At 43.2% G+C, this 288358-nt stretch overlaps 5 protein-coding genes across 6 annotated transcripts in view; 2 read left to right on the top strand and 3 right to left on the bottom strand.

The window, feature by feature from the left end:
- Positions 1-38381: 38381 nt before the first annotated feature.
- On the bottom strand, positions 38382-50755 carry LOC147892799 (protein arginine N-methyltransferase 1.1-like). The gene is made up of 11 exons (XM_087387062.1): positions 50499-50755; positions 49916-50289; positions 49783-49793; positions 49462-49617; positions 49275-49338; positions 49014-49156; positions 39517-39604; positions 39227-39342; positions 38948-39098; positions 38511-38829; positions 38382-38409 (listed from the first exon to the last, which is right to left on the bottom strand). Coding segments are annotated over exons 1-10 (1311 nt in total). The 5' UTR covers positions 50501-50755; the 3' UTR covers positions 38382-38409; positions 38511-38623.
- Positions 50756-70941: 20186 nt separating this feature from the next.
- Positions 70942-115184, bottom strand: SOX (sulfite oxidase). Its single transcript, XM_087387174.1, has 12 exons — positions 114978-115184; positions 97081-97196; positions 96866-96928; positions 96732-96768; positions 96543-96624; positions 96143-96261; positions 75910-76005; positions 75679-75789; positions 75354-75455; positions 75181-75231; positions 74845-75078; positions 70942-71512 (listed from the first exon to the last, which is right to left on the bottom strand). The coding sequence occupies exons 1-12, from the start codon at positions 115050-115052 to the stop codon at positions 71384-71386; spliced, it is 1215 nt and encodes a 404-aa protein (XP_087243300.1). The 5' UTR covers positions 115053-115184; the 3' UTR covers positions 70942-71383.
- Positions 115185-149638: 34454 nt separating this feature from the next.
- On the top strand, positions 149639-213374 carry INDH (INDH1(iron-sulfur protein required for NADH dehydrogenase)). Of its 2 annotated transcripts, none has more exons than XM_087387222.1 (8): positions 149639-150233; positions 150349-150517; positions 162555-162656; positions 162826-162923; positions 174518-174644; positions 190711-190796; positions 190984-191109; positions 212622-213374. In XM_087387222.1, the coding sequence occupies exons 1-8, from the start codon at positions 150225-150227 to the stop codon at positions 212796-212798; spliced, it is 894 nt and encodes a 297-aa protein (XP_087243348.1). In that variant the 5' UTR covers positions 149639-150224; the 3' UTR covers positions 212799-213374. The 2 variants fall into 2 exon arrangements, with proteins under 2 accessions (XP_087243348.1, XP_087243347.1); XM_087387221.1 differs by having other exon boundaries at positions 149641-150233; positions 162555-162677.
- Positions 213375-236029: 22655 nt separating this feature from the next.
- On the bottom strand, positions 236030-251066 carry LOC147892802 (CBL-interacting protein kinase 23-like). Its single transcript, XM_087387495.1, has 14 exons — positions 250232-251066; positions 249570-249632; positions 249299-249370; positions 249060-249167; positions 248740-248820; positions 240783-240836; positions 240579-240704; positions 240219-240308; positions 237576-237698; positions 237279-237389; positions 237021-237137; positions 236716-236772; positions 236521-236595; positions 236030-236376 (listed from the first exon to the last, which is right to left on the bottom strand). Exons 1-14 carry the CDS (start codon positions 250400-250402, stop codon positions 236302-236304), a joined length of 1323 nt encoding a protein of 440 aa, XP_087243621.1. The 5' UTR covers positions 250403-251066; the 3' UTR covers positions 236030-236301.
- A 36387-nt stretch (positions 251067-287453) lies between these two features.
- Positions 287454-288358, top strand: part of LOC147892803 (uncharacterized) — a 4105-nt gene continuing 3200 nt past the window's right edge. The window contains exon 1 of the mRNA XM_087387444.1: positions 287454-288356. The gene's annotated coding sequence lies outside the window, so the exon portion shown is untranslated. The remainder of the gene's footprint in view (positions 288357-288358) is intronic.

Genomic DNA, 288358 nt, shown 5'->3' on the forward strand with positions numbered 1-288358 from the left:
TGTGTGGGAGAAGGTTCTAGTAGGTTTTATTGATCTAGTTTATATCAGCACAGAGGATCAGGTAGCTGACATATTCACAAAGGCATTGGGCGCAGAGAAGCTGCGCAAGTTCAGAGACCTACTTGGTGTGCATGAATTGGGATTGAGCTCGAGGGGGAGTGTTGAGATATCAAGCTCCCCAGGGTGACCATTGTGCATTTATGTCACCGACTTGTTAGTTGCAGATGCGGTTGGTACACCGCCCATGAATAATAGCTAGATGATAGCTATCTTTATGTACTCTAGTTAGTGGCTCAGTTAGTATGCCACCTTAGTTAGATGAGTTTGGTTTGAGACCCACATACAGGGTTCACCTATTCTTTTGTACTTAGAGTTCTTTTGGCTTTCACAACTAAGAAGAGGAAAATTGTTTTTAGCCTCCAACTTTGTGTATATTCCCCCATTGTGTATGTGAGAAAGTGGTAAGTGAGACTCCTTCCTTCTCTCCCACTCTCTTCACACTTCCACCCTCCCCCCTGACTCATATCCATTTCTTTGCTTCCCCTCTTCGCCTCCTTCCTTGGCCACCTTCCAGGTGGGTTCACCCTTTTTTTTCTCTTCCTTCATAGCAATGGGAGTTTTTTGTGCTTGTTGGAGAAAGAAGTTCTAAGTGGTGAGCCAGAGGGGGTCTATGGCAGCACCCTCAAATCCCACAGCCATCAAGGTCCTCCTTTCTGCAACCAACAAGCAATAGGTACAACAAGTAGTTCAGTCCCTATAGGACAAGGTGATTGTGGGTAGAATTGTGGGCCTCACACCCATAAGGCGAGAGGTGCAAGAATGGATCTAGCTGAGCTTAGCACTAGAGGGTGACCACATTCAGGATGTCACCATCTATAAAAGAGGCATCTTCCTCATCTAGCTGAGCTCCCCCGATCGACACTTGTGGAGTAGAGCCCCATCCTCCTTGGCCCGCATTTGGTGTACATCTTTCCTTGGTACCATAGCTTTACAGTGGAGGACATGGACATGACACACCATGTTCCCTGCTTCCTGGTTACGCTCCACTTCCTAGGGCTCCCAAAGGAGTATAGAGCCATCCTCCCCTCCATTGGTCGAGCATTTGGCACCGTGCTCAATTCTCCTCCAGATTCGGTCGTAGCTATGGTAGTAGATGACCAAGTCCCCAGGATCAGGCTAGTTGAGAGCCCAGAGTCCCTCCTAGAGTTAATTCTCCTAGAGACCCTTGAAGGGGGTACACTTCACCAGTGAGTGGAGATTGATAGGTTACCAAGCCAGTGTCTTCGATGCAGAAAGATGGGTCACCTAGCCAGAGATTGCCCCCATGGCCATGGTCAAGCACCTCCCCCCCCCACCCCCGTAGAGCAGGCAGAGTCAATAGGCTAGAGTCTAGCACCCCCTCAGACAAGAGCAGTAGGAGTCTGAGACCCCGTGGGTGACCCCCTTAGAAGGGGATTGGGGGCCCAATTTCAAAAGAGAAAGAAACCAAGCAAACAAGCCTGCAAGTGCCATAGGTAGAGGGCCAGATGGAGAGAGAGAGAGAGAGAGAGAGAGAGAGAGAGACAGGGTTGTCCGAGAGGCACTTGAGGAGTAGTAGCAGTAGCAGCAGCCCTTACATGGAGACCCACCTCCCCCAGCAAAAGGGGCCACTGACCAGGAAGATGATCCTCCTGTGTTGGAGGTTCAGCGTCACCCTTGCATCAGTAGTGAGCCCCAGGAGTCCAGATGTAGCAATGGTAGAAGCCACAGATGTTAGCCCAACAACGACTGAGGAGGAGTGGGACGATCCTGATCAGCAGGGGGGCCTGTGGTGGTCACTCCTATATCCCCTCCTCCCCCTCCCCCTCTAAGTACACCATCCCCCTCTTCCTCTCCACTCCCCCCCCTTCCTAGGTTTCCCCTGCCACCTTCGCCCCCCCTCGCCCCTCCTACTATGATCACTCTCACCACCTACTCCCTCACTCTGCTTCTTCCCTCCTCCCCCCCCCCGTCGTCCCCCTCTCCACCTCCGTAGCAAGTTCTTTAACCTCCCTCCCCTTCCTTGCCTCAACACCCTTGCCAGCAGGCAAGGGTAAGATGAAGTCCCCTTCTGCTTCCTCATTGCAGCATCCAATCCATTCGGGGAGGGAGCTAGAGGGATGGGGCTCGCCCTGTCGGTCAGCAGCTCCCAACCTCCAACATGGGCGTCCCTTGCTACGGGACTTTTGGAGATTAGGATGCTGGAATTATCTGGATATTTCAAACTCTTATCCTTTACCCCACTGGAGGTAACGCTTATGGTCTTGTAGCCTGGGAAGGGGGTTTGATCAGTGTAGTAGGCTCCCAAACACACCCCATTTGGAGATTCCAGTTCGACTCCACAGGGTTGGAGAAATGGTCCCCATAGGTGTTCGTTGCTATTATGGGAGATTATATTTCATGAATGATGGACGAGTGGATGGGACCATAGGGACTGGACCTTTGGCATGCCCATGGTGCGGAGGTGAATTTTCAGCTGTGCTTCATGCAAGAGGAGCCGATGTGTGGTTTGGTGGGAGGAGTTATCAGATTGCTGCTTGTTTGATCAGGGATACTATTGGCCCCTCCTGAAGTGTGCGGAGCTGTTTGGGGTGGAAGCCTCCTTCATGATGAAGTGGATACAGAAGATTGAGATTGAGCCAATATCCACCCTAGTATGTCGATGCATAGACACTGACTACTCGCCCTCCAAACCCTCGACAAAATCACATAAGTCAGTCTTTTTGGAGGAACATGCACCCACCCACAGGAGAGCCTTCTTTTCTGCATCCCCATCCTCATGAGTTGGAACATGCATGGGCTCCATGACCATGCTTGTAGTCAACCGCAATACCTAATACTCTAGTAGGAATCGCAGAGGGCAATGGTAGGGTAGACAGTGGACATCCTTTTGATTCAAGAGCATATGTTCTTAGCATCAGACATTAGGCAGCAACACCACCTTCTCCCAAGGAGAGGTCTGGAGGAGTGGTCCCCTGCAGTAGGACAGAGTGAAGGAATCTACATCTCGGTCTCACAGACTTTGGCTCTAGATGTCTATGGTCAGGGTGAGCTTATCCTAGGAATGGGCAGTTTGGATGGGAGCTAGGACGGGAGAGTCCATGATTGGGATCCTGAACGTGTATTCCCCAACGCGTGCAGACAGCACTGCTCGACCTTTTGGAGGAGGTTATCAGAGTGTCTTCTGAATGTAGACTCCTATATTATTGGGGGGAACTTCAACAACCTAGAGTTTGGGGAAGACAAGTAGGGTGGTGCCTCCTTCTTTGAGATGCCACAGTAGGAGAGCAAAGCACCTAGGAGTAGTTCATTTTCATGATCAGTGGGCAGAGACCCGTGGCGAGAGCCAGATTTCAATAGGATACATGGCAACCTTCTCTTCTCCTTCAGACAGAGGAGACATGATGGACTACTTGAGAGACTAGATCACTTCTACATTAGGGATTGGGAACTGCACAGAGGTGGCTCTACTGAGATTCTGGCAGGTACCACAATGTCAGACCTCTCTCTAGTAGTACTTCACTTAGATCAGCCTCATCGAGGTCTTCCCCAAAAGGGGGTTTGCATTCTAGAGGACCTCCTACAGGACGAGGAGATTCAGCAGGTCATGGCAGGGATTTGGGAGCAGTCAGAGACGACACCGTGCGAGGGTTGGGTTTCATGAGTGGCCGTTGCAATCCAGAGGAGCAGTGAGGAGTTGCAAGCTCATGCCCTTAGGTAGAGGAGAACTCCTCAAGAGCACGAGCGGGCTTTGAGGAGAGACCTCGCCTCCATAGAGCAACTCAAGGAGCAGGACCCAAGTTCTTAGTGGCTTAGCGATAGGTTCGAGAGCACTCACCTTGAGCTTTAGGACACGGAGATTTGGCGGGCTAAGTTCTGCTATCACACTACCCGGGCCCGATAGGTACAACAAGGGGACATGATGACAAAGCAATTTTTTCAGACCACTGGGCCCCGATAGGTACACAATTGCAGCATCTCTGTGATTCATAGGGCATCATGCACACTGACCCATAAGAGATTTTAGACCTAAACAAAGGTTTTTATAGCTAGCTCTTTTAGACTGAGAGGATGATGCCAGTTGGTCTTGTGGCCTGAGTGGTAGTTTGGGATCATGTTTTGATAGTAGTCTCACAGGATCTATGCAACATACTAGAGGAGCCTTTCATGGATGAGGAGTTCTGGGAATCCCTCAAGGCTCTCTTGACCTAGAGGTGTCTTGGAGAGGATAGCTTGACCTTGGACTTGTTTTGGAACTTCTGGGAGATTATTTCCATCCCTTTCTGACTAGCTTGCCAGGAGATATTTGACACGGTCTCCCTCCCTTAGTCCCTGAGCAAGTGGTGGATTTGTTTGATCCCAAAAGGGCAAGATAGGTCAGACACCTGGTAGTGGAGACCGATCACTTTGCTTGACACTGCATACAAGATCCTCGCCAAGGTCTTGAGCTTGTGATTATGACCCCATCTTACTGACATCATCCATGATACACAAACTGGGTTTGTCCATGAGCACAGCATCTTGGACAAATCTTCATATTCTGGGAGGCAATGGATTGGTCCAAGGAGTAGTCACAGCCGCACTGGCCATCCTTCTCTTGGATTTTGAGAAGGCCTATAATAGGGTGGAGTGGTCCTTCCTGGAGGGTACTATGCAAAGATTGGGTTTCTCAGACAGATGGGAGGAGTCTCTGTGCTTTATGTGGGGAGCTCTAGTCAGGTGCTTATTGGAGGACACACGGGCGAGGCCTTTCCTCTCTCTTGCTCGGCGGTCTACCAGGGCTGCCCACTCGCACCCTTCCTCTTCTTGTTCATGGCGGAGGCTTTGGGTTATTACTTGAGGTCACAGGTGGCGGGCCTCATAGGGTTGAGGCTCCCAATCAGGAAGAAGGAGGAGCTGCTAGACTCTTAGTTTGTATATGACACAAACTTGTATGTAGAGGGCACCACAACTAGATTGGAGAGAGTCAGGGGAGCCCTGGCTATTTACTACAAGGCCTTGGGTGCACGGATCAACTGGACAAAGTCCATAGGTTTCTTCATAGGCTATGAGGAGACACACGAGATTCATGAATGGGGAAGTGACTTTGGCTTTAGATGGATACTGCAGGGCCAGATAGCAAGATACCTTGGATGCTAGGTTGATATTGACATTATAGTAGATTGCCCCGGTCCTTGAGAGTGTTCAGCACAAGATTCTCTACTAGAGCTTGGCCAAACTCTCCCTAGCAGGTCATGCCTTGGTGGCAAACCAAGTCCTTCTTGCCACGGCCTAGTATATCGCCTCCTGCTGGTGTTTTCACAGAGGGTGCATTGGGCAGCTCTGATGGTTTGTTCAGAATTTCCTTTGGGTAGCTTCGGATGGCACGAGGAATACTAGAGCCTTGCTCACTTGGTAGGTTGCAGGCATTGAGAGGCTTGGCTATCATTGATTCGGAGATGCAGAGTAGAGCCCTCTTGGGCAAGTTGGTTGTTCATGGCCTCACCTTAGGTGCAGAGCCCTGGAAGCTCCTCATACAATGAGGGCTGCTCACGAACACCCCACGCTCTGGGGGGAAGTGGTAGCTTTCACACAGATGGATCTTCTCAGAGGCCCCCCTCACAAGGAAGGGTTCCCGCTTGATTGAGGAGCTTCATAGGGTCTAGCAGGGGGCCTCCTCCACCCATATGTAGAGAGGAGTTTGAGTGTCAGCCCCCTCTGTGGCATCTAGAGATCTAAGATCAAGTGGGATGCATGCTCAGACAGCAGCCTCACACAGTGGGATAGTGGACCAGTCAGGTATTTTGGCAGATGGAGTAGATTACCCATAGAGGTAGAGGTGAGGTTTGGCACTGTAGTGCATCTACGAGGAGCAGGGAAGTGGATGAGAGAGATTGACCTAGCCATCCTTTAGTCTTGGTGGGAGGGACTTCACGTATGGAGGGACAACAGATGGTTGGGCCAGTTTTCTCGGATTGGTGTCCCCTTGAGGATGATGACGTAGTGAGGCAACACGCACCCCGGTTTTTTTTGTGTAGGACCTGGAGGCTTACTTTAACCACTTACAAAGAGAGACCCTGAGATGGATGGGAGTCTGGATGGGATTCACTACTGGTAGATGATCAAAGTGGTGGGATGTTTGGCAAAGGAGTGGCACATTGACCCTTCCAATATCTCAGAGTAGGATGCCCCCAAATGGCACCTCTGGCTTTGGGGGGGTAGACCCTTAAGGGAGGTCCAGTGGATCTAGGAGAGTGGTTCTCGCCCTCCAGGGGCAGCCTTGTCGAGTAGGTGGATGAGGTGCCCTTCTTTCCCTACACCATACAGATTGGAAGGAGGCTTCAAATGGACTCTTCAATGTGGATCCCCTCGAGGAAGAGGCATTGGGTGGCCTAGAGAGTGCCTCGGGATGTCTATTTTAGGTTTTGGATGTGGTTATGGTCAAGAATGCAAAAAAGGAAGATTTCATACTTCTTCTAGCTGGTTGCCCATAGAGGCCTACCCATTAGACCATGGTTGGAATAGATGCGGGTGGAGGGGCAATGCCATTGTTGCTCTACTGGTTTCCTAGAGATGCGATCCGCACTACCTTTGGAGCAGTCACAGTGTAGCAAAAATATGGATGGGAGACCTCAGGATCATGACCCGTATGTAGAGTCTTTAGAGGGACTAAACCTAGGGGATGGTGGCCTGGTTGGACTGAGGGAGGACATGCGTTCCAAATTGATGAGATCTCCCTAGCTTATTGGACACAGGGTCAGAGCATTCAGAAGATAGCGCTCCATGAGGCAGTCCCTCCAGATAGCCTAGCTCCTCCTTCTCCTCCAGAGGACAACGTTTGGGAGGTGGTAGCCAGTATCACTGCATGGAACATTTGGGTGGCTGATTGTAGTCTCGTGTGATGAAACAACCTCCGAGCTACCTTGGTCGCCATATGGCAGGATGTCATCTACACCTAGAAGCGTGGTACCCCAGGCTTTAGGATGAGTGTCGAGAGGCGTGCTTGATTCTGCAAGGCTTGGGCTGTAGGGTTTTTTTACATCTTCACTCTGTGAGGGATTCACTGGTTGTATAGTCCCCCCACTTGGCTGTTAGCCAGAGATCCCCTAGGTAGTGAGTTGGGTTTCTCTGGAACAGGACAATCTTTTCTTTCAGCCTTTTTCGGCTTTTTTTCCATACTCAGCACCTTCGGGGCTGCTATTTTGTATGAAGTCTTTCAAGCATTAATAGAAGGTTCCTTTCTTTGAAAAAATAAAGAAATAAAAAAATTTGAGGTCTAGCCAATGTCCATAAATCTTTGCCAAAACCAACATTCAATGCAAGATGCACAAACATATACATATGTAAGTGCATATATGTACATGTTTACACAACGACCTGACATATGACCTTAGGATATACCTTTTCCATAGTCAATGTGAGATGCAAAAAGAAGTGAGATTTTCCCTAAGATACATTTTCCCTACCCAATGCGATATGCAGCTCATGATCCCTTAGGATAGGTTGATGCACAAACATATGCATGTCTGCATCCAAATGAAGCACTCTAAAAAATACAAAGTATACATATGCTTGCAAGCCAAGTATGCCTTCTTCTTGTCCACCCTATCTTGAAATTCTGCGCATGTGCATGTGGGTGTCTCCTTGATGGCAACCACATAAGTTGGAGTTTCAACAAAAGGAGTCTCCAAAATCTACACTAAAAATATATCATGCTCCATGGATTTGACAAGACGTTGCTCAACAACACTTGCATGTAGCCCATATGCTCGCTCAATTCTTTGCTTTGCAACCTATGAAATCTTTGACTGGTAATATGGACGACGTCTTTCTTGGTCATCATTGGGTTATGCATGTGTTGTTCTGACATTTATTTGTCAACATCATGTTGCTTAGATTGTTGTTCTTGTTCACCACATCTATTTTGCCCATCTGCCCCTTGTCCTAATGTAGTTGATGTTGTCTCTAGCTTGAACCAGCATTCGTTAGCATGTCCACCTCCATTTGCGTTAACGAAGTCCCCAATTGTACTGGCTATGTGTGAGGTATAGTTTTGAGAAATAGAGTGATGTTGCTATCCACATTCCAAGTGTGTGTGCAGGTAGTATTGCAAAATCACATTCTTTGTGTTGTTGGCCCATATGGATGTTTTTGTGTAGCCAGAAAACAAGGGGCTAGTGTGGGGGATCCGCTCTTTGAAATAATCTTATTTTACTTCATTTTTTTGGTGTCCAGCTTAAACATATTACAAGGCTTCTTGTGTTTATCCTCCTAATTGCCAAAAAACCATCATTGACCATCCTTTCAACAACGAGCCTACCATCTTGGGATGGTCATGATTGAGTCACACTTCTTGAGAAGCATTAGTAGAAGAAGGTCCTCCTAATTGCCAAAAAACCATCATTGACCATCCTTTCAACAACAAGCCTACCATCTTGGGATGGTCATGATTGAGTCACACTTCTTGAGAAGCATTAGTAGAAGAAGGCATACTTTGTGGAGTATTGACTCGATTTGCATTAAGAATAATGCTTCTTGGATGACCTCTTCCTCCCCTTGGTTGTTTCACATACTCATATTCTGGCCTATGGCTATTCCCTTCAGTTGCCTTTTCTAGCCTATGGCTACTCCCTTGTTGCCTTTCTTCTTCTATGCATAGTCTCATTGTCGCCCTCCACTTGTGCCCTTTGATTGTACAAAGGTGTGCCACCTACAACATCTCTAACAATGCGTTGTATCTCTGAGGGGATACCTCCTTTTGGATCGTTTTCCCTTTCTTGAAGGGCACTCAAATTAGGGAACTTTTTGATGTGTCATCCAGACTCATAGCTAAGGTGACACACACTTCGAAGGATATCGCTAAAAATATCAGTACGTGCTGCATCATATAAGGATATCTTGACCTTACCACCCTCATCGGCTTGCCAGCTATGATGTTTTGTCTCTGACATATTCAAACTATCGGCATAGGAATTGTAGTTGGATCTTTAGAAACCTGAATGAAAATTGTTAGTATTAGTGTGATTGCCACATAGAATTGTGAATTGAAAGAAAGTACCAAAATTCAATGCTATGCATACTGCTCTAGCATAGTTTCCCAATGGTTGAAATGAACACCTCATCAACTAAGCCATCTTTCCAGATACCAAATCTCCTTCTTGGTGACATTGCCCTTTTTCCAAAAGTCTTGAATCTTTGAAAGTGCAAGACTTTCCTCATCTTGTGTTTGTGAGAGCCACCATTTTTCACATAATTCTTTGTGCGTGTAGCATACGAAAGAATTCATCATCTGAGTGCTCACTTGAGTCATCACAAACAATGGCCTTCCCCTTATTAAATGGGTTTTTTTTTTCCTGAAAAAACAGTGCTGATTATATTACTTCGAAAAAACAAGATACATAAAAGTCAGTTTTGCAGCTGACGGGGCTGCATTCACAAATTGGACGTAGCCCTAAGTGGAAACAAAAAGCTCTCTCTCATGAGGGATCAGGCGGGTGTGGATAAATAGCCAGAGAGGCGGTGAGTAACGCCACTGAAGGCCCTGAGAAGTATGCTCGAAGAAGAGGCCCTGCGTATCCCAATCTCGGAGGAAGCGTTTCCGCTTCTCTCGGCCAACCCGGGAATCCCCTTGGATCTGGTCCCATTGGCCTCTGAGCATGTGGTTATATAATCTCGCTCCAGGTGTCGGCCATGACTTGGGCAGTCGAAAGAGACACCGAGAATCTGCGCATAGCACGAAGTCCAAATGTGCCATCCGACGATGCTGCTAATAATCTCCTAGACTGGCTGCCTCACCTGAGATCCTGTGTCCGCCTCTGCAAGGTGCTGCGGGATGCCCTCAAGCGGCCCCCAAGTCCCCTGTGTGATAAGGAACATAGGGTCCTGCGGGCCTGCCTAGAACAACTGATGATAGCCAGGTGTGGTGTGCACCAGCAGAACGTGCCCCAGGTGATCAAACCTAACTCCGGAGCTACGCGAGTAAGGATCCCGAAGGCCCACCTCCACACGTCCTGGGCACGAGTGCAGCTCCACAGGCAGTGCTTCGGTGACTCCTCGTCCTCATGACAAATCTGACAGAGTCCATCCTGACCTATCTGCCGCAACCAGCTCCCCACTGGAAGACCCTTGTGGGCGAGTAGCCAAAGGAAGTAGGAAATCTTCTGCGGCCGCCAGCTCTCCCACAAGGCCTTCTAGAAGGCCTGCAAAAATAGCCTGGAAATACCCTGAGAATACCAACTGGGCCACTGGGTGGGCGGTCGGCTCTGCATCCTCCCGAGAACTCTCCTGCCCAGTTTCGTGCTGTAAGCGAAGAAAGGGGTCGGCCCCTAGCCTGCCACAACCTCTGGCCATCTCCACTCACCTGGGTCCCAATCAAGCTCTAACAGGGCCCAATTGGGATACTTTCTAATTATTCCCATGGAATTTTAAGTGTTGAACTAGATGCATTACACAGATGGATTATGCTCAAGTGCTCTTTACATGGTCAGACTTTTACTGTGATTTCAATGTATGCCCCTAGTAGTATATAAGACAAAAAGGTTAGTTGGGAATCTTTACTTCATGCAGGCAACAAGTGTTTTATGGTGGGTGACTTCAACATGGTGGAGAACTCCACTGACAGATGGCTTGGAAAAGGTATTGTAATCAGAGGTAGTGAACTCATTGTATGGGAGAATATGAAAGAAGCCCTAAGCCTTGTGGACATGGGGATGAAAGGTTCTTTTACTTGGTCCAACAGTCAAGTTGGTGTCAACAAAAGAGAGGCTAGATTGGATAGGCTCTATGCTTCTCAAGAGCTAGTAAGTCATTCTAGTTTTCTTCAGACTCAGGTCTTAGACTTAGGTCTTCTCTTCTCTTTTTGTCTCTGACCACAAGCCTGTGCTCCTCAAATGTGACTTTGGCCTAGGACAAAAGACCACCTCCTAGTTTAAGGATAACCCTAAACTCTTTGACCTTAAAAGTGTCCAGGAAGGGATAAAAACAATCTGGTTGATGGCCTTCTCTGAGACTATCTCAACCATTGAATTCTGGTGTACAATTGTTGAACACACCCAAAGGTTACCCAAAAAAGAAAGAAAAGACAAAGCAAAAATAAGGGCCAAGAGAATGGACACTATTCAAGACAAGATAGTCTCTTTGGAAAGCTTAGCCAGACATGGGGACTTACATGCCCAGGCTGATTTGGTTGGGAAAAGAATTGAACTCAGGGTACAAGAACATATTTTACTTAATGATACCAAAATATACTTTAGAGATTGGTGGACTGGCAAAGCTGAGAGACAACCAAGGAATACTTCAAGCTTATTAGAAGAAAAAGTTCTAAGGAATAGATTCCCCTCCTTAGAAAAGATGACAATTCTCTTGCCTCCTCTCTTGAGGAGAATATTTATCTCATTCATCTCCACTTTCAAAACTTGTTATCCTCCACTATACAAGTTGATGCTGATGTGAGTAATGCCAAGGAACTCTGTAAGCTTGCTAGAAAGAACACTATACTCAGCTTTGGTAACAAATACCTTGAAAAACCTCTTTTTGTTGATGAACTTTATGAGGCTATCAAGGTAATGGCAGATGGCAAAACACTAGGAGAGGATGGGCTGCCTATTGAATTCTATGTTGGTGGTCCTTATCTCCTTTTATGGCAAGAGAGTGTTAGCAGTGGGAATGTGCCTACTCATATCAATGGGGGAGTTATCAAACTAATTCCTAAGGAGGGGGATAAGGAGGAGTTAAGAAATTGGAGGCCACTCACCATGCTTAATTGCAATTACAAGATTTTTGCCAAAGCCCTTGCTTTGAGAGTCAAAAATAGAATGGCTAAGTGGATACTAGTAACTACCAGAATAGAAGGGATTCATAAAGGGCAAACATTTATTGGAAGCCATCATTAATATTTGGGAGGGCCATGAATATGCTAGGGAATCAAGTCAGGATATCTGCTCTGTGAAGGTTGATTTTGATAAAGCATATGATAGATTGGAGTGGGACTTTATCATTCAGAAGCTTTCTGATATGGGTCTTGGCCCCTTGTTCATCTCCTATATTAAACTTCTTCTCACCAATGCCTTAGCCAAGGTCTGTGTCAATGGTGTCATGAGTCAACCCTTTTTCCTTAAAAGATCTATAAGCCACGGTTGTCTTATTGCTCCCTTACTCTTTGCAATTGCTACAGACTCTCTAGGTTGGCTTCTTCAACATCAAAGCCAAGATGGAAATGTAAAAGACATTGAGTTACCTTCTGGCAAACACCTTATATGCCAATAGTTTGCTAATGACACAAATTTAACCCTCAGGAATAAGGCTCAGGATATAAAGCTTCTGGATCCAGAATCAATCATTCCAAAACTGGGATGCAAACTCTCAAAGGTGATGAGCAGATTGTCTTGGAGGAAATGGGTTGCCATAGAATCAAACATGGTATTGTGTTCAGATTATTGGGTATCCCTGTGGGCTTTGACATCTCCCTCAAGTAGAGATGGGACTGGTTTTTGAACAAATTTCAAAACAAGATTGAGAAATGGAGAGGTTTCTAGGCCAGTCTAGTTGGGAGGAGAATGGTTCTCAACCATTGCATCTACCCAATTGTCATTTTCTACCTCACCTCTTGGTCCCCTTCTAGAACAAGACTTGACAGGTTCATTAGAATTTGCAGGTCCTTCCTTTGGTGGGGCAAGATAGCCAAGGTCAGATGGGATTTTTGTATCAAACCCAAGTAGGAAGGAGGCCTAGGGGTGGTTGATATAGAATAGGCTTCTTTGAAGTTAGCCTCAACTTGGATAATTAAAGCAAATCTCCATCCTCAAGAGGACTGGGCTCAACTCCTACCTAGGAATGTAAGCTCTTTAAGACCTTTGAGAGCTCCCAAGTGGAAAAACTATCCCATGCTATCATGGATCTATAATTCTAAACCTTGCAAAGCCAAAGGCAGTCAGCTTTGGTAATCTCTATGGACAGCCTTTGAAGGAATTAAAAGCCTAATTTTCTTCTCTAGCAAAGGGGCTTTTATGTCACTAGACTCAATATGGGTCTCTATTATATTTTAAGGAGCTATCTGATGGAGAGTTTGATATGGCTTCTAAGCTCTTCAAGAAAGGACTGTAGTGTTGGGGTCAGCTATGGAGCAGAGTTGAGTTCAGATGGAAAACTTAGATTTAGATTAGGAGGAAGTTCATATTAAATAATCAGAACTAGACTTTGATCCATGAACAGAATTCACCTCTGGGAGGATAATTAGCAATGAAAAGGTGGAACTTTTTTGGTCTACAGGAGAGAGCTTGGTTGGGTTGAGAGTACTTGCTTCTTCCCTATTCCTACCCCAGCCAAGGATATAGGGGATCTTTTCATTGTCCTTAACACTAGATGGAAATTGCAGGATTCTACGGACAAATGGAAATTCAGATTCTGTTGCATTTGGTCAAGCTCAATCCCTGATAAAATGTTTGCCCTGCTTTGGCTAATAATGCACAAAGCTATTTGGACCAATAGCAAAGGACTGAGAATTGGAAAGGGAAATGGCAAGTGCATGAGATGTCCTTCTTTAGATGAAGATGTCTTCCACCTCTTTGTTGCCTGTCCTACTGCTAGAAAGGTTTGGAAAATAGTAAAATATGAAACAAGAGAGCCCATTAATTATGGAAAGCTATTTTGTTAGGGGACTCTTCAAAGACAAAGCAAGACATATGGGCACCCATCAGAGCACATGCATTGTGGTTTATTTGGATAGCTGGAAACAATTTTCAATTTAACCAACTTGATTTGCATGCTGATATACTTTTTCTCAATTGGATGCACACAACCAAAGGAAAATTGTAGAGCTGATAACTCAGTTCAGATCTGATGCTGCCCTATTTAATGTTGATCTTCAAGACCATGTACAAAGATGCTTTGGGATGGACAACACTACCCCCTTTAAAATCCCTACTGAATTTACTTGTTTTCTTAAGCATATCCGACCTCCAACTGTGAAGAAGGAATCCGACCTCCAACTGTGAAGAAGGAATCAGTTTCAGATCTGATGCTGCCCTATTTAATGTTGATCTTCAAGACCATGTACAAAGATGCTTTGGGATGGACAACACTACCCCCTTTAAAATCCCTACTGAATTTACTTGTTTTCTTAAGCATATCCGACCTCCAACTATGAAGAAGGAATCAGTTTCACCAGTGAAGCTCATGCTGTTGCCTCTGATGACTTTGATAATACTGGTGTCTCATCTGATTCCAGATACTCTGACTACTTTACAGATGATGGTACAGATGATAGAGAAGTAACCCTCTTTTAAATCTACTACTGTGACAAACTTAGAAGTTTCCAAGTTCTTGAGTTTGTATCAGAATTGTTTTGCTGATGTAACTTGTCCCCATGGGGGATGGCTTTTCTACTCTAAAGACTATGTATTGATCATATCTTTGGATATACTATATTACAAACTTTTTCCTACCCAAAAGATAATAATTTCTCCAAGAATGGTGGATTGGGAGAGGAAATGAGGGATGGAATGAGAGGAGAAATGAAATGGGATAGGAGAGGAGAAATTGGATGGAATAAGAAGGAGAAGTGGTGAGCGATTAAATGGGGGAGGAATACGAGAGGTTGATCGTATACAAGAGGAATTGTGTGGGAGGGAGAAAAAGGTTATGGGGGATGGATTAAGGGAGTTGGGGTGTTGTAGAAGAGGGATCACAAGAGTGGAAGGGAGAGACTAAAAAGCTAAAGAAAAGCAATGTGAAATTCAAAAAAAGTCCATTAGCATTCAAATAAGCATTGGTATAAGTGTCAAAAAAAGCATCAAGAATTGAAAGTCTTGATGTTTATGGTGACACTTATTCCAATGTGATTTATTTTTCTTTTAATTTAAAATCATTGATGCTTTCACTACTTTAATTGATGCTTTAATTCCAATGTGATTTATTTTTCTTTTAATTTAAAATCATTGAAGCTTTCTGTACTTTAATTGATGCTTTAATTCCAATGTGATTTATTTTTCTTTTAATTTAAAATCATTGATGCTTTCACTACTCTAATTAGAGGGGCAAGGGAAACTAATGCTCATGATCTTTCCACAATCTCAGTCCTTATAGATTCCATTGATTTGCATACCCATTGCCCAACTCAAGCATCCTTATCCATTCCATATGCCCAAATGAGTGGAAAATGAGGAGACCAAAATTTCTGAAAGAAGGTATGTCCAAGTGTACCTCATCGTTTCAACCTCCTATATAGCATATCCCAGGTTTGATGCAATACCATGTTGACATACGTGGGATGCAACAAAGCACGAACCAAAAAAGAAAGATGCACCTCCTAACTGGCCCAAAATTCATAGATACTCCAAGATGAACTAGACAATCCATGATAGATTCATAATATCCTTGGAGAAACATACATCACAAATGAGAGGCAGCCCCATGATCCAACCCTCAAGGATAGTGCCACATACAGTGAAGCACTAGCAATAATCCTAGAAGTGCCCCTAACAATTGATCAACATCTACCCATGCTCAGTATCAATCGGAATGAAATGATAAATGCTCAAACTACAAGTTGCCTTTTCCAACATGCCATGTCACTTGAAGTGATATAGTATGTTTATTTCAAAAAATGATTGATAATGTCTTTTTAGATTCTGAACAAAATGTCTATGGAGCCAAGGCACTACAAGAAATCAATCCATAGCAAGATTACCAACTAAGATACCAACAACACCATTACCATGACCAATGGATAAAGGAAATAGCAACACAACTCTGACTTCATGATCAATCATAACTCAAGGATGGGTAATCAAATTGGTCCAGGGGAGTTTTTAACCCTATGGCAACAACAAAGATCAACATCTGAGAGCATTCATATTTGTGCATTGAGGAGCAAAAAAGTTTTGCCTATGATACCTTGAGATGGAAAGGAGGTTTGATGGATCTAATAGGGTAAGGATAGTCAAAATGCTCTCTAGAAAAGATCTGATCATACTTCCAGAATTATGATCTAAGGAGAGAAAGAATAAAATCTACACTCTTGAGTAAGAGAGAGAAACCCTTTCAAGAAAAAGAAGTCTTTATAAGAGACAGAAATGTGTTGGTGACTTTAGATTAAAGTGCATGCAAGAATTACGTGAACAAATAGAAAAGAGATGACCAGAGGCTTTTTGAGAAGATGGAAACCTTTATTGCTTCACACAAAATGAAAGAAACTCATCAAAAAAGACCTAATCACCTCCATGCATCCCTACAGGGCTTGTTGTGGAGGTTTACAAGAATTATGACTATCTTCAAAGCCTTAGAGGCTTGATGCACGACCCATAGATTATGTGACTACAGAGACCATGCAAGCTCACAAAGGTCTCTTAAGCTCTCAAATTCTTACTTGCACATAGCAATAGCAACAAGTGAAAATCCACTTTATATATAGACTCCATGAACATGCCTGATGACCAAGACATCCACCACCGTGTTCTTCAAGATGACCTATCAGCTCATGTTGCCAACACCATAGCCAGCCAACTGAGATGCAGGAGACTCACCTTCTAGATGTAGCCAAGAGATGTTGGCCTCGACTCTCATGGACACAATCCTTGACAAAAGGTAAGGAAGAAGAAGCCGCTCCAAATAACTGCCAGAGGAGAAACACGTAGAGATGCCCATGCAATGAAGCCATGTGTTGTTTATTAACCTAAAACCCACAAGGTTTACCACTAACTTGTTTTTCTAATACCCTCCCATAAATTGAGCGGGAAATAAAATTGACTTTGATTGCAAACCAAAATTGTTGCCATCCTAATCAAGAACCCTGCCTATATCAAAAAGCATAGTCCTCACCTAAATCAATTATGCATGGTTCATCTTCTACTACCAGTCTGACAATATTACCATCTCCATTGATTATGCAAGCTTCGGAGCTACTTGCACCAATCCTATCGTCATCAAATTTTTTCTTGTAGCAAATTTTCTCTTCGTGACCTTCACGATCATAGTAGATGCAGACGGGGACGACTAGCTTCCCATTATCTTTGGTCTTGCATTTGCCTTTAACTGCAAAGGCTTTCTTTGGTGTACCTGTAGAACGTAGGTTGACCCTCCTTTCTTCGCTCAAGAGAATAGCAACAACATCATGAAAGTTGAGTTCATCAAAATTCATACATAGTACAATTACAATTTCGTTATACCTTGTTGGAAGACTAGTGAAGAGGATAGCTTTAGCATCGTCATCATCGACTTTTACTCCCAAAGCTTGAAGTTTCTTAGCAACTAATTGCATGCAGTTTAAGTGAGTCGCCAGACTATCTCCTTCACCCATTTGAAGAGCAAAGAGCTCTTGTTTGAGAATTATTTTTGAATTCTTGACCCTTGAACCAAAGAGAGTCTCGAACATGCTCTAGTTCTACATAGCTATCTTCGAGATATCAATATGATGGAAAAACTCCACTCCAAGTGCTTGATCCAGGAGTCCTAGCCCTTTCTCATTCTTCAGATCCCATGCTTGCATCTTCTCTGGCCCTTGATTATTTGCAGGCTTTTTCTCTGCTCCAAAAACTACATCCCAAAGACCTTTTTCCATAATAAGAAGTCGAACAAACAACTGCTAGGAAGGAAAATTCCTTCCATTGAATTTTACAACCGAGACCTCAGCTAAACCTAACTTCATGCCTTTGGAATAAGTATCCATGGCTTGAAATTACTCAACAAGCTGACCACACACAACTGCTAAAATGCCGAGACGTAAAAGTCTCTTCCTGAGATTCTTTTGAATGGTTTAGGAAATGTGACAAGCTCAAACCTAGGAGACCTTCGCACTCTTTCAAGACTCCGATTCCTCAAGAGCATCTAGACAACTCGACCACAAACCCTATAGACTTTGCTTTGATAGCACTTGTTGGTGACTCCAGATTAAAATGCATGCACGAATTACGTGAACAAACTGAAAAGAGATGGCCATAGAACTTTTGAGAAGATAGAAACCTTTATTGTTTCACACAAAATGAAAGAAACTCACCACAAAAGACCTAATGACCTCCATGCATCCCTCTATGGGGCTTGTTGTGGAGGTTTACAAGAGTTATGATTATCTTTAATGCCTCAGAGGCTTGATGCATGACCCACAAATCATGTGACTACAGAGACCATGCAAGCTCACAAAGAGTTGTCTTGCTCTCAGATTCTTACGTGCACACAGCAACAGCAACAAGCAAAAAATTTCTCGATATATAGACTCCATGAATCGCCTTGATGACCAAGACATCCATCACCATGTTCTTCGAGATGACCTATCAGCCCACGTCACCAGCACCATAGCCAGCCAACCGAGATGCAAGAGAGTCACCTTCTAGCTGCAGCCAAGAGACTTTGGCCCTAACTCTCATGGAGACAATCCTTGAGAATAGGGAAGAAGAAGTCGCTCCAAATAACCGCCAGAGGAGAAACACATAGAGATGGCCATGCAATGAAGCCACGTATTGTTTATTACCCTAAAACCCATGAGGTTTACCACTAACTTGATTTTCCGACACAAGGGAGAGAAATCATCACAAGAGAGAGAAGTCCTCAAAAGAGAGAGAGGTCCTTACAAGAGAGAAATCCTTCTGAGAGAGAGAATTCCTTACAAGAGAGGGAAGTGCTTAGGATAGAGAATCTCACAAGAGACAGAAGTCCTTTACAAGAAAGAGGAATCCTTATAAGAGAGAGAATGTCCTTACACTTTTGTGTTAGAAAGAGAAAGTACTTACACTTTGTAAAAGGATGGAAACTTAGGAACATGTATGAATATCTTTTAGTGCAAAGGAGCTCACACTCTTTGGGGTTCAGTGTTTGGTTCACTTTGTGTTCATGTGCTTGATCTCCTGGCATCCATGTTCCCTTACACTATTAATGAAAACAATCTCCTGGCAGCCATCTTCCATTAAACTATCAATATGTTCTAGCATGCTCTCACCCTTGCAATCCATAATCTTCAATCCCTCCTCCTCCTCCCTCCTCCTTGCTCATCCTGTCCTCCTCCTCCCTTCCTCCTCCTTCCTCCCTCCTCCTCCTCCTTCCTCGTCTCTCCTCCTCCCTTCTCCTTACCTTTGGCCACTCCTACTAAACCCTTAACCCTATGAATCCATTAAAGGAGACTAGCTCTCCACTTCTCAACCTAACTCATTCTAAACTCAATAACCCTTTCTCAACCTTGAACACTCTTAGTTAGATTCCTCAAACTTACCTCCTTCTGAAACATGCAACCCTTCTAAAATGCTTCATTCCCAATGGAGGTGAGAACCTCCATCAACCTTTATGATGAACACTCTCATTGAATACAACCCAAGGATGTGTGCTCCATTTTTGAACATCGATGCTACAATGATAAATGACATAACTGTAGGTGACCAACACCCTTGCAATTGGAAATGAGAGAAAAAGTGACAATAGTTGGGGCTAATATTGGGCATGCGAAATGGCCCATAAAGAATTGAGCAAATTGTTTGTATTTTGTGCTATGTAATGATGACCAACACAAATCTCTACTATTTAGCACAATTATCTCTCTTGAACCAAAGCACAATAATCTATACTACCAGGCCACTTGCATTAGCGATGCCATCAACTGAAGGTTGGCTCCCACCACCTAACATAGACCCTTACAATGTACTATATAGCACATCTAGTGTACGCATAGACATGTAATGTGCTAATGCAACATATGGTGTGATATATATCACATTCAGTGTGATATATATCACATTCAGTGTGATACATGCAATATGCTATACATGCACAATGTAGTACAAAGCACGTAGATTAGATATATATAGCACATACAGTGGGAAATAAACATGTATATTGTGCCACAATTATTGTGCTTATATAGTGTGCTATATAGCATATTTTTTGTACTACATAGCATGTTTTGAGTGCTACATAGCACATATAGCTATATAGCACATACCATGTCATACAGTTAATGCATTGTGTGCATAATGTACCACATAGCACATACAATGGTCCAAATAGCATACATTATAACTGATAGCACCTACAATGTGCTATGTAGCATATATGGTGTGCTCATGGCACATACAATGTGCTACATGCAATGTGTTATATGCATAATGTATACATAGCTCAAAGAATGTGTTGTATAGTAGGTATATAGTATGCTCTATAGCATATATAGTGTGCCACATTTATTGCACTGCTATATAGCATATCTCGTGTGCTATATAGCACACACAATGGGCATACATGTGCCACAGATTTTTTGTGCTTATAAAGGGTGCTATATACCATGTTCCATGTGCTATCTAGCACATGTAGTGGGCTACATATACATAGCACATACAATGTCATACAATATCATACAATATATACATAATGTACTACATTCAATGTGTGCATAATTTGATGTGCTACATTCAACGTGCTATATAATGTGTTATATAGCACATACAATGTGGTACATGCAAGGTGCTATATGCATAATGTGCTATATTCAATGTGCTATCTACAACTACATAGCACATACAATGAGCCATAATAATGTTGACCTGAACAAGTAAGATAAAAAGAAAAGACAAAGCTATCTCAGTCAAAGACATGCTAATCAATGGCCTATCATCAATGTTAATGGATTATTCAACCAAGTTCCTTAGACACTTCATATGCAGATGGTAGGGGGATCTTTCCCTCCTATCAAACTCATTGTGTATGTAGTAGATTTTGAAAAGAATGATTCAATTAAAGGAAAAATTAAAATTTAGTCCATGCATTGGCATGCTTATCAATGTACAATTATTGTTCAGAGATCTCCCTATCTTGCTCTTAAACATGCTTGGCCCATGAGTTTTACAAAATAATAAGCTTAGGTGACTAACTCTTGAGACCTTTAGGACTACTCTATTTCAAAGCCTAGTCTAGCCTATAGAAGAGCTATACAAATAATTTTCATAATTGAATCTACCATACATATACATATACTAAGAAGAAAAATTCAAATTCATGATTTGAAAAAATCGAGAAAATAGCTCAAATGATTCGAATCTTAGAAAAAATCAGTTTAAAAAATGGTGACACGTCACGTTTTTTATATAAATTGCCACATCATCCCCACATATTCGTACGATTAACTTTTATTCGTATGAATAGGTATTCATATGAATATACTTGTATTAGGATGAATACGTTCCTAGGTTTTTGCATATAACCTCAATGTTTGCCTATGTCTCTTATCTCATGCTTGGTTCCCCAGCCGAGCATAAGAGATCAAAAAAGGAAAAGAAGAAGAAAGGTCCTCAAGGTTGTGAAAGCAATCTAGAAGGTCTGAAATAAGATGGATTTTTTGTTAGGGAGCTTTAGGATCTCATTTTGAGTTCCTAAGATCCCTTGTGAGGATTTTGGTTTTGGTCTTTTTTCTTTTGTTTGTGGGAGTTCTAGGTTTGCTTTATTGAGTTCCTTTGATCTCTTGTGATAAAAATATTTTAGATATTTATGTGTTAGAAATTCGTTTGTGGGAGTTCTAGGATCTCCTTGTTGAGTTCCTTAGATCTCTTATGAGATAAATTTATTTGTGAGAGTTTGAGGAGCTCCTTGTTGAGTTCCTTAGATCTCTTGTGAGAAATATGCTTGTTTTTGTGTCTATGAAATTTGTTTGTGAGAGTTCTAAGATCTCCTTGTTGAGTTTCTTAGATCCCATGTGAATATTTGTTTGTGGGAGTTCTAAGATCTCCTTGTTGAATTTCTTAGATCTCATGTGAATAGATTTTTGTACGTGGGAGTTCTAGGATCTCCTTGGTGAGTTTCTTAGATCTTTTGTGATAAATGGGCTTGTTTTTGTGTCTATGAAATTTGTTTGTGGGAGTTCTAGGATCTCCTTGTTGAGTTCCTTAGATCTCTTGTGAGAAATGGGCTTGTTTTCGTGTCTATGAAATTATGAAATTTGTTTGTGGGAGTTCTAGGATCTCCTTGTTGAGTTCCTTAGATCTCTTTTGAGAATTTTTGTATGTGGGAGTTCTAGGATCTCCTCATTGAGTTCCCTAGATCTCATGTGAGAAATATGATTTTATTTTGTGTTTGTATTCTCACACTTTCTTTGAATGAATATGTAATATTCTTTCAATAAAATGTGAAAGAATACAAAGAGTTTTAAAGTGTACGAATTGAAAGTTTTAAAAATTATTAGAAGAGTTTTCTCATTCTTACACTTTCTTTTGAATGAATATTTAATATTCTTTCAATAGAATGTGAATTATATTAAAAGAGCGTGATTGAATGACAATAAATATATTGCATGCTTAAACGTGTTTTTCAAAGGATATGTGTCATTTTTTATAAAATGTGTATTGCAATATGTTTCTATTGTATACTCAAATTAGTTTTTTTACATTTTGTTTTTGGCAACTTCAAAAGCATGGTGCGTGGCAAGATTTGGCCTGAGTTTCTTTCTTGCAGTGTAAATATTGTGGACACAAGTTCACATGTGGTTCTACTTGCATCAAGCAACATTTTCTCGAAATAGGCAATGACGTTGGAGCTTGCACATGCACTCCGTCTAATGTTCTTCTGTTATGCAAATCATATTTGGAGAAAGTGATGAAAGTGATTAATCCGACCCTAATAAGAAATTGTGTAAATCAACAAGATATGAGCACTGAGGTTGATGAGATGGTTGAAGGAGAAGCATCAATAAATGCGAGGAGTGTATCCATACATGAAGGTGATGTAGATATGCTAGCAAGCGGGTCACATGTGAGTTTTGATGCGACTAATGTCTGTTAGGTAAAGAAGAGAAAAAAGGGAGAACAATCTTCTATAGAGGATGGATTTCTTCGACAAGTGCATGAAGAGCACTTAAGATGGACAGAAGCATTTGTTAAAAATGGTATACCATTCAATGTCATGAGAGATGACATGTTTTGTAATGCCTTGAAATCATGTGCTAGACGAGGATTTATTTTACCAGATTATAATAAAATGCATACGGATCATCTTGATAGAGTCAAACAAACTGTGGCAGATTGCTTGAAAAAAAAGATATTGGACTTTATTCCCACATATGGGTGCACTCTTGCGTTTGATATATGGACTAGCCAAGCAGGCCAGACCCTTGATAAATGTAATGTGCATTACTCCCAAGGGAACTATGTTTTTGGAGAGTATTGATATGTCTCTAAAAGAAAAAACTTCGGCATATATTGTAAAAATATATGAAAGAGCAATTTGCAAAGTTGGTGGTAGTGAGAATGTTATTGCATTAGTAACAGATAATGCATTGAATTACAAGACTGCAGGTGAGATGGTCATGGCAAAGTATCCCACTCTGACATGGGTGCCATGTGGCACTCATACTCTCAACTTATTGTTGAAGGATATTGGACAATTGCCATTTGTGAAACCAGTATTGCAAGATGCTAACGCCGTAGCGAGTTTTATAAAGAATCATCAATCCTTGCATGCAGTATTCAGAGAGCACTCTGTGAAGCAACTCAGGCAATTTTGTCAAACTAGATTTGCCACTTCCTTTCTAGTTCTTGCTAGATTGTTGGAAGTGCGTCAAGCTTTAGTCAAGACTGTTGTTGATAGATGATGGGCGAATTGGCTAGAGAAAAAGATGCAGTACACAATACCAGGCTCTAAATGTGTACATCTTGTACAATCATCTCTATTTTGGAAAAATGTGGAAAGAATAAAAGAAGGTGTAGAGCCATTTGTAACAGTATTGAGGATGGTTGATGCTCATGCCTTTGTTATTGGTAAAGTATATTGGAAGATGTGAGAAGCAATATGACAAGTTAAAGAATTTGTGCGCTTTGCCCCTAGGGAGAAGCAACAAGTGGTATATTTGGCCAATAAGAGATGGAAGCAAATGCACACCCCTTTGCATGGAGCTGTGTTTACAATACATCCACAATATCAAATGCATGCTCAATCACAGAATCCTGAAGTCATAAGTAACTTTCAGGAGGTTTGTAAAAACTTACTTCCGGGAGATCAAGGAAAACTAGCCTACCAGCAACAATGAGTGAGGTATACGAATCACGAAGGCTCTTTTGGAGATCCTTGGAATCTTGATGCTATAAAGACAAGTATTGCACCTACTTGGTGGAAGGAATATGGTGGAGAGGCATTGGAGTTGCAGCATGTTGCAACTCGTGTGCTCTCTGTTGCTGCATCATTGGGTGCATGTAAGCGAAATTGGAGTGCATATGATTTTATTCATTCTAAGAGACGCAATCGCTTAAAGCCATCAAGAGCTACAGATTTGGTATTTTGCTTTGGAAATCTATGATTGTTGAAAGGATTTAATGTTGCAACTAGGGCAGCAAGTGAAGCCACTGTAATGAGAATTACTGGACAACGATTGACTACAGAATTAGTTACTGAGGGTGCATTTAGCAAAGAGGAAGATGTGAGCTTGAGCTACTCAGTGACAACAGCAAAGTCGAAGAGATAGACGATATTGTACTTATGTTGAATGCAATATAGAGTGATAGAAGAATATGATAGGTGATAGAAGCAGTGGATGAAGCTCTAATTATATCAGATATAATGTTGTATGCGAGGGGATGGATGGGAGAATATGTCAAGTGATGGAAGACCGCATATGCTCGTATCCATCTCATCTCCTTTTGTACTTGAAAGCTAGAATCTTGTGGGCTACAAGTCATGTGTTATAATTATTGAGATTGTGGATGATTTTGGTATACATAATAGTTAGAGACAACATTGTGACTTGCAAATACTTTCAAGGCAACATCAGAAAGTTGGAAAGAATAATTGAATATGCGCAATCGAAGTTTATATTTTCAAGTCTCAAGGGTTGATCTAGCTATTATGTGCACTAATTCACGTCGATATATTTTAATATTTCTGCATTAACTTTACAAGTCCACTTGATTCATAGAAAACCACTTAAATCACTTATACCACTTAGTTCACTTAGATCACTTTAATCACTTAGTCCACTTAAATCACTTAAGTCACTTAAATCACCTAGTCCACTTAGATCACTTATACCACTTAAATCGCTTAGTCCACTTAAATCGCTTATACCACTTAATTCACTTAGATCACTTAAATCACTTAGTCCACTTAAATCACTTAAGTTACTTAAATCACCTAGTCCACTTAAATCACTTATATCACTTAAATCACTTAGTCCACTTAAATCACTTATACCACTTAATTCATTTAGATCACTTAAATCACTTAGTCCACTTAAATCACCTAAATCACTTAAATCACTTAAATCACTTATATCACTTAGTTCACTTAAATCACTTTAATCACTCAGTCCACTTAAATCACTTAAGTCAGTTAAGTTACTTATATTACTTAGTCCACTTAAATCGCCTAGTTTACTTAAGTCACTTAGTCCACTTAAATCACTTAGTCCGCTTAAATCACTTAAGTTACTTATATTACTTAGTCCACTTGAATCACTTAACTCACTTATATCACTTAAACCATCATTGCAAAAGAAGAGTATTATAAAGTTATATATGAAGTTTACAATGTACATAATTATGCAGTAGGATCCACATCTATCATTCCCTGAGTGCTTGGTCCTACACCCTGCGAATCTATATTAGTGAGGTCCTCAAAATCAAAAATATCGGTATCCTTAGCTGCATCCAAATCTCCAAAGGACTGTCTATAGCATGCAAGCTCAGACTCCAACGTCTATACACGTGCTTGTAGGTCCTAGATCTCTTTGGCTTGTGATGCAACGTGATCTTGTAACTCCTCAGCAAAGCAGTAACACCTTGTTGACGGAGAGGTATGGCAGATGTGGCCAAGTCAACAAGATCACTGTGTCCCTGGGGAGTTAGCATATGAGGTCTCTGAGACACGGACTCTCTATTCTCTATCCTTGCTCGCTTGCACTCTATAGGACATCCCTTTCCTGTTCTTGACAAGTGATGCTTGTCATTCCAATCCACGCATCGATGCAAGACATCGTAGACATACACTTGTTGAATGAAATACATGGGTATTTACTGCTGGTTGTTGGGGATGCTTCCTTCCACCTCTATGAATCGTTGGAGAAGGATGTGGGCTAGGGTTTTGTGCCACAAGTTTGACAACTTGGGCTATGCATATTTATTCCTAGCACTTCCTGAACGAAGAAACAAGGTGTTTCTTACGAACTCTGATGGACATAGTCTCTATACTTGTCGAAGAGAGACTGGGTCGCCTTGCATGGTATTGTCATCCACTAGACCAGCAGCGAAAATACCTAGCCCCTCTCTGTCCAGCATCTCTCTTTGCGCTTATAAGATAGCCTGAGCCTCGGCGTGATTTAGCTGGTTTGCTAAATCAACCTCTTGAGGCACAAAAGCACCTTGTGGGCCCTCTTGGATTGGAGGTTGCTCTAGTTGGGGCGGATCCAGTGGGAGAATGTTCTCTAAGTTCTCTCCCTCCATGCTCATACTTAGCCTAAAAAATGAGAAGACAGAATTAATTTGTAACCACAAATAATATCAAATATTTAAACAATATTAAACAATTATACAATATTAAACCTATACAAACAATATTTAAATATTTATTGTCGCATCATTTATCATATTTTAAAATTGGACCATCATCTTTATCGCAACATTCACTTATACAAATAATATTTAAACATTAATTATTGCATCATTTATCATATTTGACAATTGGATCATCATTTTTATTGCATCATTTACTTATACAAGCAATATTTAAACATTACTTATCGCATCATTTATCATGTCACTGTAAATATACAAACTTGAACAATGGAGTGGATCCAAACTTGGATGATATATAAAACTAAAAATGTTACAAGTTCCATGATCGGTCACTCATGTTACATCTCGTCAAGAAAGACTCAGTCATTGGCTGGTCTAAGTCCTTGGTTTGGACTGAGTTGTATACCACATCTTGGAGCAATGTCAAAAACCCTATAAAAATCTGCAGTACTTGGACTTCTATTCGGTTCAGCTGACTTTCCTTGAACCGCAAATTGTCATCGACGCCCGATTATAGCTTCTACGGGTCCCGCACTTGGTGATGGTGCACAAATGTCCAAGATTTTTAGGATGTGATAAGACATGGCATACACATCTTATGCAACATCGAAAGGTGGGGGATTGGTGCAGAGGCACTCTAGAGCAACGTGATGAAACCTCTAGCAATGGAGCTCCGCTTAGTGTTGGGGCTGTCACTAAGTAATGCGGGATAGTGCTTTCCAGTGCTGCATGGGGTCATCATTCCCCAATCACAAATGCCTAGATACACCTCCTCGGATGACTCCGAGAAGTGTAGCATAATGTTTTGTGCATGCAAATCATTATGCAGAACATTGTGTTGGTGCATGTAATGAATAGTGCGAACTAGTGCACTTAAAATATCAAATACATGCTGGCGGACCCATGGAGCTCTAACAGGCATTTTCACATTATCTCTGTGAAACACCAGAGATGGTCGCTTTCCGTCATGTCCGAGGTAGGTTAGCCATCTTTCCAAATGATTTCCATTCCAGAACGGAAATAGTATCATTGGGTTATCGTCATGGACTAGACCTATTGCTCGGATGATCCCCAGATGTACGACATCGCCCAAGCATGTGGCTTCTTCCAATGCTCTAGCCTTCAATGCATCAACGGGCACAGAAACCCTCAGCACCTTACATGCATAAATCTTGTGCAAATCAAAGGGAGCAACAAGAATATTGCACATGTTGACTGTTCCTTTCGTGCATGTGCCCATGGCTGCACTAGGCGTGAATCGGATATCTCGTCTCACTGAAGTAGTATGGGCCGCATGGGTCTTTGCACTGCTACATGATCACGCAAGCCATGTGATATGCGTGGTGCTTGTGCAGGCAAGAATGAAGGGGATGGGAATGTATTTGCTTGTGCAGATAGATTGTGCATTTGTGATGCAGTCGAAAATGCGAGAGATGGAAACTGGTCTACGCGTGCAGTAGGAGGCACAAATGGAGGCACAAAAGATGTGGTGAAATGTGATCGTGCATGTGGTGGGACACGTGAAAAAGGAGGATGAACTTCTTCTGGGTATGAAAGATCTTGGAAAAAAGGGATATGGGGAAAGACTTGTGGTTGATGCATTGGTGCATACGCATGGCGTGGTTACAGTGGTGCTTGCACCTGCGTTGGGTGGAGTGCGACATATGACTGGGGACATGGGTGCATTAGTGCTTGTGGTTGTGGTGGATGTAATGCAGCATCTGATTGGGGGCGTGGGTGCATTGATGCTTATGGTTGCAGCTATGCTTGGGGGCATGGGTACATTGATGGAAGGGAGGTCGAGGTAGCTCCTTTGCCTTTGTAACCTTGCCACGCATTCTTGATGTACGTGACCCTGGCATCTACAGCACGACCCTCCCAATTTGTGTCACATGAGTTTATGTCTCGATCTATTTGACCGAGGCATCGTTGACCCTCCATCGCTAAGTGGTATAAATACTGGTCTATAGACTCTATTGTGACAACATCTGGGAATCGATCACACAAGGTCCTCCCTCCACGCTCTGCCATTGTCCTCACCAAATTTTGTACACCGCTCTCACCATTTTGGAAAGCTGTCTCAATGATATCCTGATCGATATTCATTAAGAAGTGTACATTCTTTTTTTTCAGCACCTTTCTCTGAAACTTAGTGAGATCAGGTGGTTGATGACACTTCCTCTTCTCACCTACATGAGCCATCTCATATGCAATAAGCTGCAACACCGAATTCAAAAAAGAATTCAGTGCCAGGTGCAATAAGAAACTCATTAAGCCATAACAATTAACAATGCAAGCAGTCTAAGAAATTACCTAGGTATAACCTCTCCACTCAAGCTCAAATCATGTAACAGACTATAGAAAATCAAAACACAAAAAATGACCTAGGTATAACCTAATCGTGGACTTCACCATCTAACACTAGGCTTCAACTGCAACACACAACTATCAAGGGACAGTTGAGTGCCAGACTAAGTGTCTAAGAGCACATCGCATGATATCTAACTTAGGCTACAACACACAACTATCCAAGGACAGTTGAGTGCCAGACTAAGTGTTTAAGACAACATCGCATGATATCTAGCTTAGACTGCAACACACAACTATTAAGGGACAGTTGAGTGCCAGACTAAGTGCTTGAAAACATCTCTAAACTTAGACTATAACACACAACTCTCAAGGGAGAGATGAGTGCCAGAATAAGCATCTATGAAAACATCACTAAGCTTGGACTGCAACACACAACTCTCTTAAGAGAGATGAGTGCCAGCCTGCCAACCCAAGAGTTCCTACAAACAAACATTTTTATACAAACTGAGACTGCAACACACAACTCTCTTAAGAGAGATGAGTGCTAGCCTCAAGTGAAAGATAATTATTTAGATTATAATTAAAATTGCAATACACGACAAAAACAGACTGCAACACACAACTCTTGCAAGAGAAATGAGTGCTAGCCTATCTACACACTTAAATACAATACAAAATAAATATTAAACAATTTAAAAAGACTACAACACACAACTCTCCTAAGAGAGATGAGTGCCAGTCCTAAACAAAACAAAACAAAAGAAACATTAATTACTAATGAAAGACTATAACACAAGTAAGGGTGCAGTAAGGTACCTATGACGAGAGCTGGTAGGTATGGAAGTAAGCAGCAGGTAGCAGGTAGGCAAGCAGGAGGTGGCAGGTAGGCAAGCAGGTGGCTCAAGTGGTAAGGAATACAGGTGGATGTATTCGTACAAATACCAAAAATGGCAATGGCTACAAGTTTATACTACGTTTATTCGTACGAATAACATCATCTATTCGTACGAATAGCGGTTTATTTGTACGAATAAATTAGGAAAAATCGTTAGATGCGTTTTAAATCGGAAACGAGTCGGAAACATCGCAATTTTTCCTTTTTTTCGAATCAAAAAAAATCGAGCGAATTTATGCAACTTAGTACATATATATATATATATATATATATATATATGTATGCATGCATGTATGTATGTATGTATGTATGCATGTATGTATGTCTGCATAAGTACTATATAGATTTATGTCAAGCATATACAAAATGAGGCATCGATGACATGAACTGTTTATTGCATGGTTACAACATTTCCAGGAGTCTTTACTGATGGTATAACTTGAACCAAGTCACATTTGTTGATTGTGGATAGGCACATAAGCCATGTGCAATTAAATGTGGTGGAGGTGACCTAAGAAGGAGGAATTCACATAGTGGCACTATCTAGCCATATGTCATATACAAAATGCAACTGTAAAAGATTAAGTTGTCCAAGATAGCATTTAGTGTTTAATAGTAGCATGCTTTGAAAGCAACATTCAAGCAAGGTTCCCCCATTCATGTTGAATTTGGCCTCTTAATCCCTATGCCATTTATCTACAAAGGGATGCCAACACATTGATGTGATAGCAATTCAGGAGGATGGCACCGACCACCATATACAATAAGAGGAAGGTACAACATTGAAAAACAAGTATCTGCTACTATTGATAGTGAGGTTAATGGTGCTACGATGCTCACAGCATTGCAAGACCATATTGACTTGTCCAATAAGACAATGAAAATTTGCAAAATTCTTTGAGACAGTAGTTGAACTCTATTCTAAAAATCAGTTTTATTATAAAAGTCAATGGTACAAGTCATGGCTTACGAAGAATGACTTGAGTGCATATTGCAAGTTGTACTTGAAGGTTAGAAACTATTACTTGCATCAGGTTTGATATGAAAAATTGAATTTATTATCAAAAAAGATATGATACAAGGCATAATTACATGAAGAATGACTTCATTTGCATGGTACTCCAAGGTCATCCTTAGTACTTGCTTCCATAGTATAAACACAACTACTTATATTTACATCTTTATTGAGAATACTAGGACTATAGGTGTTATAAGTAATAATTGATTGTTATCACAATAAGCTAAAGTGTAAAAGAAGAGAGATTTAATTGAAATTATATGTCATTAGTATTAATTAGTATTAATTAAAGCTCAGATGCTGACCTAGGCTATGGTGTATATAATACCATTAATTGGAATTATGATTTTCAAATAAGGGGCACAACCAATTACACCAAGTAATAACCAGGGCAGACCAAATGATAATACAAGCTATTTATACAAAAGTGGTATTTTATCCTCATCATCCAAGCTACGATTGCCTATGAAGATGGCTATCTAATTTTGGTCTCTCAAATGAGCATTCCTAAGCTAAAAAAATTATTGATCATAATATCAACATGCCATAACTTGTATGAAACCCTCACAAGGTGATTATGGAAAAAAAAAAAGCTTATTGGTCATAATATCAACATGCCGTAGCTTGGATGAAAACCTCACAACATGAAATTTGTATGTGTAGTGAACTCATCGTCTAAATCAAAAACCAATGCAACTTCAACCTCATGACAATCATCCACAAGGTTCAAAACCATAAACACACATAGCATAGACTAGCTACTATGACACACTACCTAATCCTTACCTTCGAGTGATATATTTCTAGAATGAATGTAAGCTCCACAAGGTGGATAAGTTGGGGCAATACATCAGACACTATTCGAGTCCAAGTTTTGCTTGGTATTGTGGATGGGATGCTATTGTGAAGGAAGGGAAATTCATGGTGGAAGGGAAGGCAACTTGGCACAATAGTCTTCCCACAGCTTAAGTGCTCCACTTCAACCACTAGCAAGGCATTCACATTATTGGAAGATGGAGAAGAGACAAAGAACAAGGAAAAAGAGTGTGAAATACATGTGAACTTGCAACACCCCTCATTTAGTCTCACTCAACTAGTACAAGCGTTGTTTTTTGGTAGTCTTGTTCTATTGCATTGTACTACACAGGATGTGAATTGCTTTTGTCCTCTCCTGTATTGCCTTAGAAGTAATAAGAAGACCTTACTCATTCACAATTGTGCAACTACTATATACCACACTCCCTCATTTTTTGACACACCAAATGTCTATTTCTGATGTCAGGTAGACACAATAGGTTTGCCTCCTCTTCCCATACGCAAAGATTGAATCCATGTTCTCTTTCCCCTCCAATTATGGGAGTGAAAGTTTCATGTATTGCAGCGATGCATTTCACTATGCCATCCCACAAAGAATATGTGAAATCGTTTCCCCAAAATGGAACATAACCATTTGATTCATCCAAGTGCATCTCACCCAAATCAAGTTTGCATACCTTAGACATCATGGCATGATGGCCCTTTTCTTTTCAAAGACCGCACCTCAAAACATCCCGATGTAAATCTATGCAAATAGCACTCATTGGACATACTCCATGCATTGTTGGTTGTATATTGAACCCCCCACACTCATCACCAGAAATGAAGTGTAGCCAAAATGACAATTTGAAACCCATGATGCAAATTGACCAAACTAGCATGGGGCAACTATAATGAATAGGGGGAAAGGGCTAATTTAGAGGCCCTGTAGAGGCCTCTTAGGTGGGAAATGTGGAGGGACTATATAATCCCCCATCCACCACACATTGTACACTTTTGATGTGACATCTAATCCTATCTACTACCTTGTCCGTCCTCCTACGTGCTACCTACACCACTCTCTCCCAATCTCTTTCTATCTCTCTCTTCCCCTCACCCTCCTCTCTCTCTTCCTCTCCCTCGCTCTCCCCCTCCCTCTCTCTTCCATCTGCTAATTCTATCCCCTTCTCCAATCTGCTCTGCCTCCTTCATTGCATTGGTATCAGAGCACCGACTCGACCTGTTTCCTCCTTCACCCTTCATCCTACATTCCCCTGTGCCAAGCCATTTCTTACGTAGATGAGTGGCGTCAAGCAACATCATCATCAAGGCAACGAATGATTTCTGCCCTCTTTCAAGTGGAGACCCAAGGAAAGAACCCAACACTGCACCCCTAGTACCTCAGTCATGTTGGAAGCCAGGGGGGTATACTCGAGAGCCATCTGCTATGTTTCTGGTCACCAAACCAGGAATCATGAGCAAGCTAGAGGGGGCCGCTCATGAATAAGCTACCTTGCGCCTTGTCATTGCAAACAACCACACTCCCAATGAATTGGGGGAGTGGCTCACAAAGCTAGAAGACTATTTCTACTTCTATCCCAAGACTGATGAGGAGCGCATCATCTTTGCAGGTATGCATATGCATGACTATGCCACACGTGGTAGCGGTATATGAGGGATTCACCTCAAAGGCCAACCACATGGACGGGTTTTAAAGAAATGATGGTTACTACCTTCGTATCCCCACTCATCTTGGATTAGTACTTGGCTGAATTCTATGCATTGTCGCAGATTGGTATAGTCCAAGAGTATTTGCAGTGCTTTTGGAGGCTTTCCTTATTTGTACAAGACATATTTGAGAAACATTTCCCACCTAAAAGGCCTCTAAAGGGACTCTAAATTAGCCCTTTTTTCCCCTTCATTATAGCCATCCCCTCCCATAGAATTATGCCATGAATTCTCATCCTCAAGGAATCCCCACCACTTGATAAGATACTCAAACATGTATAAGCCATCCTTCCCCATCAAGTTTTGTAAAACCCGCATGGGTCTTGGTGGTTGAGGCTCTGGTTCGTGTCGTGTGTGTGTGTGTTCGATCCTTGTGGTCGACTTTGGATACACCTACTGTGTGCGTCTTGGTATTGTTGCTACGAAGTAAAAAACTCTCTCTCTCTCTCTCTCTCTATGTAGACCTTATGAAACCCATGATGCGCTCCGGGACATAGAGGATGTGACTAGGAAGAACTTGGACTTGTTGTCCTACATGCGGCTTCAGCAAGGACACATGGAAAACATTATGAATGTTGGAGGTACTGGGGAGCTCCAACTCATATGCCACGTCTTCAACTTTGCGGATGATCTTGCTGGGACCGTAATATCGTGAGCAAGTTTCGTGTTGGTGTTACCTTTCAACGAGGCATAATGGTTCTTATGGAGGTGTAAATGCACATAATCTCCTTCAAAAGATAGATACCTCTTGCATTCATTCGCATAGTTCTTCTGCTTGGCTTGGGCATCCTAAATATTCTTCTTAGCCAATTGCAAAAGGGCATCCATTCTTTCCAAGTCACTTCTTACTTGCTTTTTCATAGCCATGTCTGAAATAAAAGCAGCATCCCAACCTTGCATTCGTACATTGCTTCAAAAGGGCTCATGCCAGCAGAAAGGTGCTTGGTATTGTTGTAACGAAATTCAGCAAGAGCCAACCACTTATCCCAAGACTTTTGTGTATCATGACAAAAGTGCCTCAAGTATTCCTCTACCCATTTGTTCACTCTTTCTGACTGTCCATCCGTCTCAGTGTGGTAAGTAGTGCTAGGTGTGAGGAGAGTGCTCATTGTTGTGTATAACTCCTACCAAAACTGACCCATAAATTTTGCATCTCCATCACTGACAATTTTCTGAGGGAAGCCATGATGCTTAAAAACATACTCAATGAGTTGCCAAGCAACTTGCGATGCTGAATACTGGGTCTTAGCGGGTATGAATTTTGTCAGTCTATCCACCACCACATAAATCTATCCCATCCCCTCTCTATAGAAGGCGAGCCTATGATGAAATCCATAGCTATGTAAGTCCATATGCCTTCTGGAATAGGTAATGGCTATAAAAGACTTGCGCGGGTAGCTGGGTGTCCACCTTATTCTTTTGGCAAGGCAAGCATTCACTGACATATTTAACCACATCCCGCCACAAGCCATCCCAGATGAAGCTCTATTTGATCTTGTCATATATCTTAGCGATACCCACATGTCCTACAATAGGAGATGAGTGCATTTCGGTGCATAACTAGCAGTTCTATACTTGGAGTTTGGCACAAGATAAACTCTATCCTTATAGCTACCTTTGAATTCTGCATATGTTCTTTTTGGATCCCATGAATGCACTGTTGATAGATGGTGGAAATGGCAGATAAACTACAAGCCTACATTCTAGACAAGGCATCAACAACCACATTTTCTTTCCCCTTCATGTACTCAATGTCGAAATCGTAGGACTGAACTACAGCCAACCTATGATCCGTCTTAACCTTATCTTGCCTCCATACAAGTAATGGTGCCATTTCTCGAAACCATGTAGGATAGCCAACATTTCTTGATCATAAACATGATAGTTCAATTCCTTGGCCTCTAATTTTTTGCTCTTGAAAGCCCAAAGCTATAACTCCATGCTCTTGTCTTAGAACAGTCCCTACGCCTTTGCCACTTGCATCTACCTCTACAATGAAGGGCCGTGAGAAATCCGAGCATACAAGTACAAGTGCATTTTTAGGGTTTAGGGTCCTCAAAATTGAGTTGTGCTTCAATTGACCACTTAAAAACATTCTTTTTCAACATGTCAGTAAGAGGGGCTTTCCTCTTGGCAAAATGCTCAATAAATCTTCTATAAAAAGAAGGAAGATCAAAAAGTCTCTTGTAGTTATGGCCACTCCCTTATGCATTTGACCTTGGCTAGATCCACCCAAATTCCATCCCTGCTCACAATATGACCAAGCTACTTATCCTCTTCTACCATGAAGATACACTTACTAGGCTGACTTAGCATAAAGTTGATGCAACCTCAAAAGTTCCAATACTTGCTCGACATGTCTGATCTGTTCTCTCACTTATCCTTGCTGTAAATGAGGTTGTCATTAAAAAATACCAATACACATTTGTAAAGAAGGGGCTGCAAAATCTTGTTCATGAAAGCCTGGAAGGTAGCTGGTGCATTGGTCAATCCAAAAGGCATCACTTTGAACTCATATAAACCTCTCTATGTACGAAAGGTTGTCTTGTGCTCATCTTCTTTCATTTTGCTTTGATGGTAGCCTAACCTCAAATCAATGTTGGTCAAAAATTGAGCACCCTTAAGTTCATCCAACAGGTCATCTATCTTGGGGATCGAAAACATGTTCATGATAGTGACCTTATTCAAGTCCCTTTAGTCCATGCACATGCGGTATGAACCATCTTTTTTCTTTACCAAGAGTATTGGGGATGCAAAAGGAGAAGTGCTATGAGAGAGAAAATTATTCTTTACCACGAGTATTGGGGATGCAAAAGGATAAGTGCTATGAGAGAGAAAATTCTTCTCAAGCAATTTTTGCACGTGTTGTCACGTCTTTTTGTTCACCTTAGAAAGACAATACATGGAGTAATTAATTGGCTTACTGCCAAGCTCTAAGACTGTGGCATGATTCAACATCTCTCCTTGGGGGCAACTGTGATGGCATATCAACAAACACATCTGCAAATTTTGAGAGCAATTTTTGCATTTCACAATCCTCAACACAAGAAATGCTACCCTCCTTAGACACTAACACATTCAGTGCATAAATGGCACACTCCCTCTTGAGCTCTTTGGCCAGCTGCCTTGCTGAAATGACCTGCAATTTAAGGGTTGCAATACCATGCAATGTTAACGATCTACCCCTATGAACAAAGTTGAGTGACAAAGCATTTAAATCCATGCTGATTTTGCCCAATGATTTCAACCAATCACAACCCATGACGACATCTATTGGGCCCATATCCAATGCCAAGAGATCACCTGCAAATTCATAATCATCAGAAAACTTGATTCTTGCATCCTGGTAAACATATTTGCTGATCGTATGTTGACCATTTGCCTCTACTGTCAACCCATGATCTATTTCAGTAGCAATCAAACCCACCTTCTGTAAGGTTTTACAATTAATAAAACTGTGAGTGCTACTGTTATCCACCAACACGTGAACAGTTGAGCCATTAATTATCCCTTCCAATCTAATAGTTTCAGCACTTTTGGCACCCATCAAAGCATGAAGGGAGATAGCAAAGAGTGTTGGCTCGGCATTCCAATAAATTTCATCTTTGTCCACGAGCATTACCACTAGCATCCTCAGGTGCATGAAAAGGCATAGCAACCTAATGCTCCACAACAAAAGATGTAGGCCTACGACCTCGCATGGCATCAGTGGGCTGAATGTCAATTGATTGCATACCATGATCGGTGGACCACCCAGATCAAAAGGGGGAAATCAATTCCCTCCAATGTCAAGAGCCTCATCCTTGTCATGTGTTCCAACTGTATCATCATGAGAGGCATCCAAACAATCTCTAGCATTAAACAAATCCTCATTATCAGAGAGTTCAATGATTATGCTAAGCTTGGCTGAACCAATGTTCTACATCTTACACAAATCCCGATGCTTAGCGCTCTATTTCTCTCCGCACTTAAAGCACAAGTTTGCTTTCTTCCTACTATCCATTGTGGCCCTGGAATACTACTGAATTGTTGAATTTTCATTTCCAATAGTAGGCTTGGCTCCAAGCTTGGTATCTGACGGCCTCTATGGCTTGGCATAAGGCATCTTACTCCTTAACATGGCAGGAAACTGTGGAAAGGATGCTGCTGTAGATTTCCTATCATTTCAATCACCCAACTCTCAATTTCATAGGAAGCACCATGCATGTTGCATGAAACATTCTTATACTTGCTAGAATATTTGGGCTCAAATACTTCTGTAAGCTGGGCTGCCCTTTTAGTAAGTCTGAGGGTTATGTGCCTTCACATCTACACCCAAGGAAGGACTCAATCCATGGATGAAATGCCAGAGGAAGCACATAAGTACTTAATTAGATGAAGAAACACAAATAAATGTAAAGATACAACCTATTCCTTAGTTGGAGTCTAAACGGATATAGGTAGACTTTTTTCTCACTTGGAGTCTAAATGAAGGTCATTTTTTATGGAAGACTATGATGTATTACCATCATTGTAGCTCCTATCTGTCTTGGTTTGAAAATGGACTATCAAATGGGCAATGCTTCTAGTAGACCATACTATCTCTAGATTGAATTTAGCTAGGAATAACTTATATAAGTACTTGTGATCAACACTAACCCCAAAATTCTTTTGCAATTGAGTGGAGTTACAAAACTACTCCAATAACCAAGAAATGAATTGAGAGCCTTGACATGGTAGTTCCTCCCTATTCATCCAATATACGATCATTCCACATGGTTGCTTATCAATCTCTTCACGAGAGAAATGGAGAATCCTCCGAAGAGTGCTCCTGAAGTTGACCCATGCTTTCCGAATGGCAACCATGAGAGAGGACAAAGGAGACTTGAGGTATACTGCGGTGAAGATCCATCTAATACTACTCATCCAATCTCCTCCCGAAGAAGGTGTACAAGTTTGTATGCTATTAATAAAAAAATCCTTTCACGACTCTTGCCCTAGCATGAGTCCACGCACCACCATTTCACAGAGTAAAGCTCTGCACTGTAAATTTGGATCAATAATATTAAGACCCCCTTCTGTGTAGGCTCTTTGAATAGTCAACACTTGGATTTTGAGCAATAATCGCCCATTTGGCATCCAAAATTTTTCCATCTCTCCTTTTGGATATCCTCAATTCACATCTTCACATCGTGTAGTGTATGCTAACTAAGATCAAACATTTTCTACTTATTCCATTGACCATACTCCATGAACTTCCCTTGCAAAACTATTCATCCATTAAGAATATTATGCTACATACCACTTTCAACCAGACATACATCACATCAGAACAATGCTGAAAGTTATGCACTAATCCTTACATCAATGACAGAAGATCCAAAATATATCATTTCCTCCAATGTGAAGCACCATAAATACCTAAACCATTATCATATTCTAACGCATACGAAATAGTTGAGTTCTTGATGCCTGACTTCTCTTTCCATTGAAAGAGTAGCTAAGCTTTACATCAATGTCTCTTGGATTTTTTGCATTGGGTGAAACGGACATCGTTCCAGTAAGAGCTTCACCTTCACATATTGTGATGACGTCTTCCAAATACATCACTGTTTGCTTCCAATGGGTTGATCGGGCCTTAGGTCCTGTAGAGAGACATTTATGTCATCAAGAAAGTAGACCTCAGCCAAAACAAGGACCCATCTCAATCAACCAACAAAATGAAATTACTGAAATAAAACAAATAGCCAAGAAAACCATTACCTGTGGAGAAACCAGTGGGTTTGTGACATTTGGTAAAAGACACGTCGAAATATGCAACCAAAGCATGGATAAAATCGTTGCGGTTGGCAACTAATTTAAATGAGGCAGAGAATGATACATCTCCAGAAGCCATCTTCTCGATATCCATTGTCTGCACAATCAAATTCATTTCTATTAAAAGAGAACTCATATGGGTGCAACAACAGAAGCCAATTTCCCTAACGGTATCTGTGGAAAACATATACGGAAAGCAAATACATTAAATACATGAAATCAAACCTTCAAAAGGTGAGTATTTGTAACAATCTGATTTTGATCAACTGCGTCTACCAGAGGCTCTAGCATAGCTTGCTTTTTGATGCAGCTCATGTCAAAACCATACACATTATTCCAAACTGCAAGAAATGCAGCAGTTCAGTTAAAATCGTGACTCTTGGCCAGGATAGCAAATAGATCAGAAAAACTATCTATAAGCTAGCTGAAAATTGAAGAAAGTGGTCCAAAAGCATGTGGTGCTGAGCATGTTGTTGAATTAGAGAATTTAAGCCCAATGAAAAGCAAGAGCTTACAATGTATTTTTTCCTGTTTATAATCAGCATCTTCAATGGCTGTCAAGTGCAATGATGTTCTGTCAGGTAGAATAACTCCACCAGACACCTGCTCAAAAAACCAGTTAAAAATGAGCCACAACATGAAATCTTCTTGTGAGAATGCATGGCACTCCTGAAAGAAAATCAAACCACCAAATGGTAGGCAAAAATAAATTCAAATGGTAACCAACAGCTTTGCAGAATTGTTTTTTGTATTGTTGATGCAAATCCACTGTTATGACCCGAGGTAATAGCATGAGCTGGCAATAGGATGGGTTTAGGTCCAAGTAGTAGACGTATTTAAAGGAGTTTAGAATGACTTCAATCTACCCCGAGTACAGGTGCCCTTAAGTTAGGGACACCCTGTTCGGAACATTGAGGAAGCAGATTGGGCACATGCATGGTTGCCCTTGTTCGACGTATGGGGTGTCCTGTACGTTCCATACTGTCCCATCCCGTTTGATCCATACGTTATGTTCCATTTCTTTTATTTATTTATTTCTATTTTGGTGTGCGTGTGTGTGTGGGGGGAAGGAGGGAGGGGGGGTTTGTTTGCGTTCATTTGTTTTGGATGGCTGGTTTTGATATTGGTGGTGGTTCTACCAAACTGATTTTGGTCCTCCCAAATGGCAAGGTTCCATATAAACCCCCTCTCTCCTCAATATGATCTCACACTAAGCATCTACCTCCGACTCTAAGTCTCGACTCTCCCCTCTCCATCTCCAACAAGTGACAAGGCTCAAGCTGCATCAAGAATATCCATCTCTCTCAGTCTTTATCTCCATCAAGCACCTATATAACATGTTTGTACAAGTACCTACTCCACAACTCTAAAATCTGTCTTTTTTTTGGGGTATCAAATGTACCATTGAACATACGCCTAAGATTTTTTAGTTCATTTAGTACCGCACTAATAGTTTTGCAGGTAAGGATGTACGAATTGCACACGTTATCATGCTGATTGTTGCCGCAGCTGTAAGGACAGAGTTTAGGAGCTGGTCGTCAAAGGCTGTATGGGCTTTTTTGAGACGCTTCATCAAAATGGTGGACAAAAAGAGATGCAGATCTGGAAAAACATGCAACTACACACACTCAATTATGAAGCAGAGAAGAGGCAACCTGCAAAAAAAGGGCTATAATATCAAGCCATATCAAATATGTTTGAGTCAATGTGAGGCATTAATATTCAACATAGCATACAATAGCTACATACTTAAGTTCACAAAACTCTCAAAGATAAATTCCTCCACCAAAAGAGTTTGGATCTTTGTACCTAAAATCTTTAAAGTTTGGGACAAACAAGTCATCTATGAATCTCCAGACCTAACTAAGTTTATGAAGAACGATTGAACAAGTCTCACAAGAGATCAATCACTCCGTTAACTCGAATTTAGAAGTAAAAAGCTAGAAGTTTTGCTAAGAAAACATCATAATTAATACCAATGCTTTGTTTGAGGTATTCAACCTATGGCTAGGTGATGAGCTCGCTAGCTCAAAATTAAAGAACCCTATCACTTAATGATTGTTGTTTGTTTGATGGTTTGATTTGCCAAGAATGGATTCTTACTCAAGGATAGTACCACAAGGCAAAGACCTTTACACTTGCATCAAAACCACAGCGCTTGAGCTGTTGATAATCTCACTAGATAAAATATTTCACGTGATCTTTCTTTGTCATGACAAGAGAAATGATTATTTAGTTAATTAATATTCATTAGAACCTTATTATTGTTAGGCGCCAATTTGATGGTGCAGTTATATGTTTGTATTTATGATCGATCAAGCGGTGTATATAGTACCGCCAAAACTATGTAACATTGGCCAATGATTAGTAATAAAGATGTGCACACACGTGTCTAGGTCCTAGGGGCAATAGGAAAGGGAAAGGGTGCATTAGAGTGCATTGAATGGTAGGTGCATGGGTCATAGGATAAGGGTAGGTGTAAATGGGAAGATGAACTTGAGTGATCTTAAGGGACATTAATGAAAGGGTATCACCCTTTCATTGGAAATCTCACATAGCATTCTCTCTACCACATTGCATTCATCCATCATCTCTCTCCCACCTTGCATGTAGGTCGAAAAAGAAACAAGTACTCTCACGAGGGCGCTCTTCCCCATTTGAGGGCCAATCGGCATTCAAATTTTGCATGCATTGCACACATTTGCATTTTCGAAAAGTGTGGTTCTTCACATTTGGTATCAGAGTGGTAACGATCCACGAGCGAGACGAGAAGAGGGCGACAATTGCGGACGACGGAAGTCACAAGAGAAGTTGCGGAAGAGGATCACGACCGACCGATCTTCGAGGGGTTCTGAGACATGGGATTTTTCTGAAATTTCTGGTCTTACTTACGATTAAGAACGATTAAGAACCGGTATCCGATTCCAAGAGTGGATGATTTATTTGATATGCTTAAAGGTGCTAAAGTTTTAGCAAATTGGATTTCAAATCTAGTTATCATCAACTTCGTATGAAAGCTGCGGATGAACATAAGACTGCTTTTCGAACTCTCACTGGACATTATGAGTTTTTGGTCATGCCTTTTGGCCTAACTAATGCTCCAGCCACTTTTAGTAGGCTGATGAGAAGGATTTTGAGACCCTACTTGAGAAACTTTGTCATAGTCTTTTCTGACGACATTTTAGTTTTCAGCCAGAATGAGGAAGAGCATAAGGATCACCTTGCTGAGGTGATGGAGCTCCTAAGGAAGGATCGATTGTTCCTAAATACCAAGAAGAGTGAGTTCTTCAAGACAGAAATAGAGTATTTAGGACACATTGTGTCTGCTGAGGGAATTCGGGTTGACCCTAAAAAGGTCAAGGCCATAATTGAATGGCCAATACCCAAAAACATACATGAGCTGAGATCCTTCCTAGGGATGTGTAGTTATTATCGCAGATTCATTAAGAATTTTGCACGTCTTACTTCCCCACTAACACATTTGTTGAAGAAGCATTCCTTATATGAGTGGGGAGAGGTTCACCAAGTAGCTTTTGAGAACATTGGTGACTGCACCAGTGTTAACACTTCCGGACATGGACAAAGAGTTCTTTGTTGTATGTACGGATGCGAGTGGTACCTCGATTGGGGCAGTGTTAATGCAAGGAGGGCATCCCATTGCTTATGAGAGTAGAAAACTTCAAGGGGCTGAATTGAAATATATCACGTATGAGAAGGAGTTATTGGCAGTCATTCATGCTCTAAAGTTGTGGAAGCATTATTTATATGGTTTCAAGATTAAGACTGACCATCAAAGTATCAAGCACTTGTTTTCTCAACCCATTGTCTCTTCAAGGCAAATCAAATGGGCTGAATATATTCAATCTTTTGGGCAACCAAATATAAAATATCATCCAAGAAAGGAGGATTTAGTAGCTGATGCTTTGAGTAGACGGCCCCAAGTTAATCACGTTTCTGTGATTAAGGAGAAATCATTAGGAGCAATGGTTGAAGCTTATCCTTTAGATGAGGACTTCGCTAACATTTATGGAAAGATTCAACATAATGAGGCCGAGGATTTAGAGGCTTATTCCATCGTGGATGGATACTTATTTTTGGGACGTGCCATATGTGTACCCAAAACATTTCAGTATCTAGTCATGAGTGAGTTAAATGCGAGTCCATATTCTGGACATAGAGGCATTAGAGGGACCACTGACAATATTGAGATAGACTTCCATTGGCCTTAACTTCGCAAAGAAGTTTCGACCTTTGTTCAACAATGTGACGTATGTCAGCGCATTAAATCTGACACAAGTAAGACTACTGGTCTTTTGCAGCCTTTGCCTATTCCCTCGAAAAGGTGGGAACACATTACAATGGATTTTGTGTCCGGTTTCCCCAAGGTTGGTCAGTTTGAGCAGATTTTCACTGTTATAGATAGGCTGAGTAAACAAGCTCATTTTATTCCCTGTAAAAAAGCGTTGTCTGCTCCTGAAACAGCAAGGTTATTCATTAGGGAAATCTTTAGGTTACATGGGTTACCAAAATCCATTGTATCCGATAATGATGGCCGTTTCATTAGCAACTTTTGGACAGCCCTATTAGAGAATCTCGGAACCAAACTGAAATTTACTACAGCCTTCCATCCTCAAGGAGATGGACAAAGTGAGAATGCCAATCAAACCATAATTACTTTACTTCGAGCTTATGTCCATGACCAACCTAGAAGGTGGCCAGAGTTCTTACCCATGTTAGAGTTTGCTTATAATAACACTGTACATACTTCCACCAAGAACGCCCCATTTGAAATCATCTATGGGCAATGTTTACCCACTCCAATAACACACTTGGGGGAGCGAATTTTTGCTGCTCACCAGTTTGCTGAGGATATGTCACAAGTTACTGAGCAGGTAAAAGAACATATTAAGAGGGCCCAGGTTCAACAATCCAAGGCAGCCAATAAAAAAAGAAAAGAAGTTTATTACAAGGAGGAGGATTGGGTTTTATTGAAGATTGATAAAAGAAGAATCAAGTCAGTGAGAGGAAGTACAATACATGTCAAGCTAGCACCGAAGTTTTATGGTCCATTTCAGATTTCAGCAGCTTTATATCCAGAAGAAGGATCCAAAGCGTATGACCTAAAGTTACCAGCCCACTGGCGTATGAAGAACATCTTTCATGTGAGCAATTTGAAGAGATACCATGGCGATACTTCTGCGTTTTTGGATACTCAGCATCAAGAAGAACCTGAACTTGAAGATGGGACTGAAGTTCTTACTCCGGAACAGATCGTGTACCATAAAGAGAAGAGTACTCGTGGAAAGAAGAGATGTATGTATTTACTTAAGTTTAAAAACCAGCCAACTAGTGATGCACAATGGATGGAAGAAAAGTTCTTTACAGATTTTCCACAGATACTCGTAGATTACAAAGAGGCGATGCAATGGCAGAAGTAACAAGAGAAAGTGCACGTAAGAGGAAGAGACAAGCAATAATCCAGAAGAGGACTTCTGCTCATTCAAGCAGGAGGGAGTGTCATGACAAGAGAAATGATTATTTAGTTAATTAATAGTCATTAGAACCTTATCATTGTTAGGTGTCAATTTGATGGTGCGGTTATATGTTTGTATTTATGATCGATCAAGCGGTGTAAATAGTACCGCCAAAACTATGTAACATTGGCCAATGATTAGTAATAAAGATGTGCACACACGTGTCTAGGTCCTAGGGGCAATAGGAAAGGGAAAGGGTGCATTAGAGTACATTAAATGGTAGGTGCATGGGTCATAGGATAAGGGTAGGTGTAAATGGGAAGATGGAACTTGAGTGATCTCAAAGGACATTAATGAAAGGGTATCACCCTTTCATTGGAAATCTCACGTAGCATTCTCTCTACCACATTGCATTCATCCGTCATCTCTCTCCCACCTTGCATGTAGGTCGAAAAAGAAACAAGTACTCTCACGAGGGCGCTCTTCCCCATTCGAGGGCCAATCGGCATTCAAATTCTGCATGCATAGCACACATTTGCATTTTCGAAAAGTGTGGTTCTTCACATTCTTAGCGTGGTCTTAAAAGATGCGTTTGGAAAGGATCTTCAAATCCTAGAGACCATACAACCCAAGCAAAAAGACCTATAAAAGCTATAGATAACCATGATTTGCATAGAGTTCTAAGCTAGGTAGATTGGTCGAAATCAAGAAGTTTTGGTTTCAATAATTATATATCTAGAAGAGTCCAAGAACATGCCCAAACTCATCCTCTACATAGTGCAATATCAATCTCATGATAGTCACTAATAAGGTTGCAAACCTTCAACTCCATCACGCATAACAGGGACTAGCTACTATGACATCCCCACTAACATCATCTGCGCCCAAGAGTGGGTGTAGATGATAGTATAAACATATGCTCTGACACATAGAAATCCACAAACCCACACATACTTGAGCGTCCATTTATACAAAGTCTTTGTACTGAGTTTCTATCAACACTCCGAAGGTGAAGGGAAGACTCAGCCATGACGAATGCTAGCACTAAAGGAGAAATTCTCTATAGCAATTTTAGTATGACAAGTTGTGAGTTCCCCCCCTCCCCAAGAAATGTCCTGTCTATTAGAAGCTTTGAAAACAATACATAAACTCAATAATCTGGGAGGCATTGAAAACTAGCTGTCTTGCAGCCTGCCCCTCGAGATTGCAGCTCATTGCCAATGCCACTAGCCAATGTGGAGGACTACACAACTAATGGATGGAGTAATCCATGAGAATGTATAGAACTTATGTGCCCTACTCCTAACCTGGTGATTAGAAACTTGAAAGTTCAAAGCAATAGCAACCAACCTAGATCTACTAACCTAAAGCAGTAGTAACTAACTAGTCATAGTATGCCTAGCTATTGTACTAGATTGAGGACTCTAGTCTATTGCGTTCTGTGTAGACTAGTCACACCTCTTCATTTTCAAACATGGCCACTACAGCCTCCTCCTCATCGATGTCCTCCTTGTCACTCTCTAAAATGATCATGTACCCAATTCCTCTCATGAGCTGCAACAGTGCAGTCTTGTGAGAGGACCCTCATAGCAACAGTCCTCAATTTAGGGGTTGCCACTCCATACCTCTTCTACCAAGACATAGGAGCAAGCTAATTGTCTCTACTCATAGCAATAGCCCTCGCAAATGTCAAGCTAGAGTTTCTAAAAACCAGCAGGTCATCCTCTAGTTGTCCCATAGGTACATTGTCATTCATTGAAATGAGATCTACATATGTGTTCCATCCATTGTTCAACGCCTCATCAATGTATTGCTCCTAAAACCTCCACAAATGGTGCAATACATTTGCTGCAGCATGTATTAGCTTGTGAAACGATTCTGCCATCTCTCCCATATGTCTTTTTATCTCATCTAGCCTGAGAAAAAAAATAAAACAGCATTTATGTTTCCTTCAACTCCCCTATCTCTAACATAAATGGCAAATGAAGAAGATAATTGCAGCTTGCTAACTTGCTGTTCTACTGCTACATGTTCTGAGTACTCGCAATTTAGCTTACCTCTCTGCACTTAATGTTGTATTGTTGTTGAGGCTTCTACCAATCCAGTCCATGAACTCATACAATAAAACCAAGAATAGAGCCCGCTTGGTCTGTCAACCTCAGCACACAAAAGATGAGCCTCAAAGCAGATGTGCAAGGCTGAAGCATCCTGCCAAATGGCTGTGCTCATCACTGTCACACTGAACCACCACCAGTTATGACCCTCCCATGTCATCCACTCCTGTGAAACCATTCTTCATGCTGGGCCCAACATCATCATTATCATCTCCTTGCATTGCCGAAAATGCAAAGGATTGAGCCGCTTTAGGTGGTACTTGCATATCTCGACACCTTTGGATGATGTCCTTAATTTGCTGCACAACTCTAACTATACCAATTTCCAATCCACCATAGTTTCATCATACCCATGGTGCCATAGGAGCCACAACAGTAACGTGGCTACATGTAGCATCTCATTGGCGGCCCATGGTTGCTTGGGAGAGAAAGAGATTGCAAGTTGTATGGAGAACTAATGCAAACGGTAGATGGGTCGAAGTTGTACAGAAAATTAGACAGACTTGTATGTCAGACTCATTCGGCAGATTAGTGCACCGGAACTACCATGTCTGTTGCAAGGAGCACTCAGTGGACACTGCATTGGATCCTAAAAGAAGAGTAAAGACTGCCATACAAACGAAAGGCAATTGCTGATTCTGCACGGATAAGGAGAAACAATTGTAGATGATACAGCTGGCTGTGGGAAGCTGTACAGATGCTCAAAGTGTACAGACGCTCTCCAATGTCAAAATGACATTGAAGCCCCAAATTACAAGTTGCCCTAATGGGACCTACCAAAAAGTTTGGCATTTAAAAAACACCCAAACATTTGGACGTTTGGTCAAACATTTGGTATTTTACCAAACGTGTTTGATTGCAACAATGCTTCCCTAAGCTATTGAAGCTATAGGTAGGGAAGCATTGTATGTCAGACTCATTCGGCAGATTAGTGCACCGGAACTACCATGTCTGTTGCAAGGAGCACTCAGTGGACACTGCATTGGATCCTAAAAGAAGAGTAAAGACTGCCATACAAACGAAAGGCAATTGCTGATTCTGCACGGATAAGGAGAAACAATTGTAGATGATACAGCTGGCTGTGGGAAGCTGTACAGATGCTCAAAGTGTACAGACGCTCTCCAATGTCAAAATGACATTGAAGCCCCAAATTACAAGTTGCCCTAATGGGACCTACCAAAAAGTTTGGCATTTAAAAAACACCCAAACATTTGGACGTTTGGTCAAACATTTGGTATTTTACCAAACGTGTTTGATTGCAACAACGCTTCCCTAAGCTATTGAAGCTATAGGTAGGGAAGCATTGTATGTCAGACTCATTCGGCAGATTAGTGCACCGGAACTACCATGTCTGTTGCAAGGAGCACTCAGTGGACACTGCATTGGATCCTAAAAGAAGAGTAAAGACTGCCATACAAACGAAAGGCAATTGCTGATTCTGCACGGATAAGGAGAAACAATTGTAGATGATACAGCTGGCTGTGGGAAGCTGTACAGATGCTCAAAGTGTACAGACGCTCTCCAATGTCAAAATGACATTGAAGCCCCAAATTACAAGTTGCCCTAATGGGACCTACCAAAAAGTTTGGCATTTAAAAAACACCCAAACATTTGGACGTTTGGTCAAACATTTGGTATTTTACCAAACGTGTTTGATTGCAACAATGCTTCCCTAAGCTATTGAAGCTATAGGTAGGGAAGTTTTCATGTCATTAGGTGCTCCCACAATATCAGCCACACCCCACTTGACCCCGACGCATCGTCAGGGCACTTTACTTTCCAGCTCCTCTTTTTTAGTGACTATCACCATATGCAAGTTGCTCCTTACTGGATTGCTGTCATCATTGAATAGCATACACCTTCGCTGGTTGTAATTTTGTGGAAGGCTCTTTTGGCTGGTCTCAGCTTTTTTAGAGCTCTTTTGTTCCAGCTGAGGCTATGAGTGTTCAGCTTACAGCAGCATCGCTTTCTATCCAGTGTCTCTTATTTGGGAAAAGTGAGGTTCACAAAGATGCACAATCTCACTTCTGAATAAAGATGGATGGAAAATTTTTGCATATAATAAGTTGAGCCGATCAAACCCCTGCTTAAGGTTAGGTCGTTCAGCCTACCGTGAGGCTAGAATAATTTTGTATCAGATTCATTATTCTCCTAATCGTGTAAACATCTCTACTGTATTAAGCTTTTTCTTTTTTTGGAGTTCATATTATCCATAATTAAAATTTGATTTTGAAGGGATTTGGAATCTATTTGGGCGTAAGAAGTTTAGCTTTTACTTCTTTCACATGTCTCATGTTAACACGTAAGTTAGACAACACGAATGGACAAGAGTTTGCAGCTCACGTCCTGAAAACTCACTAGGAATAAGGCACAATGGAAACAAAGGAAAAGGCCACAATGAGAACACTGTAAAAAAGGACTCACCAGCCATTTGTCCCTTGCATACAACACAGAATTGAGCATGTTCTCAAAGAGAAGAAAGTAGCCCATCCACTCTGACACGATCACATCAACATGAAGCGTTGGAAGGTCGATCTCCTCTATCTTTCCTTTCAAGACCGTGATTACTGCACAATCAAACTTCACATAAACAGCTAGCTTTAAAAAACATACGCTCTCCTTTAGTATTAACCTCCAATTGAGAGTTTCTATCCCTCCTCTGAAAGGCCCGTACCTGCCACTCACCATTGCTGTAACCATTTGCTTTGACAATTTCCACTGCCGTGTCTGCCATTAGAGAACACTCAACCTGCAAAAATTTACAGGTTTAAATAAGTTTCCAGAAGGCATAGCCTTTAAAGCTCTGCAGCAACAGCAACGTGAGGCCAAAAAAAGGGAAAGATGCATCTCAGAGAAGAGTTCTGGCACCTACAGCATAAACATGTTTGGCTCCAGTTCTTGCACAAAATAGTGAAAGGATTCCAGTCCCAGCTCCCACGTCAAGAACAATCTTGTCTTTAAACAAGAATGAATTCTGATAGATCACATTCTGGTAGGTCCTTGTTCTAACGCTGTCTTTTAACATTTCCTGTGGACATTCATCCTTGTTAGCAAGCCAAAAACCAGGAGAAGATATAGAACCCAACGGCTTAGCATATACCGATCTCAGTTGCGCTCATATGGAGCAAAAAAGATCAAATTCAAAGCCGCCTTACGCAAACTTAAAGTACAAGGGTGCCAAAGATAAGCTTACTTCGTGAATGCCTGCAGGATAATAAATAAACGAACGTCAATTTTCCAGGGATTACTATCAAGGATAAAACCCTGAGCCTTCAAAGACCTAAAAGCATGTCGTCAAGCAAGCGATAAAAGAGCAACATTCTTACCAAAATGGCCGTAGGAGTCAAAGTAGTAATCCGCGCTTGTATGATCGGCTACGGCGACGTCCTCCAGGGGGTGAGAGAGCAAACCATTTGAAGGTCCAAGGGACGTAACGTTTGCATCCTCTACATTGATGCTCTCGTTGCTGTCGTCAATATATACAGACATGGCGTTTGGGGAGGCCGGTACTACTTTATTGGTCTTCGGCTTCCGACGCCCCATGTGAATGGGACTTGCAAGGTGAAAGTTTCTTCCGAAGATTGTACTGCACTCTAACTTCCCAGGTAACTTCTTCTGGCACTTCCTTGTACGACCAAACTTTAAAAAAAGTTCAACTGAGAACCCAAAAAACCTCGACCTAAACACGGAGGGTAAGCTCCTGCAATAAGCAAAAACATTTGAATTGTATCAGGCGTCGACCGATAGCTGCTCTCTGAAGCTCTCCTTAAAAGAGAAACCTCCCAGCTGCTGTTCCATTAAAGTGCTTCGGACTGTTACTAAGAACAAGGCTCAACAAAGTCTTTTGCAGCGCTACAAAGTAGAGGGATGGATCGTGAAGACGGAAATCTAGAACGACAAAAGGCGTACATTGTTCAAGCTCCAAACACCCAACTGAATGCGGATTGCAAATACCCTTCGTTTAGGCTCCAGACATTCCAAACGCTTGAGCCGCTCAAGCTCAGGAATTGCAAGCTGAATATGCCTCGCCAAACTCTTCAAGCTCCAAAAATGCAAACGCTCTCTCCTGAACTCTGTGGACGACGTCTCCACAACACTTCACCTTTCAACATGCAAGCATCCAAACTAGCTAGTATCGCGCGCTCTCTCTCTCTCAAAACATTTTCTACTTCCCCCTTGTTTACTCTCGATCTCCGCGCCTCTCAGAAGCAACTCTGACTCTCTCAGAAGCAACTCCGACTCCGACGAGACGATCCAAAAGCAAACGGAGCATACCTCGATGAGCAGAAGGGGACGAACAAGAGCTGCTGAAGGCGGCAGAGCTGCTTCGCTTCTTCTATGCAACTGCGATCGATCTTACCCTAATTCTTCTTCTTAGTTCCCTGTCACAAGGTTGAGTACTTACTACTCCTATTGAAGCTTTTCATTTGAATCACACATTACATTCGTTTTGCTCTTTTGTTGCCTCATTATTTTAGGGCCCTTCCCCTACACATGCCCCCGCCCCCTCGAGGTGCCCCCACTCACCACAGACGCGTGGCAACATTACCATCGCTCATCTAGGCCACACGGTGTGTGCCTGTGTGTTGAGGGGTGGTGTTGCAATCAAAAACTAAAAGTTCATGTGGTATATTTGGACCTGCAGAAACAAAGTGGTTTTTCGGAAAGTTTCTCTAGGCGATTAAGGAGGTGAGAGAGACTCTGCTGTACTTTGGTAGGAAACATGAACAGTATCGAACAATAGCCTTGCTAGCTAAGTAGTCCTTGACCTCTAGTTGAAGAGGCTGAAATTTTCCCCTTATGTATATTTTCTTTCTTATAAATTTTCTCGCAATTTTTTTAAAAAAAATCAAAAACTAAAAGTTACCCATCTGCCCAACACTTGACCACTTACTCGGTTCAACTTCTATTATTTGGTGCCCAGTGATATCACAACATAGCAAAAATGATGGCACATATTGCATACTAAGGGCCCTTTCAAACCCTGTACAGGTGTGTGCACGTTGGTGGTGGTTTGGCCACCTCCCCCGGTTCAATTTGAGGCTGAGAAACAAGTCAAGATCCAATCCATGACTTGGCCCCACAAAGTCTTTATACTGTAATCGAGACTCTGTTCCAACAACAAACTCCACAACATAATGTACTGCCATGTCAACTTGAAGGAGCCGCACTCTCTAACATCTTGAGTTGCCCTGTGTCAATTCCCACCGAAATCCTCCTATGGAATTGTCCCAATCTCTGGGAGTGTTTCAAAGGCTGGATTGAACTCACAAATCCACCTCCATCTATGAACGACATCAAAGATATCCCTGTGCATCTATACGCGCGTCTGTCTATTACATAGATGCGCCTTTAGACCCAGGTTTGTAGACACGCCCATAAGTTTTTTTAAATTAAGAAAAGGTTTTGATTGGAGGGGTAAGGGGTCACAGGTTTTAGATTTCCAGATCAGTTCGTCAGGGATGCTGCGGTTGAAGAAGGATTCGCATCTCTCTCTCTCTCTGCATGTCGTGAGCTCCCTAGTTGCCTTACCATTGCTTGCTTTTGAAAGTCAGCTTGGATGTTGGCTCTTTATACAAAATTTCTAGGTAGTGGAGTAGTGGCTCGTGATACATCCCCTAGCAAAGGAGTCCTCTTTGCATGCACAGCCGACATAGAGGAATGACTACTCTCCGACTCTGTATCTTTGTCCCTCTTTGCTGCCATTGCTTGACTTGAACTAGCTTCCTTGCCATTCAATGGCTCCACAAAATCAAAATCTTTGGGAAGGACCAAACGCTTTCACCTACATTCTTCACAGCTCTCCTTACGTCTTGAGGAATATAGGGGCATGGCCCTACATCTTTCCTGACACGTGGACAAGATGGTCTTTCACATGGGTGACGCTCCCTCCTTTTCCATTTCACAAAATTTACAATTTCACTTTTTAGAGCCACAAAATTCTCTGCATGTTTTCAAAATGCACTCGGAGACACGTAGGCTGAGGATAAGGACTGAGGGAAAGAGCCATGAGGGCAACAATGTCATAGCTTCCCAATTTCTCTGCATGTTTTCAAAATGCACTCGGAGACACGTAGGCTGAGGATAAGGACTGAGGGAAAGAGCCATGAGGGCAACAAGGAGGAAAGAAGAGGGAAGGGTTGAGGAGAAAGAAAGAAAGAAATAAAGAAAGTTTATTAAAGTCTTCGGAAGACTCGATGGATCTATGAGACTCTGGAAAACCTGATACAATGAGTTGTGATAGTGGAGCTACTAAACGAGCATCCACACTAGTGCAGAATGTAAAAAATGCAAAATGACAGTACTAAGTCCTAAGAACAACATAGTCATGTCGATAGTCAACTGTATATCAATCTCAAAATCATCATCATCATCAACATCATCATAATCATCATCATCATCAGCAACAACAGGACATCACAATGGATAAGGCAGTGGAGGCATGAGGTCAATATTAGAGTGTTATCGACCCCTCAAGAGTGCAGTCTTGGTACATCTCTTGGTCGTAGATCTGCGTCTAACCACTGTGACCCCCGTCGATCGAGCTCTTAAACAAGGAGGGGATGTCCCCAAGTATGTTCTATGTATCAACCCTCTGTCTGAGCTGTTGGGTCACAAGCTCCAAGTCACGGTCATGTCTAGGTCTCATCTCGTGGGGTTCTATGTGATCTGGCTGAAAGAACACTCTGTGATAGAGCTCTAAGAGGTATCAGTCGAGGAAGAAGTATGCTCCTGTCTCCGTGCTCGGAGTGTCCTCTCGTAGTGTCTAAGCATCTCATGAATGAAACCAACCAAACACCGCTGGTCTAGGTAGGAGAGGAGACGAGCCAAAACCCCATAACTATCTCTAGAGAGGAGAGCAAGGAGAAGAGGGCAAGAGCTGAGGAGAGCAAGGAGGAGAGGAAAGGAGAGCAAGGAGGAAAGGTTGGAAAGGAGAGTAAGAAGGAGAGGAGAGGGCAAGGGTTGAGAGAGTGAGGAGGAGAGAAGAGGAGAGCAAGGAGAAGAGGTTGGAGACGAAAGCAAGGGGGGGGGGGGCAATGGGCTGCGAGAGAAGCTATAGGATGAGAGGAGAGCAAGGAGGAGAGGCTGGAGAGAGAGAGAGAGAGAGAGAGAGAGAGAGAGAAAGAAGACCCGTGGCTACAATGAGAGGAGTCGCAAGGTTTGGGCAAAAATTACCTACCCAAAACAGTGTTTCTTTTTTCAAAAACACAACCGAAATGGCAAACCATTTCAAGTGCATAAAAACGCCGGTTTTGGGGCCATCATCGTCATACTCAATCTCACGAATCTCTACCTTTGCTCATCCTTTTTCTCTGAGAATGCATCCTTTAGGAACAAGGGTGTCTTCTTAATGTCTACTGCAATCCAAGTCAAGGAGCTACCTCAACCTATATATATCCATTCAATAGATTGAACTGAAACTGCTCCCTACCATGCCTCCTAGCCTTGGGTCTACCTCTGGCTTGTGTAAGTAATAAGCACTAAGTAAACCGTAACAAGTTCTAACTTATAATGTTTTAGTTTCAAATTAAGTGTTATAACTTTTAGATCACTACTATGGATATATTTTTCTAGCTCGTACGTACCCTATGCATCAAGTGGTACAAAGACTAAGGGAGCATCCCTCCATGTCTGTCACACAGCATTGCAAGTAGTGGTCTAAAGCAATCACGATAGCCAACTGTCTATTGCTACGAGGAGGTATTAAGAATAGAGAGCTGCATATGAAGCATCTGTATCCCTAGAATTTTTTCAATGTATTCACTAATCAAAGACCACTACCCGATGCAAGTCATGGTGCACAGCATACAACTGCTCCAAGACAAGAAACATGTAGACAAATCAAGTCTTGGAGAGCTCAGTAAAATTTCAGTTGCCTTTCTAAGCTTCATAATATGTGAATCATTTCCTTAGCTTTACAAAGCTTAAACATTCCTACTTCCCATAAATTAGAGAATGCATTTGTTCTTTTCCTAGTCCCCTTAAGTCATTCCATAATAGAAAAATAAAAAACATTGTTCTTGCAGGGTTTGTTAAATTTTGATTTATAGACACTTAAATAGTGTTATGAAGTCAATTTCTACAAAAGAGCTTCAATAGCACATGATGATGTGGCACAAGATCATTGTTCAAGTACACTATCCCAAGACAAGCACGTGTGCTACCATAATTCAATCTTATTACCTTTCCCTCTCAGTAATTTGCTTTGAAGAAGAACTTTCTTTTGCACTCTAGCAATACCAAATTCATTGGTTGGTTTATATACTCTCAAGAAGAATGTTTCCAACTCAATTCAAGCAGACTTCTACCATATTTTCTATCTCTAGGATTACATAGCTATGAGACTCTTTCATGTGAAACATTTTATTCTCTCGTAATGTTACCATGGTAATTTGAGTTGGCACATATGCAACAACCTTTTGCATGGATTAAAGACGATGATCTTTCAATGAGAAGCAAAGATTTTGCTTTTTACTATTGGCACAAATGCTTGGCAATAGAGTTATGGTGCGTACTGCACAATATTCTGGAAAGGAAGCTATTACGACTTGCTGCAACTGGATCTCCTCAAAATGTATAGCTTGAATTCAGCCCGAGTGTTTTCCATTTTAAAGCTGCGACTTGAACGATTAAAGGCAAGAGGACAAGAGCTTCCAGGTATCACAACTAACAATGCTTTGATTCTTGGTTTGGAGGGTTGTCTTCAAAGTCAAGTTAAAGAATTGGAAGTAAGAGGAGATTCTCAGCTTATTATAAAGCAAATGCAAGGGCATTACAAGACAAGAAGTCCTCATTTGAAGGAGCTTAATCAAAAGGCTATGGCACTATGTAGTCAGTTTGATTTTTGCAAGTTTGTTCATACCTTTATTCCCTTTGAACATATATGCATTACAATTACCTTTTGTAGTGTATTCTTCAAGATCGAGGCACTTGTATTTTGAAGACTAAGGTCATTGAATACATCCCGAGTACATAACCATCCAATGAACTTGGTCTTGCAATGGACTTGGTATTTCTAGAAACTCAAAAGAAAGTATTTCTTCAAAACCAAATTGTTAAGAGAGAGGAAATAAGATAGAAGTTTGCTTTAATTAAGTTGGAAATATTCTTGTCGAGAGTACCAACCCATGAAGTTGGTATTGGTGGAAATGCAAAATAGGGTACTTCTTCAAAAGAAAGTTGCCGAGAGAGGAAGGAAACAAGATAGAAGTCTACTTGAATTACGTTATAAATATTTTCTTGAGGGTACATAAACCAACTAAGGAGTGCATCTTTGCAACCTAGCCACACTTTAGAGTACCCTTAGCTAAATCCTCTATGTTGTGGTAGGGTAGCTCCACAGGTAGTGCAATCAAGGTCCCTATCCATGTATTGGTGGCACCTTTCATACATTCTACTCGACAATAGGCCAACGGACAATTTACCATGGCCCACCATCTAGAAGAAATATGCAATCTTTTGTGTGGCAGACACTAATCTACATGCATGACCAAAATTTAGAAATGACCTCGTAAGGCTCCAACTGCTTTACCCAATGTCACTTTCTCAAAGGTCCAAGTGATTGCATCAACCTAAAGAGGGCGACCAATGCATGCAATATATGAGAAAAGAGCACCTCTATAATCCTCTTTAAGTGGATTGCTCTCGAATGCCAAGCCACTAAAGACCCTTTTGATATCTTCTATCAAATGCAATGATATGGCAAGAGTATATGTTTGGTATGGGTATGTAAGATAGCATTGCAAACGAAGTACTATGGCACTTTGGTTGTTGTAATACAAAGTTACTTGGGAGCTTCATCCCAAAGATCTACAAACAATTATTGCAGCCATATGATTCTCTAGCTACCAATGATGTTGAAATGTAGACAAAAGGGTAACATCCATTTTTTCTTACATATCCAACTAACAACTATTGGGATATTTGTGAGATCAACGGCTTGCTCTAAGCTGCATGTGTGCATCTAGTAGTAGTCACATGTGTGTGTGTGTTTAGATTTAATAATCCCATCAATAAATGAACCATACAATTAATTCAATCATTTGGATAGTTATAAAAAGATGCATATGAGAAATGGATTGAAATTCTTTAAGAAAACTAAATTGAAATAATTTTTGACAAAATTGTAATCCAAAAAAATGGTATGGAAAATAAGAGGAATGGCAATAGAATTTTTCTTTATATTGAATTTGCAAACTTAAGCAAAGAATCAGTACAACAGTGTCGAATCCATCAGGTAGTCTAGGCTCCGAGGTCAGGGTCTACTTACCTGCCACCATCCAAACCAACCAATTGTTAGAACAATGAAGTTCAATCTGGGTAGACAGGTAATGCCTATATCCCTTGGCATGTTATCACTTTACCAAAGAACAAGAACAAACCTTTTGGAATTCTAAGATAAAAAGGAGCCCTAAAGGAATTAAGAACATAGCGGGGGTTTACATTTTAAAGAATAGGGGGGTATTAGACACCCTTTAAATGAATAAAAAACAGCTGACCATCCATATTTACAAGTCATAATGACAAGTAAAATGATAGAATGGGAGGTATTCCACACCCAATAGTGCAAACATTAACCTCTTTGCAAATGCCAAGGGGGGTAGTCCACACCCATACAAAAAAGTGACTTCACTTTTTGAAAAAAATAAAACAAAGGGGGAATTACAACGGGGATATTTCATTCCCCTACGATCAACTCTTTTTGTCAGAATTAAACCATCACTCAAGGGGAAGAATCCACACCATTAATTAAAACCCATCCTAATAAATTTGAATAGAGTGCTTGAAAAAGTTAGGAAATTTTGAAAATTAAACTATTAATTTATGAGTAATTAAATACAAATTATTAGGCCAAAGGTGGCCAAATAATGGCACTTTGAACAAAGAATAAGAGAGAAATAAAAATAATAATGAATTGTACATATATATATATTTATATATCAAATTTGTAAAAAATATAAGTAAACAAGTGTGAAAATAAAATGAAATAAAAATTTATTTAAATAAATAAGTATATAAAATGGTATAATTAAAGAGCTAAGAATAAACTAATAACCATTAAAGAACTAAGTTTATACTAATAAGAAGGCAAATAATTTTTTTAAAGAAGGTATCTATAGGAAAAGAATGGACTTTAAAAAGGCATAGAACTTTTTTGTAAAAATAAAAAAGCAAGGAGGAGTAAAAGTTTTTACTATATATGAATATATCAACATTGTAAGTTATAAATTATAAATAAATAATTAAGGGGTTGGGGGGGTGAGTTAGGCACATTAAATTAAAGGGCAAGAAAGGTTAGGACAAAACAATAAAGATGTTAGAATTAACAAAGGAGGCAAAAACTACAAGCATAAAATATGAGTAAAGAAAAAAAATGAGGATTAACATAGAAGGCACATAAATGAGGAATAACCAGAACCAGCAGGAGTTAAGTAGTGAGAAGCTGAGACCTAGCCAATAAGCCTACCAAAGGTACAACGAGTAGCAACACAAGGCGACTAGCTAGTTAAAGGTTGTCTTCAAGGTGGCAGAAAGAATGACATAAGCTAGTAAACATAAAAGGAGAAGCTCGAAAGAGCTTAACAGCCAAAGCTTACAAACAAGAGTAGTGTCCAGCCACGTGAAGGTAACCTCGTATCACCATGACAACAATAGAGCAGAAAATGAGGCGATGCCCAAAGAAACGGCTTCAAAGGAGAGAGCTGGGCTAATGAGCATAATTACGTGTAGATTCTTGGGAGAGTTGCGCGGCTTATGGGACAGTAGCTAAGCTTTAGCAGGAGCTTGCAGAAGAGCAACCAACTAAGACGAAGGGTGGCATAGCAGTAAGCGAGGTGAAGCAAATAGGTAAGTGTTGGCCAATGACCAAGCGGTGATGAGCACCAAAGAGAAAATGCTAAAGAGTACGTAAAATGAAGCGCTGTCAAGTGTGCAACCTTGCAAGGATGCCCAAATCCATCAAAAGCGTAGAAGTTGACCGAATTGAAACCAAAACAATGAGTTCACCTTGCAAATGCAGAGAGTGTAGACTGCACAAAGATTGAGAAAAGGTGGCGCATAAGGAAAACAAACAAATGAAAAGGTGCAAAAGTAGAGACACCTTTTGTTTGAGTAAAGGGGTTTGCCACCACGAAGAGGAAAGTTGGGCACAAGTAAATCAAATAGAGATGGGAGAAAGGCACCATTATGGAGTGCAAGGGTTAGAAGAAGTGAGTAGGCAAAGCTTAGAAGGTAAGCAACAAGGGGCAGAGTATGACGTAAGTAAAGAAAGAGGTTTTTATAACATTCAAGAAAGGGTGGCTGGAGCAAATAGGTAAGTGTTGGCCAATGACCAAGCGGTGATGAGCACTACGGAGAAAACGCTAAAGAGTACGTAAAATGAAGCGTTGTCAACTGTGCAACCTTGCAAGGATGCCCGAATCCATCAAAAGCGTAGAAGTTAACCGAATTGAAGCCGAAGTGAAGCAAAGCTGGTTGAAGTGAAGCCAAAACAATGAGTTCACCTTGCAAATGCAGAGTGTAGACTGCACAAAGATTGAGAAAAGGTGGCGCATAAGGAAAACAAACAAACGGAAAGGTGCAAAAGTAGAGACACCTTTTGCTTGAGTAAAGGGGCTCGCCACCATGAAGAGGAAAGTTGGGCACAAGTAAATCAAGTACAGATGGGAGAAAGGCGGCATTACGGAGTGCAGGGGTTAGAAGAAGTGAGCAGGCAAAGCTTAGAAGGTAAGCAACAAGGGGCAGTAGTATGACGTAAGTAAAGAAGGAGGTTTTTATAATGTTCAAGAAAGGGTGGCTGGGATGCGTGGCGGTGAGGTGGTGCAGTGGACTAAAGCTACGTAGGTTTGGTATATAAGAGTTGAGGGGGTTTTGGAGTTTGGCGTGATTTAGGGAGGTAAGTTAGGTATAGAGGGTGGACTTAGGGGGAATTTAGAATAGTTTTACAACAAATTAATGCACATACGAATGGACAAGTAATGAACTATAAGAATCAATAGGCCAAATGACCAAGAAGAAATTATTAGGTGTAGCATCAGTCGAGGAAGACTAGAGGGGCGGTTTGGGTTCAAAAACACGTAAATTAAAGAAATAGTAATTAAGTAATACACAATTTAATTAATTAGACTGTGTATAGAAATTGAAGTGCAAACTATATATATATATATACATATATACACACACACACACAATTTAACAAAGGGAAGCTATTAAATAGTTAGACCACATTAATGATCACATTAGAGTTAGTAAAGTAGAAATTCTCGTATGACTTAAAGTAGAAACACATTAATTATACTAACAACCAAGAAAAAAGCTTAATAGATATTTAACACTTTATGAAGTAGTGCCAGTAATTAAATTAAGAAGTCCTAAAAACTTTTTAATTTAAGATTTAAAAAAAAGAAGTGAAGAAGAAATAAAGAGGGGACAATTAAAGAAAATTATATATACCTTTATAAGACTAAATTAACATAAACAAATCCCTTCATTTAGAATTACAAGCATCAAGTTCAAGGACAAATGAAACTACTGTTTAAATTGTAAATTATGGGTGGTATAATAAATGTAAATTAATTATTAGTGAACAATATATGAAAGAATTAAAAAGAGGGATCATTAAATCACTTATTAACATTTAATTGTGGAACTATTCACATAGCATAATATAGAGTGAGTGTACAAATATGTAGGAATAAATAAATAAATAAATGTAAAAACTGTAGGCCTATGTGTGTGTGTTGTTATTATAAGGGGGGGTTGTTTAAAATAGTGTTCTGAGAGAGGAGTGTGTGTGAGAGAGAGAGAGAGAGAGAAATTATTAAGCACAATTAATGTGCTTGTGTGTGTGTGTGTGTGTGTGTGTGTGTGTGTGTGTGTGCGCGTGAAACACACTTAGTACTAAAGTACACTTAGAACTATCTAGGACCATGACACAGGTGATAATGCAATAGAAGGCGCCCTCTCTAAGAGGTGCCAATGATTTGGGAAGTTCCTATGATGTAGGTCTGATTGCCTTTAATGTAGGAGAGGTGCCTATGATCTAGGACACCATTTCTCCCACTCTATAAATGAGAGGCTTCTCTCTCACAATCAATAGAGCACACTTTTGTATTCTTCTTGTGCTCTCAACTCGTCATAATGCATCTCTTCTCTCCCACCACTCCCCAACATGTGGTGTCAGAGCTCTAGGTTCTAGTAAACCCTTTAGCTCCCCTAATTGCCACATCATCATCTTCTTCCCATCTTCCTCCTCCATATTTCTTCCCTCTTCTACCCCAATTTTTGCTTAAGCTTTTTCTCCTTTGTTTCTACACCATTTCCCAATCCCTTTTAGCTATAGTTTCCCATTGATATGGTGCACCTCTGGCTTAGAGGAAATAGAGAAATATCCTCTCTACTGCCCGTGCTGACATGTCCTCTGCCCGATGACCTCACATCAAATTCTCTCTATTGTAGATAAATTTCACCTAGCCCTCCTAGCTTTTGTTGGCCGACCCCTTGAGGAAGATGTTGATGAATTTTGAGTACCAATGCTCTAGTGGAAGAGGAGAAATCGATGAAAAACTAGCCATGATTACTTAAGCTCTCCTGGGTGACATTCTACCATTTTGCACCTGTCCTTGTTAGTGGCCTTGGGCTGGTATACAAGCTTCACTTTGGCTTCATAAGCCCTATCAAATTTGCTTCAAGGTGTTTGAATTGAGGTCTCCACTTTTCTCTATTTTAACACTACAGTTTTGGATAGTTTTGGTGATTGGATGCTTGATCCAAGCTTGAAAGAGTGTTTAGGATGATTTACTATCAGTAAACTTTCAATTAGTATGCTTATTCAAAATTCCTAGCTCTTTTTGCTCTTCTAATGCTTCATATGTGAAAGCAAAGGCCAAAAAGAAGAAAGAAGCACCTAGATATGTCAATAGAGAAGTGATAAAGCTTGTGAAGAAAAGCCATATTATTATTTTGATGCAAAAAGACTAGGATTCTCTGACTTCATTGCTTGCAATATGCACTTGTATGGTTGAGATTTATAGTAATTTCTAAGAGAGTAGACACTACCTAATCATAAAGGTAAGACCCTCTTATGGCTACCTTTAAAATAGACAAATTCAATGGCCAAGGCTTCCATACTTGGCAAATGTGCTATTGAAGGAGAATTTGTGGGACAAGCCAGGGAATCAGTCATCACAAGAGGGTGGATTCACACAACCAAAGGAAAGAGGAAGGCAAGTGACCCTACTTCAACAACACCAGCAGATGCTAAAAGGTTAGAGAAAGCCTATGCAATTATCGCATTAGGTTTGAGAGATGATTATGTGCATCATATTTTAGATTTGGAATCTCCTTTTGAGGCTTGGTATAAGTTAGGTGCTAGCTCGCATAATTCTAAATTGACTTTGAAGATTAACTTCTTTGAACTTAAGATGGATGGAGACTCTGTTGCAACTCATGTCAACACTATGAGGAGTCTTATGACACAATTGGCCTCAGTCAACTCTCTAATCACTCAGATTTTGACTATGTTGTGGCTACTTTGAAGAATCTTCCCCAACCAACACTAGAGAGCATCATTAGTGCTCTACAAGCAGAAGAAAGAAAGAAGAATTCAAGGAAGGTAGAAGATCAAACTCAAGCACTTACAGTGAAGCTCTCATCAAAGGGCAAGTACAAAGCATGCGAGCATTGTGGAAAGACCAATCACCTTGACAAAGATGTCTATAGGATCAATCCTTGCACTTATTGTGGCAAAAGCAATCACTCTGAGAAGTTTTGCAATGAGAAGAAGAAAGTCAAGGCAAATATGGTTGAAGAAAGAGCTTCATCAATTAATGAAGGGAAAATACTTGTGGTAGGATCAACAAATGAAGAAACAAATTTTGTGGTAGAGAAAGATAAATATTGGACCTTCTAAAGTCCAACATCTTTGAACTTTTGTTATCACTTGGTCATGTAGTCAATTTTGAGGTTGTCTACCTAGAGTAGTACTCTAAAAGGAATGTTATGTGTTCTTATAGTCTTTGTAAATCACCTTTAGTCACCATATGATATAGGCCATTTGTTTGTCTCCATGGTACCTCTTGCAGACATGGAACCCCTTGTAGACATGAGAATGTAGGTCCACACAAAGGCCTAAGATTAATCCGGGTACATGCAATGGAGATAACCATTTGGGGGGATTTATCCTTTTTTTGTAAACCTTGACCCTTGGGCACCCTTGCTAGCATGATATCCTAGCCATAGATTTATCCTTGACCACCATGAAATGGCTTGTGAAACTATGTGACTAGATGTATCCTTGACATCGCATGAGGCAACCCTTGAGGGGGGGTATGTTGGGATATTTGTGATCAAGGGCTTGCTCTAAGGTGCATGTGTGCATCTAGTAGCAGTCACATGCATGTGTGTGTGTGCGTGTGCGCGCGCGTGTGTATGTGTATTGAAGCACACTTAGTACTATCTAGTACCATGACAAAAGTAATGATGCAGTAGAAGGCGCCCTCTCTAGGAGGTGCCAATGATTTAGGAAGTCCCTATGATGTAGGGTTGATTGCCTTTGATGTACAAGAGTGCCTATGATCTAGGACACCCTCTCTCCCACTCTATATATGAGAGGCTTCTCTCTCACAATCAATAGAACACACTTTTGGATTCTTCTTATGTTCTAAACTCTTGTCATGATGCATCTCTTCTCTCCCACCACTCCCCAACAACAACAACATTGCAAAACATAAAACATCCTCCTGATGTTGACCTACAATTCTTGTATTTATGTGCCTTTGAAATATTGTAGAACACACTTCACCACTGCTAAAAATTTGCATTAGAACAATGCACACTAAGAGTGATTAGAAGGTAAGTTATATGTAGCCTGTAGTAGTCTTCTTATGAGATTTGGATAAGGCAATGCCACTGTGTCCTGCCTTCTAATAACATCATCTGATGCCTTGCCCTTGCATAGCATCATCTCTTCTTAGAAAGGATACTTTGTTTCCAAGGGAGTAACTGATTCATTACAATTTTGCATTCCATAATGCACCAACATATCCCAACCATATTTCCATTAACAAATATCCCAACTAAACCAACATATCCTGAGTGTATTTTCATTAACAAATTTGAATCATATGTTTGGTACATTGTCTTGTATTTTCCATGGCACGATAGTAACCAACATTTGCCATAATGCACCAACATATCCCAAATGTATTTTCATTAACAAATATTAATCACATGTCTTCTACATTATCTTGAATTTTCCATGGCATGATAGTAACCAATTTCCCCCATGTCCACCACGTCAAACCAAGCATTCAATTTTTCTTTGATGTCTTCCATAGCTTTTATTTCATTTCCAAAAAACATGTCATCCACATAAACTGCTAGGAATAGTACAATAGCTTCATTGAAAATCACATAGAGATTGGTATTCGCATCTAAATTGTAAAATCTGAGACTCTTAAAATACGTATCCATCTTTGTGGACCATGCTCTAGATGCCTTCTTGAGGCCATAAAGAGATTTTTGTAGATGAGAAATAGTGGTTAGATTTGTAGTATATCTACATATCCTTTAGATTGCATGATGTATATCACTTCCTCAAATCACCATTTAAAAACGTTGTTTGCATATTCATGTGATGTATTTCAAGATCATGTTGAGATGCATATATCATGATGGTTTGGACTCTATTGAATTTCAATACAGGTGAAAATTTTTCATTGTAATCTACCCTTGGCACTTTTGAATCTCCTTTAGGTATGAGTCTAGCCTTGTATTTATGCAGATTGCCATTTGCATTATATTTTCTTTTGAACACCCATTTACATTCTATGGCCATTCTTCCTTCTAGTAGCGATTCTAAAATTCAAGCATATTTTGCATCAATGTTCACGGATTTCTTCCATTTAGAAAAATCTGAACAAGTCATTGCATCCTTATAGTTTAAAGTATCTATTGTACTTTTAATGCCATAAAAGGGTTTTCAATTAAGCCAAGCATTGTAAGTTACTTTAAATTTGAGCATTTAGCAGATGATCATCCTCCTACGGTGTACAAAGAGCTTGTGCATTGTCTATTACCTTGATTGATGGAATTCGGCAAGCTTGTGGAGATAATATTCACTGTGCAATTCCCATTCAACATTTACTTCAATCCCCACCCGTTGCTCTTATTTTCTTGTAGCACTTCATGTGCTCTTTCTTGCTCTATCAAATGTCTTTAGTTGGTAGGTGTCCAATGTTCTTATCATCGTACTATATTTATCACTTCAATGTTATTTTCAAAAGTGGAATCTCCATCACACTTTTCCTCTCAATCATGAAACATTCCCTCATTAAAGAAGACCTTTTTCCATAGTAGTTCCCATAGCTTGTAACTCTTTTTTTTGGGAAATACCCTATAAAGCGCAGCAGCAAAGCTGGCACATTTGACCTTTCTCCACTCCAATTTTCCTTAGGTGAAATCCATCTAGATCATATATTAATATATGAATTTTCACTTATGTTTTTGAACTTTTTCTGGCTAAAAATGTTTGGCTAACTTGACAATGATGTATGGTTGCATGCGGAACATGTCAAGGCTGAACATGTCATATGTCATCGTGGACTGTGCAACTGCTCTATAGAAGAGGCATCAAGCTAGTCGTTGTAGCTGTAGAGATGCGATCCAATAGGTTATGACACCCATCAGCTTTATACAGCCTCTTGGTTATTCTTGACACAGTTTTCATCATTATGTTACAGGCTTGATCTTTGGCATACACATGTTCTCACATGACGGGTTTTGACCATGGGTGATATTTTCACGTTAGTTTCGTTAAGAAGTGAAAATTTTATATTGGCATTTAAAGTTTATATGCCCTAATAAAATTAAAGTTTTGAAACATTCGCCAAGATTTGAAACTTTTATGCAAAAATTTTAAATATTTGACCAGGATTTATAAAATTTACTTAGAAATTCAGAAGAAAATAAATAAAATCATACTATGTTTTGTCAATATCGTGAAAGTAAAAAAATATGCTTAATAAACTTTCGCCAAATTTTTAAATTAATATAAAAGTATAGCTTCGATTAAAGCATCCATGGTTTTGACCATTTAGCATAAGCCCATCACTTTCATGCATGGATCCGACTCCATTTATCATCACACCAGATGATGCAGATATACAGCAAGAGTTTAGTTATGATCATGCAATTTCTCAACAGATAAGTCCTCAGTACGAGACATTCACATCTCCAGTGGCATGCGGAGATACATGCCACAGTGCATACAGCTCCTCAAGTGATTTCATTCCAGCATCGATCCCTGATGCTTTCACCTCTAACACAAAGCATACCTTGGACATGGTTTCCATGAGTAGCTCATATTAGAAGATCAGTCTACAAGACATTTTAGCATTAGCTCAGTCATGCCACATTGCACCACCCTTGCATCCATTATCACCACCTCCTTCGATTAACAGATCATTCCTCATATATGCATTAGTGCAACCCTGCCCCAGTGTAGTAGACATCATTAGGTTAAGCCATAACGCAACCTGGGGAACCTCATTGTTTCAGCATGCACTTATGGTTGTAGTATACAATCCTTATTTGATGTAGATTAGTAGTTGGATCTAGGACTCAGATCAGTCCCGACATCAACATTTGGCACTGAACATGCCTTAGGGACATATTATGTTTTCTCAGTTGTATTTCAGGCTTCTAGGCCATTACACTATCAACTCCTTCTTGACGAGCCTATGATAAATGCTACATCCCATGCCGATGGATGTTTAGCCATGCACATATCAGACGACCTCTAGAGCTCATGACAGTTGAGCATACAGGTTTGATAAGTTGCCGTACCTTGTTAGTTTTATGGGCCTATTCATCAGCAGAGCAAAGTATCATACCTTCACCTTCGGTCCCAGATTTTTAGCCTCTAGCTCACTCTGCCCACACTGACTATGCGGTCTTCTTCAATCCCGCATCATTTGACAAAAATTATAGTTCTACTACAGCATACCTCACACATTGTTGTTAGTTCTTTTGCATTGGTGACACCCTCTTATGTCACAACCTACCGGATCACATCTCCATAGCTACACCGACTAGCTTCACATCTGGATGCCTCATCACAGAGCAACTGCATAGTCCACGATGACATATGACATGTTCAGCTTGATGCCATACACACCATTCTTCACATAGTCATCTTTCGATTGACCAATCTCTGATCTAGGTGGGTTTTACTTTCTACATATTTCCTTCCTCTTCCTTTTGGCCTATCTTTTGGGTTTTATTCCCAAAGGTGAAGGATGACCCACAACTTAAGAGGGGGAAATACACATCTTGTACATGACCATGTAAGTTGTACTCATTGTACAGGCTTTCGCTATGTAGTCACTCACTGTGCTCACCCATGCACATACTACTCTGGTACCATGATGATATGGAGAGAGAGAGAGAGAGAGAGCGAGGAATGCACACGATATAGCTACCAGTACACTATGTTGTATTGAACATATACATGAATATATACATGAGAACCCCTTAGAGTTAGGGTTAAGGTTTTCCCCTTATGCCCTATAGGTATGGTGCAATTTACACCATCTATAACACCCTTCTCTGTTCTCATGGACAGGTCTTGTTATTGTAGACTCGTGTGGTTGGTTGTATGCCAACCAACGAGGAGTTGAAATATGCTTATACACATAATATTCAGACTTGTATGGTTGGTCATATGCCAACCAACAAGGAGTTGAAATATGCTTATGCACATAATAATCAGACTCTCTTTGATCATCTTGATAGCAAGGGATTACAGCTCGATTAGGATACAGCTGTGTCTCGTACTATAACTAGCTTCTTTTAACTTATGAAATGCTGATGTACATAATTAAAATTTCCATTCCCGGATATAACAATCTCATTCTTTTTTCATTGGTCTCATAATGAATATCTTTCTCTCACTAAATATAGTATTTCTCTCTCTAGACAATGATTTTGCAAGTATGTCTAGATTGTTTCTAGAGAGCGCTTTTGGCTATACCTAGCCTTTTAGGTCTATCAATCATGCTCTTAGTGTCAAGTCATCTCAAGTGGAGCTTGTCGCTACTCCACAATGACACACAATGATCTTATTGTTGATTGCACCTCATTGTACTTTTAACCCTTGTGGACACAAGGTTAACCAATCCCATGGACCAATTTGATTACTCATAATTGGGTATCATGTGCTTTGACTTGGAAGTATTTTCACATTGTGCTTTCCATGGAGTTCTTTGGTTATCAAATTGGATTAGTGCCTAATGGATCTTAACGTCATTAGATTGTTAAATTTGAGTGGCCTAATGAATTGACTCATGAAAAGCTCTTTATGGTCATTGTCTTTTGTTGAATGCTTTTAGAGTTTCTTGTATCTTATTGATTGTAGTACAATGAGTTGTGGATGGGCGATGTGACACAAAGTTGTGTAATTGATCTTGAGAGTATTGAATATCATGGGGTACAAGATTTTGCATGTTGATAATCATTCTCATAGTATCTGGCATGTAGACCCTCGTGCTGATAGGCATTGTGCTTGATTTTTCTTGCTTGGCATCAATTTTGGCTCAAGAAAGTTCCTACATTACTTGAGGTATTCTATTTGTATAAATGGAGGGCTACCAAGACATTGGCATGTGATTGATTTTTGGGTGAAAGGATGTTCTTTAGAGAGACAAGAATGAGGTTGTTGATGATGAGACTTAGGATTTGCATTTAGAGTCTTGGATACCATTAGAGGCTTTTAGGTATGGCTTGGCAGTACTAGCAATCAAGTTTACTTGCTTCTTGCGCTGGACTTGTATTGATGGCATCTATTGTGCTCTTGGTAGGTTCATATTTTCACCTATGGAATGTGCACATGTGCTCTTAAGTTTGTTGAGTGTCTTGTGCTACCTAAAGCAAATCTTTCAGTTTGATCACATATTTATCTAAGGACTATGCCTTCCTTCACCTATTCAATTAATGACTTTTCCTTCCTTCACCTATTCACCTTAGGACTATGCCATCATTATCAAATTGAGTTCTGATGTTTTTGTGCCATTCCATACTCAATGAGGTTTTATTTCACATGTGTAGGTGTATAGACTTGTTTGAGTTATACGCTTGTACTTGGCAAGGTGGATTGATATTGAGAATTGACACTGAGGTTCATATGTGGACATACATTTTTCAAAATTGCAATCCCATCATTAGGAATTGTAATGTCCTATGGTAGGGGAGCTCCACTCGTTTTTCCATCCCTTATTATCTATGCCTCTATTGCTGCATCCACCTCTATCGACATATGAGTTTCAATGTTCCTTATACTTTGGATCTCTTGGCCTTGTTTGTTGTTGTGTGTTAGAAATATACCATTTGTGGGTGGAATGGCTGGTAACCATTTTTTTAAAGGATGTTTTGTAACTAATGACTTCATGCTTGGTGTTAGCTCGATCTTTATGGATATAGGGTTACCATTTATGTGCTTTGCATTTTGTTGTTAAGGTACCCATATTTCTTTTATCATATTCCATGGCGTAACAATTGTAATCTTTGTTAGGGTAAGGGGTTTCATTGGTTTCTTTGATGCATGTTTTGGGAATCCATGCCCAGTTCCATATTCTATCAAAGTGTTGATGCCAATTGGATACAAAATGGTGTACATCTTTCTTTTTTATTAAAACATATACCATCCTTGGTTGTTTGAGATATATTCCCTTGTATCAATTGAAATATTCTTTGTTGATCTATCTTTTTATATTTTTCTTTGATAGGTTGATGTTGGCATTCCGTCGGGTTTAGTTTGATTAAGGATTAGCTTTGGAGTCCCCTTTAACCTTCATTGTTTCTTGGTCTTCGACTTGTATTTCTTGTGGTCTACATATTGTTATTGACACTATATTGTTGATCTTAATAGATAGTATAGATGGGAAAACTCTTGTTCTGCTAAGCATGAAGTAAGTATGTTCTTTTGATTCTCCTCTGTCATAGTTGTTGTCTAAGATGTGTCAACTATTGTTGCCAACCACTCCATAATTGATTTAGGTTTTGTATATTCTCTTGAAAAACATTCTTGAACTTTTGTGTTGGGTTTTTTATATCGTTCTCCTTTCTTGAATGTGTCGCGAGTTGAATTTGAGGGTTATACAAGACAATGCTTCTAATTATCTTATCATTGTACCTATGCTCAAGGAATCCTCTAGTGCATGGGTACGGTTTGATTTCTCATCTATGTCAAGTGTCCGTCATTGAGACATGTATGATATAGTACTTTGTATATCATTCTTATGTAGTTGTGTTATACTTGAAGGTTCAATTGGTAGAGATGTTTCTTAACATTAGAACATCATTTTGTTTAATCTTAGAGATTATTGTTTGAACCTTCAATTGCAATCATTCATGCCATGCCTGCATTTGCCTATATACCTTTTGTTAGGTTTGGCTTGGTATTGTCAATTGACTACACATCACTAGTTTTCTTAAAGCCTTCTATTCTTTTTTGTGCATTCTCTTTGGTTGCCCATTTGGAACATTTTGCTAGTAGATGATTCTCTTTTCTATTTAGCAGATTTGATGATTCTATAGTATCAACTTGTATGTATCAAATTTAGAACTAGCTCCACTTGTACCACCTTTATTTTTTAATACTTGCCTTTTTCCATTTTGCGATGATCATTGCTTAATTTCGTCTTCAATCATCATTGCATCATTGTATGTCTGATATATTGTTTGCAACTATAACGATGTAGTAGCGAGTGAATTTCTTCATGCAATCTTTTATCAAAGATTTTAATTAACTATTACTTTGTTTGGGACAATTTCTCGATGTGATAGTGTGGCTTTTTCAAATAATCTATCATCATATTGCAGCTCTTTTACACTATCTTTGGCAATGTTAGTTCTCAACACCTTTGCTTGATATTTCATGATTGCTTGAGTTTGTGGATGACATAAATTTCTTAAGATCCAACATTGTTGTATCATATTGTGAATGAAGTAATGTTCGAGCATGGATCATGAATTATGTGTCCCCACACCCCAATTGAGGTGCACACAAGCAACAACTCAAAAGCAAGTTTTACGTCTATAGTTAGGTGTTCATCATTGCTTATTTTCATTGTTTTCTTAACATCTATCCAATATACTCTAGCAACTTTATTTTTTGTATGATAACATTGTTGCAACTCTTCCAAGATAGATATGCCCTCTTTATACGCTGCGATGCATGCATTAGATCTATTTCAACCTTTTCTATATTGGAAAGATTGTTTTCTGTAAGGCAATCCCATTCAAACACTTCCAAAGGAAACCTTTCAGAAACTAATGATGCTAGCCATGTTCACAACACTTTATAGCATTTTGTACTATAATGTCGTGTACAGAAAGTTCATGTTTTTTTATCTAACACTGTTTCAAAAGCTTTCATGTATGCCATTGCCCTGTGGCAACTGCTGTCACAGATCCAACAAATTTGGTCTGTAAATGATTGAAGCTTTGATGCACTATCCCTAAAGAACTAAGAGTGCCTTTCAAAACAAAACGATTGTCTTGCCACAACACTTGATTGGTTATAGTTTAACTTTGGATAGCACCCAATGAGCTATGAGATTTCATTCCAGCCTCGATCTCCAAACTAATGGAATGAGGTTAGCTAACATTCAATTCTGTAGGCATAGTCCCTCCCTTGGGAAATTGATAAGCTCACACCTCGCTTAAGGAAGCTCTAGATTGTTTTCATATTTATTTTGACTACTCGACAATCATAAAATTGCATTCAAGTCCCTCTATTACAAATTTGAGTGCAAGCTTTGAGGTACCATGTTGATGTGAATCCAATGCCAACAGTTGTTTAATACACCCCTGAGGTTCCAGATGCTATCTACATTTTCAGGCTGAATGTTGGCAGCATTGTCCACCTGGTGAAGCAAAAGCGTGTTAGCTACAAGGTCAAGAAAGAACAAATTAAAATTCATTACATTGCAAGGTGCAAAAATACAATTACAAAACCATGCAGATCATGAGTATGATCACTTAATTGAAGGACCTACCGTAAAAGCTTTTAAACAACCAAAGTTTCCAACAAAATGTCAGGATTTTTACTTAAGTCTCTCCATGGAATCTCAGGCATCTGCACATGCACAGTTGTGAGTGTAAAAATCACAAGCTGTAGATGGAATGCCTTTCCAGAAAACCACTTTGGGACTGTTGACCAGGGCCTTTGAAACATTCTACAAAGTGATTTGGCCCCAAGCCTTTGATGGCAATGCTACTCCCTTTTTTTGGAATGAGGATTAAGGCATAGTCACCACAAAACACGTTTCAGGGCTCCTGGCTCCTAAAATGCCAAACATTACGGACCCTGAAACGTTCCAGTGAAATGCCTGAAACACAGGTGGTTAGATACTTTACATTTTCAATATTTTTTAAAAACCATTTCAGTGCAGCCGTTCCATGGATATCCTGAAATATTTCAGAAACCTTCAAGCCAATTCTGTGAGATATTTCATTTTGACTATGGTTTAGGGCCTAGGTATAAATCTGGTGGAGATGCCACCCTCAAGCCCAGCGCAATTGGCCAAGCTATGGGGACCTTGCCAAAGAACATCCACAGCTCCAGCGAAACATCAGTGCAAGGGTGGTGTTGTTGGGCAAGTCTACCAGAGCTCATCCACAACACAAGATTCTCAAGCGGCACATTGTCTTCATCCGTGGTAAACTAGGCACAGGATCCATGCAATACTTGATTAGCGGCCTCTCTATTGTTCCCCCATCAAACGATAGACATCCCATATAAGGCTAATGTTTCCACTCTTATCAATTAGAATCACATATTCCTCTTTCAACCTGAAGGCCCTTTGAAAATATTCATTTCCTTTTTTCTCACAACAAATGCATGCTTTAAACAAAAAGGGAGTAGTTGTGCTTTAAGCTCTAGAAGAACCCTCGGGGCTTTGATAAGAGGAAGATGGTGTTATGCCCCAAAATGACATGACATACCAAAGCCCACGTTAGCAACAACCTACAACTTGGACTAGGATGGCGTCAAGACATCCAACTGTATGGATGCTTAGAAACGTCCAAGAATTGGGCCCTTACGCTGGGTTACAGGCACCAAGACCTACACATGACTGAGCACAGGCCTGACAAGAGGTTACATATGAGAAAGCCAGATCATGCAACTTCCAATAGAGCAGCCCATAGAGCATTACAGCTGCTTGTACATGAGGTGCAGCAGTTATGCAGCTCATGTAGTTTTCTTTCTTGGTCTTTTGGGTTTCGGGCAGGGAGGGAGGAGTTGCATGCAGTTGTGTTGCTTGGGAGCCAGCACTTGTGCTGCTCGTACAGAATTGCAAAAGTTCAAAAAGATCTCTAGGCAGTAGTACAGCCACTTGAAGAGGTAAGAAGCAGCTCTTGCACTTGCATACTGTAAAGTTGGATCTTGTAGAGGCAGAGAGAAACTCTACACAGCTCACGAGAGGTACGAGCAGCTCCTAGTGTGAGGCAGCAGCTCAAGGGGTATGCAAGCAGCTTGGGCCCATAACACAGCTCATGAAGGGGGAGGAGCAGGTCCTGGGAAAGTGCAGCAACAGATGGAGAGGGGGTAGCTTTCTTAAGGAAGCGCCAAGGCCTAACCTTCATCTGGGAGAGGGGGAGAGGACTAGGTGTCCGCCAAGAAGGAAAAAATTTCCTAAAAGAAGAATGTAGGCAACGTGGGTCAGTCCCAGAAGGGCATGGAAACCCATGGAGAGCTGCATGTGGTGACGTGGAAACTTGTAACAAGCGTGGGCTGCAAGGGTGACAAATTTTTTAGATCCCTTGTGGGATTGAACAAGTATCAAAGTGTGATAAGTCATCTTGCCTAAGTCAGGTGATGCCATGTCATGCCAGTGTCGGGTGGGCTAATGCCACCTCAGTTGCTGAAGTGTCATTTGTCACATGCCAGGTGACGACTTGATCCATATGTCACCTGCTGATTTGTGCCATGTGCCACTTGCTGAAGTCTAGGATTCTCAGCTTTTCTTTTAGGTCTAAAATCTTTACATTCAATTCTGAATGGCCTCCAACTGTCCTTCATGTAGGTTCTAGGGCTAGTCCAGGGTCTCTCTTTCAACAATCTATTTTTAGCGAGTCTGGCAAATTTTGGTAAGTAGGCTTATAGGTTCTTTACCTTTCGGGCATTGATGAGAAATATCTAGATTTAGCGGGTTTCCTGAAATAAAGTTTTTTTTTTAAAAATGTGGACTCATTTAACCAAGGCAGTTTCCTAGTTAAAAGTCCTTTTCTTGTTTAGAGGACTAGCTGCACAAATCTCTCTCCAAACAATAAAAGTCTGTTGCAATGATAAACATCAGCAATTTAGAGAGATGGAATACCCCCTATCAAGGTAGAGCTTGTTGTCCAGGTGCTCCCATAGCCTTTACAGTGAGAGAGATGTTGAAACATTTCGTAGTCGCCATACCAGTTTCTTCCCCAATAGTGATGAAATGACTCCTTCCTATTTCAATTGTGACATAGCTAGTCCTTCCTTCCAGTGGTCCTAATATCATGTAAGAAGTGGTGACCACACTAGCTCGTCCAAGCAGGAGAGGGCATACCCACAAAGCTGCCCTAGAATAATGCACTTAAGAGACAGATGAGGAATGCAGTAAGCTTGTGTTATGGAAAAGCAAAAGAGACCTCAAGGATTGGAGTGATGACTTGTTGAAGTTCAAGATGAAAATGGACAGCTAAAGTGGGGACAAGCCCCTTGATGGACTAAAACCCTAGTATCCACATAAATACTGTAGTGGATTGACCAAAAGGTCGGAATAGGCCAACTAGCACATATTGGGCCTCCCATGCTGATGGAACCAGATAAAGTCTGATTAGCTTCAATCGGGGTGGATCATGATCTGCAAAAATAATCCTATGTGAATCTCCAAGCCTTCCTTTGGGGTAACCCAGGTTCACTTGTATGTGCTTTAATGCACCAAGAGAGTGCAAAGATAGGTCTTGCCTGTTTAAACTCTCGTCCCTCCTTTTCAAAATGAAGTGCTTCATAATATTCGGTCCCAAAAATAAATATAATATAAAGGGGGTTTGAGAGAGCCATCAAGTCCTCATTTTCATATCTGGGCCTAAGACAATGGTATTAAATCTTTTAAGCCATCATGGTAACCTCATGCTTGATAACTTTCTAGCCAAAAAAGCACCACAAGCTTAAAGTTAGCCACAAATTTGAATTCTAAATTGAGCATGTTAAACGTACAGCTTTGGCTACAATGTCAGCTGGTGAATCCAGCTTCACTGAAAGCTCCCATAGCACCCAAGCCCATTTGTCCCGATTTTCATCATCAGCAATATAGGCATGTTCATCTTCACTAGCTTGGTTACGCCGTTGCATGAGCTGAGCTTCCACCCAACTTTTACCACCATCTATTGATACATCAACTCTTTCAATGCCACGCCCTCCACCAGAGAGTGCATAACCTTGAATTACAACCTGTCGCATATTCCACAGCTCAACTGATTAAAGGCCGTTTATGTTTATGAATTGCTTTGCCAAGAATTGAATACATAATTTGACCAAAGCAAAGAGAAACACCTTGCTTCCTGGTTTAAAATGTGCACCATCTTCTGGACTGCAAATCGCACACTAAGTTCAGCAACAGGGACGCAGTTAGAAAAGCACAAAGCCACAACCTGTAAATAATATAACTCTTAACAATCTTTGTAGAAATTTCATTTGGCTGAACATATTTACTTTCAATCCCTCACCTGCACTGGAAAATCCATCAGTGGTCGACGTGACTGCCAATTGATATTGTTCCAGTCCACAGAGGGGGGAAACATCTTATAGTCTTTTTGCATAAAGAATCCCTATATCCCATAAATGAGAGTACAAAATATTTCAGTGCTAGATACCAAGAAGACAAAGTTTACTACTTATGTCTGGTAGCACAACACTGGACTACTGAAATTGCAATAGCCATGGCAACTTGCTGTTTAAAAACCACCTCTTGGTGAAAGAAGAAAGGACAGCTAATCAGCCTTTCAGTCAGCCATTGAAGTCCAAAGTGTTTACAAAGTACAATGAAAAAACCTGGCATTCTTCTGAAGTCACAGAAATGCCCCGTAACCACTTGACAGAACGAGCTCCAATCACTCCTGGCACTACTACACGCAAAGGGAAACCATGGTCCCGACTGAGCTCCTGTGGACAGCAATCTAAGCAATCAATGCACTGGATACGAGCTTACGCAATTCATAAGTTGAAAAGGAGTACTAGGCTGTTCTAAACCAGGATATTTGAAGCAGTAATAAAGATACACACCTGACCATTCATCTCATAAGCCAAAAGAACATCAGCCTCTGGGTTTGTAGCTTGTATTAAAGGTATGGACGCTTTATATGGTCCGCCATTTTCTTCCTGTACACATACAATCTAGTTCAAATTATATACCAATAGAAGACATTGAGTTCTCATGCATATACTTCATTTTCAAAACCCATTCCCATAGTAGTAAAATATATTGTTCACTTGACAGTTACTAATATATGGATCAGTCCAAATATCTCTACAAAATTTTTGTTTTCTCCCCACAAATGTTTACACAAAGAAGTCAATGAGATCTTATATGTGCCACAAATGTTCACACAGAGAATACAACAAAATCTTATATGTTCACTGCTCCAAATCATGCCCAAATTTGTCATATAGGGACTATAATCTTTAACAGAATGAATTCATCTGTAAGGTTACAAATCACCACCTCTATTTCTATAAGCATTGGGCTGGCCATTGCATCTCTTTGTACACATGCTCCACAATAAGGCATGGCATTGAAGCTTCTTATTTGAAAAAATTACCAGTCCTCCCACAGAACTTTGGAGAAATGTTATGCCACTATGAGGAGGGTGGTCCATGCCGTGTCATCAAAACAAAGCCCCTCTAGTATGTTAGGTTTTGAACATTGTGTTCCTTCGTAACGCACATTTTGTATTAATCTATATGGCTGCTGATGTATTTTCTTTGATGTTTCAGAGCAGAGCAGGAAGGGAAGGGCCTGGATAAGAGAAACATAACACAAGCCCAAAAAACACTGGTGTGCAGAGATTGAGGCACTTAGATTATACAAAGATATTTTAGGTTGGTACCGTCCATCAACATAAAATCACCTTCTGATCCAAAATCATCCTTACTAATTGGGCACACAAGTCATCAATGTTACGCTCAAGTTGAGGCAACATGACCTCGGAAGGGTCAGTCGACATTTTCCTTTAGAGGATCAATGTTTGTATTATATTTGTTTGGGCTTCACGTAAATGATCAAAAAGGAATCAAGGTCAAGGTCCTTGGTGAGGGTGATATGGCACTAGACTAGGTGGATCTAAGGCTAAGGGGTCTAAATGCATTAAATGTGCCAAGGGGCAAGTGATTTCAATGATATCTCAAGAGAGGGGTAAATGATGCATTTAGGAGGTACCCTAAAATGTAGACATGTGGCATACTAAATCTATCTAGGGAATTGGGGCTTGTTGGGATTTGACAAGCAGGAACTTTCACGTAAGAGATTCTGTGAGCTTGCTGCCATTGAGGTTGGCTGGGAGGAAATTATGTGCCTATGCCCGTGAATGTAAAGAAAAAGATAGGCCTTTGAATGGTTAGTCGTAATATTTGGGAGCAGATAATGGTATGGGAGTTATTGGACGAGCTGCTGGTCATCGCATAGGCGTGGATGTAGGCTGGTGATCTGTGATGGTCAAGCTTCGCCAAGCTCTTCATTCAGTGCTAAGATTTCCATTTCATGTTACGAAAAAGAGATTTGTGGGTGTAGCTCCATTGATAGGCTTTAAGCATTAAAGAGATTTCTTAGAGCCTCGAAAGTTATATTGCAAGCAAGCGAAGAAGGTGTAGATCTAAGCTAGTGTGTTAAACATCACACCTTAATGTTGGTATCCTTCCAACTCCCTCTTTTTCTTCTGGATTGAGTTTTTGAATTCAAAGAGCCTTTGACAGAAGAATATCAAGGGGCGTCTTCCAATTGAGAGAGGGAACTTGTGTTGTCTTTCGGATGCCTACTCCAAATGGCGTTGGCATCTAGCATTGTTGCAATGTCATGGTCTTCTTCAAAGCGAGCTAGTTGTAGTAGCTTATCATAAACATGGAGTTCTGGGGCACTCAACCACCAGTCTAATTCTGGGGACTCTGTCATCTGCTACAACTGAGGCGACCGACTCTGGTGGGAACTCGAGCACAGTGCTACCTGACCAATGGAGGGGAGGATGGTTCGATACTCCTTGGGGAGCCCTGGGAAGCGGAGTGTAACCGAAAAACGGGGAACATGGTGTGTAGTATCCATGTCCTCCACTGTAAACCCATGATACCAAGGAAAGAGGTAAACTAGGTGTGGGCCAAGGAGGATGGGACGAGTGTCAAGGCAGTGTCGGGGGAGTTCAGCTTGATGAGAAAAACGCCTCTTCCATAGATGGTGACCTCCTGGATGTGGTCACCCTCTAATATCAAGCTCGCCTGCATCCACTCTCGCACACCTCTCCGTGTAGCCCACAATTCTGCCCACGAGCGCCTTGTCCTAGAGGGACTAAACTGCCTGCTGTACCTGTTGCTTGTCAGCTGGGAAAGAAGAACCTTAACGGCTATGGGAGTCGAGGGTGCTGCCATAGAGCCCCTCTAGCCAGACCAAGGGTCACCACCAAGATTTTATTTCACCTTAACAAGCACAAATGCTCCTGCTGCAGGGAGGAAGAAGAGAAAAAAAGGGGGGGAGGGGGGGGGCGAGAGGAAGAAGGGCATCCGAGGGGGAGGCGAAGGCGAGGCAAGGCGAGGTGAAGAGGCGGAGGAGAGAGATGGAGAGGGCAGAAGGGGAGGAGGTGCAGGGGGAGGAGGAAGATGGGCGGGAGAGGCGGGGGAAGCGGAGTGGAAAGATGGAGGGGAAGGCAAAATGGCGGGGGGGGGGGGGGTGCGCTGGCGGGGGAGGCGGAAGGGATAGAAGGCGGGGGGGAGAAATGGCGGGGAGGAGGAGGGGCAGAAGGAGCGGCGAGGGGTGGAGGAGCAGCAAGATGGCAGGGAGAAGGAAGGGCGGGGCGGGGGTGGAGGAGCTGCGAGGCGGAAGGGCGGCGAGGAGGAGAGGCGGCAAGGCGAAAAGGGGGCGGGGCGGGGCAGAGGAGCAACGGGCAGCGGAGCAGCCAGGAGGCAGTACGGCAGTCAGGCCGCCGTGGACGGAGGGGGAGCTCACCCGCTCAGCTCAGCTCACACTTTGTGATTCCTAGGTTAGTTTAAAGACTTCTAAAGTAGACATAAGCATACCATGCTTATCCCTAGACCGGAGTTAAACATTGCAAGCTAGCACAAGTATTAGAACGAGAGAGTATACGCAAGCCTGAATTATCCCACAACTCCAAGACCTGGGTATTATGAAGAAAGCCAGAGGGTCAATCAGGGCCTTCTACAAGAGTCATAGGCCAGGTCTAGCCTACATATGCATGTCTAAGGAGGTTGCTAGCACCATCAGCATGAAACCACACTACCCACCATGTCTTGCAACCACAGCATGAAACCACTGCCCACCATCAGCATGAAATCACACTGCCCAACATGTCTTGCAATGTTTGGGATTTATATTTATAAGCTAGCATCCAACTGTTACCCTTGGGTGGGGAGGGTGTGAGCCAAGATGAATGAAACACCAAGGAGGGGGGCCTATAAATAGGCCCAGCCCCTCCCTGGTCAGTCAGCAAGAAGGGGAGCCAACCAGCTGCTCTACCTGGCCGACTCATAGGCAGGGGGACCAACCCCCCTTTGGCCTCTATAAAGGGCTTGCTGGCAGCCCTACTGCACCTCCTAGAGGGCCGACCACCTGCCCTGCTCATGGCACACAGCCCTATAAGAAAGCACATACCTCTATGCCTAGAGGGGGCCGACTAAGCAGGCTCTACATGAGCCGACCAGGCCCGCTGCTCCCCTATAAAGGGCTCACCTCCTCCAGCATATAAGGAGGCTGCTAGCCGACTAGATCTACTCTCACGGGGCGGGCACACCCACAACACAAGCCCTCTCGCTCCCTACCCTAGCCTCACACTGGGCGGGGACACCCACAAACACTGGCCCTCTCTCATCAGGAGATGTTGATCTCTAATACCCCTCTCAGCTCCTGGATGGAACAGAGACACAAGGGAGCTGGGTGTGCCGTTGGAACAACAGAAGGAATCCATCGTGTGATGCTCCACCGCTGAAGACCGCCACAGGTACTGTCGAAGAAGTCCCTCGTGGCTCAAACCACCTCAACACAATCACTGGAAACCTGGAACTGTTGCTCCCAGACCACAGGTGCTAGGTACACTCCTCTGGTCTTGTATTGATATACTGGGTCAAATGGTACAACAATCCAACTGCTGGTACTGGTACATGACTCCAACAGAGAATCCTGGAACAAAAAAATCCAACTGATACTGCCTTCGGTGCAAGGTCTGCTTCCCTGTATGGGCACCTGTATCTCAAAGCTAGATAGCCCCCTCTGAGGCCCAAGGATCAATTAATTGTGTTTGGGTTCCCGCACGGGCAATCTCACCTTTCTGACCACATCGGGTACACGTACAGGATGCCTTGAGAGCTTCTCGTTCCTCAGCTGTCAACTGCTCTCTTTCTCTTTGATCAGCTGTCAAAGCCTCAGGCTGACTGTCATAGGTACGATCAACGCAGCGCTCCTCCTGGTCAAGCACCGAAAAAACCTCGTCTCAACACACAATGCTACTTTATCTTAGTTCTTTTAGCGTCCACATGCATCATACAACGCCCCTAACCCCATTACGGTAAGAGGCACAATCCATAGGGCAAGGGATGCCATGAGCCTACAAATCTACAGGACCATTATGCTTAGGCATGTCATATCCAAGGTTTATGCCTCAGCACTCGACTCAGATTCATCAGTTTGCAGAGGGCAAGGACTCACAACTGTTGGACAGGCAGGGTTTTGAGTAGACCACAACATGATGGACCACAACTTCACCTTGAGAGGTGTCATCGAGGAGGCCAAGGATTTAGAGCTGCTGGACAGGCAGGTTTTCGACCACACGATGATGGACCACATCTTCACCTTGAGAGGTGTCATTGAGGAGACTTCCAGATGGGTTGACATGGCCAAACGGGAACCCTTGCTACCCTCATGGAGCAGCAGCAGAGAGCCAGTAAGGCTCTCAACATCAAAGTACGCGAGATCCCATGCACTGAGGTTACACCGATGGTAGATGCGACTACGTTTGTGACCGCTACCCTGGGTGTGGCTGAGCATAGGATAGAGAGGGCATGGCGGGTGGGGAGAGATCCCAACCGAGAGCAACCCCTGATCATACGATTTCATGACACTCAGGCACGACTTTCAGCTCTACGACGCAGGTCAGTCCTTTGAGATCAGCCAGCGATCTCTATGGATGAGGACCTCACACCTCTACAGGTTGAGGAGAGGCGCTCTTTGCTGCAGCAGTGGGATCAGGCCCGGAAGGAGGGAAAGTGGGCAGTGGTACGAGAGGGATGCCTTCTTACAGGCCCCCGTAGGACACCTGCCCCGTCCCCTACATAGGGAAGCGGGGCCTATGAGACTCATATCCGAGACCCTGTCCTGCACCATTTGGAACTGTAATGGTACCTTATGGTCAGAACCACGGAACTTCTCGGAATCCTATACAGGCCACGACATAGTCTTCTATACAGAGACACATCAGAGTCCAGAACGCCCTCTTTCAATAGTCAGCGGATATACATGGGAGTCTACCTACAGAGATGAGACGAGGGGTACAGGAGGAGTTCGAGGTTCACGTGGAGTTGCAGTCCTTTTCAGATCCACACTTCGGGGGATCATTTCAGTAGAGCAGAGAGATACACATTCTGGATTTCTTTGGATCCGGATACGACACATGGACAGCCAGGATCTGTTTGTCGCAGTTTGCTACTTCCCCCCGGAGACCTCCCACTTTGCCAAGATATTCGAGGTGATGATGAGACATCCCCATTTGCTGCCCTTTATCAGTCCATTGTTGACTTTTCTAGCCGCCGAGAAGTCCTTCTAGTGGGGGACTTCAACGCGAGGACAAGGGCCCGTCAGGTATCACTTTTTGATTTCAGAGATGATTGCACTCTACTGGCAGATGTTGACCTTGAGGAGGCAGGCATGCTATGGGTTTCGGCTGACAGGTGAGGTCCATTCTCATCCTATGGACAGGCCCTATTAGACCTAGGCAGGATACATGATCTCATTATCTATAATGGTCTTGACAGATGGCCCGCTTCAGGTCATTTCACATGCTTTCCACATGGGGGGGGCTCCAGTGTTGATTACATCATGGGATCCCCTGTCTTCACATCTCGCTTACTTCACTATAGCACCTCTCCCCCCAGGGGCTGATCATACATACCTTTTCTTTTGCATCTCCACCTCCCTTCGCATAGCACCTTCCACCCCATTCAGTGCTTACTCCACTTATCACGATATACACTTTGATCGGAATCACTCACTTTCTTACTCTGGCCGTCTGTACATACTTCTCGCTTATATTGACTTCACACCCCTTTTAGAGGATCAAGCTGCCCTTGTCACCCGCTCACTACACGAGGCTCACCACACCACCCGCTCCACCCGCCCACCACCCCCTGGAACCGTACCCTGTAATAGTTGGTACGATGATGAGTGTAAGGCCTTACACCGTCAACTCAGATTCGAAAAAGCGCACTAGATACGCTACGTGAATACCGTAGACTGGTACGGAGGAAGAAACTAGACTTCGTTCGTCGAAACGAGGAGGAGCTACTGAACATTTTGTTTAGTAACAACTCTAAGGACTTCTGGCGGAGATTTCTAGAAGGACGGTCCCCTCCACCACTCATTGACACCCAGATCTGGTTTGATTATGCACGCACACTTTATGACATCCCAAATCAGCCAATCCCTAGCCTCTCACACATGCCTCGTCCCACATCCTGCACCCTCTTCACTAGAGGAGGGGTAAAGGATGCTGTAATGAAACTTCATAATGGCCGAGCGAAGGATCATGAGGGACTATGCACTGAGTTTATTGCATATGGGATTAACCTCCTAGCCCCGATCTTAGCAAAGCTTTTTAATGAAGCGGTTTGTTTGGGATTTCCACCACTTGGACCATTAACACTATCTCACCCATCCACAAGGCAAGGGATCCCATGAGCCCGGAGAACTACAGGACCATTATGATCGGATATGTCATGTCCAAGATTTATGCATCAATACTTGACTCCGAGGTTAGCAGACTTGCAGAGTATCGAGGACTCAGAGCAGCGGGACAAGCCAGATTCCGGCGTGATCATGGAACCATGGACCACATTCTGACGCTCAGATGTATCATCGAGGAGGTGAGGTCACGGAAGCAAAGGGTTTATTGTTGCTTTGTGGATTTTCGCAAGGCATTTGACACGGTCCCGAGAGCCCGCCTCATACGGCGCCTACAAGACTTGGGTTATGACCAAGAGATCATTTGGACTGTCATGGTACTTTACGAGAGAGTTTCTGGCAGAGTTCAGACAGGCTCTGGGTGGACAGACGAGATCATGAGTACCATCGGGATCAAACAAGGGTGTCCTTTGTCGCCTACCTTGTTTGGCCTCTACATTGACGAGCTTGAGACAGTGATGCAGACACAGGGGGGTGTAGGTTGCTCTCTTGCGGGCACGCTGATCCAGATTTTGCTCTATGCAGATGACTTGGCTCTCTTGTCTTCCTTAGCAGAGGGGCTTCAAAGACACCTAGACACACTACAGTCCTTTTGTGAGTCTCATGATTTGAAGGTCAACCTAGGTAAAACCAAGGTCATGATCTTCAATACATCTCGAGCCATCATGCGTCAGGAGTAGTTCATATTTGCAGGGTCATCTGTTGAGATAGTTTCATCATACACTTATCTTGGGGTTATCTTCTCCGGACTGAGCTTCACTATGAGACCCGCGATGCAGGTACGCTTGAGTAGAGGGTATGCCTCATTGGCTAGGCTAGAGAGGCAATGCTTCCGCTCACACTTTCAGAGTGGGCCCGTGTGGAGCGGCTACGGGTTCTCATGCTATCATGGATGATTCGTGGTAAGTCATCTGTTCCTCACCAGATCATTCAGGCTGAGTTTGGGTCACCCCCTTTACAGCTAGATGCTGCATTTCAGGTCATCACATATCTGTACCGAGTTAGGGAATATGGGGATTATACCTCGGGGCGTAGCAAGCTACCATGGATAGCTCCATCCTCTTCTATGGCACTTGTAGCAGGAGGAGATCAGAGGTGCTGGTATGCACATACAGAGAGATGGTTTGAGCGACTGGGGCTCCACATGGATAGACTACCTCCCTTCCAGTATAGCATGGATGCTCCGTTCTCTCCCCTCTTATCACACGAGGTCAACCAAGTTATCCGTGAGGATCTACTACAGCTACACACTTTTCGGACCTGGTTGGAACCGAGTGAACTCCCAGTGAAGCTTAGCTTCTACAGAGATCACTTCTTACATATCACAGCGGAGGGTTTCATTGACCCACCAGGATACACACAGATTCACCTACCCCACTCGATGAGGATCTCTCTTGCGCAGTTCCGGGTCTCTTCACACAGACTTCGCATCGAGAGCGGTAGAGCAGAGCGACTACCCAGGGAGCGGCGCATATGCACACTATGTGACATACAAGAGGTTGAGATAGAGGAGCATTTCATCTTCAGGTGTCCTGTGTACTATGAGATCCGATCGATGGTCGACTATATATCAATCTCAGCATCATCATCAATATCATCATCATCCCCAGCAACAACAAGATATCGGGATGGATGAGGTAGTGGAGGCATGAAGTCGGCAATAGAGTGCTGTCGGCCACTCAGAGGTGTGGTCCTGGCACGTCTCCTGGTCGTAGCTCTGCGTCTAACCAGGGCTACTGTGACCCCCGTTGGTCGGGCCCCAACTCTAAACAAGGAGGGGATGTCTCCAAGTGTGATCTGTGTCTCGACCCTCTGTCTGAGCTATCGGGTCACGAGCTCCGGGTCACGGTCATGTCGAGGCCTCGTCTCGTTGGGGTCCATGTGATCTAGCTGAAAGAACTCCGTGATAGAGCTCTGAGAGGGATCAACCGAGGAAGAAGTCTGCTCCTGTCTCCATGCTCGGAGTATCCTCTCGCGGTGTCTAAGTGCCTCATGAATGAAACTTGCCAAACACCGCTGGTCTGGGTAGGAGAGGAAATGGGCTAAAATCCCATACCTATCTCTGAAGAGGCAGTGGAAAGATCAGGAGGGAGATATGCTTGGGCAGCGGACTCACATTGGTTGGGCACAGTGGGACAATGGTCCAGCAGGGTCTTTTGGTCGCTAGAGCAGACTACCTATGGAGGCAGAGGCGAGGCTTGACGCCCTAGCGCATCTGAGAGGAGCAAGGCAGCGGATGGGCGAGATCGACTTAGCCATTCCTGAGTCCTCGTGGGAAGGACTTCACATTTGGAGAGAGAGCATATGATTGGGGCAGTTTTCCCATACAGGTGTTCCCTTGAGGATTTTGATGCAGCGCGATAGCACCTACCCTGGCTTCTTCCATGTAAGATCTAGAGGCACTGGAAGCGACCCTGAGATGGATGGGAGTCTTGACGGATACACTGGCAGATGATCAGAGTGGTAGGACGCTTGGGGAAGGAGTGGCACATTGATCCTCCTAGTATCTCAGAGTAGGACGCCTCTAGATGGCACCTATGGTTGTGGGAGGGTAGACCCCTGAGGGAGGTCCAGTGGGACTGGGGGGAGTGGTTCTGGCCCTCCAGGGGCGGCCTAGCTAAGACGATAGATGAGGTGCCTTCCTTTTCCTACACCACACGGATTGGCAGGAGACTTCAGATGGACTCATCGAGGTGGACTCCCTCGAGGGAGAGACACTGGGTGACCCAAAGAGTGCCCCGGGATGTTCGCTCGCAAACAGGACGTTCAGCACATCCTGTTCTAGTCGTCCCCTGTTGGGTGCCAGTTAGAGTTGTTGAGCCCATTCCACCTCACGAGGCTACTGATGGCGCCACCGACCCTCCCTTACAGGCATGAGATATTCCTGTCCTAGTTCCTTGTGCTAATGAGGTTGCTCCCGTCCCTTCAGATGTTCATGTGAAGGAGCGTTCTCCTATGGAGAAAGCCGTTGCTAAAACCCGTGCCTTACTCTAGGCTAATGCTACTTTTTTTGCCGAGCTCCATCAGAAGTAGCAGCCCCCTTTCTCTCTTGTTCCTACTTCACCTCTTGACAAAGGCAAGGGGATTATCGCTTCTATTCCTTCATCCGCAAGGATCCTCCGCACACCTGCGCCAGGAGCATCATTTAGGAATTCTTTTGCAATTCCGGTAGACATGGCAGAGTTTGAGTTAGAGGAGTTTATATCCTCTACCCTTGGGGAGCATCTTGTTCAGATCACCGTGGATAGAGCTTCCCCTTCTACAAGTGCGGGAGTGCTTTACCCAGTTGACTTCCCTCCTCTTGATAGGAGGCATTTTTCCCAGGAGGGGGATATCTCCGCTACCAGGTCGCGTAGGGCTTTTCATCTGGCCTCTTCCTCTCGCCGATGAGGATTGTCAATTGGAACGTTCAAGGCCTCGGAGGTGTATCTCAACGCCACCATAGGCAGCTGATTCATAACCAACTTCATCCAGGTGTTACTGGGGGCCCCATTGATATTCTCATGATTCAGGAACACAAACTGGATGTCAGGGATTGTGCCAAGTCGGGTAAGCTTATCTTAGAGCATACTTTTTTGTCACCCGCCTTGGGCACCAAGGGAGGTACTTGCATTTCTGTTTCTTCTTCGATGCTACCCTTGGTGATTGGACATGGGATCATAGTTCCCTCTAGAGCTCAGTGGATCATTCTTTTGATTGGTGGGCGTAAGGTTGGTTTCTTAAACTTTTATGCCCCCAATTCAAGAGGAGACCATGTCCTTCTATGGAAGGAGCTGCTTTCTTGGTCATGCATTGCAGAGTCTTGGATCATTGGGGGTGAATTCAACATGGTTAAAATGCCCACAAACAAAAGAGGAGGTAGGGAACGTGGTATCCATTCCCTAAGAGAGAGCAGCCTGGGATGCCTTCCTTTTTTGGTCGGTGGCAAAGATGCAAGGCATGATGATGCTTTCCACACCCAACCACAGTCACTCCTGTTTTCTTGGCCGAATAGGAGGTTGAAGATGCCTATCCATGCACGGATTGATAGATTTTATGTGGATGATTGGGCTCTGGATAGAGATGGGACGGTATGCATCACATCTAGGGTATCCACTTAGTTGTTCTGAGGCAGTGTTGTGGACTTGGGTATCTCACATGCACGATAGGCAGATTTTTCTGTCAGATATGGCTGCAGCCCTATCAGATATTAGTGACTTTTATCATTTAGTTGCTCATATCTGGAGAGGTGAGATCTTGAGGCGAGAGATAGGTATCCGCCAGCAGTTCGCTGCTCTCTTTAGAGGGAAGAGCAAAAGAGTCCTACAGATGCTTGAATTCAGGAGCGCCTTGCTGCAGCAAGGGCTTAGCAGCAATCATTGTTAGATCAAAGAGCAGAGTATGCCTTCATGCCAGAGAGTCATTTTGGACTCAGACGGGAGGTAGGGTCAACAAGTAGTCCTTCTCTACTCTTGGCCCTAGACATAGTAAGGAGAGCGTTTCACGGCTTGTTGACTCAGACGGAGTTTTACAGACACATCCAGATGCCGTCTTGCAGGTAGCCACAGACTTCTATGCCTCCATTCTTACAGCAGATCTTGACACACAGGCCAGAGATGATGCGCGAGTTGTTATTTGGCAGCACTTAAAGAGTTTAGGACTGCTCTCTCCGCCCTTCACAGGGGCAAGTGCCCTGGTTTAGATGGGCTTACACCCTCTTTCTTTATTTCTTTTGGGATCAGATTGGGGATCACATTACTCAACCCTGCAGGGCATTTGGGATTGGGGTGAGATGCTAGACTCACTTACGGAGGGCCTCATTCATCTTATCCCAAAAGCGAGATGTAGGAATTTAGTGTCTTAGAGGAGACCGATCACTTTGTACAATATCTTAGCAAAAGCAATCAGCCTACGTCTGCAACCCTTTCTTCCAGATCTTATACATGATACACAGACCGGATTTGTGCATGGCAGGAGCATCTTCGATAACATCTTCTCATTTTGGGAGGCTTCTGATTGGGCCATGCATAATGGCCATAGGCTTGCCATTCTACTCCTGGACTTTGAGAAAGCTTATGACAGAGTAGACTGGGGCTTTCTAGAGGGTACCCTCGCTTGCTTTGGATTCACACATGCATGGATCAGAGGGGTGTCAGCTCTCTACAGATCAGTTCATAGCCAGGTTCTCATTGGTAGAGTCAGGGGAGATAGGTTTCATATTACCAGATCGGTCCTTCAAGGATGCCCTTTAGCCCCATTTCTCTTTTTATTTGTGGCCGAAGCTATGAGCTATTACCTTAGAGATCACATTTCCTCCACTCTTTGCTCACTTCATGCAATAGCTTCATCTGATTCCCTCAGCATCTCTTGAAGCTGCTTAAATAAAACCATGCACAGGGTGGTAGCACGCAGGCTATTGGATCATGCAATCATCTATGATAGGGGTATGGCAGACCATGCATTGGATAGCAGGATAGCATCCGATTTAACTATTTCGGCTGTCAATACCACAGTCTTGCTCTGTACATGATGAAGTTTCTTCTTGGTTGCTTCCTCCCTCATCCTAAGGCTGAAGATGTTCAGGACAGCCTTGGATTTGTTTTGCACTGCAGCAAGAGGGGCTCATATTAATTGGAACAAATCCAATGGCTTTTGGATGAGTGATGAGGATACTCTAGACTGGGGGATTGACATAAGATTCACCTGGATTCAAAGGAGTGTTTCCATTAGGTATCTAGGATGCCAAGTTGGGGTGGGAATCTCTCCAGCAAAGCAGTTTGCTCCCGTGTTGGAGAGCATCAGGAGGAAACTCATTTTTTTGGAGTTCTGCTAGACTTGACCTTGCATCCAGAGTAGTGGTTGTGAACCAGGTATTATTGCCTACTGCCTGGTTCATTTGCTCATGTTAGTGCAGATCTAGAGGTTGTATATCTCAACTCATGAGACCTATCAGGAACTTCCTCTGGAGTGGATTAGATGGCACTTAGATGTTGTGCCAGGGTAGCTTGGGAGACCCTCATTCTCCCCACAATGGAAGGAGGTCTCAATATTATTGATCCAAACTTGCAGTGTATGGCCTTGCTCTGCAAGTTTGTAGTGAGAGGATTGATGCCTAGGCAAGAGCCTTGGAAAGATTTTTTCTTACATAGCATTTAGTCTTGTACACCTTCTCACGGGGGAGATTGGATGGATAGCTCGAGATAGATTTTTACTTCAGTCCATCTTAGATCTCCCTTTCCCCTCTCATGGCTGCCATTCTGAAAGCTTGGGGCAGCTTCAGATGCACTTTTCGGAGAGTTCCACCCTCCTCTCGCAAAAGAAATAGACAGGCAGCCAGTCATGTGGAATGACTCTATTTTGGATGAGCATAGCAGATCACTAGGTGTGTCACATTATATGCAGTGGTCTAGATGGGAGAGGGGACCTGCTTCCACAGTAGGTATCTGGAAGGCTTTCAAGAAGCTTCCAGAGGATCAGAGACTCTCATCAGTTGCCATGACATTTCAGCTTAGCAGTAGAGGTTGGAGGCCCTCCAGAGTAGTTTTCGGATTTCTACAGAGGTACATAAAAACTTTTGGAGGAGGCTCTAGAAATCCCTCAGGAATAGAAAGATCACTCTCCTCTTTTGGATTTCTATGCATGGAGGAGCAGTTGAGTCAGTTCAGCATTGCCTCTGGGAGTGCAAACAAGCAAGGACGATCTGGAAGGGTGTTGCTAGGATTTTTAGCATATTTCATAGAGCACCCTTCTTCATGACTTCGGGATCAGTGGCATGGTTATCTCTTACTGGTCCTCAGCTCTTTTTCGAGGGACATGACTCAGAGTCAGCCTTCATTATATGACGACACTTTGTGGAGTCTTGTTCTGCCCAGGATGTTCCCTTCAATCCTTTCAGAGCTGCTCATGCCTTGTGGACACCCTATGGGAGATTCTGGCTAGCATTGCAGCTTGGCATATTTGGAGGGCCAGATATACAGAGGCCATGGAGGGTTCCCAGGTTCACCCCTCCCAGTTTATGGCTAGTATATGGACGGACACTATACACACATTGGTGGCCATCTCGGAGAGCATGTAGGGATCCTCCAGAGCAGCTACTGCCAAGAGAGGTACTTTTTTCAGAGTTTGGAGAGGATCTCCTTTCTTCTCTGAGTCTCCTTCAGGGTTGAGGTGGCACTTTCAGCCTCCACCTTGGATTTTTGTTAGCTCGTTTTGAGGTGGTTTTTTTTCTCATGCATGGCATGATGTACTCCCGCATTTAAGCTTGCTCTTGCGGTTTTCATTCATAAGTAATGAAGTTATCTTTTTGAAAAAAAACCCATTTTGCGAGGCCGTGCGTGTGCACCTCAAAGAGAGAGAGAGAGAGTATTAGGGTTAGAGAGAATGTAGACGACACGAGATGGGGTCCATGTACCCACTGAGGGCCCCCTTTCCCAAATAGGAAATAATTTTCTTTATACTTGGAGAACTGCAAAAATGCAAATAACGCTCCTTCAGAAGGCACGGAATGAAACCAGCCTCCACGCCAACAAGAGGGTAGTGAAACAACTAACCAGTCATAAGCCTTCACACTAATATATTCAGCAAACACTTCAAATGCAGATTGGGGGAGCTAGCGTGCTCCTACTCAAATACGAGGACATAGACTAGCCCCAAAGCCTTGGCGCCCCTTTCGGTATTTCTTTATTAATTGAAGAGTCCAACAAATAGAGTAGACACTGAGTACAAACTCACTCGCATTCAGTGCGATTCCCACTCTCAGTAGGCATCAAAATCACAAACATTAGCCCTGCAGGGCTCTGCTCTCACACCCATGTGACCATAGGCATCCATTTTAAGTGCAAACACCTGCATTAAACCTGGGAGCTAAACCTAGGAGCTGTTACTAGCAGCCCATGCAGGACCACACACTCCCCACACAACCACAAGTGTCCACTAACTCGCTGGAATACCCAAACAATGGGTGAAAGCATGACTGATCTGCCCACGATGCTCGGAAGCATGAACTTACTCTGCAAGCATTCAATGTGAATCATCCTACCAAGCAAGACCCTCCAAAAACACAGCCCACTGCTCATGGGCAATCACTAGAAGGCATGAGTGCGAAACTCTCCAGAGGTCAACTCAGGAATTGGAATCACATGGGCTGCAGTGACAGCGAGCAGAACCCTCTTCCCTGAAGAAGAGGTTGTTGCATTGCTGTCTACTCCTCAGGTGGATGTTTCTTCTCAAGGAAGAGGCCCTGACGCTGAGGTAGAAATGCAGGGTTGACATCCTGAAGGTTGCTGCTGTACATAACTGTTTTTTTCCTATATATATATCTGTAAATATGCTTGCTCACATCAAATGCTTTACATTAAATGTTCAGGGGATGTGCAACAGTAGGAAATGGAAATCTGTGTGGCTGTATATCAATCGATTTCAGCCTAATATAGTGGCATTACAAGAACACAATTAACATGCCTATGCAGAAAAGACCAGTCATTACTGCGGCTATGATATCTTTTATGCTGGGGAGCACTCTTTCTCAGGTGTAGTCATTCTGATTAAACATGAGCTTCAGCCAATTATTGCTTTAAATGATAATCAAGGCAGATGGATTATTCTTCAATGCACCATTCAAGGCGAGGTGTTTGAATTTGCTTTTGTATATGCACCTCAATCTTCTCGGGATAGAAGTGCAATTTGGGATGCTATGCAACGATATCCATGGAGACATCATGCCTTCATATGTGGGGATTTCAATAATGCTCTGCAACAGGGTGACAATACCAAAATGTGGGTTGACTATGCCTTTGTGCATTCAGATCATGCACCGTTATGGTTGAGGCTATCTTTTCATGATATGCCAGATGACAGACTACCTCAAAGGCGACATCTGATTGTGAACAATAGCTATTTGCAGCATGTGCTTTCAAGGCAATGGTTACTGAAGCATATCAATCTCTGTCTTCTCAAAGCCACTTTGATATTGATAATGCATGGGATTCTTTTGTTTCCAAAATGCAAGTTGTAATTAGAGGTTATGGCAAGTCTTACATGAAGACTCTGAGGGAGACTCAATGCATGTCCTGCCAAGCTGAAAGTCCTTCCATTCAGCCACTCTGGCAGCAGTCCATACCAAATGCAAATGAGTGGGTGTAGTACAGCCTGTACAACCTCACTATTCCCTGCAGCACATGGCCATCAAGCCGTCTGTACTACAGCAAAAAAACCCCTCCTGTACAGCCCGTGCATTGATTGCTGCTTTATTCCATACAGCCAGCTCCAAAATCATGCCACATGGTGGCCCACGTCTTGGTTTGCCCCCAAGGCGTTAATTTGCCCCTAGGCCACCTTTAGTGGGACCTTTTTTTAAAACCTCACCAATGACCGACTTTAATTTCTAAGGTTCTTTGGGCCCCTCTTGGCCCTAGACCTCTCATTTACCCCCATTTACCCCCCAAGGCACAATTCCCTAGGGGAAGAACTTGCACATCCTCACCCCATGACCTTGCCAACTAGATTCCTAGGGTCGGGCCCACATGCAAGTACAAAAGTCACGCCGTCGTGACATGGAATGCAACTCCGAGGATGACCCTTTGACACTGAGAGCTGACCCACGAATGCCTAAGAAACAACCCAATCTCGACCAAGGCCAACGCTGCCCACACCATAGATGTAGACCATTGTGCAAGGCTATTAAAGAGGCTTGTGCTGTCCCCGGGCATGCACCGGAGCTGAGTGAGTGAGAAAGATGGAGGACGGAATCTGAGAGATTTGGAGCTTGAGAAAACTGTGTGAAGCTGAGAGAGAGCTGAGTCATAAGAGCTGAAAAGAGAGCTGTGCAAACTATAAAAGAAAACTGCAAAGAGTTCATGAAACAACCACCAAACCTCCCTCCGTTTGCTGGTCCAAATCCCTGCTGAAGTGCCGCATATACCTCCCAAGGTCAGGCTGAACTGAGCTGCTATGGTTTGCTGCTGTTCAGGGTCAGATCTGGAGGGCACAGGGACTGCTCGTAGGGCTGGAGATGAACTGAGGAAGGCTGGGAGCTGAGTGAGTGAAAAGGGGGGCCAAGGGCCCCTTATATAGGGCTTCGGGCCATTTCAGGAAGGCTGCCTATCCAAGGTGCCTCTCTTGCCCTCCATCCACAAGGTGTGCATAAAAATTCACCAAGGGGAAAATCAATCACCCCCTAGGGCTATAAAGGACGCCTTGCATTCTTTGCAGCTCTCCTCCTATTGTCTTGGCTGGCCTCCTGGCTAGAGTCCATTTACATTGAGCCTCCTCTCTTCTCTTTTGGAGCTTCTAATGTCCTCACCACTACCACTTGGAGCTCCTTCCAATGCTGCTATCTCTTCCATCCTTAAGCAGAAAACATTTTCTCACATGGGCGACAACAGTCCTCATTTAGCAGAGCCAACCCTCTGCTCAATTTGCAGCCAAAAAGCCAACTCTGCTCAGTTTTGGAGGCCAACTCTACTTATTTTATTTGATACATTGACTTTCAAGTTTGTCCCATACATTGTTTTGGTCTTCATAGGACGTTAATACACTTTTCTTTCTTTCTCTCTCATTACAGATCAACACACACCTGGATTGGGCTCAACAATATGGCCACACCAACGAGGGTAGACAGATGTTATTACCTACCTTGTTTGGCCTCTATATTGACGAGCTTGAGACAATGATGCAGACACAGGGGGGGGTAGGTTTGCTCTCTTGCAGGCACGCTCATACGGATATTGCTTTACGCAGATGACGTGGCTCTCTTGTCTTCCTCAGCAGAGGGGCTCCAGAGACACCTTAACGCACTACAGTCCTTTTGTGAGTCTCATGATTTGAAGGTCAACCTGGGTAAAACCAAGGTTATGATCTTCAATACATCTCGAGCCATCATGCGCCAGGAGCACTTTGCATTCGATGGGTCACCTGTTGAGGTAGTTTCATCATACGCTTATCTTGGGGTTGTCTTTTCCGGACCCATCTTCACTATGAGACCCATGACGCAAGCACGCTTGAGCAGAGGATATGCTTCATTGGCCAGACTAGAGAGGCAGTGCTTCCGCTCTCACTTTCAAGATCCACGGACCAAAGGGTTGCTTTTTGACTCTTTGGTCTGTTCAATGGGGATGTATGGCAGTCCATGCTGGGGGCCAAACTTGTCGGATACAGAGTGGGCCAGGGTGGACTGTATTCATGTAAATTTTTTGTAATGTTTTAAAGATTTTCAATGGTAAAAATTAAAGATAAACACAAATTCTTAGGCCCACACCACAACCTTGACGACATGGCCCACACCACAACCTTGACGACATGGTAGTCCTTGGCCCCTGTGCTCACAAGGCACGGGAGCTAGATGGGACCACTCTAAGCGTCAAGTTTTTGGACTCTCTCAAAGAGAGCTAGTTATACCATCGTAGTTGTCCTCATGGCAACCTTAAACCTATGGATATATTATTTTCATACAGTTATTCCTATGGCAAGATGGAAGATCCTACAAGTATTAAGCGTAAGCATGGGTTGATAGGAGGAAGAGAGAAGAGGGAAACTTACCAAAGCTAAGCGATGGAGGGGAAGAAGAGGAAAAGTGTCATAGAAGAGAGGAAAGATTAGTGAAAGGAGGAAAAAGACGAGAAAGAAATGTCGTTGAAAAATCACGGATGATCTGTGGTAAGCCATAGGTTCCTCACCAAATCATTCGGGTGGAGTTTGGGTCACCTCCATTACAGCTAGATGCTGCATTTCAGGTCATCACGTATCTGTACCGAGTCAGGGAGTATGGGGATTACACCTCTCGGCGTAGTAGGCTACCATGGCTAGCATTGTTCTCTTCTATGGCACTTGCAGCAAGAGGGGACCAGAGGTGCTGGTATGCACGCACAGAGAGATGGTTTGAGGGACTAGGGCTCCACATGGACAGACTACCTCCCTTCTAGCACAGCATGGATACTCTATTCTCTCCCCTCCTATCACACGAGGTCAACCAGGTTATTCGTGAGGATCTATTACAGCTACACACATTCCAGACCTGGCCGGGCCCGAGTGATCTTCCAGTGAAACTAGGCTTCTACACAGATCACTTCTTACATATCACAGCGGAGGGTTTCATTGACCCACCAGGTACACACAGATTTACTTACCCCACTCACTGAGGATCTCTCTTGGGCAGTTCCAGGTCTCTTCACATAGACTTCGTATCGAGAGCGACACACAGGAGCACTTCATCTTTAGGTGTCCGGTTTACTATGAAATCAGCGGACGTTTCTATTGCCTCTTTAGAGACAACTATGGGATTTTGGCCCGATTCATCTCCTACCAGACCAACGATGTTTGGCAAGTTTCGTTCATGAGGCACTCAGACACCACAAGAGGATACTTTGAGCACGAAGACAGGAGCAGACTTTTTCCTTGGCTGATCCCTCTCAGAGCTCTATCACTGAGTTTTTCCAGCCAGATCACATGGACACCCATGGGACGAGGCCTCAACATGATCGTGACTCAGAGCATGTGACCCACAGCTCAGACAGAGGGTTGACACTCAGATCACACTTGGGGACATCCCCTCCCTATTTAGAGTCGGGTCCCGCCCGACGGGGGTCATAGTAGCCCTGTTAGATGCAGAGCTATGACCAAGAGGCATGCCAGCGCTGCACCTTTGAGTGGCCGACAGCAGTCTATCGCTGATTTCATGCCCCCATTGCCTCATCCACCCTGATCTCCTGATGGTGATGATGATGAGATAGTCGACTACCGACATGACTATGTTGTACTTAGGATTTAGTACTGACATTCTGCATTTTTTGCATTTGCATTGGTGTGGATGCTCGTTTGGTAGCTCCACCACCACAGCTTGTTTGTACCAGGTTTTTCACAGTCTCATAGACCCATCGGTCTTCCGAAGACTTTAATAAACTTTCTTTCTTTCTTTCTTTTCTCATCATCCATGAAGCTTGCTGTCGGGGGATGGCCGCTTAGTATGCTGATGTAATTTGACCATATGCACTAACCTAACAAAGTCAAAATGCAGATCTATGGAGCGTTAGGAGAATGACATATTACACTAGCAGTCTTAGATCTCAAATTAGATTTGAGCTCCCATGCAAGGTAGAAAGCTCACAGTTCAAATTAGATTCACACCCATCCTTAAGTGTTCACCCTCACAGTCATTCCAGGTTGGCTTGTTTGTTGTCAATCTAGCCGGTTATCATAATTATATGCTTAAACAGTTCTAAGTTTGCATTATGAACAGGCCAGAATTCTAGCTTTATCATTAATATCATCCTTTGCATCACATTTTGATGTGTGCATCCATGGCGATCCTAGACCATAAGAATAATTTAGAAGACGAACAATAAAAGGAAAATTTTTTCCATACAGACTAGAACTTACCTTACATGCATCAACACTGACAAACTCCACATGCTTTCCACCAGCAATGGTGCTTTTTGCAAAATTAGGTATGCCTGCCATCTCTAAAATATCTGACAGGCGTGCCCCTCCCCATATACCTGCCACAGTATTTGCTTCTTTAAAATTATAGTACTGAAAGAAGGTCATGGCATCCATTCCACTCCAATTCTGTCTCAGCCTGACGCACCCTAAGCAAATATAAATTATCTTTCCCCCACAGACAAACTCTTTAATTGAGGTCAGCACATCCTTTCCTTGTAGAAATCTGGTAACCAAGAGACAACATCATCATGCACTTTAGAATGCTTCCATGTCTTTTCAACATGTCTTGCTGAGGGACGATCACAGAGACAAAAATTCTTTTAAAAAGAGATAATACCATTTCCAAGAGCTGCAATACCCCATCCCACACCTCTCACTTTCCTTGTTTGACTCATGGCCGTTCTTCTATTACCTGCACACTGCATATTTCGTCTCCTCTAATAGTCCACTCCAATAAAAATGCAGCAGTTTCAATGCAAATCTAAGGCCAGGCTGGACTTCTGCATTTTCATTGATCATTACTGACCTGCAAAGTGGCCACCACGGTATGTTTGGGCGCCTTCCTGTACTCATAGGAACACTTGTACGCTTTACTTCCTGAGGATGCAAAAGATGTGCTGAAAGAGTAGAATGGAATAGAAGAGCAGACCTGCCCCTCACCTTATAGTCTCCATCGATAAGGCCAACGGATTTGGAACCAACCCTCCAACCTCTAGACGATACCTGGAAAGCAAAAATTAAAATAAAAGGCAACTTATCTGAGTCTTAAAAAGTGGCAGTACTGTTGGGACAGATGAAAAATTTTGATTGAGAATATACCCTTAACTTTGCAAATTGTACTTTACAGAAGATAAATAAAGAGAGAATTCAAATACAATGAATAGTCTTTGACTACTGGAGCAGGACCATGATTTCTCTTGTAGAACATATCAATCGGAGTCACATAAGATGCTACCAATTGAGATGGGGGGGGCTCTGCGTTGAAGGGTTCCTGCTCAGAGCAGAAGAATGTAAACAGACATCAGAGAAATAAACAAAACCAGACCCAGCATTTTGAAGAAAGAAGAGAAAGAGACGCGGGGGGGAGGGGGGATTTACACACTTTTTAAAAATAAAAAAATAAAAAGTGAAATCTTTATATTTCTCAGTGGGAAACCTCAAAAGAGGTAAAAACCCACCAATAAGTACAAGGAAAAAGTTTTACAAGTAAAACCTCAGAGCAAAAGTCCTGAGGTAGCCAAGTTAAAAAGTTACATATCAAGTTGGAGGAGAATCAAACACAACATCCTCCAGCTTCAAATTGTTGCTCTGTCTGTACAGTTCCCGTCCGTACACTCCCCCGCTGTGCCCCCGCTGTCCAACCCATCTTCCGTACAGCTGTCGTCAGCTGTACGGATTTCCGTACCACAGCCCTCCATTTCGTCGCCCGTACAGTTTCCTTTGCAGCTTCCGTCCCTTCCAGACCCATCCGTACAGGCTTTTGTCACTACTGTACGGCCGTCCGTACAGGCTGTACGGAAGACTGTACAGTCCGTACAGTTTCCTGCGCAGCCTCCTCCCTCTTTCGTTTTCTCCGCTTCGGCACCTATTTCTGCCCCTGCTCCTACTCGCGTGTTTCGTCGCCGAAAGCATGGTGGTCTGCCTACCTTTCCTCTCACCAAATTGGCGAAGCTGGATGGTTCTGATGGCCCTTCCTCTTCTCTCCAGCTGGATCTTCTTCGCAAATTGTGCTCTACCTCTGTCACAGAAGTTCTATCACACAAGTTCCCTCGTCGAGTTTCCCACTTGTCTGCTCTTTGGATTCTGCCCTTTTGGTCTCTGGTCTTCGAAAGGCTCAACAACTTGGAGTCTGCCTCTACTTCATGGGCAGGGTTTTATCTTCAGTTCAGCTCCGTCTTTGGGCTGATGTTGCAGTGGGTCCGGATCATATTTCTTCCTTTGTTTTCTTAGGCAAAGGATTTTACTATGCCCAGTGCTCTTCAACTGAGGTGGTAGAGCGCCTAGTAAATGATGCTGGTGTTCCTGGAGCGGGTTTCTTTGCTTATGTTATGCCCTGGGATCCACTTTTTGATCCTTCTGCCACACTCCTCACTCACTGTCCGGTTTGGATTACTCTCAAAGCACTACCTGTGCCTCTTCTTCAACATCTTTCAACTCTTGCAGCTTTTTTGGGAAGGCCTCTCCATGTTCCGAGACAGGAGTTCTTGCAAGCCTCTCGTGATGTTCGTCTTTGCATTCTGTGGGACATGACGCAGTCCGTGCCATCTACTTTGGATCTTGATTTGGGATTTGCTCATCCGATGCGCATCAGGCTCCATTTTGCATCTTTTCCCACTGCATGTTATCGGTGCCGACAGGTTGGCCATTTTGCACGTGCTTGCCCTTCTATATCCAGGCCCATACCACCTGCTCCTTTTTCAGCTGTCAAGGATACTCTCCCTTCTCCTCCAGTTTCTGCCATGGCTTCTTTGGTGAAGTCATCTACTGCTCCGAAGCACTACTAGAGGAAAGTTGATAAATCATAGGTCAATCTTTCTCTTGCTGAAAAAGCTCAAGATTGCACTCTTGTTGAGCACCATTAGTTTCCTTCTCCTCAGGATACGGATGTAACCCTTGCAGAGGGCAAATTACAGGATGCGATGCATGCTATCTCTCAGGATATTGCCCCTGCTCCTATTCAGACTGATCCCCCGAATGAAGTTCAAATGCAGAACCCTATTTCATCGGATGTAGCCTCTTCATCGGAAGATACGGATGTTGAGTTAGCTCCTACGCTTTTGATGCCTGTTTCAGAGTCTTCTTCTGTCAGGGATACAGAAGTAACTTTTTTACTGGAATCTTTCCATCCCATGTTACAACAGATTTTTGACCCTTTGATTCAAAAATTCCGGGGGTTAACACACACACACGCGCGCGCGTACATTTTGTAGATGTATGTATATCCCCCCAGTGCACCCCTCTTTTCCTCTCCTTACTTTTCTCTTATATATCGATGGAAGAGAGGGAGAGAGAGAGAGAAAGAAAGAAAAATGTATTAACATCCGAGGGAGGAATCGCGGGCCTATGGGACAAAAGTGCAGAAACAAAGTAAACTCATACAAGCCACAGTGGGTTGGAGCAAAGGGCTTGCTAAGGCCCTCGCTGAGTACTAGAAAACACATAAACTGAAATAGTAATGTAGTATATCATATCAAGTCAGGCCAAAAAAGCCAAATAGTGTGTAACATGAGTGAGGCATGTCATGTCAAGCGCTCAGGGCTAATGCTCCAAGAACATGATCTGGCTCCATGTATCCAGGCTCCATGATAGCTCTTTGGTGTGACAAAAAGAGCTCATGTATATGCATCTATCGAGCTGTCTGGCGTTGTGGTGGGGGGCGTGGTCTCCTCAATCTCTGGATCCAATGGGCTATGTCAAGTGTAATGCCACGGCTCTGTCGGTCACCTCTGAGAAGAGCTGAGATAGGTCGAACCTCAATCGTGTGTGCTCTGGTCTCCTGTCGCATGTGAGATCCCCGTGACCCTCGTCCAGTAGCGGTGTCGTGTCGACTCCCTCTACTGACCCATCTATCTCTCATGTTAGCTAGCTCCTCCTCCTCTGCTCCCGAGTGCCCCGGAGTTGACTCAAATGCATAGAAGTCGGTAACCTGCCTCTGCGCTCGGTGTCCTATGACGTGGTGGTTGCATCATGCTGCTCTCTGATCCGTCGCAGTAGTGTCTCTCTGTATCTCCACATCTCCATCAAGTAGAGCCCAATATAAACCTGATCCTGGAAGTGGATCAGTCGTGAGAGTGGGCCAAACCCTTGTCCCTCCTGAAAAAGGCAATGGTAGCGCCCTCAATCTTGTAGTAGGCGGGACACATACAAAGAAAGTGCTCCTCGGTCTCGACCTGACCCATCGTGCATAGCATACAAGTCCGCTGCTCTCTGGGTATGCCTGCAGCTCTCCCTGCCTCAATCCTCAGCTAATGGGAGGAGACTCGCCCTGTCCAATGGCAATCCTCAGTGCATGTGAGACTCCTCTGTCCTCAAGATACTGGGGTCTGATGATGAGGCCATCCTCCGATACTCTCAAGAAATGGTCATAGTAGAGTTGGGTCTTGGTGGGGAACTCTTGGTCCCCCCCCCAAGTCCGAAGTGTGTGAAGCTGGAGAAGGTCTAATCGTATGATGCGGTTAATCTCATCTCGCGGAATCAGCTCCGGGGGTGCATCCATGCTATACTGAAAAGGAGAGAACCTGTCGATGCATGCTATACTGAAAAGGAGAGAACCTGTCCATCTGAATGCCATGACTGGCAAACCAAGCAAAGACGCGTGCATGCCATGCTATATCAAACCCACTCTTTGCCAGTCGGATAGAGGATTCCAATGCCAGTCTCGGTAGCCTCTCACGAGGTAGGTCCCAGACTCTATGGAGAAAGGTCACTGTTTGAAAGGTGGCATCGATCTGAAGAGGGGTCATCGCAAACTTTGCCTGTACTATCTGATGGGGGACTGAGGGCTTGCTACGAATCATCCTGGATCCCATGGTTATATATAGCCGCTCAAATCTCTTCCACTCTACTGCTGAAATATCACACCCCCAGAACGGTGCTACATACATGGCAGTTGGTCTCACTAGGGTGTCGAAAAGCTAGCACTTCGTCGGTGGGTCCTGGAAGTGCGCCTGGAAACACTATCGCTCTAGCCGGGCAAGAGCACCATATCCTCGTGTGAGGCGTGCTCGAGCTACATGGATCATCGTGAAGATTGGCCCAGTGAAAATTGCACCCAAATATGTGTAGGACTGCACAATCTCTACTGGCTAACCTCGGTGCGTGAAGCTATGTCGATGGAGCACTGGGTATGAGTTGTTGAAGATCATAATTTTGGTCTTCCCTAGGTTAACTGTCAGACCTCTCTCTGTGCAGAACTCCTCGAGGGCCTCCAAATGTCTCTGTAAACTCTCTCCCGAGGACGACAAGAGGACAATGTCATCCGCATATAGTAGTATCGGTTCCAGCAAATCAGCCAAGGGTGGCCCCTTGCCTCCCAAGCGGTCTATGAAGGATGTGATCTCATCAATGTAGAGGCCGAAGAGAGTCGGTGAGAGGGGGCATCCCTGTTTCACCCCAATCGTGCTCTCCACCCAGCCTAACGGACTCATATAGGCTCATCAGCCCCCAAATCAGAACCTCTAAGATCTGCATCTCCTGGAGTCTCTTGATCATGCGGGATCGTGGGACAGTATCGAAAGCCTTCCGAAAGTCTACAAAGCAGGCATAGACTTTCTGACGCCTTGACCTCGCCTCCTCAATGATAGCCCTCAGTGTGAAGATGTGGTCTAGGGTGGAATGCTGTCTCCAAAATCCTGCTTGTCCTAGGGCACGTTGCCCATGTGCCTCTGTGTGACTGCTAATCTCTCTCTCTAGTACATATCCATAGAGAGAGAGAGAGAGCTTATTAAAGTCTTTGGAAGACCAAAGAGTCTATGAGACTAAAAGAAACCCGATACAATGAGCTGGGGGCCGGAGCCTCTAAGTGACTATGGTGCTCATTTGGAAGCTAGCAGAAATGTCAAGCTTAAGAAGGGATCAGCTAAGTGTGAGGCTGCTGCGGCAGCATAAAACCTGTTGATAAACCGAACCTTACGGAGGAAGCCATCAATGCGTTGGTGCCATACCCTTGGGACCGTACAAAGTTTTCTTTATTTTGCGCACCTGTGTACCTGTACCCAAAAAATGAAATCCCTCCAACTGATCCACGTGAACTTCTTCCTTGAGGTTACCATTTAGAAACATACATGTCAAGTCCATCTAAAAAATAGACCATCCTAAATGGGCAGCCAAGGCTATGATTGTTTGTATGATCGCCATTCATGCTGTTGGGCTATGGCTTGCTCTGACGACTACTTCTCCTCTTTCTACTGAATAGCCAATTTGGGTGTGGATGGAGATACTAATTGAGCTTCATGGGCTGCCAACTCCGGATAGGGCTCCATCTCCTCAAAGACAACATCCCCCCTTCTCAAGAATTGTATCTTTTCTATATCAAAGAGCCATTTTCCTTTTGACTCCTCGGTAGACCCAGCAAATGCGCACTTCTTGCTCTCGGAATCTAGCTTCTTCCTATCAAATTACATACATGAACAAATGCCTTAGAACCGAAAACTCTCAAATGCAAAATGATAGGCTTCTTACCATGGTAGGCTTCATGTGGGGTCATATCCTCAACCTCCTTGGTCTTTGTTCTGTTCAAGATGATGAAGCTACATGAACTGCCTCAACCTAGCAGGCCTTAGGAAGGTTCTTTCCCTCAGCATCATTAGCCCCGGCTATGGTGAGTTGTCTCTTGATCCAATTCTTCTACAAAAAGCATCAAACGCTTTTTAAGTGAAGTCCCCCTATTGTTAATGCAAAACGCTTTTACTTCTTTCTTGAACTCTTCCTCCACATATGCTCTCCATTCCTTGATCTTGTCAAAGGCTTGTGGCCTCTTAGCGAGACACAAAACCCAAATCATACGGCTAAAATTATCAATGAAGATCAATAAATAACGTGACGGAGACATTCGTTTGCAAAATGTCGGAATGAACCAACTCTAGTGGAGCATTCACCTTGGATGTGGCCTCCTTCGATAATGGTTCTTTGTGTTTCTTGCCCTCCATGCAAACCTCACAGACTCCCTTAACATTTTCTGTTTGTCTAAGTCCATCCACCATACCTCCCTTCTGCATCTCTGACAAGGTACCATACTTGCAGTCATGCCATAGTCGAGAGCTATTTGTGTTCCCATAATTATCAATGCATTAATCCTTTACGAACCATCTTCTTCAACTCCTCTTGCCAAGATCTCTTCAGCCTCCTTTGGTTTGACTAGGACCTCTTGAGCTTGAGCTCCACCTTCATCCTATTCCTAGTCATCTCACTCACAAAAAGTAAGTTCTTGCAAAGATCAGGTACGTAGAGTACATTAGAGATTGCCTTCTCAATGAGTCAGTGAGGATGAAAGGAATACTTCTTATGCCCTTCATCACAGGACATGTCCGGTTGTCTCCCATGGTCATCTTTGAGTCCAAATGTGCCCCATAGCTTTGCAACACCTTTTCAGGTGGACACATGTCGTGATGCCACATAGTCAACATCCAGCCTTCTTTGTTTTCAGTCATGGCATGTGCGGAATAATGCTCAATGACTATGAACATTCTCCCTGATTCAAACTTAGTCTCTTCCTTGGGCTTGTCTTCCCTCTTCCTCTTCTGATCTGGTTTCTTCTTCCTACAATCTTTCGCAAAGTGGCCAAGTTTTTTGTAGTAGAAATACTTCTTTTTATTCTTATCTCCACCATCATCCAATCTTTCGCTCTTGGAATCCTCTTTGAATTTTCCTTGCTGGAGCTGCCCTTGTCTTTTCCCCTTGTTAGAAAGGCCTTGTTGTTGTTGTTCTCGTACAGTTTCTCTTGGGCTTCTCCCTACAACAACAAGAGACCAAGCTCTTTGAATGTGAGAGGCCTAGTCCTCTCTACTACCATCATAGTGGTAATGAAGCTTTGAAAATTCTTGGAAGCATCCCAAGAACCACCAGTGATAGCTGGCTTGAGTCAACTTTATCGCCGCCTGCCACCTGCCGCCGATCCTTCACCACCTTCGCTGGTTTTGGAGGGATCGTATCCTTGACGAGTTGTTCGTCTCATTCAAATCCTTTAAAATGGTCCAAGCCTCACTGGATGTATCCGCATTTTAGATGTGGGTATTGCATAATCCATTGTAGCCCCTAATGATCATTGACAAAGCTTGCGCATCTTTGTGCTCCCACTCTTCATCAACATCCTGATCCACAACGACTATCACCTTCCTTGAAGCATCCTTGACACCCACGAACTTCAATTATGTTCCCGTTGTCACCTTGACATCCATGGACTTATGTTTTATTCTTGTTGTCACCTTCCACAAATTCCTAGTGACGTTCAAGATGTGATAGTTTGACCCATCCAACCTTCCCACATCTCCTAAATTTGGAAAGCACACAGACCGAGATTAGACTATGCTGTAGCAACCACGTACATCTTACTCGAATCGGGCTCGCCTTAAAACTTGGAGGGACTTCTTCTTTCAAAGTGAATACAAATTTCTGACTGATGGCTCTAATACCATGTTAGAAATAGAGGCCTGAATGTTTGAAGCTTTGACACAACGGATAGATCTAGGAGACTTTCCAAAAACTAAGAGATGCATCACACACTGCACCCTCACTCAGAAAAGCACAACAGAAAACACAGAAGGAGAACTCAGACTTGTATTCATCCACAAGCATGGGAAAACAACTCAGAGGAGAGTGAAACAGCTGGCAAAGATGTTGGGTAAAACAACAATCACGGATGAAAGGAAGTTGTATGCTCAAATACTCCTTATTCTGCATTGCCTGTGATTCAGTGTGGCTGATGGAGGTGCCCCTTTATATAGGAGAGGAAGGCCTAGCTGACACAACCCTAGAGCTCCTGAAATCCCAGACCTGCAAACAAGCACAAAGAAACAACCATAGAAACAACATAGAAGGATGCAGGCTAGCTCACTACCCAACCATGACGTCCGCGAGAACAGGACTCGCGAAACGAGGATGTCCCCTCTAAGCCACAAGTTGATCTGCTAGCACATCTCCCAACCAATTCCCAACCAGCCTAGCGTCCCATAGCACCAGGTGGCGCTCGAGAGCCTTGGAACTACTGCTGGGCCTTGGGCTACACTAGGAAGCAGGCACACGTCCGCGGCATGATCCAAGATCTAGACCGACAAGGAAGAAATAGACTTGCTCTAAGTTGCTCACGAAAGCTGAACCCTTGGGCTCCTTATATAGGCTCGAGCCCAGTATGCCCAAAATAGTGGAAATCATAATTCAAAACCCTGATCCATCTGTGCCCTTGCAACTCAATCTGAGAATCGCTTGCCTATCCCCAAGCCACCCTAGGCTTCCTAAGCTAGTCTTGTGCACCTAAAACACACATCAGATACGGTCCATGCACATGACACTAGCACCCCCCTTAAAAATGGTTGAGCCAGCAAGAGAATTGCCTGACCCGCCTGCTGAACTAGACTTGCTGTCGACCCTAACTGCTCCTGCCTCCAACTTGCTACTCTAGTTGTGCTACTGCCAGGCCTATAAATAGGCCCTGGCAATGCTGTACTGTCCTGCTGCCATACAGCCTGCTTCCACGTACTGCCGACATCTCCACACTCTCATAGATATTGTGCAAAGGTTGTTGAAGGTGGCCTAAACTTATCCTAGTCTCACATGGGGGCTCACAGTTGCGTTAGTGACAATTTGCCAACACCGTGTCTTATGGTAGGCTGCATGAGTCCGTTAGTCAATGACTATACTCACATCCACATAACCATGAGTATAACATTCATGTATGGGCTTGATTTGGGATCTTTGGGATGAGGTCCTTAGCTAGCCCATGGTAATCTGTACTGAGGGTGAGTTGTAGTCCCCCGGGGTTTGGATGAAGCATCCTCACGTAGGTGGAAGAAATGCTCTTTGCAAAGCCCATTGTGATCCCAAGGGATGCAGAAATCCTCAAACCATAGAAATATCCCCGCAATAATTAATGCTGGCTGAATCTAGAGCACAAACTTAAAAAACTAACAAGGAAGAAACAGCAAGAGAAGTTTGGCACGAAGTGAATCTGCAAAAGCAAGGCGGAAGGCTGCCTAGAACAAATCACAATTTATCCAAGACAAGCAAAAAGTGGGTGCATGAGTCCGTTAGTCAATGACTATACTCATATCCACATAACCATGAGTATAACATTCATGTATGGGCTTGATTTGGGATCTTTGGGATGAGGTCCTTAGCTAGCCCATGGTAATCTGTACTGAGGTGGAGTTGTAGTCCCTCGGGGTTTTGATGAAGCATCCTCACGTAGGTGGAAGAAATGCTCTTTGCAGAGCCCATTGTGATCCCTAGGGATGCAGAAATCCTCAAACCATAGAAATATTCCCGCAATAATTAACGCTGGCTGAATCTAGAGCACAAACTCAAAAAAACTAACAAGGAAGAAACAGCAAGAGAAGTTTGGCACGAAGTGAAACTGCAAAAGCAAGGCGGAAGGCTAGAACAAATCACAATTTATCCAAGACAAGCAAAAAGTGGGTGCCCCTAAACATGCACAAGTTGTGGATGCAAGAAACTGTTGACTGAATTTGCCACGGGAGCAACAAATCAAATCACCTGAAAACACCAACAGGATGACTATGAGGGATTCACAATATGCTAGGGAGTAGCAATTCACACTCGGGCATAGGTGGACGTCAAACAACAAAAAGATGGATGGTCTCTCAAGAGCAAGCTCCGAACTTCACAAAACAACATGTAAGAATGAACGAAAAGAAACAAACAAACATACAACCCCCAATCTAAACACATAAAGGTTAGAAAATTAAAAGTAAACTAGAAAGCTAAAATAGCTTTTATTTTGATTATAGTAATTACATGTCAATTCACAAATAATTCTAACCTAATAGGTTGGGAGTAGAATGATTAATATTCAATCGAAGTAGTATTTTTATCTTTGGTAAAATTTATAATCCCCAAGACTCCTCTATCCATGCGTACATTAATTGGACATTTCGGCCTAGCACAATTTCACATTCAACTTAACCTAAGCTTGCAAAGGCTATATCCCAAGCTAGACAACTCAGTTTTGACCCAAACTGAAACTAATGATTACGACTCATCATGTGTTATCTAATGTACATGTAAGTGGTAGGTTTTAAATTGAATACACTCAAAGGTTATTAGTTCTAGAGATATTACACCCAACTCTTGGTTTCCCTTGGTGAAATCGCAATTGCAGTTTTATGCTTCTAACAAATCGCAATTTAGCTGAAGCATGCAAATTCCTAAAAATCTGATCCAAGAAATGCAAAAATCCTCAAACTATACAAATATAACAATCAGTGTTGGCTAAATCTAGAACACAAAGTAGGAGAATTGTCCTTTACAGTTGCGGGATGAGGAAAAACCGCAAGAGAAGTCTGGCACAAAGTGAATCGGCAAGAGGCTGCCTACTAGGTGCAACTTCCTGGATGCACGAAGAGTCCCATCTTTTGGAAATGGGGACCGATGCATTTTCCTCAATAAGCAGCCCTCACATCCATGTTTTGTAATTGCATACATGGGTGGGAGATCTACCACCATTTCCTTTGAATGCATCTTCACCAAACATTCAACTTAACCCCAATTTTGGGCAGCATTACTTGGGGCTACTTATACTTTGTTACTTTTGTGGATGACTTCACCAGGTTTACTTGGATTTATCCCATGAAATCCAAGTCAAATGTCTTCTCTTGCTTCAAGCATTTTCTTGCCTTACAAGAGAATGAGAGTGGGGAAAAATATTGACCTTTTGCAGTGACAGGGGGGATTGAATACCTATCCTGGGAGTTTCTAGCCATCAGTAGAAGCCTCTGATGTAGATGATGCCATACTGCCCTTCACACCTTCAGATGACACTTTGCAGGGTATGGCTCCAAATGCTTCTGGTAGCAGGGCCTCCTCCTATTGCCAATGTTCAGCCTGATTTGCCAACTCTTTATGTCCGGAAGAGTGAATCAGAATTCTGATTTTAATTCTTTATGTGCATGACATGCTTATCACTAGGCCCGATACACAGAAAATTGCAGATTTCAAGGCAGATTTGCAGAAATCATTTGCAATGTCAGATATGGGCAGGTTGCATTAATATCGGGCATCCGGTTTGCTAATGTTGAGGGGGGGCATTAAGATGAGTCAATCCAAATATGTTGGACAGCTCTTGCAATGCTTCCAATTTGAGGATTGCAAGCCAGTTTCTACACTCCATTGGAACCTGGCTTCCGTTTCTCCTCCGAAGATGGGAGTGCCCCATTTGATGCCACTCTTTATCATCTGCCGTGGGCTACCTTATTTACTTATGCCATATCCAACCTGATCTGCAGCATGCCGTCTCCCAATTAAGCACGTACATGCAAAACCCCAGCATGCAACATTGGCAGGAAGTGAAGGGGGATGTCGGTGTGTGAGGCTGCAAAAACCCTGTGATAGGTCGCTGATATTTGTTGGCCTGTACAGCTCGCTGAAGTCTCCTAGCTGAAGCCCTGCGGCGAACAAGTGCCACAGTCACTCCTGTGGGTCGTGACTCAGACGAGGAGTCTACCTCATAGGATAGCATATGGAGCTGGTTTTGTACCTTACCTCAATGACAATGCGCTAAAGGTATTGGTACATGAGTTGTTAGATTTTGTACTTGGTTCTTCATACCAACACATATTGTCTTGGCTGTTTATCTAAGTATTCTCTCTCTAGATCTGAAGTTTCTTTTCATACATGCATGCACACAAAGAGAGCTGGTTCCTGAAGTGACGTTGCACGATCTCAATCCATCTCTTTCCACAGCACTACACCAAGCAATTGTCTTCTCTAACATGGTATCAGATCCCGTTGTCAATCAATGATAGCCATAGCCTTCGAGTTAAACTCATCAGTCAAAGCCCAGGAGATATACAACCAAGCCCTTCTCCAAACTGAAGGGTGGTGTCCTTGCCAAGGAGGAAAGAACTTCCACATTCAAGAGTGTTTTGTTTGGCTTGCAGTGAGTGCAAGATAGTTGAAGAACTTTAGGTCATCTACAATCTGTCCTGGGATCCCACCCACTCATTCCGAATTATGTGAGGGTAGGAAGTCAGATGGGAAAAACTATCCGATGTAGAAAATAAAGATCCAAAGCCATCTGGTGGCCAAGGAAATGGAAACCCGTCGACGTGGTGGATGCCACAAGGTCACAATCCCAGCAGATCCAAATTGTGTGAAGGAAAGGTGAAGGAAAGGAGACTAAACTCTCGATGATGATCGTGATGACTCTGGATGCAATAATAACCCATATCCATTTAACAAATACAACACAAAGGCATGGGAGACCTTGAAGGATCTCTATGAAACAAAAAACACAAGGAGATTCATCACGCTGCAAAATCAATTGTTTACTATGATGATGGAATAAGGAATGACTTCCTTGTAAAGGTAAAGATTCTTAGAGATCAATTGAGAGGTGCATGGACAAGAGTAGTTGGCGATGTTCCTAATCAATAAGATTCCAAAGAGATTCCGGGGGTTGATGATGACTCTCACTACTAGAGAACGGTTAAAGCGCATTACAGTCGAGGAATTGGGCCCATTCTTCTGGAGGAGGAAGCACAAATGAAGTTGTATGACAGCAATGATGCCAACAACAAGCCTTTAAGGTCAAGGGTAGCTTGGCAAAGGCAAGCCTGGGAAAATGAAGGATGCCAAGGATTCAAAAGACTATAGGGACTCTTCTGATGAGAAAAGTAACACAAAGAACAAAAAGAATGTTTCTATAGTAACAAGCTTCAAAAATTTTGGAAGGACTGCAAGAAGAAAAAGGCTCACCAAGCAAAGGAGGACAAGGACGGAATATGGCACAACATTTGCCAAGGTAAAAGAGGAACTTTTCTTGGTGATGACTCAAGTCTCTTTGAGATAGAGTTTATGGACCTAAGTATGACAGTATCCATGGCCAACATCGAGTGCTACATAGGTCTGAATTCTGTGTAGAGGATGGTACATGTTGTTCACAATCTTGGGACTCGATGACTTCTTCAATACCGCAGACAAGGATGGAGGAGCTCATTCATGATGAAGCCTGAAGAGCTGGAGTTCACCAAGGGGAGCATGCCTACAGAGTCACAGAGGGACAGTGAAGATGAGGGTACTTTCGGGAAATACTTGGCTTGTTGCAACGGCAAGCAGTGTTGGAAAGGTCACCTCCCCATCTGTAAGCCCCCCAAATGAGGAGAGCGTGGGGGAGGGAGACCTAGGGCAGGATGTGCCCAAAGAGAGATTACCTGGATGTGTGGATCTAGGACAGATCTGGAGCATTCATGGTTGGTGGGGTATCCCAAGGATGAAAGGCTGCATCAGGAGCAGCTCATGTGCAAGAAGATGGCGGGGACACAGTGTCTTGGATCAGGCCTGGCATGAGGAACTCGATGGACTGCAGCAGGACCCTATGAAAGGCGCGATGACATCAGCAATGTACGGAACAGTACGGCGCTGCATACGAGTGGCGCAGCAGAGGCGGGACAGACCAGCACATGGGTCGGCCAGGAGAGAGGCTGGTTGGGCTGCTTTGAGGCAGCCAACCAGGCCTTATATAGGGCTGACCTAGGGGCTGGGCCCTTGCCTTGATTGGAGGGCCAAAAGCCCTAAAAGTATGGCCATAAAGGCCTAGTTTTGTGAGCCCTTAAAGGGCAGGTTGGGCTGAGCCAACCAGGTCGGTTGGGCCGGCCAACCTGGTCTGTCCAGTTGGCCCAGATTGGGACAGACTGGTCGGGTTTTCTCAGCAGGCCTTAGGGCCTATAAAAGGAGAGGCTTGTGGCCTCATTTCATATCCAGCAGCCAGCAGTTCCAGGGCAGAAAAGGAAGCCTACTCTCTGGGCCTATCTACGGGAGGTGAGAGAGTGCAACAGGTGCTGCAGACTTAGCTCTAGGGAGAGGCTGGACCTTGGCTGTCTTCTAGGGCAGCAAGGTGCTGAGATCATCACACCTTCTGGAGCAGCTATTCACAAGCAGGTTGGAGCAGTGGAACAGCTATCTTGGGGCCTACATTTAGGAGGACCAAGGGGACCTGTGTGCTGCAGACAAAGCTTGGCAGGGGCTGCCCACCTAGGCTGATTCACAGGCAGTAAGGTGGAGAAGAACACACTGGACGGAAAGTCTACAGACACTCGAGGTGGAGCACGCGGACTCGAGTCTAGAGATAGCCGGCAGATAGGAGAAGGACCTTGTGGTTAGATCAAAGGACCACACCATTGGTGGGACTCTGGATCTATCTCTTTTGTATTGTGTCCATAGTTTTGGACGGAAATATATATTTTGGTGGTTTCTCTATCTGGCTGGTTCATTGTCTATTGATGAGTTTGCACATCTATGTGACGCGCACATAAGTTGAAGAAGTTTGTGATTCCACACCCACACGCACATTGTGTGAGCTCCTGGGCATTACTATAAGTCTTCCGCTGTGTGTACCCACTGTTGGGTCATTTCTAACATGGTTTCAGAACCCAAGTAGGAGGCTCACAGGTGTGGGAGTCTGAAGGCAGGGACCTTGCTGAAGGACGACCCTGATTCAGAAGCTCTAGGGTATCGACTTCCACGATTGGAGGATTGTACCCTTACGAGAAGGAGGGTGACTCAAGTTCAGTCAGGTGCGTTTAAAGTTCGCGGTCCAGGTTATCTGGAGATGTACTCTTGTTGCAAACCTTGCCAAAGGAAGGACGGGTTGAAACGGACCCTTAGAGCATGGTGCCTGGAAGACTCCAGGTTGTTCACTCATTATGAGGGGGACGACTGGAAGATCGTGACGGCTGGATTGCTCGAGTTTAGAGGCGGGAACGTGACTGAAGGAGGTGGTACCAGGAGGTGCTACCAAAGATGGACCTGTGTACCAGGATGGCGTGTGGAAGCGGAACCGGACCTGGACTTGGTGGAGCACGAGCCACTGGATGAAAAGCCAGAAAAAGATTTCGACACCGAAAGGTTCCAGAGGACTACGACCAGGGAGAAACTGGAGCATCTTCATCGACGTGTTGGCATTGGGCCGAGATGTGTCGGTGAAAGGGGGTGTTGGAAAGGTCGCCTCCCCATCCGTAATCCCCCAAATGAGGAGAGCATGGGGGAGGGAGACCTAGGGTAGGATGTGCCCAAAGAGAGATTACCTGGATGTGTGGATCTGGGACAGATCTGGAGCATTCATGGTTGGTGGGGTATCCCAAGGATGAAAGGCTGCATCAGGAGCAGCTCATGTGCAGGAAGATGGCGGGGACACAGTGTCTTGGATCAGGCCTGGCATGAGGAACTCAGTGGACTGCAGCAGGACCCTATGAAAGGCGCGATGACATCAGCAATGTACGGAACAGTACGGCGCTGCATACGAGTGGCGCAGCAGAGGCGGGACAGACCAGCACATGGGTCGGCCAGGAGAGAGGCTGGTTGGGCTGCTTTGAGGCAGCCAACCAGGCCTTATATAGGGCTGACCTAGGGGCTGGGCCCTTGCCTTGATTGGAGGGCCAAAAGCCCTAAAAGTATGGCCATAAAGGCCTAGTTTTGTGAGCCCTTAAAGGGCTGGTTGGGCTGAGCCAACCAGGTCGGTTGGGCCAGCCAACCTGGTCTGTCCAGTCGGCCCAGATTGGGACAGACTGATCGGGTTTTCTCAGCAGGCCTTAGGGCCTATAAAAGGAGAGGCTTGTGGCCTCATTTCATATCCAGCAGCCAGCAGTTCCAGGGCAGAAAGGAGCAGCAAGAAGCCTACTCTCTGGGCCTATCTACAGGAGGTGAGAGAGTGCAACAGGTGCTGCAGACTTAGCTCTAGGGGCTGCCCACCTAGGCTGATTCACAGGCAGTAAGGTGGAGAAGAACACACTGGACGGAAAGTCTACAGACGCTCGAGGTGGAGAACGCGGATTCGAGTCTAGAGATAGCCGGCAGATAGGAGAAGGACCTTTTGGTTAGATCAAAGGACCACACCATTGGTGGGACTCTGGATCTATCTCTTTTGTAATGTGTCCATAGTTTTGGACGGAAATATATATTTTGGTGGTTTCTCTATCTGGCTGGTTCATTGTCTATTGATGAGTCTGCACATCTATGTGACGCACACATAAGTTGAAGAAGTTTGTGATTCCACACCCACACGCACACTATGTGAGCTCCTCGGCATTACTATAAGTCTTCTGCTGTGTGCACCCGCTGTTGGGTCATTTCTAACAAGCAGAGTTTCTAGGTATGTATTTTGATACACTTTATTGGAGAACTGAGTAGATTGCTTTGGGGTGGTTATTTGTACAGGAATCTCAGTTGGTTGATGAATGAGGATAATAGCATTCCGTAAATACAGAGGGGGATTTCTCATTGTAGCGGCTTTCGGCACATGTTGCAAAAGTGCCTTTGAGAACAAGGACAAAGACTTTGATAGGATTGAGTTATTGATCAGTGGAGGTGATCACGAGGCCCAATTGTATGATGCTGGAAGGACTAGATGGTGATAGATGATGGCCTCGACATTTGCAGAGTCAATGAGATGGTGACTTCATGGTTGAACGAGTTAATGGTACCTGGGTCCTAGAGTGCACGAGGACACTCACATGTTCATGATCAAGAACTCTGGTACCATCAGTGGTTGGTGCCGCACAAGTAGAACCTGTAGGATGGTTTGCTTGTATGGAACCGGACCTGGAAGAGCATTGAACTAGAAATTGAGGACACCTTTGACTTGTTTCTCCATGGAAGATCTGCACTCGATGGGTAGGTGTTGGCCCAAGACAAATCAATAGAGTAGAGCCTTTAACGTGATCATAGAAGGATTTATATACATGCATGTATTTAGGTGTGAAGACCTTGGTAGGTTACCGTTAGTGTGGTTCTCAGTAACGGCATAAAACCAATGGTTAAAGTTGTTTGGCAAGGTTCTTGAGGGCAGGAGAAAAAAACCTCAAATTGAAGGCTCTGTTAGATTCTGGTTCTGTAGAGTGGTTAACTTAGTATTAGATTGAAGTCCTAGATTTACGGGACTCAAAGTCAGTACTCTGTTAAAACTTGGAGTTTGGCAGTCCACAAACTTTGCACATTTTATAAATATTTCCTAAAGAAGGAGCCCTGCCAATTTTACGTCCGACTGTAAGCTGATTTTACCGATAAAATCCACCATCTTCCAAGGACGTAAACAGACTGATAGATTGGTCTTTTCTCCAAAACGCTTTCTCTAATTGAATATCGACTAGAATACTCAATTGAACACAATGGTAAATCCTAAGTTTTTCTTGAACGACATTTCCCCTTCGCAGAATAAACTAATAGCAATGCTAATAGGCCTAATGTAATGCACATTTCGATGTGCCTCATAGACCCATTTCATATTTCCTAGACAATAAAACAGACAAAGTTCTCACTCGCGAGATGTGACAAAATTTTTTATTTTTCATAAATCAAGGCATCTCTTAGTGCTCTTAGTCCACATTCCATTTGTCTGAAATTAGATCTCTGAGTTGTGATGGATGTACCTCTGTCTCAAAAAGCCATTTCCACTTTCCTAGACATCAATTCACACGAGTTCTCGCTCCCCTTACATGACTAGGTGTGGCATGTTCGTGTATGCCAACAAAGTTATGAATCAGAATCACCCTTCCACAACCACCCCCTTTGTATCATGAAAACATCACCTTCTAGGATACAGAAAGAATACTATAGACCGTTTCAACTGCAGCGCGTTCACCAGCACCCAAGAGACATAGGAAACGATCCGGTGCTCGTGTCAATTTTCCTAGGCCACAATGGGCTAAATTGCGCAGGTTCTGCTTCCAAGGAACCGTACGAGATACCTCCCAGGCTCTCCCCATAGAGTTAGCGTCTTCCCGTCAATTTATTTTCATCTATTGAATACCAATACCCATATCAGGTTCGGTTTAGCCACTGCGCATAAGTTCGAGAGTGATGACAACATTACCGAGGAACGTCTCTGCCAGAAAATATTTGCTTCCATTCGCATCAACCGGCCCAGAAGCAGGTGTAGCTAATTGAGAAGGTCATGTTCTTAATCTTCCAATTTGTAAAAATAGGGGAGGTCCAAGCCTTCTCTCGCATTCTGGAAGGATGGGGTCTCACCTCGAGTTCCAGAAGTAGAGAATCGGTGATCATGGTGTCTCACAAGAAGTGCAGGGTTCGTGAAGGGAAAGGAGCTAACCTTGGCATTGATCTTGAGAGCTGGGTGGCGAGGAGGCTCTTGCTCGTAAGTAGAGGGACCATAGAGAACATCCATAGCAACTGCTATGGGAGTAGAACGTCTTGGGATGGATGAGTTATAATTTCAGCTACAAAACAGAGTGCTGTAATCTCGGCTAACGGAGACAACAACGCATGCACGACAAACTTCCTTACAATTCCAAAGTCTAGCACTAACTTAACTTAAGGCCAGACGCCCGGACATGGGGTTCATGTGGCCTGCCTCTCAACGTAATAGCCCATAGTCATTGAAAAGTTGTGTGTGTCATTGAATGGTCCGACCAATAGATAAATTTTGTCCTTTCTATGGGTGCTTTGATGGTGTTGACGTCCATATGTGGTCCAAAGTAGTTCCATGGATTGTGGTCGGCGCAAGGATAAGTTATTCCATGTTGTTTGCTGACATGTATTCGTGCAGGCTTCTCTTTTTGTTGTTGTCTTTGCTGTCATCAATATTGAAGTCACCCCCAGTGCACGTTATTGTTGTACTTGCTATTGTCGTTTGTATTTTTTGCAGTGCATCTGAGTCTCTTGTGTGTGGTGAATGCGGAGCCTTGTAAATATTGCTTATTGCTGTATGTTTGGTGTTCCTTGTTTGAAGGATTGTCGGTATGCATTCTACATCGTTTTCGTACAATTTTTCCTCGTATCAAAGATCAAAGTTTGCATTGTAGTATGTTGCGAGTCCCTGTCCCTCTGATGTTGCCACGTGTTTCATATTTGGCAACCCCACCTCTTCCTCGCCTTTTGCATGTGTTTCCTACAAGCACACTATTGCTGCATTTATCAAGGAAGGGCACCACTGGATTTCTTCTTTGTGGCTGCTGAACCCCCTTGTGTTTAGGCTAACAAGGGTGTCATTTGCTGCATCCTCGCTCCATTGGTTTGTGTCCTCAAGTTCCCACCGGCAATCTTTTTGTAGACATGTGATTTCTTACAGCACTCTAGGGTCCACTTTTATATTTGCTTGCTGTATAGGCGAGAGGAGGTGCAATTATGCAGGGTCCCTCACCCTTGATAAAGTTGTGTAAAACCAAGGCCATGTGTTTTAATGCTTGCAGGATCAAAAGGTAGCTTGTCCATTATTAGTCCTTGAGATCAGTGCATGGTATGTGCAGAGGCTAGTTGTATTGGGAACTATGTTCTGGTATCTGGAATTCCCTTGTTATTTGCAATATAGGTGTCCATGAATTATGTGCATGGTCGAACCTTGTATTCCTAATTTACGCATGTGCTTTCACTCCCGCTATCTTGTCGGATAGTTTAATCCAAGCTATTGGTTGTCTGCTTTCCGTGTTCGATGCTTCGAACACCCCATCTGCTCCATTTACTATGTTGTCCTCGATGTCAAAGTTTTCGAAACATATTTCCACAATCATTTCGTGCTTCAATCTTATTATTTCGTGCAACCCAAATGTTTTTCTTGGGTCTGTTGGTACTTTAATCCTCTTGCTGCATGTTCTGTGCTTGTGGTGGTCGATTGCTGTAAGAACGTGCGGTTCTCCTTCGAATGTTTGAAAGATTAGGCTGTTATGCTCGTCCTTGGCTACGTTGGTGTAGAAAAGATGTGGTGTATCACGCTTGTTTGGTATTGGCCGAATGTACATCCTATTGGGCTCTGTGAGCTCCTCTTTTGTCTGCTGACCAGTGCATATTTTGTTTAACATTTCAAGGACCTTAAGGGCCATTGTTTTGTCTCATTGGTTCTTTAAGCTCGTAGGAGAGTATTTTTGTTGTCCAACAAGTCCCTAGCAACGAGGGTCCCACTAGCTATTGGGAAAACACCCACGAGTCTCATATTATCCCACTGCAAGTAGCATGCATGTCGTGCCATGTTGGGTGCGTGCTGTTTAAAGTATGCTCGTTCTTTTTGAATGGCAGAGAAAGAAGACATTTCTCTCTGTAGTGTTCCTCTAGTTCTGTGTTTTTGTTGCAGTTGTTGAACCGTATTATCTTGTTGCACTTCCTTCTCCTCTCTCGCCCTCCGCCCGTGTCGAATTCGCTTGCAAACGTCGCAAGGCACTTGTTTTTCGAGGCCTCTGCCCGCTTGATGTACTTGGTGATGATGTCATCAAAGAAAACATCTATGTTGTTGGGCTCCAGCCTCTCCAGTTGGGACCATCTTTTCAACAAGAGTGTGCGCTCTTCTACTGCACTTGTGTTTATGTAGATGAATTCTATCATGGCACTTGTGAGCGGCATTGAGAGGCATAAGTAAACGGCTTGTTGAGCACTGATATGTTGCGTGTTGAGTATGGTATTCCCAACTTTCTGTATGCGTTCATTTGCTGGCAAATTGTTCTGGATGTTGTGCTTGATTGCCTCCTTGACTGTGTTGCTTGTCTCTTTGTCAATCTTTGTTATGTAGGATGTACAGTAAGAGGTTGCCCCATGTGGGTTCATTACGAATTGCACATTTGTGTTTGCCTCGCACAATGTCGAGATCGTGGGATTAAAGTTGTTCGTGTATATGTCTTTTGGTTGTTGTAGGAACAAGGAGGATTCTGATATACTGCTTCGCAGCGCCAGCATGTAATCGTCCTCTATCATTCCTATCTTTGCCAAAAAATCAGTGTTGCTGAGTGATTGCATTTTGGGGTTTTCTAGTGTTGCATAAACCTTCTTTGAGTTTTGCCTATGCTCACCTATGCGCTCCTTGCTTTGCAGTGGTAGTAGCACAGTTGTCTCCCCAAGAGGTACACGAGGGAGGCCAAATCGGCATTTCTTTTTGGTTTTAGAACGCGTCTTTCTGTGCCTATGTGTTTCAACATCTCTTAAGTGCAATGGTAGTTCAATGAAGTTTGTGGATATGTGTTTATCCACAAATTTCGTGATGGCCTCTGCATTGACACCATTGTAGAGACTGGTACACCCCTTCCCCATATAAGACCGTGGTCGTGTTGGCTTCCTCTATTCTAGAATTCTATTACAAAAAAAAAATCGTCTATGGGGCCAAGTATGTTGTTGTCTTGCCTTAGCAAAGTCTTCATGGCTCGAAATTTATGTACGTACGTAGTATTGTGTGGTCGTCATTGGGCTTGACCCCACCATCTTTTGAAGGTCATCCGTGGTTTCCGTGCAACCTGCATTCTCCGTGATTTCATGTAGCTTTCGCAAGTAGGTAGCTAGTGGCTCCCAACATTTCTTTGCAACAGAGAATGTCACAAAGAATGTCGGCCCCAGTTGCCTGAGCATTGCGAAGACGTTTTGTTTCAACCATCTCTTGTAATCGGCCGACATGTGCAAGTAAACAAAGTCCCGGTAGCCTATTTTTTATTGCAGGAGTTGCTCTATGTTTGTATCGACTAGTGACCTGCACTTTTAACGGCATTCCTTGAAGTTGTCCTTTGCGCATTCTGACCCAGCTTGAGGATACTATTTGCTAGACAAGGACTTTCATGGTTTTAAGGTTTTAAAGAATAAGTTAATGCATAGAGCAAACCGTCGGTTGCTATGCCTAAGCTCCCACTTGATAATGTCTAGTTGGTATGTCCTTGTTGTTTTTGTACCTCTCTTTTGCCCATAGAAAAGGGTAGGGAACCCTAGCTCCTCACAATGCTTGTCATATAGAAGCCCTAGTGGTGAAAACCCTTTTGACGGAGCGACATTCAAGGTCTTGTCTTCGTAATCCACCACTTGCTATGCTGTGTAGATGCCATGCACAAGCGTGTCAATTCCATTGTCTTTAGCCTCCTCGCCTTTTTTCATTCCCGGGCATTGGCAACCTTGCACTTGCCACTTCCTCTTGCATTTTTTTGATGTGATGCATCCACATATCCTATCATCTTTGTGGATGTCCTTTGTGAGCTTCATCTTTGTCTTGAACGCAAGGCAACTACAACCTGTGCACTCGAAGCTCAGGGTGTCTCTAACTTTGGCCATGTATTTGTTTTGCATTTTGGTTGTTCTAACTGTTGGGGAAGTGCGCTTCCTTTTACTGCCTGTGCAGGCCTATAGCGTAATACCTTGCCTTGTATCAAGGCCAGTAGAGCAAAGCTTATCTGTTTTTTTGTCGAGGGGGCAGCCATGCACGACCATGTTCTGTATATCTTGCTGCAAATGGTCTTGCTAGTGTACCTCCCATGGCCAACAATCTCCTCGAACGTGCTTGCGACGGCCCTGGCCGACAGCCCTTGATGTAAGAAAAAGCAAAAAACTTCTACTATAAAAAATATAAGACAACCAAAGAGAGCTAAAAGAGCTCTACATAACATCTTTGAAGACTTATTTGAATCAAGCTAAATGTCATATCAAAATCTCTATATCTTCTAAACTAAACACATCAGATTTTCCATGAATCTAACTTTTTGACTTTCAATAAGCCAATGCACAATGTCCCTTATCATAATGTTACTGGCTAGTTTCTTGATGTCTGTAGAGTACTGTTTGAAGCTACTCTCCATCTTTTTAAGCTTTACATATGTACTTTTTAAGGAAAAGTACATATCATGAATTGTGTGGACTCCCATGTATTTCAAAAGTATCGTCTCCATATTTTCCTCTGAAATGTCATCCACTTGAGGGCATAATAACAAAACAAGTGAAAATATATTAATAAATTCGAAGCAAATGATTTAAATAATCAAGCCTAATGTAAAAGGCTGTTACATACTCTTTTATACTCGCTTGAAATCGTAGTCACCTCCATGTCTGTACCTTGAATATCTTTTAATTTCTAATTCAAATAAAAAATTGAGATTAAAATCAAGGTATAAAGACTTCAAATCATAGAAAATAAATTCTGAATATAAGAATACCTTACATCTCTTTCCTTGGGATTTATCACTTCTTTGCACGGTCTTCTGTTCTAAGTGATCTCTCATTTTTTCACTCACCTATGAATGATAAACAACACGTAGTGTTAATGCCATTGGAAAGAATTATGTAAAGAATACAAGCATACAAAGTACTTGCTTTACTTTTAAAGGGTATTGCATAAATGAAAACTTTTACCTTTCTCTTTCGTTTACTTTTTCTAGACATTTCATTCGTAGAATCAATCACATTTGATATTGGATCCTAAAAATATGACAAAATTAAATTAAAACTTGTCTAAAAAGAAGATGCTGATCACAATTGAATCAAAGAAAATAGCTTCAATCATAAGCATATCTAAAAGATAAAGGCAATTCATACCTTATCTTCATTTGTAGTGATGTCACCATGAAGCATCTTAGAAAATGTCATCTCATTCATATCAGCATTCGCTTCACCATAAGAATCCTGACATAAAATATTCAAGATAGATGAATTGTGAATAATTGAATGGTTAATAATAGTTTTTCAAAATAGAAGACAACTCATGATTGAAACTTACACACCTGATTAGAGTGATAATACTCAAACCCTTCGAATCTCTTCGCCATGAACTTATCTATCTACACAAAAGAACATACGATTTTATTAAAGAAAACATTTTGTATTCTTTATAAAATTAAAAACATATCTTTTATTGGAAATGCTTCAACAACCTCAGATGTTGGACATCCTTGTCCATAAAATTCTCCTCCAATAGAAACTGAATTTCCAATAGACTGCTAATGAATTAAATAATCCAAGTAAGATGTCACATAAATTACACGAAAAAGTATACTTTTTTACTAAAAGTAGAGAACCATTCAAGGTATTAATATAAACATACCTTCTCTGAAAATGGATTACGTGGAGACTCATCAATACAAGGAGTAGTTGCTTGAGGCTCCATATATCTCTAAAAAGTTTCAAATAGACATACAAAATTTTATTAAACTCTTATAGATAATTTTGAAATCCAAAGGAATGAGAACTTAGTTCAATTGGTATACGATATTCTTAATTTTTCTTGAAAAAACATATCTTTCAAATGCGTCAACAACCTGAGATGTTGAATATCCTTGTTCATGAAATTCCTCTCTAATAGAAATAGAATCTCCAATAGACTTCTAAAGAGTTAAATAATCCAAGTAAGAAGTGGCACAAATTATGCAAATAAATACAAATTTTTACTTCATGCTAGAGAACCATTAAATGTATTGAACATACCTTCTTTGAAATTGAATTATGTGGAGACTTGTCAATACAAGGACTAGTTGCTTCAAGCTCCTGATTTCTTTGAACTTTGCTCGTTTCGTCCTTTGAAACACAATAGAATACATTGACTAGATCATATCTATATTACAAATATACAGTTTTATAAAATATCACATAATTGAAAGGCCAACTCACATTATTTACAAGAGTCCTCTTCTTCGAGTATTTCCTGCTAGATTGCTTTGAGGAGATCCACCACCTGTATATATCTTCCTCTCTCCAGCTATATTCAACTCCACTAAACTTTAGAGGCACTATCTCATGATGACACTCATGGATGATGCCTTTAATATGCTATTGTTCTTCCTTTTTATGCCGTAGATCTATAACAGTCTCTATTCCCTCGAACCACCTTCATACACGACGGTAGTTTTCTAACAATAGAGAATGCTGATCTCTAAAGCACTTTTCTAGGAGCTCTTTCCCATATAGCTTGTTCTTATCCCTACAGATCATTTTGGGTGGTTTAAACACCTCATCATATGTAGGTGTAAAACTTGCCCCTGAGATCGGAGGAACAGAAACTTGAGATTTATCTTGCAAAGAGAGACGCTCCTTGTTCTCTTTGAAGGACACATCCTTTAATTCATCTCCCATAGGCATTTTCCCTATATAAAAAACATACATGCCATATATTCAGCCCCCTCTCTCATATCTAAATGCAAAAACATACATGCCATAAATTCAGCCCCCCCTCTTACATCCAAATGCAAAAACATAAATGCCAGAAATTCAACCACCTTCTTTCTCTAAGTGCATAACATACGTGCCATAAAGTTAGCCACTTGCATTCTCCAAATGGATCTACATGCATGCCATAAATTAAACCCCCTTCTCCCATAAATTTTAGCACCCTCTCTTACATCCAAATGCATAAAGATACATGCCATAAATTCAGCCTCTTGCTCCCATAAATTCAGCCCCCTCCCTTACATCCAAAGGCAAAAACATACATGATATAAATTCAGCCACCTAGATTCTCCAAGTGCATAACATACATGCTTACAAATCAGCCCTTTCTTTCTGCAAATGCAATGAATACAGCCCATAAATTCATAAAACTGTTCTCTTCACCCAAAAATTCAGCCTTCTCCCTTAAAGCCAAATGCGTAAATTCAGCCTTCTCCTTTAAATCCAAATGCATAAATTCAGCCCCCTCCCTTACATCCAAAAGCATAAACATACATGTCATAAATTCAACCTCCTTCTCCCATATATTCAGCCCCCTTCTCCCATATATTCAACCCCTTCCCTTACATCCAAAGGCAAAAACATACATGCTATAAATTCAGCCACCTTTTTTCTCCAAATGCATAACATACATGCTTACAAAATCAGCCCGTTCTTTCTCTAAATGCAGTGAATACATGCCATGCATTCATTAACCACGCAGCACCTTCTGTATATGTTCAACCCCTTCTTTCTCCAAATGCATAACATAAATCCAACAAAAAAATGACATACCTTTAATTGAACTAACCATGGAATCCATGAGTCCAAGGAAACTTGCATCTTCACTCATCATTTTCTTTAGTAGCGCCGCCATGTCCATGTTGTTGCTAGCCATCTTGATCATGCACAACATAAGCATAAAAGAGTTTAGTTATTATTAGTATGAAATAAAAACACACAAAATAGAAATAGATGTAAAAGGAAATCAAATACAAATACGTACCAAATCCGTTTTCTAATTCCTTGAATGATGTTAACTTCATGTATCCTAGCTACATGCCTAAGATTGCCACATGATAGGAACTCTCTTGGCTTTGCCCTGAACTACCATGTTCTTTGTCTTGATAACTTTCCACGTCTCATTGACAGACACACAAAACCACCAATCCTTCCATTTGTTGTCTTCCATCGAGACCTTCCATTTCTTTTCCTCTACGTGAACCAGCTTTAGCCATGCTACTTTAACTTGATTTAGCATGTGATCCACATCTCTGACAACGGCATACTTGAGATCATTTGGTGAACATATTGTATCTACAAGATAAGACTTTAATAAAACAATATCATTCTCCTCTAGCCAAGGAGGAATACATCCAATGCAACCAGGCTGGATTAAACGTGTTTTCAATCCTAAATCTTTTGTCTCATATGCAATGATACCACCTCCATGCTGTAGAGGAATAAACTTATGCAATAAAGAACTAATTGGCCTTATACAATTCCAGGTGTATGGCAAATATGCATTTTGTAGGACACTCATGCCAGTGGTGCCATCAACATCTAATCTTTCATATCCTCTTTCAACAACAATGCGTTGCCTATAGTAGTGTGCTCCAAAGAATAGTTGCATGTCACCATTATGCTGAAAGGAAAAAAACGATGCTATACACGCTTTCCAGTGTCCCACACTAGAGACTAATGTTGCATCCTCTTCAGACTTTACGATAACCTTATCTTCAATCTTATAAACCTCACCCTTAAACATAATTTTCTTATATTCTCGAATTGAAGATTTTGTTCTACATACCTTCTTTCCTCACTTGTTGCGTATCTAACTTTTGGCTTCTTTCTTGCTATTACAATACCCTTTTGGCCAATGACTCTTTGGCAAGGATAGTCTTTTTCATGCAATGTAGCTAAACTCCATGAATGTTTCGCTTTTCCAATGGATGATACATGTATCAATCCTAATGAATGCCATTGAGGACAGTCATAACATGCATGTTTGTCCACTAAATATCCATCTGGGACTGAAAGAACTCCATGAAACTCTTTCAACATCCTTTGATGAGGAAACAACCTATCAGCATCTTCTTGAATATGTAGAAAGGTCCATGTGAAAAATCTCCTTCGATGATAGTTTGCATATGAGATCTCATTGTCCTTATTGTTTGTTTTAATGCTAGCATATGTTGAGACCATACGCTCATATATGTAGCACCAAAACCCATCGTGGTTGCCATGTCGCAAAATATCATCAAGAAATTCTCCGAAACCTGCAACATGCTCTAATGGAGTTGAGTTTCTTCCAATCCACTCTTCTGATCTTACTCTCCAAGAAGCAAGCAATACCCTTAGAGTATTTATGTCTTCTTGAGACCAGCCATTACTTCTAGTATAGTTATAAAAGGCATGAGCAATATCTATGATCAAGAGACCCAAATCATAGAATTTCTTAGGAATACTTTGGACCTCACTCAAGACATAAGGAAGACACCATTGTACGAACTTTTGTGGTTCCTCTGCCTTGTAACTCTCAAAATACTTGCTAGGAAACCTTGGCCATCGACCATATTGGATGGAATAAGGTGTGGCCAATGTCATTCTATGAGTTGCTTCATTGATTTCTTTCTTCACTCTATTGTCGATATCTCTCATTAAAGAACTCATGTACTTTGAAGACATATTCAATGCTAGTATGTGCATACAATCGTACACAAGATCAAGAGATAAGTTGAACCCATAAAGATCATATAATCTCCATAGTCATGATCTACTTGAAAGACCAGCCTCTTTAAGAATGTCTTCACGTTGCGTTTGAGTGCTTGCTCGCTCTACAAGAAGTAAGTCTCTCAACATATCTTTTGTGGACCTCTTCGCTGGAGCATATCTGAATTGGAATCTATTTTGGTCATAAAGGTATCGACTTGATCCTTCATATTCTAAAGTAGCTATAGGTTTGTCCCTATGACAAAAAAAGCTTGGTCACCATCTTTAAAAGCTCCAATCTTACATTGAGCTGGATGGTCACCAGTCACCATCATAAGTATAGCACGTGCTTTGAAGGTTTGGGAAAAAGAGCTATCACGCCCAAAAATTAAAGGCATTGGATAATTGAAATCTATATCAATTCCATCTATGAACAAACTTTCTAATTCATCTATCAAAGGTTTCATAAAAACATGAAAGAGTTTGCTTGAGCTTCCTATAATTTTTTTGCAACTAAATGGAATGAACAAGACTGGTATTGCTCCAATTATGGACTTCTTTCCACAATTGAGAACCTTTATCTCAACGACACCACAATTCTTCTGGGTTGTTCTTGATGTCTGATACCCATCCCAGTGCAATAAGAGAGCAAAATTGCGTGGATCTCCCTGTATATGTAAACAAAGACACATTTAGAGTACAACATTACGTGGAATTCTCTAACATAAATTAATTAGAGACCATTTATAGTATATATGTAAAAAATTTACCTTACAGAGTCTTTGTGGACCTTGTATCAAATCTCGACAAGCCTTGCAAACAAATTTGTAAATTTTCTCACGTTCTTTCCAACCCTCCAAAAGTGCTTCCGATTTAAGTGAAGATGGCCATGCTGTATAAGCTTGTTTGCAATACCCCTTCTCACATACCAATGGCAACTCAAACTCCGATTCTGGATCCACTTTTACATTTACTGCCATCCCAGAACTCATCAATTCTAATATTTTCATTAGAATTGTTTGATACCAACCATTTGTCTTTATTTTGCCACATTTCCAATAATTCGTGGCATAAAGATCTACTTTTAGTAAGTAGTTTCAATTGTTCACTGATCGAAATGTAGTCAAAACATAACATTTCCTTTCTAGGCACTGCACATTTCTCACACTTCTCACAACATGTTAAACAATCGCGCTTTAATTTTCTCTTTCTAGTGACATTTCTATTGCATTGGCATTCAACAATGTTACCACTATAAGCGTCCTCTTTGCTTGGTAGATAGAGTATTGGAGCATGTATGGAATCCTCTTTTCCTTGACATATTCTATATCTCTTTGATTCAACCATTCCAAGCCTTGTCAACATAGTAGTTGATTGCTCCCAACATGTGGGAACAGTTATTCCATTTAGACTTCCATCCCATGTTTCTAGAAGTTGGACCAATAGTTTACTCAAACTCGATCTTTTTGCGCCTTCATGTGTTGTCGACCTAGGACCACCCATATCTCCAAATAGAATTTTAAGCATACTATCTTGAAACTCCACTGAAGCTTGATGTCCATCCCAAAGAGCTTGCAACTCAATCAATCTTTGTATTATTTTATCAGCGAGAGATAAATGGCTATCCTCTCCTAAAGCATCCATGTTATCCTCTTCATCATCCAACCTATCCTGTTCATGCATATCAGTAAATTCATTGTTTCCTTCCATCTGATTCATAGGCTCATTGTTGTCCTCTTCTTTAGGTCCACAAGAGCTAAAGTGTGGAGCATGCAAACCAAGATTTTCTGCAATAGTTTCAAATCGCTCATCGACTTGCATATGCCTTGCATAAGTTGATGGAGCGACCAAGTGGCCACCATGGCAATAAGTTTCACATCTACACCATACCCGCCTCCGTCGATTAGATGATTCAATGAGTTCTTCATTCACTGTAGTATCATTGTCAATAGAGTTCTCCTCATTCACATTCCTCAAAATTGATATGTGTAAGTTTTTAATGGAGTCTTGTTGCAAATGCACATAATACGTCCTCCGGCTCACATCTTGATAGCCAAGAGGCGAATGCCTACACCTATAATTGCATCTACATCTCCGTAGGCTATCATCTGTTGCCATCTGGAATAAGGCACATGAAATCATGAATAAAACACCCTAGAGAACAAACACTTACATAAGCTCAACAAAGTCCATCACAAGCATAGAGACATAGCATTTATAAACATGTATAAACACATTTAAAATAAAAACACATAGTAGGGTCCTAAGTATGGGCAACTAGTGCCAGTCGTATAGACGGCCTCCCAACAGATATCATCAAAGCAGCCTCACCCATGGTAAAACTGTAGGTAAGCCGTTGTAGGCCATGCAAATGCACACCCTAGCAACGACTCCATGGAGAAAGAAGGACTATACCCATGAGATTTTGTCACTTCTGGTACTTAGCTCCCACACATAGGACCATAGATACGTGTCTAGCATATCATAAGTGCATAGCATATCATAACATAAAAATGAAACTACCATACCATAAGCAAATAAAAGAAATATTGCCATACCATATAGACAAGGCATAAACCCAATGAAACATAGAAAGCATAGACTATAGAAACACCAATAGAAACAAAGGCATAGACTATAGCATAAATAGCATAGAAGCATGTAGAAACATAGGCAAGCATAAACCTAGGCATTCATCAACGGCAAAGGCAGCATCCATAAACATTTAAAGAGTAGATCCATAAAGCATTTTCTATAAAACATGCATATAGAATTAGGCATATAAGCATTCACATAGGCATATAGACATAGAAGCATAGGCATAGACTAAAGAAGCATAGACTAATAGGCATATAGATATAGAAGCATCGACTAAAGAAGCATAGGCATATAGGCATTCACATAAAGCATAGAAATAGGCATTCACATAAAGCATAAACTTAATAGGCATTCACATAAAGCATAGCGATAGGCATTAAGCATAAAGAAGGCATCCATAAACATTTAAAAAGTAGATCCATAAAGCATAAAGCATAAAACATGCATATAGAATTAGGCATAGACTAAAGCATATAGAATTAGGCATATAGCCTAAAGTAGATCCATAAAGCATAAAGCATAAAACATGCATATAGAATCGGGCATAGACTAAAGCATATAGAATTAGGCATATAGCCTAAAGTAGATCCATAAAGCATAAAGCATAAAACATGCATATAGAATTAGGCATAGACTAAAGCATATAGAATTAGGCATATAGACTAAAGTAGATCCATAAAGCATAAAGCATAAAACATGCATATAGAATTAGGCATAGAATTAGGCATAGACTCAAGCATATAGACATAGGAGCATAGACTAAAGCATATAGACATAGAAGCAGGTAGGCATAAAAGCATTCACATAAAGCATAAACTTAATAGGCATAGAAGCATAGACTAAAGAAGCATAGACTAATAGGCATATAGACATAAAAGCATAGACTAAAGCATATAGACATAGACTAATAGGCATATAGACATAGAAGCATAGACTAAAGCATATAGACATAGAAGCAGGTAGGCATTCACATAAAGCATAGAAATAGGCATTCACTTAAAGCATAAACTTAATAGGCATTCACATAAAGCATAGCGATAGGCATTAAGCATAAAGAAGGCATCCATAAACATTTAAAGAGTAGATCCATAGAGCATAAAGCATAAAACATGCATATAGAATTAGGCATATAGGCATTCACATAGGCATATAGACATATAGAAGCATAGACTAATAGGCATTCACATAGGCATATAGACATATAGAAGCATGGACTAAAGAAGCATAGGCAAATAGGCATTCACATAAAGCATAAACTTAATAGGCATTCACATAAAGCATAGCGATAGGAACATTTAAAAAGTAGATCCATAAAGCATAAAGCATAAAACATGCATATAGAATTAGGCATAGACTAAAGCATATAGAATTAGGCATATAGACTAAAGTAGATCCATAAAGCATAAAGCATAAAACATGCATATAGAATTAGGCATAGACTAAAGCATATAGAATTAGGCATATAGACTAAAGTAGATCCATAAAGCATAAAGCATAAAACATGCATATAGAATTAGGCATAGACTAAAGCATATAGACATAGGAGCATAGACTAAAGCATATAGACATTGAAGCAGGTAGGCATAAAAGCATTCACATAAAGCATAAACTTAATAGGCATAGAAGCATAGACTAATAGGCATATAGACATAGAAGCATAGACTAAAGCATATAGACATAGAAGCATAGACTAAAGCATATAGACATAGAAGCAGGTAGGCATTCACATAAAGCATAGAAATAGGCATTTACTTAAAGCATAAACTTAATAGGCATTCACATAAAGCATAGCGATAGGCATTAAGCGTAAAGAAGGCATCCATAAACATTTAAAGAGTAGATCCATAAAGCATAAAGCATAAAACATGCATATAGAATTAGGCATATAGGCATTCACATAGGCATATAGACATATAGAAGCATAGACATAGGCATACATAAACGTAGATGCATAGACATAGACATTCACATAAAGCATTCATTAAATAGGCATAGAAGCATAGATTAAAGAAGCATAGGCAAATAAGCATTCACATAAAGCATAGAAATACGCATTCACATAAAGCATAAACTTAATAGGCATTCACATAAAGCATATACTAGCATTCACATAAAGCATGTACTAGCATTCACATAAAGCATGTAGAGACATAAGCAAGCACAGAGTAGCACATATAGGAACATAGGCAAGCATAGGCAAGTGTAGAAGTATAGGCATAGGCACGCATAGAAGCATAAGGCATTAATAGGCAAGCATAAAGCAAGGCACGCAATGGCATTCATTAAATAGAAACATAAATATATAGAAGCCTATAGAAATATAGAAACATAAAGCAAAGATATAGAAGCATATAGAAGCATAGGCAAATAGGCATTCACATAAAGCATAAACTTAATAGGCATGGCAAATAGGCATTCACATAAAGCATATAGACATATAGAAGCATAGGCAAATAGGCATAAAGCATAAAGTAGGCATATAAATATAGAAGAGTAAAAATGTACAAGCATATTATATAAATATAGAAGCATAAACATAGGCAAACCATGCATGCTAGGCATATACAAATTTACGGCAACAATTTTGACACGATTTGTTGCATGAAGAGATAGGGTTACTCTAGGATAGAAAATGGGGGTTAATGCTGGAACACTCCTTGGTAAGTGGATGGAATTAGTACCTGGGAATTGTTGCCCATGGTGAGATGACTGCGAGTTGACCTGCGAATGCACAGTACCCTACTGCCTCGAGCTCGATCCTCCAAGTACTCTTGTCGCAATCGATCCTCTTGGGAGCTGCAGCTGGTCACAGAGTCATGGGCAACGGGCTCTAGATCTCGAGGTGCTTCGAATTCCGGATCCCCTAGCCTTTAACAATGATTTACTGCACATGCGCAGCTAGTACAATAGCTACAGATCGCTAGACGGGCCTTTTATTGCATGCAGCTGCATGGTGACTGGAGCTGCTGGCCTAGGGCACGATGCGCATGCGTAGTACAACTGCAGCTGCAGGGCGAATCGAATGGAACTGGCCTAGCTAGGGCGCGACGTACGTAGTACAGCTGCTGGCAAAAAACACAGCACCAGATAGTCTGCAATTGATCGACAGAGCTGCTGGCCGGCGCGCGATTGCAGATCAATTGCAAGATATAAACATATATAGTACTGCGATCGAGGCGCTAGCTGCTGATATGGTGCAGCTCCTGCAGCAGGATCAATCGCGCGGGTTGCAGCTGCTAAAGCATAGGCTAGGGAAGGACGAAATCACTGCAAACAGGTAGAAAGCAAGGTGCAGGCTGCAAGTACTAACAACGGCGTTGGCGTGCTCTGTTCCATGAAGGAGCCGTTTGAAGGTCGACGAGGATTAGATTTTGGGGGGATTTTTTCCCCAAAAATGCAACTTTAGAAATTGGCGCCTTCCCCTTTCACCCTATCTAAACCCTTTAACCCAAATAGGCATTTATCCAAACCCTTTAAATGATTAACCTTGGGTGAAATTTGTGATTGTAAGCATGTTATATGCTAGTTCAATCCAATCGTGGGCCTCTTAGTTTAATTGAGTCTAGATGTTTCATGCTAGTTTTGATTGTGGACTGGTTTAGTTAGAAATATGTGTCTTATGCTAGTCGAATCTATCTAATGGTGGGCCGATTAGTTTAAGGTTCTAATTTGGGGCCACTTTCCCTCTATGAAAGTGGCTTGATCCCACAACCAACACGCATGGACATGGATTGCCTTCACGCCTCACCTGCCCGGTCCGTGGCCCCACAACTAACATGCAGAGACACGGATTGCCTTCACGCCTCACCTACTCATAGTCCGCGGTACCACAACTAACATGCAGAGACACAGATTGCCTTCACGCCTCACCTACCCAGTCCACGGCCTCCCCAGCATCCCACAACCAACACACGGGCACATAGATTGCCCTCAAGCTTCACCCACCCAATCCCCCCCCTCCCAAGCCTCAGCTACGATTAACGGCCTTATGTCATGGAGGGGAAGAACATGAGAAATCACATGTCTTATTTCCAACGTATTAGATTTTGAAGGTCGAAGAGGATTATATTTTGGGGGGATTTCTTCTAGGCAATTAGTTTCATTATTTTATAGAAACATAGGCATTCGCATAATGCATAAAGCATAATATACTAGCATACAAGTTAAAGCATTTATATAAAATATAAATCATATACTAGCATAGATAGGCATACATAGACATAGGCATAATAGAGAAGCAAAAGATTATAATTTAATCTTTATAGATGAGAGCTACTTTAAGATATACATCCTTCAGTGTACTCTTGAGTTACAAGAATGAGCATTTACATAAAGCATAAATCACATGCTAGCATAGATAGGCATACATAGACATAGGCATAGGCATACATAGATGGAAAAGAGCAAATGGAGTGGGTTGTTGGTAGTGTGCATAAGCTATATATATATGTCCTAGATTTAGAGTTATAACAAAGAGCAAATGTAGAATCAATGAGTCATGATATGGTTGATAGTAGATACAAGGCATGTTTTAGTATTTAACTCACAAATTATAATTTAAGCTTTATAACTGATGAGAGATGAAAAAAATATATATGTGAAGACTCGGATCATTTGATGAGTTCATGTGTGTGCCTTTTGTGCAATGCAAAGGGTGGGATCATTTGATAAGTTCATGTATAGTGACTTATGTGCAAACCCAAGAGTCAGATCATTTGATGAGTTCATGTTAGTGGTTTTTGTGCAACGCAAAGAGTTGTATCATTTGATGGACCCAAATTTCCCGTGCATAGACCCACCAAGCTAGGAATCATCCCATAAGTTCATGAATCCCAACTTCCTTGCATGCATCCATCATACTAGGATCATTTGATGAGTTTATGGGATCATCCATCCCCAAAACATTGCAAAGTATCTCGAAGTGGCATTACAAGTTTCGAATGTAGTACCATAACATATCGAGCAAAAGCATCTCATTGTGCACTTGGCCAAGCTACTACTACAGCCCTGTGAGAATGACCAATAGGTTCAACTATTCGATGTGATACATCCTCATCATGTGGTCTGTCAAAGCAATCTTCATGTTATGGCACATTCCCATCTATGAGTAGCGTATTGTGCAAAATGCAACATGCCACTATACTCCTTGCGACCAACTTGGGCTTAGAATTTAGGAACTTCTTATTGAGATACTGCCAATCAACCAAATGCATGCTCCAAAACAACATACGTGGAAAATAGATAGAAGTTAAGCTTGCATTGGAGGTCCATGCTAGGGGTCTCATACAGACTGATGAACCATGGTGTAAGTGCATATACACCATCTCCAAGGATGTACTCTCGAATGCGAAAAGCACCATCAACAAAAACAAAACTTTGTAGGGATATGGAAACTACTCAAGACCTATGAAAAGTTTATTACCAATAATATAATTGGTGGATGATGGGAGGTATCATTGTTGATGATTGTTACATAATTTTTGTTCACATAATAGGATTCACATGAAAATTTGGGATATTCTTCCTTCCTAGCCACACATTCGGTATCTGATAAACATTGGAACTTTGCAAGGAGATGGAACTTTGCAAGTAAATGCAAAATTGGTGCATCATTTTAGTTACTACCCCCTCGTGGAGACATGTGTCAAAATTTTCCTTCCACATATATGTATAATAAAGGTACAAGTTAAACAGTGGAGAGGTTCCAAACTAAAGTGATTCACTATTCCCTCTAGAAATGCAATGATTACATCGAATTGTAACAACTAGTTTGGAATTCTTAAATCATCCTTTGGCCTCTCACTGAAAGACTGAGGGCATATACTTTGAAAAATAAACTTATATTATAAAATTCTAGTAGTATTTGATAAAAGAATTTAATTACTGCTCAGGGATTAGCTTTTATCTCTGATATAGTAAGCACACACAATTGCAATAAAGTATAGAATTGCTATGATAGATGTCCAATGAGAAAAATTAATCCCTAAGCATAACAATAAGGCACATAACATAGTACAATAATTAACAAATGTTAAACTTTACTAGGAAGCCATGAACTTTGACTTGTGATACAAAGGAAGGCCATGCTTTTGTGATTTATAAAATAATTCCACTAGATCATATAGTACAGTTTCTTTGGTCTTTGAAAAATAATATATGTGCACTCCAAGAATGGTAAATGATCATATCATGATGGCAATGGGAATACTTTCCCTTTGGTAGTTCAAATCTAAACAATGCATATCTAAGAATGCATTTCTATTGTCTTGATAGATTTATCTTGTGCCAATTGCATGTGTTAATATTTATTGTTACTATTACATCACCTAAAGCATGTTTTTGGTTCTTATTCGACATTTTCAATATTTGTTTCTTCAATTCATATATACTTTCTTCAACCATCATCTTTTTATGAAAACTATGTGTGTTTAGTGGAGATATTTTACCATTGTTGGACATTCTACCATTCTTGCACTACAAAAGTAGAATGTATATGAGTAGAATACAAAGATGTAGAGGGAGAAGCACCATATGTTAGTCTAGATGGTTTCCTTTTGGATTGATAATATAGCAAGAAACCTACAGGTCTTTTTGGATTTAGTTTTAAATGTATTTGGATAAACGGCATCAAAAAGTTAATGGAGTGATGATGCATTAGCATCACAACATAATACTCCAAAATGTATAATGTGTATGAGCTGAATACGAGAATGTAAGGGAACAACACAATGGGAGGGAAGAAGATTATGTTCATATTAGATGAAAGACTTTTATATGGTCAACAAGTCACTCAACCTAGTGGTTTATTTTGGACGTATTCACAAATGTACATAGATATTCAAAGTACCAAAATACGAATGTAGTTGACATGACAACATAATAGCTTTGCATACCTAAGTGAAAAGATGTGCACTACAGGAAATCAACATCTCATTCGTAATTAATTTAATAAACTTCATATATTTATTGGTAAACAATATTTATCTTATGTTAGAGAGCATTTATTTTGAGTTATAATTTTATTATTGGGAGCATGAGATAGTTGATTTTTATGCCAAAACAATACATTTGACATCACACATTTTGTATTTCAAGGCTCAAGGAATTATTTACCCTGTATTGGTAAATATTTCCCTTGAGATATACTTTTACCCTAGAAAGCGTGAGACAAAATTGTGATTTGTGAACTTAACATTGTGCATATACTTCTAATTAGAACATTAATTTGGAATTACATAGCATATTATAATTGTCTATGTGTTTGACAATTTAGATTTTATTATATTTTTCACTTACAAAATGGAGAAACCTTCATTTCAAATTCTCATGAAATTTTTTGGAAGGAAAATAAGCGCATGTACTTTTCATTGTCACTTTTATTTCGACTACATATAGAAGAAATATAATGTTCTAATATTAAAGAAAATATAATTAGCCTACAACATATATCTTATTAAAATTACAATGATACACACTTGTTAAGTATATGCTCATTTTTTATATAAAAATATTTTTATATATGGAATATTTAACATTCTTGCTTAGTACACAAAAAACTCCTCCTATGTAGTTAATTGCAATCACCATATACAAAAGATACATTCTTTCTAATTTCCAATATAGGAAACACTTAATTTATCATATTAAATTACATATTTCCTAGAAAAAACCATATTTCCTATATAGAAAATAGAAAATTCATTTGAGTCTCCATATAGGATGTCACATTTCCTAGATAGCATTGACTGATCTATATAGGAAATATAATTTGCTATGAAAAAAAGACGTCATTTCCTAGATAGAAAACATAGAATCCACTTGATTCTCCATATCACAAGTCAAATTTCCTAGATAGCATTGGTTGTCTATATAGGAAAAAGAATTTCCTAGATTAAGAGGAGAAAATCCATCTTTCTACCTAGGAAATATGCTCAACTTTCCTAGTTCAACACCAAATTCCTATATAGACATTAGTCAAAAGTTCCTTGTGAGAGGACGTGGAATTCGAAGGGAAGGTAAACACAGAGCCGTGAAATGACGTATATATTTCATCTATACTACGCATGCATGAAAACTATCAGCGATCAGACGAGCCCTCGCATTCGAAGAAGGAAGAGAACCTTCGTTCGTTGGTGGTTCCACTCTCACGAAATGCTTGTTCATCTTCTCTTCCCCTTCGGCGATACATCGGGATTTCTCATCGTTGGGTGAATTTGAGGAAGTGTCTGCACGAGCAAAGGCACCAAGTTCCCAGCAGTGGTTAGGAAAAGCTTCTCAGAAAACGCGACCAAACGGAGACAACTAAGAAGTACCGTGATCTTTGCAACGAGAGGTTGCTTCCTGTGCACATCCAAGGCGAGGTTCAGCAATAATCATCATTCTTGGGTGACAACACAAAGCGGGTGTGCAGAGAAGTTTTATTTTTGTGAAGTTTGAAAGTATGAAGTGCGAAAGTGGGACGAAATCAGAATACGTAAAGCAGAGGGACAGACAAAATCCGAACGGGAGAAGAAGGGGAACCTTTCTTGAATTCTCCAGAGCTGGTGTCCATGGAGTCATCAGGTCCAGGCTCCTCAACGTCAAAGCTACACACGGCAACGACAATAGGAATTTGCAACAGGGCAAACTTCCAAGAACGAGGCGTCTATGGCAAAGAGGAGGCGTCCGCTACTACAAGTCGGGGAACTTTATAGGCGCGTACGAGCTTAGTATAAATGTTGGCAAAGACGAAAGTGGAAGGTACCGAACCTCCTGCCCATGCTCATACTACATACGCCATGGTGAGAAGCGTTCAACGCCGGCGCGAAGTACAGTGCAATTGGGATCAGTGCTGCTCGAGGTGACTAGACCTATAAGCTCAAAATCCTAGCGAACACAATCCTTTCTCCTCTTATATACTATGCGCCCAACCTCTAAACACGCGATTGAAATTTGCAAGAAGAGTAGCAGATTTTTGGCAGGAACAGTTGAAATGCATAAAAGAGCAGACTCTGGAATCACTCAAGGGGCGAATGAAGACTTGCTGTGATTTTTACAAAACTTCAGAATCCAATGGCGGAATAGATAATGCTAAATTTCTTCTCGACCTTGCGGAAAAACAGAGAAGAGGCTTAACACATGAAGAACTTGGAAAGTTGCAGATGATTTTTCCATTTCTGAGTAGAAATTGGAAGGAAAGCCCGCAGATTATCAAAGATCCCGAGATGGAGTCGTGCATCTTAGATCACGTCATGAAATTCGGGTTGAACGTGATGGAAGTAAACGCAATGGATTGGAGGCACGTGAAGGGGTACGTGAGGCCGTTCGTGTTTGTGGCACTTCTGGAGAAAGCAACGTTGATGGCGGTCACTTGCACGACGTTTCTTGATGGAATGCTTCTGCCATTGACGCTAGCAGCGGATTTCATGAGCGGAGACCAAGGGCAAGCGACGTTTCTTGACGAAATGCTTCTGCCATTGACGCTGGCAGCAGATTTCATGAGCGGAGACTATGGGCAAGTGACCTTTATCGACGTTCAGCTGCCTCTCATTTTGAAACTCTTCGTTCCTGTTGATCATGCTTCGCTATTAGGGCCCCCCAGATTGAAACAAGTTGAACACATTCAAAAGGCCTGCCCTGGAAGCTGAGAGAGAGAAGAAGAAGAAGAAGAAGAAGAGAGAAGGAGAGAACGGGGGAGAAACAATCTCCCAGAAAGCTGAGAGAGAGAGAGAAAGAGGGAGAGAGGGAGAAGGAGAGAGAGAGGGGGAAGAAATTAGCAATGAGAGAGGGAGAAAGAGAGAGAGGGGATTTGAACCGTTGGTGTGGCTCCATGCGGTTGGAATCCCTCAAAAAATGAGCTTTTGAAATGCCCATCGGCTTTACTTAGGCCTCCATATATGGCAGCCCAAAAAGCACATATTAATTCATTAGTTGTCGGGCGGAGCGGGGAGATGGCGAATTAACCTAAGCTTTGCGGGGCATATTAAACCTTTGTGGTGCAGAGAGGCTAGTGAAATGAAAGTGTTGGGGTGGCGTGTTTGAGAAGATTCATTCTCCAGAAGTTTCGAGTGCCGCCTTGAGTGAATAGGATATATAGAGCAGAGGGAGACCATAGGGGAGGTGAAGAGACTCGAGAGGGAGAAGGGAGAGGAGAGGGAGAGGGGGAGGGGCTGAGAGAGATGGAAGGAGAGCACTGAGGAGGAGAGGTGAGGATGGGAGAGGGAGAGTAGTGAGAGAGGGAGCGGCTAAGGAAGACAAGAGCCGAGATTGTGAGGAGAGAGGGAGCGTTTGAGGAGGAGAGAGGTTGAGGAGGGAGGGAGCAACTGAGGACAAGAGATGTCCGAGCATATGATCAGAGAGCCAGAGAGGCGGGAGGGAGAGGTTGAGGAGGGAGGAAGCCGTTGAGCAGGGGAGAGGCTTGAGTGAGGAGTAGGGCCAGAGAGGTAAAGAGGAGGTGAAAAGGGAGCCGCAATGGCTTAGGTTAATAGTTAATTTTGTGAGTATTGCGTATTAGCTTAGCTTAATGTGAGGAGCGAAAGTAGATAGGTAATTAATTAATAGGAGAAGTGAGGAGAAGCAAATTGATGCTCTTGCTGTTGCGCTGCTCTCTTATTGCATTCAAAGGTGTATTCTGTGAGACAACATTTTCACGATATAAAACCAAGTTGTTAGTAGCTTGCTTAGCAAATCTTCATGTGAGCACAGAAAGCGCCTGTGCATGGGAGGAGACTCCAAACCTCGAACAAAAATCAAGGATAGACAACCCTAGAATTAAAAAATTTGTCAGACGTCTTCGCAACTCTGCCATGAAGTATACAGTCTTTCCCATCCAGTATAGCTTATTTCGCATCTCTCATCTAGAGAGATGATGGATTCACAGATCTGACAGTGCCTGCTGCTGTAGCCCAATTGAGTAGCCTCTTCTCGTCCAGTATCTTGAAGTAATAAACAGAGGCAGCCATAACAAAACTGCAACAACAACAACCATAGTTGTTGATCTTATAAAGTAAAATCAAGGAAAAGCTAGGGTCATGAGCACACCGTACATCTTTGTTTACAACTATGAGCCTGGAAAGCTTGGCTTAGAACTATCAGAACCTCCAAAAATGGAGATGCATACACACCTTGTACATCGAATTGGGCAACGCGATGGATTTTCAAAGCAATGAGAGAGCAAACGATCAGAAATCATCTGGCAACGGGAATGGAAAATGGGTCTACAATGCGGAACAGATCTGCATGGGCAAGGGGAAGCATGCACGACGGGTGACGTTGCAGGAATTCAAATGGTGGCGCATGCAACAAAGCTGGGTGATGAGAAGGATGGCCAATGGTTTGCGAGCATGTGTGAGAGACAACAAGGCATGACGAACTATGGCGTAGCAGCGAGCCATTGAACGAAATAAAATAAATGTAAAATAAAAATAAGAAATTTATTTTTCACTTCTTGAGCGTGGCCTTCACTATGACTTGCTCCTATGGCAGGCCAAAAAGAACGACAATGTTCGCCCCATGCGTCGTTCACACCACAACGTTATACACATAAACTGCATATCTTTTTCAAGGAAATATGATTGGTCTGGTGGCTTACATTAGTCTTCCACATGCGACATGCTGGTTCAGTGCCCAATCACAGCACCTCACACTATTTTTTCCCCAGCCCCCCACTCCATGGGCGACCTTCTCCAGGTAGACAAGTTTTTGTTTCATTCACGTAGCCCCCCCCTTCCCATTTGACCACGTAGGACATGTGCCCTTTCACTCCACCTTTTGCCCATGTTTGGGCGCCTAGTGTGAACCATGCCTTAGGTGATCGCCATGTTAGTGCGGCATCCAATGCAGCACGACGATTGTCCCTAGTTCTCGGAAGCAATGGACTTAGAGGTTGTCCCCATACGCACCAGAGGGATGATGTGCCACAATGGTTGTTAGTAGATGTTGCAAAATCTAGGGCATTGTCCCCATACTCTTTGCAGTGTATAGGCTATAAATGGTGAGGCATTTCAACCCCCCCCCCCTTCAAAATCTGCAAATTAGCAATGCATGGTTGAGGAGATCACAGCTCTGACACCCAACCACCACATGGAGGTCACCTAACTGCCACGTCATGAAGCAGCTTCGATAGGAGTTGTGGGGGTCGCATTGATTTGTATGCAAAATGAGGAACACATAGGTTGTTTCATAAACTACCAAAACGAAAATCTAAAGATACTCCTAGAATGGACATCGTCAAAGCTGCTTGCATAATGCAATAGAAGCCTGAAGCTTAGTGCTGACAAAACATGATAGTGTTTAGCATTCTATTCTGTTATGCTAGCCCTAAATGAGGGCAAGTTGATCCACACACTCATTATGAAGATGTGCCATATAAAGGCATGGCCAATTTTAAGGTTCATGTCAACAATAAATTTCACATATATTATACAAGGTAGCCTACTTTAATAGCAAACGTTTACTGCTCTTGGTCTTGAGGATTCAAGTAGAAGACATACTTCAATCATGACTAGTTTGTTTGTTTTTTCATTCATTGTGGGGACATACTTCAATCATGCTAGTTTGTTTGTTTCTTTTTGGTAGAGAAATTAGATTCTGTTAAAAAAGAAAAGAAAAGTTATAGCTTACGAGCTCTCAATCTCAAGAGTAGCCTTAAGCAAGTTAAAAGCACGACACTCTGAATAAGGTTCCAAAGGAAGATGTGTGAGATTTACAAGCTAATCATGATTGCGAGCAATCATGACTAGTTTGTTAATTTTGACAGTATGCTTTTGGTTACATCAATGTGTCAATCTAGATTATGTGGAAATGGTTTTATAGACATGCCACAACAAAACATTGTCTATAACAGTGCTGTTATGACTGCATGTTTTCAGAATGTGCATGAAAAATAGACCCTATAATCTTCAACCTTGTTTTTTGACTTTGGATACTTTTTGAAGCCAGGTGTTCCATGTATTAGCCACCATGACCCCAAGCCATGTCCTGTTCAATCAAGGTTCATTCTTTAGAAGTGATCATCCATATGATTAGGCTATCTATCTTTATCCCATATTAGAAAAGTCTATCAATTTTGAATCAACACAAAATTCTTGGACCTCTTGCCTTGTTTAGATACAAATCTAGATTTATGTAACAACTATTGCCTAGTCAAATACAAGCAGAAGGCTATGAGCTAGACACTATCATCTCCATCTAGATTTTCATATGTGCACAATCATTGCAACCATATAAAAGGGCTGAGAGATCCATGTTACTCTTGGGTGGCAATGCATGGTATATAGATCAGGTTATGGGATTGACCTTCTGAATATATATAGCAAGTGCAAAGGCATAGATGACTTGCAAGTAGCGCTTGTAGAATATAGCACATAAGGAAAAGATTTGAGTGATATCAAGTCCAATGCTTGCTAGAATGCTTGACACTCACTTATAAAAAACTACTACATTTCTCAATAATAGCCTTAGGAAGCAATTTGATAAATCTTGGAGCATTGCAACAAAGTAGGAAATAGGGTCCATTTGAATTGAATGGTAATTTAAAAATAAATCAAGCAATACTCAAAGGGCAGTACTCAACCAACAATTCTTACGCATTGAAGAGATCCCGGAAGAAGATACTTTCAAGAGAATTGAAAGGACCCTTGAGAAAACATGAAAACATGAAGAGGAGGACGAAAAAGAAGAAGCCAAGCATCAAAGAAGCTAGCTTGAGGAAAGGACAATTGCAAGATGAAACAAAGGTAGAATCCATATGGGAAACTAGTTCAATTTATTGCACTAGCCAACTATGAAGAAGAGAATGTGAGTGAAGGACAAAAAGGAAAGAAACGGCCCTTGAGATTAGATAGAAAAAGTGGATATCCCTAAGAAGAGGGATTACTTGGTCATAGAATTAGATTGATTCTTTTGATTGTGATATTGTATTTCAAGGGTGATACGTTACAACTAATGATGGGTTTTAAGGAACCTCAGGATTCTAATTGAGAGTCTTCAAGGGTAAGTACATGAGTTAGATGGAAGTTGCTGGTTGCTTTTGGCTTCTTTGCTCATTTAAAGAGTAGCAAGATAGGATGGTTTAGACTTACACCAAAAGTCAAATTTGGAGGTCTTTTGAGAAATAGAGATAAAAGAGAAGATAAATCCAAACATAATTTTAATTAATTTAGTGGGTGGCAAATTGGCTTAGGGGCATTAAGCCACTAATTAGTAATATTGTAAGGGTGGCAGGGTATAAGGGTGCTGCAACGTTTACTCTTCTCACAAGATGTTTCTTCATGCCACTGTTCCTTCACGCTCTGCTTTGCACATCACTTTGTGCATCCATCTCTGGGCGCATGGGCATAGCGTCATTTATGCTCATCCTCTTGGGCCTAGTTGTCTAAGTCCTACCTCTGATCTGTAGCCTCAAAGTTTGTTGATCCAGCTAGTGCGTCTCTCTGTGGCGGTATTGGGCTTTCTTTAAGTGAAAGTGTGGATGTGAGACACATTATACTGGCTGAGGGCTATCAACCCTTAGAGCTCTAGCTAATTAGCTCTATTTCTCGTGTGGTATCTAACTTGGCCAACCATTTCTTTGATGTTGGGCCCTTCAAATGACCTTTGGGAGCTAAACAGTGACTGCCCTTCTAGATCTTCTCCTCGAGCTCAAATTCCATGCCTACTACTAAGGCTCTTCCCAAAGCATAGCGTGTTTAATTTCTCATTTGGGAAACTATTCCGACGTCATCTTGTAGTAGCCTTTATTGGAACCTCAAGCAGTGCTCAACAACCTTGTATCTTAGGATGGCATTGAGATGTTATTCATTCAGAGTCTGCATCTATGCTCCTCATTCATCCTTCTATCATTCGCTCTAGGCCCGTCATGCTTTATTCCCTTCATCTTCCATCGGTTTAAGGAGTCAGCTGCTGCTGTTGACAGCTACCAAATCGTCAGACAAAAGGTTTTGCTCAGGTTCTTTTCCACATAAGCTCTTGCTCTTTATGCCTCTTGGTTGGTGCTCTGTTTTCCCTAGGGTTTTCTACATCTTTGCATGAACGTGGGTCGTGATCTTATCTCCCATGGTCTGAGGTGGTGATCAGCTTGTGGTGGAAGCCTCATCCAACTTATCTATCAGACTACTCATAAGGAGCTCTTTCTCTTAGGACGTGGTTGTGATGATGAAGCATTGAAGGTTGTTGGAAAGGGCAAGGTGTTGATAAAATTGTAGAATGGAAATGATAGGTTGCTAAAGGAGGTAAGGCATGTTCCTGATTTAATAATAAACTTAATTTTAGTAGGACAATTGCACGATGAAGGCTGCACAACCACATTTGTAGGAAATTTGTGGAAGGTCACTAATGGGTCAATGGTAATAGCAAAAAGACCCAAGGTAGGTATGTTATATTTATGCTATAGGAGTAGATACAGCTCTGTGACATCATAAGCTTGGACACATGAGTGAGAAGGGGTTGCAGACTCACTCAAAAAGGCTATTGCTAGGTTTGAAGTAGATTGCCACTCAACAAAAGAGAGTTAGATTTGTCAGAGTTGGGAAACAAAAGAAGAGATAAAAGTTAGAGCTTGTGCATATAGACATATGGGGTCTTTCTCATGTATCATCTCTAGTTGGTTTTGAATACGATGTTACTTTTATTGATGATGCAACTATAAAAACTTGGGTTAATTGCAGTCAAAGAAAATATGTCTTTGAAACTTTCAAGAAATGGAAAGCATTGGCTGAGAATAAGGCAAGAAAGAAGTTGAAGGGTCTCAACTTAGACAATGGAGGCAAATACTATAACAAAGAGTTTGATAGTTACTATTCATACAATGGAATTCATAGAGAAAATCAGGTGTCAAAGAGGATGAATAGAACAATTATCGGGCGTGCAAGGAGCATGAGACTACATGCAGGGTTGTCCTTACATCTTTGGGCTGAAGCAGTGAATATAGTTGCTTACTTGATAAATAGATCGCCTTCAAGTTCCTTAGATGATGGCAATCTAGAAGCGGCATGGATAGGTAAAAAGGTTAACTATTCTTTTCTGAAGGTTTTTGGTTGCAAAGCATTTGTCCATGTTGATAAGGAATTGAGAACGAAGCTTGAGACAAAATCCAAGAAGCTCATCTTTATTGGATATGTAGGTAGTGAGTTTGGTTATTGTCTGTGGGATTATGAAAGTAACAAAATCATTAGAAGCACAGATATTGTTTCAATGAGACTATAATGTATAAATGTTATTGAGGCAAATCTTAGTAAAAAACATATGCGAGAGAATGGTGTGCAACATGGCATTGCTGCTATTAAGCTAGAGATCGGAAAGCTAGCCACCAGTGGTAGTGTTATTCTATTTTTCACAGGTCATGTGCCTACAATGGAAGAATTACGAAGGTTCCTGGTGTATTTGTGTGAGATCCCTGTTGAAGGATATGCAGTCTAGTTTATGGGGAATGGTTTTTCTTTTACGGTGCATATCAGAAGAAATCCATAATGATGTTATTGGAATGTCCAGCATGTTTGCTGGAGTTGCTGTGTTGACGATCCCATGGTCTGTATTGATGAGTTTTTGTTCAATGACTATCCAGTATCGATGGTGGAGTTCCCAGGTATGCGGGCCTGGATGGGAAGCTTAGTGGATATGTTTGTGAATTCCCTTGGTAGGGTCTTGGCGGTTATGGTGTATGTGAAGGAATTTGGACCAAAGTGGGCCTGGATTCTATAGAAGGAGGAAAATATCACCAACTTTGTGGATGTGCAGCTGGCGGATGATGTGGTGGTCACATAGAAGGTCATTTTTGGGCCATTTTTGGTACCTCTATAAGCAAACGGGGACATTTGCGAGATTTTGTCGTACGAGGGAGGAGAATACAAGTTTGGCTTGTGGGGACAAGATCGATTAAAATTTTTATGAGAACTATATGGGGGATGAGGATTTGGAGCCAGCATCAACAAGGAAGGGGGGTGATGCCGTGGTTCACAAGCTTGGATAAGGGTGGGTTTGTTGAGTAGTTTGGTGGTAAAATATGGTGTCATGCAAGGTAATCGGAGGTCTCAAGATGGTCATTCTGATGCAGAGATGGTACATGGAGAATCCAAGTTGTGTAAGTCAGTGGATTCTAGTATTGGAGTGGCTCGATATGAATCATGGAAAGTGATGGGATGCAAAGGAAAAGGGGTGGCTCCTAGTGAGATTAAGGAGATGGAGTTATGGCCGGTGTCTCCATTGGTTGTCAAGGAGAGCAAAGAGAGGCTTAGCGAGAGTGGGACTATTGTCTGCCATGGTGTAAAAGAATTGTTACCAGATGCAAGTTGTAACAAAAGATTGCTGGAAGAGAATGCTCCAAATGCAAAGGTCTTGGAAGAATTGTCTATGTGAAGTCCTTGTCAAATAATCCTTCTAAGAGAATCAAGAATATGGTGAGGAGCATGGGAGGAGGAAAGTAGAGCATCTTTAATTTCTTGCAGGATGCCTATAAAGTTATATCACAATAGGATCAAGGAGTTGAAGAAGCATGTGATTTCGCTGGTGTCATGGAATGTGTGGGGGTGTTGTCGTAAGTTAAAGTAGGCTATTAGGCGATGGAATTTTGAGATCATGATGCTACAAGAGATTAAATGCTGAGATCGTGATGCTACAAGAGATCAAATGCAGTGAACATGAGGGAGTTTGGCTGGCCTATAAGCAGATATAAACACATCGGGATATGAAGTACTGGTGGTAAATTCTTTGGTGAGAGGTAGAAGAGATGTTGCTATGTTGTTAGGGGATAGATCAAAGGGGACAGGAGTTATTTTGTGATGTTGATGGTCAGTTTTTGGTTATGTCTATGAGTGTGGGGGATTTTATGTTTAATGTGGCTTGTATTTATGCTGCCAATGATGTTCGGGTGAGAGAGGGGTGTTGGAAGGAGTTAAATGAGTTGATTACATGTAATAAATGGATTATGGGCACTGACTATAATATGATTGAGAGTAGTGAGGATTGATTCCTTTATGAGAGAGGAATTTCTACGATGGCTAGGTTGGAGGCCTGGGAGACCTTGTGTCTTGAGAAGCGGCTCCTTGATTGTTTTCACATTGATCTAGATAGGTCAGGAGGCTTTACATGGAATAACTAACACAAGGGGGTGGATTTCCATGCTAGTCGTATTGATAAGTTATATGTGTTTGAGGAGGGATGGTAGTTAATTTCTCCCATGGGTGGCAAGATTTTAGTTTGCTCGCGAGTGTCTGATCATGCTTCGATTGGATGGAGTTTCTTTGTGCCTATGATATACCATTCAAGTTTGATAAGAGGGTTCTTAAGAGGGTAGAATTCTATGAGGAGGTGAAGAGAGATTGGGTGAGGATTGTTGATGGGTTGTCGGATCCATGTGAGAGATGGGATAAGGCTATCCGAGAGGTGGTGAAGGTCTCTAAGCATTGGGATCAAAGTGTGAGAGAGGAGCAGATTAGCTTTAATGAGCTACTGTGATTGACTTCAGGTTGAAGTTGAATAATGCTTTGATTTTGGATCTATAGGATCCCTTTTTATCTACACTATGGGTTGAAGTAGAGGATGCAATAAGGAACAAGGAAATGGATAAAGTGGAGATTGCAAGGGGGAAGAGCAGAACAATCTGGTTATCCTCAGGGGATTGCCATACAAAAATTCTTGTTTCAAGCGGTCAGGAAGAAGCATTTGGTCAAGAAAATTGAGAAGGTAATGGACGTGGAAGGTAAGTTGGTTTTAGAGTTCTAGCATATAGCTAAAGAGTTTCGAAAGGAGTTGTCTTGTATCGTTGCCTCGGAAGCCATACAAGATAGTGGGTGGGTTAATCAACTTCATGAGACATTGGGGGAATAGGCTTGCCTATGCAGAGGGCTAGTTGGAAATACCTTTTTCCCCAAACAAGAGTTGTGGGAATATCTTGACTGCTGTCTTGAAGCATATAAATCTCCAAGACTTGATGGTCTTATGATTGAGTTTTTGGTTGCTTTATGGAGTGTAATAAAGAGTGATTATTTGGAGATGGCTAATTGGGCAATGCAAAGAGGAGCATTATCTGAGGATGTAAATGTAGGTTTAATGAGGTTGTTTTCGAAAAGACAAAACAAGTTAAAGGTTAGGGACTAGAGGCCGATTACAATATTGAATATGTCATATAAGATAATGGCTAAAGAACTGGCTCTAAGAATTAGACATATTTGTGCTAAGGTTGTAGATAGAGAACAAAAGGGGTTTGTTAAGGCTAGGGACCTCTTTGAGAACATTTTGAATGTTTCAAGGACCTTGAACTTTGCTGTGTTGCTTTGGGTTAGAGATGTGTGTTTTTGGGTTTTGATTGGCTTACGATAGGGTCAGATGGGATTTTGGCTGTGTTAGATAAGTTGGGGTTTGGTCCTAGTTTCTGCAGGATGAAAGAATGCAGCTGATGTTCTCTATTGGAATGGAGGAGTGGTGGGAAGATTAAAAGTGGTGGTTGTGGGAGATATTAAAGGAGTCGTGCTGCCTTTTGGGAATCAGATGCGTCCGCATCTATTTGCAAACGATATGGTGGCATTATCCCTGGAATTCAAGGAGAGTGTGAAGAACTTAATTAAAGTGTTGCAAAGTCTTGTCTGAGTTTAGGTTCAATCTGTAGTTGGAAGAAGAACTTTAGGCTCAGGTCAACCTAGGGCCTTGACTTGAGTGGAAGTTAGAGTTACCTATGAAGCGGGTGGAAAGGGGGGTGATAATTAGGTACTTGGGTGCTCCTTTGGGAGGTAGGATTTATCTTGAGATAGAGATTTGATTGGTTTAAGATAAAAATTGGCTTGGCATGGTACTATTATGGGCTGGAATGCAAGGGTGCTTATTGTGAAACATGTTTTGTCTACATCAACTATGCATTTAGCCTTGATTTGGAGGTTTAAAAGGATGCATTGGTTAGAATTGGAGATGTTGAAGCTTTTGATTTGGAGGTTTAAAAGGATACATTGGTTAGAAGTGGAGAATATGTTTAAAAGGATGCATTGGTTAGCCTTGATTTGGAGGTTTAAAAGGATGCATTGGTTAGAAGTGAAGAAGATATTGAGGGCCTTTATTGGATGGAGGACAATACCGGTGGCATTAATGGGATTTTAGTAGGCATGTTGGAGACCATTCTTGTGGGTAAGAGAGTAGTATGGCTTGTCAAATAGAGAAGTGGCTCTCGTTAATATCATCTTGGATAATATCCCAGAGGGTTGGCCTACAAATGATGTGATGTCTTCAGAGTGGAGGGTTAACCAATGGAATGTTGGTAATGTTGCTTTGAGGAAGATCACTGCTAGAACGGTTTATAGATCTCTTTAGGACGAGGTGGATATGTGGGATAAAACAAGAAGTGGGGGCTGAGGAGAGATCCAAAGTGGTGGAAGACAAACAAGAAGTGGGGGCTGAGGAGAGGGCCATTGGTTGGGAGGGCTTCCTTTTTATGTGGAAAGTCTTACATAGGTGGCTACCTCTAAGGGGTAGAATGTTGTGTGGGAGGTGTGTTGAAGATATTATGCTTTGTTTTGTAGGCATGTGCTGTTACCAAAAGGATTTGGTGCTTGGTGGTTGTTGGGATAATAAAAGTGGGTTTGATGAGCAGGTTCTCATTGAATACCAATTGGAAGATAGTAGTGTTGGGAACGTGAGTGGAATGCTTGCGACTTTGGTTGCCTGCTGATAGTTTGTGCATGTCGCAGTCTTTCTACCCATGTGGAATGTTTGGAATGACCTTTCATTTAAATTAGGGGTGGGGGTGGGATATAGGGAAGATGCAAATCTATGCTATTGGATATGAGTAGGGTGTTTGAAAGAACTAAGCCAATCTTTAGGTTAGTTTCTGGTTATACCTATATAGTGGAGGTCATGGGTAGTTTGCCCTATTTTTTCAACCAATTTTTTGTAATCTTTTTTCTTTTGTACATAATAAAAGCCACCTAGTCTTGAAAAAAAAAAGTAAGAGTCTTTGTCAAGAAAAAAAAAAACATTGGTATCTGAAGATGATGACTCTTCTTGAAAACAGATTCCCTACCTTTCATTTATGAGGACATAAATATTTGTTAAGCTAACTATGGTTAGCTTGTATTTAACTATATGTAATGAAACTCATAGGGGATAAGGGTATTGGGAAAGGGGTTAAACCATAAGGGGATAAGGGTATTGGGAAAGGGGTTAAACCATAATGGACCAAGGATTGGTTTAGTGGGCATTGTATGAAGGTTAGGACGAAATTTAGAGTTAGGCTAATTATATTGAGAGGGCTTGGGACTATCGTTGGGCCTTATAGATAGATCTAGGCTTTAATGGTGATGGATGCCCAAACAACGAGCATGGGTTTGCTTATTTAGCCCCATACCCTCTAGCTATAATTGTACTAACCCTATATTAAGCCCTAACCTTCATACAACACTTGCTAAACCCATGTTGGTCCAATAGGGCTTACTTTACCAATACCCTTATGCCCTATGAATTTCCTTGCCTAAATTAGGTATAAACTAACCATAGTTAGCTTGGGACATGACATATTTCCTCAATGAGAAGCATAAAATGAATGGTAGTTGAAGATTATGAGTCATCATCCTCTAATCTATCTTCCCATGGTATTCATAATGAATGTGATTCTTGAGTTGCCAAGTTTTTTTAACTGGAACCGTTTTTTCAATCACTTAACATCATAAATGGGCAAGGAATTGCTTTAAAAGACTATGAATACTTTCCTAAGTTTCATCATCCTTTAATCTACCTTTTCATCATATTCATATTCATAATGAATATAATTTGTGAGGTGCCGAGTTTGTTTATTTAGAACCATTTATAGTTCATATGGAATTTACGTAGTCAAACCTTCCATTATGTTTCTCCAAGCTTCTTCTTGAGATGACTAGACTAAATAAACTCTAATTCTTTCTAGTATGCCCAATCTATAAGTTGGATAACTAATGTTCCAAAATAATTTTATATGGTACGCAACATCTTGATGACACCTTATAATGTTTAACCAATGCACATAGTCTTTAATTCCTTCAGTATCTTTACATATACCCGCATAGTCTTGGTATATTTACATACACCCACATGCCTTCTTGTAGATTCTATGGTGATTTACCTCAGTCTCAAGAGCATCATGCTTGATCTTGAGCACTCTTGATAGTTTCTTCAGGATGCTAAAGCATATCTTGCAAGAAATCAACAACTACCTTTACCTTGTTATTTTGCATGCTAACAACAATATGGGATCTTGGTTGATACCCAAACATAAGCATAAAGGGATTGAACCCTGCTGATGAATGATTATTACTATTATAATGAACTTTAAGAGTGGAAGATACATTTCCCACTCGAACTATTTCTTGGAAACCTTTGCATTTCTTCCACAAAGTGTATAAGATACCTTTCCCATCAAACTGATACCTTTCTCACTCAGACTTTTTAAAAGAAACATAAGCCCTCAAGATATGTTCCATATGTTCCAGATTCAATAATAATTGAAGAACTCATTCTAAGAGTTGTCTCCAACTTTTGGAATCAGGATTGTGCAGTTAACTTAGTTTCTCATCACACAGACAATATTCATAGGCAATCCATAGAGTTTGAAAAGCTCTTCCGCGAAGTTGCACTTGCTATTTGCATCTCATCTTTCTCTCTCCCTCTCTCTCTCTCTCTCTCTCTCTTCTTCTTCTTCTCCTTCTTCTCTCTCTCTCTCTCTCAAGGCCACATGAATGAAATTCATCTTGTTTTCCTAGTGCGAACAACAGCATAAGCTTGGAAATCCCACATTTAGAGAAAGCTAGTCTACAAGCATAATGTTCTTTGTTTTCCTAGTGCAAACAATAGCCGTCAGCAAGTTAATATTTTTTATCAATAGAGCGTTTCTTGTTTTTCTTTTTATATAAGCTAGGCGCTAGATGCAGCAAACAACAGCTTTCAATCGTTTAAGATACGAAAGTGCGGTAAGCTAAGAAACCAGAATGAATTGACAAACGGAGCAGAGTTTGTCTGCCTCCAGCCTAGAAAGGAGGGCATCACACTCCGCCCACTTTCCCACCCGCCTCACACTGCTTAAACTCACCACTCTCACCCGGCCTAGTATTCCCCTACCCGCTTCCCACATGGATATTTCACAACATGCATTTGTACATTTGAGCTCTTTAATTTTTGAGTTGCTACGTGACAAGTCATAGTGCAAGTATCCCCAAAGCTTGGATTGGCATCCATGAAGAAGGTACGCCTCTTTCTTCTGCTGCCACTGTAGATTCCTTGTTGTCCGCATTTTTAACTGGATGGGAAGCTTGCGTTTTGATTGAACCCTGATTTCTATTTTCGAACTCGTTTGGCAGGTTTTTACTTTGTTGGGGTCTTTTAAAAGTGCTTCTACAGTCCTCACTAGTTTGCACCATGAAAATGTACGCAAAATCCAAAGCAGGTCATTGTCAAGCAGCCAGGGTTTTGCGAATGTAGTAGCTGTTGTTTCTGGCAAAGGTGGAGTAGGAAAGTCCACCACCACAGGTTTTTACTCTGTTTGTGGCTTCTTATTTTTTTTGGGGAAAAAAGGACTTTTATTAAGTATGAACAAGACCTGTGATTGCAATCTCAAGGCGGAAACACATCATGCAAGCATGAAGAAAAACCTCCTAGAAGAAGCCAATAAAAAGCTCCGCAGAGCCAACAAGAAATAGACCAAGATTGAGGCTGAAAGTGCCATCTCAACCCTACTGTGGACTCCGATAAAAAAGGGAGTCTCTCATTCCCTAAGGAATATGGGAGATTTTTGCAATAATGATTGGGCAGCAGGTGATACTCGAAGATCGACTTTTGGATATTGTTTCTTACTCTCATCATGAGCTATGTCATGGCTGAGTAAGAAACAACCTACTATCGCCCTTTCATCTACAGACAGAGTACAGGGCTGCTTGTACAGTGGCATGCGAAGCATTGTGGTTCAGGTCGATCTTTGAGGACATGAATGTGGCCCAAGAAGATGCGACAGTGGTTATGTGCGACAACCAGAGTTGCATAGCAATCGCCAGCAACTCTGTGTTTCACGCACGGATGAAGCACATCAAGGTCCACTACCACTTTGTTAGTGAACTCATCGACGAAGATGTCATAGAGTTGATGTACTGTCCGACCAACGACAACATCTCGGATGTCTTCATGAAGGCGCTTCCCAAGGAGCAAATGAAACACCTCATTCGACGCATGGGGATCGGCCCACAGTTGTGTCATTGAGAAGGGGTGTTAGAAATGTCATTGCCCCACCTGTGAGCCCCCAATGCAAGGGGACAAGGGGGCAAGAGACTATAGGGGGATAAGGGCTGAGAGTACCTGGCTGTTTGGAAGCAGATCTCTTCCAGTAGATATGTGGCAGCACCCTACGTGGAAGATTGTGCCAGCACCATGAGCCCATGCGGGGGCATATGCAGCAGCACTTGGACCAGCCAGCAACAGCCCAAAGGCCCAGCATATGGGGCTTATATAGGCCAAGAGGCTGGCCCAGAAACCGACCAAGGGGTCGGCCATTTTGGCCCCTTCAGGGATCGATCAATGGCGTCCTATAAATAGCCTTCCACTCCCCCCTCGTTTCTCATCACCTGCACTGACAGGCCTTGCACTAGCAAGCACGCAAGGAGAGGAGAACATTCGGCTTTTGTTGATCACACATACCTATTCTTCACTATCGCCACCCCACGCTTAGCCACACCACACACACCACATAGGAAGCACGACACCTACCACGACATACACTTTGATCACAGCCTCTCACCGGCCTACTTTGGACGCCTAAACAGACTCCTAACCTACATCGATCACATACCACTCATAGAGGACCGTGCTGCCCTGATTAGTCGCACACTCTACGAGGCTGCCCTCCAAATCTTTCCCCACACCACACGGTCCACTAGACCACCACCTCTTGGTTCTATACCCTGCAACAATTGGTACGATGCGGAGTGCAAGGCTTATCGCTGACAGCTTCGACTTGAAACCAAATGTCACCACCCGAACACACCAGACACGGTACGCAAGTACCGACGTCTCGTACGTCGGAAGAAGCAGGCATTTCTTCGTCGAAATGAGGAGCTGATGCACATCTTGTGCAGTAGCAACTCTAAGGATTTTTGGCGGAGATTCCTTGGGCGTAGGTCTCCATCACCCCTCGCCGACACGAGAGTCTGGCACACGTATGCACACCATCTTTATGATGTCCCACACCAGCCCACTCCAGATCTCACACACATGTCGCCCCACCACTTGCTCGTTGTTCACCAGAGGGGGAGTCAAGGACGCGACATTGAAACTGCACAATGGCCGAGCTAAGGATCACGAGGGGCTATGCACTGAGTTTATCGCATATGGGATCGACACGTTAGCCCCGATCCTAGCAAAGCTATTCAATGACGCTGTTTGCCTTGGCTTCCCCCACACCTGGACACTCAACACCATCACTCCCATCCACAAGGCAGGGGATCCCATGGACCCGAGTAACTACATGACTATCATGATTGGACATGTGATGTCCAAGATCTATGCAGCTGTATTGGATGCGTCGGTCAGCCTGTTCGCAGAGATAAGAGGGCTCAGAGCAGAGGGTCAGGCCGTTTCAGGCGAGACCATGGGACTATGGATCACATACTCACACTCAGGAGTGTCATTGAGGAGGCCAGATCACGGAAGGAGAGGGTATATTGCTGCTTTGTGAATTTCCGCAAAGCCTTTGACGCAGTACCTCGAGCTCGTCTCATCACATGCCTACAGACATTGGGATTTGATTAGGAGATCATCTGGGCAGCCATGGCACTGTATGAGAGATCTTAGGCCGAGTTCGAACAGGCGCAGGTTGGACAGATGGGATCTTGAGTACCATAGGAGTCAAACAAGGTTGTCCCTTATCACCGACCCTGCTTGGCCTCTACATTGATGAGCTTGAGACTTTCATGGGGGCATTCGGAGGGACCGGTTGCTCACTTGTCGGGATCATCATCAGGATTCTTCTTTATGCAGATGACGTGGCACTCTTGTCGTCCACACCTGAGGGGCTCCAGCGACACCTGGATGCACTGCAGGCTTTTTGTTTATCCCATGATTTGGAGGTCAACCTTGGCAAGACCAAGGTCATGATCTTTAACACCTCTTCGAGCAAACATGCAACGGAAGCAGTTTACTTTTACTTTCGGTGGGTCACCAGTTGAGATCGTATCCTCATACACTTACTTGGGGGTCATCTTCTCTGGCCCGATCTTCACGATGAGACAAGCGATGCAGGCCAGACTGAGCAGGGGATACGCCTCACTAGCTCTGCTAGAGAGACAATGCTTCCACTACCACTTCCAGGACCCTCGGACCAAGGCTCTTCTCTTCGACTTCTTGGTGCGACCAGCCGGTATGTATGGCAGCCCTTGTTGGGGGCCTGACATGTCAGAGATAGAGTGGATACGGGTGGAGCGCCTGCAGATCCTCATGCTCTCACGGATGATCCGGGGGAAACCGTCTGTACCACATCACATCATTCATGCCAAGTTTGGTGCTTCTCCACTCCAGCTAGATGTAGCCTTTCAGACCATTATATTGTGAGATCGGAGATTGAGAGAGAGAGCAAAAGAGTGAGCTTGGAAGCTGAAAGCCTGATAGCTGAGTTGCAATAGAAGAGTGTAAAGAGTACAACTCAAAGAGTGAGAGATAAGGTTTTGTCCTAGTGACAAAACCTTAGTAGTCACTAACCATAGTTAGTGAACTAACTGCGGTCAAGGGGAAAAACCTCTTAAAGAGGGAAAGGTGCCCCTAACTAGCTTGTTAAATTACATTGGTCACTGCTGAATTATATCTATAATTCTAACACCCCCCTGCAGTGCCAATGTCATGTACAAGGCTGATCAATCACCAACAGGATGAGGTAGCCACTGTAGATTGTTTGTTGCTCAACCAGGAAATGCAAGATTTACCCAAAAAGAAACAATTGCCACTAGTGGACTGCCTAGTGTCATAATCACCAGCCCAATCTGAATCACTGTAGGCACGCATCTGCAAGTCACCCCCCCTGGGAAATAGCAAGCCAAAAGACTTCGTGCCCTGCAAATAACAGAAGATGCGCTTAACTGCCTGCCAATGCATAGTTTTTGGGCTGTGCATGTACCTGCTCACCTGAGATACTGCAAACTGAATATCAGGTCTAGTGTTGCAGAGATATATGAGGCATCCAACAGCCTGACTGTAAAGTGTGGCATCAACTAATTCTCCTGCATCATGCATTGTGAGTTTCAGCCCCGGCTCCATGGGGGTGGCTATGGGCTTACAATCATGCATGTTAAATCTGTCCAAGAGTTTCTGTACATACTTGGACTGAGACATAACAGTGCCACGTGTCTCATGAGAGAACTGGATCCCCAAATAAAAGTGAAGCAGCCCCAAATCTAACATGTCAAAGTTGGTCTACAAATCAGCTTTGAAATCTGCAATTTTATCTTCATTGGACCCTGTGAGCAGTAAGTCATTGACATAAAGAAGGATGACTAAAATTTCCCCCCCATCCATCTTGATGTAGAGGGTGCTCTCAGTAGGACTATTGTGCAGCCCCTTTCTGGTCAAAAGGGCATGAATCTTGGCATACCATGCACGAGGGGCCTATTTCAGCCCATATAAAGCTTTGTTTAGCTTGCATACTTGAAGTGCATTTGCTGTAATTTCAAAGCTTGGAGGTTGTTTGACATACACCTCTTCCAGCAAGTCCCCATTTAAGAAGGGTGTTTTTATGTCCAACTGATGAACATTCCACTCAAAATGTGCAGCCATTGCAATAACTGATTGGATGGTGGTCATCCGGGATGTAGGAGCGAATGTCTCCTCATAATCTATGCCCTTTTTCTGAGCATAGCCTTTAGCAACCAGCCTTGCCTTGTATCTGTCAATGGAGCCATCTGGCTTCCGTTTGACCTTGAAAACCCATCGTGTGCCAATGGCATGTTTACCTGGTGGCAAGTCTACAACATCCCAAGTCTGATTTTTTTCAATGGACTGCAACTCATCGTGCATGGCACGCATCCAATGCACATTGTCCTTTGTCTCTTCGAATGTGGCAGGCTCTTCCTCATCAAGAAGAGTACCTGCATATGCTGATTCCACTGAATTAGCACCTTCCATGTGCCTTGCTGCACTGCGAGTCCTGCCAGGTAACGGAGCATCAATTTTACTCTCCCTGAGACTCTGTAACAGCCAGTTTGGGACTGTTTTTGCTGCATGTATGTCTGCAATTTCTTGCTGCACCACCTGTTCCACTGCCTATGGAGGTGGCAAGACATCCTGTGGTGGAACTAAAGCATCTGGAGGTGGCTGTAAATTCTGATTTGCATCAGAAATATCAGCAGGGGAACCCAAGGCAATGGGTAGCAACCCCTCAAAGGCATCCTCTGAAGAAGAAGGCATTTGAAATTCAGCCTGAGTAGAGCTGAATTTTCAGCAAATATTACATCTCTACTGACTATGATCTTGCGTGTAGCAGGATTGTAGAGACGGTACCCCTTGCTTTCTGTACTGTACCCAACAAATATGCACTTAATGGCTTTATCTAACAACTTGTGCCTAAATTCAACTGGCACATGAGCATAAGCAAGGCATCCAAAGACTCGGAAGTGATTCACTGAAGGCTTTCTCCCATTCCAGACCTCATAGGGAGTTTTTGTTTTTAAAGCCTTAGTGGGAGCCCGATTCAAAATGTAATTGGCACACATCAGACCCTCAAGCTAGAATTTGTGAGGCATGTGTTTGCTTTTCAGCATACATCTGTCCATCTCCATGAGAGTTCTATTTTTCCTCTCAGCTTTGCCATTTTGTTGAGGGGTCAGCCTGACTGTGAGCTGATGCACAATACCTTTGCCTTTCAGAAAAGCATCAAATTCTGCAGACAAGTATTCCCCACCTCTATCTGTGCGCAATGTCTGTATCTTGAGTCCGGTTTCATTTTCAACCATGGCTGAAAAGTGTTTAAACACCATGAACACTTTTGATTTGCGCTTCAGCCCAAAAACCCAAGTGAAATTGGAGTAATCATCAATAAATGTAACGAAGTAGAGATGACCACCCAATGATGAAGTCCTCATGGGACCACAGACATCACTGTGTACAAGCTGTAATTTGCGGAAAGCTTTGACTGAACCATCCTTCTTGAAGGGGAATCTATGCATCTTGCCTAAAATGCACCCTTCACAGGCATGTGGAGGAGGTATTTCAAGAGGTGGCAATGCATCAACCATGGAATGCTTCTGAAGTGTCATCAAGCTGTTGTAATGCATGTGGCCATATTGGGCATGCCATAATTCTGCATTCTGCATGGCAGCTGTAGGGGTAGAAACTGCAAGAGCATGGCTTGCTCTTTTCTCAAAAAGATCAAGCTGAAAAAGCCCACGCAGCAGAGTACCAGATAATCTTAAGGCATAATCATCTTCCCTGTCTTGGACAGCACATTTGTCATCCTCAAAGATGACCTGAAATCCAGCTCTGTTAAGAGTGGACACTGAAAGAAGATTTTTGGTTATATCAGGCACATATAAAACATCTGAAAGTCTGAAAATTGAGCCATCAATGGCAGTAAGCTCAACATCTCCTGTGCCACGTACTGAATATGATGAGTTATTGGCACAAGTGACTTTCTTACCAACGGGAGGTGGATGCAAGGAAGTAAAAAGACCCTTCCTAGAAGTGATGTGCTTGGATGCACCGCTGTCAAAATACCAAGTGTTCAGTGTTTCATTGACACTGAAAGCAGATGCATCCGTAGAAGAGTCATAACTGCAAGTCAAAAATGCATATGTATTATCATTACAAGTGGCTGTACTATCCCGAGCATCTGGAGCAGCCAGCCTAGAATCTGAAATGCAAGATAAAAAGGCATAATCCTGTCCAACAAAGTTGGCTGCAGCATCCTCACTGTCAGATGCATGAGGAGCTGAATCTGAAACAGCCATACCACAGCTGTTTTTCTTCTCTTTTGCAAGCCTTTTCCTGCATTCTGCAATGTGATGACCTGGCTTTTTGCAGTAGTGACAAAAACCCTTTTTCTTGGGCGGGCTTGCATCATTTTTAGCCTTTTGTGAAGGCTGTCCTGACCCATTGGAAGGCTGATTTACTGATGTCTTTGCCTGTCCCTTTGTTTTTGATTTAAACTTTGAGAGCATAGCTTGTTCACCTGCACGTGAAGCTAAGTTTTTCTTGGTCTGCTCTTCCTGAAGCAGAAGTCCTATCAACTCATGAAAAGTGAGAGGATTTGCACCCCCCCTCAATGATAAGTTCAGCGAGGTATGAAAGCTGAGATAAGACTCAGGAAGAGAATTCAGAGTGGTTGTAATCATCTCTGAATCAGGAATAATTTCATCTATGTTTAACAATTGCTCTCTGAGATCCTGTAGCTTTGTGAGGTGCACTGACATGGAGTCACCCTCTTCCATATGTGTATTACTTAACTCTCTTTTCAAGAAAGATACCCTTGCATCATTCCGGGCTGCATACATGCTTTCTAAGATATCCCACGCTGCCTTTGAGGTCTTACACGACCGGATATGCGGAATGATAAATCTTTTTACTGAAAGAGAGATGCATGACAAAGCTAAGGCATCCCGTGAATCCTATCTCTTCTGCTCTGGAGTAGTGACTGTAGCTGCACCAACAACTTGTCCTGCAGCTGCACCCTATGCACGACCTCTTCCACCTCCTTGCTGGGGAGGGTTAGCAGGTGCAATATCTGCTGGTCGGATCTCACCCCCATTCACATAATTCCATAAATTGCGAGAAATCATAATATTGCGTACCATGAAACTCCAGAGGGAGTAGTTGGTACCATCCAACTTGTCTTCCTGTGAAAGACCACCGAACTGGAAGTCATTCTGATTTTGATGGGCCAAGCACTGGCTGTAAATGCAACTCAGATTTCTGCACTTGCACTGTCAGAAATCTGTCCAAGCATCAAAAACTCTCTAGAACCTGCCAAAAGTGCTGCAAAACACTTCAAGAAAGGCAGTATGAACTGAAATCTCCAGAAATTGCTCTCCCAACACAAAAACCCCAAAATAGGCCTGAAATTGTAACTGGAAAGGGGCAAATTGATCAAAAGCCCCAAATGTTGCAAGAATTGCGCTTTGTCTGCAAAAGCCCCAAATTTCACTGCGAAATTGCAGTGTAATAACAAAATCCCCAAATTTCTTCAAGAAATTGTACTGCAAAACTGAAAGCCCCAAATTTCGAGCTTGAAATTGCAATCAGAAAGGGGCAAATTCACTAAAAGCCCCAAATTTGCAATTTCTGAACAAAAGCCCCAAATTTTAGACCAAATTTGCAGATCTATCTGCAATGTTTGCTTTGCAAGTAACTGTGAACGTGAAAATACCCCAAATTTGTGAAGTAGATCCCGCAATTTGATTGCAATGTCTGCAACAAACAAAATGCCCCAAATGTACTCCCAAAAAACTGAGCCAAACAATGGCTGTCTGCAAAATGTGCATGCCAAATATCACCTGCGAGTTTCTCCTGTACGGAATCAGAGATTGTACGGAGGACTACCTGCTGTACGGAAGCAGGACCAATACGGAAGTACTGTACGGAAGTCAAGCCTGTACGGTAGCAGGAATGAAGACCTACTGTACGGAATGTACGCGCAGGTACAACTGATACGTACGGGCGATGACGCAGGTTGTACGACCAACGAAGACTGTACGGCGATGATTATGTAGAAGGTACAGTAGGTCGCAGCAGGTATGGTACGGTACGTACGGTCTGGTACAGCGAAGGTACATAACTTGTACGATGACGAACTGCGTGTGGCAAGGCGTCGCAGGTACAGTACGGACGTGAGGCAACAGGGTACGGACTTGAGTAGCAGGGCCGTACGAATTTGTACGAAATGTACGACAGCAACAGGTACGCATGATCAGCGCAGGTACGGACGTCCACGATCAGTACAGACGGCGCAAGTATTGCTTCAAGTTGTATGGTTGTTGATGCAAGAGCGGGAGCTATAGCAGGAGCAAGAGCTCATGGGCTGGGTGCGAGAGTTGAACTTGGCTCTGATACCAAATGTGAGATTGGAGATTGAGAGAGAGAGCAAAAGAGTGAGCTTGGAAGTTGAAAGCCTGATAGCTGAGTTGCAATAGAAGAGTGTAAAGAGTAGAACTCAAAGAGTGAGAGATAAGGTTTTGTCCTAGTGAAAAAACCTTAGTAGTCACTAACCATAGTTAGTGAACTAACTGCGGTTAGGGGGAAAAACCTCTTAAAGAGGGAAAAGTGCCCCTAACTAGCTTATTAAATTACATTGGTCATTGCTGAATTATATCTATAATTCTAACATATATATCTACACCGGGTTAGATCATATGGGGACTGCACATCAGGGAGACAGAGGTTGCCATGGTTGGCTCTCGATTCCTCCATGAGGTTGGCAGCAGAGGGAGACGAGCGATGCTAGTATGCACGGACTTCACAGATGGTTTGTGAGACTAGGGTTCCACATCGATAGGATACCTCCTTTTCAGTACAGTTTAGATGCCCCTCTGGTACTCCCACCCACCATCCCGATCAGGCCACACACCAACCAGGTCATTCGTGAGGATCTCTTGCAGCTACACACCTTTAGGACCTGGTTGGAGCCGAGGGAGCTTCCAGTGAAGCTGAGTTTCTACAGAGATTACTGTCTTCGTATTTCGGAGAAGGGATTCATCACACCACCGGGGTACACCGAGCTTCATATGCCTCACTCACTACGGATCTCCATTGGACAATTTAGGGTATCATCACACTACCTCCGCATAGAGAGCGATAGAGCAGAGGGGATTCCTAGGGAGCATCGCTTATGTATATTGTGCGACTGTCGAGAGGTCGAGTCGGAGGAGCATTTTATTTTCAGGTGCCCAGTGTACTACGAGATCCGAGGTCGCTACCACTGTCTCTTCAGAGACAGCTCCAGGCTCCTTTCCAGATTCCTCGCCTACCCAGATCAGAGATGCCTCGCGGCCTTCATTCACGAGGGGGTCCGACACAGAGAGTACTTACTCAGGCGATGGGGCTTGGCCACATCATCAGACACCTCTCAGAGCAGGATCACAGAGTTCTTCCCATCGAGTGACATTGATCGTCTAGTCTCTAGCTGCAGACGTGACAGAGACTCCGACCCGACAACCGCAGCACGACACACGAGACATCGAGGGAACACAGATCACTCTAGGGGATCTCCCGTCATTGTTTAGACCCGGGATATGTCCCACGGGAGTCACGGTTGCTCTGGTCTTGCGTCGAGCCTCGTCCAGGAGACTGAGACGTACAACACCCCTTGACGGGCACCACTGTCCCGTCACCGGCTATGCACCAGCTAGGGCGACATGACATACGGAGGATTCCGCTCCGCTCCTAGTCCTTTTCTTTTCATTGTTACATCCAGATGTATTTGATTTGATTATGTATGATCAGACTTAGGATTCAGCATGGGTGATGATGCTCGTTTCAGTAGCTCCATCCTTACTGTGATTTGTATGAGGTTTTTTTTCAGTCTCATAGACCCATTGGTCTTCCGAAGACTCTAAAAAAATTTCTTTCTTTCTTTCTTTCTCAGTAACTCCGTTCTGCTGAGATGTGCGAGTTGTCTCTTAATCTCGTGCTTCTTGCAAAATTCATTGAACTCGGTAGAAGTGAACTCTCCCCCTCTGTCTGTGCAGAAGGCTTTGATTACCTCCCTGCTCTCCTTCCCTACGTGGGCCTTCTAGTATTTGAATTTATCATAAGCCTGAGACTTCTCGGCCAGGCAGAATACCCACGTCATGCGACTGAAATGATCCACAAATAAAAGAGAATACCGCGACTCTGCGAATGAATTTGTTGACATTGGGCCGCAGATGTCGGAATGAACAAACTCAAGCGGCTTCTTGGCCCATGATGAGGCCTCCTATGGGAGCTTGTCTCTGTGTTGCTTGCCCTCCAAGCAAGCCCTGCAAACACGATCATTGCCTGCAATCGGTGGAAGTCCATCCACCATCTTTGACTTTTGCATCTCGGCGAGAGTGCCATAATTGACGTGGCCGAACCGCTCATGCCACAATTTGGATCTGCCATGGTCCCTGTGCACCAACAGAGCGTTGAGCCGATATAGCCCATGCTCCTCGACGAGCTGTGTGTTCCAAGCTCTCGAGTAGTCCGTTGTTTCCGTGGTTTTCCCCCAGATGCAGCGGGGTTTTCTCCAGAGATCACTTGCAGTTCTCCTATGCCTCTCTCTCCTTTCTCTCTTTCTCAGCGTGTGTGTGTGAGGCGTGCTATCTCTCTCTCTCTCTCTCTCTCTGTGTCTCTCTTCCGTTCATTTTCGCTACACTTCTCACAAGAATGCTGTCTCCGGAATCTTGCCTGCCCTAGTGCCCGCTATCCCTGAGCCTTTGTATGACTGCTTCTCTAAAACTGATCCATAAATCTTGGCCAGAGTGTGGCCAATCATGAGGGTACGGTAGTTCACAGTGTCCATAGGGTCCCCGGCTTTGTGTATCGGTACAATAGTGGTGGTGCTCCAAGCAAGTGGGAAGCGCCAAGCCGTGGCGCACAGCCCGGTTGAACATTTGTGCTAGGACCCGAGCTAGGACCTCCTGTCCATGTGCAAAGTGCATAGTCTGTAGGCCCTCATGGTCTTGTGCTCTCCGATTGTGTAATCGAAGAAGTGCATGGTGGCTAGAGGGACGAGCTGGAGGGGGAACGTGCGGGGGATAGGGGAGGGGGGGTAGGCGGAGAGAGAGCAGACGGAGAGGGGTCTGAGAGGCGGAGCAGATGGAGAGGAGGCTGGAAGGCAGAGCACGCAGGGAGGGAGTAGACGGAGAGGGGGTTGGGAGGCAGAGCAGACGGCGAGGGGGCTGGTGTTGGAAAGGTCCACCTCCGCATTTGTAAACCCCCAAATGAGGAGAGCATGGGGGAGGCAGAGCAGACGGCGAGGGGGCTGGTGTCGGAAAGGTCCACCTCCCCATCTGTAAACCCCCAAATGAGGAGAGCATGGGGGAGGCAGACCTAGGGCATATGCCCACGAGAAGAGAAGAGAAGGAACATGGGTACCTTGCTGTTAGGCAAGATTTGCAGGAGCTTAAGGTGGAGTAGAGGGCAGCAACAAGGACCCAAGAAAAAGGCGATGAGCTGGCAGTAACATCAGCCTGGTATAAGTATCTGTACGGAAGCTGGAGCGTGGCCTGCAGGGCTGGATCAGACCCGGGACAGAGGCAAATACATGGCGGGATGAGCATGCTGGTTAGGCGCATGGATGGAGCAGGTTTGGGCCTGTTCCACGGCCCTAAGGCAGGGCATCCAACAGGCACGGCCCCCTCGATGTCTGGTGTGTCGTGCTGCGGTCGTCGGGTCGGGGTCTCTGTCACGTCTACGGCTAGAGACTAGACGATCAACGTTACTCGATGGGAAGAACTCTGTGATCTTGCTTTGAGAGGTGTCTGATGATGTGGCCAAGCCCCGTCGCCTGAGAGAGAGAGAGAGAGAGAGAGAGAGAGAGAGAGAGAGAGAGAGTTATCATGTGTTATCTTTTATTCTGCAGTGAATCTGGCAGTAGCATTGGCTCTGAAATGTGGGATGCGTGTTGGGCTCCTTGATGCTGATGTTTATGGACCTTCTATTCCCACAATGATGAAGCTCGATGGTCGACCCAAACTAGACATGCGTATATCTTTAAAACTTCTGTTTGCAATTACAATAGTAGGGAAAGTTTCTATCTTATCAAGTTCTGTATGCTTGTCCAGAAGGCTTCTGTTTTTTGGTTGCAAGATAGTGAATTATTTCATTCATTTTCTTTTTGATGCCCTTAATAGACTCAAGGATGATTCCATTGGAGAATTATGGGGTGCGATGTATGTCGATGGGTTTCTTAATGGACAAGGATACACCTGTTGTTTGGAGAGGTCCAATGGTAGGTTCCTCCATTAGAGAAATACTGAGTTTCATATGTTAATGTGTAATTGAAGGAAATTTGTTCATGGCTGACAAATTGAAGTTGAGCATTTAAATACAAGAAATTGCTGGCAAATTCACATCTCTGGGGGTAAGGAAGGTAGTAGTGTTCCATTTGTGTAATGGATATTGAGTGGTTTGGTCTGCTTTGGGCCATGTTTCCTTGGTTCTCCCAAAGGATACTTCACTCTCAGGCTAACTTTGCTTTTGTCCTCTAAATAATAAGTCCTGAATTTTCTATATTATATAATAGACTTAGAGGCTGACCTGGAATCGTTAAAGACTTTACAGTTTGGACTATAAAGGGCTTCTTGAACAATTTCTCTCCATGAAGCTGCAATATCTATATATATTTGTAGACCTTATCTTACATGCAGAAACCAGCATATCTAGCCAGAAAATGTGTGGGTGACTCCAGCATCAAGAAAGCCAGAAGCGCCTATAAGCTCAGTAGGCCTTTCAACCAAGAAGGCTCACAAAACAAAGTCCAAATCAAGCATAAGCCAAGCAACAGCCTGTGCAGAGTGTGACAAAAGCCTACAGTTTAAGAGTGCAGTTGGATGTGAGAGGGCGTGTGAGACCTCAGGAGGAGGCCTCTTCCTGCCCTCCCCCTTCCCAAGAAACTCTCTCTTGTGTTTCTGGAGTCGAAGGTCATTTTTGAAGCTCATACAAGCTCCAAGGTGCAGATCAGTGACCCGCAAGCAGCCATAGTGGCTGCAAATTAAGGTTATGAAAGCAAGCACAGACTTGCTTAAGAGCTCAGCCGAGCAAGCACATCCAGCAGTGATAATGTAAGTGCTATAGTGAGCAAACGGTAGGGCATCTTGTAGCCAGAATATCTAGCTAGAAATGTGTGGGTGACTCCAACATCAAGAAAGCCAGCAGCTCCAATGAGAGATTAGTAGAGCCAACCAAGAAGGCTTATAAAGCAAAGTCCACAGTGATCCTAACCCAAGCATCTGTCTGTTCAGAATGTGTGAAAAGCCTAGAGTTCAAGAGAGCTTTTGAAAACGAGGAGCTCAGTGGCCAGCAAGGGCTGGCAAGGCTGTGTGGGCAAGCTGAACAGCACAAGCACTACACGATAGCCATTTGAAAGCCAGCGCTGCATAAAATCCAACCAAAAGGGACAGTAGAGGTGACTGGCAGGGCCGGCGCACCATGGAGGCAGTGTGGAGGCCTGTTTGGAGCAGCATATGGTCGGCCACTTGGGGCTGCTGCAGGTCACCCTATTTGTGGCAGGGGCTCAGCCTTGATATAGTGCCCTGAGGAACCCCACTTGTAGGGCTGTAGGGTTGCCCCCCTAGGGCTGTGGGTCGGCCCTACCCCTTGCTGGCCGACTAGGAGGCTGGGGGGCTATATATAGGCCCCCCCCACATGTGTTTTCAGCACTTCATTCCGGTGTCTGGCAGAGGAGCAGAGCCAGCCCAATGTAGCATCTGAGGAGCAGGGTAGTGGAGCAGTTCACCCACTCCCTTGTGCTCCTGTTCTCGTGTGTTGAGCTGTTTGTCTGAGTTCTCGAGCAGCCTGTTGGTCCGAGGTTTCCCCCCAGTTGTAGCGGTTTTCTCCAGAGATCACTTGCAATTCTCTTGTGCCTTTCTCTCCTTCTCAGTGTGGTGTGTGTGTGAGGCGTGCTCTCTCTCTCTCTCTCTCTCCCCCCCCCGGTGCATTTCCGCTGCACTTCTAACACATCTATGCTATTGACAGAAGTGACTGGTTGTTTCCGATCGTGGTGGTACTAAAGAAAAGTGGCAAACTCAGAATATGTGTGCATTATTGGAAATTGAATGCCTAGACTGTATCAGATCCATTTTCAATTCCATTCACAGATGGCATCCTTGACCAAGTTGTAGGACATGCTCGTTCATGGATGGTTATAGTGGCTACAATCAAATTTTTATTGCATTCGAGGACCAATCTAAAACTGCTTTTATTACTGAATGGGGGACTTATGCCATAGAGGCTATGCCATTTGGACTCAGAAATGCACCTTCTACCTTCCAGAGATTCATGGTGGAATTTTTTCAAAGACTATTTGATCGAGTTTATTACTATTTATCTGGATGACTTTTGTGTTTACTCGGCTGTCTCTGTAAATCTGACGTATCTTGGAAAAGCCTTTGAAAGATGCCGGCAGGCAGGTATTTCCTTGAATCCTACCAAGAGTGTTTCAGTGTCTGAGTTGGCATTCTGCTTGGTGATGTCATCTCCTAGGAATTAGAACCAAGCCATTCTGCTTGGTCATATCATCTCCCAAGAAGGAATTAGAACCGAGCTAGGAAAATCAAGGCCATATTAAAGATTCTTGAACCTAAAACTTTGACTTAGTTAAGATCTTTTGTGGTTTTTATTAGCTTTGTAGGAGATTTATTAGAGATTTTGCCAAGATTCCAGCTCTGTTGTATGGACTAACAAAAAAGGACTCTAAATTTTAGTGGACTGCTGCATTCCATGCATTGAAGAAACATGCTTCTGAAACACCCATTCTCAGACAGCTGAAATGGGATGTTATTTTTCATGTTCCTGTGGATGCCTTTGGGTATGCTATTGGTATCATTTTGGCCCAACCAGATGGGAAGTTGGATTATCAAGTGTATTAGGCAAGCCATTCCATCGCCGGAAAACCTCTCTCCGGTGCTTCTTCAGCATAGGTGACTCAAGTGCCTGCTGCAGTTCTGTACACTGCATTTATTACAGCCTTTTTCACACGTGCGAGCCGTACAGCTGTACGGACGGCTGTATGGCGCATTTAATGCTCATTTAAAGTGGTACGGAGCTGTATGGATTCAATTCGGAGCTGTTTTCAGTGATTGCTGCAGCCACCTTCCACACATGTGAGATTCGCCAGCTTCTGGAGCACCTGCTGAAGTCGGTTTTGCACCTGGAGGCCTGTAGCTGCTGTTCTGAACACTTTCAGCCATTGATTTTGGAGTTTGGAGCTCATTGCTGCTATTTGGAGGCCTTTTTTGAAGCTCTTTTGCCTTGTGCTTTGGCATCGTAACCATCCCACTGAATCTGCTCTTGTGTAGGAGGCAAAGTACCTGTAGTAGTAGATGCAACTGCTCCAAAAAGCATTAGAACCATCACTTGAAGACTCATCACCTGAAGTAGTACCAGAGGCAGAAGGTGGAGCACTAGCAGCTGCATTACGTGTAGGTTTGGCCTCAGAACCTGAAACAATGTGCCATATATTCTTGGGAACCAAAACATGCCCCATCGTGTATGACCATATGGGGTAATTGGTCCCATCAAGTTGTCATCAGCCCCAAGCATCCCAAAAAGTTCATCTTTTCTGCTAGCCATAGTGCCAAAAATGCAGGGCAAAGGCACCAATTTGACAAAGCAAATGAGAGAAGGGCACTCTCCTAAAACCAAAAGCAAATTTCTGCACAAGCTTCAAAGCTTTTCACTGCAAATGTGTGGCTGTCACAAGGGGTACTTGCAAATGATGTAGACCCAAAAATGCAGCAAAGAAAGAGCTCCAAATGCGAGCACAAATGATCAGCCTTGTAGAAGAAGTGAAAGAGACAGCAAATGGCAAATGAGAGGGCTGTGAGAAGTTCAGCAAGAATAAATGCTCGCACAAGATTGATTGCAGTAGCAGCGAGGTGTGAGAAACTCGTAGCTCGAGGTGTTAGAACAGCAAATAAGGGCAAAAGAGCTTTAGAAAAGGCCTCCAAACAGCAGCAATGAGCTCCAAACTCCAAAATCGGTGGCTGAAAGTGTTCAGAACAGCAGTTGCAGGCCTCCTTGAGCAAAACTGATTTCAACAGGTGCTCCAGAAGCTGGCGAATCTCACACGTGTGGAAGGTGGCTGCAGCAATCACTGAAAACAGCTCTGAATTGAATCTGTACAGCTCCGTACCACTTTAAATGGGAATTAAATGCATTGTGCAGCTGTCCGTTTAGCTGTACGGCTCACACATGTGAAAAAGTCTGTAATAAATGCAGTGTACGGAACTGCATCAAGCTGGAGCAAGTGGAAATTGCTGAGGAATCGCCCAAAAACAGCAGTACTTGAGGCGTCTATGCTGGAGAAGCACCACAGAGAGGTTTTCCGGCGACGGAATGGCTTAAGTGGGTTATTATCCCTCATATCCAGTCTTGCAAGACAGCTAAAAAAGCATGGGATCAGCTTGCATCCTTATATCAGGTGCGGAATGAGGCGAGGGTTGCCTATCTCCGCAAGCAGTTGAAGGACTTGAAGCTTGAAGAGGGTGGTAACATGGATGCCTATATCGACATGAGTCAGCTAATTTTGCACAAGACCAGCATTGGGCTTTCTTGGTTACATGTCAGTATAATCCTAATGTTCATGATGCGTGCATGGCAGTTTTAGATGTTCACGATGCGTGGTTCTTTGATATCACTTCCTGCAGGAAGTTATTCAGCTCACTAGAGCATACATCTAAGGGGGGGAAGTGTCGCATGTGCCAATAATGCATCATATACTGTGAAAGGTATTGGGCAAGTTGCTCTTACTTATGTCTCTGGTGGTCTTGTCACTCTAGAGAATGTGCTTTATGTTCCAGGCATTTGCAAAAACCTCATTTCTATTTCAGCCATGGCTACATGTGTCTATCAGGTTCTTTTTAATGGTGTTCGGTGTGTAGTGTATGATGCTACACATGCCTTTACCATGGTCTTGACTGGCACATTGACTAGAGGTCTTTATAGACTTGACGCTTATGATAGATGTTTGGATGATGCTGCCCTTGCAGATGCACATGCCTTTGCTCTTGATTCTTCTACCATGGTAGATACCCATTTGTGGCATGAGAGGTTTGGACCCTCAACTTTGGGGCTTTGGTGAAGTTATAAAAGGATGGTATGGTTGTTGATCTTCCCAAAATGCATAGGCCTTCAAAGCATGTTTGTGAACCTTGCTTGCTTGGTAAGATGCATCGTTTTGCGTTTCCCAAGGATGGGAGAGATGGTGCCTCACGCAAGCTTTATCTGGTTCATAGTGATGTTTGTGGACCCATGTGGGTTGCAGCTTTTGGGAGATTCTATTTTTGTCACATTTATTGATGACTTCACCAGGTACACTTGGATTTTCGCCTTGAAATCCAAATCTGAAGTTTCTTCATGCTTCAAGCATTTTATTGCCTTGGCTGAGAATAAGAGTGGACTCCACATTGCTCACCTTAAGATAGATAGGGGGGGTGGATATATGTCAAAGGAGTTTGCTGTTTTTTTGGCTTCGCGTGGCATACATCATCGATGCACGGTGCCTTATACTCCTCAACAGAATCCCGTGGTTGAGCGGAAGAGTAGATCAGTGATGGAGATGGCCAGGTGCATGTTGAAAGGCAAACATTTGCCTAACAAGTTGTGGTTGGATGCCGTCATGTGTGCTAATTACATTTTTAACAGATGTCCCACAAATGCATTGCAGACTATCACACCTTATGAGGCTTGGATAGGTCGTAAGCCTCGCATTTCTCACATGAGCACATTTGGATGCTTGGCATATACCCATGTGCCTTCTCAGACATGCACCAAGTTGGATGACAAAGCTGTCAAGTGCATTTTTATTGGGTATAGCTCAGAAAGCAAGGGCTATAAGCTCTACTAGCTCCGCACGGGCAAGTGTTTTGTTAGTCAGGATGTTGTGTTTGATGAATCTTCCACTATGCCTTTTTTGGACTGTAAAAAACAGCCCGTTGTTGATGTCCCATATATCTTTGATAGCTTGATGCTTGTGTTTCCATCAGATGCTCATGATGATGTTCCATCTGAGGTCGTGCCTCCTCCATCTGTTGGTCATTTGCAGCCATATGTGCAGCTAGACATCCCTTATGATATTCAGCCTGATATGCCTCGGATTGATCAGGACATTGTGCACAAGGCTATTGACTAGGAAAGAGCTGAAATCCAGGAGCCCAAAAAGGTCCCCCGTTGGCTCCTTGACACATTAAAAGGCAGTAAACAAGATACTCCTCTGCCAGCCCGTACTAGAGCAGCTGTCCGGAAAGAGCATGCTAGTTTTGTTGCTTATGCTTTGGTTGCTATAGCATGCAATGAAGAGCCATTATGCCATAAAGATGCCTTTCAGAATGATTGTTGGTTGAAGGCTATGCAGGCTGAATTGGATTCTATCTATCAGAATAACACTTGGGAGTTGTGTGATTTGCCTCCTGGCAAGAATGCCAGTGGAACTAAGTGGGTTTATAAAATTAAACGGAAAGCTGATGGTTCAGTGGACCGTTACAAAACCCATCTTGTTGCTAAGGGATATGCTCAGTAGCAAGGCAGACTTTGAGGAGACTTTTGCTCCCACTTCCAGGATCACTACTATTCGCATTGTTATTGCCTTTGCTGCCCACTTTTGTTGGGAGGTACGTCAGCTTGATATCAAGACAACTTTCCTTCATGGGCATTTGTAGGAAGAGGTCTCTGTTTCCCAACCTCCTAGCTTTGAGGTTGAAGGTTTTGAACGCAAGGTCTGCCGCTTAAAGAAATCCCTCAATGGATTGAAGTAGGCACCTCGGGCTTGGTATTCCCGGATACATACTCATTTGCTCACCCTTGGCTTTCAGAACAGCCCCACAGAGGCTACACTTTACATCTGCAAGAGTGGGATAGATTTGCTGATTTTAGTCCTCTATGTGGATGACATGCTTGTGACTGGGACACATGCTACGCAAATTGCAGATTTTAAGCTTGATTTGTAAAAGAGATTTGCTATGTTTGATCTTGGTCTTTTGCACTGCTATTTGGACATCCAATTTGCTAGAGGTGAGGGGGTCATTTTGATGTCACAATCCAAGTATATTGGACAGCTTTTGCAGCATTTTCAGTTTGAGGATTGCAAGCCAGTATCCACACCATTAGAGCCTGGTTTTCATTTCTCTTCCGAGGATGGCAGCGGTGCATGTGATGTCACTCTCTATCAGCAGGCAGCTGGTTGTTTCATTTATTTATGCCATACAAGACTTGATCTACAGTACGCTGTCTCATAGTTGAGCAGATATATGCACAGCCCCTCTATGCACCATTGGCATGCCGTGAAGTGTGTCTTCAGATATCTCAAAGGCACTTAGCATTTAGGCCTTCTTTATGGGGATGATACTTCACTTGTCATGCATGGATTCACTGATAGTGATTGGGCTGGTTGTTCGGACACTCGTGTGTCACATAGTGGCAATTGTTTCATGCTTGGTACTTCATGCGTTTCTTGGTGCGTCATCTTCACTGATAGTCAGAGTGCTTTTGCTGTTGCACGGAATCCTGTTTTCCATGCTCGCACAAAGCATATTGAGGTTCACTATCACTATGTCAGAGAGAGATTATCAGCAGAAGATATTCAGTTGTCTTATGTTCCCACTGAAGACAACTTGGTAGATCTTTTTACGAAGGCTCTACCTCGACCTAAGTTTGAGGCTTTTCAGCAAGCTTTAAACTTAGTTCCTTTTGTGACTTGATCTGTTGTACTTTGTACAGTCATAGGTTGCTATATCCCTACAGGCACACACGATGTGCAACCATGACATTAGATATCCAAGTATCCTGAGCCATGTCCAGGGTACTTTAGTCCATACCATGGAGGGGGGTTTGTAGGCCATTCTATGGGCTATCCATAGCCGCCTTTTGTTCCTTGGTATGCTTGTAGGACTAGTTACAATAAATTAGGACTGTTGATATAGTTAGTTCATGTACCACCTAGTTCAAATAGGACAATTAGTCCAGTTAGGGCATTTAGCCCTAGGGTTTCGTCATACTGGCTCTTTCTTGAGCCCCCATTCATTGTAGCAGCTTTTCAATACAGTTGCTCGTTTTTGGCTTTCTTGCACTCATTTTTGAGCTTCCATTGCTTGCCATAGCCAACAGTATTAGCTTTGGGTGTACAACGTTTGCATTGAATTGTGATTGGACTAGATGATGTGGACTCAACATAGCCATTCAATCATCTTTTAGCAACCTCTACAGATCTGGAGGAAGGCGGTCATGAAGCTTCTTTTTGGCTGTGGGCCTGGCTTGTGCACAGATATTGAGTGCTCATGAGAGTCGACTTTCGTGCTTTTGTATTGTTGTAGTGCAAGCTTTGCTTGCTATTCTCTAGGGTCCTTAGTTGAGTTGGTTCTGGAGTCTCGTGTTAGTTGTAGTCAGCAACAAACCCGGTAGGGATGAGCTGCAAGTTGGTTTTGTGTCATATGTCTTTAGTTCAAATTAATATGAGAAAATTGTGTCCTTGAAAGTGTCATATATTTTTGGTTCTCTACATTTCAAGTGATAGTGTATGCAGTGTTTATTTCGGTTATGAAGAGTAACACGAAATGCATGCACTGATAGAGCATCTTCCCCGAGGTCTTTGAGGTTGAGATGCTGTTACGTCAGCCTTAATCACGGAAGTCCCACGACTTGGTTATCGTGAGGCAGGAATCTAGAGGGCTCGAGGGTGCTTGCATATGTGGGATTAAAGGTGGCTAGGGTCTAAGGGAAAATTCCTAGGCCAAGGCATTTGTTGGAAGGTGCAAGCGGAGGACCCTTAAGAGGACATTAGTGAAGGGTCTATTCAAGGGCACATGGCATTTTGAGAAGATGTCACATGGCAAGCATTGGGTGAGGTGGGAGAATTCCAGAGAGAGCTTCAAAGTGGAAAGTGGTCTCGGACAAGGGATGACTATGCACAGGGGGAGTCTGATGGGGGGGCACTGGAACTTGTGGCTGGGTGGCAAACAAGATTGAGAGACCTCTATGTCGGGAAGCATCACAGATGCACCAGTTATAGTATTTCGTGAAAATTCAGTCAAGAAATCGTGGTGAAAGATTTGTGAAAGAGCACATCGAGGTGATTGTGATGGATACTTGGTTGAAATCTTAGAAGTTGGTGGAGCACTTGGTTTAAAGTTCAATGGTAGGAATTTCACAAAGGCAGCAAATGGCCTAGTAAAGACCCTTATATAGGGCCCTGGTTGGCCTGGTGGGGGCAGCCAACCAGGTCGGTTTACAGCCAGACTGAGTCGGCCAAAATAGGGCTGACCAGTTGGCTATTTCGACCAGGCCTTGGGCCTATAAAAGCAGAGGCCCTGGGCCTCATAATTCATCCAACAGTTCAGCAGGAAAGGCAGCAGACAGGAGCATCCAGAAAACACTTCCTTGGGCCTCATCCTGGAGGTAAAGGAGAGTAGAAGGTGTGCTGCAGACGGAGCTCTCAAGGGCTGAACCTTGGCTGTCTCTCAGGGCAGCAAGGTGTTGTGATCATCTTTTGGAGCAGCACTTTAGGGAGCAGAAGAAGCAGCAGACCAGCAGCCTATGAGCCTACATCCAGGACGACATAGACGCTGGAGAGTTGCAGACCTAGCTCAGCAAGGTGCTGCCCACCTAGGCTGATTCACAGGCAGTAAGGTGGAGAAGAACACTCTGGACAGAGAGTCTACATACGCTCGAGGTGGAGCACGCGGGCTCAGAGATCTGAAAGTGCTTGACATCTAGTAGGAGAACCTTTTGGTATTGAACCTGTCCTACTTTGTGGATGGACGGAAATATAAAGAGTTGCTTCTATATTTGTTTCTGAGCATTGTCTATTTACTGGCTTGCACATCTTTGCACATAAGTTTAAGAAGTTTGTGATTCCACAGCCCACACCACACTGTGTGAGCTCCTGGGCATTACTATCAGTCTTCCGTTGTTCGTACCCTCTGTAATTTCTAACACGGTATTAGAGCCCAAGTAGGAGCCTCACAGGTGTGGGAGCCTGAAGGCAGGGACCTTGCTGAAGGACGACCTTGATTTAGAAGCTCTTGGGAATCAACTTCCACGCCTGGAGGACAGTGCCCTTGCGAGGAGGAGGGTGACTGAGGTTTAGTCAGGTGCGTTTAAAGTTCGTGGTCCAGGTTATCTAGAGATGTTCTTTTGTTGCGGACCTTGCCAAAGGAAGGACAGGTTGAAATAGACCCTCAGAGCATGGTGCTTGGAAGACTACAGGTTGTTCACTCATTATTAGAGGGACAATGGAAGATCGTGGCAATTGGATTGCTGGAGTTCGAAGGCAGGAATGTGACTGAAGGTGGTGCCGGGAAGTGCTACCAAAGATGGACCTATGTACCAGGATGGTGTGCGGAAGCGGAACCAGACCTGGTGGAGCAGGAGCCACTGGATGAAAAGCCAGGAAAATATTTCAACATCGAAGTGTTCCAGAGAACTACGACCCGGAAGTTAGTGGAGCATCGTCATCGACGTGTTGGCATTGGGCCGAGATGTGTCGGTGAGAGGGGGTGTTGGAAAGGTCACCTCCCCATTTGTAAGCCCCCATATGAGGAGAGCATGGGGGGGGTGGACCTGGGTTCTGAGGGATAGCCACATGGGCAGCAAGATGGTTGCCATGGGGGCAGAGATGATAGAGAAAAAGGAAAGTACCTGGATGCATGAAAGTGGCTGCAACACATGGCGTCAAGACCATGGCCGATGGCGATGCATACATGGCATAGATCTGGCCTGGAAGAGACAGATCTGGAGCAGCACAAGATGGCGGGGTATCCCGGGGTACAGGTGCCTACATGGTGAGCTATCTGGCGAGGCGTGTGGGTAGGCACATGGCCTGCAACATACCCTAAAGATGGCGCAGGAATTTGGTGGACAGACCAGCAAACAGGTCGGGCAACAGTAGGGCTGGTTGGGCTGGTTGAGCCAGCCAACCTGGCCTTGGTTAGTCTGGTCAAGAAGGCTGGGTTCCTTCCTGGAACAAAGGCAGCAAATGGCCTAGTAAAGACCCCTATATAGGGCCCTGGTTGGGCTGGTAGGGGCAGCCGACCAGGTCAGTTTACAGCCAGACTGAGTCAGCTAAAATAGGGCTGACCAGTCGGCTATTTCGACCAGCCTTGGCCTAAGAGGAGAGGCCCTGGGTCTCATAATTCATTCAACAGTTTAGCTGGAAAGGCAGCAGACAGGAGCAGCCAGACGAATCATCCTGGAGGTGAAGGAGAGTGCCAGCCAACCAGGCCTTGGTTAGGCTGGTCAAGAGGGCTGGGTCCTTGCCTGGAACAAAGGCAGCAGATGGCCTAGTAAAGACCCTTATATAGGGCCCTGGTTGGGTTGGTAGGGGCAGCCAACCAGGTCGGTTTACAGCCAGACTGAGTTGGCCATAATAGGGCTGACCAGTCGGCTATTTCGACAGGAGCAGCCAGAGGACACTTACTTGGGCCTCATCCTGGAGGTGAAGGAGAGTAGAAGGTGTGCTGCAGACTGAGCTCTCAAGGGCTGAACCTCGGCTGTCTCTCAGGGCAGCAAGGTGTTGTGATCATCTTCTGGAGCAGCAGACCAGCTTGTTTGGTATACTTTGTTGAGGTAAGCCATGAATTGACACAGTGCTTCCCCCTCTAGAGGTGTCATAACTGTCTCAGCCAGTAGGATTGGGTAGGTTACGAGTGCTTGAAGAATCAATTAAGGGACTCAACTGGGGGGAGATTGATATCATGGTGGTTGACATTCGTCTTGATGGTCTATTAGACATAATTTTTTAAAAGGAGAGCCTATGTGCACACACACACATAGAGAGAGAGAGAGAGAGAGAGAGAGAGAGAGAGAGAGATAGATAAAACCTGGAATTTGCAGGTTATGAGTGCCCTTGAAAAATTAATTAAGGGAGTCCATTGGGGAGAGATTGATATATTGCTCGTTGACATGCCCCCTGGGACTGGCGATGCTCAAATTTCAATTTCTCAACGTCTTCAACTTTCGGGTGATGTCTCATATCATGTACTTGAGTATCTCTTTAATTCAATGGTTCTTATCCTTGAGGTGCTAGATTTATTTTTTCTCAATTGTTTTGTTGATTGCAAGATGACCATAGGCAATAGATCATGGTTGTTCACATTGAGTACCTTGTACTTTCTCAGTGGAAAAGTTATCTATAGTTGAAGACTTTGAGGCCAAACCAGAATGGTAGACATTTATCTTAGATTCAATGTTGTTCAGATCGTTGGCTGCCTTTTGAAAGGAATGTTTGAGATAGTAGGCTCGCTACAATCAGGCATCTTTTTGATTTGCTTGCTTATAAAGGTGCTGGCTTTTAAATGAGTGGAACCTTGACCTCTGGGTGCTATTATTTGAAGTTTTGGCATGGCGATTGGAGAATCGAGTTAGTTTTATGGTTTCCAAAATTTGGACCACGTTCATCCTTATGATTCTATTTTTGCCTTATATGGATTCTAGATTTTACTTTGCTAATTCTTCCTAAAAGAGTGGTACTCACAAGAATAAGACAATATAGTTGAAGTCAACTTCTTGGTTGGTTAGTAAGGGAGCAAGAGGAAAGAGCACGGGCCAAGACTGGAGGAGTTCAATTTAGTGATAATGGCAAGGTAGATCCCTTAGCATGTTAACCTAGATAACTCTTTTGATATACTTCCAGGTTGTAGACAAACAAAAACTGAGGGATGGTTAGCATAATTAGAGTATAACAATGCAGCGGAAGGTCCTAATCCCAGAGGGAAGTTATGTAGCCCCTGAATTTGCACAGTGGTATACTTGGAATCCAAAAGTTCTTTTCTTAATGTGTACTCAGATAGTTGTGTAGCAAGTGGACAAGCACAAGAGAGATGTAGAACCAACAAAGATATATTTCCGTCCAAGATGGACACAATACAAAGTAGATATGTCCAGTGTGCCACCCTTTACCAGCAGAGTGTTGGCAAGATGTGGACCCCTGAAGACACACGTCATCGTGCCCCACAAACAGTGCCCCACAAACAGACCTATGGCAGTGACATACTCATACCCATGACATCGATTGCTCCACCCTCCCCTGGGATAGAGGGGTTGTCACTGACATCATCTTCTCCATCTCTCCCTTCTTCTCCCCTACGGTTCTCTCATCGATTATGACACCTACTTTGGAGGGGTCATACACTGTTCCGTACTATGTCTCGACCTTTCTCTCACCTCTGTCTCTCAGTCATCCCACGTTCCCACACCCTGCTGGGATCGCCTCATCCAGGCCACTATCATCTCCATATCACACCCATCACCCAATCATCACCTAGCCTCTAGTCTCATCCTCACACTTTCATGCCATAGTCTTTTCAGTTTCTGCTAGGGCACGGCCGAGCTGCCCATTAGAGGCTTGGGAGAACTTTGCTAATGGAGGTACATAGTATCCGAGAGTGCGAGATGGAGTTGTCACGCTTCTCACAAGAGCAGACACGCTTCACCCAGGAGCAGGCGCGTCTCATACAAACCAAACTACTTCGAACTTTCATGAACATAACACTCAAGGGCAAGGAGAGTAAATTTTTTTTCATTTCTAGCGATACAGATCAACCCCAAGCATCAACCTTGGGTTACTATCTGAAGAAATTTTCTTTATTTCTTGAAAAGAAGCCACTTGATAAACAATTAGGCTAGGTAGTAGACACGAATGCGTAAAGCTTGCAATTTCGATCATTTCACCTTGTTGAAGAAGAGCAAACCGAGCTAACCATAAAAGGTTACAGCTCGGGAAGAGTTTAGGGTTTAACCCTAAACCTAAACCCATTTCCTATAAAAAACCCACTCCACTCCCTCATTCTTCATCTTTCACATCTTGCCTCCATCCTCTTCCCCATTCCGAGCCCTACACAAGACACTTCTCCCTCTCCATCGACCACCACCCTACTCCCATCCTCACATGGTAAGTGACTTCGAGCCCATCTCGCAGTGATAACCTAGCCATCCACCCACCGTCCATTGGTTGTTAACAATCCCGTTACATCGAGACAGAGTTGGAGAGCGTTCAGGTGACCATCTCTTCCTCTTTTTGGATTTCCGTCAAAGTTTTTCGTTTTCCGTCCGTCAAGTTTTTTCTTTCTTTTTTCCCCTCCATCTCCTCCATCTCCCTCTCCACCCTCCATCCCTTTTACCTCCACCACCATCCTTTCTCCCCCCCCCCCACCCCCTCCCTCCCTCCATTCCCCACTCCACCCGCCCTCCCATCTCCACCCCCACTCTTCCCCCCCTCCTCTCCACCACCCCCTCCTTCACCCCCTCCTTCCCTCCCCTCCCCTCCAAAAAAGGCTAATTTTACCCCTACTTTAACCCCTCGTAACTCATCCGTTTGGTACCCAAACTGGATCCCGTTTGCACTAAGATTTCACACATGGAAACACCACGCTACGGGGTTATTTTTCAGCCCATTGCACACCATTTTGGCATCCCTAGGATTTGCTCATTCGTGCCCCCATGTGGGCCTCGTTTTGCACAAATTCGCTCGTATCTTCACGCCGTGACCTCCGATTAACGATTTGTCTGTATCGGCACAGTTCCGTACACATGTAGGACAATCTTAGGCACATTATTAACACGACGGTCCTTACACAAACTAACACCACTCTAATCCTCCTAATAAAACTACATCCACACCCACACTTGCAGCAGAGACACCCTTTGCAAATCTCGCCCAATTTGCATGCAGATACGTTCCGACCAACGCCTCTGACTCCAACGCTCGCCAAATCCACATACAACTCCGCTGCAACCACCGCCTCCGACAATCCTCTATCTCGAATCCCTCCCTGAAATTCAATCACTCCCTTTGACTCCTCCATGCCACAACATGGCTGGACGCCGTTGCGACAATGATGGTAATATCGACCTCGATGCAGAGGTTGACAATTTCTTTAATCGAAGAAATAATAACACTCAAGACAGGCATCCCTTGGGCAAACTGAAACTTTTCAAATATACTGGTAAGGGAGATCCAGTCCGATTCCTCCAGCATTTTGATGCCGCATGCCGCGTAGGTGGAGATCAATCCCATGAAACCAAGGTGGTTGGGTTTCCCATGGCCTTAACTGATGAATCGTCTGAATGATACCTAGACCTTCTAGTGGAAGAGCACGTCACATGGGATCTACTTTAAACAGAATTTAAACGACGCTTTTAAATGGAGAGGCTACAAGATGCTCTCGCTCCCTAACTAAGCAAGATCGAACAAGGCCGGCGAGAAGATGTACGCACGTACCTGGGTAAGATTAAAAGATTAATTGCCGAATGTGACCCATGTCTTGACCTCAACAATATCAAGCGGCACCCATGCCAGTGTACAGGCAACCGGCACTTGCACAAGTGCCCCCAGCTCTGAGGCTAAATCTTGTTCTCGTTCGGACACAAGTCCCACAACTATCAGGAATCCGAATCCACGACCATATCCAAGAGCACCAAATCCAGCTCCTCAGGCAGTTCCAATACATCAATTACAAGCCGAGGAAATAGACTTGTAATTTGAGTATGAAACAGAGTACCCAGTGTACTATGTAGACGGTGCAGAGGGTCTAATACCAGTTAATGGAAATCAAGTACGTCCCAATACATATCGAGCGCACCAATCAAGTGCTGCGGTTGTGGAGAAAATCACCGGATCGCAGAGTGTTCTCATCGTGGTAGCCCCGCTACTTTCCAACCACTCTGCAAAGATTGTGACATAGGACATGCCTATATGGATTATCTCATGAAAATAAAGACCCACAACAAACAGAGGTTAAGCTTGACGTCCCAATTGGCATCATTGGGGTGGACCATCAAAGTTTGGGTCTGGCAAGTGTAATATCACAACCTGTAAATGTAATTACACGCCAACAGAAAGAGGCCACCAAGGACCCTAACATTCCAATCCAACCAAAGCGACTTCTTAAAAAGAAAGCACAAGTGCCTCCACATCCGCCAAGCAATGAGCAGCCGAGCTCATCCACATCAACTCCCGAGCCTTAAATAAGAGAAGCTCCATATCCAAATGCAGAGGTGGAGAAGGCTCGTTTTCAGGCACTTCAACAATGGGTACAAAAGGAACAAGCTCAATTTGAGGCTGAGACTCAATTTGAGGCTGAGAACCAAGTTCAATTTGAGGCTGAGAAACAAGCTCAAGACCCAATTCATGACTTGGCCCCACAAAGTATTGATACTGTACTGGAGCCTCTGTTCTAACAACAGACTCCACAACATAATGTACCACCACGTCAACTTGAAGGAGCCGCACTCTCTAGCATCCTGAGTTGCCCTGTGTCAATTCCCATTGGAATCCTCTTGGAATCCTCCTACGGAATTGTTCCAATCTCTAGGAGAGTTTCAAAGGATGGATTGGACTCGCAAATCCCCCTCCACCTATGAACGACATTGAAGATATCCCTGTGCGGATAGGTGAGAGTGATGACATATGCAACATTACTGTGCCTTTGATCCACAAGGCATATAATGAAGTCCAAGTCATGTGGATGGTGGAGTAGGTGTAAATGTCCTATCAAAGGAGCTCTACGAAGAATGGGGTCTCCCATTATTGCAAAAGGCTAATTTCAACATACGTCTTGTCGATGATTCACGGGCTAAACCCTTGGGAATAGTAAATGGCGTGTCCACAAAGGTCGCAGGAGTTCGCTTTTTCCTTCAATTCACAATCTTGGATCTCCCTAAAAAATCCTATCAAATCCTACTGGGACATCCTTGGTTACGAGAAGTATCAGCTCTTTATGACTGGGGAACTGATAGACTGACAATCCAGAATCGCGACACAGCAGTCAGGGTAAATGTGGGAATAGGAGCTATAAAACCAATTGTGCCTAGAGCGTTAGATGACACATCTTCAACGACAATCTCAAGCAAATAAGCTTACTTGCAACAGCATGCCATAGCGGGCGTTTCACAAAGCAATGTCAATAACTGGATACAAACATTGGCAACCATCGACAACTGCCATTCATTAGACCCCATCTTCTCACAGATAGATGCTAAGGCGCTACAGGTAGATCCTCCACTCACACATGAAGAACCAATCGATCTAGAGATGCCATTCTTTATGGTTGACCTCGAGTGGGATAATGAACCTCTTGAAGGTACCCATACTAATGATGACTCAGATTTTCCTTGGGACCTTGAAACTGAGGCTGAGAATGCTGAAATTGAAGATCAAATCTTTGATTTAGCTATTCTGCATGCCCTAATGGCAGTCCAGCTCCCAAAAGTTGAACCTCCAAAGTTGAATAACAGCAGAAGATCCCGCAAGAAAGCTGAAGGAGGAAATTGCAGAAAAGTTAAGGTTGAACACTTCAATGAATTTGAATGAGTCCAAACAAGGATCGTCGAATTGTACCTTGCAAAGCCAGCTCCCTCAAAATCAGAACCACGGCCTCTTGAATGGTCCCCTGAGGGACTGGAAGGAGTATGCGCAACAAATGAACCCTTACTTAGAAGCACCTTACCAGTGGAAAAGTTGCCCCACAGTTCCCAACGTAAGAAGTTTTGGAAATATATAGCCACATGTGTGGATGAAGCTCGATCAAGAGACTTTAGAAAAAGAAAGCAAAGAAGAGCTTAACAAATTGGTAAATGCAACTATGCCACCCAATGCACATGACACATGTCAGGCTAGTTCAACACCATCCGAGGCCGATCTTCAAGAAGTGCCGAATACTTCAAGAATTACACAAGTGGCAGTGTGCTAATAGCAATGCCAAGATCACAAGAGAATCTGAAGTTCAAGAAACCGATAGCATTAGAGAAACTCCAATCTTTGAGAGACTGGCAAAAACACGCATAATAAACCTCGCCCTTGAAGGGGAGGAAGAAAAACTGGTTTTCATTGGGAAACAGCTTCGATAAGAAGATGAAACCAAACTCCAAGCACTCCTAATGGAATACCGTGACTGCTTAGCATGGTCATACAAAGAGATGAAAGGAATTTCACAAGAAGTGGCAGTACACACGATACCTATAAGGGACGGTGCTCACCCTAAGGTATGTGGATCTTATTGCACAAATCGTAAGTATGGCACCATGGTTTATGACGAGCTGGAAAAACTCGTAGATGCTGGATTCATCTACGAGATAGAGCACAGTGATTGGGTTTCACCCATCGTCATTGTGCCTAAACGCAACAAGAAGCTCAGAATATGCGTAAACTTAAAAAATGTGAATGCCGCCACAATTAGAGATCACTATCCCCTACCCTTAACAGAAACAGTATTGGAAAAGGTGGCAGGCTTCGAAATATATAGCTTCTTGTATGGCTTCAGTGGCTATAACCAAGTGCAAATTGCTCCTAAAGACCAATCAAAAACAGCATTTGCTTCAGAATGGGATATTTTTGCACATATAGTCATGCCATTCGGCCTTTGTAATGCCTTGGCCACATTCCAACGAGTCATGTTTACAGCTTTCAAGTATTTCTAAATAAGTTTTTACAGGTGTTCTTGGATGATTTGTGCATCCATTCAAACAACAGAGACCACTTCAAATGTCTTGAAGCAGTACTAATCAAATGCAAGGAGTATGGCATCTCCCTAAATCTAAGAAAATGCCAGTTCATAGTCACCCATGGAGTTGTTTTGGGACACATCGTCTCTCAACATGGGATTGCAACTGACATGAACAAGATCAAAATCATCATGGAATTGCCTCCTACAAATTCCAAAGATGTACAGGTCTTTATGGGACATGCCGGCTATTATAGAAGATTTATATTACGGTATGCCATGATAGCTAGACCACTTTACAAATTATTAGTGGAATTCTTATGGACCGAAGAGTGCGACCAAGCCTTTGAGCTTTTAAAGTGGCGCCTAATCACAGTTCCCATCCTTATATCTCCCAATTGGGATATTGATTTTCATGTTCATACTGATGGATCCAAGTATGCAATTGGGAGTGTACTTTGTCAACGTGGTGAACATAAGAAAGACTACCCATTCTACTTCGCCAGTCGATAACTCAATGATGCAGAGATTAACTATACCACTACAGAAAGAGAAGCCCTAGCAATGGTGTATAGTGTAAAGAAATTTCGGCACTTTCTACTGACAAATGATTTTGTCTTCTATACCGACCATCAAGCATTGCTTTATCTTATGAACCGTCCGTGTATAACAGGAAGAATAACTAGATGGCTTCTCTTGCTTCAAGAATTCAACTTCAAAATAGTGGTCCGCAAAGGTGCCCAACACTACATTGCCGATCACATGTCTCGTGTCAAGTCGGGAGAAGAAGCCACTAGAGTAGAAGATGACTTACCAGATGCCACACTTTTTCAAATAGATGCTGTTCCAGAGTGGTGTGGAGATATCATTGGATGGCAGGAAGACCATCCCTTGAAATGAACGCAGTAGATGCCATAAAATTGATTCTAAAGGCTGCACCCTATCAACTCATTGCAGGATAACTGTACAAGATGGGCAAGGACCAAATATTAAGAAGGTGTGTAATGCCTCATGAGATCGTGCCAATCCTGAGTGAAGTCCATGAAGGCACTGCAGGAGGACACTTCCAAGGGGAAGCCACAACAAGCAAAGTTCTCCTCGTAGGCTACTGGTGGCCAACACTATGGGCAAATGCCTATGAATATGTAAAAGGCTGTGATGTATGCCAACGGACTACTAAACCACAACACAAAGACTTCAATCCATTAATAACAATTGTTGCACAAAAACCATTTGAAAAATGGAGGATTGACTATGTGGGTCCCATACATCCAGCAGCAAAAGGAACACAGACACGCTACATCATTGTGGCCACTGATTACTTTACAAAATGGACTGAAGCTCAAGCAGTCAGAAAGGCAGATGCCAGAAGCACAGCAAGATTCTTATATGAAAGATGATCACCCGATTCGGATGCCCTATTGAAATTGTGTTAAATAGAGGCACACATTTTGTCAAATAAGGTAATTCAAGAACTCGTCTGGTCACACCCTACTACCCCCAAGAAAACGGACAGGCCGAATCCACCAATAAAATAATATGCATTATGATCACCAAGGTAGTAGAACCACAACGTTCTGATCGGATAGAGAAATTGAATGCAGCCTTATGGGCATACAGAACCATACTCAAGGTCACTACAGGGAAGACACCTTTTCAATTGGTGTACGGCCTTGAAGTTGTGGTCCCACTAGAAAGTGTAATACCAAGTCTACGCATAGCAGTACAGGAACGCATGGGAGACCATGAATCCTTGAAAGAAAGACTCTATCAGTTGGAGAAGCATACTGAAACAAGACTAATCGCCTACTATGCCATGACAACAGAAAAGCGCAGAAGAAAGGCATGGTTTGACAGAAATCTTAAAGCTAAAGACATCAAGGAAGGCGACTTAGTCCTGTTATATAATGCCAAAGTACACAAGGGAAAACTGAAGTATCTAGGTCAAGGACCCTACCGAGTACGAAAGATGAATCCCATCGGAGCTGTGCTGCTAGAAACATTGGATGGAGTCCAATTCAACACAATAATAAACGGGATCTGACTGAAGCGCTACTACGTCAACACGCAAGCCATCCTCGATAAAAACGAAGATTTGGAAAACCAAGTCTTCTTTAGTTAGGATTAGATTGTATCACGAGCACTCACTTACATATGTACGTCTTCGCACATATAAGGGCTTAGAAGTGATGCTTGAGTTCTAGCTGTCCTATGAAAATCCCAGCAAGAAAAAAAGCATATAGTTAGTCCCTACCTAGCTACTAGGTCACGTGCACTCACACGCTTTCACTTAGATACATAGATGATTGCATGAATAATTATACCACACTTTCATTCCACACTTTCAAAGCATGTATAAAAATAAGATCTCCCATACACACACATAAAGGTCATACCGGCATGCCAACCAATCTAATGATCAATGGTACATCACATGCACATGGATGCAGGTTCAGAAAAGATGCCGCCACTAAAGAGGATGCGTAGAAAGAGCCCACTGCCTCAACCACGAGACCCCCTCCAGAGTTCGCAACCATCTACATCCTCTCAACCACGGCGACCACAGGCATTCGTGGTCCAGAGCGATAGCTCCGAAGAGAATTCAGTGCATGACCAAGAAGAACAAATGCCACTCCAGTCACCACCGACCTACACAGCCGTTGACAGGGCACAGTCACTGGAACTTGTTTGGCCACCCACATCGACTTATGCTCTTTTTCAGGAAGGAACATCTTACTTAGAGCAAAGGGGTCTAGGCAGTTTGCATGAGAGCCTAAAATCCTTGGAGGACAGTCCTACAATGACCACATACATCAAGGACTTTCTCCATTCTTACCACTCCAGCAATGCAAAGGTTGGCAAGTATGGTACAATGACTGTACATCAGAGCCCACTAAACATTATCCTCGATAGTACAGTCATTCAAAGGGCTTTCTCATTGCCAATACAAGGTGCCCAATACCCTACACGGCCTGCCGATGCAAAGTTTATCGAAGTACAGTCTCTCCTCACCAAGGGTACAATGTTCCATAGGGATGGCATATTGCTTCACACAATCCTTAACCATTGCCTGAAGGAAGCAGCACAATTCCTATCTACAATCCTGGGGGTTAAGTGCGGCAAGAATCGATCCTTTCCACTCCGCACATTTGTTTTATTGAGTAGGAAGCTAAAACAAGACTGGGTCCAGTACTTGGTCATCTTCTTTATAAAGAAACTAGATGGTTCTTCAGGCAAAAATGTAAAATTTCACACTTATTGGCTATAATCATTAAAAAAGAACTACAAGAAAGAGAAATGACTCTGTCCCAGTCACCAAAACCAATTGAGGAGTTGGACATACCCTTCTCACCAGTATAGGAGCCGTCACCAACTTCTCCTACTATCACATTTATAAGTGCAGTTGCCTTAGAAGAAATACCTATTCTAGAGGTCGGGATTGAGAAATTGTCCCACGAGATGCTACAGCTCGGTGTACAATTGCAACCAATCTATATCCAACAACAGCAGCAACCAGAGCCTGAGGCAAGATCAATACTAGAACTTGAGGAAAGATCGGCACCAGAGCCTGAGGCTACATCATCTCTAGAACTGCTTATCGACACCATGTCAGTTGATGAGCCACAAGGGGAGTTAGTGCTAGATCAACAGTATGACTATTGTACACAAGGGACTGAAATACCATTGGAACAACCTCCCTAAGTACTACAGAATCATCAAGAAGGCTACATGGGCACCACTTGTATCAGCAGTATCGCCAGACCTCATCACCATCTGTCATTCTCCAACATCAACCTAGCTAAATGATCCAAATGTTAGAACTATTCACTAGCTTGGCCAAGAAAGAATATGCAAGAGAATTGGACAGATAGACTGCAACAGAAATCGAAGACCAGAAGAAGTGCGCATGAACCAAGCTCTCCAAGCTCAAGAGAAGGCAGTGAGGGATGTGATCTCCAACCTTCACCAAAGTCAAACACAGCTGACAGCAGCAGTACAAGCAACGGCAATCCTACAGACCTACTATAACTCCTTGACATCCGCACATGCTCAACAGACGGAGGTAGTGGCACAAGCTCGACTCACTCTAATTCACAAAGAAGAAGAGCTCCAGTATTGCAAAGACAAGCTTGAAGACATGAAACATCTTTGGCAGTACGTGCCTTCAGCATTCACGAGCTTACAAGGGAATGCAGAATCTTAAAAGACCAACTTATTACCGCTCAAGAGGCCAGCACTTCACAAGCACGAGTCTTGGACCAATGGTCTAATACCATTGAAGACATTCCTCAACAGGCACTGAAGACATTCCTCAACAGTCAAAGGTCACCTTGCAAATGAGAAAGCTTAAGGAGGCATATACAACCATCTACCATCAATACAAAGAAAAAATGAATGAGATGCACTTCCAAAAAATATTCATCTCCAAGCTTGAACTCCAATTGCTAGTGCACAACAATGAGGCATTGGAAGACAACACCAATGAAGCCCCACTACAATGCACAATGGTGGTGTACCAAGAGCTTATGGCTGCTCTACAAGTGGAAGATCACCTCAACGCACGTGTGCTTATCCAATGGAAGCAACTCCAAATCAGGATCATATCTGCTCATCCAACAATCAAATGGGAACGTTTTATAGGGACTAAAACCCTGCGCATAATTTGCTAAGACTTGTCCGAAGATGAGAAAAATATCTTTTGTCTGTTTACACATGTCGGGTTTATAGCACTCAGTGCACAACGGTGGTGTACTAAGAGCTTATGGTTGCTCTACAAGTGGAAGATCACCTCAACGCACGCATGCTTATCCAATGAAAGCAACTCCAAATCAGGATCATATGTGCTCATCCAACAATCAAATGGGAATGTTCCATAGGGACTAAAACCCTGCGCATAATTTGCCAAGACTTGTCCGAAGATGAGAAAAATATCTTCTGTCTGTTTACACATGTCGGGTTTATAGCACTCAGGACGAATGCTTTCATTGCATACGTATGCCTTGTGGGTAGTCCTCCCCTCAGGGTTATTGCAGGTTTGCTGCCATTGCTACAAAGGCCATCACTATTATTTGTAAGGCACGACATAACCGACATCCCACTCATGCAGCTGATGATCTCATCGCACTAGCAAAAAGAAGTGTTGGAAGATGACAGGGCCTATCTCACATCCAACTTCCCATATCTAACCACTCTTTCTGCGAACATCATAACCTTACCCTTGCTGCTACCACCCTCTTAACCTTCCCCGAGCTCCATTCTAACATCTATTTCCTCCATCGTCTCTTTGCTCATGCCTCTCACCATTTTCAACTAACCCAACAGTCACAAACTTACGAGTCCCTCACAGCTAGCTTCTTCCCCTCCCTTGCTAATCCTACCCTTGAGGATTACCAAGCTACTCAAACCATTTACCCAGTTCTTCCCTCCCTCCCCTCTGCTCCCCCTTTTGGAACTAACACTCTTTCATATTTCTCCCCCATGTTCCCAGATTCTCTCCCTGTCCCGTCATCACCTCTGACACTACTTGTGCTCCCATCGGCAGAAAAGGACACAGTATTTGATTTTGAATATCAAGATCTAGATAATCCAATTCGTACTCCCATGCCAAGTTTCAATGATGGGTATGATTTTGATGAGATACCACTTCCCAGTAACACCATCAAGGAATTTTGGAGCAAATATCCTGATATGAAAACTCGAGGTGGATGGACCCTGGATAACTTTCCTACCAACCTTCGTCAGCGTCAAATTAGTGAAGGTTGGATTAGCAAGTTGGATCCACAACTTGATTGGCGCCGTCCCAAGCTCTTTGATGTAATCTTCTTGAAGGAGTACCTACGTGCACCTTCATGTCTCAAGACCCATCCCAAGTTCTATGCAGTTCCACGGCGTAAAAAATGGGAAGCCAACATACACACTTTGGATGAAGATCGAACCATTAATTGACCAATGATCGAAGCATACTCTGGTGTAGAATGGAATATATAAGGCACAATGGTCCAAGCACTTTAGTAGCATGAGCAAATAATGCGCGGCAACATTAATCACTTCCTTCGCCTAAGTGCTATATTCTGTAAAACATTGAAATTCATTCTGGAGGTCCCATGTAACCTTGATTTCCATTTGCCTCCACTCAGTTTCAATCCCAATGAACAGGTTGATGCTCAGATTACAAGCCGACTCTATCAAAGAGTGATCTTCTTAGAAGCACGCGTTCGAGTAAATGGTGGATACATGCTACCTGAAAACTGAGTAAAAATTGTATGGTGCTAAAGATTTACAGTAAGATCGACTGGCACGACACAAGTTCCACAGCCACTGGACTAAGGGCATGGCAACCCAAGTACGTGCTCGCAATAAAATGGATCCGGGAGTATGTTGTCTCTATGCCAACATGGACTTAGGTAGAACATAATGTGTGTGTAGAGTAGCGGCAAAGCTCCGCTTGTACTTGCATAAGGCTAGAAATAATCCCTCTTAGAAATCCAACTTGCATGTTCTACATGCGAGTTCTACATGCAAGTTCTACATACGATTCCTACATGCAAGTTCTACATGCGAGTTCTACATGCAAGTTCTACATACGATTCCTACATGCGAGTTTTACATGCGAGTTCCACATGCAACTCCTACATGCCACTCCTACATGCGAGTTCTACATGCGACTTCTACATGCAACTCTTATATACAACTCCTACATGCAACTTCTATATGCAAGTTCTATATGTAGAGAGAGAATGTCTTATAATTCCTACATGCAGAGAGAGAAGCTCTCCAACTTGTATAAATACCCCATAATGGAATGAAGTCCATACTCTTTGGGACATTGTGTTGAGTTCTACTTTGGTATTCCAAGCAATTGTCTCAAGTGTCCATGCTTCCTTGCACTCCGTCCAAAAGCATGTCCTAACCTTGCAACTTCTTCTTCCTTCTCCTCCAACCTTGCAATCCATTCTCTCCCGCTCCTCCTTACTCTTCCTTCTCCCTCCTCTCTCCTCTCTTCTCTCTCTTCTTTCCCCCATGCTCTTACACCTTCTTCCTCTCCTACTCCTATGCTCCCCCAAAACCTTTAGTTCCTCAGCCCTTAACCTCCATGATCTACAAGGGAGACGAGTTCTCCACCATGTGCTCTACACTAAACCTTGTAACCTCTTCTAAACTCTGAAATCTCCTTCTAAACTCTGGAACCTCCTTCTAAACCTTGGACCTTCTTCTAAACCTTGGAACTCCTTCTAACCCTCGAACCTCCTCCTAACCCTTAAACTCCTACTAAACCCTGCAACCTCCAATGAAGACGAAAGCCTTCATTACCTCAATTATGATGATACACGTTCCTTTTACACATGCATGCACTATGTTTACTTACCACACCTAAGCCTACGTCTCTCACTGGAACACGACTCGAGGTCCTAAGCTACACGTATACTACAAACGACAACCCCTATATATCTGTAGGTGACAAAAGGCCTCGGAACCCTACATACTGAGAATACCCTGCTCTTACCTCGAAAGCCGTGGGAAAGAGCCAACACTTGCTGTCTACATCCTCCAGTTTTAGTTGTGTCGTTTGCTTTTTTTTTTTTGGTCGTCTTTCTTGGCTTTGTCCCCCTTGGACTGATTTTTTTTTGGGGTGCAGGTCTTAGTGTCCGACTGGGAGCGGGAGCACCGGCTCCCCCCCCATGATGAAAAAGCTGAAAAAACAGCTCATTTGGGTGGTTTGTATATCTCACATGCATAGGCCCCTGTGCTAGATCTCTCATGAGTGATTGAAGCTGCACTTGATCTTGGTTGTGGTTGCAACGGAAGTATTGGTGTATCTATAGCATATCCAAGATCTGTCACAGTTGACCTCTTCCCCACTCATTAGGTGTACCAATGGACGTTGTCATACAGCCTGGCACTGTGATTCTACGAGCACAATACCTTGGATACAATGCTAGCTCATAGGCCCTGTAAATTTCTTGCTTGAAAAGGCAATGGTATTTGTTGTGGATGTCATAGCAGCCAATAGCATGTACTCATATATCCCCACGTCCTAGTAGCATTTACTCAATTAGACATAGTCACTAGGGAATGAGAATGTTTTGGGAAGGGAGAATGGGAACAAGAACACCATGTCATATGACACCATCAATTTACATGGAGCTATACTAAAATATGGAAAGAAAATCACTTTTAGGAGCTCTAAACTTTCCATTTCAGCTTATAATTTAAAGATAACTTAGAAGGGGAGAGAACGGGAAGAAGACGTTGAGAGAAGAGGGGAAGAGTGGAGAGAGAAGGGGTCTGAGAGAAGAAGGGGTCTGAGAGAAGGGGGTTGAAGCTTGAGAGAAAGGGGAGAGAGTGGAGAGAAAAGGGCTTCGAGAGAAGGGGGCTGAAGCTTGAGAGAAGGGGGAGAGAGTGGAGAGAAGGGGCTGAGAGCAAGGGGGAGGGCTGAGAGTGGAGAGAGCAGAGAGGAGGGGGCTGAGAGAAGGGGGAGAGAATGACAAGTGGAGGCGCGAGAGAAGGGGCTGAGAAAGCTTAGAAGGGGGCTGAGTGGATAGGAGAGGGCTGAGAGGTAGAATAGGTGCTGGAGGGTAGTGTAGGATCAGGAGCACACAGAAATAGAAGACCTGAACGGCAGTTTTACTAGGCCCACACAATGCATCATACTGGAACACTCGTTTGCAAGCTGGAAAGCGTTCTGCGCAAGGGAGGACATGTTCCTCTTGCGTTCCGCCTCTGCTGGACGTTTCGGACGCGTTCCTGTCCCCCTTCTTTCACGGAACGCCATTCCCTAGTAACTATGACTTAGTAGCATGTACTCGTTTGTCCCCACCTCAGTTGCATGTACTCCTATGTCCCCACCTCCCACATGTCACACAAGGTAGAGTCTCAACTCATGGTTTTGTTGTGTGGCCTCAACCTCTTGCAGTGTCTCCATGTGAAATTGATGGGATGATGCGGAATCAACCCCTAGCCATCTATATGGTGTGTGATAGGTGGATTGGTATGCAATCCATTTTTGGAATAAGCCATCCTTAGGCAATTGCATGAAATGGTGTCTAAAGCTAAACTCTTGTATCGTTTTCAAAACCTTTAATTATTGATACTTTTTCGCGAGGGGGGGGGGGGCGGGGGGAGGAGGTTTTCTCTGCATGATACCCCCCCTCTGTTTGCAGAAACCCTGGCATAGTCATCATCCTTACCACAGATCTTCTACAAGAATTTAGTGTCTGGACTTAACATCTGCAAAATTGAAGCTCTCTGATGCTGGTTTTAACTACAGAACTGTTTTTTTTGCAGCCATTTCGGCTAGTATTAGTTCAGTTAGAGGACATATTTGTGTGCAGTCACAATCTCTGAAAAATGAGTGTGACAACGTGTTTCAACCACAGTCTCCTGTTGAGCAAATTACGGATATTATGCCATCATTCACATGTATTGTCCTTAAGATATTTCTCATGATTTTCTCATGATTTACTGTGTTCAGGCTTTGCACATTAAGATGTCTTTTAAAGGGAAAGTCTCATTTCTTAACTCATGGGAAGTGTTCTCAACAAAGTAGGAGTCGAATGAAGTTGTGTGCTGAGTATATGCTGATTTCAGGGGCTGTGATTGTTTCAACACCACAAGATATTGCCCTTATAGATGCACGCCGAGGTGCAAACATGTTTGAGAAAGTTCGTGTTCCTGTGAGTTAGTTTTTCATAAAACCTTTTTGCTTTCGTCTAGACATTTTAAGTATTTGTTTATAAATAGGTTGAGCTTTTATCCGTGTAGATGCTGCCTGATGATCTTCATTAGAGAATATAGGACTGGTGTTGCATGCTAGGAAAAGAGGGTGAAGGCACTAGCAAGGTGTATTGTGGTTCTTTTCAGATACTTGGTCTTATAGAGAACATGAGCTATTTTAAATGCCCGCAATGTGGAGCCCAGTCCAATATCTTTGGATGCGGAGGAGTCGTTGCAACTGCAAAAGAGATGAACTTCGATTTACTTGGCGAGGTAAATGCCCCTCTTCTTTTGGCTGGAGAGCTTTGGGATCTGGAGTATTGTTTTTTGCACTTTCTGGAAGAATAAGAGAGTACAAAATGATTATTTTATCATTTCTTATTCATTTGTGAGAGAAAGATAAGGATAGCCATTTTCTCCATCCAAATTCGTGTGTGTCAAACTTGGAAGTCTTTTCCTCATGATCTTGCCTTGTATAGTATCTTTGTGCTTGTTATTGAGAATATTCCATAGCAAAGGCTTTCGTACTAGAAAGAGGATCTGAGTTACTAATGTGTCATCTCATAGAACCTCTTGCATAAATTCCTATCATATGCCTTGTAAAGCTTGGATAACCTGTGTCTAGCAAAGGATTGAATTTGTGTTATTAAAACCAATGGGTTAAGTATTTGAATGAACCCAAACAGGAACAAACGGAAAAACAGGTCATTAAGCCTTTTGGTCAAGTATAAAAATTAAAAATCATGAGATGGCTAAGCACCGTAAGTGCTTCTCTGTTGCAGCAGGATCACCTTTGGTGTGTTAATATTACTGTAGGCAAAGCCTCGATTTCTCTGCCTGGGGTAAGTTTTTAGAGATTCTGCTGCAAAGTTTTGGTTGTCGAGTTTGCAGCATGCAGTTGGCAGTTTCTTTTTTTGGTACTAGCACCAGCTTGGCATCCAGAATTTTAGCTCTGAGGAGGTGTGCAATGCTGGTGTGGGCAGGTTTTGGCTTCTTTAAGCTGTTCGAGGTCTTTTGATGTAGTGCAGGCAATCTGCTTAATTAGGGTACAGATGCCAGTTGAACCATGATTGAGCTATGCCTTCTTGGGCATGAACTAAATTTGAATAAATATATCTTGAGGATGAATTACAATGTACATCCAGAATGTGGACGGAAACTCAGTACAAAGACTCGTATAAATGGATGCTCAAGTATGCATTGATGTGTGGAGATGTATGTGAGAGAACATTTCTTTATATTATGGTCTATCTCCACTGATGGGTGCTGATGACATCGGTGGGGATGTCATAGTAGCTAGTTCTGTTACGCTCAAGTCGAGGTAACATGACCTCGGAAGGGTCAGTTGACATTTTCCTTTAAAGGATCAATGTTTGTATTATATTTGTTGGGACTTCATGTAAATGATAAAAAAGGATTAAAGGTCAAGGTCCTTGGTGAGGGTGACATGGCACTAGACTAGGTGGATCGAAGGCTAAGGGACCTAAATGCATTAAATGTGCCTAGGGGCAAATGGTTTTAATGATATCCCAAGAGAGGGGTAAATGATGCATTAAGGAGGGACCCTAGAAAGAAGACATGTGGCATACTAGATCCATCTAGGGAATTTTGGGGCTTGGTGGAATTTAGCAGGCAGGAGCTTCACGTAACAGTTGATTTTGCTGAGAGCTTGCTACCACCGAGGTTGGCTGGGAGGAAAATTGAGGTGCCTATGCCCGTGAATCAAGAATCAGTTAGGAGCAAACAGATTAGAGTGTGTCAAGTTCCTTCTGTGCTTGATGGTCTAAGCCCCTTGGTACCCCTTGTGGGTTGGTTGATTAATGGGTATTGGAGGCTCCTTGAGGCGTTGGACGACATGTGGATTTGTGGCAATCCAATCCCATAAGCAAATGTGAGGGATTGGATGCCTTGCATATAATAGGGGATTTCCCTCTCTCTCTCATCCCTCCCGGGACCTTTTTGGGGGGAGAGAGAGAGCTGCATGGCTATGGGGTGGGGATGGGGACCCCCGCACCCAGCGCACCCCCGTCTATCATGTGGTGCTCTTTGGGGAGCCTACAGTGGTATCAGATCAGGTTTCGACGGTGTTTGGCATCTAGTCTCGCGGGTTGTGGCAACCCATGCAGATTGGCTGGCCGAACTAACTACATGTGGAGGTGTCGCGATCCGTGTGGCAACTTTTAAGTGCGACTCATCGTGGAGGGCCGTGATTCGGGGTGGATTTTGGAGTGCGGCGATTTCTCGATGGCGGCTCGCATGGTTTGGTGGTGATGTGTCTTTGGTTTGTCGTGTCCCCTGGTTTGTTGGTTGGGTTGGCCTTTGGTTTGGTCAGGCTCACCTTTCAAGGTGCTTGGCCCACGGGCGGTGTTGGAATATGGGCCTAAGCCCCTTGGTACCCCCTTGTGGCTTGGTTGATTACTGGGTATTGGAGGCTCCTTGAGGCATTGGACGACAAGTGGATTTGTAGCATCCAATCCCCTAAGCCAATGTGAGGGATTGGATGCCTTGCATATAATAGGGGATTTCTTCTCTCTTTCTCTCTCTCTCTCTCATCCCTCCCGAGACCTTTTTGGGGGGAGAGAGAGAGCTGTGTGGCTATGGGGTGGGGATTGGGACCCCACAGCCCGTCTGCCATGTGGCACCCTTCTGGTGGCCTACAATTTTCAGAGGTTGAGTTTGAGCATGTTCCTATATGTGTGTGTGTGTGTGTACATATATACATACATACATATAAATACACACACACACTTTTTTTTTTGGTAAAATCCAGTGTAAACACACACACACAGACACACACACACACACACACACACAACTTGTTTTCTTGTAAAAGAAACTTTTAATTAAGAAAAATGTACATTCATAGGTGTCCCAAAGTGGAACAGCTACTACTCAAGACTAAAAACACTGATAGAACACTTCCAATTGAGCGAGAGGAAGGTCTCCAAGAAAATGCGCATCCTAGAGAGATCAAAGCAAGGGTGAATGAAAGACATCAATGGAACAATGCCCAACAGTCGAATGTTACGGGCAAGATTGATAGACCATAGAGCCCAAAAGCGACACTACCAAAAGTTGTGCAACCAGGATTGGAACTGCTGCTGCTCCCCGCTGCTCCTGCTCCCCTCTCCTCGCTCCTTGCTGCTCCCCCGCTCACTGTTGCTCCCCCGCTCCCTGCTGTTCCTCCTATCCTCGCTGCCCCCTCCCTGCTGCTGCTGCTTCTCTCCCCGCTCTCTGCTGCCTCTCTCCCCGTCTGCTGCTTGCCCCCTCCCTTCCCTCTTCGCTGCCCTCCTACCTGCCTTTTCCCCCGCACTGCCCCCTCCCCCGCACTGCCCTCTCCCACGCACTCCCCCCTCTCCCGCGCTGCAGCCTCCCCCCCCTGCGCTGCAGCCTCTTCTCCCCGCTGCTTGCCCCCTCCCTTCCCTCCTCGCTGCCCCTCCTTCCCCTGCGCTGCAGCCTCCTCCCCCTGCGCTGCTGCTCCCCCCCCTCCCCCGCGCTGCAGCCTCCCCCCCCTGCGCTGCAGCCCCTTCCCCCTGCGCTGCCCCCTCCCCTGCGCTGCAGCCTCCTCCCCCTGCGCTGCTGCTCCCCCCCCGCACCCGCTGCTGCTCTCCCCCAGCTGCAGCCTGCTGCTCCCCCCCCCCGCTCCTGCTGCTGCTTTCCCCCCCCTCTCCTTCCCCTCTTCTCTACTCCTCTTCTCCCCCTCTCCTCCACTCCTCCTCTCCCCTTTCTTCCCCTCCTCTTCCCTCCTTCCTTCTTCATCACCCTATCCTTCTTCTGGATTACCCCTATAGGGGTCTCCTGGGGTTCAGGAAAGCGGACGGAGTTTTAATTTTTGTGTTTGAATCGGCCAACACACCTCGATTAACGAATGGGTTCCCATTCAGTCAATCTGTCTCCGCTTACACCGGCCGCGAGAACCGTCACTTTCTCAAAAGACGAGCTACAGCAGTTGCAAAAGGATTTCGAACATGAGTGTTCCACGACTCTCTTCGCACGCATTCATGGCTCATACCCCTCCAGGTTACAAGCTAGAGATTGGATGCTGTCGGCGCTTCCACAGGACCTCGCCCCCCACCTCAAGGATGTTCGTTTGTTGGGACGGGGTTTCTTTCAGGTGTGCCTAGATTCCCCGGAGGTCACGCGAGACCTGCTACAGGCCGGGTTTCTGCTTCTAGGCTACAGGAGGATCTTTTTGTTTCCTTTCCAACTGGGATTTGACCCAGTTGAAGAGGACAAGCAGGGAGTCTCTGTTTTCATCAGGTTCTCTGGTCTTCCCTCAGTTTATCACCGGCTTCTTTCAGTTATTGGCGAGAGGTTTGGCGTGGTGGCAGAGATCCCCCCCTCTCCCTGGCGAGCCCTCCTCGGCTGCTGAGGCGGTCAGGATGGACGGGGTTCCCAGGGTTAGGGTCATTGTCTAGGATCCCAATATTTCAGATGACCACATCATGCTACAGCGACCCGATGGGTCTTTCTTCCGCCAGAGATTTGAGGTTGCAGGTCGGCAGGACCAGTGCAGGATTTGCAGATCCTCGGGGTATTTCGCCAGAGATTGCCCAAAGAAGAAAAAGAGGCCCTCAAAGCAACCAGCTCGTACTAGCCTACGACAGAGAGCTGGAGCAAGACATAACGCTCCACAGACACGACCTCAGACACGGGCTCCCCCCTCTCCTAGGGCTACTCGAGTCCCTTCGGCACCCCGAGCCACCTCTGGCCCACGGTGGGCTCCGGTCGCGGCTAGGCCCTCTACTCTAGTTCACTCCTCCACCTCTTCGGAGGCTACCCCCTTGGAGCCTCAGGAGGAGACTACTGTTCAGGAGCCTTGTTCGTCTCCACCATTGGATCAGGCTGTACCTTCCTCAGCAGCGCAGGTTGTTGGCACCTCGTCTGCTCCACCTTTTGATCAGGATCTAGTACAGGTGCCTCCCTCTTTGGATAGAGGGAAGGGGGTTTTACATTCTCTTCTTGCTTCGGTAGGAATCCTTCGTACCCCCTCCCCAGGACTGGCTCAGCGGAACTCTTTTTCCGCTTTGGAGGACCTCTCTAGCCTCCCAGATGGTGATTTTGTACCCTCTACTTTTGGAGAGCCAGTTATCGGCTTCCCTGTTGAGAGATCCTTCTCTCTCTCACCTGTGGACTTTCCGCCCCTCGGACCTCGTGTGTATGGCAGGAGGTTTGCTCCGGAAGGGGCTTCTGTTTTCGCCACCAGGTCGGGTAAGGTATTTCAACCCACTTCCTCCCGCCGATGAGGATAGCCAGTTGGAATATACAGGGATTGGGCGGCATCCCTCATTGCCGTCGCAGACAGCTGATCAGGAATCAGCTCCATCCAGGTGTTTCAGGTGGTTCCCTAGACATTCTTTTTCTTCAGGAACACAAATTGGATATCAGAGATTGCTCCAAGTCAGGTAAGCTGCTCTCAGGCCGAACTTTTTGGCTTCCTGCCTTGGGAACCAGAGGAGGTACATGCATTTCAGTTTCAGACTCTGTTCTCCCTCTGGTCATTGGACACGGTACCATAACCCCCTCCAAGGCCCAGTGGGTTTTACTTCTGATTGATGGACGTAAGGTTGGTTTCCTCAACCTTTATGCTCCGAACAACAGAGGGGACCGTGTTTTGTTTTGGAAAGAGTTGCTCTCGTGGGCTGACATAGCGGATTCATGGATTATTGGAGGTGACTTCAACATGGTTGAGGCACCTTCGGATAAGAAAGGGGGCAGAGAAGGTGGTATCCACTCCCTTGAGAGAGCAGCCTGGGATGCCTTCTTGTTCAGGTTCAGTGGCAGACATGTTTGGTCAGATGATGCATTTCTTGTTCAGTCTCAGTCACTTTTGTTTTCATGGTCGAACCATAGGATGCAGATGCCTATCCATGCTCGGATTGATAGATTCTATGTGGGTGATTGGGCTCTTGATAGAGGGGGGACAGTTTGCATTGCGCCCGGTGTTTCCACTTCAGACCATTTTCCGGTAATTTTGTCCATTTCAGAGCCTCATCTGAGAGGATGGTCTCACAGTATCAGGATCCCAGACGCATTATACACGGATGAGACTCTCACAGAGGCAGTGTTGGAGATCTGGGTTTCTCATATGCAGGGGGGGGTGGCCGGTCCTTCACATGTGGCCACAGCACTTGACAATATTAGCAACTTCTATCACTCAGTTGCTAGTGCTCGGCGAGGTGAGGTACTCAGGCAAGAGATCGGTATCCGCCGGCAGTTGGCAGCCCTTCAGAGGGAGGAGCAGAAACGACCTTCAGATGCCTGGATACAGGAGCGCCTTGCTGCGGCAAGGGTTCACTTGCAGACCTTGCTGGATCAGAGAGCAGAGTATGCCTTCCATGCACGGGAGTCTTTTTGGATACAGATGGGAGGGAGAGTCAGTAAACACTTTTTCTCTACACTTGGCCCCAGGCATAGTAGAGAGAGTGTCAAGCAGCTTATTGACTCCGACGGCGTTTTGCAGTCCCATCCGGAGACCGTCATGCATTTAGCGACAGATTTTTATACCTCCCTTCTTTCCGCAGATCCGAACTCATAGGCCAGAGAGGTGGCTAGAGATGAAGTTTGGCAGAGTTTACCTGTGTTGGTCACTCCAGAGATGTTATGCTCACTTGATGCACGCTTTACCAACACAGAATTCAAGACTGCTCTTTCTGCCCTTCATAAGGGCAAGTGCCCTAGTTCCGATGGTCTTACCCCCTCTTTTTTTTATAGCCTTTTGGGATATGATAGGTGATCATATTACTTCAGCCTTGCAGGGCATTTGGGACTCGGGCGAGATGCCTGACTCACTGATCGAGGGACTCATTCACCTTATCCCGAAAGGTGGCAACAGGAATTTTGTATCCCATTGGAGACCCATCACTCTTTTGGGCACACTTTACAAAATCCTTGCCAAGGCGATCAGCGTTCGACGACAGCCTCTTCTTCCATATCTCATCCATGATACTCAGACAGGCTTTGTGCATGGCAGGAGCATTTTTGATAATATCTTTTCTTTTTGGGAAGCCACAGAGTGGGCTATGCAGAGTGGACAGAGGCTAGCAGTCTTACTCTTGGATTTCGAGAAAGCCTATGACAGAGTAGATTGGGGTTTTCTTGAGGGTACTCTTCTACGGTTTGGATTTTCAGATGCCTGGATCAGAGGGGTGGCCTCCCTTTACAGATCAGCCCACAGCCAGGTTTTGATTGGAGGGGTAAGGTGTGACAGGTTTCAGATTTCCAGACCAGCTCGTCAGGGATGCCCTTTAGCCCCCTTCCTCTTTCTTTTTGTGGCAGAAGCTATGAGTATCTTCCTTAGATCTCAGGTTGAGCTTTTTGGGCTGAGACTTCCCTTGAGACAGGAGCAGGAGCTTTTTGACTGTGAGTTGGCTGATGACACTGCTATTTTTATTCAGGCCTCCTTGCAGTCACTTGATTCTTTCCGGACAGCCTTGGATATTTTTCGCTCAGCTGCAGGGGCACTCATTAACTGGCATAAATCCTTTGGCTTTTGGATCAGTGATGAGGATACTCCAGGCTGGGGAATTGACATTGGTTTTTCCTGGATTCAGAGGGGTGTTCCTATCAGGTATTTGGGATGCCAGGTAGGATTGGACATCTCTCCAGCACAGCAGTTTGCCCCAGTACTAGAAAGTATAAGGAAAAAGCTCCTTTTCTGGAGCTCTGCCAAACTCGACCTTGCATCTAGAGTTGTGGTAGTGAACCAGGTTCTCTTGGCCACCTCCTGGTTCGTGTGTTCTTGCTGGTGCCGGTCTAGGGATTGCATCACTCAGCTCATCAGACCAGTCAGGAATTTTTTATGGAGTGGACTTGATGGCACAGCAGATGTTGCAGCAAGGGTGGCCTGGGAGACTATTATTCTCCCTACTTGTGAATGGGGCCTTAATGTCATTGACCCGGACTTGCAGTGTAGGGCATTGCTTTGTAAGGTGGTGGTGAGGGGACTCATGCCTGGGCAGGAACCTTGGAAAGATTTCTTTTTTGGATGCATTCAGGCTTGCACACCAACCTTGGGAGATGATTGGGTGGACAGCCCTCGATGGATTTTCACATCAGCCCCTCTCAGATCTCCTGCCTCTCCTCTCATGACTGCCATCCTGAAAGCTTGGGGGAGCTTCAGGAACACTCTTCGTAGGATTCCACCTTCTACCCTCGAAGAGATTGATAGGCAGCCGATCATTTGGAATGATAGTATTCATGATGAGCATGCCAAACCACTGGGCACTTCCCATTACATGCAGTGGTCTAAATGGGAGAGAGGCCCCGCCTACATAGTAGGCACTTGGAAATCTTTTATCAGGCTACCTGTGGATCAGAGACTGCAGTCCGTGAGTCACCTCAGAGGGGTAGCACGCAGGATTCAGCAGATAGATGCAGCCATCCCGGTGGAATGGACAGTTGAGCTGCCTATTACTTCCATCACTTGGATGGGGGCTTTTTCGAGGACATCAGTTCCTTTACAGGTGATCGCTCTCCGAGGTCTCGGGGAAGACACACTGGTCTTTGGTGTTGGGGATGGAGGTTTACTTTCTACATCCAGGGATGGCATTCTTCTTGAGGTTGCCTTTCAGCCAGTCAGGATTGCTGGTTTTGCGGACCTAGGAGCTGGCTTGCAGTGGTACTTAGACCTCGACCCTCTGCTCTTGGCCTTGGGATCTTGGAGGTTGTGGTTATATGGAGGTGCACCTATCAGGTGCTTGCAGTGGGACCCAGGATAGTGGGAATGGATAGATCATGGGCACCGAGAGAGGGGGATTCCCTTCTTTCGTTTCACGGTTTGTAATGCCAGGAGGTTTCAGCTGAACAGTAGGGGTTGGATTCCCTCCAGAGCCCCCCATTGGGAAGCTTCTTCATCACCGCAGACTTGCATAGAAATTTCTGGAGGAGGCTCTGGAAATCCCTCAGAAATAGAAAGATTACTCTTTTCTTTTGGCTTTCTATTCATGGAGGGATTGCAGTGAACTTGTGGAGATCACGATTTGGGGCTGATCCCACTTGTCCTCGATGCCATTCTGCAGAGGAGTCAGTGCGACATTGCCTTTGGGACGGCAGTCAGGCGAGGACTGTTTGGAAAGGGGTTGCTCGGATACTCAGCATCTTTCACACTTCCCCTTTCTTCATGACTTGGGGCTCGGTCGCTTGGTTATCTCTTACCGGGCCCCAGGTGTTTTATGAGAGTGAGCCTTCTTCTTGGGCACTCTCGGTCCGCCGGCAGGTGATAGAGCCCTGCTCTCTACAGGATGTACCATTTACTCCCTTCAGAGCTTCTCATGTTTCAGTGGACACCTCTTGGGAGATATTGGCTAGCATTTCCTCTTGGCACATTTGGAGAGCCAGATGTACTGAGGCCTTGGATGGCACCCAGATACACCCATTACAGGTGTTCATGGGTATTTGGTCTGACACGGTTCACACTTTGATAGCCATATGGGCTAGCATGCAGGGCACTTCACGGGCAGCCTCTTCTAGAAGGACTATATTTCTTCGAGTTTGGAAAGGTTCTCCCTTTTTCTCGGAGGTGTCTACCGGATTTCGTGCATTGCATGATGTATCCCGTATGGAGCTTGCTCTAACGGTTTTTCTTTAATACTTAATAGAAGTCTCTTTTTGCAAAAAAAAAAAAAAAAAAAGCGACACTAGGAAAAGAAGTGGGTAAAGTCTGGTCTAGAGGTATTGTCTGCCAAAGTAATACTAGGAATGAACACACATCTTGTATTTGCTGATCTCCACTTGAGGAACAGCCTCTTTTTAATATAAAGATACATGGATTTCACAAAGAAAAAAGTGTGTGTACCATTTGGCATGATAGAAACAATCACATGCCTACTCATGCTCCTTTGGATACCTAGCATTCTTTGCATACGTCCCTATATGATGCTTATCATATAGGTGACATTTCCGTGCATCTTTTAGAAGTGTTTTCCCACTGCTTCTAGCTGCCACACTTGGTGGAGGAGATTGTAAATTGCAATAATTAATTTGAATCAGTGATTTCACTAAAAAAGTGTGTGTGTGTGTGTGTACCGTGTCTCCATTTCTGTCCAATCCCAAAAAAGATGAGAAAAGGACAGTACCTGAATGATTCAGAGTCTCGAGTGTCTCATGAATGTGTCACCACAACTTACTTGTCACATACTTTCTCTCAATTCTTTCCCAGTCTTTAATTATTTCTTCCTGATTCTAAATATTAAATATGGTGCTCACAATTGGGAAGAAAACTCTCGATAAGAATTAGAATAAAGCATAAATGGAACTAAAGAAATATTCTTGGGATAATTCTAGTTCCTAACTACGCATGAAGTATAATGGAGCTAGGAAAAGATTTGCACCAAAGTAATTTAACCAGCAATGGGATAGCATTCAAACACCATATGCTTATGATTCACATGCATGCAAATATGTACGAGGAAAATCATGTCATTGGATCATATCATCACCTAGAATCCAATCACACAAATCCAGCTCAACATTTTTTCAGTAATGTAGTCATGTCAACTTAGTCTTTGACTTTATGCACAAAATAGAAGGACAACAAGTACATAGTAGGATAACGCACATAGCAACCATATGCACAAATGTACATTCAACATAGGCCAAGTGGCCAGCATGTACAAGTAGATGCCACCATCATGGGTCTCCCTTGATTAGCATAGCAGGGGCACACTTCTTGGTTCACCGGAGTCTCTTCATGGGTCGTTGCCCATGACATACGGAGGGACCACCTTCCACCACTGTAGTATGATCTTGCCTCTCCCTTCCTTCAATCACTCATGGAAAGATCAACCAGCTCCTCCAGTTAGACCTCCTTAGACAGCACATACAAGATACCTAGGTGGTGTCGGTGGAGGACTTGGACACCAAGATGGCCTTCTACAGGGATCACCTTCATAGGCTCAAAGAGGACGGATTCATTCACTGACTTGGATAAATGGAGCACCAAATTTTGCATGCCATGAGGATTGCCATCGAAGGTCCGGGTATGCTCACATGGGCTTACATCGAGACCAGGAGAGTCAAGGGAATAGATGGGGTAGACACGATCTATGGGCTCTGGAGACAGAGGAACACTACACATGCCAATGCACGGTGTACTATGAGATTCAAGGGAGATTCAACTGTCTCTTCAGGGAGGGATTTTGTCCACTATCCAAGATCATGGACTTCCTAGACTAGAGATGCTTGGGGATGTTCTTACTTGAGATACATTGACATAGGGAGATCCCCCTTAGAGATCTTTGACATCAAGACTACCATCACCAGCTTCTTTAGAGTTGGAAGGGACTTGGATGACGAGGACACCCTACAGATGCACCTGTACCATGGCAAGCAGCCCCATAGAGATGTCTAGGAGGTGTCACATTAGAGCGTGCGTCAACCGTCCAGCATGCCAGGCAACCCAAAGCTCCCACGAGCAGAGGACCCCCTTTGGACAATGATCCAAATTCGGGATATCTTACAGTGGCGCCAAACTACTTTCTTTGAGATAGCTGACTTTGAGGATCTAGCAAGCAAGGTAAATTTTAAGGGTGAATATTCCCAATGGCAAATCTAGAAGCTTCCCCAAGTTGCGGGGGCTAATATGTAGAGCTTCAAAATTTTATAAATTTGCCCAAAATTTGACATAACTTCCCCATATGAGGTCCGAATTCAGCCCTTCAAGTACTCTTCGATCGGCATAAGTCTAGAACCACCTGTAAGTTTAGAATTCTCAAATCCTAGCTTATAGAAAGCATGTACATGAACTTTAAGTATACTTAAACCGATTGAAGCCTTGAAAATGGTAGCATGGGTTAATATTTGTAACTCTACCCTAGGAAAGTTTTCTCCATTGACTTACACTTCCATAACTGTGTTCCTGCCTTAAAAGTTGCCTTGCTAGGAGGCCTCCTCGCTGGTGCCTTGGACTGTCCCATGGCCGGCATCCTACATGCTACATACCCATTGACTCTTGATTATGCACTCTAGTAGCCGCCTCTACTCACAAGGGATCTTGTTTGAGATTATTAGTTTCAGTTCCTTCCTTGTGCATAGCTTAGTCTAGTTTCAGTTTTTCTTGATTTGGTTCTTTCCATCATGAAACATACCATGGATATCAATGTAACACTTCGGTCTTGTAGGCCAATGTGGCCTCTTACGGACATTTAATAGCATTTTCTTTCTTTCCTGATTGCCTTTCAAAATAGGATCATCACACCAATACTCTATAAACTTGGTTTCCAAATTAATCCAAATAATCCCATGAATGAATAATTCATCATATAAAAAGAAAAATCTCATCGTTTTTCCCTCTCTTTCTTCTTCTTTTTTCATTTTATTGCATTTTGTATTGGTGTGGATGCTCGTTTAGTAGCTCCACCACCACAGCTCATTGTATTCAGGTTTTTTCGCAGTCTCATAGACCCGGATGGGTCTTCCGAAGACTTTAATAAATTTTATTTATTTATTTATTTCTTTCTTTCTATCTCATTCTTAAACTCATCTTTCAAGATGCAAAGAACGTCTTAACTCATTCTTAGTTATCCAAGTGGCTTCCTCAAGCGGATAATTTTTCCATTTAACCAAAAATTCTCATACAGTTCAATTTCTTAATGGTGTTCCTTCATTTTCATTTTTTTCCAAAAGACTCGCATGAAAAACATTGTGCACGTTGAATTTAGAAGATATGCTTGATCACTATGCTTTTCTTGATTAAAAAGGGTCCACAATATTGTGGCTTAAGCTTTCTACCCCCTTTGATTTTTCTTAATGAACGCCATGCCCCCTTAAATTCTCTTTCAGTTCTGTATTTATCAGCATATGTTTTTGGTCTATTAGATGCAATCTTAAGAGGTTCCTTGATTTTTAACAGCATTCGACATTTTCCTAGAGATTTCAACCTTACTAATCACCAAGCAATAGGGAAAGAAAATGGAGTCATTTTGTTTGAATTCTGAAATGTATTGTTGTATGCAAATTCTACTAAAAGCTGGTGCTCACCCCATAATGAGCCGTTCTCTATAATCAAGCATGCCTTCCAAAATTTGATTTATCTTCTCTGTGTATGTCATGACAAATACTCTAAATCTTCTTTCAGATTTGGATTCTGTATATAGTATCTGTAGGGTAGTATCTGTACTGTCATCCCTTAGAATCCATCTTAATACTTGCAGGTACAAGTGAAGAATTAGTGCACTTTGCAGATAATGAAACCAATCACAGCACCAAAAATCACTATGTAAGTTTCCTGTCACCTTACCCAATATCCTTTTCAGGCACATTCACCAAAAGGTAAGGCAAGATACCACAAGGTATCAAGCAGCTGAAGTTCTCAGTCAGAACTTCATTAGCTCTTAGTAAAGTGATCAGCTTTCCTAATGCTATCCAATTTGAACCTTATACCAACTATTAACTTATTGTTAATGGTTCTGAATTCTTGTCACTAAGAAATTCTGATGCATCCAACAATAGTATCTGAAGTGTCCCATACCACTACAGAGCATCCCTCAAGATGACGGATCTGGATCATCAAGTGTAAACCTTTATAGAATCCAAGTTCAAATCAAGGTCTTATAGAGATCCTTTCCAAGATCAGTGAATCTATTACTAAATTCTAGAAAATCATTTCAGATTTTCTTTTCTCTCCCCTCCCTCCCTCCCTTAGAGATCAACATAAGGGATCTCAAACATGTATCAAAATACCATGGCCATGAGGCAGAGGCAAGGGTGGAAGCTCAGTCAAGTACGCAACTCGACTCCTTCATGTCCTTTAGACATCAGTGATTCCGTCCATAGGGTTGGATCCTAAGGTTCTTTGCCCCCTCTTGAGCCCAAACCCCCAAATTCACCCCCAAGGCACAATTTGTTAGGGGTTCTAGCACATCAAGCAACCCTCGGCTCGCTCCTTGTTTTCCCAGGATCTTGCCCACATGCAAGCCAACATGCATGCGCTAGAAATCATGCCCTCGTGACTGAAGTACTTGTATGTTCCTTTATTTTGATTGGTCAAGTTTTGTTATTCAACTATTCATAATCCCATGGTGTGCACTTCTCGGCCAATCACCCATAGGGTGGTGGTATGGGACACAAACCAAGAGTGTGATTGATTAGTATTCCAAGCTGGATTTAAGAAGTACTTGTATGTGTCTTTATTGTGATTGGTCAAGTTTTGCTATTCAACTATTGATTATCCTTTGGTGTTCACTTCTTGGCAAATCACCCATAGGGATTCCTGTGGTATAGACACGGATCTCTTCAGTTGGCCATTGGTTGGGTCTTAAAAAGGTCCCACTAGAGGGGGTAAGGAGCCAATTCATTGGTTGGGTCTTAAAAAGGTCCCACTAGAGGGGGCAAGGGGCAAATTCATTGGTTAGGGCTTCGAAAAGGTCCCACTAGAGGGGCAAGGGGCAAATGAAGGGGGGAATGCCACATGGCATTTTCCCATCCTTGGATGCATTTAGCTAGGTTCAATGTGGAGGAAAGGGCTGGAAATTCACGTTTTTCACGTACGGGAGCCGATGGAGAGACTTTGGACGCACGGACAAGCTGCTTTTGATGCTTTTTGGACGCACGGATCTGCCTCGGGAACTGCGCACAGCAGTTTTGGTTGTTGTGCGGCTGAATTGCTCAAGCTTGTGTAAGAGCTCGTTTGAATGCTCCTTGATTGACCAGGGTAAGCTGGTTGACTTCTCTTTATCCTTGCTCAGCTTGTGCGCTGTGTTTGGAAAGGCCTAGTTGGCAGGGTGATTCATAATGAATGCTTGCAAAGGTTGTTCGTGCTTCTGATCACCGTGGGGAGTTCAGTGATGCTTGAACCCATTGTTTGGGTATTCCAGTGAGTCAGTGGACACTTGTGTGGCCTTGTTTAGGCTGCTAGTAAACGCTCTGAGGTTAAATGCAGGTGTTTGCACTGTGAATGGATGCCTATGGTCACATGGGTGTGAGAACAAAGCCCTATAGGGCTAATGTTGGTGATATTGATGCCTACTGAGACTCGAAAGAGCACTGACTGCAAGCGGGTTTGAATTCATTGTGTATCTTATTTGCTGGCTTTGGTTGGTAACATGTTCCGTGTGGGAATATGTTTTTGGTTTCTCTAGGAGATGGGTCACATGCAGGCAGTCGTTGCTAGGAGTTGGTCTCCTGTGGATATTGATAGGCTTTCTTTTTTTCTTTCTGTCTTCCTCCGATGGACTAGATGTTGATACTTTGGTTTGGTCTTTTGCTTCAATCGAAAGGTGGTGCTTGGTCTCGAGTCTGAGTTGACAGTGCAAGGCCTTACACTCATCGTCATACTAGCTATTTTGTAGGGGACCAATCCAATGGGTGGTGGGCGGGTGGATCTGGTAGTATGAGGGAAGGATTGGAGAGCGGCATCATTTAGGGAGTGGGTGATAAGGGTGGTTCTATCCTCTAGTACGGGGATATCATCGAGATTATCAAGCATAGTAGAGAGGTTGGTGGCATAAGCGGGGGCTAGTCTGTGATCAAAGTGAATCTCTTGGAATTGGTGTAAGTAGGATGGATGTGGTCGGTGGTGGGAGTGGGATAGATAGGCTTAAAAATAGGTATGTATAGTCAGCTCCAGCAGGCGGGGTAGGGGATAGAGAAGTTTGTGCTATGAGAGGCAAAGGCAGGGGATCCCATGAGATAGTCAACTTCATTGGATCCTTCCCCATGTGGGAAACGCGTGAGCCTACTAGAAAAGGTGTTGGAATGGTCACCTCCCCATCTGTAAGCCCCCATATGAGGAGAGCATGGGGGAGGTAGACCTGGAGATAATGTGGCTGCCACATGGGCAGCACATGAGCTGTCATGTGGACAGCACAAGAGACCTTGTGCAGGAGAGATGGCAGGGGCATGAAGCCCTGGATCTGACTTGGCAAGACGGAATTGCAGAGCAGGCGTACGGACTGCAGCAGGGCCCTATGAAGGGTGCGATGACATCAGCAGTGTGTACGGAGCTGTATGGCGCTGGAGAAGGGCCTGGCAGAGGCGCAACATGCGGGGGTTACCAGCAGCCTGGTCGGCCAGGTATAGGGCTGGTAGGGCTGGTTCCAGCCAGCCTACTATGCCTAGAAAATGGTAGGACAGAAGGGGGCTGGACCCTGCATATATAAGAGGGCATCAGCCCTTGAAGTGAGGGCCAAAAGCCCTAGTTTTGTGGGCCAGGGGCCCTGGTTATGAGAGCCCTTTTAGGGCGGTTTTGCAGCAGCCTGGTCGGCCAGATTGAGGCTGCTGGTCGGTTTCTACAAGGGGCCCTTGAGGGCCCTATAAAAGTAGAGGCCTCAAGCCTCATTTGACATCCAGCAAAAAGAACGAAAGAAAGAAAGAAAGTTTATTAAAGTCTTCGGAAGACCGATGGGTCTATGAGACTGTGAAAATCCTGATACAATGAGCTGTGGTAGTGGAGCTACTAAACGAGCGTCCATACCAATGCAAAATGCAAAATGCAAAAAAATGCAAAAATGCAGAATGGCAGTACTAAGTCCTAAGTCCTAAAGTACAACATAGTCATGTCGATGGTCGACTATATATCAATCTCAGCATCATCATCAATATCATCATCATTCCCAGCAACAACAAGATATCAGGATGGATGAGGCAGTGGAGGCATGAAGTCAACAATAGAGTGCTATCGGCCACTCAGAGGTGCGGTCCTGGCACGTCTCCTGGTCGTAGCTCTGTATCTAACCAGGGCTACTATGAACCCCGTCGGTCGGGCTCCGACTCTAAACAAGGAGGGGATGTCTCCAGGTGTGATCTGTGTGTCGACCCTCTGTCTGAGCTGTCGGGTCACGGGCTCCGGGTCACGGTCATGTCGAGGCCTCGTCTCGTTGGGATCCATGTGATCTAGCTGAAAGAACTCCGTGATAGAGCTCTGAGAGGGATCAACCGAGGAAGAAGTCTGCTCTTGTCTCCGTGCTCGGAGTATCCTCTCGCGGTGTCTAAGTGCCTCATGAATGAAACCTGCCAAACATCGCTGGTCTGGGTAGGAGAGGAAATGGGCTAAAATCCCATAACTATCTCTGAAGAGGCAGTGGAAACGTCCTCAGATCTCATAGTACACAGGACACCTGAAGATGAAATGCTCCTCTGTCTCAACCTCCTGTATGTCACATAGTGTGCATATGCGCCGCTCCCTGGGTAATCGCTCTGCTTTGCCGCTCTCGATGCGAAGTCTATGTGAAGAGACCCGGAACTGCCCAAGAGAGATCCTCATCGAGTGGGGTAGGTGAATCTGTGTGTATCCTGGTGGGTCAATGAAACCCTCCGCTGTGATATGTAAGAAGTGATCTCTGTAGAAGCTAAGCTTCACTGGGAGTTCACTCGGTTCCAACCAGGTCCGAAAAGTGTGTAGCTGTAGTAGATCCTCACGGATAACCTGGTTGACCTCGTGCGATAAGAGGGGAGAGAACGGAGCATCCATGCTACACTGGAAGGGAGGTAGTCTATCCATGTGGAGCCCCAGTCGCTCAAACCATCTCTCTGTACGTGCATACCAGCACCTCTGATCTCCTCCTGCTGATCTCCTCCTGTTGTAAGTGCCATAGAAGAGGATAGAGCTATCCATGGTAGCTTGCTACGCCCCGAGGTATAATCCCCATATTCCCTAACTCGGTACAGATATGTGATGACCTGAAATGCAGCATCTAGCTGTAAAGGGGGTGATCCAAACTCAGCCTGAATGATCTGGTGAGGAACGGATGACTTACCACGAATCATCCGTGATAGCATGAGAACCTGTAGCCGCTCCACACGGGCCCACTCTGTATCCAACAAGTCTAGCCCCCAACAAGGGCTGCCATACATCCCCGCTAGGCGAGCCAAGGAGTCAAAAAGCAACCCCTTGGTGCGTGGATCCTGAAAGTGTGAGCAGAAGTATTGCCTCTCTAGCCTGGCCAATGAAGCATACCCTGTACTCAAGCGTACCTGCATCACGGGTCTCATAGTGAAGCTCGGTCCGGAGAAGATAACCCCAAGATAAGTGTATGATGAAACTATCTCAACAGATGACCCCGCAAATGTGAACTGCTCCTGACGCATGATGGCTCGAGATGTATTGAAGATCATGACCTTGGTTTTACCCAGGTTGACCTTCAAATCATGAGACTCACAAAAGACTGTAGTGCGTCTAGGTGTCTCTGAAGCCCCTCTGCTGAGGAAGACAAGAGAGCCACGTCATCTGCATAGAGCAAAATCTGGATCAGCGTGCCCGCAAGAGAGCAACCAACACCCCCCTGTGTCCGCATCACTGTCTCAAGCTCGTCAATGTAGAGGCCAAACAAGGTAGGCGACAAAGGACACCCTTGTTTGATCCCGATGGTACTCATGATCTCGTCTGTCCACCCAGATCCTGCCCGAACTCTGCCAGAAACTCTCTCGTAAAGTACCATGACAGTCCAAATGATCTCTTGGTCATAACCCAAGTCCTGTAGGCGCCGTATGAGGCAGGCTCTCGGGATCGTGTCAAATGCCTTGCGAAAATCCACAAAGCAACAATAAACTCTTTGCTTCCGTGACCTCATCTCTTAGACCATTGTAGATGACCAGATCATGCATCCTACTCATGTCTATGAAGGCATGCCATGAAGTGGATGGGCATCGTCGGTTTGCAGAGACTTGAGAGATACGAGGCTCATCTAATTCAATGTGAGGCAACAGAATCGAGTCATGCTGAAAATCTATGATCGGTACTTGGCGGTTAGCAGTCTTGGTGTTGAAGTCTATAAGAAGGGATGGAGAGCAACTGCCAGCCTGCAAGATGGAGAGGATGGAGATCAGGCTGCAGCCTGTAGGGTGGAGAGCAACCTGCTGAATGGAGGGATGGAGAGGAGAGCAGGCTGCGGGTGCCAAGGCTCAAGAATCAAAGATGGAGAGGCTGGAGAGCAGCAGCACAGGAGGCGGCGGAAATGACGACATGAGGTGACAAATCGGCGAAAAATGTTTTAATCAAAAGAGGCCAAAAAACAATTTAATCAAAAGAGAGCCAACCACCCCCAACAAAACAACCCCCGTCCTTTACGCAAAGCCACCCAACAAACAAACCCACCAAATATACATATATTTTTGAAACAGGTATTACGAAACGGCGTGAAGAAATGCCGTTTCCATTTCGCCGTTTCCGTTTCTTGGCAAGAAATGGCCGTTTCGTGCAACTATGAAAACCTGCCCAATCCACATGCTCATTCTGCCTCTCCGGTCTCGTCTCAATAGGTTGATTCATGTGTACTCACAATTTAGTGGCACTCTGTGCTCTGATTAGCCGCTCTGATTAGCCACTATGTAGAATACAATGTGTCGTCTTGCATATGACTTTGACCATAAGGCTCCATTATATTCAGTCTAGTGAGTCTCATAGACCTCGTCTCCCTATGCGGATGTGTCAATGGACGTGCACCTAGGGCTTGTCAAGAGCCGACCCTCACGTACCACTATCCATCTCCCCTCCCTCCCTACGGGTGGCATCCTGCTGCTGTATGAGGGCTCTACATGCAGAGGCATAAGATTCTCATCCATATGGAACTATGGGTGGCCTTAGAGAGCTGCACGTTTGCCTAGTGCTGCTAGGTGAGCGTGGTTGTCTCTGAAACGTATCACAAGGGTTTGATCTTTGGTGAGGTCTGTCGGACCCGCCACGCCTCTCAATGCCATGCTCTAGCATCCCCAAGGTGGTAGCATCTGAGATGGTGGAGCTGGTGCATGGAATCCTGCAGATCTTGATGTTTGAGAGCTGTACTGGTTCTTTGTTGCTGCTCCAGTAGGGTGGCTTAAATGGTTGCCTTTGTAGGATCCTGTTTCACATAATCTACCCGTGTGGAGGCCTCCTCAATAGTTATCTGCATCGTGGAGATCTGCTCTACTGTGGGGCTGCTCCCTAGGGCTACCTTTGCTCGGTGTTGAAGGTCTTCCACCTCATTCTAGAGATCACCAGCCTTTGTCTGGGCTGTGAGAAAATCGCGCCTGAGGGATCTATTTGTCTCTACTGCTCTACCTCTCTGGCCTGCATGTGGTGCATCTCTGTGAAGAGCTGCTGCAGCTGCTGCAAGATGTCCGGGGGGGCCATGGCCTGCTGTGGTGGGTAGGCGTATAGCATGGAGGTGGCAGGCAGAGTATGAGCTGGAGAGGAACCAGTCATAGTCTGGTATGGCATGGGTACGTAAGGGGGTGTGACCTGGGGGGGAGAGGATACACTGTGAGAGTGGGAGAAGGGATAGAGTCGGAGACTTGAGAGAGCTCCACTTTTTGATTGCCAAGTAGACATAGCAGTTCCTAGTAAATTGTGCTCTGCATATTACAAGTTAATACTACACACTCAAGCACCCGCTTCCCACTTATACCCATCCAAGGACTAGGCAACACCAGTCCCCTATGGCATTTTGATGTTTGAGCTCTTAATAGAAGGCTTGGGAGTTTTGAACTTTGCTTTACATGGGTTCCAAGAAGTTGCATGCACAAATATCTTAGCTTTCAAGTTGGCCTTAACTTTTCTCCTTTTAAGCAATTCTCTCCATTTTGTGGGAGGAGAAGAAGTCTCCTTACTAGAGCACCATCTGTCTCTTTGTGAAGAAAAGCAATGATCTTGAACCACGTTGTATTACCACTTTGTGGCAATATGCTTCCTATTAGTTGTTGGAAAAGGAAACTTTTGGATGTTACTGAGCTGTCAGATTAGGAAGTATGCAGCTACTTGATCCTACCTACAAGCATGCAGGGATTATTTATGCCAAGATGTATCACAATTTGTGTCTTAGATAGCAGACCAGTTTGTGACCTGGATGCATGGAACACAGAAGATGTTACAACTCAGTCTAAAGTTGTTTCACCTAGAAGTACTGGGAAGTTTCGATGGGAATACAGGCTAGCAATCTTCCATATGTCCATGATCATGATCTTGCTATACGTTTGCACATCTATAGCTTCAAACCTGAGGTTCTTTACATTCCTTTTAAAGGAGGAAGCTCTTTGTAATTATGATCATATGAAATCTCAATTCTAGCCTTTCTAGATGGTTGACAGAAACACACTGGTACACTTTGTGCTCGAGCGAGTTCTGTCCCTGGACGTTGTCTGTAGCTCTAGAACTCAGCTATGCAACGATCATATATGATGGTTTTTGGGATATAAGGTAGGTTTGCAGGATCTCATAATTAAAAGAATGTTCCGTGTTGCATTATGCATATGCTGTGGATGAAACGTGGATGGTAGCTTCCACCACTTCTAGTGGTGAGTTATGTGGCCATTGTGAGGATGAGGTTTGCATTTTGCTGTTGTTAGTTCTGTGTTTGTATATGCTGTGGACTGAAAATGGAGGGACATTTCCACTATGCCCACAGATCACCACTATCAGACGTGAGATTACAGGTGGCCTTTGTTAGCATGTGTCATGGGCCATGGCTGTACAGGTAGAGTAAAACGCTTTACCAGCTGTGCCAGAATAGCTTTTAATGGTAATACTGCACATACGAGCATGCAGGTGTGAGTCAACAGTCTGGTGGATGATCCCTTATATTTTGAGGCTTTTACAATCCAGCAGGTTATTACCTGCATCCACTCTGGACATCCATAAGAATGGTTGTGGCAGTTCCATTTTGTAGCCAAGAAATGACACAAAGGTTCTGGCTCATTGGCTGCCTCTGGGAAATTTGGTTGAAAACGGTTCCTGAAAGTTTTTTGTTTTTTTGTGTTTTTGTTTTGTTTTCGTTTTGTTTTTTGGGTGTTTTTTCATTTTTGTGTGTGGGGGCCCGGGCGGGGGGGGGGGGGTTTGCTATGCTCCACACTCTGAAATTGGAATTTCCTCTCTGCAGGTGCCTTTGAACATAGAGATTAGGGAGACGTCTGACCTGGGCAAGCCCATTGTTTTATCGTCTCCCGAAAGTGAAGCAGCCAGGATATATGAAAATATTGCCACTAAAGTACTCAAAAAGCTAGAAGAAAAGGGGAAGACTACAGTGCAGTCTCCATCAATTGTCACATCTCATTGAAACGACACGAACAAGATTATTTAAGGAGTCTGAACTTTGGCCCATGGAACTAGAACAATCTTATGCCTTACGACTTGATTCCAAGTTCTGCTTGGATCGGCGGTGCATCGGGGCAGTAAATTGCAGCATTCATCTCAAATGATTTTCTGGGTATCTCTACCCTCTCTGTAGTGTTTTCATTCTAGTGCACTCAGTGACTCCCCCACTAACATTAATTTTTTGTGAAAGATTCTCTATTTACGTTACTGTCTATGAAGCGGGTATGGGCGTTTCCTTGTAAAGAAAATCATTGAGTCACTTGCAGAAAAGTATTTTATACTCTCGTCACTTTTGGAAGTACTTCATATCCTTGTCACTTTTGGATGTTAGCCTTGCGTATGCTGTACTCACTCTCAAGATAAGAAAGCTTCTGTATTACCATTTTGGTTTCCAAAGCCCATGCCCTGAATTGAGTTCCCCTCTGGACTGATGTCCTATTAATAGATAGGCCCAGTTTGAAGGGATAGTACACCCTTACACTCTTAGGAGAGCTTTGTGCTTTTCTCTCCTGTAGGAGATACAACTGGATATGATAAAGCATAGCTATTAATTTAAAAGTACTTTCCTCACAGTGTGTGTGTTTTGCTCAAATGTGGAATTTAGAAAGCCAGGTACACTGGCAGCTTCTCATGTGTTTTGCTCAAATGTGGAATTTAGAAACCCAGGTACACTGGCAGCTTCTCATCGGTTTTTTACTTGAGGACATGCATCCTATGATGCAACAAGTTTTCGCCCTTGTGATACAAAGGTTTCGTCTTCCCGTTTATGTTAAGAAGAATCACAAGGGTCAAAGCAAATTACATTTTATTGATGGCACTACTGCTTTACTCAATGGTTTCTTGGTACAACAGGGGATCAAGTTGGAGGATGTTGTATTTATGTCGCCTCCTGCTGTCATATAATATCCTCCTTTCCCTTTTTGATCCTTTTATCTTGACCTCCTTTTCTTTTTGACAGGAGTGACTTTTATACTTCTCCTTTTTGTACTTCATGGTGGGTTTTGAGCCTCTTTTGAGGTTTCCCACACAGTAATGTAAGTAGTACCAAACAAGAAAGTTTCTCTCTGTCTCTCTCTCTAGTGTGCACGTGTTTGTGAATGGAGTGGCTGGGATATTGAGCGATCGATGCATCACAGACCCTGACATTTACATCAGAGAGCTGGTAAAATCATAGGCAAACTATGGCAGGACCCAAAACAGAAGATGACCTACAAGAAATCAATCCAATCTGCCTATGGGGGGCATTATCTCAATGAGAACATCTCTCTTTAAAAGGAAACTAATATGCCAGCTCCCACAAACTCCATGGTAGATGAAAAAATGTGCCATGAGAGGATCAAGTTTGCAGCACAGGATAGAGAGGACGACTGCCACACTCTCACCTATTGAGCATATCATCACACATCAGGGAGAAATACGAAATAAAGATATCCACACACATGAACTTGCACATCCTCTTCGACCAACCATCAAAGAGGATAGGTGCTTACATCAGGTAGCTATTAACACATCAAAGTAAGGTCTTGGACGAAGAGCACACACTCGCAAGCATGGATGCAAACACATGAACTATTGTTGTTGGCAGCTATTTTTAGAGCTGCAACATATAAATTTTCCATGGACTCACCTTTGTCATGTAGATTTGTTAGGTCTCCAATAGACATTAATAATATTGTATCATATCATCTCTCTCTCTCTCTCTCTTTCTCTCTCTCTCTCTCTCTCTCTCTCTCCATGCCTATTGGCTTAACTAGTGAAGGGTCTGGAGAAGGAGCTTCTATATGCAGTGGCATTCGTGCCAAACAAGGACATCCTCTCCTTGACACTATTTGGTCCATCTATTAATGGAACTGACGATTGGTTGATGGGAAAAAGTGAAGTAGGGGTGTAGATTGCAGGGTTTTTGTTGCTCTGTGTAGATGATGCAGTCCTATTTGCAATAATTGGATATGAGTTACAGAAACACTTGGATGCATGGAACGAGTTTTGCCATTTTTCTAGCATGCAAGTGAAACCAAAATCCACGCAAGAGACATATATTTCAACTTCCCCTATGAAGGGAATTCAACTTCCTATGAAGGTAAGGATGTGGAGATCATTCAGTTATACAGGTGCTTGGGGCTAGGCTTGGCATATAAATATGAATACTCTAGAGTAATGCAACATATCACATTTGTGGAGATGGGAGATTTTATCAACGAGTATTGGGGAAGTGGAATAGATTCATAATAGAAGAGCTATGGGTTCAAATATAAGAGCTACCCCATTCTATCACCAAATATATGCATGCTACCATTGGAATGGGAAACTTTGCGTCATCACATTCATTATGTTTCCAATGTTGCAAAGATAAACAATATTTGTTTTCTTTTTAGAAGATGAATTTTAGCCTCTCTCTCTCTCTCTCTCTCTTTGTTGTTGCGCCTGGCTTTCTCACCGCTTATCTTGCACCTGGGCCTCCCTTTGAGGTCGCGGGTTGGGTCTTGTGGACTGTGCAACTACCACGTCGTTCGCCAGGTTGCGCAATTGCAAGGCACAGCCCATAGCTTGGCTTAGCCAAGCGTGGTTGCTAGGAGTAGCCTTGCAGCCCCTTTGGGCCTTCTTGGACCCCCTACTACCTCAAAGACAGTGCGCAATGGGCACGCTGTCTCTCAAAGCCCCCACGTATGCTCCAGGCCACCCGGGCCACTTCAAATCACCCCTCCAAGCCGGTTTTGGAGCTCTAAACCTCTATTGCACTCCTCTCCAATGAACCCACAAGCCTCCAAACCGTCAAACAGTTCAAGAAAAGAAAAGAGTCAAGATTCAAGCACAAAGAGCAGCAAAATCAAAATTAGAGGTTGAGGTAAAAACTTCAAACTTCAAATTTCATATTTTCTAGCACAAGAGCCAAGGGAGGGAAAATATGCAGAGCCACATGTCTAGCATGGATTGTTTACCTGACAGAAAGACAAGGGGAGAAAAGGAAAGAAAATATAGTGTCATTTGGCCCAGTGCATAGAAGATTGGTGACCAGTAGGTCAAAACTTGCATAAATAACATGAGGGACATTTCCAGGCTAGCAAGGACGAGGGCCTTAATGCCATGATGCAGAACATGTGTACCTCCATGGAAGAGGAAATGAACAAATGGAAACATGCTGAAAATAGAAAATGCAAAACTAAAGAGATGGTTGCCTTACAAATGGCAATACAAGGGAAGCATGAGGAGTTCTCCAAGTAGATAGATAAAGGGCAAGTTGGAATGAAAGAACGGAGAGAAGTGGTTGCTAAGGGCAGAGCAGCGGCAATAAAGAAAGAGTTTATTTCTGATGCCTTACAAGAAGAAGAGAGAAGGAACAATGAAGCATTAAACATCCTCATTAGAGGTCTAGCAGTTGGGAACATCACCATGGCAGATGCTGAAGTTTTCATCATTAAGATGGGGGTCAATCTCACCTTCGAGGTAGCTTGGAGAATAGGAAAGGATGATGCACTAACAAGACCTATGATTGTGAGGTTCCAGACACTAGCAGACCGTTCTACCTTCATGAGCATGAGGGCAGCTCTGAAGGGGACTAGAACATATTTGGATGATGATCTCACACTCTTACAACAAGAGCACAGAAGGGAGGGGATGACTCGAGTGTTGACTGCGAGGCAGGAAGGAAAATGGGCTGTATATCGAGATGATTCGAGAAAGGATAGAAAGAGGTGGAGGAGACACAGATAGTGCATGATGGTGTTGAGCCTCTAAGACAAAGACATAGGGCAGATTGCATATGGTTGTATGGAACTGTGATGGCACTCTTTGGTCCGATCCAGGTTGCTTTTCAGAGACATATACAGATAGACATTATTTTCTACACCGAGACACGAGAGCCTAGAGAGAGGGCTGCCCACAGTGACACGGTACACCTGGGAGTCAGCTCACAGGAGAGAGTTGAGGAGAGATAGTAGGGTATGAGGTTTTTTTGGAGTGGGTGTTCTCTTCAAAACACACCTGAGACCATTCGTATTTGTGGTACGAAAAGAGGAACATGCATGTCATACGTGGATATGAATACAGTTGCCAGATGTCCAACCGGTGTTCATTGCAGTATGCTACTTCCCCATGGACATGTCATCATATGCTCATGAGCTTACTACAAAGGGACACAGACCGTTTGAGACGATACATGATGACATCATAGAGCTCGGAGACACCCTCCTTTTAGGGAAACGCAAGGACAACAAATAGGCAAGTGGGCCTACTAGGTTTTGCATATGAGAGAGATCCCTACACATATTTGAGAGCAGTCTTCACAGGACCCCTCTTCACGATGACCCATGCAGTCCACGCATGACTTACATGAGGACGGGGTGGTTTGGCTTTACTACAGCGACACTGCTTCTAAGCACAATTCCAAGATCCACTGACGAAGGGTTGGCTTTTCGATACGCTAGTGCGGCGGAGTGCCATGTATGCAGCGCCCTTCAGGGGGTGCGATCTCCCAAAGCCAGAGTGGAGGAAATTTGAGCGGCTATAAGGGGTCCAGGATGATTCGGTGTAAGCCTTCAGTCCCACATGAGATAGTACATGTAGAGTTTGCCATGACACCTCTCCAAGTTGATGCCATATTTTAGGCCGTGACTTTTATCCACACTTACCTCACTTGAGACTTTCGAGGCTGGCCCTGGAGTCATCCAAACGACTAGCAGAGGGCGAGGCAGACACATGGTATGCACGTATATCCACCTGGCTTGCCAGGCATGGTATCCAGATGGATAGACTTCCTCCCTTTCAGTACAGGATGGATGCACCTCTTGAGTTGATCCCACGAGATGAGATCAATTGTGTCATACGGTTAGATCTCCTCTAGCTCCACATCTCGGACTTGGGGAGGAGACCTGGAGTTCCCCACCAAGATCTAGTTCTATCCTGAGAGTGTTAGAGGAGGGATTCATCATCAGACCTAGTAGTTCGAGCATAGAGGAGTGTCACATGCACTGAGGATTGCCATTGGACAGATGCAAGTTTCGTCCCATTAGCTGAGAATTGAGGCAGGGAGAGCTGCAGGTATACCCAGAGAGCAGAGGATTTGCATGCTATGTACGCTACGGGTGGTTGAGACACAGGAGCATTTTCTCAGTAATTACCCAACCTATTATGAGATACGCTACCACTATCTCTACCTAGAGGGGAGTGGCTTCAATCCACTATCAAAACTAATCCATTTCCATAACCAAGTCTGTATTGCACTAAATTTGATGGAGATACACCGGCACAGGGAGGCACTATTGCGATGGATCAAAGAGCAGCAGCAGGAGGTAGCTAGACCGCAAGAGATGGAGGCTAACCAGACATAGCGATGCGTCACAGACTTCTATATATATGAGTCGGCCCCAAGACACAATGGAGTAGAGGAGGAGAAGCTAGCTGATATGAGGGCACAGGCTGGATCAGTAGAGAGAGTCGATACGGTACCACTGAGAGAGGGACGCATAGATCACACACAAGACTGAGAGTGCCCAGAGCACATTCTATTGAGGTCCGACCTATCACAGCTCTCCTTTGGGGGGATGACAGAGATGAGGGGTCACCCTGGACATAGCCCAAAGAGTTTAGAGATCGAGGAGACTGCGCCTCCCACCACAGCGCAAGATGGCTCAATAGACGTAGATATGAGATATCTTCTCAGCTCACTAGAGAGCCATTACTGTGCTGGGCTTCGATTTCTGAGCCCCAGCTCTGAGGTCGACTTAATTCAGCTTGTACTTGACTCGTGTTTGATTGACTATGATTTTGCTAGCATAGATTCGTATTCAGCAAGGGCCCTAGCACGCCCTTTGCTCCAGCCCCACTGAGGCTTGGGATGAGTCTACTTTTTTTTGCGCACTTTGTCCCATAGGCCCGTGAGGCCTCCCGCAGACGTTAATATACCTCTCTCTCTCTCTCTCTCTCTCTCTCTCTCTCACACACACACACACACACACACACACACACACGCGCGCGCGCGCACGTGCACGTGCACGCACGCACGTATGTACGCACACGCCCATACACACGCACACACACACACTCTCTCTCTCTCTCTCTCTCTCTCTCTCTCTCTCCTCTGCACACAATGAAGAGACTTCTATTAAAGTATGAAAAAAACACCAAGAGCTTAGAGCAATGGTCATTGTAGAAATACAGCATGAATAGCATGAAAAACAAAATACCCTGAAAGCACAGATGAGTTACTCATTAAGAAGAGCTAATAAAGTACCAACGTAGAGGCTGAAAATGCCACCTCAAACCTGTGATGAACTCCTAGAAAAAAGGAGAGCCAATCCACTCCTCCAGGAAGTAATTGTCTTGGAAGAACTCTGCATCCTCCACAAAATGGCCATCAAAGGTTGTATAGTGTTTGTCCAAATACTAGCCAATGTTTGAGAAGGATGGATTGGGACGCTCTCAAGATGTTTAAATATGCCACGTTGAGATGCTCACCAAAATCTCCCAAAAAGTATCCACTAAGCCATATGTAGTCGATAAGGAGAATTCGGAACATTATCCAGAGAGCAGACCCAACTAAGTGTCGTCAAACTGAAGAGCCCAAGAAGATTCACGCCTCTCATAAAAGATATGAGGTCCCGAAGGAGAGAGCCAAGCCACCGAGCCCCAAGTCATGAAGAAGAGGGAGGGAACAAAAGTACTTAGAGGTCTAGCAAAACCCTTCCAAATTAACCTCACTTGTATGCAATCCCATAAACAATGTTGAATGGAGGCCTCAGCGACGGGGAAGGTAGCGAGGGTAAGTAGGGGATGATCCAAAAATGGACCTCCACAAGTTCATTGCAATATGAGTAGAATGCCAAAAGAAAATAGTAATTTTTCTATTCCTAAGGGACTTCTAAAGTCTTTTCCAAAAAGATTTATGCAGACTACATAAATTTGAAAATTCTCGTAATGAGAAGCTTTGGTGGGATTTTAGTCCCTAAGACTGAGCTGAATTCTCTGGGCATTGCTAATCGTGTAGCAAAAGAAAGGGAGGCTCTTCTCATGGTTCCATGCATCAATCCAGTCTCACTTCTTGGGGTTTCACTATAAATAATTTATGGCAACACCTTGATAGATCCAAATCCTATATGAACCCTAGGGAATGTTATACGGGTTTGGATCTAGGTACCAACCTGAAGTCAAGAAACATTGCTCTAGATGATAAGAAAACCACAACGTCCACAAGGATATCCTCATCCTTGGACCTGGATAACTTGTCCTCATAGTGAACATCAAAAACCAAGGTCCACAAGGATATCCTCATCCTTGGACCTAGATAACTTGCTCCAAAGTGAACATTAAAAACCAAGGCAGCCCTGCTTGAACCTCATTGAAGCTCTATGACTAGAAGCGTGATAACTGATCTTGTAAAAGCCATAACCATACAGAGCAATGGTAAGGTTTTCCATTTGTAAAAACCCAATCCATGGATAAGATTGCATCAATATGCTCAATTCCTCTCTCCCTTCCTCAGAGGTGACTTACAAACTAGAGCTTACGATTATTCGGAGGGTTTTGAAATCTTCCAAGAACCCCCAAAAGAAGCGGTAACTAGAAGTACACCAAGAAGTCTACCATGTCAGTGCACATGTTTCCTATCAATCTCTTCCAAAGAAGAGGGAGGGAGTCTCTAACGGTTAATCTTGAACTGGCCCCAAGCTTTCAGGATGGCAACCATAAGTGGGGAGAAGGAACCCTAATATGCGCTAAGGTAAAGATCCACCTGGTATTGTCCATGAAATCCCCACCTAAGGAAGGAGAGCAGAATTGTATGTAACGAATGAGAAATATTTCTAAGGCTTCTATCCTTGTGAAAGCCCCCTGATCACAACCTTGCAAACTTGAATCAATAATATTGGGACTCCCTTCTTGTTTGGGGAGAATCAAGTCTCCCAGTCACTCTGGCTCTTGATAAATTTTTCATGGATTCACCTTTGTCCTATAGATCTTGTTGGGTCTCCAATGGACATCAATAATATCATATCATCTCATCTCTCTCTCTCTCTCTCATGCTTATATGAGAAGGTATTAGCTGAACTAGTAAAAGGTTTGGATTAAAGTAAAGTGCTTCTATATGCAGTGACATTTGTGCCAAACAAGAATACCTTCTCCTTGATGCTATTTGGTTGAAATAATGGCAGTAAATTAAATTAATAATGGCAGTAAATTAAATAAACATTCACAATTTGAAAGTAATAGAGTAATCATTGGTTAGCAGTAGAGAGTAACACTTGGAAAACCTCCTAAAGACTAGTCACAAGTAACTTTGGGGGCTCAAGAAACGACTCTATCTATGAGATACATGTGAGTCCGCTAAAGGTCGGTACATGAATACTGGGGCACATTTGGTATAGGCTAGTGTGTCACCATCCAATCATAGATCCCTCAAGATCGCGTCGAGCTAGAGGCAAAGAAACCTTGGGACAATGTATCCCAAGTCCTCCACTTTTTGCTCACTCTGTGCAACAGCTTCATCTGAATCCCTTAGCATCTGTTGAACTTGTGTAAATTCTTGAAAGACGTCTTCATGGGCGGTTTCCAAGACTTCCACTCTAGTTTGGAAATCTCACAGGACAACGGACTGCTTTTCATAATTGTCGAAAGCCACTGCAAGCTTGTGCAAACATCTATTGTGATCTTCTTGCAGGGTATTGTAGCTTGCTCTTTGGACTTCCAATAGTGTTTCAAAAAAACAACCCTCATCGTGGCTGCTGGAACTTGCTCCACCGTGGCTGCTCTTTGCATCCTTCCTAGCCTGGGGAGGTGCCTCATTGTCTTCTCCACCCCGGCTGCTCTCTGCCCCATCCTTCCTGGCCTTGAATCTCTCTCGCAGTTCTTGCATCACCTTTTTGGTTTCTACATTCTCCCTTTTCAGCTCCTCCATCATTTGGTCTTTTTCAATGTTCAATGCATTCTGCATGTTGTGGAGCCATTTCTAAAAACCCTCCTTTTCGGCTCTCTGATCTTCGAGGTCCTTTCGCATCTTTTCTAACTCCTTGTCCGCCATGTCCCTGTCAATTCTGACTTCTTCGAGCCTATCTCGAAGCTCCTTCATGCGCTTCTCTGCTTCTTCTCTTCTATGCCTTTCCATGTCGACCGATTTTGTAGCAGCCTCAGCTTGCTCTTGTGCCTGCAAGGCCCTCACTTGTGCCTCCTCTACCTTAGCTTCTACACCTTCCCTGAGACTTTTCTAAAGTTGCGCTTCCTTTGTTGCATCAGTGGTTTTCTCTTGTAGAAAAGTCACCTTCTGAGACATCTGCTTCTCGTATTGCTCAAAAATCCCTTTGAGGGTAGATGCCATCAAGTGCATTGCAACTCTAGCGGATTAAGATGACAATCGGGATTTGCCATCCATGCAATACTTCAGGTTGGTTAACACGCTCTTGGAGATCGCCCTTGCGAAAGGCACATCACGTCCTTTCAATTGCTCTACTGCTACTTGAACCTACTAGAACTTGCAGGTTCCTCTCGTATCAAGAGCACATCTCGGAGGTCTGTTGGTAAGCTTGAAATCTTGACTCCACCATCTTTACTAATCTGAGCATTGGGGTATACGTCTAGAATATCTTGTCTCTTCCACTGCTTCTCAAAAAAGTGTGCTTGCAAACTGCCTCCAGAAATTCCTAGAGCCTTTTCAATCACGCTTTCATTGATGGTAATCTTCTGACCTTGACAGACTAGTTGCCTCTCCTTCACGTTCACGTCCTGCACCATCCTGGTGAAGTTTTGGAGAGCATCCAAATTGGGCTTTTGAATAACGAGAGGATCTCCCATATGTCATGATTTCAAGATCAAGGGAGAAGGGGCTCTCGCACTGTGTTGCAAAGGGGGAGGAAAGATTGTGTGAGGAGCTCCCAGACTATGCAGGGTCCATTACAAGAGGGGACAGAAGCTGCAGAAAGAGTGCAAGGAAGAAAGAAATGGTCGAGAGGAATAGAAGATGCAGCAGTGAAGGAAATGGAATAGTGGAGGCTTGAGATTGCAAAGGAGAATGAAACGTTCGAGAGGGATAGAAGAGGAAACGGTTAAGGGAATGGAATAGCAGTTTGTAGCTCGACTACACTATCAAGGTGAGAGCCACCACGGTGGTTGTAACTCGACTACTGCCAAGGTGAGAGCCACCACGGTGGTTGGCCCGAATTTTGAATAATTCAAGGCAACAGTATTGACTTGCATGGTAATAAATAATTAGAGGTGGTGGCAAAGTGTTTCCATGTCACAATAGAATTCTATGTTTTGGAACTAAGATATGATCTGACAATTAAGAAATTGGCAATTTTGAAATCTACGGGAGGGATCTCGAACTCCAAAGCACACAAGCTACAAATATGGATTTTGGATATTTTCATATTTGCTCATTCATGATCATCATTTTTGGTCCAAAATAACATGAAAAAAACATCATGTTGGTAACTTGGAAAAATAACCGATTAATGACACAAACATACCACCAATAAATTAAACTTTACCAATGATATAATTAGGACAATTGGCATGGAAACATGCAAACAACCCAAAAACCAATGGGCTATGATAATGCCATTGGTATTATAATCCTGGCGGTAGTATGGCTTATACACACACTAATACTTATTGGGTTTCCCACCTATATTTCACTTAAAAGCAAGTTGTGAGAGCCATGAGCACTCTTCATTTGGCAAAATTTTAGTCCATAGCTCTTACACCTAGTGTGTTGTGCTAAGGTGGACCACAATTGACTCATTAGAGGAAGAGGGTGAGAGAGAGAGTGTTCATTTTGGTTGCATAAGCAATCAAGCCATATAGCCTCCTTGCGACCCTCTATGGTTGCAACATACTCAACCTCTATGGTAGACAAGGCAACGCACTTTTGTGCACGAGACATCCATGACACTGCACCACCTGCAAAGGTGAACACATTACGAGAAGTGGATCTCCTACTATCCACATGCCCTCCTGCATAGTATGAATTTGTGTACCCAAGTACACGCATGTCTCCTCTGCCAAAGCAGATGCACATCTCCTTGGTATCCTTCATGTACTTCATGATGCACTTAACTGCCTCCCAATGCCTCTTTCCTGGATTAGCCATATATCGGCTAATAACTCCTACTGCAAATGCAATGTCTGGCCTAGTAGCTATCATAGCATACATAAGACTCCCAACCGCTAATGCATAAGGAACCTTGGCCATCATGGCCCTCTCCTCATCTGATTTGGGACTATCTATATGACTCAGTTTCATATATGGAGGCAATGGAGTACTCATTCCCTTCCCCCCCTCCATATTGAAATGCTGCAATACTTTTGTAACATACTCCTTCAATGAAAGCCAAAGGAGTTTCCTACTCCGATCACGCGTGATGCGCATTCCAAGAATATGACCTGCAAGTCCCAAATCCTTCATATCAAAGGCCTCATGCAACTTGGCCTTTAATGCATCTAGCTCATAAGTATTCTTGCTAGCCAATAGCATATCATCCACATATAGTGTCAGGAGTATCAGGCTATTATCCTTAGCCCTTTTAGTGTAGAGGTAGTGATCAATTTCACTCCTTCTAAAACCATGGGACTGAATGAAAGCATCAAACTTCTAATACCATTCTCTAGGCGCTTGCTTAAGACCATAGAGACTCTTCTTTAGCTTGCAAACTAAATGCTCTTTGCCCTTTTCTTCAAAGCCTTCCGGCTGCACCATGTAAATTTCCTGATGCAGATCCCCATGCAAGGAAGCTATCTTGACATCCATCTGCATAAGCTCTATATCCTCTGCTGCCACTAGTCCAAGCATGCATCTAAGTGTGGTCATCTTCACAACCAGAGAGAAAGTCCACACCCTTCTCTTGCTTGAACCCTTTAGCGACCAAATGGGCCTTGTACCTAGGCACATCATCACCTGTGACCTTCATCTTGTAGACCCATTTACATGGCAATGCTTTCTTTCCATGTGGCAAAGAAATCAAGTCCCAAGTCTTATTCTTCATAAGTGAACTCATCTCTGATTGCATAGCATACTCCCACTTGCGTTGATCCTCGCTCATCGTAGCCTCTTTGTAGCAAGAAGGCTCCCCGCAATCAGTAAGCATCACATAGTCTACCCTGGAACAAACCTATTAGGCGGTCTAGACACTCTAGATGATCTTCTTAAGGGCATTTTAGCTTGCTGTCCCACCTGCATATCAGCCACATTTGGCTCATCATTTCCACCAATAGATGATCCATCATCTACTTTTGATTGTATACCTGTGGGAGTACTGAGTGGTACCATTTCTCGCACATTTGGTGCATGGATAGCTTGCTGCCTATCAACATATGCAAGTGGATTCACATCCTGGAAAGTGATTCTCCTCATTTCCACATCCCTCATGGGTGCCTTATGCATCTTCTTCTCATTGAAGGCTACATCATGGCTGCGTATGATCTTCTTTGCTTCTGGATCCCAGAGACGATAGCCCCTCTCTCCACTTTCACCATACCCAGAAAGATGCATTTCCTAGACTTAAGATCTAGCTTCTTTCGAAGCTCTTTTGGCACATGTGCATATGCCTCACACTCAAATATACACAAATGAGAGTAAGCGGGCTTCTTGCCACTCCATGCCTCTTCAAGAATACCACCATCCAAACTCTTACTAGGTGATCTATTGATCACATGCACTGTAAACTTCATTGCCTTAGCCCAAAAACCACCAGAAAGACTTGCATTGGAAAGCATGCATTGCAACCTTGCTTGAATGGTACGGTTCATCTTTTCTATAACTGGAATATTTTTACATACAAAACAAGCCTAAAGGCCCCTCATCCATTACCATGAATTGAGAGGCCAATTGAGAGGATTTTCCCATTAAGGGGACAGATAGAATAGTAATGATCAGTCCTTCTTCAAGCCCCGTAATCATCATCTTCAGGGAAGGCCTGCTTCATGAAGTTGATCTTGAGGGAAGGTGTTGAAGATTCATCTCAACATCATGTGATATAATGTGGATAAGCACTAATAAATCAGAGGGAAGGTGTTGAAGATTCATCTCAACATCATGTGATATAATGTGGATAGCCACTAATAAATCAGAGTGCTAAAAAAGGAAAAAGAATTGGAAAACCTAATCTGAATCATAAAGGCTTTGGACATATTAAATCTTTACAACTAGTCTGGTGTACAATTAGTCATTTAAAGTGTGCTCTTTGGCTGTGGCCTCTCTCCTCATCTCCAATATTCTCATCACCCCTTCATATTTTATCAACCAAAACTTTATGAACGCTATTGGTAGGGACCTAGAAAATGCCCCTTAATCTATTGAGGTAGATTCTATAACCCTAGATGTCACTTTTAGTGCCCTTTTTTGAATGATTGAGAGAGATGCAACCCTTAGTGTGGTCATAAGATCCCCTCATTTTGAGGAGGATCCCAACGAAGAGCCTAAGAGAGCATCTTCTTCTATAACCGCTTCACTTGGTAGCATCAACATACACATCAAGCCCATAGAACAAGTTGTTGATGTTTGCAATCAAAAAAAGTTAAGTCATCCTATTGGCATACTACATAGATTCTATAACCCTAGATGTCACTTTTAGTGCCCTTTTTGAATTGATTAAGAGAGATGTAGCCCTAAGTGTAGTCATAAGATCCTCTCAATTTGAGGAGGATCCCAATGAAGGCCCTAAGAGAGCATCTTCTTCTATAACTGCTTCACTTGGTAGAATCAACATAGACATCAAGCCCATGGAACAAGTTGTCGATGTTTGCCATCAAAGGATTGAGAGTCAAGTCATCCTATCAGCATACTTAGGCTAGGCCTAGGATGTGCTCAATCTTTCCACCTACAATCCCAATCTTGTAGCACAAACACCACACTTGGCATCATTTGATCCCATGATAGTAGATGGTAACTAGCGTCTCTCACCTTGTATGATACTTTGGAGGTCCCTTTACCCAATGAGAAATAGTGTATTGATGGATCTCATTGACTTTTGAATTGAAGACCTTGATCCAAAGGACAAGGATATTGCAAACTTTAATGACACTAGTATCCTTACCATGGAGGCAATTTTGGCTACTCAACAGCTATTGAAGATGCATTTCCAAAGTATTAGATGACTAAATAAAACTTCAATGCATTTCCAAATTCGAGCAATATGCACCTCCATCATATTTTTACATACAAAACAAGCCTATAGACCCCTCATCCATTACAATGAATTGAGAGGCCAATTTTTTATGAAACTTCATAATGCATAACATAGTGCATTATCATGGATCCTATGGATGAAACAATAATATAATTTGAACAAAAGTTTGAATTATAAAAGCCATAATTAGGACTTAAATGGATGGATACATGTTTTTTTTTTCATCCTATTTTGAGAAATGGAATCATGGAGATGAAAGGAACCACATAATCAAAATTGGTGCAAAAGAAAGGGCTCTAGAACACTCCATTACAATGCATTTGGAGGCCACTTTTGGCAAAAAGTGGCCTCTAGATGCGATGGCCTTTCTTTGCATGAGAATTCACATCAATGTTTTCATAATGGACCTTGTGGATGAAATAAAACTAAATAAGTTTGAATGAATCAAATTCCTAATTAGATTTTTAATGGATGCAGCTATGGTTTCTCTTTGTCCTTGATGAGCACCTCTCAAAGCTTTCGAGGCAATATGACCCAATGACCTTGAGGAAGGCACAAGGCCCCAATGGTGGCATATGATCATCTACCTCCAATCTTGCCACTCCATCTCGGTAAACCACACAATAGAGGTAAGAACAAGCATCAATAGGATCCAAGAAAGAGGTCCCATCCAAGCCAAGGCAAAAGGAGACGTTTGCCTTTATGACCCTTAGCCGCCTATGGCACCCCCTCCATGCTCATGATCTCGGGTTATGATGACCAAGAATTGACTCAAGATTGAGGCCAAGATATAATAGTAAGGATGCCTCAAACTTTGCATTTCCTAGAGCTGTCTCCAAATTCACACTTAGGCCAGCTATCTTAGAGGACCCTACTTCTTGAAACTCATGGGGACTAGGCTACCCCGGTCATTAATATGCCTTTGCCAAAGTTGAGTAATGGAGTCATGGAGGTGAAGGAAATCACTTGACAAAAGATAGTTTTAAAAAAACCCTCTAAACCATTCGTTTGTATTATAATACATCTAGAGGCCACTTTTTGCAAGCAATGGCTTGTAGATGCACCATAATATAGGTGAGTAGTCTAGAGGCCTTTTTTGTCACCAATTTTGACCATGCACATTGTTGCATCATTAAGCACCACCCCGTGAATCAAAAGGAATTTAAAAAAATTATAAGTGGTTTGCCTAAAAGCATGATTAAGGTTTTGATGCATTCAAGCATAGATAACTTGTGAAAACCCGAATTAGGATTTTGATTCAAATTAGTATGACTTGTGCATTTGGTGATTCTAGGAGGTGATCTAGGTCTCATCCATGAAATTCATGCTTCAGTGTAAGAACCTCTAGTGATTGAGAGTGAGGTAAAGCAGGCACAAGCTCAAGGAAGGGATATTGAATATGAAAGGTGCATGTCTGAGAAGAAAGGTTTGATAGAGAAGGGCAGATAGTGGAATGTGGTGGAATACTGTCTTTGAAGAACAAGCCCTCATCCTTGAATAGTTCAAGAGTCCCACTACTACTTTGTGCAATGATTTTGTATGGCCAAAATCTTGTCCTCCTTCAGAACAAGTTGTAAAACCTTTGAGTCTATCACTTGAGGTTGAAGCTTTAATCAACATACCTACATGAGAGATGTATCTTGGTGCATGACAATCTTGTCAAAGATGAGAGGAGCTTTAGTAAAATGTGGGCAGGTTCCGTACAATATTTGAAGGTTGGATCCATGATTGTAACTCTTGCTCAAGAGGACCCTCTTGGGCATCCATTTTGGATTACAAAAGTGATAGAAATTTGAAAGTCTATGCAAGGGCAGGTGACTTCCATTGTTGTGCAATGGTTTAGGTGTATGCATGCTAATCCATTAAAAGGAAAATATGCTCTAGAAATAGTTGCATGGTGAAAAAAGAAAAGGGCAAGAAGGGGGTACGATTGGACATTCTTGATCTTGGAGAAGTAGACATACTCCAAGTATGTCTACTTCTCCAAGATCATCAAGAATGTCCAATCGTGGTACGATTGGACATTCTTGATGATCTTGGAGAAGTAGACATACTTGGAGTATGTCTACTTCTCCAAGATCATCAAGAACGTCCAATCGTGGTTGGTTTTTGGTACCCCCTTCTTGCCCTTTTCTTTTTTGGACATGCAACTATTTCTAGAGCATATTTTCCTTTCAATGGAGTAGCATGCGTACTCCTAAACCATTGCACAAGAATGGAAGTCACCTGCCCTTGCATAGACTTTCGAATTTCTATCATCTTTGCAATCCATAATGGATGCCTAAGAGGGTCCTCTTGAGCAAGAGTTGCAATCATGGATCCAACCTTCAAATCTTTTACCTGCCCACATTTTAGTGAGCTCTTCTCGTCTTTGATGAGATTGTCATGCGCCAAGATACATCTCTCATGTAGGTGTGTTGATTAAAGCTTCAACCTCAAGTGATAGACTCTGAGGTTGTACAACTTGTTCTGAAGGAGGATAAGATTTTGGCCATACAAAATCATTGCACAAAGTACTAGTGTGAATGTTGAACCATTCAAGGATGAGGGCTTGTTTTTCAAAGAAAGTATTCCACCACATTCCACTATCTGCACTTCTAGAATACGTTTTTACCTTCTCTATCAAACCTCTCTTCTCAGACATGCACAAAGTTTCATGCTTTACCTTGCTCTCAATCACTAGAGGTTCTTGCACACTAAAGTATGAATTTCATGGTCAAAACCTAGATCACATCCTAGAATTGCCAAATACACAAGTCATACTAATTTGAATCAAAATCCTAATTAGGGTTTTCACAAGTTATCTATGCTTGAATGCATCAAAACCTTAATCATGCTTTTAGGCAAACCACTTACAATTTTTTTAGTTTCCTTCACCTATATTATGGTGCATCTAGAAGCCATTGTCCGCAAAAAGTGGCCTCTAGATGTATCATAATACAAACGAATGGTTTAGAGGGTTTTTTTTAAACTAATTTTTGTCAAGTGATTTCCTTCACCTCCATGACTCCATTACTCAACTTTGGAAAAGGCATGTTAATGACCAGGGTAGCCTAATCCCCATGAGTTTCAAGAAGTTGGGTCCTCTAAAACAAATGGCCTAATTGTGAATTTGGAGACATCCCTAGGGAGGCAAAGTTTGAGGCATCCTTACTATTATATGGCCTCAGTCTTGAGTCAATTCTTGGTCACGACCCGAGATCATGAGCATGGAGGGGGTGACGTAGGCGGTTAAGGGCCATAAAGTCAAATGTTTCCTTTTGCCTTGGCTTGGATGGGACCTTTTTCTTGGATCCTATTGATGCTTGTCCTTGCCTCTATTGTGTGGTTTACTGAGATGGAGTGGCAAGAGATTGGAGGAAGATTATCATATGCCACCATTGGGGCCCTATGCCTTCCTTAAGGTCATTGGGTCATATCACCTGAAAAGCTTTGAGAGGTGCTCATCAAGGACAAAGAGAAACCATGTATGCATCCATTAAAACTCTAATTAGGAATTTGATTCATTCAAACTTATTTAGTTTTATTTCATCCACAAGGTCCATGATGAAAACATTGATTGTGAATTCTCATGCAAAGAAAGGTCATCGCATCTAGAGGCCACTTTTGCTCAAATGCATTGTAATGGAGTGTTCTAGAGACCTTTCTTTTGCACCAATTTTGATTATGTGGTTCCTTTCATCTCCATGATTCATTTCTCAAAATAGGATGAAAAAAACAAACATATATCCATCCATTTAAGTCCTAATTAGGGCTTTTATAATTCAAACTTTTGTTCAGATTATAGTATTGTTTCATCCATAGGATCCATGATAATGCACTATGTTATGCATTGTGAAGTTTCATAAAAAATTGGCCTCTCAATTCATCATAATGGATGAGGGCCTTGTAGGATTGTTTTGTATTTTAAAATATGAAGGAGGTGCATATTGGCACCCCATGCAACACAACCAGTGCATGTAGCCTTGTTTTTGTATGTAAAAGTTCCCATGCAATCCATGGCTTCAAAATGTAGTGAAATAGAATTTAAAAAAAAACCCAAATATAAATCATAAACCGTGAAATATTTAATTTGATAGCCTAGTGTACTTCATCTTTAGTGACTTCACTAAGCACATTGAGGATGATAGCATAGTGTATACATTTTCAACTTCATCTTTAATGACTTTACTAGGCACATTGAGGATGATAGCACTCCCTAGTGAAGCTTGGTTATACCTTGCATCGAGGTGTCATCTTGCTTTGATCTTGGAGTGGATGGAGGATTGAAATGCATTGAAGTCTTATTTAGTCATCTAATACTTTGGAAATGCATCTTCAATAGCTATTTAGGAGACAAAATTACCTCCATGGTAGTGATGCTAGTGTCATTAAAGTTTGCAATATCCTTGTCCTTTGGATCAAGGTCTTCAATTCAAAAGTCAATGAGATCCATCAATACACTAATTCTCATTTGGTAAAGGGACATATCCTCTTATAGACTAGTAGCCTCCAAAGCATCATACAAGGTGAGAGATACTAGTTACCATCTACTATTATGGGATCAAACCATGCTGAGTGTGGTGTTTGTGCTACAAGATTGAGATTGTAGGTGGAAGAGATTGAGCACAGCCTAGGCCTAGCCTAAGTGTACTGATAGGATGACTTGACTCTCAATCATTTGATGGCAAACATCAACAACTTGTTCTGTGGGCTTGATGTCTATCTTGATGCTACCAAGTGAAGTAGTTGTATAAGAAGATGCTCTCTTAGGGTCTTCATTGGGATCCTCCTCAAATTGAGAGGAGCTTATGACTACACTTAGGGCTACATCTCTCTTAATCAATTAAAAAAGGGCACTGAAAGTGACATCTAGGGTTATAGAATCTAGGTAGAGTATGCTAATAGGATGACTTGACTCTCTTTGATAGCAAACATCAACAACTTGTTCTATGGGCTTGATGTCTATGTTGATGCTACCAAGTGAAGCAGCTATAGAAGAAGATGCTCTCTTAGGCTCCTCATTGGGATCCTCCTCAAATTGAGGGGATCTTATGAGTACACTAAGGGCTGCTTCTCTCTCAATCATTCAAAAAGGGGCCCTGAAAGTGACATCTAGGGCTATAGAATCTACCTCAAGAGATTAAGGGGCATTTTCTAGGTCCCTACTAATAGCGTTCATAAAGTTTTGGTTGAGAAAATATGAAGGGGTGATGAGAATTTTGGAGATGAGGAAAGAGGCGACAGCTAAAGAGCACACTTTAAATGACTAATTGTACACTAGACTAGTTGTAAAGATTTAATATATACAAAGCCTTTATGTGATTAAGATTAGGTTTTTTCTTTTTCCTTTTTAGCACTCTTATTTATTAGTGCCTATCCACATTTGCCTATCCACATTATATCACATGATGTTGAGATGAATCGTCAACACCTTCCCTCAAGATCAACTCTATGAAGCAGGCCTTCCTTGAAGATGATGATTATGGGGCTTGAAGAAGGACTGATCATTACTATTCTATCTGTCCACTTAATAGGAACATCTTTCTTGAATTAAAACCAAGAGCTTGGTGGTCTTTATAAAAAATCTATTTTCCCAATGGCTTGGTAAAACTATATGTAACATTATCTTTGCTTGCACAATGATATAGTGTAATATCTCTATTGAGTACTCTTTCATGGATGAATGTTCTCTAATATTAATATGATTTATCCTTGAATGACATGATAGATTATCATCTAGGGCTTGAGTTGATTGATTATCATAGTATATGGTAGTTACATTTGTTTGAAGGTTATCCTAAGACATATAGCTTCACATGCACCTATTGTGAAAGTTTTATATTTTGCTTTTGTTAGGGAAAAACATACTAGTATTGGTTGTATGTTTGATAACCAAGAAATAGAACCATGTGCTAAGGAAAATGCATATCCTTGTATTGATATTCTTGTTTCATGATCATCATCAGGATAATCACTATCACAGTATCCACTTATTTGTATAGAACAAGTCTTATATTCTATTGCAAATTGTTTGTGCCTTTGATGTAACTTAATTCTCTTTTTGTTGCAATCCAATGTGTTTGTTTTGGATTGGGCATAAACTCATCTAGAGTGAGACTACATAACAATATTTGACTAGGTGATTATAAGGTAGATCAAGGATTGAATGAGTTCTAGTTAGAGTCTGTCATTGATTGTAGGCTTTTCTTCTTCTTTTGTCAATCGTAAATTCTACTCCATAGGTGTTGCTACAATTTGGCATTCTTGCATATGGAATTTGTTAATATAGTATTCACATATTTGTAACAAGGTGCATGAAGGTGCTTTTTATTCTATTTAGATTTTTATCCCAAGACAATATTGCATGAGTATAAGGTCTTCATTTTTAAATTTGAAAATAGATCTTATTTCAGTGTGTCGATGAAGTTTTCATTACTTTCTATGACTATCAGATCTTTTGAATGCAATAGTTCAAAGGTAATATCTTCACCTTGAACTTTGTAGTAGAGTGTACATTTGACAATTTTACACTTCTTTGGTTTGCATACTAGATTTGATTTTGCAATTTCAACACATGCCTAAGCTTGTTGTATGTAGACCTCTTCAACCAAATATCCATTAAAAAATGAATTATTGACATCTAGTTGACACATATTCCATTTTCGAATTGGTTGCCAATGAAACCGAGTATATAATAAAATCCATTTTGGCTACTAAGACATAAGTTTTATCATAGTCTTATCCATGATGTTGTGCAAATTATTTTGAAACAAGTCTTGTTTTATGCCTTTCAATGCTATCATTTGGATATACTTAACCTTGGGTTTTCATTTGGATATACTTAACCTTGTAAACCCATTTGTTTATGATTTCTTTCTTTCTTGGTGATAAATTACATAATTCCCAAGTGGTTTTTTAATACAATGCATCCATTTCATCTTCCATAGTTGTTTGCAATTCTTGTTGTTGAAGTATACCTTAATTTTGCATGATTGTTGTCATAAGAGCATAACTTAGGTAGAGTGTAATATAGTGACAAGGACCTACTACAAGAGAGAGTTTAGCATTTGGATGGAAGTTATGGAGTCACTTGATGACATCCAAGCATTAAATGCTACTCTAGAAGAATCCATCACTTTGAAGCAAAATGGTGCATACTATTGCAATACAATAGCAAATGTCAAGAAAATAAAGATAGTTGTAGGAAGGCTAGAGTGAAAAGTAAATTTGAAAATGACCTGAAGTGAGGTACTCGTAAAAGGGCAAGACCTAAACAACCTCAAAACTCGAAATAATTTGCACTCAATCCCCCCCATCACATAACTTTCCCCTTCGTACTCCAATTTTTCAATGAGACATGCTGATTGCATGACTCTTCTTTGCATGCTCCAATTCTTCAAGATATTTGGCAAGTTACAAGAAGCCTTTAAGTGCAGTATGAAATGGGGGAATGACTAATGGTCAATAGATTAAAAATACTTGAAAGCTCAAATTTTTTAGAAGAATAAAAGGCTTATCCCAAAAATAGCCATGGGACATTAAAATCCTCTCTCTCTCTCTCTCTCTTGTTGGAGCAAGTGGTAGATGGTAGATGCCACTATAGTGCAAACAAAGTTTTGGAGACAATTTCACATTGTCTCTTGGACTACCTGAGAATGCAAAGGATAAGGATGGAAGTCCTCCAAATTGTAGGCAACAATCGAAGGATACAACAAGACTACACTTGAAGGATGGTTATGAGCCTAACAGAGGGAGCTCATGCCTTTTCCATTGACCCAAACTCTCCAATCTACAAGATCCAAGACTAGCGAGCTTTCAAGTTAGAGGCATATGATGCAACTTCTCCTTTCCACCTGCACCCTTTACCTTTCATCAAAGTATAGTACATGGGAGATGATGTCCAACATAAATGCCTAGAACATCTAGGTTGCCCGTTGGAGCTTTGTGACGAGAGGCCATCAAGTTCCCCCAATAGCGGCAAGATCTTATCTGTACTCTACTCGCCATTTGGGTGCCCGCAAAAGGCGTTCCTTGGTTGTATAGACTTCCACCCTGGTTGTTAGCCCCTCTTCCAGAGATTCTATAGGCAGTGAGATGGGTTTCCTAGAAACAAGCTGGTTTTTATAGCAACCAATTATGCCTTTCCTCTATTCCCCATAATCAATGCCTTCCTCAGTTTTTTAAAGGATGAATAATTGTTCTTTTCTCTCTTTTTTGGAGGGAGGAAGAGACAAAAAGCCGGGGGGGGGGGGGGGGGGGGGGGTCCATTGAGCCTACGAGTTGCTTGGTTACACGAATATTTTCAATTCAAGCTTTGATAGTGTAGTATAAAGTGGGGTGCTTTTGGTCTTACAGTATTCTCAAAACATGGTTATTTCTCTAATTTTCATGAAAATTTTAGTTCATCAATAAAAATTCATTGCCTCAAACTTGCGTTCACTCTAGACTCTTCTTGGCCAAACCACACAAAAAAACAAGTTCAAAGATGGGTATGATTAGCACATTTGCTCCAAGGGAAGAACAATGTAATGCTCCAAGGTTTTTTTTAATATTGCGAGGGTTGTCAAGTTTGAAGACAATTTGCCTTGATATAGTTTGAGCAAAACAGGACAATCAATTGATGTTCAGCTGTCTATTAAGGACATTCCACCCTGTTGACAAGAGAATAAACAAAGGGACAAGTAGAAAGGATTTTGACAAGGCCAACCAAGCTAGCCATGTTTCAGTCAAACCTCCTTGGACACCTATCAAGAGCATCAAGTGAATTAAGTTTAAAATGATGGGCAATACTCAACTCCCTGAATTACTCAACTATCCCCCAAAGAAGAAAAGGGGAAAAAAGAATTTTAAAAAATTAAAAAGAAAAAGAAGAATAAAAACATTAGATCCTTGGTGTATACATTAAGGGCATATTAGGGCCTGATAATGTTTCTGTAACAAACTTTAACAATTCCTTGAAAGGCTGTGACCTAGAATGTTCTACTACAATCAGGCCATTGAGTGTTCACATTTAAAGTATTTTTAAGAATGTGAAATTATTAAACTCAGCAACAAAGGCCATTCTGTACTATGAGATGCAGCCAGCTTGGCACTAGTATGCTTTGCTCAAGCAAGCCCTGGCACTGAAATCAAAATATTGGCATAGTATTAAACAGTGACAACACACTTTTATAAGTTGTGCATGGCTGTCGGCTATTGGCTTTTGAAACATACTAACCACTCTCCATGCTATTGGTTATTTACAATTAGAGAACTGCATAGCAATACAATTGCCTTGAATCATAAACTTCGCCATCTTACAAAGTAAAAAATGAATAAATACTACATACAAGATAAAGTTAACATAGACATCCAGTTGTGGTATCCATGCTAAGGCTATTTCTTTCCTGCCATATCCACCTCTGATTTCCACACGATATCTTTGATCCCTGTTGATAAGTTATTATAAAACTGCATCCAACGTAGATGGCATCAGAGCTGAGATCCAACAAACTGTTATCTGGCACAAAAATCAACCCATCCTCTACAACACAGTAAAACATCTTATAATGCTGAACTTCCTAAATCACTTTGGGACAGATTAGGATGCTCTACCTTGTGGAACTCTAGAGTGTCCCCACCGGATTTGCGAACCTCCACCATAAAAAGTGATGGGGCTACCTCAAAAACCTGTATATTCAAACAACATTTTCAATAATACACTATTACAAGGCTTTTATGGACTACCTTTCACAGATGCATGTTTGACCTGAAACATCATCGGGTAGCTTAGCATTTAAGAACAAATACCTCAGTTGCTACAGAAAGATGGCCCTTCCTTCCTGTTTTCTCTCCCTGCAATTTCATCTGCAACACGAGCTGTAACATGATCAACTCGAGCACAATCACAGCTGGAAAGTACACTTTAGCAAGGTAAGCCACAAGCAAACAAAACTCTAGCTATAGGATATCAGATTGTTTGAAAAATAAGCCACAAATAACCTGTTCTTGTTGCTACAATAATCTCTCTAAAATAAGAACATACATCCTGCAAAAGTCAACACAATTTTTTACAAGACTGACACATTTCCAGGAGTGGAGAGCCTGCACTCCACCTTGTAATTGTTTTTCTGTACATTGAATCCCATAGGTTTCACTGTTTCTTCAATCTTGGACACAATTTCCTTGGCAGGATGCTTTGATGTAAATCTTGTCTCTCGTTTCACTAAACCCTGCAGCACATAAGGTCAGCCAAAATGTGACCTTCAGCATGAGAAAATAAATTGATGATACAAATCGTTTTGCAGATTTACTCCTAATGGGATTTACATGTGCAGATGCAAGCAGGCGCACACCCCTAGTTGGAAATATACCTGCTGCTTTTCGAATAGGTTCGAGAGGTTAAGCCCTTGTGACATAGAGATCAATTCAAACGCATTCATCACCACTGGTTTCGTTTCTTTCTTCTCAGTAACTAGATGTTCCTGTCATAGTACAAGGATACAAGAGCTTCACTCTGAGCTTCTGAACCCAGTGGGACGTTGCCATAAACAACAATTCCTCAAAAGCTCAACAATGTTTAATGCAAAGAAGGTATGGCATGGCAAATTCCTGTACTTGGGTAGTACAAAGGAGGTTTTGAGCTAGATTTGATTGACAGGAAGAAATACCTCAGAATCATTAAAAACAGCATCAACATCATCAAGGTTGATGTCTTTCTCTTGACGAAATGTGGCTGGTGTATACCCTTTTTTGAACCATTCATTTTCCAAAATCTCAGGGATGGTAATCCGCTGCAGCAGTACTAATCATGATAAGTTCATGATGGCCAATGTTTATTTCAATAAATAGGATACGTTCAAGACGATTGATATACACGTCATTCTCAACAACACAACTGGCTAGAATTCTCCTTTTTCTTCCGTTGACTCTAAAATACATACTTCTATGTTTAACAACGAAGTTCAACACAAAACAAGTACAATTCCATAAAAAACCAAGCCTCAACGTGTTGCATTTTCTTCTTTTAGCCTCCGGTGTTGAGGATGGTGCAAGTACCACAAGGCATTTACGGAGAAACAGCTTAGCAAGACGTCAAGGTTACCGGATGTGCCAGATATCTACCAATGGATACCATGCTGAGGGGGCACAGAAGCCTCTGGCATTTCTGTTTATAAATAGTGGTACACATATTTGCACAATACACCTCACCTTCATGAGTAGCAGTGTGTATGCTTGCAGGATGTAACAAGTATCATCATCTTTATAAGTTGGATTACATCTGCTTGCATTCTATACATGCCATTCATGAAAATCCTGTGAAGTTTCACACTTCTAAGAGAAGATGAGCCATGTTCCCATGTGGGACCAATCTGGGAAATTCGAACTGGTATCACAACACCCAATATGTTCAAGATGTAATCTTTGAAAGGAATTTAATACAAGCATATCATTTCATTACATATCTCTCTCTGCTCATCCCACTTCCACCCCACAGGATCCCCCATCCCCACTGTGTCCGTCTTGCTCCAGCCCACAATTTGGACCTATACCTACCACCTGCTGCATCATTTGACACTGTCACAGATGTGTTTGTTATGCCTTTGGCACGACTGCTGAGACTTATAGCTCGCATTTGGGAGACTCGTGAGCTAAGGCAGACAAGCCTGGCTGCCCAGGCGATTCCAAGAGCACCTGCACATCTAATGGCTTCTACAAAGAAGCCATGGAGTCCTATCCCCAGAAGACCCACGAACTGGCAGAGCACCCCAAGAGACCATAGCAACTCTCCACAACCCCCAATATGCCCATAGACCTCAGCTCAACTATCCTCTACATTTGAACAATCTATTTCGCAACTACACCCCCACCCCTACGCTTTTTTGTAGTCAACAAGCAAGGGGCTCACAAAGACCCCCCAAAGGAAGGCTTCAGTCCACCCTCTCCTCCAAAACAACCCACCCTCCAAATCTATCCAAGAAAGCTCATGAACGATGCAAGGTCGGGAGGAGATAGCTTGAAACCAAGATTGAGGTGGAGAATGGCATCATAAACAACCAAAGTTTTGAAAAAAGAAGGGGCTGACTGGATTCCCACCCAATACTGACTAAACTGTCTATCTATCAAAAAACAGACATGCATATCTTTTGGTACTTAAAAAATAGCAAACAAGGTACACTCTCTGCCTTATTATTGCACATCTGAGGATAGCATACATCCACTTGGCAGACGACACAGAGTGCACAGGTGGAGCCATGACGGCTTAATATTAAATGAGACCTTCAAATATATGCCCAAGCGGATGCCACTTCCACTTTGGTCAGGGAATGTTCTCCATCCTTACACATTCAAATCATTAAAGTTTTTTACCTTCTTCTTGGATATTTTTGTCAAAACAAGTTGATGCCATACATGGAAGAATCAGACTAGTCTATTAGGCTGCAACTTGAATCTAAAAGTTATTTACACAGCCAATCACACTTTCTAGGCTGTTGTTTTGATTGAAGACAGTCTGCATTGTGCTTCACTAGAGATTTGCTGACATTTACCTTTGGAATTATAGAATATTGGAGTACTGAAAGTGCAAGTGATATCTGGCATGTTATCGAGGAAGATTAATTGCAGTTGATTGATATTCACTTCGCTGAGTTTTCAGTAGCACTAGGGTTTCTTAAGACACTTTGTGACAAGGTTTGCTCCTAGCGTCTTTTTTGAGAATCAATCTCCCAGTTTTTGTGTAGATATCATCGTATTATCATACCACTGCCATTCAGAGTTCTATATGTTAAAAACTCTAGACGTCCCAACCAAGCTATGGATATCAATGTACTGCAATCATGGTCACTGAATAAACAAATATACCAAGGGTTGACCTCCTAGTAGGGGGTAGTCCTGGTTTACACCCCATGCTGTGTTGATTTCTTTATTTCAAGACTTCTAAACCCCATATCACTGATGCTTTGTGTTAAGTTGGAAGTTTTTGTTGTTCTAAATTGCAATCTCAATTTGCAACTATCTTAGATTTAAGTTATCTAACTAGATATCACACTTTTGCAAGCACACTCCTGACAAACAGCACAAAACACAAGAGATGTGCCAGACTCATGAAATATGTATTCAAAACCTGCCATTCCTGTCTTCCATGCTCAGACCAGAAGCCAGCCATGCAAAGATGAGAAAATTTACATTACCAACGATTCAATTGCAGAATTGGACAGTTTTAGTTCAGGAGGAAGAAGAAAATCAAATAGTAGCACAGTCCAAAAGCAGTGGAGAGCCCAAGAACAACCATGATTAAAGATATTTTAACTCACAGTTTTAGGGTTGGGGTCTAGTATTCTTAGTATCAATTTGCGTGCACCAGACGAGAACCACGCGGGGCACGTGAAATCAGCTTTATAGATCTGCACATGCACAGGTTCAATAATTGGCCAAAAACAATTTGCTTTATGCCAACCTGTCCGTTGCCCATTCACCAATTTAGAATTTTTGAGTCTGAAGTAGCTAAGACAACATCGGGCCCAAAAACGTGACCAAACAGTCTGAGCATCAACACCCATGGTCATCCAGAGATTGCCTCCATAAAGATTTGCAATATGTCCATCAACATTTAGTGTTAAGCAGAAATAGTCCCAGGATCTCATGCAGCCACATAGTTCTACAGCTCACATTACCTTCTTATACAGAGTCATAAGATTTGACTCATCAAAAGGTAAGTAGCCAGCCATCAAAACATATAAAATGACGCCACAAGACCACAGATCTGCAGTTGCACCACTGTAACCCTTATCATTTATGACCTGGAAGACAGAAACTGAGTAAGGTTTAAACGAATAAAATGTGTCCAATCAAAACAACAGCAACTAACGTGAACTCACCTCAGGAGCCACATAATTTGGGGTTCCACACGTTGTGTGAAGCAGACCATCTTCCTGGAACATAGAGACAAAGGAAAACTGATATTAGAACCGCATAGTTGTTTGAGGAATAACATGCACATATAGAACCATTATCATAGATACTACATTGGAAGAACAGCTGCCCCTCATAAGACAAATTAGGAGACCTAAATAGACATAAAACAAGGAAAACAAAAAAAAAAAGAACATTCTAGAATGTTGTGAAGCCATGCAAATTATTCCATCAAATTTGAGACGACTCCCTCTCCGAGCCAACCACCAAGATCATCTTCACCGAACCGAAGACTAGGAGCTAAACTACATTTCTGTCACAAGTAAGGTCTACGGCCTGACTCTAGCTCAGTAGACATCAGCATCCCATACCACAGACAACGCCTCTACAAGGGAGGCATTTGACTAGCTTGCCAACCATTAGAGCATTTGACTTGCCACCCAACCATTAGAGGTCTTCCAGATCACCCCCAAGCACACAAAAGTCACAAGTAAGGTCTACGGCCTGACTCTAGCCCAGTAGACATCAGCATCCCATACCACAGACAACGCCTCTACAAGGGAGGCATTTGACTAGCTTGCCAGCCTGCCATGCATATGGCCAAGATCCACAATCCAAATACTGATCTATAAATCCCCATGGCCCAAGCCCTCGTGCCAATATATAGCCAAGGCCATGGCTACATATATTGTAAACAGCTCTTTACCTTTTAGACCTCTAAACCAGATAGTATTCTTTAACCTTAGCCCTAGGCCTTCCACCCTAGGCTAATAGCCTCGGCCTCTAGGGTCCCTCCTAACCCTAGTACTAACTATTGGCGACCCATGGTTAGTCGGGGATGTAAACTTCCCCCCTTTAAGGTATTATGTTCTTGTAAATGGAGTAGGGAAAACCTCTCTCTTCCAACTAGTACTTCTCTACCTTCTGATTTGCCTTTGGTCTCCCCCCCCCCCCCCCCAAAAAAAAAGGCCAAAGTCAACCCCAATACTCTAACTTAGCCTACTTGTTCTTCTTAGAATTTTTGAAGGGGTTCAAAGCCAATAGTGACACTTAAAAATATCAGAGTTCATGTTATAGGATTTTTTATACATTCATCCGCTTCAACTATGACTAGCTAGGTTTCCACTATAGCCTCCATAAACAAGGCTTTAGTCATAACATGTATTCATGCCGCCATTCCCTTATCCATTTTGGTTCCACTATCTTTTATTTTAATTGAGTGTAGTGATACTGAAAGCATGGTTGTTAAGACACTCGTATCTTATGATACAACACTTAAGACATGTGTCTTACCTTAAGACACGTGTCTTACCTTAAGACACCTTTAGACACTCTTGTTTTGTTTTTTTTGTGTGGGTGGGGTGTAACAACAAACATTGAGTTTGACTTAACCATGCTATCATTGATGGCGACTTTGGATCCAGCAGTGGCAATGACCTCGCAGATTCGGATTAGGATGAATCTTGAGAGTCAAAAGTTTCCTATTATATGTATCGAGATGTAGATTTCATTCATGTCACATGTGACTGACTAACTGTTGTCATGATATTTACGTTTATTGATCTATGATGATTGGTATATAATCTATGTAGCCCTCTAAAGCTCTTGTTAAGTTGTTTATCTAGATTTTTTAAAATCAAGGTTCAATTGTCAGTTTAAACCTTTAAAGTTGTAATATTCACATGTTCCACATCATCCACAATTCAATAAATATCTCAACAAGCACATGAAACGAATTTGGATATGTCGCACATACTCCCCTACTCCCCTTTGCGGATTCACAAAAAAAGGCCAAAATTATAGGTTCTATAAAAATTGAAAGGGCTAATGAGCGTCAATAAATGTCGTTCCTTCCTTCCTTAGAAAATCTCAAGGGTCTTGAGAAAGGTTTTAGTGAAAGCTCTCCTTATGCATGCTTACATAATATTTACCATAACGGTGTCGGTACATAAAAGGGGAAAAGCTCTCTGAATGGAATCCAGTGAGAGTTTCAACCCTAGGAGGGGGCATCGGTGTGTGAGGCTGCAATGGTGGCTGAAACCCTATGATAGGGCACTGGCGGCTGGCAACATGTTCAACCCGTTGAAGTCTCTTGACTATAGCCTTGCAGAGCGAACAAGTGCCATGGTCACTCCTATGGGTCGGGCATCTGGTCTAATAAGCATGGAAGTAAGGTCCCCTAGCGTGATCTGTGCCTTAGTGCGCCGCCAACCCCTAGCGTGTCGCTGACTCCAGCTCAAGTTCCTGCAATGGCTGCCTCCGTGAGTCCTGTTGGTCAATGAGTCTAGATGTGTGTCATGATCTCCCCTACATGCCTTGAGCAACTGCTCCCTTTGTTGTACGGCCTCATGAATGAAGGCTGCCAAGCATCTCTCGTCTGGGTAGGATAGGAGACTAGGTAGGGAGCCAAAGCCATCTCTGAAAAGGCAATGGTATCGACCTCTGATCTCGTAGTACATCCGCCACCTGAAAGCGAAATGCTCCTCTGACTCGATCTCCCGAGAATCGCACAAGGTAGAGATGCGTCCCTCTCGGGATATACCCTCTCCTCCACCACTCCCTATATGGAGGTGGTGTGATGAGACCAGGAACTGTCCAATCGAAATCCTCATGGTGGATCCAAGTGTATCCTGGTGGGTCGATAAAGCCCTCCTCTGAATTCTGTAAGCAGTGGTCTCTGTAGAAGTTGAGCTTCACAGGGAGATGACGGGGTACCAACAAAGTCATGAATGTGTGTAGCTATAGGAGATCCTCTCAGATAACCTGGTTCACCTCGTGATATGTGAGCAAGATAGAAGGCTCTCAAACCATCTACAAGTATGTGCCATACCAACACCTCTTCCCTCCTCTACTGCTAGTGTCATGGAGGAGTACAAAGCCAACCAAGGAAGCCTACGTCGCCCTGTGGTGCAAAATGATCCATACTATCGAATGCGAAAGAGATATGTGATCACCTGGAATGCTACATTGCGCTAGAGCAGGGATGCCCCGAACTCAGCCAAAACTATTTCATGTGGAACAAAAGGCTTACTGATGGATCATCCGTGAAAGCATGAGAACCTGAAGCCTCACAACACGAGCCCACTCCGTCTCTCATAGATCATGCCTCGAACAAGGGCTGCCATACAGAGTCGACCAAAGAGTTGAGGAAAGACTTGGTCTGAGGGTCCTGGAAGTGAGAGTGAAAGCATGGTCGCTCAAGTTTGGCAAGCGCAACGTGACCCCTGCTAGTCGAGCCTGTAGTGCTTGTCACATTGTAAAGATCGGGCCGGAGAACAGGACCCCTAGGTATGTGTAGGATGCAACTACCTCCATAGGTAACCCATCCAAGGTAAAATGCTATCTGTGCATGGCTGCCCGAGATGTGTTGAAGATCATGACCTTAGTCTTAACAAGGTTGACCTTCAAGTCATGTGCCTCACCAGAAGAATGTAGTGCATCTAGGTGTCGCTGAAGTCCCTCGGCTAAAGAAGATAGCAAGGATCGCATCATCTACGTATATAAGTATCCGAAGCAAGGATCCAACTAGAGAGCAACTAGTCCCTCCTAAAGGTCCCGATGAACGTCTCAAGCTCATCTATGTAGAGGCCAAACAAGGTCGGTGATAAAGGACAACCCTGTGGTGACCCCAACAGTGCTGTCTCCTCTGTCCACCCTGCACCCTACCTAAGACTCTCTCATCAAGTGCCAAGACTACCTACATGATCTCCTGATCGTATCCCAACTCCTATAGGCATCTCATGAGTTGGCACTGTATCAAACAATGCACCCTCTGTCTCCATGCCCTAGCCTCCTCGATGATCCCCCTGAGTCTAAGTATATGGTCCATGGTCCCATGATCTACCGAGAAGCCTACCTGCCCTATGGCTATGAATCCTCGAAGCTCTGCAACTAAGCTAACCTCTGCGTTGAGTACTAACACGTAGATCTTGGACATAACATGTCCAATCATAATGGTCCTGTAGTTTTCAAGACTTATGGGATCTCCTGCCTTGTGTATGGGTGTTATGGTGTTAAGGGTCCAGGTGGGTGGAAAGCCTATGCAAATTGCTTCATCGAAGAGCTTTTCTAAGATCGGTGTATATCCCATATGCAATAAATTTAGTCTCATGATCCTTTGCTCGGCCATTGTGAAGCTTTCGAGCTCTGTGCTTGACACCACCGACTGTGAAAAGCATGCATGAAGTGGGGCGTGGTACATGTGAGGCCAAGTGCTAGTTGGTTAGGGACATTGTACAATGTGCGTGTGTAGGGGGGGGGGGGGGGGGGGAGAGAGAGAGAGACGATGTTGAGGAAGGGAGAAAGATAGGAAGAAAATCTCTTAAAGTCTATGAAAGACCAAAGGGTCTATGAGACATAAAACACCAAATACAATGAGAAAGAACATGAATGGGTGGAGCCACTAAGTGGGCATCAACACCCAAGGCGAATACTGATATATGAAATCCATAGGAAAACAAGGTGAAAATTTCACTAGGCTTGCCAAAGGAGATGTGACAACCTCACCCTTAGATTAGTACAACCCTTAAATCCCCTCTCACATTATCCTTCCATGATAGCATTCATTTAAGGCCGTTGCACAATCCCCATAGATAGAGAAGGCAAAACAAAAGCTTAGGCACTTGCCTTTGGCATGCCAAAGATAGATATACAAGGTGGTATCACTGTGGCTATCCTTTGTATGTTGTCTGAGGGACTCGATCCATCGAGCGGCTGAGAATGGATAGGAGGATCTTAATGAATAGAGCCTCACATGGTGATCGGCACCGCAAAGGGATAAAACCATGATAAAGCTTTGATACTGATCAACTTGCCTCCGTTGTGGTCTCCTCGTAGTAGTATTCCGCCGAACAAGTGCCACTGTGACCCCTATCCGATGTATCCTTAGGCAACAAACATGTAGGGGCCTCATCTGTGTATCAACGTGATGGTGAGTCTATTGTGTCTCTCGCTTTTGGTCCCATACTACCTCCCTAGGGATGCTGGCTCATGCTACCTGACTGAAAAAAAACAGTTATCACCCTTTGACAGGGCTCTGGCTGCGCCTTAGAATCTCATCTTTGAATCTTGAGGAACTGTTCTCTGTGTCGTATGGCCTCGTGAAGGAAAATTGCTACTCGTCTTCGATTTGGATGGACGAGGAGTCCGAATCCATCTCTAGAAAGACAATGGTGGTAGCCTCAGATCTCATTTGTACACAAGACATCTGAAGGCAAGGTGCTCCTCAGATTTAGCCTCCTATAAGTCACATAAAGTGCAAATGCGACCCCCCCACATGTGCCGTCAACCCGTCCAGTCTCATGGATAATTGGAGAGAGGAAACACGAAACTGGCCTGATCAAGATCCTCAAGGAGTGGGGGAGGTGGATCCGTGTGTATCCCAATGGGACAATAAAGCCCTACTCTCAAATATGCAGGTAGTGCTCTCTATAAAAGCGCTTCACAAGCAGCTCGCTAGGATGCTAAGCAGGTTTATTAGTGTAGCTATACAAGATACACTTGAGTGACCTGGTATGCCTCGTGATAAGCGAGAGAAAAAATGGGGGCCTCGAGACTATACTGAAAAGATTGCAGTTTGTCCATGTGAGTCCAAGAGTCACATATACCTAGATGAGTCTTACAACATGCCCAAACTCATCCTCTAGAAACACAACATAGTGTAGTTTCAATCTCATGATAATCACTCATAAGGTTGAAAACCATAAGCTCCATCACACATAGCAGGGACTAGCTACTATGACATGTGCACTGACATCATCAGCGCCCAACAATGAGTGTAGACAATAGTATAAACATATGCTCTCACACATACAAATCCGAACACCCACACATACTTGAGCATCCATTTATACAAAGTCTTCATATTGAGTTTTTGTTGGCGCTCCGGAGGTGAAGGGTAGACTCAGTCATGACGAAGGCTAGCACTAAAGGAGAAGGGTAATCAAAAGGTAGTCCAAAATCTCTTCATTCAAGCTACAACTTCTTGTGAAGACTACACGATTTCATTTTAGGCTCTCCCAGACGAGCATCTAAATCTAGCTGAGAGGGCATGTGAAGTCCAAGACTCACAAACTATCTCCATGCAGACACACCTGATGACTCTTAGCTACTAAGTCATGGATGTGTATAAGGTCAGCCATGGTAACCTATGTCAACTCAAGGTCTAGAACCAAGATCTCTAACTAGATGGAGGTATGTGATCACCTGAAATGCTGCGTCAAGCTGAAGTGCAGCAATCCCGAACTCATCCAAGGTGATCTGGTGTACAACTAAAGGCAAACTGCAAACCATCTGTGCCAGTAAGAGAACTAAAGCCTCTCCACCCGAGCCCAATCGACCTAATAGGTCAAGGTACTGGCATGTGCTGCCATATATATTGCCCAGTGGGCTAGGCAGATCATATAGTAAGAAGAACATTTGGTTCAAGAATCTTGAAAATGAGAGTGAAAGCACTAGCACTCAGCCTTGGCAAGCATGGCATGCCCGTTGCTCAGTCAAACCTGCATTACTGGTCTCATAGTGAAGATCGGGCCAGAGAAAAGCTCTCCCAAGTATGTGTAAGGGAACAGTCTCTACAGAAAACACATAGAAAGTGGACTACTCTCTATGTGTGATTGCTTGGATATGTTGAAGATCATAACCCTGGTTTTCCCAACATGAACCTTCAAATCATGTGTCTCACAGAAGGTAAGAAGTGCATCTAGATGTCGCCGGAGACCCTCAGCTGAAGAAGAGAGTAAGAGCACATTGTCTATGTAGAGAAGAATTTGAACCGAGGAGCTAGTGAGAGGTGAGTCTAGCCCTCCTAGTGTCTTAATGAAAGTCTCAAGCTCATCGATGTAGAGGTCAAACAACGTTCATGACAAAGGACAAACATGTTCGACCCCGATCATACTCCTGACCGGTCTCCTTTGTCCATCCTTTCACCATTGAAACCCTGCTTGAAACCCTGAAACCTCTCATGCAGTGCTAGGACTGCCCAGATAATCTCCTAACCGTATCCCAAATCCTGCAGATGTCTACTAGGTGGGTCCGTAACATTGTGTCAAAAGGCTTGCAAAAATCCACAAAGCAATAATAAACCATCTCTCTCCGTGCCTTGGCCTCCTCAATGACACCTCGAAGTGTGACTAGAGTCACATGATCAATGTGAAATCTTGGCTGTCCAACAGCCTTGAGTCCCTCGTGCTCTGCAAACTGACAACTTGCATGTCAAGTACGAGCCATAGACCTTGGACATGACCTGCAGGTCAAGCTCACTGTCAGCAAACCCCCTCTTTGCTTTAGTGGCACTGCTTGCACGTACAAACTGGTGGTAGGCTAGGCCCCATCTACAAGCAAATGGCACAATTGAGTGGGGAGCGAATGCCCTCCCTTCTACTCAGAAGAACGATTTAAGGGAAGGGAAGAGGGATGGAGGGTGGGTGTATGTGTTGTGGGGTTTGTTTTTTTTTTTGGGGGGGGGGGAGCCTTGAAAGACCCAATCCTTGTGTTGATGAAGGACAGCGAGGAGCCTTGAATGCTCCCTGCTTAAGCCATTCTTGCTACAAACCCCCTGCAAGCGAAGGTTGAAGGCCCTCTGTTGCACGTGGTGAGCTGACGTGAGGGCTGTGACAGAACCGCCCAGGTCCTGCGCGGGTGATGGGGGAGGAGCCCTCCCTCCCAGATTGGAAAGGACAAAGGGTAGGGCTATAGCGTCACTCAAGCAAAACCAGATGCTAGTCCCCTCCCCTCGTACTGCCATTTTTCCCTCTATTCCACAACACCCACTAGCATTTCTAGGGCTACCCCACACTGTCACCTTACTTTTCCCCTTTCTTAGAGGCAGCAACCAGTGGCATTCACTTCAAAATCAAAATCGTCAGCCAAGAGAACAACTAAGCAAATAGATAGCATCACCTCCACAACCAAAATGAATCTTACCCGAACTTGTTGTGGTAAAGCACTCAATCCAAAATCAGAAATCTTGAGGTTTCCATGAGCATCCAGCAGCAAGTTTTCTGGCTGTTAGCAAAGGCAGAGATATCAGTGTCACACCCACAACGTCCTCCACTCATCCGTACTTATTTGTTAGAAGTTTAAACTCTATAATCCTGAGAGCTGAATTGGAAGGATCACAAACAGTAGAATCGGGAAGAGGAAATTCCACATTCTTGGGACAAAATCAAAACGTACTGGTACATCAAAATACAAAAATATTAAAATGAACCTTAACATGCAGCCCTACTGTGAAAACCACAAACCTTTAGGTCTCTATGGTAAACTCCCCTACTGTGGCAGAAGTCTACAGCATTTATAAGCTGATGAAAATACCTCCTTGCTTCATCTTCTTTGAGTTTACCTTGATGGACCTGGAAATGATATGAGTCGAGCATTAAGACTACTTGATCATTGCCTCAGCTAAATTTTGCATGCCTGCTATAGATAGATTGCAAAGCATATGGTCAATCAGCAGTGTATAGGGGTTCAAAGGTTTAATTACAATTTTGTCAAATAGCTCGCCTCCAGTCACAAATTCTAGCACAATATATATCTTTGATTTGCTAGCCATTACCTGGAAAGACAGAAAGGGACAGTTAGAAAAAACAAAGCGATGCAATTGACAGTAGGAGCCATAAAGACTGAACGACAGCACAATTTAACGTGAACCAGTCCCCACCTAAGAATAGTTGAAGGACGCAGAACTTGAAATTCACAGTAATACTATAAAACTACTGCACAAGAACTCGACTTGTTTGAAGAAAGCAACCTACCTCATGCAACTGCACCACATTTGGATGTCTAATGAGCTTCATTGTCGAAATCTCTCGTTTGATCTGTCGACAGGTATAGCCCTTCTAGTTATTACTCAAACAAAATCTCATCATCAATATGCAAACTCAAACGCCTGAAGGTTTTTGCTATTTCCAACCCAAGGGCTGCGTGTGCTCAAATTGCAAAAGAACTCGAATGCACTGAGTAATACCCTTTTGCAAACTGCCTTCCCTTCCTACATTTTCGTTTCATCCATATGCCCCAATCCTCATTGTTTCAGTGAGGGTTTAAAAAACCGATATTTAAAAAAGGACAACTTTGCTGTCCCAAGTAAGTTTAGCACAGTCAGGAGCAATCCAAGTGCGATTCTGGAGATTAAGGGTTATATACGTATACTCGGCCTCCTAGAAGGACGAAATCGGCCGAAAGTTTAAAGAGCGCAGTTATTTCTTCTAGCAACGACAAACAATTGTCTTTCCTGGTTTGGATCAATTAAATAGCACACGGTTACGCCCAATTCGACAGCACAATTCCTGCGGCACGTTGCGTCCGTGTCTTGAACTGGACTTTCTCCGGCGGAATCAACTAGACGAGCTAACCGAGTCCTACTGCTAAAAATGCAGGTCTCTGAAAACGGACGAATGGTAAGCAGCCAGAGTACCTGCTCGACCATCTTGTGCTTCAGGATCTTGTCCTTGTCTAGTATCTTGATAGCCACACTCTCATTCGTCTCCATGTTCTTGGCGAACTTGACCTTGGCAAAGGTACCCTCTCCGAGAGTACGGCCAAGCTCATACTTGCCGACTCGGGTACGCACGCTCTGAATGCTCATCGTGAACAAAGGTGGTGAAGCGTCTGTCGAAGCGTTGGATAAGCAAAAAGGCCAAGACAACAGATCACCTGACGGCACTACAGAGGTTCCTCGACTTCATCTTAGCGACGATCAATAAAGAAGCAGCCTGCCTGTTGCCAGGAAGTGGCAGAAATCCGCAGTTGTCTTCGATTCTCGCAAAAGCGCGAAGACGTCCGGAGTGCTGTGAGCTCGATACGGTATCAAAAAAAACCTGCAGTCCAACCAGCGAAGCAAGACAGGCAAATCTCTACCTTTCTTGCCCGATACCCTACAAATTCTCGTCGGCAATCGACCGACGGACGTTGCTGAATCTGTCAACAGAATCGACGTACTTAGCCGAGAGTTTGACTACGTTCTCCGCGCATGCCGTCTCGATATGAGCACGATCCATGCGGAAGCTACGTTAGCCGCGTTTTTGGCTCCATTACGGCTCGATTTCAGGCAGAATGGATGCGAGATTGTCCTCGGATTCTTCTACCGATGCAAGAGAAGGAAGCTGCTGATAAATTTACGTATTGCGGCTCAGATTTCGGCCACGATTGGAGGTGGATTTTGGTTTGTGCAAGCTCCTTGGCTATGGCGGATGCAGGCTCGGCACTATCGAGCCTCAGGCTCGACACTCCCGAGCCTCAGGCTCGGTATTTAGGCTCGGTGTGCTGGGACCCTTCGCACCAGAACTTCCGGTATATGTCCTAATTGCCCCTTCGTATGTACTACCGCACGTTTCCCCACTGCACCCAGATGCTCACCACCACCACCGACATCTCGCAAGTCCGATGCAGCGGCCACATGAATCCCTGAGGCTCCGAGGTGTTCGATTGGCCTCCGGTGCCCGCCCCTCCCTCACGTACACGGACACCGCCACCACCACTGCACCTTCGGCAATGGTTTCCCAACTTTTTGATACTCGATCAAGCCCCCTTTGGGAGGATGGTCGGCAGTCGTGCCACGTTCAGACGGACGGGTGCTTGGGCAAGGCGAGAAGGGGTGTCCAACAAAGATATCATTAAGTGTGTCAAATCAGCTCACCACGCATCATCCCCACGCCCCTTTTGTATCATGGCCACCACCTAAGATACCAACCTAAAATACCAAAAGGGAACAAAAAGAAGCCTACAAGAGACTCAAAGAAAGATGATTCCAATCACGATCGTGTGCTAGTCTCACATTAACAAACTATTGGATCCTTTTCTAGACCCAAAGCATAAAGTATATTCTATACTTCCTCGACATACGAGGAGGGAGAAAACCTACAAAGCCATAAACTCTTACCATTAGTGACCTTGGGCAACTCCATTCAATGATTCCAATCGATGCATGTGGAATGACAACTCAATAGAGATAAGGTTAGCCATCTAGATTATCGACAACGATTGCATCACGCCCTCCAAATTGCACAAGATAAGAATCTCAACCTATTCACCATTACTTATCACAAGCTCAGATATATTTGGCTCCTAGATCTTCCAAAAATCGCAACTCAACAAGTGTAACTCTGAATCAAGCATCATTTGTCATAATAGAGAGAGAATATTCTAAAGAAGATTCACTGCAATCAAAACAATTGTTTCAAGTTATCAAGAAACATAATGAATGAAACATTTTTCCAAAAATCATTGCATGAACCAATGTGTATACCTTTGTAATTTTTGTGAGTACACAATGTATTTTTGCATTGAACTAGCAACAGCCACTTCTTCCATTCTTCTCCTTAATGTGAGCGGGAGATAGACCTCCACATCTTCAACTTTGGTTGTAGCCTGCGCTACTACAATATCTCCAACGATTTCTTGGACTGCCATTTCCTTATTGGAAACTTATCCAATCTAACATTGCTTGAGTAGGTTCTGAAATTCATCATTTGTTAACTCTCGAATGAATCACCTACAATGTTTACGAATTGGACTCCTATTAGCATGGATTTTGCAGGCCATGTCTTTAATTTGGTGTTGTGGAATCCCTCCCTCTTTTATTGTCTCTCACTGCTACAAGTCTGACTGGATGACATTCTCTTTTTGTTTGCCTTGCCCTATGATTGCCTACAGCTATTACTTGCATAGAGATGATATGAAAAACATTGCATAACATAAAATTTTGGACTTCATTGCCTAGATGCATGTTCTACTTGAATGTCAATGTGTCCATCGTGTTCAATTAGGGCAACTATTGGAAGGTCTGCTTCCACATGATTGTGAATGCTTGAATGTATCGATCTTAAGCACATAAAAGAAAAGCATGAAGTGACACCATTGGGAGTCATGATGAGAAATGATTCATCAACCTTACATAGACACCACCCTCCTTTCCCTTGAGTTAGTTATAAATTTTGTCTTTTTCCCAATTTGGGGAACCTATATACACCATGCTTGCATCATAAAGCTGAACATTATATAACGTGACTTGGATGTTGTTTGGCTAGGTACTGTGACATGAAGTTGGTGGTAATAAACTTCACGTACCTCTTCACTTCCTGCTGCTTTCGAACTGAGTGATAGAGATAGTTATCACTGGGAAAGGGACATTAAAAAGAAGCTTTTATACCAAGAGACCACACCATACTTTCCTCCCTTAGATGAGAATGAAGATGATAACATCCCAAGTGATGTTGTACTCAAGCATAGGGAGAAGGAAAGGATCAGCAGAGGCCATAATCTCAGCAAGCTGGCCTGTGCCAAAGAGAAGAGCGATACGTTGTTGAAAGAAGATCTTGTAGCTCAACATGACATGAACTGATATATATCGAGGAGTTTGAAGGGGCTGATTGAGTCGAATGGCTAGGTTCCGAGGAAACATTGCACCTCCTTGATAGACACTTTACACTTAGCTCAAAACACTTTCCAAAAGGAGGGAGCGAAAGCTCCAAGACTACTCATAGAGAGAGAATGAACTAGAGAGAGATGGACTCAAGAGTCTACATAAGAGAATATCTACAAGAGGGAGAGAAGGCTCATGGAAGAGGCTTGAGGAGACTAGGGCTACAACAACATGAGGCCTAATGGTGGAAGAGATGATGAACAAGGGAGAGGAGGGCTCCTTTTATAGAGATTTTTTCACCCTCCTTCACCCATTTACAATTGTTGCCTGTAGATTCTTTTCCCCATCAACCACATAAGCCCGTATGTCACCATCCATGTCCTTTTTGGCTACTCTTGCCATGTGTCCCATCAAAAGATGCTCAAGACTCTTAAAATATTGAGAAAGTCAAGAGTCTCCCCAGATGGAGCCCATAGGGACCCTCTCTTTTCCATATGTCCACATCCTCCTTATTCCACATGGGAATTCTAGAAGGATTCCTCTTGACTCCACACTCCTCCACATGCCTTCCACATGCTTGGCATGTGGCCTCTCTTATATTATTGGAACACATGGACATGAGCCCACCTCTTTATATGACTCACTCTTCCTATTTTCTAAAAACTCCATAATATCCCATACACAAATAACTCTCACCCCATACCAAGGTATTTATAATTCACACCTATGGTCTTTACAATGATCCATTCCACTCATCCTCTCAATCCCATACAATATCTTAGAAAATAGAAATAAGTGAGAGCTGCTAGGCTATCACTTGATACTCAAACTCTTATCAAATATAGAAGAAAACAATACCAATGCCAAATAAAATATCAATTTTTGGCATCACAGTACATAAAGCGTGAATCACAAGACTAGATTGAGATACGTTAGGCCAAGAGTTGGACTCCTTGGTGAAAAATTGTGTGTCCCAACAATTTGAAAAATATAGCATGAATCAAGTAAAATTGATGTGATGCTTAAAGAGAGGGGAGGATAAGGTTATCATTATAGTAATTTTAGGAAAACTTTCTTTAACCAAAAATCAATTTACGAAGTACCAAACAATCGCACATCTCTCTCTCTCTCTCTCTCCCTCCCTCTCTCTCTCTCTCTCTCTCTCTCTCTCTCTCCTTCCTACGAAGTTAAAAAAACTTTATCACGTATTGTATAAGCCATCCTTCCCCACCAAGTTTTGTAAAACCCATGTGGGTCTTGGTGGTTGAGGCTCTGGTTCGTGTCATCATGTATGTGTGTTTCATTTCTATGCTTGGGATCAATTAAAATGAGTCAGAATTGGCTCCAAGTAAACAATACCCAATCTCTCTCTCTCTCTCTCTCTCTCTCTCTCTCTCTGTGCATCTCTGCATTGGTAGTTTGCTACAAAGAGCAATGCATGGGTGGACCACTAGTGTTATGATGGTAAAAAAGGAATATCATCATAGATTTCTCCCAAGCTCTCATTCTACAAGCCTCTTGAACTTGGATCTTTGGTTCCCATGCATTGCTCTAGATAGCAAGATCCCAATGCTAATATTAAGAGAGAGAGAGAGAGAGAGAGTGTCATATTTGACATAAAGCTTGTCGATGCCGCCTATGGACAACAATGCATATGAGACTTAGACTAGAACTGTTTGCTATTGCATTTCTACCTACAATTGGTGCACATAATTTGTTTACTTATTTTGTGTAGAAGTTGCTATCAAAGGGCAATTCTTAATGTACTTCATTAACAATTCATTAGGGTTCCCTATACATTCTACATGCATGCATGTATGAAAGGGCTTCTAAAAAGCAATTCATTGAATGAAATGTGGTTGTAGATTTTAGAAACTAAATCCATTCAAATAAATACTACATGGAGAACAAAAGTTTGTTTTAATGGCCTTGCACATGCCTATGTATGGCATGAGTATGTGTTAAAAATAAATTGGATGATCAAGAAATGCTTGAATGGAATATAGAAATCATCTAAATTATATTTCTTGATGAATCATTTGCAAAAATTGAAAGAGTCAATCATACACGTAGACACAATGCAAGCTTCAATCATACATGGTGACACGATGCAAGTATCGATAAGATTTGATGAATAGACTTTGTATTTAATGGTTTGATTCTATGGGTTGCATGATGGGGATGGACTTTTGGATCCCTTTATATACCCAAATCATAAATAATACTCTCTCCTAATTGGTTTTCCTCTTAACATATGAGGAGGAAGAAAACCCACAAAGCCATAGACTCTAACCATTAGTGAGCCTTGGGGAATGGCAATCCATTCACTTATTCCAATTGATGAATGCGTTGGGTTGGGGCATGACAACTCAACAGAGATAGGGTCATCATATTTAGGTTTGTGCCATCTAGGCTATTAACAACAATTGCATCGTGCCCTTCAACTTGCGCAAGGTAAGAATGTCAACCTCTCACCATTACTTATCAGAGCTCGCATACACAATCAAGCATAGTGTGTCATAATAGAGAGAATATTTTAAAGAAGATTCACGTGCAATCAAAACAACTGTTTTTGCTTTTTCTTTTCAAAGCAATTGATTGACATTATATGATGAATGAAACATTATTTCAAAAATCATTGCACTGACTAGTGCATTTACCTTTGTAATTTTTGCGAGTGCACAATATATTTTTTGCATTGAGCTAGCAACATCCACTTCTTCTTCTTCTTTCTTCTACTTGAAAACCAAATTTTAGGGTAAGCTGATTACTTGTTTCTACAAGTAGTATCAGTTTCTATAATCTACAAATACATGAACCTTTTTTTTAAAGCCTTTCATACATGTATGTTGAATGTATAGGGAACCATAATGAGCTATTGATGACATAGATTAAGAATTGCCCTTTGATAGCAAATATCTACACAAATCAGTAAACAAATTATGGGCACAAAGTGAAGGTAGAAATGCATAGCAAGCAGTCCTAATCCAAGTCTCATATCCCTTGTTATTCAACAATAGGTAGCATTGACAAACTTCATATCTAAATATGGCTTACTCTCTCTCTCTCTCTCTCTCTCTCTCTCTCTCTCTCTCTCTCTCTCTCTCTCTCTCCCCCCTCCCTCCCTCCCTCCCTCCCTCCTCCCTCCCTCTCTCTCTCTCTCTCTCTCTCTCTATATATATATATATATATATCCCCCCCCCCCTCTCTCTCTCTCTCTCTCTCTCTCTCTCTCTCTCTCTCTCTCTCCCTTCCCCCCCCCCTCATACAAAGTTAAAAATACTCTATCTTGTACTGTAGAAGCCATCCTTCCCCACCAAATTTTGTAAAACATGCATGGGTCTTGGTCGTTGAGGCTCTGGATTGTGTCATCATGTATACGTGTTTGATTTCTCTACATGGGATCATTTCAAACGAGTCAAAGTTAGCACCTTAGGGCATTGCCACTACACAGTTAAAAATACTCTCTCTCTCTCTCTCTCTCTCTCTCTCTCATGCTTATCAACATTGGGAGTTTGCTATGTAGAGCAATGCATGGGAGCCAATAATGCAAATTCAAAAGGCTTATGTAGAGTGAGAGTTTGAGAGAAATCTAGATGATATCTATCCATGCATTCCTCTCTATAGCAAACCACCAAGAGGGAGAGAGAAGGGGAGGGAGGGAGGGAGGGGGGGGGAGAGAGAGAGAGAGAGAGAGAGAGAGAGAGAGAGAGAGAGAGAGAGAGAGAGAGATGTGATTTTTTGGTATATTGGGAGATTTATTTTTTTCCCCAAAATTTGTCTTGAAAATAACGATAAAAGTAATCTTATCCTCCCCTTTCTTCAATCATCACATCAATATTACTTGATTCATTTTATATTTTCAAACTATTGGAACACATTATTTTACAAACTGTTGGAACACATAACTTTTTGAGTCCAACTAACCTATGTCAATCTAGACTTGTGATTGGCTAGCCTATATCATTCTAGACTTGTGATTCATAGTTTGGTTACCTAGCCAAACAATGTTGAAGTCACTTTATATAATGTTTAGCTCTATGATGCAAGCATGATGTTTATAGGTTTCCATATTTGGAAAAAAGCGAAATTCCATATTTAGTTCAAGGGAAAGGAGGATGGAGTGTATGTAAGGTTGATGGATCATTTCTTTTCACCTCTCCCAACCGTGTCACTTCATTTTCTCCCCCTACGTGCTTATGCTAAATACATTTAAGCATTCACACTCAAGTGGAAGCAAACCTTTCAATCATTGCCCAGTTTGAAGACAACGCACACATTGACATTCTAGTAGACATGCATCTAGGAAAATTAATAGCCATAGGCAATCACATGGTAGGGCAAGCAAAGAGAGCACCATCCAGATACACTTGTAATAGCAAGAGGCAATAATAGACATAGAGGGATCGAACAACAATAGGGCCCCCCTGTTAGTGAAAAATGGTATTAACCCATGTGGAGTGGGGTGAAAGGGGTAGAGATAGGGATAAATGGGAAAGAGAAAAAAGCCACGTGTCCCTGGAGTCTACCTTCTGGAACTCTCTCAACCGCCATCAACGTAGTATAAGAAGAGCTTGTGCTAGCTCCCTGTGCCAGCCTTGTATGGCTTCGAGAGCTTTCTTTAACAATGAGGAGAATGATGGTGGACACAGCAGAGAGAAAAGTGATGTTGGAGCAGGAGCAAAGGGGACAAGGCCCTCCACAAGCATGGCGGCTACGATCAAGATGAGGGGCGATGAAGGCTAGGAAGGCATATCATTGGATTGTGCTGAAGCCACCGAGCTTCCCATTGCTGGTGGGGTGTGAGCAAAGGGAGTGAGAGGGCCGCGGGGCGAAGGGAAGGGATTGTTTGGATGGAGGGCAGACAGGGTAGTGGTTGGTGAGGCAGAGGGGGGCAAGCGAGGCGGAGGCAGTGGTGGCAGCCTACAAGTGCACAACATAAGAGGCCATGTATATGAAGAGTGATCAGCCATCAAAACTGAAAAAGACCACCACAGTCGACCATCCAGAGAAAGAAAAGCAATCCACAAGTAAGGGCAAGAAGAACGAGCATCGGCAATATTTGCAGCAGCCTACAAGTGGAGACAGTGGTAAGCAAGGCAGAGGGCGGCGAGGCGAAGGGGAGGGAGTCTGAGAGGGGTTAATTAGATTAGCTTTAACTTAGATTAATTTATGTGGCAACCATTGCATATAGATAGTCTAAGGGAGATCACAGAATCGTCTAATGGAGGTGATCGTAGAATTGTCTGTGGAGGCAAAAGGGCAAGGCGGAGGAGGATTAATTAAACTACCTAGATCAAGTTAGGGTTTTCAGGTAGGTTAATTGACTTAATGAGGTCACCGATTAACATCTTATGCTTAATGGAATGAATTTTGTATACAACTCTTGCAAATTTACGTTTTTGTATTGATCTAATGCCAATACCAAATGCATAGTCAATTAGATCTCAAAATTACAATTGCAATGCAAAAATCCCACGTGAATTTGATGTAAGGTTGCAAAGATCTTGAATTTTTAGATTTAGTAAAGGCATAGCCTGCAAAATTGATGCTTAGTCCTACAAATCATGAATTTCATGAGCGAGTCCTACGCGTCCAAAACCTCAAGCAAGGTGAACTTGGACAAGTTCCCAATAAGGAAATGGTAGTTGAGGTTTACAATGATGGTATGTATGTGTAAAATCAAATCATGTACAAGCTACCCTCTAATCAATTGGTCAATGCCTCTGAACACTGCTTGTGTTGGTGCATGTAGGTCATCTTGGAGCACTAGAAAATTATCGGTGAGCATTGTTGTAGGAGCGTTGTGTGTCTCGGCTCGTTGAAACTGCTTGCCTTATGTCGAGACTATCATGCTGCCTTTCGATTGTTGGTCTATGTCAAAGATGCCATTGTCTGTGTCACTTCAATGATCTGGGTTGGATGCACTGCTGCTACTGTGTGGAGGCTATCGCTAAATCTTTCATCAAATCCATCTTGGTTGCGTCTTACCACTTTGTGTGTTGTAGCTATAAATGCATTGAGGGTTCTTGCTTTGCCGATTGGTGTAAGTGCCATAGTCTTTGAGTTGCTTGCCTTTGTTGCATGTTGCTTATTATTGTAGTAGCTTTTGGGTTGCCTTTGATTGTAGGAGTGTAGCTTGCCTACCATGCCTGTCAACCTCTCAGAATCTCTTAGAGGAGAATAAAGATATGTCTCTCCCTCTATGAATAGATTATTATCTCTTGTGTCTCTTTGGTTAGATCTCTAAAGGACCTCTCTCTCAAAAGAATGACATAACTATCAAAGCAGAGTAGAAGAACATCACAGTCTCCCTCATCAAAATGAATAGAAAACTGTCACACTCAATGGAAACCTCTCTCACACTTTATAGAAATCTCTCAAGGAATTCAAGAATCTCTCTAATCCCTCAAAAGAAGATATGAACAGAAATAAACTCACAATTACTCAAGAACTCTCAATCTTTCTCAATCTCTCTCACAATTATGGCACCTCAGCAGAATGTACAACCATGCTTTGATACCATGAACAAATATGGGGAGAGAGAGAGAGAGAGAGAGAGGGGGGGGGGGGGGAGAGTGGACATGAGGAGAGAGGAAACAGCTAGAGAGCACACAAAAAGTGACTAACTATACACTAGATCGGTTGAAAGGAATCAATATATACAAACACCTTTAGGGTAAGGGTTGTGCCTTTTTAGCACTCTGTGTGAAACTGCTATGCACATATGATAATACATGATGTTGAGATGAATCCTAAACAAAGTAATCACCAGGAGAGAACCAACAAAGTCTAATCCCCCATTTGGAAAGGGATGTTTGGAGAAAGCAAGATGAAGTAACTCACTTTGGAGATCCTTTTGGACATTTAAGGGCATCATAAATTCTCTACAAGAAGAAGAGAGAAAGAATAATTCAAGAAAGGTTGAAGATCAAACTCAAGCACTTACAGTGAAGTTTTCAAAAAGCAAGTACAAAGCATGCAAGCATTATGGAAAGACCAATCATCTGGAAAAGGATTGCTATAAGATCAATCCTTGCACTTATTATGGCAAAAACAATCACTTTGAGAAGTTTTTCAATGAAAAGAAAAAAGGCAAAGAAAATCTGGTTGAAGAAAGAAATCCATCAGCAAATGAATTAACAAATTTTGTGGTATAAAAAAATAAAGATTTTATCTTTTAACGTTCAATACCTTTGAACTTTTGTCATCACTTGGTCATGTAGTCAATTTTGAGGTTCTTGCCTGGAGTAGTACTCCAAAAGGAATGTTGTGTGTTTTAGTCCTTACAGTCTTTGTAAATCACCTCTAGTCATCATATGATGTAGACCATGTGATATGTGTTTGCCTCCATGGTACCTCTTGCAAACATGAGAAACTAGGTCCACACAAAGGCCTAAGGTTAATCCTTGTACATGCAAGGGAGATAATTATTTGGGGGTGGTATATCCCATTTTGTAAACCTTGACCCTTGGGCATCTTTGCTAGCATGAGATCCTAGCCATAGATTTATCCTTGACCACCATGAGATGGCCTGTGAAGCTATGTGACTAGATGTATCCTTGACATAGTATAAGGCAAACCCTTAAGGGGGGGTATGTTGGGATATGTGTGATCAAGGGCTTGCTCTAGTAGCAGTCATATGATCATGTGTGTGTGTGTGTGTGTGTGTGTGTGTGGCGTGAAGCACACTTAGTACTATGAGGTATCTGGATTATGACACAGGTGTTGATGTAATGCAAGGCCCCCATGCCTATGATGTAGGAGCCCCTATGATGTAGGAGTTATCTCCTTTGATGTAGGATAGGTGCCTATAATTTAGGCCACCCTCTAGATCTCATTCTATAAAAGAGAAGCTTTCCTCTCAAATCGATGGAACAATCTCTTTGGTTCCCACTCCCTCTTTCCATAATGCACTTCTGCTCTCCTACTTCCCAACAATAACAACTATTCGCACAAATGGAACAAATTGGCATGCACTTCAAGAGATATCACTTTACTCACCTAAAATTGGGCTTCCCATGTAAGTGGGTGGTGATGCTACCATGGGGATAGCGGTTGTGGTGGCTGTCCTTGGTCGCGATGGCCATCTAATGCATGTTCAAAAAAAAGAGGCAAAGCCTGCAGGCACGCCCAGCATGAATTTTGCATATAACATCTTCGCAAAGTATAGTGGCATGGCCATATTGTGAGGCAATATTTGATTTGATCATGCAATGAATATAATATGAATTCTCCCTCATAGCTTTGTGATGATACTTTTTGATGGGCCACCATCCATGTGAGGCATCGCCACAGTCCCAAACTAGTTCTATGTCATCGTTTGAGACCATGGTGTTGATGCAGTCATACTTCCAATCGTTTGGATCATGATAGAGGCTCTCATTAGCAATTAAATGAGCCTCATCTTTCCTTGTTGGCAGAAGGGTAGCATTAGCCACGCCCATTATATCTTTAATGGGAGCTTCACCCGCATGTTTTGGTCCTGTGATCACTGGTACGTAGCTTGCATTGACCGTTGTTGTGATGAGGATGCCCTTGGGGGGTTCACCTAAAACAATTTAGTGTACCACGTGCATTCAAAAGGAGGGGTATTTTAATCCAACTTTTTGAAAAATTTAATAGAATTACAATAACAGGAGGGGTTTTTTAATTCAATTTTTGAAAAAATTCACTTAGTTCATGAGTGAAGAGGAGTGTTTTTATTGTGTGAGAAATTTTAGTTGAGGAGATTTTTTAATACCCTTTGAACGCACGTGATATATAAGGTTTCTTAGTAGTGCACCCCCCCCAGAGGATGCCATGGTGAGAGAGTGTGAATGAGGATCCAATAACCATGCCAATAATGAATGAGTGACATGGTGTTGAAACATTTAATTGTAATATAATTATTCAAATTACAAGATATGAGAGTTTAGTTGTGGACTGAGCATGATTGATTAAATTGAATAAGATGCGGTGCTTGAATTTTCATTTATTGTAGAGTGCGCAAAGTGAGATTCTTGTGCAAGTTGAAGGATATAAATTAAAAAAAAAAACCTCTTGCAAATTGTTACAATCGAGTTGAAGATACATGCTATAAGAACATCAGTAATCCATATGTACAATCCAAAGACATTACAAATTTGGCAAACAAAATTGCGATTATATGGGTCAAGCCAAAAAAAGATGCAGTCCTAGACAATTTTAGGTAGAATCTTGTGACACAATAGTTCACTTAATGCATAGAGAGTTTGTAGAGAAAGTTCCAACACACACAATCTAGACAAATGCTTGCAAGATTGGTAAAGTGTATACTTAATGACCAAAAAGTTAAGACAATGTTGCACTAAAGCTTGTCACACAATAGTCAACTTGATGAATAGAAATCCCACAACTATATTGCACAATAATCAATCCCCCATTTGAAAAATGGGGGATTGACTATGTGGTCCCATCCATCAAGCAGCAAAGGGAACACAGGCATGCTACATCATTGTGGCCACTAATTACCGACACTGGATGTGGGCACAACGAGGTTAGAGGGCCCAGTTTAACCCTATGCACCTCCTTACATTAGTGAAGGAGCAAAATAAGGAATGGGTCATTAGCATTCGCATGTCCATGTGTCCGATCCGGATCAATATTTTGACAGGTCCTAAAACCTATGGTTTCCATGCTCTTGCAAAGTTTGAGTCCCATGCAACACTAAATGTGGGCACGGTGAGGTTAGAGGGCCCATTTTCACCCTATGCACCTCGTTGCATCAATGAAGCAGCAAAATATGGAGTTAAATCGGATGCCTATCCTGCTATGCAATAGGGTCCAAAATGCATGGTCTGCCATACCCCCATCATAGATTACTGTATTTGATGGCCTGCATACTACCACCCTGTGCACATTTTTTGCTTTGGAGTGTTTGTGCATACAAATCCGCTATGTAGAGAATGCCATTTGCCATTGCCCAAGTCATGGACAGATCAAATGTGCCTGCTTGCTACAGCTATCTACGACGAGAAAGTAGATCTTGCAGCTCAATTTGCCATTTGGGCAAAAGATCTTAAAGACAAGGAGCTCAAATTGAAGAAGGCCAAGACCGAACTTAACTAGCGAGGAAAAGGAGCCTGAAGGGAGGAACCAGCCCCCTTCAAGAAAGGAGCAAGAAGGGTCGAGCCTGCAACCAAGAAGCTCAAAAATCAAGGAAAGAGGAAGCGGCATGAAGGGAAGGGCCGGGCCAAAATATGAAGGAACCAGCCCCATTCTGGAAAGGAGCAAGGATGGCCGAGCCTGCAATCAGGGAGCTCAACAAGGAGTCCTTGAGATGTAATCTGAAGTAAAGGAGTCTTTGAGATTGTAATCTATGTAATCTGTGTGTAATCTATTGAATTGTTAATCTTCTCCAAAGTTTACTTGGGCAATGTTTTCTCAGCTAAGTGACTAGATAGTGTCCTTTGATCCACGCCAGCGCGGTGATAATAATGAGACAAAAGATTTTGATTTGGCGCATAATGTGAGACGAAAGATTTTGATTAGATAAGTAATGTGAGACTGAAAGATTTCGATTAGTAAACTATTGTACCACGAAAGATTTTGATTAGACAACTAATGTGAGGCGAAAGATTTAGATTAGACAACTAACATGAGACTAAAGAATGAGAAGGTCGGGCTCAATGAACTCTCTCCCTATTTAAGTGCAGTGCATACACAACTAAGAGCCCATTACAAAATCTAGCCCCAAAACTTTGTACACTGATCCAAACTCTGTACGCCAATCCACCTACTGCGAATCTATGGCATACCCAGAAGACTTTGGAATGTTTTTTCTATCTAAAAATGATGTTGGATGAAATCCTCGCAAAAACAAACAGGAAGAAGAAGGAGGAAAATAGCTGCAAGGAGGACATGCTTCAGTGGTGGGTTTATTACTTGGAGTCGGCACAGACGGTGAATATTAATTTCCCTGTCTATTGTTTTTCCTGCTTCTTTAAGGTTCTTGTCAAGCTCATGATGTAGGTTTCTTTTGGCAGTACATGATAGAGGCGTGAAGATGTATAGACCACAAAGACCAAGATGAAGAGGATCCCCAGTGAAAGGAGGAGTTACTATGGGCATATAAGTCAGCAGAGTCAAGCAAGCAGAGTGTAATCTGAGTGTGTGAAGAGGTCTGTCATTGTGCATGTTCTTGAAACAAAGATTCATATGAGTAACCAATGACTTAACTTTCCATAGTCTCTTCCTCTACTTCACATTGCAAAATGGGAGCGTAGTAGTTTACACGTGTAAAAAAACTATTGTCTCAGATATGAGCATGAGAGATGAGACCTTTATTTTAGCTATTGTGACTTACATAGGAGGTGCCTCTATTGTTTGGGATTGGTCTCTTATGGTATTTTACTTTCTTTGCAAGGTACCAACAACATGCATGCATTGTGTACTTTTACAATGGCATTTCCATTATATTCGACTATTAAAAAGACTTATTAAAGATGGACATTCTTGAGTGGATGATGAGCTACATGGGAAGAGGACCGCAACTCTAGAGCCAAGCCCTACCGGTGCATGTCCGCCATACGGATCCCACATGACGAAGACCTAAGTAGAGGCTTGAAACACTGACGCAGCGCCTTGGATCTAGGGAAGGAGAGAATGAGTGGAGATAATGGGCTTGATGAAGCAGCCTCGAAAGAGGAGGAAACAGAGATGGTGGTCATCACGGACGATGATGATGATGAGGAGCTACCTAGCGTGCCTTCCTATGCTGACATCCTAGCAAACAAACTCAGCGGAGGCTTCTCGCAGTTGGACGACAACGAGGCCAATCATATCCTGCAGGCTAAACTGGCATGAAGAGCTAAGGAGGTGGCTAACAAGGCATGGTTTGAGAGCGGACGTAAGCACACAGTGGTCTACGAGCTGTAGATGGAAGACATCAAATCCGAGCTCGCCAAGATGGCAAAGGGAGAAGTCTACCTCTTTTTTACAGGTCGGGTCCCATCATATGATGCACTTGCACAATTCATGGTTTACAAATGTGATATGCCCCCAAGTTGCTACTCAGCAAGATTCTTGGGGAGAGGGTTCTTCCTGGTGCAGTGTGTGTCGGAGACAATTCGAAACGAACTGGTGGGGTGCATGTTCTTCTTCGCTGGAGCATCGGTGCTGGTGCTCCCTTGGAGCCCAGCATTCTCCATTGATGAATTTCTGTTGCCCTGTATGGGTTGAGTTCCTCGGTCTTCCTTCGTGGATGGTGGAGAAGATGGAACGGGTTGCCACCTCGCTCAGGAAGGTTCTATTGGTTCCACACTCTTCGAAGTCACCCACAGGTAAAAGACAGGTGTGGATCTCTAGGATTGGAGCCAGGAGATCCCTGAGTTTGTGGAAATTGCGTCTCCGAATGGTATGCCAGTGGCACTGCATGTCAAATTCAGACCATTTTTGGATGCATGTTTCATTTGCAGGAAGCTGGGCCATTATGCAAAGAACTGCCCAGAGAAGAGAGATGATAATACAGCGGCACGTGATGTACCAGGAGTGGTAGAGAAAGCCCCAAAAGGAGGGACAACAAGAAATGATGCAGAAATTTCACAGGGGGAAGTGACACTCCCACATACTGGTCCTTCCGAGAAGACAAAGCGCATGCATGAAGATTCCCCGGGAGGCCGCCGTAATATGGAACAATGGAAGACAGTGGGCAAAAAGGGGAAGGTTGCAATCTAAGTTGAAGTCAGTCAGGTCAACGAGACACAGATGCCAATTGGAATCGAGGTTCCACTTGAGAACATATTGGACGCAATTGCTACAGACGACATGCAAGACGACAAGACGACGAAGGTTGGTGGCATGCAACAAAATCCGACGCCCACTGAAGAAACAATGCCAGATGCAAACCACATGAAAAGAGTGCACGATGAAAAAAAGACTGAGGCCTCGGAAAATTTCGGTAGTGGTAAAGGTAAGACCCACCCCGCAGCCTCTCAAAACATCTTAAAGAAGTGGCAAGGGGTGCCAACATAGGGAGGGAGAATAGGTTCAATTTCCTTAAGGATGCTTACAAGGCCATTGTGCAATAGGAGATTGCGGGGAGGGTCCCTGAGAGGCGAGGAAGGGATTATGTTCTGTCATGGAATGCTCGAGGGTGTTGTGATAAGATTAAGTAGAGAGTTTGTCTAGAATTATTTTGTAAATTAAGGCCCCATGTTATTCTGTTGCAAGAGCTAAAGTATGGTTCTTAGGATGAATGGTGATTTGCATGTGATCGGCTAGGGTATGATGAGTTTAGTCATTATCCAGTTAGGGGAAAAGGAGGCTCAACGGTCTTGGTTGCTAGGAGTCTAGCTGCTCAGGAAGTGCTGAAATAGGTGAAGGTTGGGCAATTAGAGTTGCATTTTCATTAGGGGAGCTTGCTTTCAATGTAGTGAGCGTGTATGCACCTAACGATTCCCCAAATTGGGCTAAGTGTTGGAGAGAGCTGAATTCCATGATCCTCAATAGCCATTGGATCTTGGGCGGCGATTGGAACTTCACCACGGAAGAAGGAGATAGATCTCACGAGACCTCGCCTTTGTCAGGGGCTGAGAGGGAAGAGTGGGATAGCTTGTGCCTGAATCATGGGTTTGTGGATTGCACCACCCTTGACCCCATAGGCCTTTCTGGTTTCACCTGGTCGAATAGGAGAGTGGGAGAGGAGTTCAGAGCAGGGAGGTTGGATAGGATGTATGTCTCAGAGGAAGGGTGGTGGCTCCGCAACCTGATGAGGGGGGAACACCTAGCGTCTTCAAGCATTTTAGACCATACCTTGGTGAGGTGGAATTTCCACTCCTCGCACCAGGTGGCGAGGTCCTTCGACATCCCCTTCAAATTCAACAAATTGCTACTTAACTCAAAGAAATTCTACATGGGCGACCAAAGAGGAATGGGCTAGAGCTAAAGATGGACTGGTGAATGCTATGGATCGTTGGGACTCGCAGTCAGAAAAGTACATTTGCTAGCAAGGGCAGAGCAAAGGATAAATAGAGCCGGTAGAAAGGACTTCAAAGATGCCATGACAGCGAGAATCAAAGGCACGCGCACAACACTGACAGAGAAACCTAAAGATGCAATCTTGGCTACGGTTCTAGTAGAAGCAGAAGTTACCCAGGTGGCATGGGAGTGGGAGGAAGCCAACCATGCAAGACTAATCCGCAGACAAATGTGGCTCACGGTGGGAGACTGCCCAACGAAGGCATTCTTCCAATCAGTAAAATGCAAGCACACGAGGGAAAAGATTGACTGGGTCGTTGACCAACAAGGTAACATCATAACTGAGTTTTGGCACATTGCAAAGGTCTTTAAGACGAAGCTGAGCATGATAGTCAAAGAGCCGGCGGAATAGGACCAAGGATGGAGGGACGACATGCAAAAAATCGTGTAAGGCATCCGGGACAGAGTACACCCGTATCACAGACGATGGCAGGCTAGGCCGTTTTCCGTGGACGAGCTAGGTGATGCATTAAGGTGCCTCAAAGACGACAAATCTCCCGACCCAAACGGGCTAACGACAGAGTTTTACAAAGACTTCTAGGACATCCTGGGTCACAACCTTGCCTACATGGCCAATGAGGCAGTAAGGAAAGGTTCACTCTCAGAAGACATGAATGCAGGGCTCATGAAGCTTTCCCTAAGAAACCTATTAGGATGAAAGTTGGGGACTACAAGCTAATTGCCAAAGCGACTACCTCTCGAATCAAGTGGACACTGAGCAGAAAGGCTTTGTGAAAGGCAGAGATATCTTCGAAAATATCCTCAATGTGGCCACAATGGTGGACTATGCCCTGGCGTTCGGCTTGGACCTAGACAAAGCGTATGACCGTGTGCGCTGGGACTACATTCTGGAAGTGATGAACAAGCTCGGGCTCGGAGAAGAGTTCAACGCAATTGTCAGTCGCCTCTTCGGGAATGCCTCAGCTATGCTCTATCATAATGGGGGGGTAGTAGGGTGCTTCGATCTCAGAAGATCGGTGAGACAAGGCTGCCCCCTGGCGTCGTTGCTGTTCGCCATCGGTACCATCCCACTCTTACACAGATTCAAAACAAACACCAGCTCAAGTAGTCTGCATGGCATTCGCCTACCCTCTGGTGCGTAGATCAGTGTACAAATGTTTGCTGATGACACTTTGGCCTTCTCCCAGGAAGATAGTGAAAGTGTGGCGACGCTCCTAAGAGAAGTAAAGCTGTTCTGCACAGCGTCAGGATCCAAGTGCAGTTGGCAGAAATCCTTCACTCCGCACAAGCACGGACGACTCTCCCTAGTGGCTAAAAGACCTGCAGGTCTAGGAGGTCCCATGAGGCAAAATTGTTAGATTGGGTGTGCCAGTTGGGGTGGAGGTCTCGATGAAACAAAGGTTCGATTGGTTCTTTGACAAGCTGAAAGCTAAGTTCCAAAAGTGGTGTGGTATAGCCCTGGGATGGAATGCTCGCATTCTAATTATTCAGCATATTCTTGCTGCTTCTACAACTTATGTGGCGACCTTATGGGGGTTTAGCAAGGGTGGGTGGCTGGAGGTGGAAAAAATTCTCAAATCGTTTTCGTGGGCCAAAGAAGTAGGGAAAAGGTGACTCCACAGTGTTTCGTAAGAGGTAATGAAGGCACCCAAACTGCAAGGAGATCTCAGCTTGCCTGACGTGGGCAAGAAAAACACAGCGTTGATCTACAAATGGCTTTCGCAGCTCTTCTTGAGTGAAGCACCGTGGGTGGAGATAGTGCAAGCCTTTCTGTCAAAGGGTAAGAGTGGGAAGGCCTGGCTCTGGCCGCGGACTTGTCATGGTATGACAAGCTCTTGTCGCTCTTTCTGGTTAAAATCAGAAGGTCGCCGCTGAGAGCAGGGTTAGTGGGCGCCTGGAAGGAGTGCATCAGTTTGGCTAAATGGTTCGGAAGGTCAGGTTTAAGAGGTGACGCCAGCCTCCAAGAAGGAATTTGGTGGAGCTATGCACCGGGAAGATGCGGAACTCCTTTCGCCGAACACGATCTTTGCAGAGCCCGCAGTTGTAGCAAGAAAGGAATAAGGAGATGGTTAGATGTGTGGAATAACGCCAAAGCGGGCTGGTTGGCGGTGGAGGAGATACAACTCAGGTACCGGCTTGATGAGGGCCGTCCAAAGCTGGCCCACTAACACTCCCAATTCCATAACCAACAGGGTGATTCAGTGGAGGGTGGGTAAGACACAGCTAGAGAAAATTGCGATCAGAACAGTCTATAGAAAGCTGACCCTCAATTCCTCTGCGAACTCCGATCTCAACAAAAAATGAATGTTGCTCGCGTGGTAGAAAACTAGATTGCTTGGCCAGCTGGGCTCTTGATGAATACTTCTCTCTTTTGCTATCTTGTTGAGGTTCACATGAGTCACGTTGTCAGAAATGATGCAGAAGATTGATGTTCAATTGCATGCAACCTTTTGTAGAGATTTCGTTATCATCCAGTCCTGCTTGCACTTGATGTTGTTCATGTCGACAGTAAAATGTAGTTTTTCTTTTTTTCGGAGGAAGACAAATTCCTATTCTTTGCACTGTAAGAAAATCTATTGTCATTCCACTTCGAGCGAATGACGGGGAGATGTATTTCAGAAATGTATAAATAATAAATCAAAACCAAATTGAGACAGAAGCATGCAACTGTGACAGGAATAATCCAAGCCCAAAGCTGCATTGCATGTACGACAAAAGTTCCAGCACCATTTGCAACTTCATTGGATCCCTTTTTTCAAAGACACAAATGTTTATTTTTTGGGTCAAATTATGTTCCTACGCTTTAGGAAATAGTACTTCCATGCTCTAGCCGGATGGCCCTCGAGCGTGTTGTAACCTAATGGACCTACTGTGTTGTGGCTCCTTATGTAGTACTGCTCTAAAGTTCGTGCTTTGTCTACAGTGTCTGTTGTTTCCAAAACTTTGATTTCGAAATTTTCTTTGAAGGGCTTGTAACGTTGCAAGTCCTCTTTCATTTTCGCCGGTGGTTTTTTATTGTGCTGTTTGATCCTCCGTGGTAGGTCCGTCGTGCTCCCTATGTATTTTCTGTTGTTGGGCTTGCACGTGATGCAGTAGACGACGAGGCTCGCACGATTCCCTTGCGTGGGCGCTTCAATGGAGGCTCCTCCTTCATCTGGAGGCTCACGTCTTTCAATGTCGTACCTATGTAAACACTGACAATTACGTTAGTCATCGAGGTTTTCGGTCTTTTTTTTTTCGTTTGACGTCCATAATAGAATGCATTTATTTACTTGCCTTGGTTTTTCTCTGTTGGCGTTAAAGGATCGTTTCCAATACCGAAGCGCTCCTCGTATAAGTCCTTGTCGAAAATATATGTAAGCTTCTCCATTGTCGTCATCGGGTGCATCGCATCGTGCGTCCCTCCAAATTGTTCCATGAATTGTTCGAGTATAGCCGTTCCTTGATCGCGCGTCGTGTCCCTCAGCAACTCCAAGGATACGTTGTACCCGTAATGCAGCAGCTCACACGCATACGCTGTGATCCCTTTCATCTTCGTGTCTAGTAGCTTCTGCCCCTCCAAACTTTGCATCATCCTATCGGTCTCATCGAACTCAATGTCAAGCTCGACAAGGATCTCTTTGAGGAGTCCTGCAGGAGAAGTGCAATCCATGATGAGTTTGTTGTTCTTGCAACTCGTTAATTCTTTTTCTCAATTGTTGCGGTTTTTTTTTAATTTTGGAAGCATTACGTACCATTTGCGAATCTCAAGCCTCCCGGCTCTCTTTTAGCTGGCAAACGCCTATTGCAGTTGTCAATGAAGTCGCGTAGTTCCGCATACGTGTTGAACCCATTGATATAAGCTCCCGAACGTTCTCCTACATTGTTTGCTAGCTGGAATTGCTTTGTGGTTAGGAAGAACCTCCTCTTTGCTGGTGGAGGTTTTGTTGCCTTCGCGTTGCTTTTGTATAGCTCAAATAGCTACTTGCAGGCACGACTTATTACACCGTCTTTTCAAATGAGCTGTCTTTTTAAATCTTCAAGATTTGCGGCACCTATTGCGAGGTCGATGTTTTCCGTTATCATTGCCTTCGCCCCCACGCAAATTTTTCCTATCTCGTTGAAGCTTTTGTCCTCCAACCATTCTTTGAGAGCTGGTTCGCTTGCGGCGTTACTGTGTATTTGAACATGCACAATCATCTCAGGAGTGTTGAATTTCTCCACAAGCTCATCGTTGAAGGTAGCGACATCGACTTTGTGCGTGCAAATGATGGTTGTTTCGGCATCGATGAAGTGGCATGCACCTTCCTTGTCGACAATGCACTGCCCCAAATAGTCAGAAATCTCGTCAGTTGTGGGCGTCCTGAGTCTTATGGTATGCAAGAATGCCAGGAACGGCATGTCTAGTGCATGTCGCACCGAGAATTGCATGTGGTACATTTTCGCTTGAGCCCAATGCGCGGAGGACGTGATGTGGCACGGCTCGCAGAGATCCTTGCGGTGTTTGCAGACTGGCGGTAATTGCAACAGGTCACCAAAAATTATGAGCATTTTGTGTCTGAATGGCTCATGCAATGTGCCATTAGTGACATTGACGATTTGTCTTATCACGAGATCGAAAGTCATCCTTGTTAGCATGGACATCTCGTCAATGATGATCGCGTTGGCTTCCTTGATTGCGAGGTGTTGCTCATCTGTCTCATGGATGTTCAGTGGGTACTGACTGCTGCACACAGGGATCTTGAATTGGTAGTGTACAGTGGTTGCAATCCCGCTCAGCCGCGTTGCAGCCGCCCCTGTTGATGCACAGAGTATTGCCGTTTTGTTTTGAGCTACCAGATGCGAAACATAGTACCGTATCAAGAAGCTTTTGCTGCTACCTGGTGTTCCACAGACAACGTGCAGCCCCAAGCTTGTTAAAGCTAGGCTTTCGAAGAATCTTTGTTGTTCTACTGTCAATGCGGCATTGGCGACGGTGCGAAACTCGGCCATTTTTTCCAACATCCTCGTGCGTGTTGGCCCTGCGACGGTTTGCTGGTCGATGTTAGGTGCTTCCATTGGGCAGTCTTGGATGATCGCAACCTTTTGCAATATCATATTGATCAACTGGTCTGTGTGGTCAGTCGCTAGCAAGTTCCTTTGCGTGTATTCGGTCACATACATTTCGAGGTCCTCGTTGCTCAATATGAGGCCGCGCATTTGGCATTCGACAAAGTAGGATCCAGCTGTGTTGGCAGGTGATATGAGCTCCGTTTCATTCCTGAAGCTGAGTTTTCGCAAGAGCATGTTGTAGAAGTACCCCTCTGGTTGATGTCCAGGGTGGTAGTCAGTGAATCTGACTACTCGCTCACATTTTGCGATCCTGTTGCTTAAGAGGTCAAGACCAACCATTCCACGTTGCATTTCCTTGGGCTTTTGGATCACATATTGCCTATGGTAATCGTAGAATGTGCTATCCTCGATGACGCTCGGTCTCCCATAGTATAAGTCGACCGGGTGCAGGGTGACGTTGTTGTTTCATGAGATGATGTGTTGTCTTAGAGATGGTGGCAAGGAGTCGACATAGTGAACGGTCTCGCTCCTTGTGATTGTTGGTATCTGCATGCAGTTTAGCGCGGCCTCTGTTGGAGAGGTTGGTTTTGATAGGAGGCTCGCGGCGATGAGTTTCAGCTTTACTTCGTCGAGATGTTGCAACCCCAAACGCGAGGCGTCTTCTGAACGGATGTTCAGTTTGCCCATTGGTTCAGATTTCATCACGTACTTGAGGAGGTAGTGAGAGATTGAAGAGTTTGTCACCCACTGTATGTTCATGTGTGCACCCCACAACAGTAACACGGAAGGGTGGTAAGGAACGACGTTTCGGTGCTCATGTCCCGGCCGGTAATATAACCAATGTTGCGTCAGAGGGTCGAGGATGGGTTCATATTCTGGCTGTGTTGCGAAAGGGAAGCCGTGCTTGCAACTGTGGTGTGACGGTCCGACGTAGCACGCTTTCCTGCATACGTGCAACTGCTTCCTGAGAACTAGTTCTCGCAGCCTTGTATTTCGAGGATCCAAGGCCTCGTTCCTGGGGACGTAAGCCACAATCTCATTTGCAATTCGCTGACGGTCATCATGGTGGACCCACAATATGACATGGGCATGTAGGGAGCCCCTGTTTTGTATCTCATAACGAACGACAAGGTGTTGTATTCGGCCAAGTAGACCGTTGGATGAAAGCAAACACTTGCGCATGAACATGTGGAAGCATGCATGGAAAAGTGCCATGCATTCAACAGGACAGTCCTTCCAAGTGAATTGCACATAATAATGTGTTGCGATGCTCTCGATCACATTAATTTCTTGCCACCGTGTATCGGTGACCTTGTCTGCAGTGAATGTCAGAAAGAAATCTGGGAGGCCCCAAGCATCGACCATCGTTATGAGGTCCTTCAGTTGCCGTCGATGCCACGATGGGGACCCTGGCATTGTTGATGGCATGCTGTAGCAAAGCACGTGTCTCATTGCGTCTTCATCAGTCGTGGCAGGGTTGGCTTTCCTATATTGGTCAATGTCTCATTGCAGGCATGTAGAGTTGCTTGAATTGGCAATCATCACTGCCTATTTTAACTGGAACATGATCAACAAGTATGGCTTGTAGAGTGTGTAGATAGAGAATAAGGTGCATATTCTCATTTTCACATAGTTGCTGAACTGTATGCAGCCATCATAGTAGCCCCGTCCGAAAGGGAATAGGAAGGGGAACACTAGAGCGTGTAGATAGAGAATAAGGTGCATATTCTCATTTTCACATAGTTGCTGAACTCTATGCAGCCATCATAGTAGCCCCATCCAAAAGAGAATAGGAAGGGGAACACTGTTGACTCCATGGTTATGTCAACGCATGCACTGCCAGCTGCTGCTACTCCGTCGACGTGGAATGAAACGACCCTCTCTAAAAGCATTTCTGTACCCCGTAGCTATATGGAGGCAAACTCATGCTTGTCCCTTGCATCAAAGGCGTGACGGTTCGCGGGTTCCACCATGTTTTGCAAAAGCAGGAGCTCAGAGGCTGAGATTCCGCTATTGACATTAACTCAAAGGGAGCTGTCTCATCGTGTAGTTCCAAGATACCTGCAATGGTTTGAGGACTCAAGATGCACATACCCATCTTGATGTCCGCACGCTCTGCTAAAGAATTGTACTTGCGCAATATTGGATTGTTCTCGATGTTGTATGCGAGCACACCTGACAGCTCGTTCGTCACGATTTCTTGAGCCGAGCTTAGTGGGACGTTTCGCCAAGATATCAGAGGATTGTCTAGAAGTGACCTTCGATCGAGTGTGCCACGAGCAATCGCATTTGCAGTCGTGGTAATTGAAATGGATATATCTATGATGCTTAGCAATTGCGTGTGGAGGCGGTTTGTTTTAAGCAACTGCCGAGAGTACTGTGGCATCAACCGCACAATGTATCTGCTCCACTGGGCATCTCGTATGTAGCTTTGGCATTTCCAGTAAGTCACTTGCATGCCCATATTCTCGTAGGCATCCAAAAGTATCATGTTTTTGAGTGCGGCGCTGTGGCTCGAGATGGCTATGCCTTGCGAAGAAACGATCCTTTGGTTTGCAGACAGTAGCGTGGTTATGCCACAGACACCGCAGATTTGACGGCTAGAGAAAATAGCCGCGCAATTACTAACCCATTGCTTGTATCTATCTACGATGGTCAACCACGATGACGTAGCTGGCCTCAAGGACATCTTTCTTGATGTTATATCAAGTTGAATAGCTCAACCTCTGGCTGCTCTGAGCGTTGATGAATGGTCATGTTCGAAGGAGTTTCTGGTGGTCATTTCTACATCGTGACATGAATCGATGTCTTATGTTCGGGTTTAAACACCTACAGGGATTAATAATAAAAACCATTCGAAATTTTGCTACAATTTCACTCACGTGGTTTTGTCTAAACGCAACAGGAAAAGCAAAATGGACTGAACCTCTATCTTTAGAAGGTGAAAGAATTGATAAAATAACTTGAATCAAGCAAATACATTTTGTTGTGCGTACCTTTAGGAGAAGACACTCGTTTGGAGGCCGCAAACATCTCGAAAACAGAAGTGTTGCAGACATGATTAGTATGTTGGTCGAACCAAGCAAATGTAATGTTCCCTTGCGGAAACAAAATGTGCGAAGAAGTGTGCGTGCTCAAGATGAGGTGTAAAAAAAAAAAACCATACGTAATGTATGGTGGAGAGCCGGCACATGTCTCTCCAAAAATTATATATCATAGGGGAACGTGCCATCCCCCCGTTTCGAATAGTCACCTCCAGTGTTGGAGGTGTAGCGCATTAATGCAGACCAGAGCAACAGACGGTGCAGAAACATTTCAGAATTGAAATGACCGTACATTCTACTTACGTGGAGTATCCTTTGTGACGTCCACAGCTCGACGAGAAGTCGCCTATTTCTTTGTTGGAATGTTGGAATCTGAAAAACAATCATGATTAGTCAATATGCATTCCTCATGTTCTGCATGTTTGGATATGTTGGTTAGCATATGTGCAATTTCCTAAAGATGATAAATTCAAGCACAAAAGCTGTACACAATCCAATGATCAAAGATGTTCAAACCATCAAGGTAATCATCTTCACACATCTTCGAGCAGTTGTAGTTACAATTTTTGCCTTTGCAAGATTCCAAAAAATTACGACTATGGAAATATAAAAGTGCGTATAAATAACATCTTATTATATCTAAAATGATTCACTATGTCCATGATCTTATGAGTTGGCAATAGTTATCATTGACATTTTTGCAAACTTTGATCAGATCACAACAATTATTGATGTTTGCATCCCATCTACCTCCAAACTATTTTATTGTGTAGTCTACCAATGGTAGCAACTCAAAGTGTCCATGTTACGTAAGCCACCAGGAGTGCTGCTAAGTCATGGATAATCTCAAAATGCTAACATGAAGTGATAGTGTCAATTTCCTCATAGTAGCAGACAACAAAATCGAACCCGTTGCTGGGGAAGAGAATCAATATATCGCATATGTCGCTTATCCTTTGGATCTATTTGAAGAGGGTTCTGTCACCAATATGTTCACTTCCATTGTAGGTAACATATTTGGATTTAAAGCCCCACGAGCTCTACGTTTGGAGGATCTGAGAATTCGTCCTGCTTATTCCAAGACTTTCATTGGGCCGCCTCACGGTATCCAAGTCGAAAGGGATAAACTGACGTCCCTTGCTGGGATGTACAATCAAGCCAAAATTGGGCTTGTCTGCTAAAAACTATGGCAGGGCTGTTTACGAATGTCTCCATGGCGGACTTGATTTTACGAAGGATGATGAGAACATAAATTCTCAACCATTCATGCGTTGGAGGGACCGGTTCCTATTTGTGGCAGAAGCTCTTTTCAAGGCTCAGGCCGAAACGGGCGAAATAAAAGGACATTATCTAAATGCCACTGCGGGTACGTGTGAGGAAATGATGAAAAGAGCAATCTTTGCTAGAGAATCGGGAGCACCCATCGTCATGCATGATTATTTGACGGGAGGCTTCACTACAAATACTAGCTTGGCCTTTTATTGTCGAGATAATGGGCTACTGCTTCATATCCACCGCGCGATGCATGCTGTTATCGATAGACAGAGAAATCACGGTATCCATTTTCGTGTCCTAGCCAAAGCATTGCATATGTCCGCAGGGATCATATCCACGCCGGGACCGTAGTGGGTAAACTGGAGGGAGAATGAGAAGTCACACTGGGTTTCGTCGATTTGCTACAACGGCCAATGGCAACAGTTTAAATAGACTGATCTATAGCCATAAGCTTCGTTGAACCTCTCAAAGACACAGAAAGCATAACGAAGGAGATTCATGGGCAGTGGCTCGATACAAGCTTCAGTATAAGCAGGAGCAAACCTAATGGTGACGGCACGTGAACATTCGAAAGCCAATATGTGAGGGTCTCTTCACAAACCAATAGCCTTCATAAAGCAATCTACGTTGTTTTTGGCTTACGTTCGTCCATTTCACCTATATTTAAAGTTTTTGCCTTGGCTTTTTACGCAGTTGCAATAGTTTAAATAGACCGATCTATAGCCATAAGCTTCGTTGAACCTCTCAAAGACACAGAAAGCATAACGAAGGAGATTCATGGGCAGTGGCTTGATACAAGCTTCAGTATAAGGAGGAGCAAACCTGATGGTGACGGCACGTGAACATTCGAAAGCCAATATGTGAGGGTCTCTTCACAAACCAATAGCCTTCATAAAGCAATCTACGTTGTTTTTGGCTTACGTTCGTCCGTTTCACCTATATTTAAAGGTTTTGCCTTGGCTTTTTACGCAGCTTTTCAAAAGCTTTCAAAGCTTTTGGGCTTTCAGAATTTAAAAAATCTAAGGGTGTATATTGTGCCATGTGGAAGCACAGGATTTCAGAACCAATAGCCTTCATAAAGCAATCTATGTTGTTTTTGGCTTACGTTCGTCCGTTTCACCTATATTTAAAGGTTTTGCCTTGGCTTTTTACGTAGTTGGCTTTTTACGCAGCTTTTCAAAAGCTTTCAAAGCTTTTGGGCTTTTAGAATTTAAAAAATCTAAGGGTGTATATTGTGCCAAAGCATTGCATATGTCCGGCGGGGATCATATCCACGCTGGGACCATAGTGGGTAAACTGGAGGGAGAACGAGAAGTCACACTGGGTTTCATCGATTTGCTACAACGGCCAATGGCAACAGTTTAAACAGACCGATCTATAGCCATAAGGTTCGTTGAACCTCTCAAAGACACAGAAAGCATAACGAAGGAGATTCATGGGTAGTGGCTCGATACAAGCTTCAGTATAAGCAGGAGCAAACCTAATGGTGACGGCACGTGAACATTCAAAAGCCAATATGTGAGGGTCTCTTCACAAACCAATAGCCTTCATAAAGCAATCTACATTGTTTTTGGCTTACGTTCGTCCGTTTCACCTATATTTAAAGGTTTTGCCTTGGCTTTTTACGCAGTTGCAACAGTTTAAATAGACCGATCTATAGCCATAAGCTTCGTTGAACCTCTCAAAGACACAGAAAGCATAACGAAGGAGATTCATGGGCAGTGGCTCGATACAAGCTTCAGTATAAGCAGGAGCAAACCTGATGGTGACGGCACGTGAACATTCGAAAGCCAATATGTGAGGGTCTCTTCACAAACCAATAGCCTTCATAAAGCAATCTACGTTGTTTTTGGCTTACGTTCGTCCGTTTCACCTATATTTAAAGGTTTTGCCTTGGCTTTTTACGCAACTTTTCAAAAGCTTTCAAAGCTTTTCAAAAGCTTTCAAAGCTTTTGGGCTTTCAGAATTTAAAAAATCTAAGGGTGTATATTGTGCCATGTGGAAGCACAGGATTTCAGAACCAATAGCCTTCATAAAGCAATCTACGTTGTTTTTGGCTTATGTTCGTCCGTTTCACCTATATTTATAGGTTTTGCCTTGGCTTTTTACGCAGCTTTTCAAAAGCTTTCAAAGCTTTTGGGCTTTCAGAATTTAAAAAATCTAAGGGTGTATATTGTGCCATGTGGAAGCACAGGATTTCAGAATTTGAAAAAACGTCCTAGTGTTGGCCAAGTAACCAGATTTAGAGGAATCTAGGAGTGCAAAATCGGGAAAGCAAGCTTCCTGCTCTGGAAGATTATCCACCAGTGGCTGCCCATGAGGGGCGAGCTAGCCAAAAGAATTCAAGTTGACCCCAAATGCCCAATCTGCGCGACGACGACAGAGACGGTGCGCCATCTCTTCTAGAACTGCCCGGTGACCACCGAAGTTTGGCGCAGCCTCGAACAAGCCATTAGGGACTCGGGACTGATGTCCAAACTTAACATCAAAGGAAGATGGAAGATCCTTCTGGTAGGAGACTCCTCTAATATGCCCTCGACGTTAGCGGCCGGATGGTTATATGTAAGAGCCGCGATCCTACTGGCCGTGTGGGAGTTCAGAAATACCTAGATATTCAAGAAAAAGATGGGCTTTGGAGGACGAGCGCAAGCAATTAAGCGCCTAGTTGGAGCCAATCTTAGAGACTTCAGCCTGATCATGCACTTGAAGGAGCCAGTGCTCAGTAGAGTCCTCCTGGAAATCCGTTGGTACCTTACCAAGTAAATGGCTGCTAGAAACGTAGGCCCCGGACTTTTCTCCACACTGGGCTAACTTTTGTAAATGGTCCTTTTTTGATGGGCTGACCACCCCGTTAATATATTCGGCACGTTTTATTTTTTATTTTTTTTAAATTAAAAAAATTCGACTATTATTTATTAGACACATTAGTTCATTTTTACTTCTTTTTCTTGCAAATAAAAGATTGAAATTAGTTAACTCTAACATACTCAATACATACATGCTTTTAGATTTTGTTGAAATACTAAAAAAAAGTGGGCTCCGTATGACTTCATTGAACATTTGTTTATGTTTTTGACTCCGAATGGCTTCTTTCTCATAAGCATCTCCTTGGTACTTTATTAATCCTATATTGGCTCCGAATGACTTCATTGAACATTTGTTTATGTTTTTGACTCCGAATGGCTTCTTTCTCATAAGCATCTCCTTGGTACTTTATTAATCCTATATATATTTTGCACTCTTATATATTAGTAGTGCTCTTTTCCTTCCCTTGTAAATATTTAATAACACCTTTGCAGATACATATAGGTCCATCAATATATGTAAAAATTCAATCATTGTGTACTAGGGAGAGTAATAGAATGTGTTGGTGCCAATGAGCCTTCTTCGAAAACTAGAACCAAACTTGAACTTACCAACCATTTTTATTAATTTCTTTGTCTTTTAGGCTTCCCTTCACTTTCAAATGATTGTTTTTTTTTTTTTTTGGAACATGCCGGCTTGTATTAACAGGAGGGATAGTCAGTCCCAAAAATATAACCAAATACAAAAATGGGCCAACTCAAGGGGCAAGCACCCGTGGCCTACCTTGCATAAGCAGTAAGAACCTACCCTAAAGCCTGTGCCCTATCTCCACGAGCATGTCTCCTGCTAGAAAGTCCTTCTTGGCCATTAGCCCCCCCAGATCCCATAGGTTCTCCTTGCGTTCACTAATTAGCAAAGGAAACCTAAGCGCCCACAGCCTCGACTCTCGAAAGATCAAACGATTTCTCACTGACCAGATAGCCATGAGCAGGGCAGCTCGCAATAAATGCCAATAGCTGACCAAAGTTGCTGGGAGACCAACCGTTTCCCTCAACAACGCTAGGTGCCATTTCACTCCCAACACAAAACCAGCCATTAAGCCTGTCAAGCAGATCGCCCTCCCTAATCTCATCCACACCTTGCGGACCAAAGGGCAATCCCAAAACAAGTGTCGAATACTTTCCTACGCCAATCCACAAAGAGGGCAGTGCAGGCTCATCTGCAACCATTTCGCCAATCTCCTTCTGACTGGCAGCCAACCATGCAATAGCTTCCACAGAAAAAATTTAAACTTTCCCAAAAGCAAAGATTTCCAGACCACCTCCAACTGCACTCTCCACCAGGCATGAGATTTGCGCAGCTTCCAGACTGAGTTGAAGTCATGGGATTCCATCTGCCTAAGCAAAAGCTCTCTGTAACAGACCTTGGCTAAGATCTTGGGCAGAACTGTCCTACCAACTCTCCACTGGTTTTCCCTCCAGAGACGGGAGGGACAAGAATTTGACGGTCAGGAGTGTGGAAGAACCGCAACCACACTCGAAAGGAACCGGGCTTCCCTGGGCGAAAGACGAAACTCTTGCACCACAGTATTTAAAGGCTTCCAAAAAGCTTGCCTTATGTCCCAAAGGTTGATCCATCACCTCTCCCTTCTTATACAGGGCCCTGGCACTCCAAATATCAACTAAGGCCAGAGGCTTCCCTTCCACTGCAGTAGCCAACCCCCACCAGATGTTCTCATACAGGCTCGAGTCCCCTCTCAAGCCATTTCTTCCCTTCTAGTTTATGATAGGCATGCACGACTTCCAGGCCCCCACTAAACCGGCCAATAACTCTGAGCCTCTAATTTTTAAAGGAAACCCAGACAATATCTTATCAAACCATGATAGATTCTGCCAGGAGCCCGCACCCGCTTTCTCCACAAAATCTCGGAGAATCTCAGACCACCGGGCTGTGCTTTTTAGGAACTTAGGCAGCAATTTGAATAGCAATGATAAGTTCCTCAGGGAGATATCTGGAAGTGCCAGGCCACCCAGACTCTTAGGGGATTTAAGGGCATTCCACGGAATATAATGAAGCCTTCTAACCCCTGCCTCCTCCGCCCATAGAAAAGCTCTCAGCATCTTTTCAATTTCCAGCCAGTGAGAAGGCCTAAATCTCCACCCTGATGCCACATACACCGTTGAAGTTGCCAGCACATGTTTCACCACTAGGGATCTGGCATTCCAGCCCAACTGTACGCCACTCCAAAATTGAAGTTTCTGCTTGATCCTTTCTTTGACCCAATCGAACCGTTGACGGAGGGAAATCCCAATGCCCAACGGGGCCCCTAGATATCTGATAATTTGGCCTCTAGCGATCCATTTAACTGATAGCAAAGCAACCCACTCCGGCATCCAGTGACACCAGCAAGGCATAAGACTTGTTAAGACTGCAAACCAATCCTGAGGCCAAACATAAGCGTTGGAGGACCTGAAGTAACTAGTCAACACTCCGTTTAGACTCCTCCACAATGGCCAGTAGGTCATCTGCAAACATCTGTAAACAGAACTGTTTTCCAGATGGCAGACTGACACCCTTCAACCTCCCCTGGTCAACAGCCTGCTTGATGGAGCGAATGAGCAGCACCATACATAAGGCAAAAAGCAAGGGAGCTAGCGGGCAGCCTGTAATGAAGGTGGGAAAAGGACAGGTTTTATGTGGGAAATAGGTGGGAAAATAGGAAGGGAATTGTGGGGAATGAGGGGGACTATATAAGTCAACCCCAAAAGATTTGTAAGGTACGTATTGATTTGACATCTAATCTACATCACTTCTGCTCCTCCTCTCCTGTGCACTTCCTCTACCTAGTTCACTCTACCCTCTTCCCCCCCTTTCCACTCATTCTCACCCTGCCCTCCGTGGCCTTCCTCTCCTTCCCCGTTCCCCCTTCCCTACATATTAAGGGCTATTACCTAATAGAAATGCATATAGTAAAAATGAAATCAAAATCATCAATATTTTGAATATCCATCAACCACCTTATGGGCCTCCAAGCCTAGTAAAGTTCCCTGTAAAATTTGAATGGGGAAATATAACTCCACAAGTCCCACTAAAAAATTGAATGGTGAAACAGCCTTCAAAGTAACTATTGCTTCTTAAATGTTGTAGATGATTGTCTTGGTCTCTCTTACAAGATATAAAGTATAAACATTATTAAGATTAACCTTGATTCTCTTAAATTCCTACCAAGATTTTTGAAAGCATGCTTTTCACTAGATTTTTTGAGAAGCAAGTTCATTATAGATTCATCTCAACAAGTCAATGGTTGGGGGCATTGTCTATCTTGGCAGCACCCTCCCATGTGACATATTCTTCAACTAAGTCTAGGGATGGTGCATCCGATAGAAGAAGGGACAATACACCCATGTATAGATACTAGCCAAAAGGACCAATGGCCAATGGCCGTAGGATAAACTTGATGGTTTCTTTTTCTTATGAAAACTTGAGGCAATAGTTAGGGTGTGAGCAAGTTTGGGAATTAGATCAATTCTAATGCCTTTCTTGAAAATTTTGGAGGTGGTATATGTTGTCAAAAAAAAAAGCACATAGATGCTTAAAATCTAAAGAATCACAAGTTCTCAAATACAAGAGAAAGTTACCAACAAGAATTAAAAAAAAGCCTTATATTTTTATTGTATGAAGCCTCAAAAATAGAAAAAGTATGTTATATTAAGATTAGTTTTCACCATATCCCTCTCCCTCCCTCCACTCTTTATATCCGGGGCTGAATGTTATAGAACTGCGAACGTGGAACTGGGAATATTTCCACCCCCGTTTACCTGAGACTCCACTCCCGTTACTAATTAATTCCCTTTTTTGGAACGTATTGCGCACCAATTGAGACCAATAACATGGGCCTTTTCTTTTTTAACTCGGCGTGCCGGCCGCCCAAGACAATATATAAGTCAGCTATTTTTCCAAAAAAATAGTGAGAAAAATAATAATAATTCGTTCGGCGCACGATAGAAGGCCGTATGATAATATCCTTAGGCCCGGGGTGGTGAGTCGTTGTCTGGTCCTGGTGACACGTGTCGAATACCCGTCACCTCCAGCGGCGCAGTTCCTGCTGGTCTCAGCCAGGGACGCCTCGCCACGTGGCTGACGCCCGCATTACAGACGTCGTGCAGAGTTATACGGCAAAAGGATATTGACCATGAGCTGTCATCATCAATGGCGGAGGGCCCACCTTTTCTGCCGTCCACGTGGCGAACAACCTGTATGACGTCCTAGCGGCCTGTTCACGCGCTGGCTCAAACTTTACACTAACAAATTACAATAATATTCATAAGTATTTAGCATATAGCTCACGACCATTTTGCATGACGTTAAGCATTTAAAGAACCTCTCGCAACAAATGCACGCACAGGTGCTATTTCTTTTTTGGATCTGTTTCATCACCCCGATGGCCAAAGTCCCTCAGCATCTGCCTCCTATGCATGGCTTGAAATGGGCGTCTACCTCCAAGGTGCAGACACAATAGTAGCATATACAGGCTTATTTCTGTTTAAGGGGTGGCACTAACACCTTCTCGGTGAAGTTCCCCTTCTTGGTTTGGTAGCAATCTTCCACCTCAGAAATAGTAGGAGGAAAAATGGTCTGCTTGCCATATTATATAAGACCTACATATCCATTTGTTGGAGGACAAAAAATATATATATTATATTTTTAGTTTCTTTAATGGATCATTACCTAGCCTAATATTAACAGCTTGAGAAGAAAATTTCATATATTCAAATTGTAAGAGCCATTAGGTTGGAAGAACACATATGTCATAACCATGTGCTTGTGTGAAGTATCCCGAGTTCAATTGCAAATTCAGTGTGCTTCAATGTGAGAGGGGCTTCTCTAGGAAAAACGTACTCAAAACTTACCATAGAAATTAGCTTGACATAAAGAGCATTGATGCATGAATTTGACATTTTGAAGACAATTGAATGCCTTAGAACCTTCTACACATATATTGTAGTATCATATTAAAATTGTAAGAGCCATTAGGTTGGAAGAACACATATGTCATAACCATGTGCTTGTGTGAAGTATCCCAAGTTCAATTGCAATTCAGTGTGCTTCAATGTGAGAGGGGCTTCTCTAGGAAAAACGTACTCAAAACTTACCATAGAAATTAGCTTGACATAAAGAGCATTGATGCGTGAATTTGACATTTTGAAGACAATTGAATGCCTTAGAACCTTCTACACATATATTGTAGTATCATCTATGCAGAATTGAAAATTTTCTCGTAAATATATATATAATTTTGCTATGTAAAATCATACATTGTAGTGCATAATGTCCATTTTGTATGGCAACACTCCGTTGTGCCATTTTTCAAGTTTTTATATTAGTTTTGCACTATGGTTAGAGTCCTTTCATTAAAATTGTTGCAGCCAATCAAAGGCTACCAAGTGTCCACAAGAGACGCCAAAGCCCGCTCTTGTCCTGTCGCACCGGCCCGTGCTGACCAGCGCCCCGCGTCGAGCGGCGAACCAGCTCTCGCCGTTCCGCATCCGACCAGGGGGGTTCCAATCCCCCGCTTTCCTAGCCACGTCATGCCTCGCTAGTCTCCTAAAAAGGCCGGCAGGATTATTGAGGAGGGTCCAAGGGCCCTTTATATGTAAGGAACCCACAATGTTACTTGTGCTTATGGGATTTTATATCCCCAAATCCACATGTCACAGCTCACAGCCGCGAGCCTTCCTTCAATAAACCATGCTCCACACACCATTTGAGGGGTGAAGGCCACCACCTCCAATAAAAATATCCTCGGCAATGGAGTCTTTTTGTAGGATTTTTTTCTTTTTGGGGGAATAAACTGTCTGGTTACATTAGGGGGTGATCGAAAGCAAAAAATGACCTAACATACAAACATTCCACACAAAAAGATGGCCAATGCAACACAGGGGCATACTACCCACAACCCACATTACCAGGCAACCCATGAGAAATAAACTATCAGTGAATGACAAATGTTGAGCAAAGTCTTGCTCTCAACTGGTTTCTTTCTCTGCAAACTCACACTAGAATCCAACAGAGTCCTTTAGCAAAGCAACCACCATAGCATCGCGTCCTCGTATTGGGCCTCCTCCTCAAAGGCCATATGATTCCGCTCACTTCGAACAACCAGCAAACCAACACCCTTTGATATGATAAACACACAACGATAGTAGAACTTGGACATCTCCCACAAGCACAAACCTCCTATTGAACTTACACATAACTCTCAGCATCAACTCAAATTGTTGAATTGACCTCTCCAACCACATCCACACACACCTTTACTCCGCACGTCCCTAGAACAATTGTCTTACACTCTCCATCAGAAATTTACAAACCGGGTAGAATGGCACTAAGTTCACCCATTTAGACAACTTGCTACGAACCAGCAACCATTGATGGAGCATCTTCTAAAGAAGACACTTCACCTTCCCGCCGACACCAACAAGCTTCCAATTCTCCTCCAACATACTCCTCCACCAATGAGCCCCTGGCCAAAGACACCACTTATCACTTAGCCTTGCAACCACAACCTATTCATCATCAAGGCTCTGTAAACAAGTTTAGTCGAAATAATACCCAACACACAACCCCCACTAAGCAACCACTATATTTTACAATCTAAGCGTTATATTTTCTCTTACATTGTAGTGCAAAATGCTCAATTTGCATGCAAGTAGCACTTTTATAGTGGTTTCTTTCAATTGGAAGTATGGTTGGAGTCTTTTCCATTAAACTACCGTTGGGATTTTTTCGGTTAAGTTACATAGGGGTCTTTGCATCAAACTATCATTCCATTTTCTTTGGTGGGGGGCAATTTCTTTACTATTATTGGTATATAATTACAATGCAAATTTCATTTTTGCAACCTTTAGAGTTGAATTGCAATCTAACTTTATATTTTCTTACGTGAATGCTTGAATTTGCATGCTAAATTTTTTGAAGCCATATTGAAAGTCTTTTAACTTCTGATTGTGTGGAAAGCAATTTTGAATTATGTCATATCTATATGTAGAAGGCCTTAGTGTTTGTTGTTAAAGATGTTTTGGGTAAACACGTGCGAGAGGTTTGTCATGGAAGTGATGAGGAGCTAACCTTTTCCCAACCAATTTTGATCGGATGATTGAGGTGTAAACTTTGAGCCCTAGCGACGTGGACATCCTTAGTGAATTGCCTGCTATTGCGGGAGGCGATTCGGAAAAAGAAATTGGCGAGTGACTGTAGCTGTGAGCCAAATTTCTTTTTCGAATTACCGACCGCTGGTAGTTCATGGACGTCGAGGTTGGGCAAGAGGCTTTCAAAGTACACATCAACACTTCTTCGATTTTCTAATGTAGATAGTGAAGTGTGGAGGATTTTCGACATAGGGCAGCAAAGTACGAGCCAATGGGGATTCGAAAAGCGGTGGATGCAAAGTTGCATAAAGTAATAGTGGACGATTGGGCTTTGCTTTGGTTCGACTGGTGAGAACTGTGCCATTGAAGAGAGATGGTGTTTGTGGCTATGAATGCGTGTGAACGGGGAACTCTGAAGGGGAGTGTAAAAGACAAGAAAGCACGGGGGCCCAATTCAGGCACGTTGGCAAGGACAGGGTCCATTAAAGATGGACAGCAAAAGAAAGGGATAATTTAAAGGCGCGGGGTTTCGAGGGGTTGGACCAATGGGATCGCGTCGTACACTTACCCACGTCACCATCCCAACTTGCAACTTGCCCATGTGGTCCCCCCCCCCCCCGCGCACTCGCACCCAAAAATCCCATTTTGTAATAAAAAATTCAGAATTATTTATTTTCAAATTTTTTGTTTTCTTTCGAGCTTTCTCCTTGAGACAGGATCCCTTTTAGATTTTGTTTTTGGGTTTATTAAATTTAAATTAAAAAAAAAAGGAAAGAAATCGGGGATCGGATTCGACCGGTGTCGCGCTGGCGGGGCGAGGGCGCGCCACGTGGGGCTGTTGTGGGGAGGGGACGTGGAGGCGGGGGAGGGCGTGCGCGTGCGGGGAACGGGGTACGTGGCGGCGGGATAGCGATCGCACGTGCCGGGACCGCCAGGCTGGCATGTTGCCCTTTTGTGGAAGGTCGTCTTCGCTTCTGAGAGTACTGTTTCTTCTTCTTCTGTGTCTTCTTCGTTTTCTGCTGCTGTTGCTAGTAACTTGCTACTGTTGTAGTTGTTGCTGCTGCTGCTTCTTCTTCTTCGGCCTCCCTTGTTTCTGCGGCTCCTGTCTCCCTTCCCTAGCGCTGGACCATGCCGCAGTAGCTCCAGAATCCACCATAGAACTGTAGATGCATTTGTGACCCTCACTCCTACCTCGTCCAAGCCTGTTATTACTAAGAAAGAGCAGCCTCGCAGAAGGCACTGCGAGAAGGACACGGAGCGAGCGCGAGCCAGTGAACGTCGGAGAAGACACTGAGAGAAGGACGAGCGCGAGCCAGTGAATACTAAGAAAGAGCAGACTAGCAGAAGACACAGAGAGGACAGGGAGACTAGCTGAGTGCGCCCCAGAGAGAGAGAGAGAGAGAGAGAGAGAGAGAGAGAGAGGGAGGGAGCGCAAAGCTATGGATACTGTTGCCAAGTTGTCGATCCTGATGGAGAAAAGCTGGTGCAAGTTGTTCGCTGAGAAACAATAGTAAGAAAGTACAGTGGAGCACCGAGCTTGCGAGAGTGGGAGACGGTGACAGCATTGGCTGCTGCTACTGCTGCTCCAAGGTGATCGGGCTGGCGATTGGCGGAAGGAAGAAGGGAGGAGCACGATAGGGGCGCCTTGCCGCTGCAAGGGGTTTCATCGTGCGGGCTATATTCTTAAAGGGGAGCAAGGAGGAGGAGGCAGTCACAGCAGGCGGTGGCGACGACTGCTCGGAGATTTTCGAATTGCTTCTGCTTCTGACGATTGGGAGCAAGAACAGCGGCGAGAGAGAGAGAGAGAGATGGTCACTTCTGCCGGTTGTTTCTGCTGGTTCATGAGCCTTCTGGACGGAAGAAGTGCTCTCCGCTCATGCCTCTGAATTGTGGGTGTTCCAAGCTCTGCTGAGAGAGGT

Source organism: Dipteris shenzhenensis, chromosome 16, assembly GCF_047967505.1.
Source record: "Dipteris shenzhenensis isolate YYH24624 ecotype China chromosome 16, Dip_SZ_1.0, whole genome shotgun sequence".
Lineage (NCBI taxonomy): Eukaryota > Viridiplantae > Streptophyta > Polypodiopsida > Gleicheniales > Dipteridaceae > Dipteris > Dipteris shenzhenensis.

Coding starts and splice junctions, on each gene's coding strand:
- LOC147892799 (XM_087387062.1), bottom strand. Junction 49,339..49,461: donor GAGCCAAACATGTTTATGCT/GTAGGTGCCAGA, acceptor AAATTTTTGCAG/GTTGAGTGTTCTCTAATGGC. Junction 49,157..49,274: donor AGCAAATGGTTACAGCAATG/GTGAGTGGCAGG, acceptor TTGATTGTGCAG/TAATCACGGTCTTGAAAGGA.
- SOX (XM_087387174.1), bottom strand. CDS start 115,052: ATGGATGTTCTCTATGGTCCCTCTACTTACGAGCAAGAGCCTCCTCGC. Junction 96,769..96,865: donor TTATCGATGGAGACTATAAG/GTGAGGGGCAGG, acceptor CTATGAGTACAG/GAAGGCGCCCAAACATACCG. Junction 75,079..75,180: donor ATTTTAAACCAGGAAGCAAG/GTGTTTCTCTTT, acceptor AATATGCGACAG/GTTGTAATTCAAGGTTATGC.
- INDH (XM_087387221.1), top strand. Junction 150,518..162,554: donor AGGAAAGTCCACCACCACAG/GTTTTTACTCTG, acceptor TTTATTCTGCAG/TGAATCTGGCAGTAGCATTG. Junction 191,110..212,621: donor ACTTCGATTTACTTGGCGAG/GTAAATGCCCCT, acceptor TCCTCTCTGCAG/GTGCCTTTGAACATAGAGAT.
- LOC147892802 (XM_087387495.1), bottom strand. CDS start 250,402: ATGAGCATTCAGAGCGTGCGTACCCGAGTCGGCAAGTATGAGCTTGGC. Junction 249,633..250,231: donor AGCACAAGATGGTCGAGCAG/GTACTCTGGCTG, acceptor ACCTGTCGACAG/ATCAAACGAGAGATTTCGAC. Junction 237,390..237,575: donor CTGTTTTTAATGATTCTGAG/GTATTTCTTCCT, acceptor GTACTATGACAG/GAACATCTAGTTACTGAGAA.